At 40.2% G+C, this 277,753-nt stretch overlaps 25 protein-coding genes across 33 annotated transcripts; 19 read left to right on the top strand and 6 right to left on the bottom strand.

The window, feature by feature from the left end:
• Positions 1–1,933: 1,933 nt before the first annotated feature.
• snai1a (snail family zinc finger 1a) lies at positions 1,934–5,310 on the bottom strand. Its single transcript, XM_074673387.1, has 3 exons — positions 5,035–5,310; positions 4,004–4,522; positions 1,934–3,340 (listed from the first exon to the last, which is right to left on the bottom strand). The coding sequence occupies exons 1-3, from the start codon at positions 5,108–5,110 to the stop codon at positions 3,156–3,158; spliced, it is 780 nt and encodes a 259-aa protein (XP_074529488.1). The 5' UTR covers positions 5,111–5,310; the 3' UTR covers positions 1,934–3,155.
• Positions 5,311–15,744: 10,434 nt separating this feature from the next.
• cyld2 (cylindromatosis (turban tumor syndrome) 2) lies at positions 15,745–21,569 on the top strand. The gene is made up of 14 exons (XM_074669326.1): positions 15,745–15,974; positions 16,261–16,759; positions 17,041–17,170; positions 17,801–18,048; positions 18,141–18,309; positions 18,823–18,955; positions 19,144–19,248; positions 19,515–19,594; positions 19,725–19,791; positions 19,875–20,004; positions 20,103–20,211; positions 20,331–20,449; positions 20,539–20,743; positions 20,995–21,569. The coding sequence occupies exons 2-14, from the start codon at positions 16,325–16,327 to the stop codon at positions 21,198–21,200; spliced, it is 2,136 nt and encodes a 711-aa protein (XP_074525427.1). The 5' UTR covers positions 15,745–15,974; positions 16,261–16,324; the 3' UTR covers positions 21,201–21,569.
• A 2,071-nt stretch (positions 21,570–23,640) lies between these two features.
• top1a (DNA topoisomerase Ia) lies at positions 23,641–33,296 on the top strand. Its single transcript, XM_074669314.1, has 21 exons — positions 23,641–23,815; positions 24,260–24,284; positions 26,164–26,260; positions 26,365–26,485; positions 27,033–27,085; positions 27,181–27,273; positions 27,381–27,450; positions 27,643–27,734; positions 27,840–27,955; positions 28,361–28,482; positions 28,574–28,696; positions 28,922–29,109; positions 29,187–29,331; positions 29,624–29,767; positions 29,931–30,116; positions 30,208–30,276; positions 30,354–30,468; positions 30,621–30,748; positions 31,591–31,685; positions 31,778–31,927; positions 32,031–33,296. Exons 1-21 carry the CDS (start codon positions 23,783–23,785, stop codon positions 32,131–32,133), a joined length of 2,268 nt encoding a protein of 755 aa, XP_074525415.1. The 5' UTR covers positions 23,641–23,782; the 3' UTR covers positions 32,134–33,296.
• Positions 33,297–34,620: 1,324 nt separating this feature from the next.
• Positions 34,621–80,752, bottom strand: zhx3a (zinc fingers and homeoboxes 3a). 3 transcript variants are annotated; one of them, XM_074676521.1, is made up of 4 exons: positions 80,650–80,752; positions 79,602–79,699; positions 36,124–39,036; positions 34,621–35,586 (listed from the first exon to the last, which is right to left on the bottom strand). In XM_074676521.1, exons 3-4 carry the CDS (start codon positions 38,838–38,840, stop codon positions 35,553–35,555), a joined length of 2,751 nt encoding a protein of 916 aa, XP_074532622.1. In that variant the 5' UTR covers positions 38,841–39,036; positions 79,602–79,699; positions 80,650–80,752; the 3' UTR covers positions 34,621–35,552. The 3 variants fall into 3 exon arrangements, with proteins under 3 accessions (XP_074532622.1, XP_074532614.1, XP_074532631.1); XM_074676513.1 differs by lacking the exons at positions 79,602–79,699; positions 80,650–80,752 and adding an exon at positions 47,061–47,200; XM_074676530.1 differs by lacking the exons at positions 79,602–79,699; positions 80,650–80,752 and adding an exon at positions 46,035–46,146.
• fam83d (family with sequence similarity 83 member D) lies at positions 47,103–53,760 on the top strand. The gene is made up of 5 exons (XM_074676553.1): positions 47,103–47,228; positions 49,672–50,232; positions 51,691–51,858; positions 52,017–52,141; positions 52,321–53,760. The coding sequence occupies exons 2-5, from the start codon at positions 49,744–49,746 to the stop codon at positions 53,216–53,218; spliced, it is 1,680 nt and encodes a 559-aa protein (XP_074532654.1). The 5' UTR covers positions 47,103–47,228; positions 49,672–49,743; the 3' UTR covers positions 53,219–53,760.
• mafbb (v-maf avian musculoaponeurotic fibrosarcoma oncogene homolog Bb) lies at positions 74,383–75,997 on the bottom strand. Its single transcript, XM_074672954.1, has one exon. It carries the CDS (start codon positions 75,746–75,748, stop codon positions 74,765–74,767), a length of 984 nt encoding a protein of 327 aa, XP_074529055.1. The 5' UTR covers positions 75,749–75,997; the 3' UTR covers positions 74,383–74,764.
• LOC141795621 (DEP domain-containing mTOR-interacting protein) lies at positions 78,070–80,730 on the top strand. The gene is made up of 9 exons (XM_074676587.1): positions 78,070–78,167; positions 78,280–78,458; positions 78,568–78,691; positions 78,885–79,063; positions 79,261–79,473; positions 79,571–79,708; positions 79,837–79,907; positions 80,165–80,269; positions 80,605–80,730. Exons 1-9 carry the CDS (start codon positions 78,085–78,087, stop codon positions 80,728–80,730), a joined length of 1,218 nt encoding a protein of 405 aa, XP_074532688.1. The 5' UTR covers positions 78,070–78,084.
• Positions 80,753–81,082: 330 nt separating the features above from the next.
• adnpa (activity-dependent neuroprotector homeobox a) lies at positions 81,083–86,984 on the top strand. The gene is made up of 4 exons (XM_074676542.1): positions 81,083–81,411; positions 82,157–82,269; positions 84,138–84,230; positions 84,317–86,984. The coding sequence occupies exons 2-4, from the start codon at positions 82,162–82,164 to the stop codon at positions 86,633–86,635; spliced, it is 2,520 nt and encodes an 839-aa protein (XP_074532643.1). The 5' UTR covers positions 81,083–81,411; positions 82,157–82,161; the 3' UTR covers positions 86,636–86,984.
• A 1,016-nt stretch (positions 86,985–88,000) lies between these two features.
• On the top strand, positions 88,001–90,396 carry LOC141795608 (bcl-2-like protein 1). Of its 2 annotated transcripts, none has more exons than XM_074676574.1 (3): positions 88,001–88,121; positions 88,796–89,423; positions 89,819–90,396. In XM_074676574.1, exons 2-3 carry the CDS (start codon positions 88,911–88,913, stop codon positions 89,957–89,959), a joined length of 654 nt encoding a protein of 217 aa, XP_074532675.1. In that variant the 5' UTR covers positions 88,001–88,121; positions 88,796–88,910; the 3' UTR covers positions 89,960–90,396. The 2 variants fall into 2 exon arrangements, with proteins under 2 accessions (XP_074532675.1, XP_074532666.1); XM_074676565.1 differs by having other exon boundaries at positions 88,007–88,142.
• Positions 90,397–96,369: 5,973 nt separating this feature from the next.
• Positions 96,370–101,073, bottom strand: gata1a (GATA binding protein 1a). Of its 2 annotated transcripts, none has more exons than XM_074675125.1 (6): positions 100,962–101,073; positions 99,315–99,526; positions 97,901–98,395; positions 97,252–97,397; positions 97,044–97,169; positions 96,370–96,956 (listed from the first exon to the last, which is right to left on the bottom strand). In XM_074675125.1, exons 2-6 carry the CDS (start codon positions 99,523–99,525, stop codon positions 96,669–96,671), a joined length of 1,266 nt encoding a protein of 421 aa, XP_074531226.1. In that variant the 5' UTR covers position 99,526; positions 100,962–101,073; the 3' UTR covers positions 96,370–96,668. The 2 variants fall into 2 exon arrangements, with proteins under 2 accessions (XP_074531226.1, XP_074531235.1); XM_074675134.1 differs by having other exon boundaries at positions 99,315–99,557; positions 100,962–101,058.
• A 4,822-nt stretch (positions 101,074–105,895) lies between these two features.
• Positions 105,896–107,559, top strand: LOC141784200 (ras-related protein rab7). Its single transcript, XM_074661983.1, has 5 exons — positions 105,896–105,974; positions 106,294–106,420; positions 106,499–106,717; positions 107,233–107,358; positions 107,473–107,559. Exons 1-5 carry the CDS (start codon positions 105,922–105,924, stop codon positions 107,557–107,559), a joined length of 612 nt encoding a protein of 203 aa, XP_074518084.1. The 5' UTR covers positions 105,896–105,921.
• On the bottom strand, positions 107,421–122,504 carry hcfc1a (host cell factor C1a). 2 transcript variants are annotated; one of them, XM_074661782.1, is made up of 28 exons: positions 122,347–122,504; positions 120,996–121,196; positions 120,289–120,437; positions 119,374–119,534; positions 119,064–119,272; positions 118,781–118,865; positions 118,566–118,672; positions 118,125–118,304; positions 117,794–118,036; positions 117,508–117,656; positions 117,225–117,407; positions 116,918–117,139; positions 115,865–115,969; positions 115,536–115,752; positions 115,147–115,280; positions 114,910–115,057; positions 114,589–114,809; positions 112,682–113,507; positions 112,389–112,537; positions 112,063–112,197; positions 111,758–111,965; positions 111,282–111,557; positions 111,088–111,194; positions 110,855–110,989; positions 110,572–110,757; positions 110,138–110,435; positions 109,980–110,043; positions 107,421–109,871 (listed from the first exon to the last, which is right to left on the bottom strand). In XM_074661782.1, exons 2-28 carry the CDS (start codon positions 121,189–121,191, stop codon positions 109,832–109,834), a joined length of 5,133 nt encoding a protein of 1,710 aa, XP_074517883.1. In that variant the 5' UTR covers positions 121,192–121,196; positions 122,347–122,504; the 3' UTR covers positions 107,421–109,831. The 2 variants fall into 2 exon arrangements, with proteins under 2 accessions (XP_074517883.1, XP_074517965.1); XM_074661864.1 differs by lacking the exon at positions 122,347–122,504 and adding an exon at positions 122,126–122,246.
• An 8,082-nt stretch (positions 122,505–130,586) lies between these two features.
• Positions 130,587–132,756, top strand: opn1sw2 (opsin 1 (cone pigments), short-wave-sensitive 2). The gene is made up of 5 exons (XM_074668483.1): positions 130,587–131,043; positions 131,483–131,651; positions 131,800–131,965; positions 132,044–132,283; positions 132,598–132,756. Exons 1-5 carry the CDS (start codon positions 130,665–130,667, stop codon positions 132,697–132,699), a joined length of 1,056 nt encoding a protein of 351 aa, XP_074524584.1. The 5' UTR covers positions 130,587–130,664; the 3' UTR covers positions 132,700–132,756.
• Positions 132,757–142,143: 9,387 nt separating this feature from the next.
• Positions 142,144–145,627, top strand: LOC141793333 (red-sensitive opsin). Its single transcript, XM_074673948.1, has 7 exons — positions 142,144–142,208; positions 143,584–143,800; positions 144,263–144,559; positions 144,671–144,839; positions 144,932–145,097; positions 145,179–145,418; positions 145,529–145,627. The coding sequence occupies exons 2-7, from the start codon at positions 143,698–143,700 to the stop codon at positions 145,625–145,627; spliced, it is 1,074 nt and encodes a 357-aa protein (XP_074530049.1). The 5' UTR covers positions 142,144–142,208; positions 143,584–143,697.
• Positions 145,628–148,527: 2,900 nt separating this feature from the next.
• Positions 148,528–153,405, top strand: gnl3l (G protein nucleolar 3 like). The gene is made up of 15 exons (XM_074672589.1): positions 148,528–148,604; positions 148,701–148,744; positions 149,115–149,213; positions 149,291–149,407; positions 149,498–149,581; positions 150,558–150,693; positions 150,835–150,938; positions 151,041–151,185; positions 151,278–151,365; positions 151,454–151,631; positions 151,718–151,860; positions 151,941–152,077; positions 152,296–152,462; positions 152,599–152,773; positions 153,310–153,405. Exons 1-15 carry the CDS (start codon positions 148,592–148,594, stop codon positions 153,375–153,377), a joined length of 1,698 nt encoding a protein of 565 aa, XP_074528690.1. The 5' UTR covers positions 148,528–148,591; the 3' UTR covers positions 153,378–153,405.
• Positions 153,406–155,004: 1,599 nt separating this feature from the next.
• tfe3b (transcription factor binding to IGHM enhancer 3b) lies at positions 155,005–161,852 on the top strand. Its single transcript, XM_074675284.1, has 9 exons — positions 155,005–155,164; positions 156,356–156,581; positions 156,674–156,898; positions 157,405–157,500; positions 158,112–158,223; positions 158,339–158,395; positions 158,602–158,677; positions 158,823–158,970; positions 159,730–161,852. Exons 2-9 carry the CDS (start codon positions 156,390–156,392, stop codon positions 160,189–160,191), a joined length of 1,368 nt encoding a protein of 455 aa, XP_074531385.1. The 5' UTR covers positions 155,005–155,164; positions 156,356–156,389; the 3' UTR covers positions 160,192–161,852.
• A 2,782-nt stretch (positions 161,853–164,634) lies between these two features.
• Positions 164,635–169,839, top strand: cxxc1b (CXXC finger protein 1b). Its single transcript, XM_074668852.1, has 14 exons — positions 164,635–164,832; positions 165,743–165,858; positions 165,958–166,058; positions 166,173–166,309; positions 166,395–166,550; positions 166,811–166,957; positions 167,112–167,219; positions 167,305–167,483; positions 167,742–167,949; positions 168,668–168,778; positions 168,886–168,935; positions 169,009–169,105; positions 169,229–169,381; positions 169,492–169,839. Exons 1-14 carry the CDS (start codon positions 164,830–164,832, stop codon positions 169,636–169,638), a joined length of 1,713 nt encoding a protein of 570 aa, XP_074524953.1. The 5' UTR covers positions 164,635–164,829; the 3' UTR covers positions 169,639–169,839.
• A 1,082-nt stretch (positions 169,840–170,921) lies between these two features.
• On the top strand, positions 170,922–181,403 carry mbd1b (methyl-CpG binding domain protein 1b). 4 transcript variants are annotated; one of them, XM_074676223.1, is made up of 17 exons: positions 170,922–171,102; positions 171,684–172,176; positions 172,874–173,014; positions 173,395–173,536; positions 173,622–173,911; positions 174,062–174,144; positions 174,298–174,341; positions 175,051–175,191; positions 175,282–175,356; positions 175,700–175,720; positions 175,825–175,917; positions 176,737–176,898; positions 177,000–177,173; positions 177,314–177,400; positions 177,477–177,560; positions 178,932–179,051; positions 179,152–181,403. In XM_074676223.1, exons 2-17 carry the CDS (start codon positions 171,839–171,841, stop codon positions 179,620–179,622), a joined length of 2,466 nt encoding a protein of 821 aa, XP_074532324.1. In that variant the 5' UTR covers positions 170,922–171,102; positions 171,684–171,838; the 3' UTR covers positions 179,623–181,403. The 4 variants fall into 4 exon arrangements, with proteins under 4 accessions (XP_074532324.1, XP_074532333.1, XP_074532316.1 ...); XM_074676232.1 differs by having other exon boundaries at positions 175,282–175,368; positions 177,021–177,173; XM_074676215.1 differs by having other exon boundaries at positions 175,282–175,368; positions 177,480–177,560.
• Positions 181,404–183,233: 1,830 nt separating this feature from the next.
• Positions 183,234–196,658, top strand: ccdc120b (coiled-coil domain containing 120b). Its single transcript, XM_074680878.1, has 11 exons — positions 183,234–183,606; positions 191,036–191,198; positions 191,289–191,388; positions 192,308–192,438; positions 192,904–193,005; positions 193,101–193,221; positions 193,349–193,408; positions 193,695–193,848; positions 193,962–194,063; positions 194,750–195,787; positions 196,414–196,658. Exons 3-11 carry the CDS (start codon positions 191,340–191,342, stop codon positions 196,508–196,510), a joined length of 1,854 nt encoding a protein of 617 aa, XP_074536979.1. The 5' UTR covers positions 183,234–183,606; positions 191,036–191,198; positions 191,289–191,339; the 3' UTR covers positions 196,511–196,658.
• Positions 196,659–199,640: 2,982 nt separating this feature from the next.
• Positions 199,641–207,300, top strand: LOC141797896 (SRSF protein kinase 3-like). Its single transcript, XM_074679591.1, has 15 exons — positions 199,641–199,842; positions 200,743–201,046; positions 201,127–201,235; positions 201,337–201,424; positions 201,783–201,870; positions 202,019–202,125; positions 202,273–202,438; positions 202,574–202,599; positions 202,697–202,753; positions 204,359–204,725; positions 204,822–204,919; positions 206,193–206,300; positions 206,391–206,460; positions 206,546–206,638; positions 206,812–207,300. Exons 2-15 carry the CDS (start codon positions 200,815–200,817, stop codon positions 206,994–206,996), a joined length of 1,794 nt encoding a protein of 597 aa, XP_074535692.1. The 5' UTR covers positions 199,641–199,842; positions 200,743–200,814; the 3' UTR covers positions 206,997–207,300.
• Positions 207,301–208,491: 1,191 nt separating this feature from the next.
• Positions 208,492–214,397, top strand: comtb (catechol-O-methyltransferase b). Its single transcript, XM_074679602.1, has 6 exons — positions 208,492–208,628; positions 209,674–209,851; positions 213,413–213,530; positions 213,642–213,835; positions 213,921–214,052; positions 214,127–214,397. The coding sequence occupies exons 2-6, from the start codon at positions 209,681–209,683 to the stop codon at positions 214,304–214,306; spliced, it is 795 nt and encodes a 264-aa protein (XP_074535703.1). The 5' UTR covers positions 208,492–208,628; positions 209,674–209,680; the 3' UTR covers positions 214,307–214,397.
• Positions 214,398–215,270: 873 nt separating this feature from the next.
• Positions 215,271–234,375, top strand: grm6b (glutamate receptor, metabotropic 6b). Its single transcript, XM_074666168.1, has 11 exons — positions 215,271–215,536; positions 216,763–217,352; positions 221,536–221,752; positions 223,733–223,868; positions 223,987–224,141; positions 224,388–224,528; positions 224,611–224,811; positions 225,581–225,720; positions 227,824–228,447; positions 228,526–228,837; positions 232,167–234,375. Exons 2-11 carry the CDS (start codon positions 216,816–216,818, stop codon positions 232,404–232,406), a joined length of 2,703 nt encoding a protein of 900 aa, XP_074522269.1. The 5' UTR covers positions 215,271–215,536; positions 216,763–216,815; the 3' UTR covers positions 232,407–234,375.
• Positions 234,376–234,768: 393 nt separating this feature from the next.
• On the bottom strand, positions 234,769–240,025 carry traip (TRAF-interacting protein). The gene is made up of 16 exons (XM_074666196.1): positions 239,798–240,025; positions 239,481–239,598; positions 239,338–239,395; positions 239,142–239,225; positions 238,920–238,959; positions 238,711–238,838; positions 238,526–238,620; positions 238,047–238,160; positions 237,876–237,963; positions 237,695–237,784; positions 236,849–236,937; positions 236,574–236,729; positions 236,393–236,438; positions 236,210–236,314; positions 236,063–236,113; positions 234,769–235,003 (listed from the first exon to the last, which is right to left on the bottom strand). Exons 2-16 carry the CDS (start codon positions 239,576–239,578, stop codon positions 234,896–234,898), a joined length of 1,350 nt encoding a protein of 449 aa, XP_074522297.1. The 5' UTR covers positions 239,579–239,598; positions 239,798–240,025; the 3' UTR covers positions 234,769–234,895.
• A 525-nt stretch (positions 240,026–240,550) lies between these two features.
• Positions 240,551–245,828, top strand: mon1a (MON1 secretory trafficking family member A). Its single transcript, XM_074666182.1, has 6 exons — positions 240,551–240,688; positions 241,164–241,315; positions 242,274–242,657; positions 242,758–243,523; positions 243,721–243,868; positions 244,726–245,828. The coding sequence occupies exons 2-6, from the start codon at positions 241,192–241,194 to the stop codon at positions 244,864–244,866; spliced, it is 1,563 nt and encodes a 520-aa protein (XP_074522283.1). The 5' UTR covers positions 240,551–240,688; positions 241,164–241,191; the 3' UTR covers positions 244,867–245,828.
• An 863-nt stretch (positions 245,829–246,691) lies between these two features.
• On the top strand, positions 246,692–271,225 carry mst1rb (macrophage stimulating 1 receptor b). The gene is made up of 21 exons (XM_074673833.1): positions 246,692–246,805; positions 250,193–251,499; positions 255,481–255,657; positions 255,766–255,888; positions 256,671–256,841; positions 256,939–257,099; positions 258,123–258,258; positions 258,374–258,510; positions 258,812–258,991; positions 259,087–259,186; positions 259,337–259,555; positions 259,638–259,784; positions 262,561–262,714; positions 262,900–262,989; positions 263,072–263,287; positions 265,571–265,651; positions 265,896–266,077; positions 266,187–266,296; positions 266,459–266,624; positions 267,837–267,973; positions 270,238–271,225. The coding sequence occupies exons 2-21, from the start codon at positions 250,294–250,296 to the stop codon at positions 270,467–270,469; spliced, it is 4,125 nt and encodes a 1,374-aa protein (XP_074529934.1). The 5' UTR covers positions 246,692–246,805; positions 250,193–250,293; the 3' UTR covers positions 270,470–271,225.
• Positions 271,226–277,753: the final 6,528 nt, after the last annotated feature.

The following is a 277,753-nucleotide window of genomic DNA, read 5'->3' as shown; positions in this document are numbered from 1 at the left end:
GCTCCTGGCCACCCAGCTCCACCCTGAAAGAGTTGCCAAAAGAGCAGCTCTGGGTGGAACAGCTGATAGGGGGATGGGACATGGCGCTGGTAGTGGCAAAGTGAAGCAGGAGGAGCAGCAGCACTGGCAGGAATAGTGCTGGAGCTCTGCAGCACCATGACCCAGGCTACTTTTTTGGGGTAAAGTAGGCCAATGTAAACTCCTACTTCCTGTCGGCCTTGTCTCAGAGGGGGAGAGATGATCCTCCTGTGAAGAGGGAAAGGGCTGCTGCTCTGTGGGGACTGTTTCCACTCACACACTCTCACACACACAAATAGAAATACGTCTAGAGAGGCTAGCAGGAGAGTGAGTGGGAGTGAAGGAGCCAGTGAGAGAGCGAGGAACACACAAACACAGTGGGGTTCAGGAATGTTAAACACATGCTTTATGGCATAAATAGCAGCCACTTTTGGTAAATTACAGTGAGTGCTCTGGCACTGTAAAGCACACAGCAGGAAAACGCTCTCAGATTTCAGATCCAGGCCCTCCGCTCTCCCCCAGGAACATGGAGTGGAGCCTGTTGTGTTTTCTTTTCTCTTCTAAAAGGCAGAGTGAAGTACAGTAACTTGTGATGCAGCACAGACTCAAAATATATGAGTCTTCTGTGGTTGAGGAGGGCTGTGCTGCTGTGGCAATGGTCACCTCAGAAGACATGGAAGACAAAGACAACGTTTTGATCCAGAAGAGCAGCACTTATTAATCAGAAAGAGATGAACCAAGTGATAAAAAAGAAGAAAAAGAACCATCCTCCAAATACGTTCGATTAGCGGATATTTCGATTGTGTCTGCTGACTGAACTGACACCCTCACCTCGGGACATAGCAGCTGACGACATCAAATAGTCCTGAGATAACCTTAAACAGCTGAGAGTTTAATGACCCTCTTATCCAAGAGCATCCTGGGAAAAGGCGCAGGAATATAATGGTCAAAGAAACCACAATCCAGGACTCTCATGTTACTTCCATATTGGAGCTGGTTTGTGTTTGGGCTGAGATGTTTGGGAATCTGGAAAAGCAGTTTGGTTAGAAGAACAGAGTGTGTGTGAGCTGCCTCTGTGTCATGCTGCAGTGGTCATCCTGGCTGGTAGCTGTGAGCACATTTCCCTGACTAAGAAGGAAATATGGAACTGTGCCGTGGAAGAGCTTACCTCACTCCATGCTGGACTGGCTGGGCCTCAGCCCACGCACACCAGCTAACTGGCTGACTGAGTGAGTGAGTGACTAGTGGCCTGACTTACTGACTGTGAGCAGAGAGCCATGGGAACCTACAGCTCCGGTCTGAGCAGACTCTGACTCACTGTCTAGGCGGATGAAGAGGAGAATGTTATACTCTCTTTGGGGAGGAAAAAATATATACGCACAATCACTGCTGTCACACAAAGCTATAGCTTAGGGGAAATTCTTCTGGAGGAGGAAGGACATACAACTTCATGCCAAATCTTAAGGATTAAGTGAAAGGAGGGGTTAACTTTCTCTGAAGTTCTCTGTGAGCTGCATGCAAACACACACACACACACACACACACCCAGCAGTATTTGCACAGCAACAGTGAGAAGTAGACGGCAGGTGGAAACTGGAAGCAGGTGCAATCAGTTGTTCCCTTCCATCACACAATGTGCTCACCTGCACAGCTGCAGCTGAACTTACTACAATGGTCTCTTCACTCCCCACACCTAATGACAAGATCCAACAGAAACCTCCCTGTTAATGATCAAACAGTCCATAAACAACCAATGAGCCCGCTGCACACCCACTACTTGAAAGAAATGCTGCAACCCCACAAGCACAACCAACAAGAGCGAGTGTTAATAAACATAAATTACTTTATTGAATGAAAATGTATCAATGTATACAACATACAAGAAACTGAAAAAGAAGTGAACACACAAGCATGGTACAAAATTGAAATAACACACAATCAGCACATTGCACTATTAAAAAAAACTGCCATAAAATGTTTAGGAAAGTTATAAATTCATCTTTGTACTGTCCATTTACAAGGCTCTGATCACATTTACACAGTCATGTCTCATTAGCGTAAACCTTAAACATTTTTTGGTCCCAGCCATAGTTCATTTCAAACTGTTTGGTGCGATTTGTTTGGATAATACTGCAATCTTAAAGCTTCAAAACTGAGGTAAAAAATGGCACATTTGGTTTCAAAGTCATACAACTACAAGGCACAAATTCATTTAAGTTACAAAATATGGCTTTGGCTGTTATTAACATTAACACTGTGGTAACTTAGAGTGCATGGCTTGCATCGTCATCCACGTTTGAGTGGTCCTGCAAAGTGAAGCGTCTTTGGAAAACAACAGACAGAAGGTCTTTCCTTATCTCTGAAACCATCAGATTAAAGAGAAGGTTTGGATGTAGTCAAAATAGAGGCTTAAAACAATCCCCACTGGTCAAAACGACTGACTGATACCATTCTTTTGTAATGACATGCTTCCTCTTTTTTTCTTAAGCAAACCAAGGGCAGTGGAAGTCACCTGCTATCAACCAGCGAAGGTCATGGCTATAGCACCTGTTAGCACCTCGTCTATCTACACTACAGTACCAGGGACAGCTGTGTGTGCATTTGCTTTGTGTGTGTGTGGGTGTGTGTGTGTGTGTGTGTCTGTGTGTTATGAGGCATGCTGAGAGATTTATTCCACCCACGCACCCCTACCTCTCAGCAGCTGTGTCTGGGCCATGATCCTGAGCTAGCCGGCACCAGGACGGAGACAGGAAAGAACACCTCTTACCCCTATGAGTTCACTACATATTTTTCTTTGGAATGGGCGCGATGGCAACAAAGGGGCTGATATCAAGTGAGTGTTTGCATTGCCCTGTTTAGCTTTGGTCCAGCCTCATGACCTCAATCTAGATTAGAATAAAAATACGCTCCTCAGATGTTGTTTTATAAAGCAGAGAAGCTAAAAGGCTTGTAAAGTCAGATCCAATAATTAGGCTTGATTCCCTCCAGGTCTCTTAAAGCAAGCCGTTTCATGCTCTTTGTGGCCGTTCAGATCACCATCAGGCCAGCTGGGCTTGTGTAGATGCCTTCTCCGGGGCCACGAGACCACCACCGTCCTGAGCTCTTAGTGGAAACCCTTTGTCCGTGTCTGTGGAGTCTCACACTGTGGTAGAGCAGCAGCCTGAGGAGCTGTGCTTCTGAAGCAATGACATGCGGCTAAAGGTGCGTGAGCAGATGCCACACTGATACTTCTTCACCTCTGCATGCGTCTGCAGGTGAGCTCGCAGGTTGGAGCGGTCAGCAAAGGCCCGGTTGCAGTGAGGGCAGGAAAATGGACGTTCACCTAGACAAAAAAAAACAAACCCAAAAAGAAATTAAATGACTGGCACCTCACTTTCATGTGGCAAGAACAGCACTCCTCAACCAGTGACAGTCATGTGTCTGTGAGTTCACAAGAGCCTAACATTAACACCTCAAACACACAAACACACATTTGTAAGATAATAAGGAAGCACATGGTAGGCTAGTAGGGTCAGAGCCTGACTGAATCAGCGTGATTCAATCAGAGCCAAATCAGATTAGCACACTAACAAGTTGCTGCAGGTACTAAGTGCTCAGTGGTTGCAGAAAGCCTTCAGGCATTCTTTTAACCTTTTGTCACTCCTGTATCCCCCAATCTGCTGTCTTCCCCAGCAGCCGTGATAAGATAATTAGCCAACGAGTCATTGTTGCCGAGACATTAAACACAAAGAGTGATCAATGAGAGCAGGGTCTACAGAGGGCCTCCCTATGTGGTAACATCTTCTGGATGAGTGTTAACCTCATCAGACTGATTGTTATGTATATTCTGCTGCCTGACTTCACATCTGAAGTGACGAAGGAGTGACCTGCTGACTCAGTGACAGCAACAGCTACACACATTTATTCACCTATGATTCATGGATAAAGTCTACCTGATCAATGAGGATGTGTAATGTTGGTGAAGAATGTCAGACATGTGTCTTACCTGTGTGTGTGCGGATGTGGCCACGCAATAACCAAGGCCTGGAGAAGGCTTTCCCACAGGTGGTACACACACAGGGCAGGGTGTGTGAGCGGATATGCATCTTCAGGGCCCCGAGGCTGTTGTACTCTTTGGGGCAGTGTTTACAGAGGAAGGCTGGCCTTGCTGCTGTTACCTGCATCTCTCTTTCCTCCTCTTCCTCAGGGGGGCTGATATGAGTCATAGAACCTGTGCATTTCATCCTCTGGCGGGGAGCATACGTGTGTACGGGTTCAGGGCTGGGGGGATCTGATGTGCGTCCTTCATCCTCCTCTCCGCAACTGCTGGCGCTGCTGCTGAGGCTGGATGGGGAGCTGAGGTCCAGAGGGCCTGGGGTGGTAGACGCCTCGGTTTGGGAGGTGGGTAGGTAGAGGGTAGGAAGCACACTCAGGTCCCACACCAGACCTGTTGTGAAGCAGGTGCCAGAGGAAGTGTTGTCCCCTGATGGAAGCTCGGCAAGGGGAAACCTCTCCAATGAAGTGTCTGAGACAGAAAGCAGGGGATGGTGCAAACATGAGTCAGTCTCAGAGCGTACATAAAAACTGGAATGAAATGAAACTCAATCCACAAAACCTTGACAATTTAAAAAGTTTTTTTTTCATGTAACCAGTTGTGTCAGACACTAAAATACTGCCAGTATTCGATTTGCTGATAGAAACTTTGTTTTCCTCTGAATTTAATAAGTGTATGGCTGGAGCCATGAGACGGTTTCATGGGCCGTTTCCTCCCACGTATTCACAAGAGCTTGTAACATGAATGAGGCTCTGTCTAGCTGCAGAAAGGGGGGAAAGTACGTCTAACGGGCCCCGACTTGAACGGGGAGTAGCCGGGTGTGTAGTTGAACTAGTCACAAGCAGAAAAATGACTTTGACCAAAAGTAAGTATATTAGAAAAACATAAGTCACCTCCGAAAACAGGTGGTTTTCCAACAAGTTTGGAACTTAAATGGCTTCAAAACCTGATCCATACAAGAAACAAAAATCCTCTGAACTTACCATTCTGACATTCCAGTTCACTGTAGTTAGGCTTTTGTTTAGCGAAGTACTTTTTGACCAAGAAAGATCGAGGCATTATGTTTGGAGTTTAAAGCAACTGTCCGTTAAAGTATCCTCTTGTCACGACGCACAGTTTCCACGGTTACAAAGAAGTTTTCTTGGTCCAAGGATCCTCAAGAAACAAGAAATGTCCTGGTGTTGTCAAAAAAGTTAGAGCGGACTTGAGAGTGCAGCTTCCATGCACTATGACTAAATGCTGGCCTGTGTTCTGAAATACTCTGACACAGGCGGTAGGGGTGTGCTCGCCCCGAGGGCCCTCCCCACCTCCTCCCCCAGCCCCCTGTATCACCGCACAAGTGCGCAGGATGAAGCCCCCACGCTCACACTTACTGCAACAACAAAAAAAGCGAGCCTTACACCACTAACACATGAAAATGCCAAAGGTGTTGTTCAGCTGGAAACCAAAACAGCTGTATTATCAGTTATCTTTAAAAAAAAAAAAAAAAAAAAAAAGCTTAGCCTGTGTGCCGTGTGATTGTCAAAGACCCCAGAAAGTTTATAAGTGATGGAATTAAGCTAACCAGTTGTATCGCATGTTCGACATTTGAATAGTCACTCTTAAGTATGAATTCCGCCTAGTGGACGGTATATCAGTCTGTCACAGGGCTTACATACAATCACATGCACATTCAAAGCTATTCTAACTCTTGAAAGTTTAGCTGTCTTCATTATGTTCCTGTCACATTTTGAGCACAGGGTACTGACATGCTGACAGTTTTTACTCAGACTAATTGTGGAGTTTAGAACAAAAAAAATAAAAAAGAATGGTCAAAATTTTGCCAAGTTAAATTTCTTTTCAGTAAGACAACAAAACGGCTATTCAATTGGTCTAAGGATTGCTTTCTGACTGTTTGGTGTTGTAAAATTGTAACTGTGTAAAATTGGTGGCGTCACGGTGTCATCAGACCTGCCTCCCTTTAATTTGACTCACACACTACCCATCGTCAGGAGCCACATCAGAAGAAACTTCATGGAGTTTTAGCGCCACCTTCTGGAATAAATGAAGAAACAAAAATACAACATATAGGCCTAGATGGTGGACCCATAATAATCCTAAGCTTTAATTGGTGTTTATCAAAGCATTACAAACATTTATTTGTGGTCAAAATGAGGAGGGATCTAGCGTGGATTTTAGGACAGCAAATGCAGAAGCGTTTTTCTGTGGGCCACCCTGAGCTAATGTGCGTGTTTTTTTTCCAGATGAACAAAATCAATGAAACACCATGTAAGCGAAGCGATACGAGAGAAAACAAATTACAGTTCGTGCAAATAAGTCGTCTGCTGTGTCAGTGTGTGTAAAATGGTCAAACGACCACACGGTGGCAGTGTTGCATCGATTTAAAATTATTTTAAATACTCAGACAAAGAAGGACTGGATGTACTCTGTTACCAGAGTACATCTAAGGTCACGTGACCTTCGATCATAGATTGATTTTAATTTAAACAGCGAAACAAAAAACAAAAGAGAGTCAGTTCTTCTCAGTCTTCTCACATTGAACCTGACTAGTTTCCACTTTTTCCACCAGCATTTGAAAGACAGGCTCAGCCAAATATAGAGTAGAAAAGAATATTTCAGGGAATATTTTAGTGTTACTGCAGCTCATTGTCAAAGTGCAAATGGAATAATAAAAAATAAAACATTAAGAATAATAAATTGGAAGTTTAGAGAAAAATGGAGAAGTAAAAAAAATACCATTTACACAAGAACAAAACAAGTAAAATAAAAACAACAACTCAGAAATGAACAATGAGTACTGAGATGACATGCAAAGGAGCTTGTATTTTTTAATGCTGGATGGCTTAAGAAGTGAGCTCTGGTTTGTAATGATATATTATGAAGTCTTATTGTAGTACAGAGTTGGAATGACCTGTGGTAGTGCTCCGTCTTGCCGGGTGGGAGTCTGAGTCTGCTGCTGAATGAGCTGTTTAAAGCCCTTACAGTCTCACGAAGTGGGTGTGAGGCATTGTCCATAACGGATGCAAGCATCCTCCTCTCACACACTTCCTCGAGGGAGTCTGAGGAGCAGTCTGGGACAGCACTGGCCCTTTTAACAAGTCTGTTTATGTCTGTGCCTCTTTCTGTCACTGTCTCTGTACTCCCTGCTCCCCAGTAGAAAAGTGCAGAAGCCACCACAGAGTCATAGAAAGCCCTGAGCAGAGTCCAAAAGACCTCAGTCTCCTCAGCAGGTGGAGACGTCTTTGGCTCTTTTTGTTCAGGACATCCGTGTTGTATAAATCTATATGAGTTAATTTCAATCAAGTATTTTTCAATTAGTCTTAATTTTACAGCAGATACAGTGAAATACTTAAAAGTTGGTGAAGCTGTTGTAACAATTAAAATTAGGGAATCAGCTGTGGGTTGCATTTTTAACTCACTACTGAAAAGTACTCTGAACAACTATGAGCATTTTTAAAGTTTTAAAATTTGGGTCTTAGCTCTGGGGATATGGTTCAACAAATTAAAATTCTTTGAGTTTAATTTTGAAAAGGCTTTTTGAGACACTAACACAAGGGTCTTCAACCTGCAGCTCTGGAGCCTCATGCGGCTCTTTGACTCCTTTGCAGTGGCTCCTTGTAGCTTTAAAAAAATATGATTGAAATAAAGACCTTTTGTTTTTCTTATGGAAAGTATAATGATTATAGACACTGATACTAAATAGGATCATGCAAGAACATTTTGTTGAACTAAATATGTGTCACCTCTTGCAAAAAAGTTTAGGGATTCTTTTTTTTTTTTTTTTTTTTTTTTTTTTTTTTAGATTTTTGTAAGCATTTTTGAAATTTGTGTAAATTTTAAAACTTTAATTTTTTGACACATTTTCCAATTTAGAACAGAAAACATTTTTTTTTAAACAATTTAAGTGTTTGCAAATTTCAAAATTTTATGGATATTTGCAAATATTTGGCAAATCATATAAATTAAATTATTTGGAAAACAAATTGCATTTTTTTTCACAACTTTTTGAAAATGTATCGAATTTTGGAATTTTTGCAGATATTTGCACATTTTTTATTTTCTTTTAATTTTGAATTCAGCAAATTTTTTGAAATTCTAAGTTTTTTTTAATGGCAACTAAAATTTATGATAGTACATTTCTTAAATGCAAATTTATCAAAATAAAAAAAAACAGACTAAGAAATCACATGTACGGTTTTATAACACAAAACTTCTTGTTCAAATAATAAATCACTAGATTTTATCCATGTTTTGATTTTTATACACTTTTGTGGCTCCTGAATGACTTTAGTCCAGGTGAGCTGTGGCAAAATGGCTCTTATGAAAGTAAAGGTTACAGACCCCTGCACTTACATAATATCATGGCACATCATTCTGTAATGGGTATACTCATAAATGTTTTTTTTTTTTAATTACTTTAAATGGTTCTAAAGTCTTATTCGCTAAGTATGTTCATCTTGAAAAATAAATGGTGGCCAGTTTCCTTTTCCTACTGATCTAAATCAAACTATTTCAATATCTTATGCATCAGGAGCTTATAATTTTGTTTTGGCCTTTTGTCAGTGGTCTGTTTTATGGAATTATTTCCCAAATAATTTATTTTAAGCACGAGACCTTCAGAAAACTTTACAGAGCCGAAAAATTGTGAAGATAAAAAGCAATTAAACACAAAAACGTAACAGAAACACATTTTCAACAAAGACTTTAGAAACAATGAATACTTCAAAGGGGTTTTGTGAGACATTACATTACATCACATCTCGGACAGTACTACGTCCTATCTTGCTCTTTTAAGTGAAGTCAAACGTCCAAAAGTAAAGTGATTTACTGAAAGAAGTAATTGTAATGATGGGTAGAATAGACCTGCGCAGATCCAACGTGTTGAAACCAACTCTCGCGAGAATCAAATCAAACCTGAATCAATGGCCTCTGATTGGCTTTTTCCTCCAGGTGGGCGGGGACACGAGCGTCATCTGCTGTCTGTGGTCGGTTGAAGATTTGAAATACAAAACAACAGCCTTATGTGGATTAAACAGCTGGAGGATTTTTTTAAACAACCCTCTAAAAAATTTTTTTTACCTTTGACATTTGAATTTTACAGCTGCACATTGTTCTGCGTCTGAAACCGAGGAACATTATCACCAGGTAAGGACACTGCAGGGTTACAGCTTATTGAACTAAAATCCACGGACGATTGACATAAACACGCGTCTGTTTTCATAGATGCTGTTATTATCTAGACTGTGATTTGATCATCTGTGTTGACTGCTGTTGTCATTGATTGTCTCAGTGCAGAGGGCTTGTAGCCATTAAAATTTACAGGACTGAGGCTACTGTCACAGTTATTTGTTCGGTATGAGACCCAAATACCATAATCACGCATAGAGGTACGTTATAACCGAGGCAGACCCAATTGATCAAGGATTTGATCTAGGGCTGTGTTATTCTTTTTTCTTCTTTTTTTAATGATGTGTACCTCGATTTTAAAGGTCAAATGGCACATTGTCAATATGAAAACTTAGTTGTTCAAAATGCCTAAAATCAAAGCATAATCTAAACATAATGTCAGCTCAAATTTAGCCAAGCACAGTGTCTTACACAGCTATCTCTGAAAGGTGCTGGGGCGTCTGGGTAAAGAAGCCCCTCCCCCATTTATCAAAAAACAGATGGACCCTAACAATGAAAATCTGAGGGAGTGGGCAACATTATTAAAACCCAGTATGTTTAAGGAACTTTCATTGGACAGACCTAGTCAGCTGACCCAAATACCAGAAATTTGAAAAATAATAATGATGAAGGGTCTCCTTGCATCACCCACTTCCAAACAGTCGTAGAGAGATTAGAGTTATATTTGTTGCTGTTTTATGTTGCTATATAAACATCCATACACCACTGAATGAGAAATTATTTTTCTTGTCTCTAGCTAAAGACTCAACACCGGAGCCTTCTGCTGGACAAAGAAAGGAAAAGAGGAAATCAACAAAAACAAAGAGCTGTAGAAGAGAAAAGGAGAAACAAGTAATGTTCAGAACAATAACTCGTCTGCTCTTTGGTGAAGAGGAGGAAACCCCCCAGGAGGTCAAGTCTGGGGAAGTATTGGAAGAAGAATGGCTTGTGGTCAGCCATCAAGGTCAGTTTGGTTTTGTTATAACTAAAATATTTCATATTAGAATGAAAAAACAAAATAAAGTATGACTGGTTTAAAGAAAGGCTAGTGTTATGAGTCATTTTTTCAAGCCACCTTGGGTAAACAATTAAGATGTATGTATAGAAAATTCTGTTTAACTTATGTGTAATGATGTAGCAGCTTTTTTAAAACCGTTTTTATGTGTTATTTATTTATTTTTTTGTATAATATTGTTTAATTTGTCTCTCTTCACACAGAGGCGGTTTCAGCAGAGAACCAGGGTCCAGAGCAGACTGAAAATGAGCAGACATCGAACTCTTCTCCTCATGGAGACACTGCTGCACACTTGAAAACTGACATCAGGCAAGTAACCAGGAGACATTTTACCTTACAATATTATTAACATTTAAAATCAAAATAAGTATCAGAAACTAAATTATCTTAATTTGCAACATGGTATTAGTAAAATAAAAATAATTTCAGTCTTTTATTCATTATGCAGTAGTTCCAGTTAAAACAATGTTCACCTTTTAGAATGACGTGCTGGACAGAATCCCATCTTTACTCTCATCTCTGGTTATAACAAAGACAGACAGGCAGCAGCTTGTCTTCATGCAAATCTTAATTTATTAAAAACATGTAGTGGTGTCCCAGTCTGATATTGATATCGGATATCGGTCCGATATCAGCATAAGAACAAATATCGGTATCGTATCGGAATGCATCTTAAATCTCCGATATAAGTAGTCCATTCCAGACTCCGCTTCTGCTGTTTTTATTTGATTTATTTAGGTTATTTTCTGGGTATTCTAATTTATTCTTTATTTTATTCAATTACTAGTATATTCTTATGTTTAATATTAAAATTTCTGTTACCCATTGGTTAATAATATATGGGTCAGTTTTTCCTCATATCTACTGTTGCTGACTACTGTTCTTTGTTTGAATAATATCACTTAATCAAGCCTTTTCTTACATGACAGACATACTACAAGTAATAAAAGTATGCATGTTTAAAGCTGATATCGTATCGGATTAATATTGGTATTGGCCAATACTCAATGCTGCAGTATCGGTATTGTATCGGAAGTGAAAATGTAATATCAGGACATCCCTAAAAACATGTCTGCGAAGAAGGATACCAAACAAGTACAAGGAGCTGAGAAGTGAAGAAGAAGAAATTGTCTTATGTACATTCGTGACACCACACTACAGACACACAGGCTGAGTAACAGTCACTCTAAATACACTCACTCTAAGGGCTTACTCATACTTAAGATTACAGCAATGACACCAAAACCACTTATTATTCAACTCTACTTTAGGTTGTGGCCAGCAGCAAACATAGCCAAACATTTATGGCATGGCCTGTTATCCAGATAGTGTTGTTGAAGGCTCTGTCATACTCCAAACACTTTATGTTGACTGACTGTACAGTGTTACTGACTTTTAATCTTACAATGTTTTCTTCAGCTTTCTTTCTTGTCACTTTGCCAAAGCATATATTATACTGAAAATATGTCCTAATGCACAGTCAATCTGAAACCTCTTGTTTTTGCTGGAGAACCAAAATGTATGGTAATGACCATTTTTAGGTATCAGACAAAACCTCAGGTGTTAGAAAAACAGGTTTTTAGCTTCTCAAAAAACCACAAGTTTGATTACGAAGCTTGTGAAAACTTATATAAAATAATCTGTCAAGCTAAAATTTACAGTTATTTCGCATTTTGTTGTAATGATCTCTGAAACGGCAAACAAACTTCTTTCACGTCTTTCTGAAAGCTGTTACATTATCTCACCTGCTTTCATATCTCTCCAGTGTGTTGGACCAAGAGATCACCGTTCAAAGAAGCAATGACAGTAACGCCAGCAGAGCCGTCACAGGCACTGTGTTTCATCCCAAAGCTTTGCTAGAAGTGACGCAGTTGACTTCTATACAGAAGGCCAAAGCCTGGGCAGACCGACACTACATGACTCGTAATGCCATTCAGCGCCAAAACCGTATACGCCAAGGAGTCCACCATCACTCATTCCCACTCCAACAGCCAGGACATCGCCACCTGAGCCACTGAGGCCCTGGTTGGTCAACAGCAAAGATGTTAAGTAGCAAATAGTGTTAAAGAGACAACATAGTTAATAATCATGTTTCCTACATGTATTATTGCCTTGTGCAGATTTCTGTAATCTCGATGTGACCCATTACAACACTTTACAAATGTTACCCAGGTAGTAGGCAGCTATATCTTAACTCGTACTGTATTTAAAATGAAGACGTTAAGCTTGTTATATGAAACAACATGTTTTACTTCTGGAGTGTGTGACTTTATACCTTAGATAAGGAAAAAATCAGCCAATGCTAATGTGCCAATGCTAATTTTAAACATAATGACGTGATCTGTGTATCAACAAGAATGTCCTCTGTGCTCTTGGTTAAAGAACTTTTTTTTCCTTTTTTTTCATGGCAATAAAAAATGAAGGCTGCAGCTTGTGCTTTATTTGCCAAATATGTTGATGCTTTCACACGACACTGGACTTTACAGTTTTAGAGGCACAAATGTGCATTTTGTTTATTGATTTAGGCCAGAATTTAAACACAGTGGAGATGTGTGAAAGTGTTGATTGATAATTTAACCAGCGGATAAAATCTGGCTGCACAAGTTTTACTGGTTTATCCTACTTGACATTATGTATTGTGTGTCATGTGTTGTAACAACATAATTATTTCACAACAGCAGTTTTTTTTCGCACCTATCCACAGAAATATGTAGAAATCCAGACAAATGGTACAACAGTACCATTTCCTTAGGGGACCTTCCCAATGGATTAATAAAGTTCTCATCTATCTATCTATCTATCTATCTATCTATCTATCTATCTATCTATCTATCTATCTATCTATCTATCTATCTATCTATCTATCTATCTATCTATCTATCTATCTATCTAGGCAGCAAATACATTTCACTTTGCTAGGAAGCTAAGAAAGTGAGTAGACACACAAATAAACAGATGGATAAGACAGACAGACGAACAAAAAGACAGATAGGAAATCTAAGAAATAAAACTGATAAACAAACAGACAGACAGAAAAGAAACCAAACAGTTGTACAGAAGGACAGATAAACACACAGATGGACAAACAAATAAAAAGACAAAAAAAAAACAAATACAAAGACAGTGGTTTGATGAAAAAAAGGCAGAAAGAGGGACAGACTGATACTGATAAACAGACAAACACTCAATCAGATGGACAGATAAACAACAGACAAAGAAAAAGACAATCAAACATAATAAAACCGATAATCAAAGAGACAGACTGAAAAAAACAGGCAGATTGACAAGAGATTAAGACAAACAAACAACAGTAGACTGACATCCACACCAGTAAACACACAGACAGTCAAAACAAAGGGACAGACTGACAGACAGACAAACAAAAGGGCGGGTGGGAAGACAAACAAGTCATTGGAGGAAAACATGGATGATCAAACCAACAGAGTCAAACAGCAATGAACTACACAAACTCCTTAACATAACCACAGGGTTATGACATTGTCATTTTAATGGATTTCCAGTTTGTTTTTGCAATAACTACAACTTTCTATGAAACCATTACTCACAAACATATTAGCCACATAATTCCAAATTTGCATCAGCTTCCTGCAGACACAGCTGGTTACAGACTGTAACCATGTGATCATATGACCTGGTGTCCGTTACAAGATGACGCTGCACCTGCAGACAGTCTGACGTAAACACCGGATATGTATGGTATGTGCTGCTGGGTACACTGACATTCTTTCATCTTATCTCTCATCCTATGAAACTGCAGTAAGTCATTTTGAAGCAGAGTCATAACAGAGTCTAGTTTTACTCTTAACATTTCCATTCTTGGTAAATACCATCCAATAGATCAGTTAGTTACTGCAGTCAAGTGTCAGTTAAAGCTCAAACAGAGACAAGTCAGGAAACGGGCTGTCACCACCTCAGACATCCTTAACAGTGGTAATGGCATGGAGTACACGAGTTTAAAAACCCCAACTTGATCATTTCATATTATGAAAGTTTGGTTAATTATTCCATGAAAGATGTTGATTGTTTATTTTTGTGACACAATTTTGTGCACTTAAGGTGCTGAGCAGCACATTCTTGTATAAATAAAAAAAATAACCTCGAACACTTCCTCAGTTTACAAAAAAAATGTTTCTACTGACTGTAAGTATGAGACAACGGTGAGTTATTGATCTTTGGTGTCACGTTAGTAATTATCTATTGTTAGTCATTTCTATCCTTGTACCTTCTTTCTTACTTACAGTATCACCTCCGTGATACTGCTGACCTCACTGCCTTCAAAACAAAACTCAAAACTCACCTGTTTCGCATAGCTTTTAATTTAACAACCCCCGGTAACTGAACTTGCTTTTACTCTACACCTTTGAATTGTTTTTGTCTCGTCTTCTTTTCTATACATGTCTTTCTTTTCTGTTATCTCATTGTTTTTGTATCTGTTTTTAAACTTGTTTTTTTTTTATACTGCTTTTACCTTGTAAAGCGACTTTGAGAACTTGAAAAGCGCTCTATAAATAAAATGTATTATTATTATTATTATTACTTGCTCTGTTTCCAGTATTGAGTGTGCAGTTATTGCAAGAGGGTGGCAATGAAATCTTGAAGAGCAAAGACACTTTGAATAGTCATGATCCCAAGAATCTGGAGAATGAAAGATATCATCTCCGTTAACTCCATTTTCTTGTCTCCCTGAAATCTTTAAAGATACTTTTGTTAATGGTAAATGGCTAAGATGTTGTTGCCCTAATACGCAAGTATGTCGCTGCTGTTTTGAAGCTCTAATGTTATCGTAATGAGCATCAAACAGACAACAGACCTCTGCTACATACTTATGAAAAAGAAAGAAATATGATCTGGGCTTGTCATATGAACTTGTCTCTTCTTACCTGACCTCTGATCTGAAACTGGGTGATGGAATTTTAACAAACCAAATTGTCATGTTGGTTCAGGACACATGCTCATACTGAAGAAAATGAGGGCTGTTACGTAAAACTGATTTGCAGTCAAGATACTGACAGACATTCTTACTGAGATGCATCACAGGGTTGGACATGTCACATGTGTACAGCAGACAAACATGTCACTCAAAACCAGAGACTCTGGGTATTTATGCACCATTTACCTTGGTATGGTTTATTTGCAGATTTTAATGAGTAGTGTTGCATCAATGATAAGTCACTGAAAATACTGAATCTCCTCTTGAATGTCAAAGTGACAATGGAGTCTGAGTGAGAAATTTGGGGCTTATCTTGATGTTGGGTGTATTGACAGTACAGCTTGAATCAGGGACAGTAAAGCTGGAGTCACAGTTCATATGAGAATAGATCAAGATATATTTTTTGGTGTTTATATTTACTAATTGTTTTAAAATATAAAGTCAAGACTTTATGTTGGCACCAAATGACCACCTTTGTTGCACATTTTTCAATGCCTTTAGAAAATTAGATGCCAATTTGGCCCATTTGTTCACTTATTAATCAAGTATATGGCGTTGTTGCTGTAATCTCATCAACAGGGAGTTTGAAGGCGGTGGTTTGTGGAGCACGACATGAGGGCGTTGTCGGTCACATACAGGTCAGTATTTAAGTGTCTGCCGTTCATCCCTCCCACTGAGAACAGAACAAGTGCAGAGAGCAGTCACAGAGGACGTGAACCTGCCTTTCCTTGAGAGGAAATACTTCATTCAGCGGTGGAGGAGTAACATGTCGTGGATGACAAATTAATAAAGTAAGTGTGACATAATTTTAAATGCTACAGCAACTCCTCTGTGACATCTAGGCGAAAACGAGACAGAGTTTCGCAAAATGTTTTAGAAAGAGGATTACTTTAATCAGGAAATTACTATTTCGTTTCATGGTTTCGTAGTAGCAATCCATAAAACACTTTTTACAGTCAAAGATATTTTCTTATTTTAAGTACTTTTGTTGTCTGGTTTCACTAGACTGCAAGTATCATGGAACATGCAATGAACTGGTGTTCACCAAATAATCACGCCTGCTGTTTTCTTACACAGGTAACTCCTTCTACGCTGAACAAAAATTGCTTCGACAGACCATCCTGGAGGAGAAACTGTCCCAATGGAGCCCAAAAGTTTAGTAAAGGAGAAGTTTTTCATTGTGATTCGCGGGAAGTCGAGGAAAGGCTTCTGTCGAGGATGCATCGGCCGCGCTGAGGCAGAGACGCCGCAGGGAGAGCTGGTGGGTCTGCTGTACAGCGGCGGCAGCAGCGCAGGGAGCCCCAAGAGCGGAGGCGTCGTGAGGAGGGAGGACACGTACCCTCTGACCCGCCACCAGGCTCAGCTACTGCTCTTCGTCTCCTCCTCAGCCAAACGCTTGGAACTGCTTTGTAACCCACAGCTTTTCTCAGCTATCTGTGAGCTGTCTCAGGATGACCTGGTGGTGGTGAGGCACAAGAAGGGACACATGCCAGGGCTGGTGAAAAACCTGATGCAAATTGGAAGGAAGGAGGGCAAAGAGGACTTGCACATGCTTGGCTTTGAGGTGGAATTTGTGGTAGGTGATGCTCTTTGGTGTAAACTTAAAAAATGAACAATGTTGTGATGTTGTGTTTCACTGGGTTACTCCCAATCTAGTTAATGCAGACACCAACGCCAAGATAATTGCATGATAAACCTAACACTTTCATTTATTACAGCCTGTCTGTCAACAGACAAACTGATGTCAGAAAGATGTGTGATTCATGGTGTATTTTGTGTACTATGTTTACAGCCACATAGAAAAACTGTGCTGTTGTGTGAGACTAAATGTGATGTGTGTCTCTGCATTTTGTACAGGACAATGGTCACAGTTTGCCAACCAAAAAACCCGCTCCCCTGCCCCTGTTCAGTGCTGCAGATATTGTGCAGGTTGTCCCATCCTACTCTGTTCCTCTTGGGCTGCAATGGAAAGATGGTCAATGTGGAGGTAAGTTAACTGGCTAGATTCAGTGCATAACATTACTGAACACAAATGAAAGCCCCTGGATTTCTAAAGCAGTAAATGCTGCATCTACATGATTTTTTTTCATGCTCGAGGTTCTTTATTCAGTTGATGTTTACCAAGCCTTTAGGAAATTATGTTAAGTATCTTGCTCAAAGTTCCTTCACATGCACACCTGGGAAGTTGGGAACTTAAATTCTGACTTCCCAGTTGGTGGATGATAGGACGGCCTCCCGTGCCAAAGTCATTTAACTTGAATCAGTGATTGAAACAGAGTTCAAAGTCTCTCCCAAAATAACAACTTTCGTCACTCTCTATCATCACTTTCAGTGTTGCCGTACAAAGTTTTAAGAAAAATCCTGTGACTACAGTGAAAATAGTGTCCCAGTACAATAGCTAGAAAAACTGGTCCCGTTACACTGGAATGCAAACGGGTAAATTCTTCAAATGTGCTTGCATTTTGCACATTGTGAACCCTCAGCTGACTACATACCTCATATTTAGACCTTTGCTGTTGCCTGAGGTCAATCTGATGAAGCAGCATGTGATGAGCCAAAAAATGTCATATGACTTACTTAACAACAATCTCTCCACACCCTCTTTTCCTCTGTTTAGGTCTAAACAGAAGAGCAGTGACGCGCATCAACTCCTTGCCGAACATGGGAAAGACGGCAAGACAAGCAAAAGAGAGCCCTATAGAGCGGAGCGTCTTTCAGAGTCAGCATTCAAGCACACCTCCTGTACTTTTGGAGGTTGGCTCCATGGTGGAGGTGGTCTCCAACACGGGGGTCAAAGTGTATGGGGTTGTCCAGTGGTTGGGGGTTCCTGCAGGGAAGCATGTTGAGTGGGCTGGCATTGAATTGGTGGGTATCTATAATGGTCACTGTTAAATTCTTAGTTTTGGTTAAATTTTCAGGCTGCTCATATCTGATCCTCTTCCTTTTTTTTGATCAAGGACTTTGAGGTAAATGGTTGCTCTGATGGGAAGTATGAAAGCCAGAGATACTTCACCTGCAGAGGTAACCGGGCTTTATTCGTTCCCATCACCAAGTGCAGCCCTGACAGCAGGTTTGTCCAGCCCTCTTCAGGAACAGAAACCCCAAAGCCCATCGAAGCACCTCCAGGTGAGACACTTCTGTCTGTGTGGAGCATGCATGCACATGCAGTTCAGTCATACATGTTAAAACGTTGCTGGTACATGACCAAAGTCACATATTACTTAATCAAACAGAATATAAGTTTGGAAATGGTTGACATTATTCAGAAATATCCATCCTAATCTGGTGGCAGAGTACTCTGCACAGAAGCCAGTGTCGATCAGGGTGCCAGTATTGTGTTGTTATATAAGTCACAAAGACTGTTTGGTTCTGACACAACCTCACATAACAAGGGTTGAGGAACTTGGCATTGTCTGAATCATGAGTCTTGTTTAATTAGTTCACCTTGATGCATTATGCCTTCAGCAAGATTTAGTAGAGACAGACATCTGAAATACTTCAGTAATGGCAGCAATGACGCTTTGTAAGGGGTGAAGGAAAGATTCTCAAATCTACTTTTTCCTGAAAAATAAAGTCTGGGCAAAAAAAAAGCTATTTTAAGAAAACATTTGTTTTAACTGGTTTTCATTTTATTTTTAGTTCTTCCTTTTGAGGACTCAGAGGGGGATGCACCACCTATCCCTGAATCTGAAGCTTTGTCTTTGTTGGTGGGAAAAATGAAAGGGATTCAGGGACACATCAACTCCTGTTACCTTGATGCCTCACTCTTCAGGTAAAGCCAGTTTTCCAGCTCCTGGGTATTGTATTCTAAAGTAGTGTCCTGCATCCTCAGCTCAGATTTGTGCAAGCTTTTGTTATCTGAAGTTATTCAATTCAAAGGAGATCATGTACAGCTCACAGAGCATGGTGAACTCCAGTCAGATAAGTGTTCTGTTAAACAATGTGCTTTTCTGTCTCCAGTTTGTTCAGCTCAGCCGTGACCCTGGATAATATCTGCCAGAAACCTGCTGACACAGAGCAGCCCATAACCTGCACTCTGAGGAAGATAGTCAACCGTCTACGCAGGTAAAAACACAGCATTCAAGACGATTTATGTTGTCACATATTCTGCAAAACACCCAGCCATGGCATTTTATGACTTGATGAACAAGTACTGCTTTGCATTTAAATGATACGGGTGCTGTATTTATAACACCCAAAACAAACAAACACTATTTCGTAGTTACATAAGAATTTTCTTTTACTCACTATTGTGAGCAACTATCACTATTGTGTGGTGCCGCTTCAGTCTTTGAGTTTTGGTGTTTTCTCACTAATATCTCAAATCGCAGACAGGGGTTTGTGCCTGCTGAGAGTGTGATGAATTTCCGTACCCAGCTTGGCTGTGACACCTTCCAAACTGATGAAAAAGGTAGATTCTTATTGTTATTCAGTGTAGAAATATTCATGAATAAAAAGTCTGTGACGGTGCACTAAACTTAAGCCAACCACTCCAGTATTAATGCTTTAATCTCCAGTATCTCTGCTTTATTTAACTCTAGATCCAGAGGAGTTTATCACAGTCCTCTTCCAGAAGGTGCTTCACATGGAGCCTCTACTCAAGCTCAGGTAGGTCCCTGAGCCTCTTCGTATCAAATCTTTACTCTTGTTTGGCTGAGCAAAGATAAACCCTGAAATTCATTTTTTTTAAGATCGAGCGAAACATCTCAGGGTGCCTACACATTCCAGATCTTTCTAGAAAAGGAACAGGTGGGACAGCTACCCACTGTTCAACAGCTTCTTGAGGCATCCTGCTTGTCAGGTGACCTCAAGTTTGAGGAGGTGAGTGTTTACGAGCTTAGAGACGAGCTTAGTTGGTTGAATGAGTTTCCTCCGCAGTGTCTTGTAACTAAAACTCTGCCTCTCTAATTGGGCCACAGGTACCGTCCTGTCTAATGGTTCAGATGCCAAGGTTTGGAAACAAGTACAAGATGTTTTCACATATCATCCCAACCACTGAGCTGGACATCACAGATCTTCTCTATAACTGTGAGGAAAAATACTTTATCACCAACAGTTTAGAGCAAATGGATTTTATTAAAAAACCTCTGAAAAGTAGACGGATTAAGTGCTTAAAAATGCTGTTATATTACCTCCTTTTCTGGTAGCGCCAAGGGAATGCTTCATCTGTGGACATTTGGCAGAGTACGAGTGTCTTCAGTGTCTACCAGATCGCAAACTGCAGCCAGGGAGAATCAAACAGTACTGCCCTACCTGCAACACACAGGTAAACCAGATGTTAGTTTTCTGCTTGAGTCTCACATTCAGAAAACTTGTCATCTTTTGTAATCCATCTACTTTATATATTTCTTAAAGGTGCACACCCATCCCTCACGGCAGCTTCACTCCCCTAAAGCCCTGGCAGTGCCAGCAGATGTAGCAGCAGACACGTCTGTGCCCAGACACATGATGCAGCTGTTTGCTGTGCTCTGCATACAAACCAGTCACTATGTGTCCTTTGTCAAATATGGCCCTGATCCTCACTCCTGGCTTTTCTTTGACTGTATGGCAGACAGACGTGGTAAGATTGATTCACCCAGATCTTTCTTTATTCTGCATACTTGGACTTATAGTGTTAATTTGTCTTTACAGTAGCTCAGCTTTAGGCAAACTCAAACTTGTCGTGCTGTTTTAACAAGTTTTCCTCCCTTGACTGACTTCTTTTCTGATAAGGCAGCCTCAACATTAGATAAAGCGACATTGTGACGCTTGTGACTAGTCTTTATCTTTTCTGAAGCTGATGTCTAATCTTGAAGTCATTCTTTCTTTTAGGTGATGATAACCATGGTTACAATATTCCGGAGATCAAGGCGTGTCCGGAGCTGGGTGACTTTCTGTCCCAGCCTGAAGAGGAGCTAGCTCGGGCAAACCCCACACAGGCACCTGAACTAGTGCGTAGACTGCTTTGTGACTCCTACATGTTCCTGTACCAGAATCCAGCCAAGCCACTTTCAAAGTCAAACCACCAGGAGTCTTAGAGAGCACAATGTTCCCATAACAGCGTCAAAACGACCTTGCATCTCTGCTTAATGAGTAACATTTTATGTTGTTTATGGCATCCAAACAGCAGGAACTGATATGGATGCTTTCAACAAAAGAGGGAACAAAATATTGTTGAAGAGCAACAGGCAATCATACTCAAGACATTTGACTTTCACCGAATTAGCCCATAGGTGGGGTCAATGTCAGAAGAGGAACACTGAGAAGTATAATCTATTAAATGTCTTTATGTTACCCTGATTATTTATTCCAAGACTTCTGAAGTAAATTGAAGCATGTTGGTAATTTAATTTGCTTTATTGCTATGTGAGTTTGCTTATGATATGGAAAATTAAACTCTTCTCGAGTACCTGCTGAAATTTGGGAAGTGTTGTGAAATTCTTGGTTGACAAACATGATGAAAACGGTTGATTTTTTAAATTTTTTTTTAACTTTTGAAAATCTTTTGATACACTGTGGAATAACAGGTCCCTGAATGATATTTTGTACTTGAAATATGTGCTCTATTAGCTTAAGAATTGCATTTAAATAGATGTGTTAATTCTTTGTTTTATAAATTTATGTAAGAAAGTGTGAATGGTACTAAAGCTCAGGAAAAAAATTGAAATAATTAAAATTTTGAAAAAGATAAACACAATGAAGCTTATTTGATTGGGTTTTTTAAGAGAAATTTAAGAGAAGATTCATGACCAGCTTTTATCGTGTTTTACACAATCTTGAATGGCGTGGATTGCTTTTGACTAATCAAATTTCACACGTTTTAGAAAAGAAAGAAACAAATTTGAACTAAACTGATGGCCTTTGAGGCTCTGTAATATCAGGTAAAATCTACACTGCCCTCTTGTGGAAAAAAAAGTCTCCCACATTCACTCACGTTTCTGAGTTAATTAGCCTCCAGTGAGATTTCTTGTTAACATCAACAGAAATGTATGCATTACTGCATACAAAGTTTTTTTTTTTTATTCTAACTTAATTGATTACAAAGAATGTATAAAAAACTTGTTGGTGAAATTTATTTTTTAATAAAATAAAATAATACAGTACAACATGTTTGGCTGCATGGTGGAGTTTGCATGTACTCCTAGTGCATGCATAGGTTCTCTCTGGGTGCTCCGGCTTCCTCCCACAGTCCTAATACATGCTCATCAGGTTAATTGGTCACTCTAAATTGTCCATAGGTGTGTGTGTGTGTGAGGTCTTTTGTCTCTACGTGTCAACCCTGTGATTGACTGGCAACTAGTCCAGGGTGTACCCCGCCATATGACAGCTGGGATCAGCTCCAGCCACCCATGACTCTGAACAGGATAAGTGATATGGAAAATGAATGAATGTTTGAAATTCATATTTATTACTCAATTTCAAATTGAACACTACAGTTGGACCCTATCATATACTTTTCACTGTCCTCTAATGCAGGGCTGTGACAGGGCCAAACAGGAGCTGGCTGTGACAGGGTCTGAGGGTCTGCCATTACATACACAGACACACACACCCAAAAAAATTAAAACCCCAGATAGTGAAGGCACAACTCAGCTCTGACCACTCTGATCGGTGTTATTCATATCTTTAAAAAATGTGGTCAGTAAAACCCTAAAGAGGTAATGTATGCAGCACTTTTGTACAACTCTTTTTTTTTCTCTTTATAAAAATGTCAGGAATCATCAAGACAGTTGGTCATCATTTTTTATAATTAAAGTAAAACCTAAGTTCTTGTACAACATATATGAAGGATAAAAACCTAGATTTGATTTAAACTGTGATTTTTTTTTTAACCCACAAATGTAAATTTTATGACAAAACTGCAGTGTGTGCTAAACTCTTGCTGGGCACAGGCCCATTTGACAACACCCAAACTATATAACGGTTTTAACAGACATAAAAAAAAACAGACTAAAAAAAAGCCATCAAGTAAGTTTGTGACATTTTTGGAATAATTAAGTTTTTCCTGATGTTACAACTCCAGGACAAATAAGGAACATTTATGACAGAAATGCCCCAATAGCTATTGTGATTAATGATGTTAAATGGGAGTATTGTTGCTGTGCTGTTACTGACTAGCTTGGTAACAAGATAAAAACGATATACAGTAATTTTGCTCTGAACTATTTTGTTTCTAAATTATTTTACTCACTCAGAACTTCGTGTGGCCTTTTCGGTGTTTAACGTCCATTCTTATTAAAAATGTACAACCTTACCCCATTGTATCTTACTGCACCCTATCATCACTGCTCTGACATCACGAGGGTCACAGTGAAGCGGCCGTTTTGTTGCAGTCCTGAACATAGACATGTTTTCGTATAGGCTGCACGGTCCTGACCCTACACTCCTTGGCTCTGTAGCCACATGTACTATTGGGAAAGTGAGCAACACGTTTTGAAAGGAGGAGGAGCCTCAGGGCCCCTACCATTTAAATTAAAGCGCATGCGCATTTGAGTTGAACTGGGACTTCTTTCTCTTACACAACTGTGTCTTTTCTTCATTCTGCCTGCATCTCTTGGCCGGTGTGTGGTAACCCTTCACGTTGCCTATCTTTGATTTCCGACCAAACAACTCTTTGGAAATGAGTGGGGACCTTTCCCACAGTGAGGACCAGGTAATGCCATTACAGGCGCTTAAAAGACATGAGCCATGGTTTAATTCGCTTGGTTGTGTCAGGGTAACTTGGCTATCTTTGGACAGTACCTGCTAGCGCGCGTTAGCCTACCAACTCATTTTGTTGTTATCAGTGAGTTGACACGTTTAGTCTTGTTCTTATTTGTATTTTATCGAAAAGGTAGGGTATGAGTGACTGTCAGAGTAGCTCGGCGAACCATAGATAGCACAAAAAGCAAGGTAACGCTTCATTTTAGACTGGTGTCAGCTGTAGCTTGAGTTAGCAGAAGCTCTGTCGGCATCAGACACTGAGCTACAGTACAAGCTAGCCTGGTTAGCTGGACAGCTAGCAAACTGTCGCTATACGATTCAGCAAGTTCAAAGTTAGTTAGCCGGCTAATTAGCAACTACGATATTTAACATTGATCTGTGTTTAATTTTTCAGGTTGACTGTGGCTCCCGTTTCAATGGTAAGTTTCGACATTAAGCTCAGATTAAACATGAGAGGTTTGATCAGTTTCTGACAGATAATGATGGCACACATGAAACGTAGCGTTAGTTTCAGTAGAGGACAGAAATGGCGTCCAGAGACTAAGTCCTCTGTCTCACTCACAGGCTCCTATTGTTCAAAAGGCAACCCTTATTAAAGCTTTTCCACACCTTATATTCTCAATCCGAATGATTTCTGATACACACCTTGAGGTGTTTTATCAGTTTATCCCACTGGAAAGTCTTGTTGGGCAGATCTTCATAGCGCATTTCTCTCCTGAAAGTAAGGGTTTGGGGGTTGAGGACTTAGTCTCTGCGCCATTTTCTTTTTCGGTGTAGCGGCCTGACGGCGCTGTGAGCTGAACCCAGACTGTGAACCACACACAGATGGCTGTGAGGAGGAGAAATGCTAAAGCATAGTGCACCGTTCAGATACCATGTGCTGACCACGAAGAGTCTAGCCTTTGATAAGCGGTCTTGAAAACGCCTTTTCACTGCTTATGGTATTTTTGACCGTTCCGAGAAATTGTCTTTACCTATTGCTTGGAGAAAGTGACCCATATTAAGTTATATCCACACTTGAAGACAACACTTAAAGCAATCGCTCAAATTAATAACCGCATTGATAATCAGAGGTCGTAATATGAACGTCTCATTTTATAAAAACATCAAGTTCCCCTTTTAAGCTTTTTTTTCCACATCTTAGTTTCCAACATTCATTTAAGGAGTACAACACAAATCCACTAAAACTTCCCTGCACAGGAGGTTTCTTGTTTCATTATGAATTAAAATACAATTTTTACCTAACCATCCCCATCTTGAATGTTATCTTTTGTTATGTTTGTGCGGATGCTACATATAAAGATAGCCACCATACATGCAGTATTATGACTTTTTTCTCCCTTTTTCCTATGTTAATGATTTTATATTCAGCTTTCTACTAATTCAGAAATCATGTGATGGCACTGGGGAAAAAAAAATAAAAACAGCTGTAGGGCACACAGGCCTTTGACTTTGCCTTAAAGTGTTCAAAGGAAGCAGCAAGTCTGTAAGAGATGCTCTGTAGTTTAGAAACAGTTGAGGGTTACTTTGATGAAATGCAAGATGTTTGACCTTAATTATGGGATAGACTTAATACCTCATTTTTAAAAAATAAAGTATTCAAAATAAGACATGTTTCAAAGTGTTAATCAAAAAAGGAATTGACCTAGCTTGCTCGCGTAACCAAATTTACCCATTGTTCAGTTTCATCCAGCACTGATAAACACATTACTTGTTTGTACATGACTGGCACTAGGGGAGCACAGGTAGTGTGTTGTGGGACCATTCAGTAAACCCTGCAATTGTCGGCTATGTCTGTGTACAGAATTGAGGCATGTCTAGCTCATATTTTTTGTATTTAAATGATTTTTATAGCTTTTTTTTAATTTGAGAAACTGGTTTTTGCAAAGATAATGAAAGTCTACTCTGTTCAGCTGCATGTTGCAACTTGCCTTTCTCAAACAGTGACGTTCATCCAGCAGTAGAAGGTGCTGTGCTACTCTGCAATTAATTTTCAGTCTACACACTTTTATACTCGGTTTCCACTCAAATTCAGACCTTGTGGCTGCAATTTAAGTTGTTTTTTGCTTTTGCTGGTGGCATTCTCAGTTTGATTAGGATTATCTGCTTTTGCTCAAGTCTACATTAACATCCAGTCAAAAGAAACACACTGCACAGAATCACACAGATGACACTTGTGCTAATAAGTAAATGTTGCTGTTAATGTATGTGCACCACAACTGTATCACAGGCGGTTTGTTGTGGGCTTGTTTAAATTGTCATTCCCTGTAGAAATATGTGACGTTGTTTTCTTCTCAGACTCTCACAAGCATAAAGACAAGTACAAAGAGAAGGAGCACAAACATAAGGACCACAAAAAGGATAAGGAACGAGAGAAATCAAAGCATGGCAACAGGTATGATTCTGCAAATGGACTGGCATTCAACTTGATCCCTGTTTAAAAAGTTAATGTTTAGCTCCTCCAGCTAAAAAATATTTTGCATGTTTTTAAAATTCTAGTGATCACAAGGATCCCTCAGACAAAAAACACAGAGACAAAGAGAAGGAAAAGGTGAAGCACAAAGATGGCAGCACAGACAAATACAAGGACAAGCACAAGGAAAAGAGGAAGGAGGAGAAGGTGAATTAAGATGCCTGAAAATCATCGTACATGCATGTGTGGTTCTGATTTCAGTGCCTAGATTATGACTTGTACTGTTGTTTTTCAATTTGAATGTTGATGTTGGTGTTTTTGTCAATCATACCCAGAGCAAAATGAAAATTCCCAGGCGTGTTAAAATTATGACACGTCTCATGTGAAAGTGGATACGAAACATGATTTTAAGAATCATCACATTCAAATCATGCGCTGAGCAGCCATTAAAATTAATTTTGTATAACACAGAGATTAGGATTTGAATTAATGAATATGTTTTGTATTTTAACAGGTCGCTCATATCTTTTAGTGATGTGCATTAATATGATGTGATGGTGTTTAAGATATATAAAAGCAAAGTTTTTCCAGCGCTGACTGTTATGGCTTTTATAGAAACCACAGAATTATGTGAGGCAAAAAAAAGCTTTTAACAGTGAACAAATTTAATATGAATGGCCTGAATTATTGTTTTTTTTCTGGATGAAGCTAAGCTGTTTTTATTTTGTTCTAACAAAGTTTTTGTTTCCCTTAGATGAAGTCCCTTGACGGTAAAGTCAAAAAGGAAAAAGAAAATGGCTTCGCCAGGTACATCAAAGCTCCACATCACCCCCCAGTGCTGAATTATGCTTCCATTAAATGCTTTCTAAATGCAGGCATTTATTTATTGTTATTTTGTGCAGCCCCCTACATGTGAAGTCTGAGCCTGAAGAAGATTTTTACCACTCTCCTAAACTTGAGAAGTCTCTAAAAAGAGAACGGGATGATGATTTTGAGTAAGTGGCCTATAAAGTTTGACTACTTCACCTTTTTTGAATTTACCTGGGCCATAAAACTGTTTACAGAGGAATCTCATTTGACCAAACTATGCTTTTATTTCTAGCTCTGAATTCAAGCCGAAGAAAATCAAGACAGAAAATGACAAGAAGGCAAAGAAAAGAAAACCAGAAGAGGTAAACAGAATTCCTGTTTGTATTGTCAGTTACAAATGGAGAGGTGCCCCTTTCCTCAGTTTACTAGAAAGCACAAATTCAGAAAGCCCCTGGTGCATTTTGTGAACAATAGTTACTGAGCCATTTGTTAACATTTATTGTACTCCACAAATGTGTAAAGAGAAACTTCACTGCTTTTGTTTTTTCATTTAGGACACAAAGTCTAAAAAGTCCAAAAACAAAAAGGGAGAAGTCGCTGATGGGAAAAAGAAAGCAAAGAAAGAGCCAGAAGAGAAGTGGAAGTGGTGAGTTATTAATGTCAGCCATTCTATCACTGTGTATATTTTTTTATTGTTGAGTGGAGTAACAGTTTCTTTGGCATGTAAAACTCTCTCCTCTGTTTGTTCCAGGTGGGAAGAAGAGAGATACACAGATGGCGTCAAATGGAAGTTTCTGGAACACAAAGGGCCAGTGTTTGCGCCACCTTATGAGCCCCTTCCTAGCAATGTCAAGTTTTACTACGATGGTAAGATGGTGCCAGAGTTAACGATGGCTGGTATTCAAATGTCTTTGGCTGCTTTAAGTGCAGTTATCTGGTAGATAAAGATATCTGCAACAAAAATGTCCAGTAGGAGAACTGCTAAATTCAGATAGATTGGTCTGAAATAAGGGTGTTTCTCCTTAGTTAATCGATTGTCCTGTATTCTGTGGCTTTAAAATGCCAACATAAGTTCACAATTTATTAGTAATGAAGTGCAACACATGGCAACAGAATAAAGTGCATCCTGAATACTGTCAGGTTTGATTAACAAAAACTTGTTTGAGTGAAAATGTTAGTGCAGAGTATTTAACAACACAAGTATTTTTGTCTTTAATGGACAAGTTTGAGATGGTATGGATGCAAAATACTAACCTTTTCGCTGTTTTTTAGGTAAGCACATGAAGCTCAGTCCAGAAGCTGAGGAGGTCGCGACATTCTTCGCCAAAATGTTGGACCATGAATATACAACAAAAGACATCTTCCGCAAAAACTTCTTCAAAGATTGGAGAAAGGTAGTAAAAAGAAATGTTTCTCAAGCAGAGATGTCAAACTCTTTGATGCTGTTTGAAGATTTTTGCCAAGTTCTGTGTTTTGCTCTTGCAGGAAATGACATCTGACGAGAAGGCGAAGATTACAGACCTGAAGAAGTGTGACTTCGCAGAGATGAGTGATTACTTCAAAGCCCAATCTGAAGCCAGGAAGGCCATGACAAAGGAGGAGAAACTGGTCAGTGCAAATAAATATATATTAAGCTGCAGTGTTTACTGATACTATGAAGTGAATTATTCGTTATTGTGATAAGTCCATATTGCACAACAGTGAAATACATTTCTGGATGCATGTGTTACTAGAAGTTTTCAGTTGAAAAGATGAAGGATATAATCTGACTGTTGATTTAACCTACAGTTTTGTGGCTGGTGTTGAGACGACTCTTTACTTCACAATTTACAGAAAATAAAGGAGGAGAATGAGCGCCTTCTGCAGGAGTATGGCTTTTGCATCATGGACAACCACAGGGAACGAATTGCAAACTTCCGCATTGAGCCCCCAGGCCTGTTCCGTGGGCGAGGAGATCATCCCAAGATGGGAATGCTTAAACGCCGAATCAGGCCAAAAGACATCATCATCAACTGCAGCAAGTGAGTGACTGACTGCTTCTTTCAAATCTGTACCTGATAGAGAGGAACTGATATACTAAGTGATGTGCTTCTTATAGGGACTCCAAGCACCCTGAGCCTCCTCCAGGTACAAAGTGGAAAGAGGTTCGTCATGACAACAAGGTGACTTGGCTGGTGTCATGGACTGAGAACATTCAAGGCTCCATCAAGTACATCATGCTTAACCCCAGCTCAAGGATTAAGGTAAGCTGATGGGGCAAGAGCTGTACTGCAAGGCCTTGGATATTATTATGGGTCACATATCTCATTTTTTTTTAAGGTATCATGTCAGTCTTATCTTTTAGATTGCACCCTCTGCACATTGTGTGGCCAAGGGCTGCTTTAAACCCACCGGCTTTTGTTTTTAATGTAAAAAAGTGGGTACTTGGCAGAATGCAGGTCAATAAGTCAAACAACGGGTGACCTTTTCTTCAAAAATATGGTTTTGGATAACTTGGTCCAAGCATTAGTATTCACCACTTAATTCTTTCTGTAGGGAGAGAAGGATTGGCAGAAATATGAAATTGCCAGAAGATTGAAGAAATGTGTTGACCGTATCAGAGGCCAGTACCGTGAAGACTGGAAGTCCAAGGAGATGCGGATAAGACAGCGAGCTGTGGCGCTGTACTTCATTGACAAGGTGAGGTGTCTGATGAATATTCACATAGTGTCTATAGCTTGAGGAGTTTAAACCAGTATAATTGGATTTTAGGAATGTTTTCACTGTGAGCTGGTGCTGATAAATAGTTTAGAGTAATGCGTCTGAAAGCCATCTCTAATCCAGCCGTCTTGGTGTGCTCTAGTTGGCTCTGAGAGCAGGTAACGAGAAGGAGGAAGGGGAGACTGCAGACACCGTGGGCTGCTGCTCTCTGAGAGTCGAACACATCAAGCTCTATCCAGAAAACGATGGTCAAGAGTATGTGGTGGAGTTTGACTTCCTGGGTAAAGACTCCATTCGCTACTACAACAAAGTACCTGTGGAGAAAAGGGTAAGGACTAGATTAACTGTGATTTTAATAGTGTAACTTTGTTTAAAATGTGCCAGAACTGCAACTGTAATGTGTGTCCTGTCTATTTTAGGTGTTCAAAAACCTTCAGCTGTTTATGGAGAACAAGGAGCCTGATGACGACCTGTTTGATCGCCTGAATGTAAGTAAAACATTACCTGGAAAAGCAACGAAAATCTTCAGAACTCACTCCTAACACTGACGGTTTCTCTCCTGCAGACTTCTGTCCTGAACAAGCATCTTCAGGAACTGATGGATGGTCTGACAGCCAAAGTTTTCCGTACCTACAATGCCTCAATCACCCTGCAACAGCAGCTGAAGGAGCTCACGAATGGTTTGTGTCTATCTGCAGTCAAAGAGCTACAGTTTAGAAGCATCCAGCAGTGACCCACGTTAGGTTAAATCAAAGAAACAAAGAGCAGATGCTCAGTGAATCATCCTGTTGGGGATCCATACAAAGTAATCACAATTCTCATTTCTCTGTAGCGGATGAGAACATTCCAGCCAAAATCCTGTCCTACAACAGGGCCAACAGAGCTGTGGCCATCCTGTGTAACCATCAGAGGGCTCCACCAAAGACATTTGAGAAGTCCATGCAGAACCTGCAAACAAAGGTAGACATATGTTTTTAAATACTCTACAGAAACTGATCCTTTTCATGTTGGATTATTGACAACACACTTGATATCCACATTAACTGACTTTGCTCAGAGATTTGTTAGCCACTCACCATTAAGTAATTTCCTCCAACAGAGGAAAAACAAAACTAAACTGTCCTCATGCATGAACAGTCATTATGTTCTGACATTTGCATTTTCTTTGCAGATGTCTACCTTTTTCACATACTATGCTTTTACACCCTGTCAGTTACAATAATTGAGCCAACCCACGGTGTAGCGCTGGTGGTTGAAGAGTCTTTTCAATCAAACAAGCACTTCAGGTCTATTTACTTCAGTGAAGCAGTTTGTTTAAATGCCTGGTTAAATCTAAATGCAGAAAAGCATCAAAATACTGTGTGTTGTCAGACTGGTCTTCCTGGAAGTGAATCCAGCATGCTTTGTGCAATGAGGCAGTTGTCTGCCTCTATATACCCCATCTCCTGTGTAAAATATGCTGAAATACAAAACTGGGGTGAAAGAAAAAATGCTACTGCCACTTAGAAAAGCTTAGTGATATTATATGGACTCTGTTTCTGTGATGGTCTTCTGACAGGCATCTATTTTTCTGGTTACCTAGGTGACCAGTCCCATCCTATCTTGTTTAAGATTGTTTTACTGAGCAGAAACATCAGCACCTTGTCCTTAGGCAGAGTGCTTGTGATTGAGTCACTAAAAACACATTTTGCTACCACTTACTGTGAATATGATGCAAAGGGTCTGTGAAAGCTAGACATTTCACCCCAGTATAATGAATACTGTTTATGACTGATTGTTTTGTACAATTTTTTTCTCCCTAGATCGATGCTAAAAGGGACCAGCTCTCTGATGCCAAGAGAGAATTGAAAAGCGCCAAGGCAGATGCAAAAGTACGAAGAGATGAGAAGTCCAAAAAGTAAGTAACTAAACTTTTGCACAAATTCTTGTGTAACCCTGTTCTCAAAATTTTTAACCTCTTGTGCCTGCTCTCTGCTCCCTCCTCTGTAGGGCTGTGGAGACCAAGAAGAAAGCCGTTCAGAGGATAGAGGAGCAGCTCATGAAGCTGGAGGTGCAGGCAACTGATCGTGAGGAGAACAAGCAAATTGCCCTTGGCACTTCCAAGCTGAACTATCTGGACCCTCGCATCTCTGTGGCTTGGTAAGACAATATTCTGAAAAGTTTCAGTCTTAGAAAACGTGCATTTCTCCTGGATCTATTTAAAGCTTTGTTCCAACGATTAATTGCCTTGTCTGTTTTCTAGGTGTAAGAAGTGGGGCATCCCTGTGGAGAAGATCTACAACAAAACACAGCGTGAGAAGTTTGCCTGGGCCATTGATATGGCAGACGAGGACTATGAATTTTAAATCCCAGTTTGTGGTTTTAACTATGATACACCCATTTTTATTGGATACTTGTTTTTTTTAGCTTAAGTCAATTTTACTCGATGGCCAGACCTGCCAGGAATTATCTGACAGTTTGATCAGTGGCGACATGGTAAGATGAATTGAGGCCATGTTGAAGTGGCAGGAGTGGTTGTGGGTAGTCTAAAACATCTGATCTGAGATCAGGAGTCAGGGCCGAACTACACCCACAACTCGGCATCAAAGCAAAGTAATTGGAAGTTATTTTATCTTCGTCTCGCTCCCTCAGGGGCAAATCTGACAATACCTGAACTTTGAACTCTATTGTCCTACAGCTACTGTATTCAAGCAAAAAGACAAAAAATGCTTTTATTGTTTTATTTTTCTTGTTCACTTGCTCTGTATTTTAGCCTCCCATGTATTATTGAATTCTATATTTTGATAGACAAAGTTAAATCAAATGAATCCTTGACTACACCCACAGGCCTTTCAAGGAACATGGAAATGTGAGTTTTAACATTTGAGGGGTTCGTGTGTGTTCGCACGTGCGTGTGTATGTGTGTCTTGGCCTATGAAGCGATCTGTTTGGTTGAATATTTTTAACTGGACAATGTTGAACTGTTTAGCATGAAAGAGGATGTCTGGGCTGGCAAAGGGCAAAAATAATGCAACCATGTCAATATTTACTTAAGCAAGCAGAATGTGAATATCTTGTTTTACAGCCTCCATCAGGGACTTATCTTTTCAGTGTAAATGTGAACCATTCATTTTTATCATTCTAAGCTGCAAGCATCCTCTGAATCTCACTGCGTTGCCATGTCTACATCTGATTTTTAACTTAATTTAACAGTTGCTCCCAGAGAAAAATCCCCCATCTGTTACTTGAAGAAAATGCTATGATAATGTATTTAAAGTCAGTAAATGGAGAGTTTGTCTTTCCAGAATGGTATGTGAGGGATATCCACTTTGCCAAAAATTACCAATCTGTTACAATTTTAGGCATTTTTTTAATTGTGTAAAGAATGAGGTTAAGGAAATGTAACATTTTAATGTGAATCCAGTTCATTTAATTCCACTCTTATGATAGAAACATTGATGTAAGTAGCTGTAAAGTCAACATCCTATTCTTGTTTTACCTTCTGTCATAGCCTTTGATCATGTTTTATTTGAGTTTTATGCTCAGTGTAGGTTGAAAACTGAATAAAATCCTACAATTTAATAAGAAGTGTCTTTTCTTTTTTTCCCCACTTGTCTTAACTGGTTAAACGTTTTCTCAGGTATTTTTTAGGAAGTGTATTCAGGAATCAAGCATTTGCCTTGTTTTTAAAAACAAAGACTGAACCCTGAGCAGAGCACTGAAGTTGCACAGCTGTGTGTTGGTTTTGGACCAGCAACCATGACGGTGGACTTGCCAAACATTTGATCTCTTTTACTTGGAACACAGGCTTGAACTTTATCTGACTTGCATAGAATGTTCCACTTGATGAAGATTTATTTTATTATTGTTATTTTTTTTAAAGACGTTCCAGAAGAAAAAAAAAAATTAAAATCTTGAAGCTGTGAAACTTTAATTTCAGGTCTAAAAAACAGACTACAGATAGAACAGATGTGACTGTCATGTTTCAGCACCAATTTTTAACCAAAACTTTTACCCAAAAATGGAGGAAATTTATTAATAATTTCAAAGATAATTAAAATGTAAAACTTTCATACACTTAAAAAATGACTCACAGCAAAGCCAGCCACGGAATCAGATTAAGACATATCCACAGTACCACACACTCGCTGTAATGGCATGTGTTAACCAGCAGGTGGGGCTGTATACACTTCCTTAGTCCAATTCTGCTGCATGACACTGAAATTCATCACTGCATAAATTAACTAGTATCCATGGTACAGTTTGTATTTAGGTGCTTGGCAAATAATGAGACTTCACTGCTTGGTGTGTATTCAGTTTATTCTGTAAAGGTTCAGAAGTGTAGAAAGGATGATACAACAGTGCTTTATGATCAGACTATTTCATAAAAATTTTTTAAGTGATCATAACACCGTAAGTCCAGATTCCATTTATCGCAAACCAAAATAAATTTGTAACATTCGACACAAGTGCATACACTGCTGGTAGGAGATCAACCTCCAATTTCACTTTGGATGGTATAGCACCGTTCGTAGCTATTAGCAGCTTGACAAAGATGCAGCTTAATAGGATTCATGTAGTGACTGTATGTTTATATAAACACAACAAAATTCAGAGGAGAGCAAAGATCTCCTCATTTGGCTCTCTAGCTAGCACAATATCTCACTCTGTCAGTGTCTAGGGATCAAATTGATAATTTTGCTTTGAACAACATTTTGCCAGTAACAATATTTGATACAATTACAGCTTAAAGTTAAACATCTCCAAGTGTACAGAAAGCAGCACAAGATTTTTCACAGATATTGACAAACAGTGACCATTGATGCACTGGCGTGTTTTTTTGTTTTTTTGTCTTTTGTCTTTTTTTTTCTCAGGACAGCACAGTAGCTGAAAAGCAAGGTGATGGACAGATAGGTCATATAAACACATGGACAGAGCTGAGTAAGGCAACGTTAGCGTGACAGGCTTCTCTCTGTTCAGTTTGCAGGGCAGTGTAGTGTATTGATCTTGACAGAGCTGTCAATACCTTTGCTGTGGGGCAGTGTGGTTTTTAGCATTGCTGTCTTCATTAGTGCATTGTATATAGTCTCTTGCGTGTAGCTGAACTGCAAAGTGATCACCATCATTAATACAGATCTAAATAAACCATGTTTGATTGCGTCTGGACTTACAGTGACTATAGAAGAGTAAATAGAATTGAAAAACCATAAACGGAAAAAGTAAAATTCAAGGCAGTGCTGAAGTACTGGTTGCTAAAAAAGTAAAAAATATCACAAAGCCAACAATAACATTTCCTTGACACATCTTTTGTATGTCCAGTCAGTACAAATCTTCTTTTATAGTGCAGTTTCAATCATATATTTATATTTCTCCATCTGACCCAAAAACAATATCTCTTGGCCCTATCCTATCTCGCTGATTCAAGTCAGTTTTCCAGTCAGTGTGCGTCTTTTTCTCGTTCTTTTCTTTGATCCCTCTTACTGACCTCATTGTGCACCCTCCCCACACAACCACAAAGAAGCATGAAAGGCTTAAACATCACAGGACTCAAAGGTGAGAAGTTCTTTCTTTTGACGATGGCAGGAAGTGATGGCAGATGGAAGAGGAGGAGCGGAGGAGGAGGAGGAGGAGGAGGGGTGGGGGGTATTCACAGTTACAGTCAGAGTCCAACGGTCCAGCTACAATCACATCTGCTGTCATTTTGAACACTCATTTTTGACTATGGCCAGGGGGGTAAACCGGCTTTAAAACATCATGTCCCTCTGGCGAGATCGGGCCTGCTCAGTCACACCTCCAGCAGCTCCATCCTTAAGCCATCCCTATCAGCAAAACACACAGAAACACAACATGCACTCATTATTATCATTGACTTGGTAATATCTGTTAAATTGCTTTGCAGTTTTACAAGTAAGGTGTTTATGTATATTGGGACATTGTGAAAAGAAGCCTGTGTACGCATTAACATGCCTCTTCGAAATCCCTCTCACCAAAAACAATTGTCATGATTTATTCACAGATATTAGCATGCGCTCTAAATCTATAATTCAACGGCACAGACTCTAACATATCTAAAAATAGCTTCTTAAACAGACCTTTGATTGCGTGAATAAGCTACGCAGCATGAGTACCTGTACACACTTTTCCTGTCTCCTTTTTACTGTACATCACAAAGCTACGACAACAAACAACAAGCTGTCAGGCTTTTATCAGTCTGCCTGGCTTACATTTTTTTGTTGTCTTGATTGATAACAAGCCCTAAGACTGAAAAATATCTGGAGGCACTGACAGCAAGGAGCATATTCTACCTCAGGTACTTGTGTTGTACTTTGTGAATTCAAGCACCATGGCTTCAGTACCTTGCCTGATTGGCATCAGCCTGTTGTTCAATGAGTGCCTGACTGCCCACTGGCTGCTGGTGGTCCTCCGCTCTCTCTGACCATAGATCCTGCAGGACCTCTGGCTGGGCTGGCTCCTCAGAATGGCCTTGGTCTCCATTCCCCTCGGGCCCCATCAGACCCATCAGCGGTGAGTATGAATCCTGCCACACAACCCGCTGGCCTGAGTTTAGTCCTGCTTCTCCTTCAAGGTGCCTGTTCATTTCTTTTTCAACCAGTTTCTTTTTTGCAGCTGGAGAATCCTTAGGTGACTCAGCTTCAAGATCCCTATGGCCCCTGGTTTCCTCTGAATCTGTGAGTGGTTGCTGATAGTTCTCCAGCCACTTCAGCTGCCCATTCTTGTGGCTGTACCTGCTGTCGCTGAACCAGCGCACCACTTCTGACTTAGGAAGGCCAGTCTGGACACTCAAGTCCTCGTACTGCTGACTGCTTGGCCAGCGGGTGTTAAAAAAAACTTGTCGAAGGATGTTCAGCTGCTGGGGAGTCTTGCTTCCCCAGGGCGGTGAGAAAGATGGCTGAGACGCAGACGCCTCAGTCATCTCAGTCTTATGTTCTTGATGTACAATCTCAGATGTCTCCTGTTCATTCATCTTCAACCTCTTGAAACTAATCTTGATGGGGTCGATTTTCAGCTCTGGGCCACTTCTGTCCCTTCCTTGCGGGTCCTCCTCCTTGATGAGTTGTTGTAAGATTGACATACCTTTAATGGGAAAGTCCTTGTTGCCTTTACCCTCATCCACACTGGATGAGCTGCTTTTTGTAATGACAGTGGTGCTGGTGCTTTCAGTTGGGGATTTGCTGGCATGGTTCATGTAGGGGACACTGTCATTGCAGGTTGTACTGGGGTACTCATTGCTAATACTGCTGTTGTTGGTCTTGTGTATGTAGTTGTTGTGTTCATCATCACTCTTTGTGGTGAGGGTCTGCGCTTGTGGACTGGTTATGCTGCTATTATGACTGTTGCAGGTGATGAATTTGCTGGTGTTATCAATAATCACTTGACTCTTTGTACTGTTTGAAACTTCCAATCCCATTGATAAACTGTGGCTTTTGACATTTGGTTTCCCATTGGTGTCAGCAACACAGTGCTCATCATTATTGCTAATGTTTGTAGAGCAAGTGACGATGCTGTTGATGCTGTTGATGCTGTTGGTTGGGCTGCTGCTTTGAACTGGTTTCCTGGTGACAGTTTCACCACCATTACTACTGCTGGAATAGCTGCTGATGCTGCTGCTACTACTGCAACTACTGCTGCTACTGCTGCTTCGACTGCTGCTGGTGCTACTGACACAACCGCTGCTTCCAGCCATGTCCAGGCTGAGGCCATTGCTCTTGTCTGGCTCAACAGTGGGTTGAATATTCTTGGTGAGTACCTTTGTTGTTCTGATTGTTGATGGAAACTTTGGGGGGATGACTGGAGTAGAATATGAGACCCTAGTGACATTAGGATTGGTTGACAAGCTCGCCTGGGTGGTTATGACTCCAATGGGCCTGGTTGTTATACTGCTGTAAGGTACTTTGGCCATCTGATAGTTTGGTCCTTTTGCGCCTGGATGGGCAGAGACAGTGTGGTGGGTTATTATATGATTGATGTGCCGTTGTGTAGGAGGCTGCTTTTGCGGTGCTCCACCTTGGAACACAGTGTTAAACATCTTCCTCCTGGCTTCTTCAATCTCTTCAGGAGACCAGCTTATGCCCTGCTTGAGCCTTTGGGCAGTAAACCACAGTTTGATTTGTTCTTCTGGGAACTCTGAGACCACCGTTAGGTAGCAAAGTTCAGCTTTGGTCGGGTAGGGGAACTTGCCAAAGGATGTCTTAAGAAAGCTGCTGGTGTCCATTGCTGCATCGTAGGTAGGGATGCTGCTGAGAGGGATCATAACCTTTGGAAGGTCTTTATTGGAATCAGTGGAGGTGGGAGAATAAAGGGAGGGAGTGTGCTGGTGAAAGACTTGGTTGGACACTGTCGTCTTAATCACATGAGTGACAGTGGTCCTCGGCATAGCTGGGGGACCAGGAACACTGGGAGCCCCGTTTTGGAGTTCAGGCACATTTGTCAGCATGCTGGGGTCTACATCCTTTCCAGTGTCTATCTTTCGTACCTCAACGGTGTGAGAAACCACAATCTTTTTGTGCTCCCCCTTGGCTTTCATCATCTTTGCAATTGGTGTTTTGGTGAGGGAGATCCCAGATTCTCTGTACTCTTCTCCGTTGTCCTTGAAGAGGCTTTGCTCCACAGTTGTTACTCCATCCTTCTGGTTGACAGTGAGGGAGGCAGTGACCAAGCCCTCCATTATCTTAGGGTGGGCATTGGCATTATGCAGAGCCAAAGCCTCGAAGCGAACGACTGACTCCCCACAGTTCAGGCAGTAGAAGGTGGGCTGGGCCCTGAAGTCTAAGTGGTAATTGTGCATGTGATCCAAAAAGTAGTTAAGATCTCTGGACTCAAAACGGCACTTTGGACAGCTGTATGTTCCTCCTTTCTGCATCTCAACGCCACTTTCTGATTTGGAGGAGCTGTGAGAGAAATGGCCAGATTCCTCTCCAGAGATGCTGAGTATGCTATCTTCTGGGATTGTTGGCAGGAGCTCTGGGAGTGATCCCAGTATGATTTCCTCGCGCACATGTTTGGATTTGGATGGTATCATGCAGGGTACAGTGGATTTCCTCTTGCTAGCCATTGTACAGCTTTCTGAAGATGGGAGAGTGAGTGGTTGCTTGTCCGGTATGATGAAAACAGAGGGCAGGTGGAGAGTGGAGAGCGTTGAATGAAGTTTAGTGTCATGGACCAGCCACTATGATATCACAGTGTTGCTTCATGCCCTCTGCAAGTTAAGGATTCCAGTCACATGGACAAGTTTAGCAGCACCAAAGATCCTGTCAGAAAAGAGTAAAAAAAAGAGACATGTGACTCTTACAGTCCATCTTTAATTAAATAACTACCGCAAAGAAGCATGCAGTTCAGCTCCTGCACTTTATCAAAACAACAGATAATAACAGGATGTTTGAATAGTATAATTTAGTCAGCTGTTTGAGAGAAATAAGAAATACATCAGATATTCGATCATGTCATAAAAGTAAGCAGAACTCAGGGAGAGCTAACAGCTTCATGCAAGGTAGTAAGTGTAGGTGGGAAAGCTGTGTTATCAGTGTAGGTGGTTTCATCAGAAATTACAGCACTAATGAAAAAGAGCCTTTAAAATAGCCCTTTCACCATTATTAGAGTCTGTGATGATTATGTTGAATAATTCATTCAATTAATGTACAGGAAAAAAAAGCCAGGAGAGTACTTCAACAAAATTACAGCTTGTGTTTAGAATAACACTTTGGTGATTGCTTGCATGCTGTGAAATACTGTATGGGCATAAAATGTATCCTTACATATATCTAACATTCAACAAAAGCAAATGAGCAAATATTTTCCAACACACACACACACTGGATCACGTAGAGACACACACAGTCCTTCGACAACGCAGCCTGTCAGTGCTGTGATTCTTTACTTAGATTTACAGACTTCTGTCTGGCTGTCACTTATTATGGATCCAGAAAAGAACATTAAATTTGACAGAGCCAGAAATGACAATCTAATCTCAGAGATATTTGTTGTTTTTTCTCCACTGTTGCCATCGCTGTGGTTCTTTTAAGTTTTCATGGCATCTGTCCACATATTTTTTTTCTTTGTTTTGATATTAACATCCGCAGAATTGTAATAAGAGGGTGTCTGGTGCTGGAGCAGTGTTTATGTTGTTGTACTGAAAGTGTGAGAGATGGTATTTTAGAACCAGAGTTTGTGTTGCTAGATACCACCTGCCTCTCCCCTGGAAAGTGTTCGTATCAATAGATAAATATTGTCCGTATGAGTACCTTGGGGATTTTGCATCTATTGAGTGGGTTGCACTTCACTCCAAAATGAGAGTGCTAGATGTGTCTAACCTTAACAGCTGTTTCACATTGTCTGCGCACACATTCATGTAAAAATATGCACACAGGCTTGTGTTTGCCTGAAGGTTGTCTTATACGTACAGACATCATTTGTATAATGTGAATTATAACCAGGGGTAGAGGAAAGTCATGTCTACATGATAAAAATGAAAAACGTGCTCTGGATCTCTTTATCTTTATCTTTTTTGTTTTGATACTAGAGAGCCGACGTGAAGGTTAAACATCTTTGCTGAAAAGAGATTGAGTATTTGAGTGTCACTCCTGGATGTGAGCCATATGTTTTACACTGACTGCCTGATGTACCGTCTTAGCAAAATGTACTGTTGAAAGGGGAAACCAGGTGACCAGTGTATGTGTGTGTATCCCAGCAGTCAGCCAACAATAGCCCTGTTAAGGACCTGAGACATTCTTGCAAGGTCTTTGAAGGTTAGTACAAACGCATTTGAAGGCATTTAGAAGCTTCAGGCCCAAACCGTCCAAATCTACATGTGATCAACAAGCCGCATGGCAGCCCATGCACGCATACAAACACAAAAACAGAGACCGCTGGGTGTATCAAACTATGAGCAAACCATATGAGCAGACTTTCTTTTTCCATAACACTCCCCATAAGGATTGTCTCTGCAGTCTTCAACGTTTCTCCCTGTTCCTCTCTGTATTATGAAATATTCGCTCACAAAGCCACAAATATTTAACAAAGATTTAGGACAAAACAATGGATTCACTGAAGTCAGTGTTTCATTAGCCTAACAGCTGGTTCTTATAGTCCTTCTCATGTTAGAGTATTTCAAATGAGGAAGAAATGACAAGCCTATGCCCTCTGCATGATCTGTGGACACACACACACACACACACACACACACACACACACACACACACACACACACACACACACACACACACACACACACACACACACACACACACACAAAAGATGGAGAAACGATGTGTGATGAGATGTAAAACCTCTCTCATCCATTCAACATATTGCTATATCACAGCCTTTAACGCTTCACTTTCCTCTGCAAGCTGAAAATTCTGAAAAAATGCATCAATTGCACAGATCTTACAATCATACCACTTCAAACCTGGTATCTGTTGAAACACCACATACCTCCATAACTTGTTCTGCATTTGCTGGTTACAAAAGAAACTATTTCACATACTTTCAACACTCTTATTTGTCTATTGCATCTGTACACAGAGAACAGCGCTCCCACAGACTTTTACCACATCCACGTGCATGTTCAACATGGTCGGCTGGATGGTAAATAAAAGATGAACCTGTTCCAGAATTAAAACCCTCAAATGACTGCCCGAAAGTACACAGTGATCCCAGCCAGACTGTGACGTCCTCCATGTGACTATTTCTCTTTTGGTCCAACTGATGTTTTCTGCTTTTGGACAGGAAAAAAGACCTATAACAAAACAAAACAAACAAAAAACAAAATAAGTAGGTCACCAGCATCTTATGCAGTAATCCTGGTTCACTGCATCCAGACGTGGGCATGTGCTGTATGTTTTGCCGCCAGAGAGGTCATGATACCCTCTGACAGCACACTCGATTAACCCCTGGTGAGGACACCAGCTCACTGAGTTTGTTCCACTGAAGAAGGGATTTAGAAGTCAGTTTCACACAACAGAGGAATGCAGTCATGTTCATCTGAAACATCTGTGTCAGAGACCTCACTATGCTATACAGCTTTGGGGAAAATCTGTTGAGTTGTGCTAAAGTGAGTCTTTGTTTGCGCTCTCGACATCACACTGTTCACTAAGATGACTGAAAAAAGGGGATGAAGATGGTAACCTGGTCTCTGAGTCGGGCTGCGACAGAGGAAAGGGGGGTCTGTGATGAGACAGAAGCTGACCTAGTACAGAGGCTCTCCTCCCAGGAAGAACACTCAACTTCCTACATGAGAAAACCCAGGACAAGCCAAAAGTTGGGAAAGGTTACATAAAGATTCAGGTCACCTATCAAAAGAATGAGCTGCTTTATCTAACGAGTGAAACGTGCGATCCGACACAAGACAAGCGCTCCCCGGACAGGGAGCCATTGAATAGTTCTCTGTGAAAAGCCAGGCCTTATATTTCAGCGGTGAGGTAGACAACCCTGAGACGGTCCCTGTCCCCTGTGTGTCGTATGTCCCCACACTGGCACTGGCTCTGTGGAGCGGGGAGAGGAAACTGTTTCCTTCTCTTTTGACCAGGGGGGTGTATCTGGAGTGAGGGGAAAGTGGCAGAGCTCTAAGACGAGCTCTGTGAACACCCACGCTCAGGGCCTTGTTCGCTGAACTAAAACCACATTTGAACCATTCAACTTCCCTAAAACAAGCGTTTCAAAACAAATGGGATTATGTTAGGTTTAAATTCTGATGGGGTTTATACGTTCCGCCTGATTTAATAACAGCTTTAAGATTTACAGGAGGGCTTCCCTTATGTGCTCTTACACTGTGATTTCCATAACAATATAATATTTACATCTCATTAATATTTAATTATACGGCCCATACTTTTGCACAGAAAACCGCTGAGCGTGCTGCTACCATTTCAACAAACCAACATCCAAAGAAAGCAGCATGTATCCTCTTTCATCACCTCATAAACTGCTGCAGTAATTACAATATTACAACACAAAAACACGGCCAATCTACAGCAGGCGGCTACCAGCCGAAAGAGAGGTGAGGCTGCAAAGCGGTTGCTAAACATTAAAATTTAATTCAAAACAGTCCACTGATTCAGACACTCCCAGATTGTTGGGTCACCTACAGTTGACATTAACAAACAGAGATGTGCGTTTTTTCGGAGCTGCCTGTCAGATGAATCAGAATGTGAAGGCTGGAGGAGGAAGAAGGACAAAGGAAGACGAAACTCAGACATTTGGGAGTGAAGTGAGAGGATGACTGATGATGATGACAGGCTCTGCTGTTTCAATATTCCTCCCTGCTGACACCTCGTAGGCACACATCTCCACACACCCTCCAAACACGTGCACACACACACACACACACACACACACACACACACACACACACACACCCTCCCTCCCTTATCTCCCAACATTTAGCACCTGTACTGTTCTGAAAATCTTTCTCTTTGAACAGAGTAACTGGCAAGGAGTCTCTAGATGCGACAGTCGCGGAGGAGCTAAAAAAATTTGCATAAAATTCTCTCTCTTATGACAATATTTGTATTGCGTGTAATTTGCTTTGACAGAGATCCAAAACTGTCTTGGGAGTTTGCTTCATAAATCAGCCAAAAAATGACCTGCTGTCAGCTGGGGTTTGGGGCAGAGTGTGTGTGTGTGTGAGGGGGGGGGGCTCCTGACAGATACATTTTAATGATCAAAAAAATCTGTTTTGCAGGAACATTTTCTGCAAAATGTCCATTAAATAGATTAACGTCATGTGAGTGGATCAGCTGGACACTCAAATATAAGCCAGAGGCCGAGAGCAATTACTGTCTTGCACAGTGGAGAGATTGGGAACAATGGCGCCTCATTTATAGGGGAAACGTGATCCAGTGCTAGGAGCTTTTAGACGGCTGACTGTCAGATTGGGATTGTTCCGTTTCCTGCTTGTCTGGGAGTCTCCACTGTCCATCAGGCTACCAGTGTGAGGCTTTTGTTGACAGTAAGGGTGGACAGGTTTCAGTTTGGGGACATCTTTGTGCATGAAAGGCACTGTACGCCTGCCGGCATGAATAAGTGTTGAGATCCAGCGTTACGTGTACTGAAAAACAATTCAGAGCCATCAGGGTCCTCAGCACACTGCTCATACAACACGAGTCCACGCAGTCCACCACGGCCGGCCAGCTACAGACGTACTTCTTATTCTACATGGGCGCGTTTGAGTGTGTGTTTTACTGTTTGTATGTGTGAGATGCAGGTGTTGTCAGCCATCTCCTCCTTCTCCTCCTTACACACACACACACACACACACTCACATACACACACACAACCACTCCCCCCCTTACCTCCATGACTGCAGCCTCGTCCACTGGGAGACCGGTCGGTGGTGCCACTCATGTGTTAACATTGCCATGGCAACCCCTCTCTTCCCCTTGCCCACCACGCCACACACACCGCAGAGTCACTCACCCACACCCACCAATCTCAAGACACACACACACACACACACACACACACACACACACACACACACACTGAAATCCCCAGATTGCATCCGGAGCTGGACAAACTTAATCCACATGCTCTGCCACCATCTTTGAAAAGTCGATTCATGGTTTAGTCTCTTTTGGACAACTTTGGGTGAGGTCTGCAACAATACATATCCTCTTATTTACCAATCAGGGCGTACCAATTGAAAAACATGCCTGTAAAACTACTCTTATGTGTGTGACAGAGGTCTGTGAATAATAATATCAGAGCTGGATCTACTGTAAATGACCCCGTCAGTGTTATTGTCAGGCTAAATCAGTGAAGAGTCCGGCGGTGGTACACTACATACCTTCTACACTCCGCCTGTCAGAGCATCTTTGTAGCCCAGTTCTGTTTTGTGTTAGTGAGCGCTTGCCACTAAAATCTTACACTGTTCCCCAAAACGTTTGTATCCTTAAACCAGAGGAATGACAGACAAATAAACCATGGTGTGTGGAGAAAAAAAATCTGAGTCATGCCCCTTTTTACATCACTTTTGATGAATAACTTCTTCAGTTCTGTTGCCAAGACTAAAGGCATTCATTTGGCAACTTAAGAAAAAAAAGGAAGAAAGATGGCGGCACACCGCACATTGTACTGTCCATCCCAAAATGGCTGACATCACAGTCTCCTCCAAGTGCCAAAGCCTGGCAAATGCCAGCTCCTGCTGACCAAACCTTTCTTGTATGGGACAGAGAAAGTGGCAGGGGCTCTATCCCCACCAGCCCAGAGGTTTCCCCTCCCACCAATGCGCGGGCACTTCTTTTGGGTGGAACTGTGCAAACATGCTGTTTTAGCGAGGCTTTTTAGCAGCCTGGGCTCAGATGCTGCATTGGTCCACTGACAAAAGCAATACCAAAAAGGATGAAAGAATCAAATAAAAGCAAACCTGTATAGGACACCGCTGTCGGGGAAAAAATAGGACCTTTCCTTGTGGTTTGGAGGATAAAAAAGGTGCCCCGCTCTCACGAAAGCTTATTTGTATAAAAATCGACCAGAAAGTAAGATCTGGTTGGCATTACATAGCTGATTTTCTTCTCTGAACTCAAGGAATGTTATACACTCCATGTTGGCTAAATCTGCAAATCATGACCATATGACCTTCCTCTGTATTCTCTGGCTGAGGATTCGTTTGAGCTGGGGGAGGCACACAAAAACATAACATCGAGTGACTGCTGCTGGCGAACAGAACACTAAATCCTGAAAAGAGCAGTTTTCCAGGTATATAAGGGGTGGCTTGTGCAGAGACGCTTCAGAGGGGAGTGGGCAGCCTTGGCCCACTGCATTGTGTCTGTGTATACAAACACTCCGCTGTGGCCATAACGAAAACTGTGAGCTGTGCCTAATTGCAGGGAGTGAGGGATGAAAGGCAATATGCCTGGCCTCATTAGAGCAGTTCCGAGAAGGGAGATGGAAGACCGTTCCCAGGGATCCACAAAGGGAATTGACATTCCCCAAGTGTAAGCGTATTGCTGGAGTGAAAAACTCCACACACACTGAACTCACCGGGCCAAGCTGAACCCAATCTGCCGGATCCGCACAGCAAGAGCTCATTTACCTTTGTTTAGCCGGTCCACACACATGCAGAAAAATGAACCATTTGAGTGCTGAAACGTCTCCTTTAGACTGCTGAACTGTACTCCACGCTTGGAGACGGTTTCCCTAGCCGAAACACCTACTCGTTGGCTGAAGTGTTGCACAGTCATTTCCATGACCTACATTATATATAACAAGCTTACATGGTTAAATAATTAAAACACGTTCCAAATTTTACCAGTGATTCACGCCTGTCTCGTTGTCTGCTTGAATTAAATGGGGATGTCTCTTGTGTTATGGACCCACACATGATCCACCAGGCAACGTTAGTCAGCACAGAGGTCCCTCCCCTAAAGGCAGTGGGAGACACATGGCATTAAAGCTGGGTCAATATTTATGTAGTTACAGAATGTGACCTTAGGAGAACTCATATTTCTTTTTTTTTTTTTTTTTTTCAAATCCATGCCTGGCTGATAATCCACAGTTTGCAAAATACTGGTTTGCCCCTGAAACGAGCAGCTCTTCCTCTTGTACTGTATATGTTTCAGAGTGAGTGTGCGTGAACGTGTACGTGAGTGTGAGTAGGGCAGCAGCACATGTTGGCAGGAGGAAGAGGAGGAAATGAAAGAAAAAGAGTCCTGTGCATAGACATAGGCCTACCTTTCAGCTCAGGCAGCAGGAAGAAATGTGTAGAGAGTGAGCGATCAATAGATGAAAATTGATACTTGACGTACAGTTTGAACGTCTAAAGACTCGGAGGCGTCTTATGTCAGTCGATAAGGCTGCTATAGCACCGTGTTCAGAAGTCTTTCACAACTAAAAGCACTCACACGCACAGCAGAGTGGGGAAATACAGCGCGTTAGGTAATAAAATAAGCAGATACGCCACATTGTATAGCGCGAGAGGGAGCGCAAATTTAGCCAGACGGGGGATCCGTTGTTGTAACTGTACAAACTGACGAGTTAACCCGTTTCACTCCATTCACAAGGCTGTGAGGCAAAACACTGCCTCGGAGCTTACTTCCCAAAGGCGATCTGGCACTCTATATAACCTTATGAATATTCCCCAAAATCCTCCACCCCCTCCTCCACCTACTGTCGCCATTTTATACATTGGCGACTTCATATAAACTGCCTTGACTACAGCACCAGATGAAAATTCAATATTCAATAGCGAGACATAATTTCAGTAAACAACTTTGGAGATCGCACCTCACCGATATTGCGAGGTATTCGCGTGCTGGAAGAGTAGATGTGTCCTTACCTCAACAGTCGGTGGGAAAAATGGAATCCGACATTAATACATAAATGAAATATTTTGGATTAGCTCCGATCGTTGCGTTTTGAGAAGAAGAGGAGGCGAGCAGGGGGTGGGAGCTCTCCTCAAGTGAACCCGGTGAACTGGCGTGAACCCGTCACTGACCACGGCAAGGTACATTACATTACATTACCTTTCCACCCCTCTGCTACACTGTATGGTGACGGCAAAACAACTATGGTCGGCGGTGCAGGACGAGGCAGCTCCAAAAATTATAGCGAGTGTATTTCCTATGAACACGTGATTCAGAGCGTCATCCAAAATCCAAAAGCCCTTTCATCTAAAATTTTGGAGAGGGGCGGGGATGAGATGTGTGTGTGTGTGTGTGTGTGTGTGTGTGTGTGTGTGTGTGTGTGTGTGTGTGTGTGTGTGTGTGTGTGTGTGTGTGTGTGTGTGTGTGTGTGGTGCACATTTGGGTATGTCGTTATAGGGGTAAGGCAATGCTCTAACAGATTGGGTTATACATAGCTGCAATGGCGCGGAGCACACTGAACAGATGGATTGTATTGTGTAAATTTGGGATTTGACAGGACTTCAGTAATCTGCCGTTTCACAGCGAGCTTCATTGCCCGAAACGTCCTCTTAATTAGGTCACGTTTTTTCAATAGAGTGCTGCCGTCTTTGGAAAAGAAAATAACTCTCTTGATGGGCTACTGTGAATACTATTCGTAGTGGGAATTGTCATTTTAAGCAGGGCCTATTAGCCTGCCGTTTTAAAATAGACTTTTACGCACAGGCATAGCAGTGGTAGACCAATTTACGCAAATGCTCAATAAATGTAGCCCATTTTCATGTCAGGCTTGAAATGTTAACAAATTGAGAAATAATAATGTCATATATTTAATCTCAGATATTGTCAGAAACCTGTTGTGTAGATTAAGGATTATTCCGTCCACCCCAACCAAAAAGTACACTGGCCAGCGGTTAGGGCCCAAATCAAACATGTCCAGACAATGATATGAAATGTATAAAGCAAACGTGATGAAAAATATCTTAATGATTTTACTTTAATTTTCTTAATGAATTAAAGTGCATTCATAAACCACTGATCTAACAGTCGGTTACAGTGGGCCATACATTGATTTTAAAATACATGAGTAAGCCACTTGTATACGTTTGGCCCAGGTTTTACACACGGAGCAAAAATCATCTTCCACAACATCAGTGTTCAAGTGTAAATATACAGGGCAGAGCAACAACAGGCAGGCTCACAGTATTTCGGGGGGAGAGGGATTTACTATTCCCTCCCACTTTGTCCCGAATGGGTTCAAACCTCGCTTGTAGCAGTGGCTGTATACAATCAAGCAACAAAGATTATATACGAGAAAGATGAATCACTCAGTGGCAAAATAAAGTCCAGGCCTATCGTTGCAGTCTGTAGCAGCGCCTGCGAGTCAGAGACGTTTCTCTGAAATTACAGCTCGAGGCACAACAACGTTTCGTGCGGAAGCAGGAGATACCACGATACCAGCACTTCCACGGTTTAATATTTTCTAATGATTTCTTTTTCGTCAAGGTACAATGAAACCAATTGGTGACTATTTTTGGCAATGGAGTGTATCAATCGGGAGCTCCTCCACTGCTGGCCTGTCCATTCACTACACCTACGGACATGACTGAATAGTAACAAACTGTCCAAACATTTTTTTTTACCCTGTAGGATCATGTTCCCGTAGGCAGTTCTGCACATTTTGAAATACTGATGCTTAAGGCGAGTGACAACAGTAAAACATAGAGACTTTAATTACTCCAGTTGGCGCGCAACACCCAAGGACAGGCTAGATGCCGTAGCCATGGTTACGCGGAGTCTTCACAACTGCGCACAGTTTTGAAAGGTGGTCAAACGTTTCCGAACACATATTCTGGCCATTTTAACGCGCTACTTATCTCGAAACACCTTGCCTCATGTTCTTTTGGCAAATACCGATGAGCTCCTGTGAGTCCGTCATATCCTTTCTGGTATTTTCGAGCTTTTTAGAATAAAGTCCTTAGCCACCAGGCCTCTTTTTAATAAACAAACCCACCAGCTTTACACTGTGGGACGAAGACTGAGCTATAGTGAGATGCTTCACACCAACAATGAGCAAGTGCTGCTTCACGTCTGCAAACACCTCCGCAGATTTGAGGAAGTCAAAGTAAATGTGAGGACAGGTGAAATACTTTTGAACAATGTGTTCTTTTTATCCTACTTAAATCATAGATAAGATCTGCTTTCAAACTAAAGGTGTGGGCTTTATATCCATGTGCCATTTTTACAATGTACCAGGGATTCCGGGCATGGGAATTCCCATCGTTGTAGATACCCGGAAAAAGAGTCAGAGTGGGGGCTCTGTGTGTCATGGAGCCTTGTAACCGGATCAGTGCAGAGCAGAGGGACGCACGGGAGGCTTGTTTGCCTCCAAATGAGCCAATAAGGTTGACTTTACATTAGATTGACAGTCTTTCCCAGCGAGTCGGGAGACGACATTCTGGTTTGACAACTTTTCGACAGCCAATGCGGATCCACGAGAGACAGGAACGGAGGGAAAAAACTAAATACGAATTTTTCTTCCTGTAGGTCAAACGTTACCTGCCACCTGCCGTACGGTAGAGTCTCTGAGAGGGGAAGTGGGGAACAACACCTTCCACTATGGCTCTATCGCAACTTATTGAGGACTCACCTCTCAGGTTGGGTCTAAAACCCGCCAGTGGGACCAGTGACCTAACCCTGCAGGAGGTCTACAACGAGAGGCACCGGCTTGCTCTAGAGGAGTTGCTGTCAGGAGGTGTGGACAACTTTCTGGACTTTCTCGGGAAAGAGGGGATCCCAAACTTTTTGTCAGACGAAGAGATCAGGCGGATCAGGAGCACCGCCGTGCCCCCGCGGTGCGTGTCCTTCCACGGGGATGACCACGCTATAGAGCAGTCGCTCAGCAGCTCGGTGGACTGCTCTTCTGTCACATACTTCCCCGAGGTGTCGGACGTGGAGCCGCCGCTGCTGGAGATGGGCTGGCCCGCCTTCACCGCCGGTTCGTACCGGGGCGTTACGCGGGCGGTGGCGCACTTCCAGCCCAGCTACGGGGAGTGCATATACAGCTGCAAGGAGGCTGTGAGGCGTATGATTAAAAGTGCTAGAGAGGTATGCACAAAGACCCTCTAAATAATACAGCTGAATACTTGTTTGAACCACAGAGGACTATTTATAATCTTTGATATTAAAAAAGGAAAACAACAACTCCGTCCCACACACACGGCTGCCATTAAGCGAGATTATTTATTCCTTCAGTCAACCTTGGTTGATTATCAAAATCAAGGCCCATACATCAGTGTCTCTGGGTGTATTTTCTAACCCATTTTTTTTTACATTGCTGAACAGTTGTATGCTCTTGGTATATTTTCCAGGTCTTTGACACCGTAAAAGCATATATATTTTGGCATATTCAACACCTACACCAATTTTTTATACCGGCTATTTATCAAATCAACACACAGGACTGTTAAGGACCTGTGTTTTTGTATAAATATATAAATATCTGATGATGAAAACATTTTGGTCGTAAAATGTTCTTTGTATCGTTCTTAAAATACATGCGAGATTGTCCCCATGGAGTTCTTTTGATCAGTCTGAATATTTGAAGTTCAGGATTTTGAAATCTTGAAGAGAAGGATAAAACGATTAAAAAAATAAGCGTATGAATATTCATGATGGCTGATTGGAGCTGTCAGTTCAGCCAATGGTTTTGAAAAAGGAGACATTGCAGCATGAAGGGAGTGTGTGGCTTCTGCAGCACCTCGGGCCTGTGAAGGGCCTGCATGCCAGATGTGCCTCAGCTTGCTTTTGCTCCCTTCCATGAAACTTTGCCATCTCTCTTTCATTAGGGAGCTTTAAACGCTGGGTATCCTCTCTGGTTTTCAGCTAAAATGTGAGGGTGTGCAAATCTTAGGAGAGTTTTTTTCATTTAACTATATCCATAAGACCACTTTTTCCTTTATAATACATACACAGTCTTTATTGCTCAACTGTGTCACTGGTTGATACAACACGCTGTGCATCCACAGCCTCAATGTCCAGCTCACAGGATCAGTCTCGCCTCATCTTTCTTTGAACTCGACTGAGCACCAACACATAATCATCCAGAGAAGGAGGAGAATTACAGACAAAGCTGCTTGTGGATAACCAGTTTGATGCGATAAATCAGAGATATGTAAACACCTGTGTCTAATCCTCCACACACAATCTTTACCAGAGCATGTGAAATTCCATTCTCCTCTGTGAAAAAGAAGAAACTCAGGGCGAATCCGAGCTTAGGAAAATGGAGGCAAGCCCCGCAGTGCACCTTCTTGTCTCCCGTACAAAAGTAACTTGTTTGCTGACCAAGCGTTACTGCTGATTGCCATGGTAACAGACCACAGTCAATAGAAAGCTCATCAGCACACACATTATTGGGAGTGGGTCTTACAGAGATTCACATCTCTGTTTGAATAAGGCCTTGCATTTGATGATAATAAAAGCACAGTCATGTGCTACATCTGGTAGAGAAGTGCTGCAGTCCTAAAAGGATCTCTGTTATATTTCTACTGTAATTTTCCACTGCAGGTGATTGCCATAGTTACAGACTCCCTGACAGACCTGGATATATTTAAGGATCTTCAGGAGGCATGCTCCAACCGCAAAGTCCCCGTCTACATCCTGCTGGACCAGTCATGTGCTCCTGCTTTCCTTAAGATGTGCAGAAATGTTGGTGTACGCGTGGATGACCTACGGGTATGTGGTTGGTTCAGTACAGCTGGGTGTGGCTCTGTGTGCATAATACCAACACAAGATGGCATCAAATAAAAACACATCCTTTTAAGATCTGGCACAACTGGGCAGGTCTTGATTCATCTTTCACTCCCACGCTTTCTCTGTCTTCGTCCTCACAGCAAATGAGAGTGCGGACCCTAACTGGTACCAATTACTACATGAGATCAGGAGCCAGGATTACTGGGGAGGTCCATGAGAGGTTTATGCTGATTGATGGAAACAGAGTGGCTACAGGTTCCTACAGGTATGTCTGCAAACTGTCTCACTCAGAAACAGATACCTGAGCTGTCAGTTATGAGAGAAAAAAAATGATTTTTCAGACTGCAGGGGAGTCTTTTTACTTTTTTTTGTGCATGCTGTGTGTGGAAATTAGAATCTCTTTACCGAGAGTCATGCTTGTTTTTAAATGTCATTCCTGGGCAGGTTCAATTGGACTGATGGCAAACTAAACAGCAGCAACCTAATTGAGCTTTCTGGACAGATAACGGAGAAATTTGATGAGGAGTTTCGTATTCTCTATGCCCAATCTCTGCCTATAAACACTCGAGGACCAACCAGTGTTAGAAACAGCGGCATATACGAGCATCTCCTCATCAAACCCTCAGTCGTCTCCTCTCCTCGCCTGGCCAGCGGGACGCCAGTGGAGCCATTGTGTTTGACCAGCACTCCCAGCCGCAAGCCCCAAACCATGACCATCCAGCCTCTATGTGAACCCTCTACACTGGATCACTGTGTGACCAGCACAGTGCCTGAAACACCCACCATGGGGGAGGGCTGGGTGGAGCAGCAGCATGCGCAGGAGGAGATCCTGGCTGGTAACACTGCCCTGCACCTTCCTGTTGAAGAGTTAGCCGAGAACGAGCTGGTGACCCCCAACATTATCTCCTGCCATGCCTTCACTCAGACCAGCCCTTCACTGACAGACAGTGACACCCAGATGGACCAGGAGCCCACACATCACCCCAACACTGTCATCACACTGCCAAAGACAGCTCTGAGCCAGGCCATTCCTTCCTCTTTTGAGCCTTCTGGGCGCATCGCTGCCACCAACGGAGCTGCAGATGAAACCCTAAAGGACTGCTTCCGTAAGCTGTCCAAAGAGCGCCAGCACCACTTCTCCACTATCCGCTCCAAGCTGGAGCACATGGTGACCAGCTTGTCTCAGAGAAGAGAACTAGCAGATCTCACCAACATGACTCAGGGGGCTCACGCTCTCAGCAGGCAGAGGGTACACAAAGAGTGTGGGCAGGAACCAAACCCCAGACTGCTTGTTGAAAGTGCTGGCATGGGCACATGGCCAAGAGCCAGATGTGCACACTAGTTTGTCCTCAGGGATTTTGGTGATGGGGGGTAGTGGGGGAAGAGCTATGGCAAGGTTTCGCATGGATCTTCAGTTCCAAATAAGTGGTTTTGGCTTGTGCAGTAGAATTCCTAAATTCCACTATTTGTCTTCTTTTCTGCAGTGCCTTCTTTTGTCCTTTTCACACTGTGTCGTGTCCTTGTCAAAGCATTTTTTTAATGTGGTAAAACAGAATACCTAATGACATTAACATCTCTTGAAATGATTATTTTAACCAAAGATACTGCAATAATAATTGTATGACCTTGTAAGTTCCTGAGTCTGAATCACTGACACGACTGTGGCTGTATAAAATCTGCTGTAGTGCGAGTGAAAATGCACCAAGGTGCTGTTTTTTTCCAAATCACATTTGGCTGCATCACTGCATCTGATCAACATTCCAGAGAGAAGCTGGCTCTCATTGTGCTTTGCTAATAAACAAAGTACTATTTTACTGGATGAGTGTTTTTTTTTACTACTTACTACTTATCCATCCCTTGTGTTCACTTTTCTTTTTGTACTTGAAGTTGCAATCTATTCTTTTGAAGCACGTCTTAAAAAACATTTGTTCAGAAGTTTCAGGAAACATGAGGAAGCACACCAGGCCAAAGTGCCTTAACAAAGAAAATAAGCACCTGCGCCTCGTACACTGCAGTGTCTTCATGCAATTAGTTGAGAGGCAGCATCTGTGATACTGGCACCTCTGCTGATTATGCAGCCAATCACAGTTTGTATCCAGGGAGGATTTGGAAGAGAAGCTCTGTCACAGATTACAAACACAGATTAGGAGTAATGCTAAATGAATGCTTCTTTATATGCACAGATTGGATTTTACAAATGCAAATTCTTTGTTGATGTATTAAGTTTCATATTTGGGTCCCAAATAGAAATTCTAACATTATTTTTGCAAAGAGGGATTTTAGATGACTAATCAGTGGAAATTGCTCATTTTTATGCAGCAGTGAAACAAATGGTTGGCATTTTTGCAAAGCTCCACATCATCAACAATCCACTTAAAGTTATTTTGAGTCGCCACATAAATAAACTCGTGGTTAACCAGGCACTTGGTTCGGCTGAGTCTTTCACAAACAGAGTTTCAGTCGTCGTATCTCACACCTCGGCACAAAGGTCTCACTGTGAATGATCAAAACAGGTTTGTGCCTTGGCTGCGGTGAGAGGTGTGTGCAGATTGCTTTGAGTTATAAATGTATGACTCACTTCCACTTTAATGAGATTAATGTTTAACGATTTTTCAGAGATAAAATGTTACCATCCCGTACAAAGATAATAAAATGCAGCCGATTACAGCAGGTGAATTAAAACAATTGATGGCCAAAGATTTGTGTTGGCAGACGATGGACTTAAACTCCTGTTTCAACATTTAACATGCCCGTGCCGTGTGTTTGTGTGTGTGTGTGTGTGTGTGTGTGTGTGTGTGTGTGTGTGTGTGTGTGTATGTTAATTTTATTTCATTTTCATTTCATCACTTTTTAATTCCAGTATTGCTCTAAAGAGATAAAAACAAAGTGAACTTTCAGTTGTGTCACAATCATATTTTTAACAGCATTTATTTCTGAATTTGTTGACAGTAAGCATAGCTCTCCAAGACAATTTATTTTTAATTGGAAATCTGGAATATTCTATCTTTTATTAATGAAGCAACTTATAAGTACATAATGAAAAGAGTGAAATTGGGTACGATTCTGGTGTATTCAAATTCAGATTGGATTTTGAAGTATCGTACACTTATACTTTATATTTAACAAAAATAATCAGACGGCTATGAATTAAATAGTACTTTTAACATGAGATAAACAGTTTTGTCTCTTTTTTGATACCTCTGAGTCTTTGTCTTTGTTCTTTTTAACTGTTCAGTTTCAAACAAAACAACGAAGAGAAATTCCTCGGAAATAATGAGGATGATCCGACGGCCGACCAGCTGATCATTACCTACATAAATATAATGGTTGTTTCATATAAACCCTCAGAAATTGTCATTCTAATAGAAAATAAAATATAAGAAATGAACTGTCCACCCTCCAAAACTGAAGTAAGAGTTTGCTTTAATAAAAGGAAACATATGTAGAAAAAAAAAGTGCTGGCGATTTATGTTTCGAATATTTTGGTCTTTTCTTTTTTTCTTTTCATAGACACAAAAATAACTCTCCTAATATTGTGTGTGTGTGTGTGTGTGTGTGTGTGTGTGTGTGTGTGTGTGTGTGTGTGTGTGTGTGTGTGTGTGTGTGTGTGTGTGTGTGTGTGTATTAAATGCTTGAAGGGCAAAATGAACCGAGATTACTCCCAAAGCTGAATATTGCGTGAACTGCAGAATGTTGTAGTCATCAGGTGGAGGCAGCAGCTCCATCCACTGGGACTTGGCTTGAGCATCTGGAGGGTCACCAGTTTAAGTACCAGTGTGGACCCAGTTTAGAAACTGGGCTGGATGCCAGAGAGGTGCTTGTACATATTTTCCTGATGCTCTTGAGCAAGGCATCAGATCAACTGCTCAGGAGCACTCTCCAGTGGCAGCTCTTTAACTCTGCAAATACAGTCCTGTTAGTGCATGTGTGTGTGTCTCATGATGTTAAATCCAGAGTTAAAAAGAAAGTAAAAAAGAATTCCCTCCATTAGGATAAATAAAGTACATCTTATCTTAAAGGTAATAAACGTCATTATTTCATTGGTCTCATTATTACCACGGAGACTTATCACACCCTTCAATTACAACTTTCACAGCAATAAGGTCAGAGCAGCAGGCCCTTCAGTGGCACCTCCTGCAGTGTGTGTGTGTGCAGTGTGTGTGTGATCACACATGCAACACATCAAAAGCTTCTGCATTCATTATGTGAAATGGTGCAGCTAAAAGGGAATTGGTCTTAGATTAAATACAATAGCGATGATATGTGAGAAAATGGTATTTGATTTTAATTGGCTTCTGCAAAGCAACCACCAACTGTAATCAAGGAAGCAGTGGGGGATCCACGGCACAACAGCCTGTACCGACTCCACCACGCCTGTTAGAAAACAAAGGAACTCACACTTTACATTTCATTGGCGACAGTTAAAAAAAAAGATACCAATGTTTTATATACATTTTGTTTCTCATCTTGGATTAAAGGGCCATTTTCAGCTTATTTACTTGAATCTCGATGGTGTTGAGCGTCAGATACACTAGCAGCACTCAGCCACCAGAGAGAGCCCTGTCCTCAGCAAAGACTGCTCACTGACTCAACCTCTTCACTCCGTCCTGTGTTTGAACCTCAGCTGTTGAGTGATTTCTCTGAATTAAACACTGTCGTTTCAGTTTTTCCTTAAACACCTCAGCTGAGTTATCTTTATTCACTCTAAATGTTTCAAACATTAGTGGCAGGTTGTCTGACTGGCTGCAAACAATGCATGGATGTATTAGGGAAAGACAGACAGGATCTGATGCTCTTTCAGGTCATTTTTGCTCATTTTTGGAGAATTGTTGTGGTTAAAACCATCCTGCAGAATTATGGGTAAAGGTGTAACAGGATATCCTACCAAATCCTATGATATTATTGATATTATATGTTGTTGAATAACACCCATACAGATACCAACATAACATTTTTATAGTAGATGTGCAGAAAAAGGGGTAAAATGTGTTTTTTTTCCTGCAGGTTAGATGTTAAATGTTTGTGGTGGTTGTGTGTTTTTGTAAAAACTGGGTTGCACTTATTACGTATGAAAGTCTGTACATGTGTCTTATTGTCTAAGAGTAATCCTGGCACTTTTAGCTTTGGACTCACAGAATCAAAAGCCAGGGTGTGTGTAGTATTTAACACCAACAGCGCCTCTGCCCCTCCTCGCGGCCCTTCAGAGTCCCATGGGGAAAGAATAGATCAGGATGATGCAGACAGACAGCTCTCGTCCTGCAATTGATTACTAAATTGACTTCCATCATCATTTATGTTTATGCACACACCCTCTGTGGCTTCATCTGGATGCAAGGACGAGACTTTTAGGAATAACACAGAGGATTGTCATCAGGTGAAAAGTAATTTGAGTAGTGGATTCTGTGACAGCTTGTTATATTTTGGTTCTGCCTCCTGTATGAAGCAAAAATCAAGTTTGGCTTCTGACACAGACTGTCAGAGTCAAACGGCTCTCCTGGTGCTGAACATAAACCTTTTAATTACTGCAAACATGGTTGATGAGTTTGAAGCTTGATTACTTGGCCTTCATTAGTCAGATTGTGAGCTATAGTGACTCCCAGAGGTACAATTTGGCATCTCTAAACACTACCAGCCTCTGTGTTTAGCAATTACATTTACCCTACAGTACACCGAAACAGGTGTGTGCAGCCAAAAGCACACAAACAACTCATGTTTGTGCATTCATACATTTAGATATCAGCTTGAAAACAAACTGGGCTGTAAGTAAGAGTTTCATCCTGTTCTCTAATTCAGAGGAGAAACCTGACTAACAGAAAACACTGATAAAATGTGCTTAGTGTGCTGAGTCCTACTTTGCTTAACTCTGCCTGTCATAATGATTTCATGTTTGCTGTGCCATCTTGGCTTTGTTTTCCATCAGGGCGGCCGGTGGTTGTCACTACAGCGAGGAGGAAGCGTTCTGCCTCAGGCCACAACACACTGATAACGAACGCTCAGCTCAATGGAAAAATAAAGTGTGTCCGAATTATGCTGTGAGGATTTGGCAGTTGTTTGGGCTTGTGAGTCAGATACAGTGACATTAGTGGATGTTTAGTTTGCACAATAGTCACTTCCTGTGCAGCAATGCTGATGCCAGACCCCGTAGGTTGAAACAGGTAGAACTCATTGTTGATAAGCTCTTTGTGCTAAACTGCATGTTGAGCTTAAACATGCTGTCCGGCTGCAGCCTTGACACTATTTTTAGTCGTGTACAGCTGCTCCGTAGCGCCCAGCCATTCACTGGAGATTTATGGCATCAGCCCCTGAGAAACAGCTGTAGTCCTGCAGCCTGGTCGTAAGAAAAGCAAGAGGAGGTTTGTTCAAAGTAGTTTTGTTTGCTTATCCTGTGTTTTTTTGAGAATGAAATGGATTTATCAGTGAGTGGGATGTCTCGTGCTGGAGGATGGTGAAACCACAAGTCTGGAGCGTCCAGTGCTGCAGCAATGAGTCAGACCCTGGTCACAACGCCACCTGGGTCCAACACATGTTCAACACTTGTGGAGAACCTCTCCCCCACAGCACCATGTGTCCTTAGCTCAGCATACTGCTACATCTGAAAAATAACAATAGAGTTTGTTTCTGATGACGGTGACTCTGTGTTTTCTTTCAGCTCCCTGGTGACAGGGGGGGAGAAAAGATTCCTAGGACTTTGTGTTGGGTACAAAAACAAAGATATGTCCTTTTGTCCATTTTCTGCTCTCCTGTTCCTCTTGATACTTTATCTACAGTCCAGTTCACCACAGCCTAAGTCTGAAGAGAACTAACACATGATCACATTCATGTTAAGTGGCAGGCGACTTCTGCAGTGAGCAGAGAAGAGGGCCTGGGGTTAGGAGGAAAGACAGCAACACAGAGAGAGAAAAGAGAGTGTGTGTTTGTGTGTTGGGAGTGGGGACTAAACACACAGCTCCCTCAGGCACACTGTGGTAGCTAAGCTTAAGTTTAGCTTATCACCGTCAGTTTGTTGTCTCCATTATTCAAAGGGACACCTTATCAGCCGGGGCGACTCGTATTAGGTCTCTCCACTGTGGGATCCACACAATGATGTTCTACATTGCCCCCACATTAACTCTGGTGTCTATTTCAGCAGCTCTCTATCCATTTATTGATGCATGTCTCTCATTGATCTCTGCATTGATTTGCCATGCAATCCATTACCCATCTGTCTGTTTCAGCGGGCTTTTAAATGATTCGTCAGATTGAGCTATCAAGGGGAGTAGTGGTGAAGTCCAAAGGTTGGTGATACATCCAAGGAGCAATGAATGCTTTGTGTGTATGTGTGTGTGTGTGTGTGTGTGTGTGTGTGTGTGTGTGTGTGTGTGTGTGTGTGTGTGTGTGTGTGTGTGTGTGTGTGTGTGTGTGTGTGTGTATGAATGTGTGTATGAATGTGTGTATATGTGTGTTGGAGGTTGTGTACAGGTACTGTCAGGCATCCAGGTTAGAACAACAATATGCTGGGCTTTCATAAAGCTAAACTACGGTGGCTGGTAGGTGTCAGCTGAATTGCAAAAGCCACAAAACAACGAAAGTTAAAAAGGCAGTTATCCCAACTGAACAAGAAAAGTTGTGAAAGTAAGTAAATGATTGTTTTTTTCAAAGGGGACATATCATGCTTTTTTCTCCTTTTCACTATACCATACTAGGATGCCTGTAAAGCATTTCTGCCCTCAGTACAAGTCATTTAGTTCCTTCATTGCCCTACAATAGCGTTCTCAATATCCTCATTTTAGGCCATTCTGAAGATCTCGTTGAAACGCTCCGTTTCGAGAATGACCTCCAGTAACCTCGCAACGTCACAGCCCTTTGTGCTCTGATTGGTCGGTTCTATCAGAGGGACGGAGGGGGTAGAGCCAGGGGGCGGTTTTTGCAGCATGGCAGTATTTACAAAATCGTGAATGGAGCAGACCGAGCGAGTTTGCTGCTTGCCAAAACTTCACTGTAAGGCATTGATAGCACTAATAAAATGGCAGAGTGTAGGATACGTCCTTTTATATTGGACCCTGAGTCAGACCCGGACGGTTCTGCAGCTCAGGAGAAAGAAAATCCACCTCGACACAGATCATCTCAGGACGCTTCAGTGTGGTTTATACGTTTATACTCGGCTCTTGGTGGGTGTATCCCTCGGTGGTGGTTGTGTGACTAACTGACTTCACAGAGGAGGAGCTGCTTTATCAGATTACTCCAATAAAAAGAAAGGATCCTTGTGTCGTCACGACGGTCAAAATCTCACGGCCGAATGACAATGACCGATTTTCAGAGGCATCAAATCTCGTTCTAGGATATCAGAAAAAATACAATATCTCAATTTTTGAAAATTCAGGGGGTGTAAGGTCTTGTTTTCAAATTTATCATATTATATGTAAGTATTAAATCAGGGATCAGCATGATATGTCCCCTTTGATAATTTCAGCTATGATAAATAAAGCTCTAATGCCAACGTTATGACATGACCAAGAGGCAACATCCAGTTAGTAAAAATGAAGCCTATTTGGAAGTGCTCAAAGTTGCTCTTCATCATCATCAAGAATCCACTTGAGGCTGGCTGCAGAAAGACCGGAAGTCACGTACACACCCAGCCATAAAACAGACTTTTACGGCATTAAAAAACATATTTACAGCCTGGTTCAAAAAATGGCTTGTGTCTAAAACACTGATTTAACTATCGGCACACACTGTACGGTGAGTGAATTTTTTTCTTACTCTGCAGTTTAGAAGTTATCAGGATGGTTTGATTGTCCAGTCAGAGGTACAGCTCAGGTCACGTGGCTGGCAGGCGTCCAGTAGCTGTTCGAAAGAAAACTTACAGCTGTTTCATAAAGCTAAAAATAAGATAACACGTTACTGGTTGATAAAGAAATGCAAGTACTATGGAGGAGAGGCCCCTACAAAGCTGAAGTTAAAAAAGGAAAACTACTAACTTTCACAAATTTTCTGCGTGTTTACTGGTTTTTGCATTCGTGTTTCTGTTTTTGCTTCCATGTTATTCTATTTGCAAATTGTCTGACACCTACTGGCCACCGTACTTAACGCATTTTGGCACCCATCAAAATACGGTTTTCAACACCTTTTATTAACAGTTAAGTACCAGTTAGTCTGATCTTGATTTAAATGATTTATTTAAGTCAAGTTTATTTTTACTATGCCGTTTTTATTTTAATATCCAGTGCTCATTTAAACAGATTTTTAAAGATCTTGTGAAGTCGATGATCGATGATCAATTATCTAGTCAGAGGTGTGACAGTTTTCTGTTTGAATCTGTCTTTTCTCCCTCAAGTTGCAGTGACCATGTGTAAAACCAATCTTTTTTATTTCCATGCTAAAAATACACAGACATTTTTGAGGCCACATCACTTTCAAGAAAGCTGGTGACTACTTTGTAAAACTGGTTTAGCTCCCCTCGTACATGTTATGTTTCCTGAGGCAGCACACGTTACATTTCAAGTAGTGGCCCATCACTGCATGAAACCCTCCCAGTTTTAACTTATACCACTGTCCTGTCTCTCAGTAAAGATTTAAAAACCCTAAAGTAAACTACTTAAACTTTAAAAATTCTGCTTCCTGTTTTTTTTTTGTTGCAAGGAAGTTGAGATTGAGGAGGTTTTCACCTGACACAGCCATATTCTGAAAGCACACCCTCGACACAGAAGCTCACTCTTAGTTCTATTAATTATTTTCCAAACATGTCTTCTTTTACTCAAAGAAAAAAAAAGTGTCAGGGCTTCATCATTTTGGAATAATGTTCTGAGCTTTCCAGAGAACATCTAAATCTCCTGGTTAAAACACACTTAAAGGAGAACAAAGAAAACGCCAGCAGCCAAACATCGATGAGGAGGACTAAGATGTGGGGGTTTCCAGATTGAGATGCAAGATGGATTCATATATATTCATGAATTCAGTCAGAAAAGTCAAACGGAGGCAGTATGATAATCTTGCAGTAATTGCATTTTTCCCTCCAACTGTTTTTGGCAGAGCTGAGCGCCACATCCCGAGACATGTGGCGGGAAATGTGGTCTCGTGGAGTGTCACGGCGGTGAACAGTGGATACATTTTGACCCTGTACCCAAGGCCGGTTAATTCACAGCGGGGTCAAGTGGTGGTTATGCCAAATCCAGTGGATTCATGGCTAATGGGAGGGCTATCATCAGTCCTTGGATGGTCAATTATATGTTTAATTAAGCAAGACAGACATCAGATAATTGAACTATTGACTGCTCTCTTCCAGTCCCATTTGTCTTCTGGTTGAAGGAGAGCACAGCTGAAGTCATATCAGGTTTGTTTGCGAGGCCGACATCCTGATGAGAGTAGAAACAAAATCCTGTCCTTTTATTTACTCGCCTGCTGTTTTTGATGTCCTGACCTCTGACTGAGGAACTTTTTGGTTACATTTTCTGACGGGGCACTCTCTCTGCTGCCATTATAAGCCCAAAAAAAGGGAAACATCCTAAAGGACCATATTTCAAACCATCAAGCTGTTTTTTTCTCCATACTTGTCAGTCTGCTGGATACATGTCAGCAGCCGTCGGAAAAGTGCTGACATGGCTGCCCTCCTGTCCGGCAGCCCGCTCCCTCTGTGTGAACTTGGATTTAGCTCAAGGGTATAGCCACCCTGCTAATGTGATGTAGCTCCAAGAAGGAAACAAATTGGCCTGACGTCTCATACACTGCCTTGTCTTGATTGTGTGATGGCTTCTACTGCTAATGTGTTACGATGGGTAGACCTGCACGGAGAGGGAGGCGAGTGTGTGTATGTGAGAAAGGGAGGGAAGAGGGAGGATGGGGGAAGGGCCTCAGTCTGCAAGATCAGCACAAGTGGAATTGCATTGATTCAGTTAACTGCAGAGTTGGAGCGTGATGTGGAATTCTGTTTATCAAGGGTGGAGTTTACACGATAGGCTCCATTTTGATCTTATTTTCTACATAGCATTCATAATCAGCTCAGGCTGCCTTATTTCAGCCTCTGGGTACCAGCTCATCTCTCTACATGTAGCCCGGCCTCACCTGGAGTTTCATATGATGGCTAAACGAGCAAATCTGTTCATACTGGTTGAATATTTAAGTAGAAATGGTTACACTGTGTTTTTCTTAACGTCTTTTGTACCAAAAATGTTTCTGGAAATGCTTACACAGCTCAAACTGGCAGTAACACACAGTAAACATCATCACAGTCTGAGTTAATCTGCAAGATGAGATTCAAACACTGATGCCATGTTCTGTAAATCACCAGGAAATGTGCCGCACGTCGTGAGTAAACGCAGTTTTTCAATTATTATTCAAACTGGATCGACCAAGAAGGACATCTGGCAGATCTTAACAAACTGCTTAATAATCTCAAACACTGTATTAATTGCTGGGAGTAAAGCACAGAAATATGTCTCTCTCCAAACAAGGGATTAATTTTACATGCAGCTGCCAGAAAAAAGACACAGTTCTGAGAAACGTCTTAAAGTGAGTGATGAATCTGTTTCAGATCAGTTAAAACAGGATAACAATGTACAGAAAATAACAAAAAGTCTGGTGTTTATTGTATTTACGAGCCTCTATACAGCGCATACACACACCTGAAGTAAGGAGTCTCTTTCTTGAACGTATCCTTAAAATGACCACACTGTAAATCAGTATTTTTTTTGTTTTCTCCCTCTCTCTTCCCTCTCCTTATTTCACTGTCTAGTTGAAGGGAATTTGTCTCTAAGGGTTTATCATGAGTGCTTCATATCCCACCCCCCGTTTGTCATTTTGCTGATCCAGACGCTTTTTTCATATTCCACTATTCTTATCATCCACTGGCAGTAAGATGATCCATTTCACTTATTTCTTAGAAGTGTGGCTGTAGCCCAAGTCAATATCTCCAGGATGAGTCCGGTGGATGGAGGGCTGGCCGAGGCGGGGCAGCTAGTTAACGGCTCTGGTGATGCCGGCACTGGTGGCGCAGGACCTTTTTTTTTATCCGGAGTCAGCAAGGGTAAAATGTCAAGCATTTCTTAGGGAAGCAGCTCCATAGGATTCCATTCGAAGCTTTAATCTTAATTGAGAGCATCGCACATTGATATTCCATAGGCCTCTTTGCCCTTCGCCTCTCAGCTACTTTCATTTAGAGGACAGCCGTACTGCACTAGAGCATGGGGATTGCTTTGTCAGACAGCCAAGAGGCCAAAGGCAAGGTCAACCTCTCTTTGTAACGGTGGCTCACTGTGGAGTGAAGGCATCACCTCTTTGAAGCTGTCATGCTTTTGTCAAACATTTCTGAGTCGTCCTGGAGTGAATCCTAAGGAACTTTATCACCTAATGATTTCAAAGTGGCATGAATGGAGAGCTTATTTTATTGTATTATTATCTCTGCCAAGGAGGTTATGTTTTGGGGGAGTTTGTTTGTTTGTATCTTTGTGAACAACATAAGTCAAAAAGAAACAAAGAGATATTGATGAAATTTTCAGGAAATGTTCGAAATGACATAAGGAAGAAGTGATTAAGTTTTGGAGGTGATACGGATCTCAGCGTCTGGATCCAGGATTTTTTTTAATGATTCTTTATCATTGTGAGATAGGGTTGTTTTTTTCATATGTGTATATAACTCCACAATAAATGGTCAGATTGCTTTGCAAAACAATACAAGACAAGGTCACCATAATTTCTGACAGATGTAAAAGCAAGATCCAGATCCTGGAAATATTCTGGATACTAAGATCCAGAATATGAAATATGTACTGGGTCATCATAATTTTCAACACTGTCAGGTAACAAATTACCGTACAAACCTGCCGCTAACACCAAATTGAAGCTGGCAGTCTGCTGAAAGGGAGTATAACATTAAAGTAAGACTAATGCGTTACGTAACAATCACAATATGCTTGGCGGAGATCTACGCTGTGTGAGTGCTTTTCTAGTTATTATCATGATAGAAAGAAAATATTAAGTGTGTCACAGCTTCCTTGCACGTGAAGCTACCTGCTTAACAAACTTATTAGACCCCTGTCATAAAACAAAACAAAAAAAACCCCCAGCACCTTGGTGTGCTTTCACTCTGACATTTAATGTTTTGCAAAGTTGTCCTTTGCTTCACCGTTTTAAAAAAGGAGTGAGGAGTTTCAAACTGATTTTATGTTTGTATTCCCAAATTTGAGACAGAAAACAGGAATTCCATGAGAAGTCAGAAATTAATCAAAAAGAACATTTCCTATTCAGGAACACAAGGAAATAACTAATTAGTAATGAGACAATCAGGAAATAGCTAATACTCTATACTTTATAGTTACAGCTGAAATTATATTTTACATACACACATATAATTTTGGTTAAAAAGGTTGCACTTCCTGGTTGATTAACCACTACAGGAACACCTGACACTTGGCGTTGGTCTAATAAATTTGTTAAGCACTGTAAGTGAGCCACATTTTCCCCCACAGCAAACAACCCAAAGAGGAAAGATTTAATGCACAGAGATGTTGGCATGAGCATCATTCAGAGTCCATGGCAGCCCCTCATAGTTAGCATCCAATAATGTTTTATGTCAACTGTTTTTAATTATTGGTTAATTATTGACCCTCAATACAGACTCTTCACATGATGTGATCTGTACGTGGTCCATGTCACAGAGCTCCTAGTTTACTGTTGTGTGGCTCACAATGGGTGCAGTAGCATCCTCTAATCCTCAAACAAAGGGGAGGACTAACTGTCCGAGCAGATGCAGTGATAAGGTCGTTGCATCAGGTAAACTGAGAAGAAGGTGTGAGACAGCAACGCTCCCGCCACTCTTATGGGAAGAGTCGTCATGCTACCTTTCCAGAAGTGATGAAAACAGATGGAAATAAACACACACACACACACACACACACACACACACACACACACACACACACACACACACACACACACACACACACACACACACACACACACACACAGAAACCGTTACAGCTGAGTGCACAGCCCCTATCTGTGGGACTGAGGACCAAGCTCGCCTCCATTTCTCATGCTCCGGTCTCAGCCTGCTGCTGACACAGATATACTGTAAAGAGATGGCAGGGCAGATAGGTTTGCGTGTGCATGTCAAAGTAGCCACGGGGGTTAAGCTGCTCTGAAAACACAAAGAGTGAGGGATAACAAATGATTCATCCACCACACTTTTCCCATTAACCTCAAACATTTATGTGACACTTCTACCTGATTTGGGGCACACTGCTTTGAGATAACAAGTCTAAGTCTTTGCAACAAACACAAGTGTTTTTCTATTGATGAAACACTGTATCAGGATTAAAGGATTAGTCCTTCAAGATTTGTTTTGCTAGTACATACTATGAATAACAGGTTCCTATGGAGGGATGGCAGCTCCTGACAGATTTATCAGGTGATCATGATCCTGATAAAGCTTCAGAAAAGCTGCTCCTATTTCAAAGTTTCCTCCTCTGGTTCTGTGGGAAAGCCCAGTGCCCCTGCTTTCCACTGCTTCAACCAATCAACCAACATAACCTTTCCAAACACCTCAGCTGCTCCTGACCAACCAGAGCCAGTCTCCAGATCTATGCAGACAACAAAGCATATCAGCTCCCCAGCAGGATGTTGGGAGAATCTTTAAAGAGAGGGTTCACTTTACCTAAGAGATCAATAAATCTATTCATCCAGCAGTGACACTTTAATCTTTCCTATAAAATGTAGTCGACTTTTTAACTCGGGAGCAATAAGAACACTTTCCTTTCAGAGGTTACTGTTTCACAGTAATTCCTGGTTCATCAGCAGAAGAAACCACCAGTTTCTTCAAATAATCATTTTCTTTAAGTGGTGTAAACTAGTTTTAGTGGAGGCAACTACAGTCGATTAATAAATCTCTTTTCAAACAGTGCCAAATCACACGTTGTTTTCCAAGAACAACAGGTCTAGACCTGCTAATGTTTCATTAATCAAAAGCAGGTTATTTTCTTTTCATGTGGAATAGGATGTATGAGTCCACACATGAGTCAAGGCTGTTTCTCTCCTTGGGGTTTAAATATAGCTACACTCACCATTACTGCTGTCACTCACAGACTTATAGTGACCTTTTGACCCCAGCTGTACTAAGGAGACTCAGAGCTGACATACTCACTCCAAATGTTTTTCAGCAGATCATGCAACCACAGCAGGGACACGTTCAAGTATTTCTTTTTTTTCCAGGGCTTTGATTTTACCGGCATGCTGCTCAGTGGGTGCTGGTCTACATTTGTCTGGTTTTGTCTGAGGTTTCTTCAGGAGGCAGCTCAGACGCACGGGAGGCAGGCGGATGGGGGGTTCCCACAACACTTGGACAGTTGAAAGTTTCTCAGCAACTGACACACAGGCTGAGGTCAGAGTTTGTTAGGTTTCAAATCAGAGGCCACCAACCTGTGTTGTTGTACAGCTGGGACATGTTAGTGCTGCAGGCAACTTCTCAGCCACGTGTGGGCGGTGTGTTCCTTTACACCACTCACTGTCCTCTTTCTGACACTTGACAGCTTCTGAACAAATCCTGCACGGTTGTAAGTTCAAAACTAGACTGTTTTGGTTGCCTTTTGAAAAATTTGTAAGCCTTTTCGGTAATGATAAATTATATCATGACGTAGTGTAACTCTGACCATCATTACCACAAACTATAGACTCAATAATGGCTTCCAGTTGAATGCTCCTGAGACTGCTTCTGTTCAAAACTAATCAGTACTTTAGGTGATAACAAAGACAGTCTGTCCATCCTGACAGTTGTTTTTCAGATCTTTGTTTTCAAGAAGGAATCTGATTGACAGGACCAAAAGAGTGTACAGTCTTCTGTGTTAGAGGAAAAAATCATAGCGTTATATGAGTTATAGTGGACATTTTCCTTTTTATGAGAAGGGAAGAAAAAAAAAAACATATCTAGAAAGAGAGAAAAAAATCATGTTTCCATATGATTTAGTAAGTTCAAAACAAGAATTGAGACTATATATATATATATATATATATATATATATATATATATATATATATATATATATATATATATATATATATATATATATATATATATATATATATATATATATATATGATACTACCTCTACAAGACTAACTTGTATGGTCAGCAGATCCTCTCAGTTTATAAAAGACCCTGTACCTCAACATGACTGAGAACATACAGTGCTAAAAGCTAAAAGAGCAGATAATTCCCTCTGGTGGAGACCAAAAACAGAGCTAAAAAACTAGGATGTCCATGAAGTTCTTTTACAATTTGAAACATATAATACAAAAGCAATTGATGGGATATCTTAATCAGATTTGTTCTTTGTACTCAGTAAACACAAAGTTTTTAATCACACTGCATGTGTGAATTTCAGGTATCCTGTTGAGAAAAGAATAACTGTCAATTAAAACCCTAAAAAAAGGCTACTCCTGAAGAAAAGGCACAATGTGTGTCATGGTTTATTGAAACTAAATTTGATACACAGACTCATCGAAACTATAGAAATATGTATGTAAGAGATCTATCATCACGTCTATCAATTTGGGCATGTCACAAGAAACTTATGGAGACAGGGATTGTGTTGGATTAAGGGAGGAGTGGACCACCATGAAGAACTGAGGAAAATTTTAATTGCATTAGACAAGCCTTTCTCCTATGACTAATGGTGTCCATGTAGAGGTGTATTAAATTAGATAATTAGCTCAATATCTTCTTCACATTTTGCAACAATTTACACATATTTGTTCATTTGTTTTTATTCAAAGATTTCTAAATTGTTAATTAAATTAAATTGTCATTTAATTGACACCCTGTATTTACCCCAACATTAAGCCAAGAGATGTTGCTATGAATGTGCTGGCTTAGTTTTAGGCAACTGCTCTAATGTTTCCCTCAACTCAAACAACAGATTTGAGGAAATGCTTATATAAGAAAAATGACGCATCTGTTTATGTTTTTACACAACTCAATTTCTCTTAGTCTTAAAGTCTTGATGAGATTGCCGAACAACCCCCACCTTCAAAATAGACCCGCACATTTTGCCAAATATATCATAAATCTTTAATTTACTTCTTGTTTTTACTATAAAAAGCCAAGAAGAAGATTGATCTTAGAAGGGAACTTAGGTTCACTGGGAATCCTTATCACACCCAACACAGACTTTAACTCGTAACCTTTCATTATACTTTTTGAGAAGTCAGGGTTGTGTCTTTTTCTTTTCTTTTTTTTTTCCGTTAAATCCCAGAACAAAGTACTTCCTGTATTTTGACCACAAAAAGAAACAACATGTTCATGGGTTTACTGTAGTGTAAAGGTCTTCATCACTTAAAAAAAGCTTCATGCTGTCCAATCACAGACCTCTCCTTCTAACAGTCAAACCACAGCAGAGTGAGCTTCATCTGTTGTTAGCGAAGGCCTAACATCAAGCATGATGACAAAGATGGCCAAAGAAGAAAAGACTGGGTGTGTGAATCCTGCTCTGCCAAGTGCTCCAGCTGCACAGAGGGCAGGGACGGATGCGGCTGCGCTAAAACAGTCTAAAAAGAAATAATATGGCTTTAAGTTGAGCAGCGCACTTCTGGGAAACGTGAAGGAAGAGTTATGACACAAGGGAGATGTTAACATGACACATTAGTGGGAGAGTGACACACCCAATTCCAGGGAGGCCTGTGAGACTGAAGCAAAGCGCATGACACTGTCGCTACATTCTCATGTCAGCAACACCCACAGAAACTTACAAAGAACAGTGTTAAATTGTACATGTGTGGTCACAACTGTAGTTTCAATTTCTTCCTATTATCTGTTTGTAGGCCAATGGGTGAAACCTTCTGTTTTTCAGATTAAAACTGTACCATAAACATTTATTTTCAGAGGTTTCTGCTTGTAAACACAGTTGTTTTTTGGATGCATCATTTGGAATTATTATTTTTTTTTGGGGGGGTGGCAATTAAAATCTATATGAAAGAGCTTTTGTCTACAGCACATCTACACGCTCTCACAATAAGAAAAAAAAAATCACTTTCTGTTCATAGTAAATGAAAAGTGAGTTTTATTTACAGCAGCGCCACCAGAGACACCAGAGACACAGTCCCATAGGGCTGGACCTGCGTCCCACATAGTGTTAAAACTTGCCACGGTGCGTATGCTGGTGTCAGAGCACAATCCGTCCCTAAATCAGCAAAGCTTTGCCTGCAGCGTCTGAGAGCCCCATGCTCTGTTCTATAGGTACGCTGAGTACGGGGGGCCAGGGGCTGGGGACTGGAAAGGGAAGAGGCTGCCACGGGGGAAGAGCCTGAGTTAACCTTTGTAGCTCGTGTTTCTACTGTGCACTAATGGATGCCTGTCATCATTATGGACAGAAACAGGAGGGCGCCTGCCAGCTGCATGACCCCCATAAAACAGAGCAGGAAATCCTAGCAGGGTATGAAAGGGAAAGAGATCTCCTCTCTTCCTTTTTCTACTCTTCTCTTCTCTTTTATGATCTCTCCTCCATTCTTCGCCTTCTTTTTTTTGCTGCAAAACTGCAGTGTCACTCCTAAAACAGGGGGATATGCTGTTTATCCAGCCAAGAAATAGACCTTTTTGTCACCTCTGCTAACCAGCTAATGGTGTTTTTAAAGGTTCTCCTACACAAGGAGGAACCTGTATAATCATTACATACAGTAGTTCACCCTTTACTCTGTAACCAAAGTCCAGAGTGTGTAATGTGACAGGACTTTGTCACACTTCAGTCAGTGGTGTCCACTTAAACGTGACAAGCTCTTTATCAGAGGGCCTTCCTATCAGATCCCAGGAGTTCGTGCATAAACACGCTGAACACAACGTCCCGAGGAAGCCAGATTCCTTATTACAGCTACCAAGATAGCAGGACTTTATTGTGAGCTACACATTAATCCACTCTGTAGGATCCTGCAGAGCCCATCATGTGATAACTTTAGTCATTACCAGTGGTACAATCATAATTACTCTGAGAGCTTTCGAGATGTGGCAGGAGCAGTAAAAATGCTTTCACAGTCCAAGCAAGAGCTCAAGCAACAGAGAAGAGACACACACATTTCTTACTTCACTGAACTGGTCACAGTCACATGATAGAAAAGAAATTATGTGGGGTAAGAAAGTGCTAATGCACATGAACTTCTTTATTTGCATACACATGTCTGCGTGTGTGTCTGTGCACCATGTCCATGGAAAAGTCTGTGTGCGTGTGTGATCGCTGCATGATTCACAATGTCACAACTGCGCACAGCAACGACTGGACATCCTGACCGGAAACCACAGCCGCCGAAGCTGCTTTTTCCTGCGACACACAACCTAACACTCTCACAAAGAGTCACTTGACTTGATCCACATGTAGGAAGTGAAAGAGGAAGCCCCCCATCCATCCTGTCCTCCATCCCAATCTCTGCTCTGTGCTTCACATGAAGACAATCTTATAGACGACTGCCAGTTTGAGCCTCAACTGTTGCAAAACAACTGTGACAGAACTGGCTGAGGCTGGAAACCACTTGTTTTTGGGGGTCAAATGTCTGGTCAGTTGACATTCATCCATACAGGATTACTGATAACTGCTATCATGGATGACAACTTCTCCTGTGTATCAACTGCATTCTTAGGGAGCAAGAAAACAATCATTTTTAAGGCTGACAAACTAAATTTTATTTAACAGACTGTTTTGTATCTAATCTCTGACACTTGCTGTGACAGACAGTCAGTAAAGAGCTCGTGTTTAACAAGATACTCTGTTTAATCACTCAATCTAGACTGATTCAAGACTGTCCAGATAAGAAAGCTTGATATCACCGACAGAGGTGGTGATTAATCTGGGATAGCTGAGCGTTGGCCCCAGCCTCTCCTCATGGCTCGAGGCCTCTGGCTGTGTTCATTGGTGACAGTGAACGCAGCCTGGCAGCCTGCATTCCTCTGCCTCTCCCCACACAATGGTGAGTATCTGCAGCATTCCTGTGTCTGTGTGCTCTGTCTGAGATGCAGCCAGGCCTTGGCAAAGCTCAGAGGTTGGCATCATGTTTAACTGACTCTTACACACAGCTGAGTGTTTTCACAGAGCACATCTTTACTGTTTGGAGGTGTGTAGTGGTTTAATGTAAAGTGGATTTCATACCATACTGTAATAAAAGAGTCATCTTCCGATGAAAATTTGATACTGTTTCAGAGATTTTTATGCTGCTTCATCATCTCAATCGGAATCTTTTTTTTACAGCAATCATTCATTTTCTCCATCTGTTTAAAAAAATGCAAGCATGCCTACTCTGAGCTGTTTTTCACTGCTCTTTATCCTTCTCCAGCTTTTTTGCTCTCCCTCTCTCTTGTTCTGATGCCACAGCCGTGCAGACACCTTTCCCTCCTGCTGACTCAGTAGCCAGCCTCAGGCGCTGTGGGCTGGGGGTGTTGGTGGTGGGGAGGAGGAGGGTGGAAAGGGGGTTGGGGGGGGTGTGTGAGGCTCCCACATCAGCCCCACCAGCCTATCACATGCGAGGGAAAATAGCTGGCTAATCGTTTCTACAATGGCACCCTGCACACTGTCACACAGCACCACAAACCGCTCTCATCGCCAACACTTCTTTTCTGTATTATTATTCTGCTGTTGCTTAGAAATCCACATGTGATGAACGCAAGTATGCGAACATACAACCCCGAACAAAGAAATGCTCTGTTTGAGAAAAACCACACCCACCAAACAAACATGAAGAGTGTGCAACGACAAATTTAAGGAAGTGTGAAGATATTTGATTTTTATCATTATTTCTCACCAAAGAGCAGCTGAACATTCAATAATACATTTAACAAGCATATTTAAGTGTATGTATGTGGTCTTATAAATCTAATTTGAACATAAGCACTCTTTGTGTTTCACCTTTTATTTAATCAATTCTGGAGAAAAAAGATAAAAATGAATATGTCTTAATGTTTTAATCATTAAAAACCTAAAAATAATTTAAAGTGAGTTTCATCTTCTACACAGTAGTTATCTAAGCAGGCTAACTGTATTAATTCTGAGAATTACACTTCTCATTTTATTCAAAATGAAACTGCCAGTTCACCAACTCTCTCAATGATAAGCTCTTCCCAGCTCTAAACACAGCGGACCATTATTCACAGTCACACTTGTACTTTCTGCTGCATCCTTGATGCCCACAAACAATCTCATCTACATCTTGTTCTCCTTGTGCGCCGACTCGACCTTCAGGGACTCCTGTTCTCAGAAGGAAAGTGCTTTTGCACCTGTGGTGTGATTTCAGAGCTGCTCACCCTCAAACAGAGGGCTGAGGTCAAACCTGTCGCCAGGGTCACACATGAGGAGAACCTGGTTTCCAGGCTAAAGAGCGGTGCCATTAACCAGGCCACCTGCCCGACTGAACTCTCACAGGGGAAAAATCAGTGAGAAAGACTGTGCTGGGATTTCAGCATACAGGCCGTCATAGAGGTCATAAACTCAGTGTACGATGTGAACAGTTATCACACTGGCCTTGGAGCTATTACGGCCATCCAAATGTTATTGTCCTGAACTGAGAATGATCTAGGAAATTAGCAAAAAGGTTTCAAATTGTAACTGAGCAGAAAAGACAGACAAAAAACACGTACCGAGGGAAAATTTCCCTCTTGTGCTGGCCAGAGACGCTGAGAGCAGCGGGCTGTGGTTGTTGTTTCTCTCTTCCTCTGTTAACGAACGCAGAGGTGATCTGTTTGTCTGGGGAGGACAGCAGAGGGGAAGCCTGATTTCCACTCCATTTTATCTGTGCCCCACAGCCTCTGCCTGGCAGCTCTCTGTGCTTTCACATGCAGGGGTCCCTCAGGAAGCAGCACTTCATGAAGGGCAAAGGTCAGGGAAGGAGAGAAAGCCACTCGTCCTTTCATTCAACACCCGAGCAACAAATACTCTGCGGCTGTTTCTGCACTCCCCTCTTTGGCTGTCTATCAAAATACACACGACATGATAATCAAGTCACATGACTTTTTAAAATGGACTCTGTGTTTGTGTGAATTTTCCCTTTTTGTTGTGTAACTTAACTTTGACGGTAGATATCTGTAGTGAAGACGATGTTTGAATATGACGCAAATTGGTCTCTTGTGCATTAACAATATAAACCATAAAACTTTGATACAACAAATTTTAATAGTATTCAAATGTGTTTTGTTTTTGTTTTTTCTGTCATAATTGAAGTAATATGAAACCCTTCGTCCTTTTCATAATATGAGTGATGTTTTTCAAATAACAGAGAATCACCTGTAAGTTTATTATATCCCAGCTGACAATCTGACGGTTATGTAATAATGTTTGGGGAATGTTTAACTGTGTTGCCATAAAAAAAATGTTTTATCTGATAGTAATTTTTTAACAGCACATCAGACACCATTTTAAAAAGTCACAATGGATTTTATTGATCCATAATAAATGACAAACATAGTAGAAGAAAAACAATTTGCATATTTATATATTATCTTAATAAGAAAAGCAAATGATGAACACATCTGTCCAGCAGAATCAGCTTCATAAAAAATAATACAAAGGTCATTTTAGCATCATTCGTCTGTGTATTTCAATTTTTAAAAGAAGCATGGAGACAAAATATAATTTGAGATACAAAAACTAAGCAAAGCAAAATCAAGAAAATGAGGATGAGCAGTAACTAATGTAGAAGATTTAAAATTTAATATTAATAAAACGGGAATATTCTCTGATTTCAAGTATCTCCTTACAAACAAAATACAGATATGCCCGTGTACAATAAAAACATCTCATACATGTCCTGCATGCATGCTTTATTGTCATTTCCATACATAACTTGTTGCCTAGTTGCATCTATTACTATTATTTGAGTGAGATCCTTCTGTCCATCAGTTATTACATCTTGCCTCCCACAGTAAAAAGAGCAGTCCAGCAGGAAATCAAGGAACTCACATTAAATACTCAGGAGAGGAAGGATTGTCACTGGTGGACCCAGTTTCGTGGTAGCAGTTTGCACCAGACAGTTTTTCACATTTGAGCTTGTATGCATCTCTCTCCCGGACCAGTCTGTTGAGTTCATGTTTCAGCTGCTCGACCTGTGACGCCAGGTTGGTCTTTTCATGCTCCAGGATGTGTTTCTGCTGCACGCGCTTGTAGCGGCAGGACTGTGCGTAACCCCTGTTTTTCAGGGTCCGGCGCTTCTGCTTCAGACGCATCACCTCGTCCTTGCTGAGGCCTCTGAGAAGCCGGTTGAGCTCCCTGACAGACATCGACACCAGCTGGTCATCTGAGAAGTGGCCTTCGGGGTTGGATCGCCTGTCGTGGCGGCTGTGTTGCTGCTGGAGGTGGTGATGCGTACCGAGGACCTGCTGGGCCTCCGGCGACTGAGGGGACGTGCAACCCAGGTCATCTTTGAGAAAAGGGTCTTGGCAGTGACTGCTAGGGATGCCTTGCATGTCGGGGTGACCCGGGAGTCCTGGGTAGTGCTGAGCGGGGTCACCCAGATGTCCGTACCCGTCATATTCAGCTTGAAAGGCTGGTGGATGGTGACTGTGGGGTGCAGATGGGTGTCCCTGATGCGCCGTGGCTCCGATCAAGGCCTCCATTGCGTCCTCGGGGGTCAGACCAAAAGCTTGGGGGTACATTTGCTGTGGGTACCCCCCGTTGTTTGGTACCCAGAACTGGTCACCCCCAGGGTTGTGTCTTTGCTCGTTTGGATTGAGATTTGGAGATGAGGGTACTGAGTTGCAAGGTGTGCTGGCAGGAGTGGAGGAGACAGAGTCCGGTCTCTGCTGGGTGCACGGCCCGATGAAAGAGCGCTCCATCCCCTGCATCGCCTCTTTCTTCACGCCGAACTTCATCAGGTCAAAGTCGTTCACAAAATCCATGTTGTTTTTCTGCAGTCCTAGATGCGTATGCGCCTCAGTGGTCATTTCAGGTGGCAGCTGCTCTCTTGAGCTTCAAATGCTCCCTTCTAGTTCATGCAGTCAGCGAAAGAGCGCTTACTTTCGAAAAAAAAAAATCCAACTTTGTTGACAGCTCAGGAAAAAAAAAAATCATGCGTAGCGTACGTGAAAGCCTCCCACCTGATCAAACTCTACGCGGGCTAGATTCGACACCGTGCAGCCTGTTTGTCTCCAGCTACCGCACACTGAAAGTCTGGCGAAGCCAAGAGGTCTGGACGCACCTCTCTGACTGTTCTGGAGGAGCGCACTTTCTTCATAAAGCTGCATTGGCATGATGTCACGCCTTCCAGACTACACCTCCACGCTCCTCACCAATGGAAACACGCGGAAACGGAAGATTTGCATAAAATCTGCTGCGAGTGTGTCCTGCTCACGAGCTGTACGTGATGATCATTTGACCAAAACCTATAAAGTGTTCACACCATAAGAGTCCTTTACAACAACATGCTCATGATTGTGAGCATTTGACCCTTATTACCGTTTTTCCAGTTAACGTTCAAAATAACACACGGCTGTTTGAATGTGTAAGAGCGTCATTTAGCTTAACTATAATCACACCTGCTTAGTAGGCATACCTTCATCATAGTTTACAGGAAATCATGTTTTGAATTTGATTTTCCTAAAGTTTGAATTATTGATTGGAGTATTAATTTGATTAAAAGGTCATTATTTTGTCTGATCTGTCTTTTTTTAATATAAAAACATTTGACCTTCACATGGTTCATAAATACCAAATTTAATTTGAACAACAAACAAAAAGGCTGTTAAAAAAAAACAACCCTCACCTGACAACAGTGTGCCTCGGTTTGTGCACAGACACTGACATCTTGTGGACATTTCTCTGCACTTCACTGAAATATTCAAACACTTTTTACAGTCCAAACTGTTACAGTCTTGAGAAAGTGCAGGGCAATGCCTTTTTTTTTTTTTTTTTAGCTGTGTACACTAAGGATCATTTTCTTAATAACAATTTCTAAAATTGCTTGAACCTAAATCTTTTATTATTTTTATTTACTTATTTATTTTTATAATAGGCTTCTCCAACTGACAAAATCTCAGCAGCTTTTCTAACAGAGTGAAAGCTCTTGCATGTTCCTGGATCTCTTGTCAGTTTCAGTGCTGTTGCCCCTCGTGGTGTTCAGAGGTGACACGACTGCACAGGATGTCAGGGGGTTAAGCAATGTTCCTGCCCTGGAGTGACCCTCTCAGGCAGTTCTTACTCCTAAGATAGTGAAAAGCTTTGCTGACAAGATAAAGGACTCCAGCCAAAACCAATACAAAATACTGTTAGAGAACAGCATTGCATTGTTTCAGTCCACTTTAGTTTCTGGGAATAAAGGAAGAGGGGAGACAGTGTGACCGAGATGAGGATGGATCAGGGACACATGTTAGGATTTTGGCCAGTTTAGCAGGGTTACAGTTTGTGGTCAAACTTTTGTAAAAGATCATTCTGACAGCTAAGAGCACATAAGCACACACTGAAAACACAGTCACCAGTCAGGTGACTCATTAATGAGTTATAGCTGTGGCTAAGCATAGTTGGGTGCTTGGTCTGCTAATTCTGTTAAAGCAGGATTAATGCACTGTCTGAGAGGCTAAATGCTTTTACATCATAAAGCTAAAAAAACAGTTTTATTGCCATCAAGACTGAAGCAGAGGGAAGCAACAAAAAAGGTAATGGCAATATATTTCAGGTTTTCTGCTACCTGACATCCCTGTGATGACCTTCAGGAGGCAGTTAAATGTCAAAGGGTTGGCCGGTTGTCACATCCACAGAAAACCACAGTTTTTTTCATTATGTGTGGAGAAATGATGTTTTTAAATTTTTTGCCTCTAAAGTTCAACCTACAAGCAAAGCTCTACACTCAGATAAACACACCCTTTAAAAGTAGCTAAAATCCAACCTTCATTAATGACTTATATGTAGATAGAAAAGAGCCATGATATGGGTATAAACACTTTTTCATTCATTTTTTTAATACTACAAAATGCTGCAACAGAGAAGGGGAAAGATGTGCTGTTTGGCATCAGAACAGTAAACAGGAAAACAGGTGGCAGCTCCAGAACTGAGGATAAGACAAGACAGGGCAGATTAATGTGAATATGCACACTGGATATTTTACCCTTTAATGGATGGCATCTAACAGAAATTTACCACTTCTTTGTCTCTTCTTCTCTTTGTATACACAACATCTTTCCCACATGGCAGTGAGGTTCTGTGCAATTCAAGGGCTATTTTGTCAACACAAAGAGCCATAACTAAAAGTGAGCTTCTGTCTCTATCTAGTTGAAAGATAACAAACATGGAGCGCACAAGTAGTATTAGGAGAAGAGCTATGGCAAGACAACATAAAGCTGAAGTCATGATTGCTGGAGAACAGCTCAGGTATGAAAGGAGACAGAGAGAGAGACTATACACTGATGCTTGGTTTCAAGATTTAAGATCAGATGTGTCGCCTAATTGTGAAGGTTGTGGCTAATTTGAATTTCATTTCAAGGTTGAGGCTCCATGATGGAAAACTGATCAAGGACCGGCGGTACCATCTGCGCACATATCCTAACTGCTTCGTGGCACAGGAACTCATTGATTGGCTGGTGAGCCATAAGGAAGCTCCTGATCGAGGAACTGCTATGTGCCTTATGCAGCACCTCATGGATCATGACATTGTTCACCACGGTGAGAAGAAAGCAATGCTTGGCAGTTAGGAGGGACTGGAGGATCATCATTGAATGTAATTTTACCCTCTGACTTAAAGGTCATTTGAACTGTCTATCGTCTGTTTTAGTATGTGACAAAAGGCCTGTCTTTAAGGATGCCAAACTGCTGTACAGATTTCGTAAGGATGATGGCACTTTTCCGTTCAATACAGAGGTGAAAATCTTCATGCGGGGACAACAGCTCTATGAACAGTAAGAGCTGTTTGTTTTATGGCTTTATTTCTCTTGTTCCTGTAGAAACAACTGACCTTAGAGTGTTTGTCTCTGTCACAACACCCACCACTATGATCAACAGGCTGAAGTGTGGGATGCTGCAATGCTCACTTGAGTTAATCAAATGTAATGAATGTAATAAAGCCTGATTTGTGTTTTATGTATGTTAAAGTCTCATCGGGGACAAGAACTCGGTCCTGCAGTTAAGAGAGGAGCATGGTGTGGCATATCAGCGCTCCTTTCCGGGTTGCCAGTTAATTGACTGGCTCCTTCAGAATGGAGAGGCAGAGAGCCGGCGTAGGGGAATAGAGCTGTGCCGGGCATTGCAGGAGCATGGCATCATTCAGCACGGTGAGGGAAATCCTCAACTGACAATTGATTGATGTATGACACCAGCAGTGAGTTGGCTGTCAGCCTCTGCTGTTTGTGGGTGGCAAGCTGGGACTTTTGCAATCTAAAGCAAATATAGCCAACAACACTTCGTGAAATTCCCCTTAGTCCTGAAACCTGGTTGACTTTTTATTTGTGCTCTTTCTTTCTCCCACTAGTGGCAAAAAAGCATGAATTCTTTGACAGTGGGTTGCTCTATCAGTTCTGCATTAATTTTCGCCGCCGTCGCCGCCTTTCTGAACTGTTAAATGAAAGCAAACAAGACAATGGGGAAGGTGTCGCAGCGTCAACACCAGAGGAAAACCATCCTGATAGTCCATTTATTCTGCGCAAAAGCCAACCTCAGGAGAGCAACAGTGCTTTTCAGTCTGGTAAAACTATAACACTGACTCCTTTTTTGGATTGATGTACTTTGTTGATAGTTGATAATAACAGCAAAAAAACATTTCCCTCACAAATGTATTTCAGTGGGGTCGAGTACAGACATGAAACAGCTTACCCCTGGGCGTCGTGGTAGCTTGAACTCCCTTAAACTGCATGCTGATGGATTCCCATCTCTTGTCCAGCTTTCCTCAACATCAGTGGCAAAATGCAATCCTAAATCAGGCAAGTGTGTAATTAATGTTCATGTACAAATGTGTTAAAAAGATTAATTTAAAAAAATGTTTACTGTCATTCAACTATCCAAAACTGAGATGTGTTAATTGATAAAATCTACATTTTCACTGTCTTAGTAATTGGAAGGATTTTTTCATGTGAAGAGCTACTGGCACCAGGAGCACCCTTCATTAAAAGAGTGTTGACAGTAAGTTGTGAGAGCAACAGTCCTCCAAAGTGGGTAATCTAAGCATTAATGTGTAAATCTAGTATTGGATGAATCTTTTTCTAAATAAAAACATATTCATTATCTGCTACAAATATATAATGTTCTCCTCATAGTTCACTGGGGAAACGTGACAGCACAGTCTCATAAACAGTTTGTTTCTCAACAGATAAATACATTATAGCTTGGCTATAAATTCAGCTGAATTTGATATTTATTTCAGCTTCCTGTCATGACAGGTGATTGGAGATGCCCTTGGTTGGGGCTTTGTTATTAGAGGCATGGCCCCTTGTTATGTGCAGGCAGTGGATCCGGGAAGTCCTGCAGCAGCCGCGGGGGTTAGGGTAAGATAAATGTAATGTCAGCTTTGCTACTCACGGTATGCTCTTTTAACCTATGAGGGTCATTCTACCAGAAACAACATTTTCACAATAAAAATCTTTTAATTTCTTTTTAAATATTTTAAAAATCTGAAAATTAAGGTATGGTTGCGCATTTAAAAGACTTTTCGTAAAAAATTGTTCGCTATTCAGGGTGGAAAAGTCTTCCTGAATGTAAAAAGATAGTGTAATATATCTTTAATTGAGTAATATTTCAGCATGTCATGTTTGAAATGCTTTCTATTTAATAATGAGTGTGAAAAATGAATTCTTATGGATTTGTTTTTCTTTTTCCACAGGTGCGACAGTTTGTGTGCCAGGTGAATGGACAGTGTGTTCTCTACCTTGACTACAAGACAGTCACAAGACTAGTGATGACAGGAAGTCGTACTGTAGTACTGGAGGTGCTGGAACCACTGGAATGAGGACAATTCTCTTCAAGCCCATCTGTGGGTCAAAAAATAAGCAATCATCGTTATTTTATAGAGACTGACTTGTTTTATCATAAACATATTGACAAAAGGATAGTTTGTTGTGTTGGTGGTACATTGCATCTTGATAAAAGCAAGAATAAATACACTGTTTAATAAAGGCTGTATTAATGGAGTTATCACGGGATTAATTTGTTGAGGAACCGCCGTTGGCTCTGGGTATGTGAAAACACATGTAGTTGTGCTAAATAAAAGCATACTAACTTTGGGCCATCCAGCTCATGCACTGCTCCCTGCCGCCACTTCCGTCGTATTGACGTCGCCATTTTGAATCGAGAGTTGGCGTAAGCTAAAGGACTGGCCCGACCGCCGGTGCAAGCACGAGAGGCGCTCTGACGACTCAGGGCGGTCTTTGTTGTTTTTAATCTATGAGTACTGTTTTCTTATTAATTGTGCACCCCAAGCTCTGCAGTTGCTGTCTTTAGTAAGTTTGATGAGGCAGCAAAGCAGATGTGACAGCTAACTAGCTTGGTGAGCTAGCTGTGGAGCAGAGCATCAGCACCGGCTTTGAGGAGACTGAAAACCACCGCGAGTCTTCGCGCCACTTATCTTCCCCGACACGCATTAATGAAGTGAGGCAGCCGGTGTAAAGTCTGTCATCAGACGTCACATCAGGTGAGTAAAACGCGTCAACTGTAATGACAGTATCAATGAAGGACTGTGAAGCGCTAGCCGGCTATATATTGTTAGCTGCAGCTGGGCTAGTTGGCGGGCATCAAAGCTAATGTTGCTAATAAACCAACGCTGGTCTACATTGCTACCACATCAGCTGAAAAACTGTAATTTCCATTGTCCGTGGCCAGAGAGAAAAAGATGTCGCCAACTTGCAATACGATTCATACTTAAGCGTGAAACTAGGACGAAACAGCCAACGAGAGCTTATTGGAGCATGTGCGTTACAGGGCCACCTCAGTGTTGTGAATCCCTGGATGGAAAGGCTATTTGATTAAAGGACTTGCTGTATCTTTATGAATATGCTGTTTCATTTCTCGTGCTCGGCTTAAATAAGCAATGGTAACGGTAAATTAACCAGGACTTAGTTTTTTCTGACCACTCATGGCGCGTTTGCACCGCTGCTGTTTCACCCATCCACACCACAGCCACACACTGATGCCACCATCACAGTCACTACAATCGACACACCGCAGACGAACAGCCGTGGCAAATTGGGAGGTTGTGCCTTGCTCAAGGACACTTCGGCACGTGACTGCAGGAGTTGGGATCGGACCTTCCCATTGGGAGATGAGGACTCTACTGTTGAGCCTGTGCTGCCCTAAATTGTATCAAATGATGCCCATGCAGTGGATTGGCATACTGTTCAGCCAGTCTCAAATTAAACTTTTTTTCTATTGTGTTTTAGGAGAGATGTATCAACTTCCTGTGAATAACCTTCCACGAATCAGAAGAGCAAGGAAGCAAGTGAAAAAAGCACTTGAAGATATTGGACTGGAGTTCTGTAAAGAGGCATCAGAGGTGAGTTTGATGGATGGTAGTGCAGGGCAGTATGATAAAAGATTTACATCAGGGCTTGTTTTAATACTGTGGCGGTGTGTCATGTTATATCACAATATTTTACTTCTGTGGCTGGACTCAGTGTTTTACAGCAGGCCAATGAATGTTATGAACCACTTTGAAAATGCTGCACAGTCCTAATTTTTCAATTATAATCTCGTAGAGCAAAACTAACACCTACTTCACACCAGGGTGATAGCTACAACTGCACACAATGCACATGTAGAAATCTGCTGCCACACTGCTTGTCGTACCTCTGAAGTGTAATGAGGGTTCCCTACTCAAGCACAGCTGCAGTAATTGTTAGGATACAATTCACAAAAAGGAGGTAAGGCGCTGCACAGAATTTGTAAACGAAGTAACAAGAAATTTAAAAAAAAAAAAAAAAAGCTTGACCAGAAGCACATGAGACAAAGGTGTTCCCAGGAGAGGAGCAGGTGTTTTCAGACATAGATGTGAAATGGGGAAGAAAATGTCCGAGAAGGCACTCAATTGCTTTTTTGGCCTGTTTCAGTTGAACTCAAGAAAGATGGCGGTCCTGAATCTGAAAATCAAAATGCCAAACACTCTTCATATTTTACAATAAACTGATTTTGATCAGTGTTGGGGGTTTTAGATCAAATATCTTCCTAACAGAAGCCCCTGCAGGCATCAAAACACTTTTTTTTATCCTCCATCACTTTGTTTTCTAACTCTCAGTGCACCTTCACCCCATCCAGGTGTTTCGCCTGGATGGAGCATATAGCAAGCTGTACTCAGCCTGTAGTGTTTTTAATTGTGGGATGTCAGCTGTGATATATACTGATACTGAGAAAGTATCAATACCCCTGATTCCACGTTTTAAGTATCTATACCCCAAGGCATTTTTTCGTCTGAATCAGAGACATTTTGAGTCAGGCAACTTGTGGGTCTGCAGCCACCGAGCTGGGTCCTCTCTCCTTTCTGAAATGGGCGGGGACTTGTTCTCTTTCTTGTGGCAGCCTTCCCTTCAACCTGCTTATTCTATTCATTTTCTGGTGTTTCAGATTTTTCTATGGTATCAATTAAGCATCAGTATCGAGATATTTTAGACAGGTATCGGATCATAATTTTGGTATTGTGACAACACTAACGCCAGCCACTTATCATATGGTGGTATACATAATTAGAACTGTGCAAATCTTTTGGGACAGTACACCTGTCTACCACAAAGCACTAATATACATGTGTGTGAACTCAAACAACTTAAAAGTTTGCAATTTTTAGTTACGCTTTAAGATTTGCCATTAAAAGCTTAAGAAGTATCTTGTGCTGTATTTATTTGACCAAACTAAAAGTCTTTAGCTGGGGTCACCAACACGCAGCCTGCTATTGACCTGGTCGCCTGCAAGAACTACTTGAGTGCCCGAGAGGCGTGTTCCATAAATAGCACTGTTTCATATCGTCACTGTAGTGTAAATCATCAATAATTGTGGAATAAGTAACATCTACATGTGAGCAGTGTCTTCTCATAGTATGACTTCTACTACCATTATTATTGTTATTAAAAAGTGATCCGTGCACTTTGTTCTGAAAGTTTGTATCAGACAAGTAGCCCTCCATACTTCTTACTTCCCTTGAAGTAGCCCTTGGTCTGAAAAAAACTGGTGACCCCTGGTCTATGGAGTATTACATTATACTAAAGTATAATATTTTGATTCACAAGTGAAAGAAATTGTCACCTCTTCTGTAGCCCTGTGGCTGTTACTCTTTTTTTAACATCAAACATCATTTTACACAAACAGGCTTGTTCACCAAGAGATGTTCCATGTTAAGATTAAAATTCTCCCTCTTTTCTTTTTCTTCTCAAGGAATTCAAGGAGTTTTGCCCAAACGAGCAGTTTGTTAAAAGTAGTCTCTGCCTTGATATCTGTGCTTGGGATCCATCATACTCTAAATCACAGGTAAATCTGGGTCTAATTTTTTTGTAAAATAATATACAAATAAGCACATTCACCTTTATTGAATGCTTTTTTTCTTTGTCTTTCAGGACTATAGATCAAAGCCATTTTGCTGCACAGAGTGCTCATTTTCTTCCAAATACTACTCGGGCTACAAGAATCACTTCCGCAATGTACACAGGACAATCTTTGACACTAAAATCTTGCTCAGTTGTCCGTACTGTGCATTCACTGCACACAAGAGAACTTTGGAGACGCATGTAAAAATATTCCACACACCCAATACAACACGCCAAAACTATGGAACCCTACAGGGAGCTGCTGTGGGAAAGAAAGCCTTTCTTGACAGAGCTAGACAGGGAGATGGCGTGGAGAAACCCATGTACTTTTGCAAAAAGTGCACATTCCGGGACACTCTCTACAATGTTGTGAGAAGGCACATCTACAGGGAACATTTTCAGCATATCGTATCCCCATACCTGGGTATGGTTTCAGAGTCATCTGTCAAAAATGGGGCTAATCCTGTCAATGGCAACAACATCCTTTGTACACGTTGTCAGTTTTCCACCCGCAGCTATGAGGCTTTGGTGCAACATGTGATAGAGTATCATGAACGCATTGGTGCACAGGTGACCTCCATGATTGGACATGCTAATATAGTTGTATCCAACGCTCAGTCCTTTACGGTTACTCCTCTAAAAACCCCTCTAAATGTCGGCAGAGGCATAGTACCACAGGGTCTGGTACCACAACCAGTTATCGGCTATTTAAAACCTGTGGCCCCTGTTGCTAAAAATCCATCTCCCATCACAGCCAATAAAGTCCGTGCCATACGTCCTGGCAACAGCGTTGTGGCTGAAAATAATTCTGCTGGTGTAAACACATCTCAAACACAAAAGTGGAAGATATGTACAGTATGCAATGAGCTTTTTCCTGAGAACCTCTACAGTGCTCATTTTGAGAATGCACACAAGGCAAAGAGAGTTTGGGCACTGGCCAAGTACATCATGAAAATCCACAACTTTACCAGCAAATGTCTTCTCTGCAATCGCTATCTCCCCAGTGATACACTGCTCAACCACATGCTTATCCATGGGCTCACCTGTCCACAATGCCATACAGCTTTCCACAGTGTTGAGGAAATTATGGAGCATGTGGCCCGGACTCATCCCAATGACTTTGTTGGGCCCCCTGGTGCTTCACCTCTGACATTTGACCTCACCATCAAGCAAGACAACTCCAGTAATGTACAGCTTGTTGTTCTCACTTTCAACATGAAAGAATCGGTCAATGGTCAAGGTCAACCTGTTCCTCCTCAGAGCAGCGGTCCACCTCTGGTGAAAGTCAGTGCTCCACAACCATCTCAGAAGAATGAAGCAGTTGGTGCCACAAGTTTCCATTCACTGCCTCACAGAAGTGAGGTTGGGAAAACTTTGTGTCCGCTGTGCTTCACCATCCTCAAAGGTCCCATCTCTGAAGCTTTGGCCATGCATCTGAGGGAGCGACACCAAGTGCTTCAAACAATGCATCCCGTGGAGAAAAAGATGACGTACAAGTGCATTCATTGCCTGGGAGTGTACACCAGTAACATGGTTGCCTCTACAATCACACTGCATCTCGTGCAGTGCAGGGCTGTGGGTAGGAACCAGGCCAACCAAAACTTCAGGTCTACTTTGACTCTGAACTCGTCGGGAGCTGGCTTCATCAAGAGGCAGCCACCAGTGCAGGCTGCGCCCAACCCCAAGCGGTTAAAACTGAGCAAGGAATCAAAGATTTCATCCACAACTGTCGGTGCTGGATCTGTTGGCCTTGCCCTGGATCCTAGGAGCTACGAGCACAAGACCTATGAGGCGAGGAAAAATTTCCTTACAGCCTACTTCAACAGACGACCATACCTTTCAGCTCAGGAAGAAGAGAAACTGTCTGCAAGCCTGTGGCTGTGGAAGTCTGACATTGCTAGTCACTTTGCAAGCAAGCGAAGGATGTGTGAGAGACAATGTCAGAAAAGTAAATTGTCGGTACTCCTAGGCTTTGACATGCATGCTGTCAAGAAAGTAAAGCATGACTTAATCTTTGAGGAGAGCAACCGTGATGCCACACCAGTAGTGACACCTGGAGACAGAAAGTCTGGTATTCCAAACGCAGACCAAAACAAGCGGTCTGACACACTGAACTGTACCTTAAAACTCAGAACATGCACAGAGACCATTTCCATCGATTCTGACAGTGACCCCGAAGATAAACCAGAGAATGACAGTGCTGTTGTCATCCAACATGAGAATATAAAACCCCAGGACCCAGCAAATCTGACAGAGAAGACAGAACCATTGAACAAGGCTGATCTGTCTACAGACATGGAGAGCTCTTTGCAAGATGGGAAATCAAACGCCTGGATGACCTTCTGTTAGTGTCTTTGTATTGCAGTGTGCCTTTGTTCTGAAATAGTTCTGTTTTTTAAGTACTTAAATCCAACTTAAAGAAAACAGGGAAAAAATATGTTATCACCAATATCTATACTAAAGGCATGAGCTACAAAGAGACTTTGGTAAAAACTGTAGGACTTGTATTCAATGTTGGGATGGGAAAAGGAGAAGGTTGCATTTAGTACATGATTATGAGATGTAATTAATATTGTATATATTTTTGCCATTATTCTGTATTTCAGTCAGTCCTATTCACACTCTAACTTCCTTAGTTTCATGTTTTTTCTGAACTGCGAAAAAACTGTAACATTTTATTTCACACTTAGAATGTGTAGGATATGCTTATGTACATGTTTTAATAAAAGTTTGTTAAATAAAAACTATTTGTTTTCCATACTCAAGTCACTAAGTATGAAAAGTTTTGGCCTGTGTAACCTTAACCCTGAAAAAGAAGGTCTCAAAATTTATTACAAATCGTAATAAGGTTGAACATCTTTACAAAGTAGGGTATGTTTTTCTGTTTTGTTTTCTTTTTTTGTTTCCCTTTCTTTCTTTTTGTTTTAACAGCCATGGTCTGTCCTTGACAGGAGACATTTCAATTACAAGACAGATTTGTTTTTACTGTTTTTACAGTTGCAACCAGAATTTTACATAAGCCTTTAGAAAGACAACCTTTTGTTGTCTCACTATCAGACTAAACTTCTGTTGCTGTTGGTCAGTTAGGTTTACTAATATTATTTCTATTTGTCAAGTGCCAGAACAATGAAAGAGAAACTTAATTGGACAATTTCATATCACTTCCTACAAACACAAAACCATTGTGCTTAAGCTCAGATGATTTTGGAAGCTTTTGATAAGTGTACTGACCTCGTTTGAGGTGATTAGATGCATAGTTATGGGTGTATTTAGGCACATCTCAAACACACTGCTTCCTTGACTGATATTGTGGAAAAAATTCAAGATGATTTCAAGAAAAACAAAAGTTTAGCCTGATTCAGTGTCTGGCACTATGAATAAAGGTTGTGTCGTTTTGTACAGCGTATGTATCCTACAGGTTTTAACTGTACACGCACAAAATGGTTAAAAGCAGAATTGAAAAAAAACACGCATTAGCGTCATGCAAGTCAGGGAGGCTTTTCAACTTTAAATGCAAACAGTAGCATTTACTATATTAGTCAGTCAGTCTGAAGAACATATTTTAAACACGTTCAGATTTGGAGTTCACCTCTCATCATCGTTAAAGCTTCTACAGGGAGTTTGTTCCAGGGACCTCTTTATTTCCGGTCTGTCCTGGACGTTGATTGGTGCTGTGGTACTTGGGGCGGGACTTCTGCCTGGTACAGTAGACGAATTGGCCAATGGCCAGCGTGCATCACTGTTGAGGCCTCGGAGTGTATGGTGCAGAAATGTCCATATTGTTGCTGTATTCACAACTACTGTTTTTAGTCATTTCATAGCTGAAGTCCTAAAGGTAAAGAGCCCATAAACAGGTGTAAGTATACTGTCCATAAGAAGTACCCGATAATAACCCGATGGCTGTAGCTTGTAGTTGTAGGACGCGTTTGTTGTGTGCCGTTTATAACAGTTAGTTAGCATAAGAAGCTAAAACTGGTAGTATTTATGTGACGTGTTGCCAGAGCTGACAGTAATGGTAAAGATGTGGCATCTAAAGTCGACAGGTTATAATCGAAACGACCAGTTGTTACATAAATTTAGATGGCGAATGGCTAAGGGTTGATGTTTTCAGCGATTATCATAGCACATGCTTGTTGGTTGTATTCAAATTTAATCTATATTTCATAACATCTCATATTATCCACTTGTTCCCATTCATCTTGTGCGATTCTACTATAATATAAGCAGATTGTTGAAACGTAAACATCTTGTGATGGATAATGAATGTTACTGGTTTGTTGCTTACCTTAGTTTTCCAAGTTATCTGTAATGTAAGCAAGGATGTTTGTGTGCCAATATGAATCCCACAACACTTACAACTGATAGGTCGTTTTAGATTTATTAGAGTTCTTTTTTATATAAAGGTAATAACCCACAGAGAACCATGGATGTGAAAAACCATCAGTTATTTTTTGCAAAATAATTGCCATAAGGAATAAATTGACTTGACTCATCCCTTTTTGTTTTCAGGCAACATAAGGTGAAGAAGCTCTCATGTAGCAGTGGACAGACTGAGGAGCATGGCTGCAGAAACCACAGGGTCTAATTAGGCTGGCTGTATGTTGGAGGTTTGCAGTTTGAAAATATGTCATACAGCAACAGAGAGTTGGTGGAGTTCTTTATAAGCTACAAACTGTCTCAGAGGAACTACCCAACCTCTGTCCTAAGGAGAGAGGATGCAGGTGGGCGGACTGAGGACTCTTCTGACAGTAATGGCGTGCTGGTTGACAGCTGGAATAGGGACAGCCAGTTGGGGTCGTCACTGGTGCTACAAAGTGACATAGAAGCTGTGAAGGCAGCTCTCTTGGACTCTGCAGATGAGTTTGAACTTCTCTATACCCAGGCCTTTAGTGATCTTTCCTCACAGCTCGACGTCACTCCTGACACAGCATACCACAGCTTTAAGAACGTTATGGATGAGCTTTTTAAGGACGGAGTCAACTGGGGGCGGATAGTAGGCCTTTTTGCTTTTGGTGGAGTACTCTGTACGGAATGTTTCCAGAAGGGTATGGGTGAGCTGGTTTCTCGTATTGCAGACTGGATGACCGTTTACTTGGATGAGCACATCAGTCCGTGGATCCAGAGCCAAGGAGGTTGGGTAAGTCTCCAGGGAAAGAACACAACATGGGGTGTTACAACTATGTCAACAAGTGTGTTCTGCACTGCATCACACTTTTAATAGAAGAAGCTTGTCTGAATACCTTTCATTTTGAGTTTCTCTTTATGTGGGTGAAGAGAAAGAGTCTTTGTATCCTGCTCTGAGCACTGGAGATAACTATGCATACAAAAAGAATCATCAGATATATTACATTTTTGTCAGTTCACTGTTATAGAAAATAACAAAAAATGCAAAAAAATACACATTCTTACAAAGTTTTTGCCACAACAGTAGATCTTTAAAGTAATACTACTTAAATGATTGTGGAAACAAACTACAGCCTACTAACACAATTCACTTGACTCTTTCTTTTCTTCTCCAACGAAATCTTCCAGGACTGCTTTGCTGAAATTTTTGGACGTGATGCCGCTGCAGAAGCAAGGAGATCTCGGGAAACTCTCTCTAGATGGCTGCTAGTTGGTATGGCGCTGCTAATGGGGGTAGTGGTGGGTGTTTACATCGCGAAGAAACAGTAAAAGCATTCCTTCTCTTTTACTGCTGCACGGCTTGTGTAATGCTACAGCAACAAAGAGAAAACAAAAAAGATAATGTTTACAAAAATTAACAGTCTTCTTGTGCACTGACATGATGTGGATTGGCTAAAGCAGTTTGTGGGAGTACAATATGTAGCTTGGTGAGCTAATAACTTCCTTGCTTTATCCCATTTCTTTTATATTTTTAACATGTGGCAGAGATTGACACCTATTAAACGGTGACACTCTCTAGACTGGAAGTGCTTTATGTAAACCTGATAAGCTAACTGTCATTGAAACAGAATCTGCTGGGTTGATGAGACAGTTTATTTTTACTTTTCTTATGTTCTTTATCCAAGAACCAGTTTTTACTATTTACAAACATTTTACCAGAACGTAAGTTATATTTTCTTTTCATTGTATAATGCTGTACTGATCTCTTAGGCATGCTTCAGAAAATAAATATATTTATGTTTTTCTTGTGTCTACATTTTTTTCATTGTGTTTGTACACTTAGACACATCCTCTTTGTTCTACTCAGCTTATTCAGTTGGACAAGAATAAGGATCACATGTTAATATGTTAATCATGTGTGCAGGTAAGCTTTACAACTGACTACAGCACTATCCACATATCATTGATCTACAGTGCATAATAATTTTTCAGGCTCTTTTTGATGCTGGCAGTTACGCACCTGTACATTAGTCTTATAGGAAAACAATTGATACTCAGGCCTCATGCGAATGATCTTAATTGTAGTGAAGTTCACTGTATTGAGAGTCAACTTGGTCTTCACAATTGTGAATTGGACAGGATTTCCTGGAGACAGTTACAAAGTTAAAGATTGTGAGTCCAATATATGCTACAAATGTAAAACGTATGATGTGCTGATACTTATGATAATGAATACATCAACTAGTAAAATCCATCTAAGACTAGAAAAACACTCAGAGAGCGCAGACCTCTGCCAAGCATATTGTGATTGTCACGCAACACATTAGTCTTACTTTAATGTTATACTTCCTTTCAGCAGACTGTCTGCTACAATTTGGTGTTGGTGGCAGGTTTGTACCATAATTTGTTACCTGACAGTGTTGAACATTATGATGACCCAGTACGTATTTCATATTCCAGATCTTAGTGTCCAGAATATTGCCAGGATCTGGATCGTACTTTTACATCTGCCAGAAATTCTGGTGACCTTGTCTTGTATTGTTTTGTAAAGCAATCCGACCATTTATTGTGGAGTTATATACACATATGGTGAAAATGGCCCTATCTCACAATGATAAAGAATCCTTAAAAAAAAATACTGGATCCAGACAGTAAGCCATATCACATTGGAAATGTTATCACTTCTTCCTTATCCTATTTTGAACATTTGCTGAAAATTTCATCAAGATCCGTTCATAACTTTTTGAGTTATGTTGTTCACAGACAAACAGACAACCTTTCCCAAAAACATGAACTTCTTGGTGGAAGTAATAATTGTAAACTTCATGACAGAAGGACAGCAGCATACTGTGATCCATCATCAACTTAACCAACATATCTTGTGCCCAAACATGTTACACACCATTATCAAATTTCTTTTGTCATCTAGACCAGTGGTTCTCAAATGGGGGTATATGTACCCCTGGGGGGTACCCCTCTCCAGGGGTTACCCAAGTTTAAAAAAAATACATATTCAAAAAATAGCAACCAAGCTAAATTTCTTTAACACAATTTATTTAGTCAGTGTTTGAATACAATATAAGTTAAAGTTCATAAAGTGAGCACTATATCCAGTAGACCCTAATAGTACAGCGCTGTGTTTTACTTCTGTTTTTCCAACCAAAACTGCTTTGCGCTAATCAGGGGGTACTTGGCAGAAAAAAAAAAAGTATCATAGGGGGTACATTACTGGAAAAAGCTTGAGAACTACTGATCTAGACCACTCAGGGGCCTGATCTGACAATTTTTTCTTAATTTTTGGTCAAATTATCTCGTGTAAAACCTCAAAATTTATGATCAGTGCTAAAACAGTGTAATAAACATAAACAGTGTGAATGGCACTGTCAGCCACACAGAAACAGACACACACACACACACACACACACACACACACACACACACACACACACACACGCACGCACGCACGCACGCACACACACACACACACACACGCACGCACGCACACACACACACACACACACACACACATACGTGTGTGTGTGTGTGTGTGTTATCTCCGAGGAGTGGAGTTCAGAGTTTTACATCCTGTGGCAGTTGGAGGTGGGAAAGAAGTAGCTGCCATGTTGCACCTTCACCTTTGGGTGGTGCTAGTGCACTGCACTTTCCACAAAGTCCAAACCCATAGTGAGATAAAAGCTGAAGTGGTTGCATTAGTCCCAAGCTAACTTCCTTACTGTTTGCTACATGCAAAGAGCCGATTTTGCCATGAAATTAGGAGTAAAAAAATGCTGTTTCCTGTCTCAGTGAGGCTTTTATTTATCTACAATCAAAACACCATTACCCCAAAGACCTCTAAGTCTCCTGACTTACAAAGATGCATCAGATTATGACTTAAATAGCTGCATGTTTATTTTATTAGTTTCAAAAGTTACAGATATTTTTTTCAATACAACTCTCCTGGATAAAAGAGTTTGGATGGGAGAGGAGACACATGCTGAAGGAGCAGGAGAGAAAGGGCCACTAACGGATGGCCCTGTGAGTCAACTTGCCTGTGGTTGCTAATCTTTCACCAGCATTTGTCGCCATTTCCCCAGGGCAGAGCTGGCAGCTGCAGCAGATAAACAGCAGATAGAGACACTTAAGGAAAAGAGTATAAATTATAGATGTGCTTGCATTTATGCCAAATTTGTTTTAACACTCATGTGGTGGATTGACTGACTGTAAAACTTGTTTGAGGAGGAAATGATATGGATTTGAAAGAGATATAGTTTTGATGTAACTTGAGGCTAACTTTAGGTAAACTGAACAGAAAACTCCTCGTCTCATACTGTTTCTTCCAAAGCTGTCAATGTGTAAACCTCTCACAAAAGAGGCCCCCAGGGAATCAGGGGTAGAAAAATTTAGTGCGCATAAATTTTGGCTGCACACTGAAGACTGTATCAGTTGAAATGGTGATTTTTATTTGATAACTTATGCAGAAGAGATACCTGCCTCTGTTTGTGTGTGTGCATGAATGTGCTTGTTTTGCAATGTCATGAGTGGGTGGTGTGTCCAGATGTTCACAGGGTTGATCTTGAAGCTGAAACCAAATGTAAAAATGACTTGTGTCTGTCTCTGACGTCTGCAGTGAAGCGTGTACAAATCTGCAGTGAAGACAGAAAGTGTGTGTGAACATTTATAGATTTGCCGCAAGTGAAGCATTTTTGTTTTTTGTGTGTGCGCGCCCACAGATTATGAAACCTGACTGGATTCATTTGAAACAAACTTGTCATGACACAGTGATTTTGAAACCGTGACTGAACTTTGTTGAGCTCACAAATGTCTCTAACTTCAGAGATATTTGTGTTTGTTTGTCTCAGCTTTGTCTGTCCTCTCTGGCATCTTGTTTTAAGTGTACGCTGTGCCTCTCGCTGACTAACTGACAGGGGGTGTGTGAGTGGCAGTGCCAGCAGCAGGTGGATGGATTACGTCTGGAGCGACGATGATAACCTATCAGTTATCCCCCAGCACTGAGTGAGCAGCCCCAGCCCTGCTGCTCAACGTGAAAAAAGAAACAAAACACTTCACAAAGAGAACACTCGACTTTCTTACATTTCAAGCAAAAGGCAATTACAGTGAAATCATTTTTTTAAATCTGCATTCAAATATTCAGCAGCTCCTTTGAGGCAAAATTCAAAGCCATGACTCTCTAAAGGCCTTTTCCAACCACTTAGTGAGACTTAGAAGTTTATCAATATTGGACAGTTGTCTTTGGTCTGCAGGGTGCGAATAGGATTGAAATTAACACAATCTCAGCAACATATCAGGTTTAAAATCTGCAGGGTTAAGTGAAATAATTGCTAGGATTTGGAAATTCATTTGATAAAAATTGAAGACATCCCGATAAAGCCAACTAGTCATTGAAACAAGTTTGTTTTTAAACAGAGTAAAGGTTTGATGCATTTTGACAGACTAATTTATGCGTTTATTGATTTCTTTCTGAGTTATTGATACAAATTTCCCACCATCAGGCCAAAAAGACTCAATATAAACGGTTACCCCAAATGCTAAAATAGTTCTTGGTTAATGAGAATTGACTTCAGCAGGTTCCAGTTTTGTCACTCTTTAACTTTTCAAGGTAAAATATCTATATTCAAAAAGACAGCATTTCTTTGACTTTTTTTTTTTTTTTTTAAAAAAGGTGTGATAAAGTTTGAGAAACTTCCTTTTGTTTCATGCCTGAGCGCCCCTACAAAAGTCTCTACCCCATTATGCCACCCTGGTCCAATCTGGCCTAACGAGTGATGATGCCCTTATAATACAACATCATAACATCTTGCTTGATGGGTTTGTCACTTTAATGCTCATTACGGGGAATGAGACTGCAGGGCTCCTGTGAACTCACAGGAATCTCTCAGATTTTAGTAAAGTAAAAAAGAAAGGAGGCGATTCTTGTAAGAAATAGCTGGAAGAGCATTTTCCAACTGATTATTCATGTTACCAACCTGTTGCTTATTGAGTGTAAAAAGATTATTTTAGAGAAGTAAAGAAGAAGCATCTGAAACCATTGTCTGTAAATACAGTTCACCATATTTAAGCTTTCGCATGCAAAGAAAAAGCCATTTGTGAACACCTTACAAGAGAAGCGCTGTCTGTCCTCGGTCAAAGCTGATCTAAAATGAACCCGGGCAAAGTAGAAAACTGTTCTCTGATTGGAGAAATCAAAATTTGAAATTATTTTTCTAAATAATGGACAATGTTTCCTCTGGACTACAGAGGGATTGTGTGGCCTGTTACCAGTGCACAGTTCAAAAGCCAGCATCTCTGGTGGTGTGGGGGTGCATTGATGCCTATGGGCAGGTTACGGACCTGGAAAGGCTCCATTAACACTGAAAGGCATACACAAGCACTCTGTGCTCCTCTAAATTTCTCTTCAGGGAAGATCTTCCATGTTCAGCAAGACAATGCAGAACCATGATCTGCACATATTACAACAGCATGGCTCTGTAGTGGCAGGGTCCAGCTGCTGAACTGGTCAGCCTGCTGTCTAGACCTTTGAACGCATGAAAACATTTGGAGGACCATGAAACAAAAAGTCCAGCAAAGAAGACCCCAGACTGTTTGCAGCTAGAGTCTTACATTACTCAGGAATGGGACAACCTTCCCCTCCCAAAACTCCAGAAGCTGGTCTCCTCAGACAGTCACAGACTGTTGTTAACGGAGAGGAGGCTACACAGTGGTAAACACAGCCTTGTCATGACTTCTTTGAGTTTTGTTGCTGCTATCAAATTCAAAATGAACTTAGTCTTTCTCAAAGTGGTGCAGTTTTGTCGTTTCAGAATCTGATGTGTTGCTGATGTCTATTGAGATTAAAATATGAAATTGGTTTATGAGATTTGCAAATCATATTCAGATTTTTGTTTAGCTTTTATTGATGTTTTACACAATGTCCCAACTATTTTTGGAAGTGGGGTTTTCAGTTAAATTATGAAAAGTTTGGTGAATGTCAGAATACTCTAAAACTCTCCTCAAGAGCAGTTGGTGGATGAAGCTTATTTTTACTACTTACACAGTTAAGGTTTATACCCAGTGTTTATATTTATACCACCTGTAACGATGACCTCCATCACCCAAACATATTTTATCACCTGTCATTAGCAAACCTCCTGTGACGTCTGCTTTCTAAGATATGTGTCTTTGGCCTGATCCTTGGGACTGATACTACGTCAACTGTTATGAGCTTATATGTCACGAAACATACCTTTATCATAAATAAGCAAGTTAGATTTACCCCTTGACATTTGACATTCAAGCATGAGAGTGGAAGTTTTAAGCATAGAATATTTTCCCTTTACCATTTAGGAGTCGTAATGAGTAACACAAAAAATGACCCTGTGTGCTTAGATTCAATCTCAAAGCCTGTCCTCTGACAACTGGCAGCACTTGTCTAAATTTAAAACCCAGTCCTGCATTTAAGTTAAGTGTTTGCCTCTTCTGTCGAATGGAGAATTTGCATACATGTACAATTATACTGTCAAAGCAGAGCACTGCCCCTTCAAAGGGACTATTATACCTGCACAGGGGAGGACAATAACTTCACTCAGTTTCACTGTGGTCAGCTGACTCAGCGGAAAAGATAAACCGAGAATTCAAATGACACCACATACTCCAGAAAAATAAAACTCACACTTTTATTTTTATGTTTTTGACAGAGTTTCAACATCTTTGTGTTACTTTTTCCAATAAAAAAGAGACCAGTGTAGCACAAAACCAAGTATTATATTACATAAGGAGTGATAGAGGAAGGTGGAGGTGGAGCTGGGTTTGCATTTTATGTCCACACTTGAGATCTCTCTGACATGAAACAAGCACATGATAAAAAAAAAGTCATCTACAGATTTGATGCTATCCCTTGAATTAAGTGACAATCAGAAGAAAACCTTATTCACATTATTCATTGCAGAAACACGTACGAACAACTTCACACAAATAACTGTCAAGAAAGCAGACGTGCTACTTTCCAAAACACACACTGCTGCTGGGTGCCTGCTTTGTCGTTTCACACCAGAGTGGGAACCATGCCAGTGTTGAGGTGGTGTGTGTAGGGTAAGGAGGCAGAGGAGTGCAGGGGTGAGGCTGCTGGGATGAGGTGAGGTGAGTGGCCATAGGTGAGGAGAGTCCCAGGGCCAAGAGAAAAGGAGCCTCCGCTGCCATCAAAGGACGCCGGCTGAGTCCCGTCAGAATAGGTCTCCAACACTGCTGCCTTCTTACTCTTTTTGTTCTTATTGGACACTTTCCTGTTCCGTGTTTGAATGCCGTCCTTCTTCATGGTGAGAGGCCGGTTCACCTGAGAACAAACAGGTACATGATGGTGAGGGAATATGGGTATAATGTTACCAGAGCAAAGTGAGTTTTAAGCAAAAGGCTGACTCACATTATGCAGTTTAAAGTAGAGTCCACATGCATTACACACTGGTTCTCCGTTGGCATTACGCCTCCACAGCGTTGTTGTGCTTGTGTGACAGTTGGCACAAAGTGTTCCCGCTCGTTTGCTGACAATCTGAATCAAAGACAACAAAGAGTTCAGGTTTTTAAGACTTTGCATTAAACATTTCACAAAATGAGTAAAGTTTGGATCATACCAGTCTTTTCTTGGGTCGGATTAGAGGTCTGTTCTGGCCGTTCATCTTGTGGTACAGTCCACAGGCGTTACACAAGTAGTGGCCTGTACCGTCCCGTCGCCACAGAGGGGTGGCTGTGGCTCCACAGTTGACACACTCTCTGGCCTCTGATAAAATCAAGTGGAAACAATCATTACCATCCACATGGCAGTTTGCTTGGTCTTTGAATGGCTCTACTTGAAAAGAAATAAAAAAGACAGTTTTCAAAAACAGGTCATAATCTTTAATATATTAAACATCAACATGTGTCAAGTTAAAAATAACAAGAAGTTTCAGCTGCCTACATGTGGTTAGCTCATTTGCTTTTCTGTAGCTTTGTCATATGATCTCCCTCAGCATTAATAATGTTCAAATTTCCATTTTTCAAGCCTGACTGAGCACATTTTACACTTTTAATCAAATTACACATACATAAGTTTACCTTTGACATTTAACCTTGAACTTTGACCTCTGGAGAAGCTGGAGTGAGGGCTGACTTTGTACCTATCTGTTCGTCATCTTATGATTAAATTAGATTCAAGAGTCATTTTTTTTATCTTTATTAGTCAGATTACTGACTAATAGACTGACTGATAACTGAGTTAAAGATCTGATGAAATGTAACTCCCACCTGGAGTGGATATCCTCATTTTATTGTGTAGCTTTGGGGAGAATGAAGGGCTGATCCATGCTCCAGGACTGGAGTAGAGAGCAGCAGAGTTGTACTCTTGTGGCCCCGTCACATACGAGCTGTACGGGCTCAGCATGTGTGGGTGGGAGTGGGAGGTGTAAACACTCCCTGCAGCAGGTGTCAGGTTCAGGAAGCTACTGCTGGACCCCCCCAGTGGGCTCAGACGCTCAGCCTTAAGGGCCTCCTGCATCCTGGGACTCTCTCGGCCCTCTCTGCTTGGGGAGGAGTATCCATCTCTGGGGTTGGTGAAGGAGGAGTTGACACCAGGGGTGTAGAGGGAGGTGGGGGTCTGTGAGTGAAGCGTGGTCTTGGTGAGGGGGCTGCTGCTCCAGCTGGAGGAGGAGGCGTTGTAGGGGGAGCTCAGGGAGTGGCTGCCTGATCCGTCCAGCAGCTGGAAGTTACTGAGGAGGCTCGGCGAGGTGAACACCTGACGAACTTTAGGGAAAACAGGAAGGAAGAGGGAAAATGAGATGATTGTAAAGTGGGCTGTAACAGAGTAAATGATGAAAAAGATGGAAATGATGAGGTAACATAACGCCTTGATGTGATTCTGCGAACAGGTTTCAGTCTGACACTGACTCAGAAAGTTAGATGGGTGACAAAGGGCCTATCCACGGCAGATCTACTCAACTCGGCTCTATAGGTCTGTGCATCTTTGCTAAGCAGGGACCAACTTAGAGATTTTTCACTCTTTTTGAAAACAACTCTCACAACTACTTCAGGTTTAAATCCTCCCTTATCCACTTCAGAGGTTTTTAGTTTTGTTGTGATTCCCGATGGCTTTGGAAATTTACTCATCACACATTTACACATTTATCATCCCATTAATTACAAACTATTTCTTACCAGCCTAGAAATACTAAAACATCATTCTCAGTCTCTCCTTCATATTAAAGAAAGAGATTATTAGATAAATGCTGGTGTCTGATCTATATAGGTGGATACCAAAGTTCAGGTATCCGTACTGGTAGTGATGCTTGTAAGTCTGATCAGTGCGTCCCTGGTGACAGTAGATGGGAGCTCTGACTGACTGTTTCTATTTGCACAATCATGTTTCAGTTTTTCTTTTGCAAATTGCACAGTTCTTGACATCCTTTCCAGTGCACTTTTTTAACATTTTGAATTTTTTTATTTTATTTTTAACTTATTTTTATATACTTTTTTGTTCTCTGTACAATGCTCTTTATTATCAATATATCTTTATTTTTTTCTTACTACTTAAGCTCTATTTTTTCTATTTTTGTAATATTTAGTGTGTGTCTATAAAAATTGTACAGAGAGTGTGCGATTAACAGGAGTCAAATTCCTCGTACTCTTGAGATACTTGGTGAATAAAAGTAGTTCTGATTCTGACCTGAGCCGTGTCTGTAAGTGGATGATGCTCGGCTGTGGCTGGAGTTGAAGAAGGAGGGCAGGCTGGTGTAGTCTGTGTCCTGGCTGGAGAAGAAAGCCTCTCCATCCTCCCCTGGAGGCAGCAGGCCGGTCTCAGAGGGAAAACCGGCAAGAGGGTCAGAGCTCAGCAGAGCCGGGGACACCCAGTGGGACTGCTCGGACGAATCCTCCATACTGACAGAACAGACCTCAAGCTTAAGCACATCTGGAACGAGGATGCATTCAATCTACAGCTCTTTTGAGCTAGCATCATATGAAATAACATCTAGTATTTATTCCTTGGCAGGGAGCAAATGTCTCAACCAGCCTGTTTCTGATTTATTGTAACTCAGACTGAATTGGATTCATCAGCACACCCATTACGTCAAAATAACAGCCACTTTGAACTCATAAAGGACATGATCTCTTGTCGGCAGGCTTCTTTAAACTTCCTTTTCTAGGAAAAGGAAGTTTAACAGTGGCTGAAAGTTAAAACTAAAAATAAATGGATCTAAAAGTGTAGTGGTACAGCCAATGACCAAACGGTTGCTCGCTAGCCTTTTCATTGTAGCTGTGCCAGTTAGAGGAATGCACAAGACCTGACCCTGGGGACGCCCTGAGAGGTGCACAGTCAGCACAACACCTCAGCTAATGTCAGAATGATATTGAATAAGGTAAATCTGCTTTTTGTTGAAACCCTGTCGAGAACAGATTTAAATACTTTCACAAAAGTTCTTTTTGTTGTTATTATTATAAATATTATTTAGATTTTTTTTTTATCTAAAAAAAATAATTATAAAAAAAAAACAATAAAAAATGCATTAAGTTCATCAAAAATCTTAAGTCCTTAGGATGAAAAGTCTTCCTGTGGCCTTTTAAAATATCAAAGAAAAAAAACTTAATATGTGGTAGAAACTCATGAAAAGCAGAGAATATCACAGCAATATCATGATGGCTGCAATAACAGGCCACACTCATCCCATATCTCTAGAGGAAAGAAAAGAGGAAAGAGAAGAGGCTGATAGTGTCTGATAAAGTCTGAGAAAATCTGATAGAGGGCATTACTATAAAGCTAAATATATCCAGCTTCACCGATACTACGTGACCCTAATCTCATCAGATTAATAGAAATCTGCCAAACTAGAGGTGTGTAAAAACTAAGAGTGGCAGCATGACCATGAGAGAAACAAGAGGAAACAACAGCAGTAACTACATGTAGGTAGATTTTAACACTTTGAGCTGATTATTAGATACAAGCTTCACTCATGTTGGAGTTGATGGAGCAAGGGTTTGTTTTTTTAATCTGAAAGTTGAATGAGTAACATTATCTATTACTTGATATGAAAGACATGTAAGTTGTGTGATATTGATATGTTAATATATTGCATAATGAACTATGAGCACATTAACAGTTGATTGAATTAATTTCATCTCTAAGTTACATAATCAGAAATTAAGGTCCCAAGTTACAGTACATCGAACAATAAATGCTTTGAAGTGATATTGAAGATTCAGGTAAAAAGATGCATAAAGAAAAAAGATGTCTTATTTTTTGTCAATACTTTGGATCATAAACGGCGTCTGCAGAAGAGTAAGAGCAGCAGGAAAGCAGAGCTGAGGGGTCACCTACCTGTGTGGATGTCACAGATGACAGATGGAATCAAAAGGACTCTGGATTTAACTTATATCATCTAACAGGTGGCGAAGTTCAAGTGGATACCTCAGTATAGGCTGATGGCTACGAGAACTACTTCTCCAACCCCCCTGTGAAGTTTAGGGTTAAGAGACAGTTCGTGGGAGGGGTTGGGGACAACTTTTTTAAAGACACACCTCTTTGGTGCAGAGAGAAAAACAAGTATGTGGGCAGATAATAGTTAACATAATAACTGATCTGAATTTCTAATAAAGTCTGACTGTCATTTATCCAGAGGTGGTGCAGATACTGAGTGTCCTGTCATAGACTGTTTGAATCTAAACTGGGTTGGTCAAGGTGAATGTCAGCCTCAAGTCTTGGTTCCTCTTCTTTTGTGACTGTGTGGGCTATTCATAACATGCTTCAAAATGCAGATTTCAGCACAAAAAGCCCCACGTATCGGCCACAGTACCTGCCATTTCTCAGTATCAAATAAGATATGAGAAAACCCAAGCAGGCTCTGTCACAGAGACTTGCACCGATACCATTTACTATGAAGGACATCATAATGCTGTCCCAGACAGGGGAGAGAGCACGCAGGATGAGTATTTTTGTCTGTTGATAAAATGTGCATATAGCCCCTGATAAGAGTGAGCCTGCATGGAAAAAAGTGGATGGACATTTGAACAAAGCAAATATAAAATGCAAAGACTCAATTTCTTTGTGGTCCAGCAAAGCTTAGAGTGGAAGACAGTAATGCAAATTGGGAAAGGTGCTGCAATCATGGGGGAGAGATATGGTCTGGACACGTCCTGGCCCTGCACAAGTCCGACACTGTACCAGTCATTTGGTAGTCAAAGCAGTTCCCCAACTTTCCTCTCTCTTTGTTCACGTACAGTTTTCAGGTAAATCAGAGGACAAAAACAGTTAGGCCTCCATTTATTCGCAACAATGGGCCTTTTTCTGGCACTTAAAACCTCACAGCGGTTATAATTAAACTGTATTCATGTCAGGGAATAAAGATGCAAATTGATGCTGTGGTCAGAATGACCCTGACAAAACACTTGGACTAAGTCTCCTATTTCCTTAAACTTTTTCCATTGAGGAAACTGACTTTTTTAATCAATATTTGCAACATTTATTATACTAATCAGACTATTAGTCTCATTCAGGATGAGTCAAATCACACATAGATGGACAATCATTCAGAAACAGCTCTCACGTTTTCTCTTGAAAGGTTCCACCAAAGACTGAAGATGACCACTATGTTTTTAAAATCCTGACATTCAACATGAAAAGTTGAATGCTGTGTCATATTTTAGCAAGGTAGCTTTGTGCGTGAATTTTTACCTTCTGTGTCAGACTGTATATGGTTGGCAGAAATTAGCAAACAAATTCATGTGGCCATAGTTATGAGAAGACCAGGGGGGTGCTCATTCATTAAGATATCAAAGAATGTTAAGGCCTTTCTTCGCTTACTTTTAAGGAAAGATTTCATTCTGGGAGATTAATATGAAAATCTAATTGCAGTGTGTGTGTGAATGAAAGTCACATTAGGAGTGAAGGCAGTCTCTGTGGCAATGTGGACAGCTGGGCAGGGATGTGGCTGCTGCCGCTGCGAGAGCGGGCTGCTCTGCTTTGATAAGAAGTTATCAAGATCAGGAGGAGGCCAGGAATTACAGGCCCGCTGCTCGCTGTCACACAGCAGCCGAGGCGTACGCACAGACCTACAGGACATTGCAGCACGCCTGTGGTCATGTGCCCTGGAACTCGTAAACCCCATACACACAGCATGGACAAACACATGCACATGCACACACACACAGATGCACTAAATGTCTCTTCTACTGACAGCGCCTCACCAGAAGCAGTTGGAGCTGTCTCTGGGACGACTTGTTGGACAGTTGGGAGGTGCTGTGACCTCACCGTGGTGCGATGACGGGTGGTGTTGAGTGTCAACAGTGGACTTTGGGTGCAGCTTTTTAATTCCCAAGAAACAGTCTTCTGAGTACATGCTGCTCTTATCTCTGAAGCACAGAGCAGCAACATACCCAGGAGAGCTCTCTCTTACACACACACACACACACACACACACACACACACACACACACACACACACACACACACACACACACACACACACACACACACACACACGCTCATACTCTGTCGATCATCTTCAGAGTTCTTCAGCTTTCTCATGAGTTACTTTCATTTTGAGTCAACAAAGACTTGTGAGTATCCATGTTGCTTTCCTCACACACACCTTTGATCTGCACGTGATGCTGTGTGCATCAGACAGAGAGTCACTCACCCTGTGCATTTAAAAAAAAGTCATGTGAATTGGAAACTAAAGTTCAGTACTACGCTGCTGATCATGATATCATGATATCATTTTTCTTCCTTGCAGATTTTATGTAATCTCAGTTTTTTCGCAGCAGTCTCAAAAGAACATCGCTGCATGAAATACTGGAGGCATAACCTCAGCTCTGAACTGTCTTTGCTTTGACTTCTTTCCTTTTATATGTAGCTCAAATATAAAATCAGATGATTCATCTCAGGGGGGTAATTATCTAAATTAATTTGAATTTGAATAATTCATGTTGCATACTTGCCCAACCATAACACACTGTCATTTTTTATTTTTTACTTACTGTGTAGCTCAAAGGTTGAAAATAAACACTTCTTTATCATATGGCACCTGATTTGAACAGCATAACATAATATTACACGTACTTTCTGTGTTTAACTTTTTTCAGAGTTTTTTTTTTTTTTTTTTAACACTTAACCTTACCTTGTTTTTACAGCTCTGAAACCTTTGAAAAGTTTGAATAAGAAGCACAGTCCTGTGGTTTCTCTGCATGGACACATACTTTATTTCTAATGGCAGGGCGTCTGTGTGGGATCAGTAATGAGGGCAGCAAACGAAACTTCAGATATTCCAAATCTATATATTGTCATGTACAGTGAAACTGTGTGTGTGGTTTCTGTGTAGGTGTTTACAGAAGGCCCTTAAACTTAAACTTCTAATCATGGGAGACTGAAAATTTCACACGTGTGTTGACATCAAAATGAATTTATGTTCTGGATTTCTGTTTCATGTTTCTTCAGTTAGAAAAAGAAATTCAGAGACAAAGTGCATCACTTAAGGTCTAGACACCATCACTGAGGGCCCAACAGAAAGGTTCTTGAAAATAGATGTAACACCTGTGGCCCACTCTGCCCCCTAGTGGTAGATTAAGGACTGCTAAAATATGATATGAAGAAAATTAAACTACATCTACAAGCACATTTCATTGTTTTTATGTTACACAGTGAAGAAAAATCACATTGTTAAACTTCAAAATCAAGTCCAGTTTGAAAAACACATAAAGGATCAAGTTGAGTTTGCAACTGTCAATGTAGAGTGAAACCAGGTATACTGGGATAGTTTTTGTGACTCCAACATGTGATCATATTCTTGGCACAAAATACAAAGCATAAGCCAGAAACATTTTCTGGAATAGTTAAGGGCTCTATTTTTTTCAAACAAAGATTTTAATTATGTTTCAATATTTTTTAAAAAGTGTGGCTTAACTTAGAAAAAATGTATTATTTCGTGTCATGTTTGGTAATTTAGGACAGCAGATATATTGTTAGACAAACTAGGACACGTGCCATCATTGCTGACCTCTGTCTTAAATCCTACATTATCAAAAAAAAAAAAAAAAAAAAAAGGAAAAAAAAGGAAGAAAGAAAGAAAGAAAGAAAGAAAGAAAGAAAGAAAGAAAGAAAGAAAGAAAGAAAAAAAGCGATAAATTGAGTGTTTCTTTTTGTTGTCAGTTTTTTCCCTTCTGATTTTCCACTCTCCTTTGCACCAGAATTAAATCAAGTATGAATAGAGGCTGAACCATGGGTTAGACACAGTGATTGAGAAGCATAAAGAAAAAACATACACTCACTCTCACATTTAGTTTTTTGGCTATCGATACTTTCCCACCACTTGTACACTTAACACAAGAGTCCTGCTATAGATAACCTTTGCTGTTTGCTTCAAAATTGAAGTTTCACCTGCATTTCTATGAACTGGTGCTGAAACTGAAGTTGAGTCACTCCGATGAAAGGCTGTATTCATACATTGGTGTTTAGGTTCATTTAATAAGGATTTAAATAGTATCCCAAATTGCCTGTCACATGTTGAACAACACAAATATTTCTTGTTTACTGTGTTACACTTTATCACAATTCATGTTCTTATATGATTTTATTTACAGTATATCATACATTTAGGATAAATACCCTTATATTAAAATCATGTCAAAGTATATGGCATTTGTCTTATGTTGCTTTTGATTTTACAGTTAAGAACAGGAACACTGGGCTGTTCCCTCAAGCAGTCCCAATTTACCTGAATCACCCAAAGTTTTCATTGACAAAATAAAAAATAAAAATAAAAATAAAAATAATAATAATAATAATAATAATAATAATAATAATAATAATAATAATAATAATAATAATAATAATATTGATAATAATGATAATAATGATGATAATAATAATAATTCATTTTTTTCTTTTGGTTGTGATCTGGTGAAGAAACACCATGAAAAACTGTTAATAAAAACTGGAAACAAAAGAAAACAAAACTTAAAGTTTAAATCAGATTCAGAGACCCAATAACTGTTATTTATGTCATTTAAAAAAGCCTTTGCTAAATTTCTGACTGCCATGTTTATGTAATTGCAAGTTAAGTGGCCTAATATTCACTATTTTTTTATGTTGCTTTTATTAAAAGAAAAGTATGACTTGGTGCCTAAGAATTTTTAACCATGTTCCCAATAAATTAACCATGACTCTGATTGAACAAAAACGTGTTGATTTACTACTGTCTGAGACATCAAATTAACGAAAGTCAAACGTACGAGCAGCACCTGAAGGCAGCATCGGCCGAAGCCTGAGGTGTGAGCAGGTGAACATGATCGGTGGGAAACGACCCGTACTGAAAGTCATCGTCATAGGAGACTCCGGGTAATGTTGAGCAAAATGTTTTTCAGTTCTTATTTCACATTGAGGAAAGCTTTGATTTTGTCTTTGGTAGAAAGCTGTTTCACTTTCATTTAGGCTTTGATTTCCTGTAAATCTGAAGTTTAATCCGGTTTAGAGCTCCTGAAGTGTCTGGACGGTCAAAATGCCTTTATATGAGTAGAGAGGTTAATATTATTTTTTGAAATTTACAACGAGGATCGTGTGTGTGTGTGTGTGTGTGTGTGTGTGTGTGTGTGTGTGTGTGTGTGTGTGTGTGTGTGTGTGTGTGTGTGTGTGTGTGTGTGTGTGTGTGTTTACAAAGGGTGGGAAAATCCTCCTTCATGAACAGGTATGTGAATCACCGCTTCTCCAGTGCGTACCGGGCCACCATAGGCACCGACTTCCTCTCTAAAGAAGTCAACGTAGACGGGAACACAGTCATCCTGCAGGTAGACCAACACCTGCACACCTGTACACCTGTCCAGCTGAAGCGACAAACGCGTTCACATGACGTGTGTCTTCCTCAGATTTGGGACACAGCAGGGACAGAGAGGTTCCAGTCTTTGGGGACCCCTTTGTACAGAGGAGCCCACTGCTGCATGCTGGTCTTTGATGTCACATCCAGAGCCAGTTTCTCTGCACTGGACGGATGGAGGAAAGAGTTTCTGATCCAGGGCGAGCCTCAGGATCCATCTGAATTCCCCTTCATTGTTCTGGGCAACAAGACTGACATGGGCAACAGGGAGGTTAGTGAAAATACTGTGACAAAGTGTTGATGGTCTGTGAAAAAGTGAAGATTTTAGGATTCTGTGCAGTAACTCAGTGAAGACTTTGAGTGAGTGGGATATGTTTGAAGACTTATGCAGGTTATTAGAAGTTTCCAGTTTAAATCATTTCTAGGTAAACTGAGAGACAAAATGATTTTTTCTTTATTTGTTGTGAAGAAAAGATGGCAAAGAAGTGACACAGTAATTTACTAGACACGACATCCAGTTGAACAAAGGAGCACTTCACTGGAAAAAACAGTCATTGGTGATCAGCAGTGACTCTTGTGACTTAGTCTTGAATCCTCACAAGTCATTTAAAATAATACCTGAATCATCCTCCACTCTGTCGTGTCAATATGAGGTTGATGTCTTTGTATTTTTTAGCAACCACATTAACTTTACTACTACTGTTCATGTTCTGCTGCATTGTCAGCAACACTGATATTACAATAAGTATGATTGATTATCACAGCTATGATTGTCCTGCCCTCCAGGTGTCGGGCAAGTTAGCCCAGCAGTGGTGTGAGGAGATAAAAGCCGAATACTTTGAAGGAAGTGCCAAAGAGGATCTAAATGTAGAGAAGCCGTTCCTGAGGGCAGCTCAGAGAGGCTTGCAACAGGTGATTCAGCTGTTTTTTTATTACACACACCATATCAGTGAGAATAAAAGAGACGCAAAGCATATGTTTAACATGTTTATTTTTTGATGATAAAAGATACATTACTCCCTACAGTACAAAAAACACACATTGGAAAATACAGGACATTTCCAGATAACCTGCAAACAGCCGAGAGAAACTCGCAACACCTGTGAGTGCTGAGCAGCACTCGTCCCAGTGTGGGAAGGAAAGTTCAGAGAGACCTCGGCACTGCTGATGATGACCTATCTAACGAGGGTGCAAAAATAGTGACCCAGCAAAGGTACTGTGGAAGGAAAGGACACAATTGTATACCACATGGAGAGAGGAACAAACTTATTAAATGTTTTTTCTTTTTTTGAGAACCTTCAGTTTATGGTCTAACTTAAGGCATCACTACTAAAATACACTGCTTTTGCATGCATGTCTAGTTTTGTTCAACAGACACACTGACACGCACAAAAATTATGAATGCATATGAAGAGAAAGTTCATTTCTAGAAAGGAATCGGGAGAAACCACAAACGAAAACCAAGGTGCAAGCCGGAGAAAAGACGGCGAGCAGAAACCTTGGCTCTGGTCGTCCTGGCTGTTACCATCATAACTGAATCCACCCTTACAAAGTAGATATACACTCATGTCCAGTCAGAAACCTCCCTGTACAAGGTTGTATTGTAATGAACCTAGCAGTGATCCAGACTCTTACAGTGAATCCGCCTGACAGAAGCAAATTAGAACAATCAGGGAGACTATATATATATATTTATATATATGTTTCTTTTATAAGTAAAGACACAAAAGGCAATCGAGAGATGACCAACATGTAAAAACTGTTTGTTACAGGTAATTATATAAAAGGCCAAGATGTTGTTTTTTTTTGTTCATTTTATTCTTGCTCTATGAACGAACTAATTTACAGGTGAGTACACTCCGGCCATGTAAGCTTTCTTCCTAAGACACCCCATTCAAAAACATACGAGCTGACACACCACAGCTAGCTTGCACACTGTCTGTAGTCTAAAATACAGAGCCGTGGAAGGGAACAAATTAAAAATTTATTTCATGGATTCACATACATTAATAGGATAGGGAAAATATGCCTACTTATATAAGTTCCCGTTCTAAAAATAAAGAGGTGTGACCACATTCATGAGCATAAAAAAGTGTAGGACAGCTGATGGGGAAACAGGGGAGGACATGGAACGAACTGATGGTGCTTTTCCTCATACCCTGTGAGATTTTGGGTTTGGCAAACAAAGCAACACAAGCACTGAGTAGTAAACAAAGTAAAACCTCTCCTCTCCCGGGTCCACTTCAAAGTTCCCTTCAGTCCTATAACCTCTGCGGTTCTACTTGGAACGAATACAAAAGTCTTTCTCTCTTTCATTACCATCTGTTAACATCAAGAACATACAACCAACTGAATGAAGATTTTTAAAAATATAGTGGCAACCTCAACACAGCCACCCATCTTCCAACAAACACAAACTATGGGGATGAACAACAGTTAAAAAAATTGATGTTTTTTTAAAAATGCACAACATACACATACACACAGGAGAAAAAAAGCTTAAAAAATACAAAAATAAACTACACAAAAGATCTGCATCATTGCTTGCTAATTTTTTGGGAAGATTTTGCAATTTTTTTGTGTGCTGCAAGTCTCATTCCTAGCATAGTCTGTCATTCTTTCTCTATGAATCTCTTCCTTAGTCTTTCTTTGTTGTCCACCTTGAAGTGTGGGGCACCAGTCCTCATCGTGGGGTAAAAAGCGCACAGTGATGACATTACCAGGAGACTGGAGTCCAGAACAGGTCCAGTACGGTGGCTATAGGTTGTTGATGAAGCAAAATTTGTTTTGAGCAAAAAAAAAAAAAAAAAAGAAAAAAGAAAAAATGATGTCCTCTCGCAGTGAGGACAAGTGCTTTATTCAATTCCATACCAATTTTTTCCTCCCATCTAAACTAATGCCTCCATGGCCTTTTTCAACTCTGTACATCATTTCATGTAGTCTCTCTCTACATTCCCCCAGGATTCACAAAACAAAGGAAAAAAAAACATTGCGCTCAGGCTGGCTCCCAGTTGGTGAAAGATGTAAATGCTTTTCTATACTGCTCAACTACTGAAACAAGCCAAAAGTAGGGGTTAAATGAAGGAGGGGGATGTGACTGAAAAAAGATAATGTGCTTCTAAGTTTGTGTTACTCTAAAAATAGTACGACCAACAGAACAAGGAGGAAGGAGGGTTTTTATCTACAGAAACATCTCTCAGATTGACTTTAATCTCAGCTTCGTTCAGTTGTTCTGCATCCAATGATGTTTTGATCTGAGACTTGAGGGTGGAGTATGAGTTTAAGATGTGGATGAGGAGGTGGAGGAGGGATGAAGGTCAGTCTTCCTGATAAAAGGACAGCAAGTGGAAAAAGGACAAAGACTGGGGGGGATCTCTGGGCAACCTCACTGGTCCGTCCTTGCTTTCTTTGGACCAGTAGCCTTACTGTAAAAGCACACATAAAACCATGATGAGTATTAAATGCTAAATTGGTCAGTGCCATGTTGAAAGCATATCCTGTGTGCATGGTATGAAACAAAACTCTGAACTTACGTATCAGGAGAGGTGCCTGGTCTCTTCGGGGCTGGTTTTGCGGAGGCAGCATCTTTCCCAGATTCTACAAAGCAGCACAGTGGTCAAAATATGTCCCATGATTCAGCAGCTGATTGCTCACACTGTGACACTATTAGTTTGTCGATCTATGCTCTCACCTTGTAACCATCGGACTTGGGTGGCAGGGCCATAACCCTTCTCATTACGGGCGGCGATGCGAAAGATGATGGCAGGCTTGGTGGTGTAGTCAATGTGGGCGTTGGAGAGGCTGGATGACTGCACCAAGCATGAGGGGTTAGGCCCACAGTACACACGCATGAAAGCTAGCTGCGCTGGGGTGGAAGCCTTGGCTTCAGCTGTCTGGCTGCTCTGGATGGCCAAGTATACAGAGTACTCAATGATCTTTCCTGATGTCACCGAAGGTGGTTCCCAGGTCAGGTGGGCACCATCTGGGCTCTGCGAAGGATCAGTGAACAAATACTACTCATCATATGAAAGCATGACTCTGAAAACAGCTAGTCTCATCTAGAAGCTAACAAACCCACGGCTAAATAAGACGTGAATGAGAAGTAAAGCTTTACTGGTGTGTTACCTTGCTGATTTTGATGGCGCAAGGTGCCCCTGGGAAGCCTGGTAGGCATGTCTTGAAAGCAGATATCTCTGAGAAGGATCCACGGCCACAAGCATTAATTCCTGCTACGCGGAACTTGTAAGCAGTTCCAGGCTGCAGCTCCATTTTCTTCATCTGGCTGTAGTCTGGCATAATGCCAGAGTCATCCTACAAAACGAAGAGCAGAAATAACAGGAATGAGAGATGGGCTGACTTCTACATTCATCTTGGTCGTGCAGTAAAAAAAGCACATTGCGACACTTACGTCACCAAGAGAATCATCTGCTGGCACATAAAAGTGGGTGACAACCATGTTGGTCACTTTGACAATTCCAACATCGAACCACTGGTTTTCTTTCTTTACAACAGGCTTCACTGGTGTTGGCTGTGGACCTTGCTTCTGTTAAAAAAAAACATAAGAAAAAAATCATTATTCACCATTCTTCTCCCTTGTCCTGCTCGAGCAAGCAGGATTTCATTGTTACTACAGTAACTCACCTCTCCCTCGATGCCATTGGCAACCTCTGCTAAGGCAGCAGCTGCTTGTAGCTTGGCTGGACTTGCCACTGATACAGAGGGTGCGAATGTGCTTGATGGAGCGAGTGCTGTGGGGACAAAACATCAAGTTCAAAGAGTTCAGTGTACTGTTAAAAATGAGAGGAACAAAAAAAAGCCACAATAAGAGCTCTTACTCTCAGCCGTGGTACGAGGCAGCAGTGATGCCACAGCACTGGTTACTGCAGCTGCCATCTCATTGTGTCCATTGCTTTCGACAGAGGGGTCGTTGAGGCTGTCAGCGGGAGCGAGGCCTTCAGTTGGCAAACTTGTATCTACACTGGCCTGCTGTGCAGCAGCCTGAGCCTCTTGCAGCTGCTGCTGCTGCTGGACCAATGCTGCCAGCTCCTGCTGGGTCAGCATGATGGGGATGCTGGTAGGCTGCTGGCTTTCTCCAGTGGAATCGCCTTCATCTATGAGGAAAAAACAGCCAAGAATTTAATCAAGTAAATAAGAAAAAACACACAAAAACTTACTCAAGGTGCTTGCAGCAGGTAATAAGATCACTTTTGCGTTGACAGTTTTTTCCCCTTTAAAAGACTTTTGATGAAAATAGTGCTCCAAATCAAAGTGAGATCAAGCATCAGACTTTACACACAAAGGATGGACTTACTCATAACAGCCTGCTGGGCTGCCTGGAGGACAGCCTGAATGGCAAGGGCCTGGGCTTCTTCAGTGGCTGCTGCCTGAGCAGCTGCCTCTGCTGCTGCAGTCACAGCCAGCTCCTCATCTGAAAGCCCAGTTACCATCAGAGTGGCTCCCTGACCCTCAGACATCAGCTCTGAGGGCAGATTTAAGGCTGTTCCAGTGGCTGCTTCTCCCTGAGAGGACGTATGAAGAGTCACATTCACAAGGATTATATTTTTCCACTTAAAATGAAAACAGACAAATCAAAATAACATGAAATACTGTATCTACCTCTGCTTGTGTTTCCATTGCTGCAGCTCCCTCCTCTGCAGTTGCAGCTTCTGCTGACGCTGCCTCATCAGTTTGCATGGGTTCCTCTGTGGAGCTGGCAGCAGTGCTCACGCCCTCTGTGATTGATGAGATCGACTAGGAGACAAAAACAGAGTGAGATAAAACTTATCAAAACTGAAACAAAAGCACTAAGGCTCAGATTTGACGAGGAAATGAAATCATGTCTTCCTCTAGTAATACCATGTGATTCCAGCAGGCAGCCAGGAATATATGGTGAAGTTAAATCTATTAAAAAGAGACAGTTCTGTCATTGGATTAGGTCTTACAGGTACAGAGGGTCCAGGTGCTGGTGTGGACTGAGTGACAGTAGTGATGGCTCTGCCTTGGGTGGTGGTAACTAAACCAGTTGTAGTTGTGGTGGAGGTTGCTTCTGCGCTGCTGGTACCTTCTGCTCCCTCTTCTGTCTGCTGACCGGCTAATGCATACAAAGGCAAAAAGTCAGTTTAACCCAACACTTGAAACAAACTTCACTCAGTGGTTGCAGAAAACTAACGTGGAACAACAACAACAAACACATGATTGCACCTTCCAGGCACAGCTTCACTAAGTGTGAGTGTACCTGTGCCTTCGCCTGTCTCCATGCTGCAGGTGGCAGTGGTGGCTGTGTTGGTGGTCCCAGTCTCGTGTGTTTCACAGGGTGGGTTAGAACAAACCCTTTGGGCGACGCCTGAGGATGTGCTGGTCTGTTCACCTCCCATGTTGGAGGTGGCAGTGGATGGCGTGTTGGTGGTCCCAGTCTCGTGTGTTTCACAGGGTGGGTTGGAGCAAACCCTCTGAGCTGTGCCTGTCTGGCCTGCGCTCATGTTTGATGAAGACTGGGTGGCTGTGTTGGTGGTACCCGTCACGTGAGTCTCACAGGGTGGGTTGGAGCACACTTGCTGGACTCCTCCCATGTTAGCTGAAGCTGTTGTAGCTGTGTTAGTTGTCCCAGTTTCATGAGTCTCACAGGGCGGGTTGGAGCACATGCGTGGAGCAGACATGTTCGAAGATGCAGTTGTGGCTGTGTTGGTGGTGCCTGTTTCATGGGTTTCGCATGGCGGGTTTGAGCACACCTGTCCCGCCTTAATTGCTGCAGAGGAGGTTGTGGCTGTGTTGGTGGTTCCAGTCTCATGGGTCTCACAGGGTGGGTTGGAACAGACCTGTCCTGCACCGATGGTTGCCGAGGACGTTGTAGCCGTGTTGGTGGTTCCAGTCTCGTGAGTCTCACAGGGTGGGTTTGAGCAGACCAGGGTGACAGTTCCAGAGCCTTCTCCTGCAGCTCCAGCCTCCGTGGAGCTTGGCTGCTCAGAGGTCGGTGAAGCCAGAATGGACACTGGTAGATCCTGCACTGGTTGAGCTTCTACACCACTGGGAGTTGTGATTAGAGTCACCTGGGTGGGCTGGTTCTGATGGAGAAAATTTAAGGAATTTTTGTTATTTCTGGTCCACAAATTTAGATATTCAGTGTCATTATGCTTACGATTCATGGTAATGTGAAATAATGGTGTCACCTTTAAATGTTTATTTTGCACCTTTCAATGTCCTTTATGCATTAAAAAAACCATGTAAAACTCTAAACAGTTTAATAAGGTAAAATCCTCTGTGTCAGTCATGTTTTTGCAGTGCAGAATTTTTATAGCTTCAGGCTGCACAAGTCACCTTTGTAGTCCTAAATCTGGCTTTATTTCTAGTAGGGATGGGTACCTTTCACACTTGAAACAATACAGCACCAAAGCCAGGTACCTGGCAATCGGTACCGGTACTCAACGGTACCAATTTTCGTACTTTCTTATGTTTAAGTGGTAGAAAATATTAATTTGTTTACTAATGAAATATATATAAAAAATAATTTAACATATTTATTTTTCGATATATAACCTTGCAATGGTGTGTTCATGCCCAGCGTGGAAAATTGCCTACTCTTCTATTCCCTCAGTCACACGGATGTGTTTAGGTACCTGAACATGGTACCTTTTGGTTTTACCTGAGTCAATACTCTGTACTTTTGACAGAATTTGGTCGGTACCTATAAAAGTACCTAATTCGGTACCCATCCCTAATTTATAGGATTGTTTATGCTTCTTGATGTTGATTGAAAGCAGGGTAATGAGAAAATCTCAGTGACAAAGAAGCAATAAAAATAAAACCAAACTTACACAGTCCTGTAAAGTTTGAAAGGCTTCGGCCTGAGTTTAGGTGATGTTCCGACAAAATTGTTGATTCACATTTGTTTGTTTAAGCACGTATGAACGGCAAACTATGAACATTTTATCCAGAGAGTGATACTTCCCTCATCACAAATGTTGATTTTGACTAATAAGAAGAGTTGGTAAAATCATATTGACAGCAACAAGCTGCAAATTCATGTTTAACCTGAGATGCTGTGCTGCAATCAATGTGCTTAAACACAGCTGCAAATATTTTATAAACTTATGAATGAAATACAAAATGCAACCTACTGGACAAATATTCCAAGGGCTGTTTTACCTGAACTGTGATGGTGGAAGAGGGCAGTGTTGTGGCAGAGGTCAGGCTTGTCTGGGCAGCTGACACTGTTATGGCAGATGGGCTGATCACCTGGCTGGACAGGGTAGCAATGGTACCCAGAGTGGTGATAGGGGTCACCAAAGAGGCATTGGAAGTGTCCACTGTGGCCCCTGCCAGGCTAGTAGAGACAGTGCCAGTCACTGTCCCCAGGGTGGTGACTCCTGAAAGGAAAATCAGGAGTGTTAAAAAACAAGAGAACATAAATGTGACCTAAAAATACCCTCTAGAAAAAAAAACACACTCAAAAGCACTTGTTCTTACCAGTAGTCCCCTTGACAACCAGAGTTGTGACAGTTGGCTTTACTGCAGACACGGTCACTGGCGTAACAAGCCGAACACCACCCACTGTGCTCATGGGCACAGTGCGCAAAATAGTCCCAGGTTGCCCAGGCGCGCCCTTCAGAACCACCTAGACACACAATTATTCAGGATAAATGCCCCCAAGTAAAACAAAAGAGCAGCGTGGCTGATATACACGGTGAAGCAGAGTCTGGGTACCTGTGTCAGTCCCTGCTGGCCAGCGGTGGCAAGCTTGGGCACTGCAGTGATGATTTTCCCTGGAGTTCCAGTGGTCATCACCTTTGTGGTCAGGATTGTGATCGGGGTTTTCATGCCAGCACTGCTTGTCACACCTGCAAGACCAAAGCATCTGTGCTCAGAAGAGTTTTCTACAGATGATATAAACTTAATAGACTGCATTTAATCGTAATCATTAAAATATTTGTTGCGTGTTTTTCTGTTTTTCTATTCACACTAGCCAGTTATTTAATTCTGTTTTGATAAACTCTGGATAAAATATGGGCATCATGCAATCTGTAGATCTAATCTCTGCAATAAATAAGCAATGATGAGCAGTTGTGACACTGTAAACTGGAGAGAGCAAAGACCTGTGGCTCCAGGCTGGGTCATGATAGCTGACATAGGGATGGTCTTAATGATGGTGGTGCCCTGCTTTGTGGTGGTGGGAGAGACACCACTGATGTTGAGGATAGTGGGCTTATTTCCTGTCCCTCCTGCCTGGGAAGTTGTAATAATGGTTGTAGGCTTGCCGTCTGCAGAGGTCACCAGCTTCAGTATGGTGCCAGCAGGGAGGGGACCCTTTGTCTGAGGAGAGAGAAACAGATTACTCAGCTATAAGAAGAAAGATATCTGGAGCCTGTTTTAAGGGTTTTAAGCTGCCTCCTATTTTCCCCCTGCTCTCATGCAGATAGCTGACCTGTATGATCTGTGTGAGAGGGTTAGTGGAAGCCTGTCCTGTGACAGCTGATGTCTGCACCGGCTTGGTCTGTACCACAGACATCATTTTGCCAAGGTTGGAGATCTGCCGACAGAAGAGAGAGGCTCAAGTTGAGGAGTCACAAGAAAACATGAGACAGCACAAAGAGTTCATCAGGATGATGACCAAACTGGATAAATCGATCTAACTAATCATTCCAGCCTTAAAAGACTGAAAGTCACATGGATCACTGATATCGTGCTCCCTGTTTTCTTGTTTTCTCTGACAGTCACAATCAGCCAACTTTTAGTCCCTCCCCACCAAGTTCAAGCTCAGTGCATGTGATCATCTTTTGACAAGAACTAAAAAAGCAAACTAAAAACGCACTCAGAGAGCACAACCTCTGCCAAGCATATTGTGGTTGTTGCTTAACACTTTAGTCCTACCTTAATGTTCTACTCCCTTTCAGCAGACTGTCTGCTACAATTTGGTGTTAGTTGCAGGTTTGTACGATAATTTGTTACCTGATAGTGTTGAATATTATGACAATCCAGTATATATTTCGTACTCCAGATCTTAGTATCCGGAATATTGCTAGGATCTGGATCGTCCTTCTACATCAGTCAGAAATGATCATGACCTTGTCTCATATTGTTTTGCAAAGCAATCCGACCATTTATCGTGGCGTTATATACACATATGGTGAAACCAGCCCTATCTCACAATGATACAGAATCCTTTAAAAAAGACTCCTGGATCCAGACGGTGATCCGGGTTACCTCCTAAATTTAATCACTTCTTCCTGATCTCATTTTGAACATTTCCTTAAAATTTCATCAAGATCCATTTGTTACTTTTTGAGTTATGCTGCTCACAGAAAAACAGACAGACAAACTCTCCCCAAAACACAACCTCCCTGGAAGAGGTAATAAGTGCTTAAAATCTTTTTCACAGTACGAGTATGAAACTGAAAGAACCAAAGAGTGCACTCAAAAGGTCAAAAGTTTCAGTGTGGCATCATACTACAGAACGTCAATGGTCTTGTTGTCTTACCAAGGTGCCACTTCCTCCCATGGTGAGGGGGCTCTTAACCAGGGTGATGGTTTTGGTAACTCCGCCCACCACTGTGGTTACCACTTGGGCTTGCTGGGCAACTGTGACAGCACCAGACTTGTGTACAGTGATGATGGGTCTGGTGGTGGTAGGAGAGGATGCAGTTGCTGTGCCCACCTGGGCTGCAGCAGTTTTCAGCATCCGTGTGGCAGGGTTACTGACCTATAAGGACAGCATAACTTTAACAACTGGCCTTAGATAGTATGTAAACAGTCTATGAACTGAACATGCTCAGCGACATCCGTACCATTACTGGAGAAGCTACTTTCACTGTGGTTGTTCCTGGAGTAACAGCCACTGTCTTAAGAATGGTGGCACCTGCAGGAACATTAAGGACGGTGCCTGCAGAGGAGGGTGGTATCTTCTGAGTAGCTGCAGCAGCTGCAGCAAGAGCTGCCATGCCACTCATCTGAGGACTACTGCCAATGGGCTGTAACAGAAAAAGGAAACGCTTGCTGAAATCATTTGCTCATCCAAAATGATACATGTTTAAATAAAAAAAATAGATTTAAGTGAAAAATTGCTCTCACCGATCCTTGTGTGGTCTGGGCAGGCACTACCATTCGTACACCTGGAGGAAGAGACGTCACAGTGACAGGGGATTTCCCAGGCTGGCTGGGGCGAACTGTGACAACAGATGCGCCTGTGGCAGACTGTTGAGCAGCAACCTTCAAAACAGCTGTAAAAATAAATAACCAATGATTAGGTTTTAAAAGCTTTAAATGCATTTTCCCCCCGTGTTACAGCTTCCTTGTGTAACGAAAACAAAAGAATGAGACACTCAGCAAAGAGGAACTGTGGTAACCTTTATAATACCTGTCTGTGGTAGGCTCTGAGCAGATGGTGCTGCTGCGGCTGGTGCAGGGCTCTTAGGAGAGTTCACAGGCTGTGAAGGGGTTGCACTCATAGCTGGGGAAGCTGCAGCTGGGGTTGCAGGGATGTCATATTTCTGTAGCTGCAGTAAGTAGGTGTCTGCAGTTGAGACAGCACCCCAGCTCACCTCCAGGGAGTTGGTGTTGGCACGGACTAACTGCACTCTGGCAGGGGCATGTGGCCGCTCTGGAGAGGTGGAACATGAGAAATGAAATGTAAGCCCATGTCACTGTCACAGTCAGTTGTGAATCCAATCATGGTAATGCATACTTACCAGTTTCAAGGTACCAGAGGTCTTTACAACACACTTGGTTGTTCCATGCTTTACGATATCCATCACGACCACTCCAAACGTAAAGTCTGGAATTTATGGCCACAGCACAGTGGCCTGCACGGGCCCTTGGGATGTTATCTTCAAGAGTATCCATTAACACTGTCTCCCAACACATGGTGTCTACGGAGAAATAAATGGTATGGATGATTACCTACAATGAAGCACTTTAAAGCTGGTTGTGTTTTATTCATATTACACCAGTCTTCATTTGACGTGCTACAAAACATAAGCATATATACATTTGTATTGTTTTGGTGGGATGAATCAGTTTTTGAGACAACAGAGCCGTGAAGTTTTGACAATAAGTTTAAAGAAATGAATCCACGGTATCTGCAAATATTTTAAAACTTAAGGAGAACGGTAAACAAGAGTTAGACAAACCGAGATTTAGGCAGGCAAGTGTGTTTGTGCACTTCCACTCCTTCTCATGTGTTGCCACTTTGACATCATCCATTACCAAAGGAACCCATCCTCCGAAAACATACATCCTGCACATTGACAAAATGAAAAGACAGTGAGAAACTGAACAGGCACAGCCTTTTTAATTTGCATTAAAATATTTAATATTTGTTGACAAGAAACAGCCGTTGTCTCACTTGTTTGTGATGGTGGTGGCAGAGTGAAGACTTCTAGGCAGCGGTGCTGTCCCGTTAACTGATGGTTTGTTCCAAGTCAGGGTATCTGGGAATAATAATAATAAGCAATAAGAGCCACATAGACATATACCACCAGATAAACACAGTGTAAAGTGTAAGACAAATTCTATCACTGAAAGAGAAGTGATGTACAATTGGTCTGACCGACTGACAACAGCAAACTGAGGGGCATTTCATATGTTTATATGCTGTGATTTTTTCACGTGCGCTTTGAGATACCTACCAATATCAAGGGTCCACAGATCTCCAAGACGACAACCGCTCATTCCTCCATAGATTATCAGGCGTGATTTCCTGCTTGTCTTTTCAGTGTATACCACAGCGGTGTGGCTCTCCCGGGGAGGAGGCAGGACTCCATATGTAATCGGAATATCCCATCCGACCACACTAGAACCAGCACGCAGTTCAAGTGTGTAGAGATCATTTAGGTATCTGATGGAGAAGGAAAAGATTTCTCAGGGTTAAGTTATGGATTGGAACCGCATTTGGGATTGAACCACCACTTCCCGAGGTATGCTTGAGAAAATGAGCACCTGGGAATGTTGTTTTTGGGGTCCTCACTGTCATTTGCGAGTCCACCAAACAGGTAGCACTTGTTGCCAACCAGAGAAAAACTGTGGCCGAGTCGAGGGCAAGGAGGGGGGCCATTCTTCGGGTTCTTTGCCTTTAATTTTTTCCATTCCCATCTGCTGGCCTACAACAGAAAAGAGTCAACACAGCATGTAACAGATCATTGGCTAATCTCATTCCAAGTTATAATTTGAAATTTTACAAAACATTTTGTCCATTCACCCTGAATTCCCCCTTGGGAATAAAAAAGGCATTTCTATTCTATTCAATTCTATTTAAATTGACAGATTACTTATAGACTTAAATGCTATTTCTGAATCAAAACACTGTCATGCATCAAGTATTGATATAAGTTGCACTTAGCTGAATGAAACTTTATGATTAAAAGAATATTAGCATGCCTTTGAGATATTACGTTAAGGACAAGATAATATAAGTATTCAATTCCTCACCATGAGGAAAGTCCAACAAATTCTATTTTAGGATTGATAAACATAAGATATAAGTTACAAATGTAAGTACAGTGTGCATTTAACCTATTTTAAAATAAGATCATAACCACAGGATATGGATAAACTGTTCTTGTGATGCAAAGAAACATAAATGAAAAACTACAAATATTGTAAAGTTTTCATTTTTGTCTTTCTTTCCTCAAATTTCATTGAGCAAAAAACACATCAGTACTAACTGAGTAAGCAAGATGGACTATACGCAAATTCTTGGTGTAATTTTGTTCTTAGTGAAATGCCTGTATGCAAAAAAATATACATCAAACAAAACTGTCGTACCAATATTTTGAGAATGCATGTTGCCCATTTATTTCGTTTGATTCTTCTGAGCTAAAATGCACACAGAGTTACGGTCAATAGTTATATTACCTGTAGCTCATAGAGATCATTGCTGTACTTTCCATACTCCACCATTCCACCGAACACCAGCAACCTTGTGCCATCACAGACAAAACCATATGCTGCACAACCAGGAGGGATATCACCACGGACTGCTGGGATGAACCACTGGTTTGTTGCTAGAAAATAACATACCAAAATTACAGCGAGAGACTCAGTTTAAGCTTTACATACCAGGAAATGCTAGATTAATCAAATACACCAATTGCATGGGTATATTGGGCTAAACTTGGCAGCAAACATCTTGATTTGTAGTACATCACCAGGCAAAAAAAAAAGAAGAAAGAGAAAAATGTGGAAGAAGCATGAAATGACTGGGGGAAAAATGCATGTTTTCCAAACTTCCCTTCATAATTGGTAATAATAAAGAAATTGTGACACAAGAGATGCTTAAACCAACCAGCATCATCCATTTTATTTCAGCCCGCCTTTTTTACGTGCGTTAAAACGCTTCCTCCAGCAGAGGGGGACCAAATCATTCACACACGGATCTGCTCGGCCCACCGAGGCCTGTCCTGTACTTGATTTTTCATTTCACGAATCGATATGGAAATACATCACAAAGTATGCAGAGGGAAATAAAACTGGAGCATCTTCCACTTTTTTCAGGAAAATGTGCATTTCGAGACTTGTTGATGCAAAGGATATTCTTAAAGTGAATATGTAGTTAATCTTACCGGTATTGTATACATGTAATTCATCCACAATCCCTTCGTTTCCACCACCGAAGACAACCATAAGCTCCTTTATGGCAACAGCCCTGTGTCCATGTCTGGGCCGGGGAACGGGACCGGACCATCCGAGGACCCGTTTCCACCGCGGCTGCAGAACCGACGCCGTGGTCCCAGTTACCGCGGAGCCAGGGGCAGACATGACTTCTGTCAGAACGAAATAACAGTCTTAATAAATAATGAAAAAATAGTATGTGGGATGATTCTGTAAAAGAGAAGTGTAGCGCAGCATTTGATCCAGTGCTCTACCCAACTTCTCACTTTGTATGATCGTATCAGCTAAAGAGCTCCAGTTAGCCATTAGCTTCGACCGATGAAGGCATTCAAACTAACAGCAAAACCCAAGTATACCAGCTGTCGCTGGTACTAACCATTTTATGGATTTAATTGAATGAGTAGTTGACACTGAATTCATACAGTCTCTCCAACATCTAAGTTGTGTCTCATACAGTTATTTCTAACCATTGAATTCGGTACATGGAAGCAGCCATCTTGCAACCAAACAAACCCCCGCTAACTGCCAGTCTGAAAAATGGCGGAAGCGAATGAAATAGAAAAACACATACCCTAGCAAACTACGCCAGCAAAGACAAAAAGTAAAATTAGAAACAAATTAATTAGACTCATGGAGAAAAAGACTAAGTGCACAAATACAATCAGGCCACACCGGGTTCATCCGCGGTTAAAACCGCTAGCAAGAGTCGACTATTTTCATGCCTCTCTGGGAGTCGCCATATTGTAGCTAACAAACTTAGCATTCTGTGCAGCCACTTCAACGCAGTTAATACCATAAGAAAAATAACGAAGGTCTGCTTTGACAGTTACATCTTTAAAAAACCTAAATGCCCGTAACCACATCGAAAGATCATTTTAAAATTCACAACTGCTGAGATAAAACTGGGGTGTTTGGATGGTTTCTATCGTAAGCAAGACTTCGTTAGCATTAACGGCTGACAGTTCAACCTAATTCGGCCAAGCTAACAGCGCTAGCTGTGGGCTGGCATCTGTCAGAGCGTCTTCAAGTTTTCCAATTAGGTGCACCGAAATAGCGTTTAATTATGCAATGCATATTTTACCTGATATAAATGCAGTTGCGACAACTTTCTTGAAACGCGACCAAACTTAGTTAAACTGCACATATAGAGTGTTATTGTGTTTCATGCCGTCTGTGGAAGCAGCCATTTTTTTCGACGATCGGCCTAGTTCTACAGCTCCCACAAGAAAAATGGCCGGACGGAATGCCACAACAAAACACAACAAACCGCCAAATGCGCAATAATGTCCTACTTTCACTCACCTATTTCGATGCAGTAGTTGCAAAAACACTGGTTTGTGGCCTTATCTTCCGAAAATTATCCAAATTCATTCGATTTGTGAAGAAGTGTTTCCTCTCATGCCTGCCTGGAAGCTGCCATCTTCTTGACAACCAGAGGCGGAGGAAAATGGAAGAGAGTTGGCGTCACCCAAAGTAAACATGGCGCCAAAGACCCGCTCACATACCATACCAGACAGAAACGCATATGCCGGTTTTGTTTTATTTCATCTCGAACAAGCGGTAAGTATCGTCGTTGGTGTAAGTATACAAAGGACACTTGATTTTAGTACAAAATAAATAATTTGTAGGTTTGAGAGCATTAAAACAAGTTGTTTGATTTTTAAGTAGGCTTATTGTCCCATAGTAAAGATGGCGACAGACCTGCCAGAGCCCTATATAAATTATTATATTTAGTGATGGTGCTTTTATTGCCTCCTTAACTGAGCTATATGTGCCTGAACATCCGTGTCAATAGTATATAAGCACGAGTTTACCAATTAAGCGCCTTAATATATTTAAAAGATACCACGCCCACACACACACAGACAGACAGACAGACAGACAGACACACACACACACACACACACACACACACACACACACACACACACACACACACACACACACACACACATATACACAAACACTATAGCGTGCCCTCCGCTGAAACAACAGTTACATTGGGATATGACGGTAGCTACCTTTCCCACCTATAGACCCCCGGCCCTACCTATTTTATTCTTCCAAATTTGTAGAATAAGCCATAGCCTGTACGTAATTTGCTATATAAGCATTGGTTTGGCATGTTGAGAGTTTTTAAGTATTTTTAATTGTGCACATATCAAATTTACCTTGCTGAAAAAAAAGAAAAAACATTTACTTTCTGTATGGGGAGGTATGGATTTATAAATTGAAACTGATTTCTGTAAGACACAATACTTTCAATATTAACAACCTCTTTAACTTTGAAGGATTTCCCAAATAAACAATTCTTGTTGATTGAAATAATAGTGTACATTAAATTAAGACTGCAAAATGGTGATGTAAATTTCTTTAAGACACTTTGCAAAACCTGAACCCTAAATGTAAGCCCAGCTCACATTCACACAATCTCACTGTCATTAGTAGTTGCGGCTCTTTTTTTTCTTTAAAGACAAACAAACAAAGAAAAAACCCTTCTCGAATCGATTAAAAAGTGGTTAAAGAGATTGGGTAGCTGATTTAGGTTTTCAAAAGGGCAAAAGAATAAAACACACACACACACACACACACACACACACACACACACACACACACACACACACACACACACACACACACACACACACACACACAAGCAATTGTTTATAGTTTAAAAAACTAAAGCACAGCTCATCTCATTTAAAAGTTGTCCTCTTTTGTAATACATGATTTGTCCACTAGATGACAGCCTTGTTTTGTTTTCCTTACTTCCACTGTTTGTAGAAAGAAAAGAAGCAGTTATGATGAAGAACAAGAGGAGCAATGTTTCTGCAGGGCTGATGTTAATGAAATCATTGGGTTCCGTAAATGCAGTGTGCACAGGGTTATAACATTTCTGTGCACTGTACATTAATTAGTAAATGAGGCCCAAAGTCTTTTGTATTTGTTTATCTTATTAATTCATTTATTTATTTCTAAAAAGTTAATGAACAACAACACACCACTTACAGAATAGGACCAAACGCTCACTCATATACAATACAATTTAGTATTTACAATATACCAAGTGAAAGTTAGGTTGGGATAAAGGCCTGATGTCATTCTACAAACTAACTAATGTTAATTGAGGGGGGATTATTCTGAAAAACCCAGTAAAGAAATGCGGACAAAAACTTCTACTGTTTTGTGTTTTATTGAAAATTTTTAACCAGTTTGTGAGGCATCAGTTTATCTCTAGCTACAGTGTAATATCCAACACAAAACTACAAATAAAGACAATTCATTATACTGAACATAAAGAACAGTAGATGGACACGTTTATACCTTCGGTCTAAATTCTTACTTATGTTGTACGTCCCTTTTGACAAAAGCGTCTGCTAAATGAAACTGTAGAACTGTTTAAAACTACAACTAACTCCACGATGGAAAAGCATTTCGCCACAGTGGCAAATTATGTAAAGGAAAATATCTTCTCAACATGAAAACTCTGTGAGACAAATAAAATAGGGTCAAAAGGTGAACAGTCACCTGACTCACTGTATTGTCTTACAAAAAGTCAGACCTCAATAATAATCACAACAATGACTATGACACATATACAGTCTAACTGTTGATATGATGGTTTAGTAACAAAAATTTGCACCTTTACTTCTTTCTCCAAACACGTTTAAATATGTCTACCCTTCATGTTGGCCATTTACCTGGAGTCTGGATTAACCTAATTTACTACGTCTTTCCCAGCAGCACCACATTGTAATGGCTCAAATACCCAGGTCTTCTTTCCACAGCCACAGCAAATGAATAAATAAATAGATAAATAAATAAATAAATAAATAAATAAATAAATAAATAAATAAATAAATTAATAAATTAATTAAAAGATTGAATAAAACCTTTCCTTTTGAAAATAAAGTCTGGCTCCTAAAATTCAATTCAGTTTTTTGTATATTTGTAAGACTACAACTGTGTTTGACAAAAGAAACACTATTTCAGAGTGAAATATAAAGCATGTTGAAATGAAAGTAACTCCATACTGAGTAAATGTTCTCTTACCTGGTACCTTTCCACCACAGAACCAACTTGAAGATGACAGATGAATCAAAAAAGTTTTAAAACTTAAAGCATTAGTTCTGTCATGAGCTTTTTTTTCTCTCACAATAACTTTGTTTCAGTAGACATTTACTTCTTTTCATTGCTGAGGTATAAGTTCGCCAAATTAATATTTTGTAATAGATATTTGATTTAAAAATAATTTGGTGAAAGCAAATTGAATGCAAACCATTGGCACCGTTTTCTTCAGACTTGTTGGGCTAATTTTTAAGGATATAAATTTGAAAAGATCAAAGATTGACAAGATCAAACTTTAAGAAACAGCAGAAATATCTTAACTAAGAATAGTGTGGGAAATATCTAGGTAAAGCCTGCGATAATTTAAAGAATTTAAGTGAATATGAAAAAAAAGGTCAGGCTCTCATTTCATCTTTATTTTTATTTATTTATTTTTTTTTAGAATTCTTACTTAATCTTGATTTCAAATCAGTTTTTATTTTAAAGAGCGGCAGCTCACATGTCTTAAATACCACAGAATCACGCATGTGCATGTGAACACTCGCAGTGAGAGATTAACAAAGCGAGAAAACAGATCACTGGAGCTCAGACATCCAGATCATCTCTACTGATCTGAGGAGTTGGTAGTGGTTAATAAACGGTAAGACTCTTAGAAAGCGGCGGAAGAACTGACCTTTAACAACCTTATTATAAAGCCTCACAAGCAACAGGATAAAGGCTTAATAGCAGCAGGAGGTGCAGGTTTTAAAGGAGGCTTGGTCTAATTTCACTCTTTGTTAGGGTTACCGTCGAGCAATGTATCAGATTTTGTTTTGATCCTGAACTGAAATTTTATGAGCATGAATCAGATGTTTGCAGGAATTTATCACATAGTTTTTACATAATCTTAACAGAACTGAACACTACAAAGTCTGATATAACAAAGCCGTCATTCACTACCCAAACCACAAACAACCTTAAAGTTAAAACTCAGCTGTTACAGTTGTTAAACTGACTCTTATGTCCAGCACTTGTTTCAAGACAAACACAACATGTCTTTTTTAAATATCAAATGTGACATTTCCCACAAAACTACACACAGCTTACCTTTTTTCATCCATGTGATATTTTTTGAAAAGCTGCACATTAAGTTTGCATCATTCCTGGAGTTGTAACTGAAGGAAGATTCTCAGAAATGTCTGTGTCATAAAAATAAAAAGAATAAAAATAACAAACTTCCATGCCAGCCCTCCCGTGAACTCTTTCCTGCTTTAGTTTCTTTTCCTAAATCCAAACTGCCTCTGCTCACAAGCTGTTAGAGATGGCGTCATTATGCAAAGCCCAATTAACCTGCTCAAAGATTTAGATGGCATATTTTTTCTTTCTTTCTTTTTTTCATCAGGTACAATCAGTAACATACAGACTCTCTCGGAGTGTAGCTGGAAAAGTTTGCAGACTTTTGTTACAATCAAGTTGATAAGATACTTATCCAATTACATTAAACAACAAACATTCACCAACAAAGAGAATCTGCTGCCTGCTCTGTGATCCATGATCAACCCTGTGTTATCCTTCTTAATCCTGATACGATAAGGTACAAGATCAACTGTCTTAATGCTAAGAGAAAACAGGATACCTTTGTTCCAATTAATTGTGTTAAGAGGTCATAACGATGGGATTAGCTGATTACAAAACAATGACTTCCTTTGGGATTGGATCCAAGTGGACCATCTTGGGCACTGAGACACTAACCTTCTTTTTTATGTTAGCTGTATCAGCACTAATACTGTGTAAATGGTAAATGGTGTCCTTATAGCACTTTACACCATCTGAGCAAAGGCGAAGTGAAAGTGTGACGCCAACCATAAGGAACTTATCCATTCACATATTCACAGTCACAATATGGATATTACACCAATTAGGAGTTCAGGGTTCAGGGTCCTAGCTGAAGGTACGCAAACATCCAAACTGCAGGAGCCGCAAATCAAAGTCCAGATCTACAAATAAAAAAAAAACAGAACAACAATTAGCATAAATTGAGATCCCTGTATTTACTTCTGCTGTGTTTGTGATTTTCTTTTTTTTTTGTGTGTGTGAATGGTTTATTCCTCACTCACAGACATGAATCTAATTGTTCATCATTCAACTGATTGAATTGACGTTCAGGAAGCTCTTCTAGAGTTAGACATCTACATATGCCTGCTAACCAGGACTTTATCCAGTGGCGGCATCAAAGGGGGGCCAGGGGGGGGGGGGCCATAGCTACCCTTAAACATTTGCTGCTGCCCCCCTTCTTGCCAGTTGTGTATGCAAAATAATTATCTAACTGATACTATCTATTTATTGAATGAGACAGCATACCTCAGACAATCTGATTGGTACTTCTAAACTTGAGTAGATGTTGTTTCTTCACACAATTGACAAACTCCTTCAAATTAAAGCTGTAAATTAACTTTAAATTAGCTGTCAATAAACCAGTAGTATTTCATGCACATTAGATAATCAGTAAAATTTCCTGTGAAATAAAAAAAACACAAGTATATCTGCAGGCGAGTTTCATATTCCTGAAGTTTTAGACTAGTCAGTAAATTACAACAGCATAATGGACTTACTGAATTTCAGTTATGGCTTCTGGTTTTTGTGTGCTACCCACATGATTTTCATTGGCTCTGTTTGGTCACCCCTAGGAAAAAACTCTGGAGGTGCAACTGACTTGGTAACTTTCAGAAATTCCCCCCAACAAAATTCAGCTGTAGCAACACAGGTAACCACACATGGCGTCAGATATCACAGCCCAAAAACCTTCTATGTAAATGATATTTAGGATCTTCCACTTATGTGTTGGTTAACATGGAGCTCAGATCTCACAGAAGCTTCACAAATAATTTAGATCTTCATTCACCAAGAAAACCATCCTGTACCTCCACACTCTCCTGATAGCTCATACCATCAAGCTACTGTTGCTTATTTTAATTTACTTACAGTTAAAGCACTGCACAATACAAGAGGCCCACCTGAGCAATATCCTGATAAACTGGTCCTGGTCTTAGTCCTGTCTGGCCTCCTTCGCCTCATCCTTCTCCTCCGGACTGAATCATTTCATCTTCTGACCATGACTGGAGGTCGTAATGCGACGCTTGGTGGAAAGACAGAAGTCCTGTGGTCAAACTACAGCTTTACATGGAGATGATGAATGTACACACACACACACGCACACACACACACACACACACACACACACACACACACACACACACACACACACACACACACACACACACACACACACACACAATCTTTCTCTTTCCCTCTCTACCTCTTCTTCTCTCTCTTACACACACTCACCCCCCCCCCCCCCCCGCCCCCCACCCACACACACACACACATACACACACACATGAATTCTTTAAGTTTTAATCTTCTCATGATGAATTTTGATTTTAATGTCATTATGCAATTAACAAAACTTTCACTTTAACCATTTTTAATTGCTAATATATCTTTAACCTCTGTAAAACGTCTCTGTCTTGATTTTTTATCTTGGGTTAGTGAGAGGACTGTGTTAATACAAGGACTGAGTTATGGTGACAGTTTAGTCCGTCACACTTTTCTTACTGTCGTCTGAATTGCTGAAGCTCAGGAAAAGGGGCAAAGTGCCCAAAAGGTAACTCAAGCCTTGACTTAAACCAGGAAAGTGGATTACAAAGGGCTAAAGCACAGAGATTATCAGATTTAGTGTTATTGGGAGCCAGTTTGGAAGGTAAAGACCTGCTGCTCTTTGAATTAGGAAGTAGGATTAACCTGTTTAACCAGGTTTTGATGTTAAGGGCAGGAGCTGATACTCATCTTAAACAATGTGCACTGCATGCACCTACATACGCAGCCATGGCTGAGACTGTTTGTGTTCCTTAATTTAAATACTTCCTGGAAAGTTTTTACAAAAGGCTGAATCTGAAGTTCCTCTTTTGAGCTGAATACAGTGTGGAGAAGGAAGTGTGTCACCTTTTTTTCTTAAATCAGATCAACCATAAACAATGTTTTAGAAGAGATTAGAGAGTGCACACTGGATTCTCTGACCACAAACCGTGAGTTAGCATCTTCTTTGCACAGAGGTGCTGTTCTCCAAGACAAGAATAAATGGGTCAAGTATTATTTGCAAAGTGTTGTATTTCCCCCAAACCCTGCACTGCTAAACATGGCCTTCTTAAGGTCAGGTATCTCAATCTGAAGTGTGTTAGTTTGACAGATCTGAACTCTAGAAACCTGAGTCAAGTCTCTTTGTGCTCTTTCCTTAAAACAAATAAGCCATTTATTTACTTATATACAGACCAGATGTATATATAGCTCAAATTGATACCGGTGAAAAGATTATCTGATCACAAAACAATGCCCTTATCCCTGGAGTACTCTAATGAACTGACAGAAGAAAAAATCTAATTTATGTAAAAAAAAAAAAAAAAAACCTCATACAGTGTTTTGTCTCCTAGGAGGGCAGTTTACCATGTTTTAACCAGCCAACAGGGCAGTTTAGTGTGTTTTTTTTTTTGCCAACCAGGAGCGACATGCTTTTTGGCACTTAACTGCATGTTTTTTAACAATTAGACCACCACCATGCACACACATATTACAGGACTAAATTAGGTTGACTCATTACTCCTTGTGGCATATCTATGGGACGTTAAGCTAACAGCAAACAAAAGATTTAGCTTACTTTTAGACAAGACATTTTCTACAAACAGTTATTATTCACATGAGTCATCAGTCATTGCAGTAAATTCAGACTCATGGATGTAAGCGCTCTGACCTGGAATCAGGTCAATGTCCCGTCTGACCACTGCCAGGTGAGGCTCGATGAACCAGCGAGGACACAGTGTAAAGGTCCATCTGGCTCAGAGGTCTCTTAAAGTGTTTGGTCACGGCATTCGGTTTCTGTTTTGGCTGTCAACTTAAACTTGAACTTCCTACAACTGTGTCAGGGGGGTTTTGTGTCACATCCACTCGCAAGTTCACCCCCTTTGAAAAACACTGACTGTATTTGGAAATGCCCAAGTGACATGACATAAAGCCTTTGGGGGGGATCACCTGGATTACTGAGGCCCAGATGCATTCAATTGACCTTGTGAACATCGCAGATGATCAGATTACGTAGTCCACATCCCTCTTAGACATTAAGATTTAATGAGCTTTTCCTCACCAGATTGGAGTGACCTATTCGCTACGGGGTGGTGGGTACCTCTGTGGATGTTCATGATGTCCACAGAATAACAAACATGTGTGGGATGTGAGCCAAAGCTTTAAATCCCTTCCTTGTTCCTTAAGCCTTTATGTGTGGGATGTGTGCCAAAACTTCAAATCCTCTCTTCGAGCTAATTAAGTTGAGCCTAAGTGATATTTAAGTTTCCTATAAATGCAGGTGCAACATCCCAGAGGAAAGAGGCTGCCGGTGGACTTTGAGACAACTTCCTCAAACTCATTTCACACTAGATGGACATTGTATTAGGCTACTAAAAATATAATTTTAACTTTTTTTTTGAAGTGCGCTTTAGAGTTATTTGACACTCCAACAAGCAAAGATGAGGGGCCATCGCCAAACGGAGCTCCCAGAAGACTTCTGGATTCCTGTTCCTCTGGACACCAACAATATCACAGCGCTTAGCCCGTTCCTAATTCCCCAGGATCACCTAGGGCACACAGGTGTCTTTTATGCCATGTCAGCTTTTATGTTCGTCCTGTTTGTGAGCGGAACAACCATTAATGTACTCACTATTGCATGTACTGTACAATATAAGAAGCTCCGGTCTCACCTGAACTACATCCTGGTGAACTTGGCCGTGTCAAACCTCATCGTCTCCTCTATTGGGTCGTCAACCTGCTTCTACTGCTTCATGAACAGATACATGGCTGTTGGTCCGCTTGGCTGCAAGATTGAAGGATTTGCAGCTACTCTGGGTGGTGAGGTGCTTTAAAACAATACAATTTAAAAAGATGATATGATGATGAAAGACAGGCTTCCATCCAAAAAAAGGTTTTGTTTATATTGACATAGGATCCGAAAAGGTGCTAGTTTTTGTAAGACTGAAAAGCTTCACAATTTGAGTTAAATTATGAAATGATGGCATGTGTTTCCAGGTAGATAAAGCGTACTGTATTCAGTAGTTTGTTCATTGTTCTTTTGTAAAAGCTGTGGCTTTAGAAGTAGGCATATTAATTGGTGTATCTGACCAGGAACATTATTTAGACACTTGAATCACATCATTAAAACAAGACGTCCTTGTCAAGACTTTAATGAAAGTTACAGTTCAGAGACCCTGAGGTCCAAACAGGAATATTTCACAACAACAGACACTCGATTCTTTCTCCATACCAATGTTTTTTTTCTGTTTTGTTCCAGGTATGGTGAGTCTGTGGTCTCTGGCTGTTGTAGCGTTCGAGAGATGGCTTGTTGTCTGCAAGCCTCTTGGGAACTTTGCTTTCAAGCCTCACCATGCTATAGCTTGCTGCGCAGCCACTTGGGTCTTTGCATTGATTGCTTCACTGCCTCCTCTGTTTGGTTGGAGTAGGTCAGTACATGGAGATAGTATGCAGCAGGTTTTATATGGTGTCTTTAGAACATTAAGCCTGATAAGACATCTTTTTTTTGTGACATAATTCTCCAAAATGGGGAGCAGCCATTATTACCTGAGCCTAACTGAAATGCTGTCTTTGCAGGTATATCCCAGAGGGCATGCAGTGCTCCTGTGGCCCAGACTGGTACACAACCAACAACAAATATAACAATGAAACCTATGTGTATTTCCTGTTTGGGTTCTGCTTTGCTGTTCCCTTCACAACCATCGTTTTCTGCTACTCACAGCTGCTTTTCCTGATGAAATCGGTAGGTGGATCATTTCATTTGAAGGCTTTGTTTAAATGTAAGTGAGTGTGGGCATTTCATGTGACTCTCTATCAACAGGCAGCAAAGGCTCAAGCTGAGTCTGCCTCCACCCAGAAGGCAGAGAAAGAGGTGACAAGGATGGTGATTGTCATGGTGATAGGCTTTCTAGTGTGCTGGGCGCCCTATGCCATATTTGCTCTTTGGGTCGTCAACAACCGAGGGCAGACGTTTGACCTAAGGCTGGCAACCCTTCCTTCCTGTCTGTCTAAAGCCTCCACAGTCTACAACCCAATGATCTACATCCTTCTGAACAAACAGGTAGGTGTTGGTGTGCAGTGTGTGGTGTGAATCAATAAGCTGCAGGTAGAGAAACAAACAACAAATCAACTTTTATTTCAATATGGCTGCTGCTTCTCCTTTAAGATTTTAAAACATGCAAAAAAAGTTACTTCCTGATCCTTCTAGTAAGCAGTCATTGGTTAATGCACTGAAAAATATCTGATTTTTATTTCCTTGTGATTTAGTTTTTATTAATACAGGACGTAACATTTATCCCCAAAGAAATGACTGCAAGTGTCTGCAAAAATGTTAAATTCAACAACAGAAACGTTTCTCTTTGTGTGCTCCATCAGTTCCGCACATGCTTAAAGAAGATGCTGGGGATGAGCGCAGGTGAGGATGAGGAGGGATCAAGTACGTCTGTCACTGAAGTCTCCAAAGTCGGACCTGCTTAGGTGACTCATGCTTCATTTGATGACTTTCACGTTGTTCAAAGGACTGAACTGTTGCATAATGTGACATATGTAATGATGTTATTCTTTCAGATTAAGGGTTAAATGCAAATACAAAATGTAAAAAAAAAATAAATGAATGAATAATCGCAGTGTTTATTTTGTCTTTTACCTTTATAAACACACAGCCCAAAAAGTGATTTTTCTTTATACTTCTATTCCCTCCTTCATCTTGCTTTTTTTCACAAGATGCATAATGAGGTCAGTTCAAACCCATAGTAGTTTTACTGACTTAACAAGAAACTGCTTTGAGAACATAAATATTTTTGTAAACATGTATTAAAAAGCTGCACTAAACTGTAGTTTAGGGTTTTACCTGCATATAGAGAGAATAAAAGGCTTACAACAACTGTACGTCTATGGTATATCTTTACTCTGGAGACAACTTCTAGTAATGAGGTTAAACGCCCATTAAACCCAAAAGGTTGGCTATCAGATAATTAGGTTCATTAGATCAGCTTATGACTTAATTTGAATTGTTAATTAAATTCAAATTAATAACTTTTCATGTAAAAAGAACGCTTACAGTTTGGCAGTTTTTTTTTTTTTTTTGCCATTGATAGACTGATGTAAAAACATTTTCTATACTACAGGAATTAACACGTCAGGTCAAACAGTTCTGCTTCATTATTCCTGCTTTATCAGTTTTCAGAAAATATTTCCTTCAGTCTTTGGGCAGAAAAGATACTTTTTGCTCATTAATTGAATTTTAAATGAAAGTTGAAAAATATTTCTTTCAAAAAAATCAAAAGTTGATAAGAAAATTAATTTGTAGTTTGTCTTTTTTGGCACTCTGAAGAGACACAAAGTAGGATATCAATTTTTTTTAACATTCAATGTACTGACACTGTGGAATCTGTGCACTTTGGAGAAATAAAAAGCTGCATCATCCAGCAGAAATTTATGCAAACCTGCTAGAGCAACTGTACTGGAGTTTTGGACCTCTGTCAGTCTGAAACAGCCAAAACAACAACAACAACAACAACAACAACAACAACAACAACAACAACAACAAAAAATACTTAGGTTAGATTCACATCAAGAACTGGTGCATATATTCTGAGTCTCCATTTGAAAACAATCTGTTCATGTAACAAACTGAAAATGTCGTCAAGTTAGAGCTGGCTCTTCTCCGCTGTTGATGATGAAGACAATTATTTCACAGTAGCCTCATTTACATGGGTAGTTTTCCTCAATCTGATTGAAACTGATCAGATTCAGTTAATCTGATTTGATCTGGATACATGAAGTTCAAGTAAAGAAATTCACGTTCAATCTGCGTATACATGGCCCAGCCCTTGTATCAGTTTTTCTGACCTGCGCATTACATCACTCTGCCACTACCTGTAAGTGTGTAAGAGAAGAAGAGGTGCACTTCCTGCTACCTGTTTACCTTTGGAAAGATGGATCCACGGCGTGGACGCTTATTGTGTCCAGTTTTTCTGTTTGTCATGTTTGTTAAAGTTTGGCCTCGGTTGCTCTGCATACCTCACTTGCGTGCTCACTTACTTCACTAACATGCTTCTTATGTACTAGGGAATGCATGCGCAGACGAACAACCCTCTCTATCAACCCAATCCGCTTCACTCTGTCCTTTACATGGAGCAGATTATCAGTCGACGTGGACTACCTTTTACAATCCGACCTGAAATAAAATCAGATCCGGGTGAATCAGATTGGCTGAGGTGTTTACATGAGATATTTTAAGACTGATTGACCTTTCAATCTGATTGTAAATAGGATTTCTGGACCCATGTAAACGGGGCTACTGAAGCTTATGGATGGCACCATACCTTTAAAAGAAGCTGTAGATGGTAAACCCAGAGTTTCAGAAAACAGATGCACAAATTGTAACTTCTGAGTTGCACTGCTTTTGCTTTTGCAGAGGGTTACTTAGCCACACACAAACAAAAAAGGAGTTAATTCCCAATATTTCCAAATTAAACTAACTGAAATGAGTTGGCACAGAAATTTCTGTATTACTTTATGCTTAAAGTAAGTCAAAATATAAAAACTAACAAATGTCAGCTTAACAAAAATTTCCAATGGGACATTAACTCCGATGTGTCTGCAAAGTATGAGCTGCTGTTATTTAAATCCAAGTGATGTAGTGAACATTACATCTTAAATGTGAAAAATCTACATTTAGTATCTCAAACCAACTAACACAAAAGGCACAGAAAAAAATATCAACTGTAAAAATAAGAATTCAAGTTAAATCAACACTGTGGAGCTGTCAGAGCTGTTATCTGTAGTTTTTTCTCTAGTTTTACAAGTGAAAGAGACGAATAGAAGGGATTACATGTCATCTGCCTCCTCTGGAGCTGCAAGAGATGAAAAGTCAGTACAGTCAGATCAATACATGAAACCCCTACTGACACCATTACCCCTGGAATATAGGCCATCATGGGTTAGCTGTGCTGCAGGGACAGGAAAAAGGAGAGGAAATCATTTAGTTGAAGCTGATATGTCTCAACAATCCAGCTCCAAATCTGAGTGTAAGACTATTACCTGATGTGAAGTGAACAAGAGACCATAAGGCTGGCAGAGGTGCTCTCGGTTCACATCACACCAGTGTAATTATTTACGCTCAGTAATTGTCGCCACACATTCTGACCACCTGCTACTCAAACGGCAAGTGTTTTAACCACTTGTCTCCTGGTGACGGTGGTCATGGAGATCCACGTCGATAGTCGGGAGCAAATCCGAGTTCTGCTAGTAGTGAACTTTTACCAAACATGAATAGTTCAGAACTAGCGGAATTCCAGACCTACCCTCGAAGCATCACAGCGTCACATGGAAAAAAGAGCCAAGAGGGTTAAAAAAAGAAAAGCAAACATAAACTACTGACAAATCCTCTGTGATATGTTGTGAAAAGTTCAATCAAGACTCTTTGAAAGCTCTTTTAGCATTTTTACACAAATATTTAAGCTGCTTGTAGCAACATTATATCAATACTGAAAAAGTCTAAAAAATAGGCAATATACATGTAAAAGCAGCTAAAACATCTGGAAAATTCTACTCATCTTCTCACTAAGAATAACAGAGACATTTTGAAGTAAATGAAAGTGGAAGAGTTTACAGATTTCTCCAGTTTCAGGATCCATCCTCCTCTTGGCGTGCAGTTCCTGTCCCATGTCAAGTTCCCATCCAGTCTGAGAGACAGCTACCTGTGCATGAAGAGGTCTTCACCGGCACACAGAATCAACGGATTAAAATAAAACACGGTTGCGGCTTTTGTTAACCTCTGCTTTCTCCTGAAGTGAACTGTTGTTCCGGAGAGATTAAAGTGTTACGGAGTGAGCATGTCAGAAGTAATTACTCTGTGTTAATCTGTTTTATGGAAGAACCTGAGTTGTCCGTTTAATCTGCTTTGGCCAGCTGAGAATGAGAAATCTTCAACAGCATTTTGCAGGTAGGTGAATACAGTGCAGAACAATATATATATTTTTTAGTAAGCACAAGAAAGCCATCAATCAACTCCATTCTCTTTTTGATGCTGCTGATTTTTCTCTCATTAAATTCTTTTTTTTTTTTTTTTTTAACAGCTCAGACAAAATTAAAGGTGCTACTCTTAAAGGTAGCTCAGGTTCAGTCGTTTTCAAGTGACCCAGTTTAAACACAATAGCGTGGCAGTAAGATGTTATTTTCAAAGACAGTTCAGGTGCTCAGCTTTGTTTCAACATCTTCTTTTACTGATATGATCAGAACATAAATATTTTAGATCATTGTTGCTTAAAAGGCTTTGCCTCTTCCCTAAACCTTGCATGTGCAAATGAATTTAAATACTTTAAAAGCAGTATTTCAAAAGTTTTATGAAAGTGTGTCACTTTACTCTGTGAATGTGAAGGTTTACATCTCTCCGACAGACTGTTTAAGCCTCTTGACCTACATTATTCCTAATGGTCTGGAGGAGGTGATTTTACAAGCTTAAGAAATTAATTTAGATGTAATAAAAGACTTGAGATGATGTTTTTTACATGTCATTTGATATTTGTCCACACAGGTAACATTTTCCTGGGGTTATGGGTTACAAAAAAACACTGAAGACCAATTTAAAAAAGGTGAAGGTGAATAAAAGGAACAGTCAAGAAGAAACGAATACATAAGAGCAAGCGCATTCTGATTAAAGCAGTTTTTGTTATTACTCCATTCAAGCATTCTAATAAAAATCATGGATTAGCCTTTCTACACCAGCTCATTTCTAATATCATTTACGGAGACAAAACAACTTAACCGTGACCGAGAGCTCGAGGACAGTGAGGCTGATCCAGGGCAAACCCGGGCCACCCCTCACCATAAGCTTTCTTAAAAAGGAAAGTCCAAGGTCTTCTCTCAAAGGTAAAGAGTGTGTCCTTCTCTCTGAACCAAAATATAAGATCTTTCAACAGAAAGGGTCTGCTTTGAAGAAACACGCGCATGCATTGAGTATGAGACATGAAAACGTGAACTGTTTGGTCTTTAAAGTATGTCAGTGTCGTGAGATGAAAGGTGAATTCTAATTTACAGTTTACAGTGATCCAGGAAGGAGGGACGTTCAGAAGAAGTGAAATCTCTGCCCGAGAAGTCGTCAGCAATACTGCACGAGCATTTTGGACCAGAGTCACAAGAAAAGATGTGGGTCAGTCTGATGAACAAATGAGTTGATCAAGTGCAAATAAACAACCCAAACTTTGGAAAATTAAAATGTGGAGAGATCTTTCTTCATCTTTTAGAGACAGAGCGTGAATGTTCAACAAGTCAACAGCCCTTGAGGATTGCTTTATATGGTAATTAAAGGACATAACCTCATTACGGACAACCCCAAGTTCTTAACTGTCCGGGTGGCGAGGGTAATGCCATTTAGATACTGATGAGTTGGTCACGAATGTAGCGCCTCCAGAGCCAGCTCTTCAAGGTGTACACTGAGGGCCCAAATACTGTCTGATACACACTTTTTAGCCCCTATTTTATTTTTGCTCTGTAAATTTGGAAGATAAATTTTAATTCTTATGATCCACATACTGAGGGGAGCCACACAATCTTTGCTCAAATCCCTATTTAATATCAACAAATATCAACCTTGCAACACAGAGATTGATGTGCTAGTTTCAGAACAGTGAGAGCTTTTCAGTTACTTTTATTAAATCTGTGTCCCCTTGATAAAAGAAACCTTAGAAAGAAAATTTCCAAGGTTTCTTTTGGTGGGGATTACCCAGACTTTGTCCTGTTTACAGAGCAGAAAATTGCAAGGAATCTTTTACACAACTGTCTACAAGGCATAGCCTCAGATTCAGATGCAGATTAGTCTAATTCTGCTTTCTTCAGCCTTAAAATGAACATTTATTTCATGCTTACTTGAAATATTACAGGTTAGGCTTAGATACGCTGAAAAGAATGAGCACATTAATGTGTGTGGATTTAAGATTAACATTTTGCATCAAAGAACCAAATAAATAGTATTTGAACCAGTTGAATGCTTTCTAAAGCAATGGTCTCTCTAATAGGATGTAGAAGTAAACGGTGTATGAGACTAAAATCTCTAAAAGGACTTAGTGAAGATGTTTATTTCTCAGAGGGCCCCTTGTGATAAAGTTTTGGCCTTTGTAGTTTGATCTCTATCATTTCAGCGATCAATAAGGGAGTGGGTTGCTCCAGCTACAGTCAAGACCTATAACCTCAGCTGACTTTGTCAGGATGAACGCCACCTCTTTAATACATACCAGAAGAGATTGGGAAGATGAATATTGTAAATGAATGTTTTCATTTAAATATCAACACATGTCCTCTTGACATTGAGAAATCTTTTAACAGCGCACCAAGTCACAGTGACCCATTTGGCAGAGCACCAGTTGGGCTACTCACCCTATTGGATTTAGATCAAATCCTTTTTCCTGAATGTCAAAGTGTTCTCTACATGTAAACATCACCAATGGATGGGTATAAACTAGTGAAGGGAAGATTAACAGAATTCTATCCATATACAGACTTGCAGGCACGACACACAGGGCAGCTTTGCATAGATTAGGGTGACAATATTCAGTTTTCTCTTAGAGATACTGCAAAAATACACAGAGATACTTACAGACGACAGAGTAAACCCTTCATTTATTTAAATCATTCCTTTTCTGTCAGGGGAAAATTTTCTATAACCTAAACATAAATAATAAAGGCTGTGGGTCGTCTTTAAGTGATCTTAAAAAAGGCTCCTTGTAAGATACAATATATGCCTGATAGTAATCCACACTTTAAAATGAGATTATCAGCACTAATATAGGTTATTCCTAAATGCTACTTCTTAGCTTCTTGATCAGGCCGAGCAGGACCGGGTTGATTTACAGCACGTCTAAGTCTCTATATAAGAACACCACGCCAACTGACAAAGTTTAGAAGTGAGAAGATAGATCTGTGTTTTTTCTCTGCTGAAAACTTTTTCTGTGATTAATTTTGTAGTTATGGTGGAAAAAAAGGAGATTTACTGTCAAACAGAAAAAGGACGGGAGAGCAGAAGAAAGTTGAACAGGAAAGTCATACAGCGCAAGCTAAAGGCTAAAACGTGGATTAAGCTGTTTGTGATAATGTCGATTCCAACCCGCTGCAGTGGTCTGTTCAAACTTGAGAGTCTATAAATAAAATGAAGAGTGAGGTTACGTTAGCTCTGACTGGTAGATAACTAGCAGGACATAGCTAACGATTTACTAACGTTACACATTCCAGACATGTCTTAGAGATGCTACATAGCATTAGCGCTAAATATAGGCGGCTACTAAACTACTGTATGAACTGAAAGTTTGCGTGTTGTCGCGTTTCAAACTGTAGGGTTACATAACTGTACTGATAGATACCTTACCTGGTTGCGTTTTATACAATAAAGTAATCTTGAACAAAGAAAAGTTGCCTTTATAAGAAGATCTGATCTCCAGTGTCATATGTGACAGTGGGGAGCGAAGCCTTTATCAGCTAGCTTTATCTATTAAAAACACTACCTTTTTCAGAAAGTTCTCACAGTCATTTCTCCCAGTCAGCAGGCGTGCCACAACATCCTTAACCACCTGTAAGTTCCTGACTGAGTGAATGCCACTTCAAGATCATCACACATCTCCCTCCCAAAAAGTCAACACATAACATTAAAAATACTGAAATAAACATGTTATAGTTATTGTAAGCCTGTAGTAAAACTACCAATGATTACACACACATCAAATGCTCGATGGCTCCTACTCTCCTGAGGATATGTTTTTCTTTAGCAGCACCAGAACCACTCCCAAAAAGTGAAACCAAAACAGCCTCCCCTAGTGATGGGGTGCAGCACAGGTCAGAAAACCTCCCCGTCGATGTAGCATGAGATATGTATCAATATATCATTTGTTCATTCCATATCTGTTTTAGAACCTGAAATCAGAAAACGGATAACGGTCTATTTTTCACTGTTTTGATTTTATTTTGAAATTAAAAATAGAGTATGAGAGAATGGAATTATCATGGGATTTTTGTTCTATTTGTTTTTGGTTTTTATCATTTTTGATGTGTTGTGACCCGGGAGTTGTTGACTTTGTTTTTTCCTCAGGAAGGTCAGTCAGTCTCTACTGGGTGATACCATTGATGGGTGAATCGAGCAGCACGATAGCTAACGTTTTACAGCTATTATTAGTTACAGTTTTTGTCAGGGATGGTGAACATGTACGTGCTTTTTAAAGAGGGGAAGCGTGTCACACTTTGGAGGCATCAGTAACATGACGTTTCCGCCTGAGGTTGTGTTGGATGTAGAAACGTCTGACACTCTTTGCAGAGCATCTCCGGACATCCATGTCCTGCAACATCTCCGAAATGTCTGTGTGGGTCTTACCAGCTTCGAACAGCTGCTTAATAACACCGGTTATTAGTGTGGCCATAGTCTATTTATTTGTCACTCACTGTAGATCACCTTCTCTATCTCTGTAAACAGGTTTCAAGATCCGCATGGTTAGAGACTGGCCTCCCTGAGAAAAAGGTCAACAACTCCCAGGTCACAACACATCAAAAATGATACAAACCAAAAACGAATAGAACAAAAATCCCATGATAACTTCATTCTCTCAAACTCTATTTTTAATTTCAAAACAAAATCAAAACAGTGAAAAATATGTAATCCGTTTTCCGATTTTGAATTCTAAAACGGATATGGAATGAACGAATGATACACTGATAAGTATGGGTCATCTGATGTCAAAAAGTGTGGGTATGACGACATCACTGAAAGCTCTGTCGAACAAATGTGGCCCCTGCAGCAAAGAAACATTAACACCAACACAAGAAACACTGAACTTTCTGTGACCAAGAGTGTCTGCTGCAGATCTACACATGAATCTGTTTAGTTTTCTGTACTGATCTGAGGGATTATTGAAGTGTTAGCAGTTAGTAGCTTCTGTGCATAAATTACCCCCAAAATACATCACCAGTAAAATATGTCAGCATTCATGATGATTATGTGTTGTCCAGTCCTTACTCTCTGTCTTGAAGAAAAGCAAAACACGTCACAAACAAAAGCCTGAAGCCTGAAGAGTCAGTATTTAAGTTCAGATTCTGTTAGTATGGAAGGATCTTAGTCCAACAGTTTGATATATGAAATGTGTCTTTGTTAAAAATAGATGGTCTGACTGTTTTGAGAGAACTTGTACTAAAGAACTGATTGATGTGAAAGTCTCTAAAAATATTTTGAATATCAAAATCTGACAATGCTGTTCATTCGTACCTGTCACCTGTTGTGTATGTCAGGACATGATTCTCAGTCTGGAATCAGACAATTGTTGTCTCTACTGTGATTCACAGGTTGCACTAAGCCTTGCGTCTATCAAGTAAAACAGTGCAGATTTCATTAACTTGTGTCTTCTACCTTTTTTTCTTTTACCTTGACAAAAATCACTTCTAGTTAGTTTGATATTAATTTGTTCGTTTGTACATTTAAAAAACATGAAATCATGTTCTGTGATTTATTATTATACAGATTTTAATGAATTTGTGTCAGGGTGAAGCCATCGAGAATGACCTCGGTCAGGTCATCCTTGCTGTTTGTTTTTCAAGTGTCCTTATAAGTCCCCTTGATGAACCCTCTCACTTCTCCCACCCATGCTCTCCAATCCTGCTCGTCTCCACCTGTCCACCAGCCTCCATCAGCCTGTCCTGCTGATCCTGGTCACCTGAGGTCCACATTCATCAGCTCACACTCGCAAATCAACTCCACCTGCTATCGCACCTGCATCTCGTTTTGTTATTTGTCTGATATGTAAATAAGAGACTCACCTTTCTCTTGACCAGGTTGTCACTTTCCTTCTGTTGCATTAATACTTTGAAACACAGGGTTTCTGGTCCCCCAGGATCTGGCTCTCTTTTCCGGTTAAACATTAAATATAAAAATAAAAGTTGTCTTTTGCAGAACTTAAAAATATGGGCTTGCAGCAAGGAAATAATTGTAATCGTTCCCACAGAAGTCCCAGGTACAGTCCCAACCCTCAGCCCTTTGTGCATGTCAACTCTCGCTTCCCTTCATTTTCACTCAGAACTGAATTGGTATCATATCTAAAGTGCATTTTAAACTAAGTGGGAATCATGTTGTGTGATATAGATGTGCAATCTTCTCAGGTCCTGGCTGTCCTTGTCATCTCAAGACATATTCGTCTGAGGCATAAAAATCAGTTTAGGGGAAATGAAGTGTTCACCTTAACATAAAAGGTCAAACACTGGGAACAAATCCCTGCTGAGCCCTCCCATACACCTTACACAGCTTCCAACACTGTATGAAAACCAAGTTAGCTTTTGATAAAGTATTTCACACTTCAGTAAATAACTGACAGAAACTAGTAAACAGCACTGGGATCCTGCAGGACTGTTAGTTTTCTCTGTGGCTTCTTGCATAGTGATCATCCACTGACTTGCAAGCTTTCAAGTTTCCTTAATGTCTGTTTTTTGCAAGTTGTTTTGTGAGTAAATTAACAAATCCTGAATTTTTTCCGTGCTGCATTTTGATGCCTCAAAATGTAGTTTACTCTCTACATTGTCACCGACACACAGCAGTGACAAAAAAACCTTGCACGCTGATTGCACCGTTTAATTGATCCATCCACCTATTTTCCTCGGATTGGTCCTCATGACATAGGGTTGACTGACTTCTTTACCCTTGCCATAAGGTCTATGACGTGAGTATAGGATCAAAGGAGTGTTGAAAAATCCTTTGTTCTGAGGTGAACTCTCTTTCCGGAGGGATTAAAGTTGCCTCACTTCCCTCACATGTCAACAAGTGCAACTGTTGCCATTAAAGTTCCGTTTGTCACCATTTGTCCGGTTAAGCTGCTTTAAGGTTTGGCTGTCCTTTCATGCCCACCAGGGTCCAAAAAGTAGCCTTTTTAAAAAGACACCGACATTACACACACCTCAGCAATATCTTCCACAGCCCTACAAAATTAAATAAAGAAAAGTTATGAGTTTCTTTGAATAACATGTAACAGACACTTGGCCATTTATACAAGAAACACATATTTAGAGTCCCTATTTCTTATATTAATTTTTTCTTGCTCTACTTGAAAGAGCAACAATACTGAGCATTAGTTGAGACAGGAAAATTTGATGTAGGCCAGTGTTAGTCAAAAATTTAATTGTACACATTAATGAAAGGTCTCACACCTAATCTCTGTTTTAATGGAGCGGACAGATATCCGCTTTAAAACAAGATTAGTCTTGCAAATTGTGTAACCCAATGAGCTCTTAGATTTAATTACAGTTCAAAATAAGGTTCCTTATTCCCGATCTGGTGATGAGCATCACTGCCAACCAGCACACCACAGAATTAATGTGATTTTGACCTAATCCCATCAGAAGTCTCTGAAGCATGGGTATAAAAGCTAAAGTCAGGGTTGAAGCAGCAGTCACCCAAGGAGGTTGTAAGTGACGAGAAAGGCCAACTGCTGGGGACCTCCTTCCAAACACAGCATGGCAGAGGAGTGGGGAAAACAGTCTTTTGCTGCCAGGAGGCACTATGAAGACGCAACACAGGGAAGTGCTTTCGTTTACACAAACAGCAATAACACCAGAGGTACAGTATAACCATTTTGTTTTCCGCTGACTGAATGGATGTGCCAATTATAGTGACAGAAAAAGAAAATATGAAGTTAATCAAGTTTATAAAGGCAATCAATTATCCACATTAAGACACATTGTTGGAGTAACATCATGGATGTTTAAAGAATGAAATGCTGAACGCAGTAATTTTGTGTTTTAATGTTTGTTTTGTAAAATATCTAAAGAAGTCCGTCCTTCTCTGTAGCCTGTTTATAGTAATGTTTTTATTTATTGTTTATCCCATTTCTTTTGTTTGGAAGCAGTGAATAATGAATAAACAAATGCCATATTGTGCCTTTGAGAACATTTCATCGATCCTTTGTGTTAATTGGCCTGAAGCACATCCAGTGTTGTTGATTCTTCATCTTCTTCTTACACTTGATGAAAGGTCAAACCAGCTGTCTGAATATGAATGTGTGTGTCTTCTTTCCCCCAGATCCCTTTGAGGGTCCCAATTACCACATTGCTCCACGATGGGTTTACAACGTTGCAACATTTTGGATGCTTGTTGTGGTCGTTCTTTCAGTTTTCACCAATGGTCTTGTCTTGGTGGCTACAGCAAAGTTCAAGAAACTGCGCCACCCTCTGAACTGGATCTTGGTCAACCTTGCTATTGCAGATCTTGGAGAGACAGTTTTTGCCAGTACCATCAGTGTATGCAACCAGATTTTTGGTTACTTCATTCTTGGACATCCAATGTGCAAGTTTGAGGGCTTTGTTGTCTCAACTTGTGGTAAGTGTGAGCAGTCAATCTCTTTGATACAAAAGGTTAAAGTGTGAATTTCTTGAGACAAACTGTTTTAGACCACAAGTTTAACACTGAGTATTGTGCTTTCTTGGACAGGTATTACAGCTCTCTGGTCCCTGACTATTATCTCCTGGGAAAGATGGATTGTTGTGTGCAAACCCTTTGGAAATGTAAAGTTTGATGCCAAATGGGCCACAGGTGGGATAGTGTTTTCCTGGGTCTGGTCAGCAGCATGGTGTGCTTGTCCCCTATTTGGGTGGAGCAGGTAGCCTGCCGTTTGTTTTCCCACTTTGGAAATAAAAGTTCAGAAATGATTTATTTATTACAAACAGGTAAATTTATAACTTCTTGCATCAGGTTCTGGCCTCATGGATTGAAGACTTCCTGTGGACCTGATGTATTTAGCGGGAGTGATGACCCTGGAGTACAGTCCTATATGATTGCTCTCATGATTACATGTTGTTTCATCCCCCTGGGAATCATCATCCTGTGCTACCTTGCTGTCTGGATGGCCATCCGTGCTGTAAGTGATCTCGGCCGTAGTTTTTCCTCAAACCAGACATGAGCCTAGCAGAGTCTAACACGTTTGATTTGTCCATCACAGGTCGCCATGCAGCAGAAAGAATCAGAATCAACACAGAAAGCTGAGAGAGAAGTCTCCAGGATGGTCGTTGTAATGATCTTTGCATACTGTTTCTGCTGGGGACCTTACACCTTCTTTGCCTGCTACGCTGCAGCTAACCCTGGGTATGCTTTCCATCCTCTTGCTGCATCCATGCCTGCATATTTTGCCAAGAGCGCCACCATCTACAACCCAGTTATCTATGTCTTCATGAACCGACAGGTGGGTAGAAAAAAACATGAAATTGCTGTGACAAACAACTTTCAATGTCTTACTCGGCCGCTTTATTCTGTAAACTTCTGACAAGCTTCATTTTTCTGTTTCTTTCACAGTTCCGCGAATGCATCATGAAGCTTTTTGGCAAAGAAGTGGATGAAGGCTCTGAAGTATCCACGTCAAAGACAGAGGTCTCCTCTGTGGCCCCTGCATAAACCTCCACGTTTTCCCTTTTGGAAAAAAATTGAGAACCATTGTAATTTGTACAGTAAATATTTATTGTGTTTATTTTCTTTATATTCATTTTTTTTAGCAGAATGGTAGATATCTTGCAAATACAAAACCTGAAAAAAAAATATCAAAGCAAATAAATGCAAAGTATAATGACTAAGGTTTCCTTTTCACAGTTCTTGTGTCATTAAGAAATAACATAAAAATGATAAAAATGGACAAAGATTTGACTCACAGAGGCAGGTTGTTAGTCTGTTGATACCCCATGATAACCTTAAAAATCAATATTTTTTCAAATACAGTTGGTTGGATTGTTTCATCATCTTGGTTTATTGAAAGTTCATCAGCTGAAATAGTTTGCAAATTTTAAGAATTCTTAAAATGTCATCACTGGTCCCCATTTAACAAATGACATAGTGCATGCTTATTCGTTTTGAAATAGTGGTCTTAACATTTTTTAAAGGGTTCACTTGCTTTTACAGTCCCATTAATCATTTTCACATTGTTCCCCTTCCTGTTCTTTTGCCATCTTAAGCCTTAACAAGCATTAACTCTATAGCAAAACTCAAACACTTGCAAGTTTTACTAGCACCTCGGCCGTTTTCATTTATCTTGCAAACTACTTTACTTAGAATAATTCTAAAATTTCAAATTATAGGCATCTAAAAACTAAAATTCTTTCCGTCCAAAAGATGCCAAACTTGACCTTCATATATTTTATTAAAGTTATAGATTTTTTTCCTATTTTGGGAGAGAAAAAAATGTCAGATACCTTCAAATTTCTCCACTGAGTCACCTACAGACAAGTCGTATCACCAGGAATGAGATAAGACCTTTCATTTCTGTTCGTAAATACATCAAAGATGCAATAATAATAATCCATTTTAATGGATGAAGCCTTGGCCTGGATGAGAGGTCGTCAGGTGGTGCCCAACCTTCTTTGAGTGTTTCGACCCTTAACCACAACGCTCTCCAGTTGGCGGGTCAGCAGTGATTGGCCAAATCACTGTCCCTCTCATCCAGGCTTCCAGCTATTGTCCTCTCTTTTATGCCAGAGCCAACAGGAGGCTCTCTCTGCCACTTCTCCCAGCCTACGAACTGCTTTTTTCCTCAAGGGGCCTCTCAATCCGACCTTCAACAACAGATTCCACACGGACTGGGCTGGGAATCCTCCACGCCCCACTTCCACTGTCATCAGCCATACTGTCCACCCTTTGTCCCGGCAATCCTGGACAAGTTGTTGGTACTTGGTCTTCTTTCTCTCTGCCGCTTCCTTGCAGCCCTCCTCCCACGGGACCGTTGGTTCCACCAGGATGATTTTCTTTCCCTCTGGAGATCACATAATTATGTCAGGTCTCAGAGTGGTGGTCAGTACCACCTCTGGGAAGTATAGCTTCCTCCCCAGGTCGACCTCCTTCTCCCATCCCTTGGCCGACTGCAGGAGGTTTTGCTTGGCTTGGCCTTGGACGACTGGTCTATGTCCTTCCTTTATGAAGGCAATGGTGCTCAGCGGTGGTCTTGTCTTGGCTGGCTGCTTCTTTCTCCGCTCTTGCTCCAGGATGTCTGCGAGCAGTGCCAACACCTTGTCATGGCGCCACCTATATCTCCCCTGGGCTAATGCTACCTTGCACCCGGAACAATGACATGGATTAAAAAATAGTTTAGTTTCACTTACTTAAAATGAGCTTCTCCTGTGGAGGATGCTGTTACACAGGCTGTTGCACATTTTATTTCTATACACTATCGAATACAGCTTTGAAGCAGGTGCAACAAATAAATCAATACACTATTATGCATTGATTTGTTTGAGTTCAATTAAAAAAGTGAAACTCACATGTTTTATAGATTACCTGTAGTAATATTTCAAACATTTACATTCTAGCTGTAATGGTTATGGTTTATGGTTAATGAAAAACAGAAATCCAGCATCTTAGCATCTTAAAAGTGTCAATATTTTGTGGGACCAATAAAAAGTTTTTGTTTCTTAAAAAAAAAAAAAATCAGAAAAGTAGGACTTCTGAAAAGTATGTTGAATTATTTGCACTCAATTCAGTGTGTGTGTGTGGGTGTGTGTGTGTGTCTAGTGGAGGTAATCAGACCTACTCTGATGAGGTGTTATGGAAGCCCAGTTAGCTGTAATAGAGGCCGTCAGCTCATTTGCAATCTCTCACTCTCTTATATTTCCTCGTTTACATATCCTATATTGTGTCTATGGAGTTCAGGTGAGATAAGTTTTCTGGCTGATTAAGTGCCACATCCTGCTGGATAACAAAATCAGTGTCTCCATTAAGATTTATGCACAACATGACACCCCAAACCATCACTGACTATGGAAACTTAACTCTTCGACTTTTATGTCATTGTCTCTGGTTCAGGGTTGTGTTGATATTGCAGAATGAAATGAAAGTTCTTAATGTTTCTCTGTGTGGTGGCTCTTGATGCAGAAACTCCAGCCTCAGTCCACTTGTTGTGAAGTTTCCCCAGGTACTTGAACAGGTTTAGCTTGACAATCCTCTCAAGTCTTAAGTTTTCACTGTGGCTTGTGCATCTTTTCCTGCCACACTTCTTTTTTATGCTCAACTTTCACTCCAAGTTCAAGTTGAAGTTCAACTTTATTGTCCCCCTTAGGGAAATTTGCTGTGCATGCAGGTGAAAAGAACATCAACATACAGACACAACAATTCATTCATCCATTCTATTGTATTACACGATCTATAATTGGGCTTGTGAGTCTCTTCAGTTTTTTCTTCTATCCACCGCAGAGCTTTGGCTTTAGTTTTCAGATTCCTGCAAGTGCTGCGTCTTTACTCTTAAAAATAAGTAATACCCTCAATCAAATCAGACTTTTATTTTGAAACTGACCGGACACCCCATGTGACGTCAGAGTATGCGCATGTAGCCTTGTACTGCTCGCACGTGAAGCCAGTGGATCTCAGCTCAGTGGCCAAATGTCTAAAGCTAGTAAGTATTTCAACGATATGTACACAGTGTGCTCACCCTATCAGTCACGTAAATAAAATTTACTGTATTGTCTGTGTTTTATTTTTTGTGTCGCAGAACAAAAACGAGCCAAACGGCTCGGCTTCCTCGCGAAATTCAAGGTACGTGTTGACTAATCAACATTTCAGTTGGCTTTTAACATCACCTAGGTCGAAAAATGGTTGATGGTATTAGACGTATTGTGCTACTTTTTCAAAATTTAGGATCTTTTAGAAGCTCGTCTTTTTTCCTTTACTCAAACATACGTTTAATTGCTTTAGTGTAACAGCCTACGTATAAACAAAGAGTTTTAATAGTGTTTATAGATCCGACTACTCTTGACAACTTCTTGCAGAACTAAGACACTTTTTCTTTCACATACTACATCGGCAGGCTAAAGAGTAAATCTGGTATAGATCTATAAGAAAGAATGACTGTCTCATATTATTTTCTCCGAGATCAATTTACCATATAGGCTATTCTTTTCTACAGAACACAGACGGACGAAAAGGAGATGCTTCAGGTCGCACTAAGAATTCAGAGCAGCATGTCAAAGACCACAGAAAACCAGAGGAAATCCGAGCCCAAAGGGTAAACACTTGGAAGTTTTACATAAACTCACTTCTGACATTGCATTGCATAAATGATCCAATTTCTTTCCTATGAAGCTCCAAGACCTCCAGGAAAAGCAGAAAAGGTCCAGAGAGCAAGAGCTGATGAAGAGGAGAAATTTACAAAGCTTCCAAAATGACATCCTACGACGTCAGCAGCAGTTTGAGCAGAGGGTAACTGTCCCTTTAATTTAACGGAAATGTATTCAGATCCAAATTTCACCTCAAAATTTTGTTGTCACTCCTGTTTCTGATTTTTCACAGGAGAAAGAGATGCAGAGTTTGGAGAAGCATGTTAATTTTGAAAATGAAAATTCAAGAAAAGCATATTACCGAGAGTTCAAGAAGGTATGTACATCTGAATATGTTCAACAAACTAGTCCACATGTGGTATAAATATTACAGCTGGAGAGACTCTGACACACAATTCGAGTGACTTGTCTTCAGTTAGAGGGCCACTGGAGTGCTGTTTGATTAAACATATCTGTGTTATAAAAATGTAACACTGAGTACTGTGTGCATACAGTTTGCAAATGTAATCATGATGGAGTTAGTCACTTCTAGTTCTGTGTGATTTTAGTCTGTTGATTGAAGTCATTTGGAAGTAGCCATGTTTTTGTATGTATTTGTTAAAGAAACCCTACCTGTACACCAAAGAAAATGAGAAGGGTACAAGCGACTGTGTTTATGACTCTGTTGTTATGTATAGAACCTGACATATCTACACCGCCACAGAATTTTGTGTCTCGAAATTGAAAGTCCTCAGAGGACTAAGAGAAGCACACAAGACTGCTTTGTATAAGGTCTGGGTCATAAACAAGCTGGACAACTGTCTGAGCAGGAAATGCACATGCAAGGCCAGGAAAATGCAATGTGTTGCTTTGCTAGCTTGCATAGTTATTTGTTTGATGATCTAGTCACTTTATGAAAATAAATTCTGCTCCTACTTTCAATTGTCAACTAACTTCTGGCTCCTTCAAACTTGAATTAGACATTATGGGATCTTGAGAGTTAACTCTGTCCCAAACTGCACACAGTTACAAACAGGTTTTGAATTATGTTATTTACATGTAGTTGTAACCTTGTTGAGCTGAGGTTGATACATAAGAAACAAAATACAAACTTGTGGCCTCAGCTGCCAGTTTCTCTCATGTTGGAGTAGTATTGAACTTGAGTCCGTCATTCAAACACTGATTTTGAAACCAAACATGCAAAAACCACACATATCTCATCATTGAATGCTTTATAATTCATCATGATGAATGGAGCAAGCTCTATTAGCCAGACTGAAAACGATAACACTGCTTTCAAAATGTTTTCAAAGGTGGTGGAGGCCTCGGATGTGATTTTGGAGGTTTTGGATGCTCGTGACCCTCTTGGCTGTAGATGTCCACAGGTGGAGCAGGCAGTCATTCAAAGTGGAACCAACAAGAAGATAGTTTTAGTGCTTAACAAAATTGGTAAGTTACTTCAAAACATTAAGGAAGCATGTCTTGGAAACACAGGTTTACCTGTCATATGTGGTTGGGTAACTAAATAATTGCACTTGAGTGTTTTTACAGTGTGGGTTATGTGGAGCCTTGTTTTTACTCTCATTGTAGATTTGGTGTCAAAAGAAATCGTGGAGAAATGGATTAGATATCTTCGAAATGAGTTTCCTACTGTCGCCTTCAAAGCATCCACGCAGCAGCAGTCAAAGAACCTGGTATGCTGTGTAATTCTTTATCATGTCTTCTGTGTTTTAAACATTAAAGTTATTGATAGTATAATTGTACATTCATACTTTCTGTCTCTGATTTCACAACAGAAACGTAGTAACGTACCAGTTACACAAGCAACCGCTGAACTCCTCACTACCAGTGCTTGCATTGGTGCAGACTGCTTGATGAAGGTACTTGGCAACTACTGTCGAAATCTGGATCTAAAGACAGCCATCACTGTAGGCGTAGTAGGTAAGCGCCAGATCCAGCAACACATCAACTTTTTCTGTTTGTGGAACAAGAGGTTCAGAGTTAAAATGATTTTTCCCTCTTCTGTTCTGTAGGATTTCCTAATGTGGGAAAGAGTAGCTTGATCAACAGTCTAAAGCGAGCACGTGCCTGTAATGTTGGAGCCACTCCTGGTGTCACTAAGTAAGGATTCAATAAGTGCTTAACTCTATAGCCTTGTAAAATCTTGCAGATATTCTAATAATCTTGCCTGTCTGTTGTTGAATGTCAGGTGCCTTCAAGAAGTGCATTTGGACAAACACATTAAGCTCCTAGATTGCCCTGGTATAGTCATGGCAACTTCGACCACTGACGCAGCCATGATTTTGCGAAACTGTGTGAAAATCGAGCAGCTGGTAGATCCCCTTCCACCTGTAGAAGCCATTCTGCGGCGCTGCAACAAGGCACAGGTATTTCTTGTGATTGTTAAAAGATTTTAAAAGCTTACTTGACACATCATACTGCTTTTAAACACAGAACATTGTTCAACCTGCAGATCATGGAGCACTACGGAGTCTCAGACTTTCACACAGCTCTGGAGTTCCTTGCAATGCTTGCCCGACGTCAAGGCAAACTAAGGAAAGGGGGACTGCCTGACACCGACAAAGCAGCTAAGAGCGTGCTGCTGGATTGGACAGGGTGGGTTAATCAAAGATTTTGATGTATTGACTACAATCAATCAATTAGTGTTTTCAGCATTAACCTTTGTTGTTATCTAGGGGAAGGATCAGCTACTTCACACATCCCCCAGAGACACACACTCTTCCCACACACGTCAGTGCTGAGATCGTTACAGAGATGGGTAAAGCGTTTGACTGGAATGAGCTGGAAAAGGGAAATCAGGAAGTTCTTGCAGGTAAAAATTAATATTTGTTAATAATTTTTAAAATCTGTTTTTTTCCCTCAGGTTTTACTTTAATATTTTCTATGAGAAATGGAGTACCTCGGGCTGGTATTAAAAACCTAATAACATTAATATGGAGCTCAGTGTTTCTGGGCATGAGTAGATTTAACAGAGAAACAATTGTAGAGTAACAATGTTGTCTGAAAAGTTTTCTTCTTACCGTGCTGCAGAGTCATCTTGTCCTGATGTCCAAATGGGATTCTGCATGGAAACCACTGGAATGACACAAGGTGGTCAAGATGACCCATCTGCTCACCTGGAAATGGACGGGACCGCTGATGAAGAGCCAGGGTTTAAAGATGAAAGTGAACGTATGGATGATGATCAAGACCCAGAGGTTTGAAAGAGTCGCTCCTCATAACTTACAAAACTTATTATTTGAAGATTTCATTTAATCAAGGTTTAACTGGTTTTGTTGTTTATACGTGTTATCACAGCTGATTTTACTCTACTTTCTGTGCTGCTTTGAATAGTTTGGGCCAATGACAGTGGAAATAAAATCTCAGAAGGCAAAGACGGACTCTGCAGGGAACAGTGCTGCATCCAGGGCTCCAGGTTTGGCGGATATATTAAATGTTGATCCTCTGCAGCAGGGCCATGCACTCCTGGCTGCCAGTAAGAAAAGGAAAAAGCAACAGAAAAGAGCAGGTTAGTATACTGGTCTCCATAATTCATATTGTATGTTTTGTTACAATTTGAGTCATGAAAAACACCTAAAAATCCTCATACTTGCATTTTATGTGAAGGAAGCTACACGTTTACTGAACTCACATATATCATCATTGGGGTTATTGAACTACAGATTTTCCTCAAGGGGCCTTAGACTCAGTTAGCTGGTGAAAATCTAGAACAACTTTTAATTTTTCCCACACACATAGGCTTCTTTCTATTCTTTATAATAATAACTTTATTAGTATATCATTTTCTGTACATGTAACAAAGTGCTTCACATGATAATAAAAACAGATGACAAATGTTGAAGAGCAATAAAAGCATAATGGAAAAATATGTAAAGGTAGAATAAAAATGATAAGATAAAAGCTTTAGTAAAAAGGTGTGTCATGAGTTGAGAAAATAAAAGGAGGTCCTGGCTTTAAAAGTCTATTTTTCCTAATTTATAGCTGTTACTGTTCCTTTAATCTTGCAAATATTATTTTAAATTTGTCCTTTTTTTCTCTCTGCAGACAAAATTGCCACCAAACTTTCTGACACTTTGACGTCTGCAATGGATTTTTCTTTTGCTGATGATTAAAATAAAATATTTAAAAAAGCAACTGTAATTGTCTTTTGTTACAGCTTTAGTATTTGGCCCTTTAGACTTCAGTATTGTGTTAAATGGAAAAGTGGATAATTTTATGGGTCTTTGTCAACAGATCCAGGTCTTTATGAATGTGTTGGTTTTACTTTATTGAAAGTGATTTGTCTGTGGCTCAAAGTCAGACCTCCTGATTGGTAAATGGACCAATTCTTGTATTGCATTTTTCTAGTCTGTCGGACCACTCAAAATGCTTTTCACCCATCCTCACACTGATGTCCGAGGTATTTTTCTATTACAGGAACCATCAGCTTATATGACACATTCATACCCATTCACACACTATTGACCAACAGCTGAAATCAAACCCTCAATCTTTTAAGTGAGAGGCGACGACTTTTCCACTGAACCACTTGTTGCAGAAGAATTTATTAGAGCATCAGTAATCTTTAAAAAGCGTGTTAATATGATGAAACGAGCTATACTCTTGCACTTTTAAAAAGTATTCATCCTTGTGGTTCAGTCCTGTTCTCCTTGTAAAAAAAATCTGACAAACCTAAGCATCCTCTGTAATGTTTATAAAGAGAGTTTAGAGCAGCATGAATGTTAAAAATAAGGAGGCTGACTTACTTTCACTAAATCACAGGTAAAAGTTACTAAGATTATAAATTCTACCTGATAATTTAAAGTAGAGATGCACAGGAAAATATCTTCCTTAACTTTAAATGAAGGGCAAAAAAAAAAAAAAACCCACCAGGTAGATAATATAAGAGAGCAATTTCTAGTGATATATTTACCGGTGGGAAATAAATGTGATGTAAGTGATGGGGGAGGGTACCAGATAAATTACATCAAAAAAGTAAAAGCTCATAGAAAATAAATAAAGCTTAATGGTTTAAATATGTCTAGCATTCAAAACTTAAGTGAATGAAGAACTGTAATGGTTTTAACATTGAAATATAGTTTAACATCTTCCTGTTAAAACCCATGTGGAAAAGCAGAGGTATATGACAAATTCAAAAATGAAGTAACATTTTTGAAGGCTGTACCTAATGCTATTTAAAATTACAATGTATAACTTTTTTTTCAGTTACAAGGGGGGTAATGATGGTAATCAGACAGGTGCTGAGGAAGCAGCTCAACATGAAAAGCCTGATGGTAATTTTCATGATGTGGTTAATAAGAGTGGTAATTTTAATTACAATTATAAGATTTGAGTTAGATATTTAATATGCCTTGTTTGTAGTTATGAAATATCACAAATTGATGTGTTATAGGAAATTATTTATTTCTTTAATGAATTCGCAGTTTACAGTCACACTTTCCCAGGTAAAGGCTTATTTTTGATACCTCACAAAACTTTGCTGAAAGTGCTGGTCTTATTTATTCATTTATTTATTTAAATTAATTAATTAATTTATTTATTATCGCTTTAATCTCCAACTTCCTGGTATATTCTAAAGACCTATTTGAAGTTAGCTAAGCTTACAACAGGGGTTTCGTTAAACATTAATATTATATTTCATATCTAAATGCTGTTATCTAAAGTGTTTGTAGCCCAGTCAAATGTCCATTTTGCTCGCCGTTTTGAAACTCTGCGCCTCGGCTGTTGACAGGTTCCGGGTAACGCGGAGGATGACCTCAGCCCGTCGGCCCAAGATAAACAACACTGGTCCTGTGGCTAAGTTAGCAACTGTCGAGGAGCTTCAACTCAAAAATGGGCATGAAAACGGAGGACTTCAGGGGTGTATGGCTTTGAATACATAAACAAGGCTTCTGTCACAGTACGTTCTGATCTTGTTATGAAATTACTCACCAGTCTTATCGTAGTGTTAGTGATTGGACGAGGAGTGAAGGGTGTTCGCACTACCTCGCTAACTAGCTTACTTCAACTTCCTATTTTTACTTTCTCATGATCATTATCTTTACTGCTGAAACATTGCTGCTTATAGTGAACATAGCCAATGTCTCATAATTGAACGACCTTTATGTAGCTGAAACCGCTTTTAACGTACATGTAAACACTATAGCTGTAGGTGTAATTATCCACATTGAGCTCGGCGTTGATGAGGGCCCGTTAGCAGCGCTGAGCTGTCAGGACGGTGGACTACCCAGGGCTAAAAATAGAGATTACGAAAACAGCTACAAGTAAGCCAGCTAAACAGTTGATAAAGCGTTAAGTGGCTCATATAACCTCCTCTCATGCAGCCTTTCTGCTGTATGTAGCTCATGCTATCCCGAGGAAACATTACCCAGAAGCATTGGCACTGTCCGCTTAAAATTACCCCTACATCTGATGAGGGCAAAGGTGACAGCCAGCCTCACCTTTGACGACACGGTGAGAGTTTGTGAAATTGTGAGGCTTTGGCGTGTGGACGTATCGTCAGAATCAGTACACGTTGCAATGCTTTGGAAGTTACGGGTTTTGGAAACAGAAACTAATATTTGCATGACTGAGAAAGAACTCTGACAACTACTACCACGGTGGATAGTGTGCCTGGGTAATTACCTAATAAGAGTGGATGGAGAGTAATGGGCACAGGTCTCTTGTACTGGGTGGCAGTACAATTCAGTAAAATTAGACTGTAGACTCTTAAGTTAATGACATGGACTACCTTGTACAGAGAGAATAACTTGTAAACCATAAAAGAAAAACGATCATTCATCCTCATTTGATTGAGATGAATGACACCCACACAGATAGACACTCTCTGAAAGCTCAGATACACACAATCTGATGGGAAAAATATATTTCTTTAGCTTACTTTTGATTTGTTAGATGTTAGATAGATAAAGTATATATTTGTAGATCAGTTTTTGAGTCCAATGGCTCTGATTGTAAAGAATGTAAAGTCTCCAAAATCTAACTATTTTGCTAGTAATGATAATGATGAGTCATGAGTTGTGTATGACACTCTGATCTCTTGGTACTGCCTTTTCAAAGAGCTCCTCTGATCTATGATTTCATTTTCTAGCTCCATTTCTAGATCTTGATACATCTCTTCAGCCATGTCGTCGCGCGTGTTACTGCGTCAGCAGCTGATGCGAGAGCAGGCCCAGGAGCAGGAGAGACGTGAGGCCCAGCAGCAGGCCTCTGCCTCTCAGCTCAGGGCCTCTGATTCCACTCCAGCCATCTCCGTCACACTGCCCCCAAACGCTGCCCGCCCCCCTCCAGCACAGGTGCCTGTGGAGGTGCTGAAGGTAAGAGCATCATGTTTGCTTTGTTTGGGGGGTAACTTATTTTTAAGGAATGAGGTTTAAATGTTGCCCTCAACAACTCCTGTGCTGATCAGGTGCAGACCCACTTGGAAAACCCCACCAAGTACCACATTCAACAAGCACAGAGGCAACAGGTGAAGCAGTACCTCTCAACCACACTGGGCAACATGGCAGTTACACAAACCATGGGTGCGTCCCCTGTGCCACAGTCCAGTTCTGCCCCAGAAGTTGCTCCAACCGCCAGCAGTGCCCCGAACAGTCCCATGGCTCTTCTTAACATCGGATCCAACAAGGAGGAAGTATGACGCATTTTTGCTTTGAAATGACTGCTCTAGCTTCTTGTGTGTGGTTTTGATTTGCTGGTACAGCAGGTTACACAACCCTGCGAACAGTCACTCTTCCACAAACTTCCACTACTTTTGGAGAAGTTAAATGTCTAACCTCCTGCTCACTTCTGGTGTAATTACTTTTTGTTTGCTAAGCAATGATGTACCCAGGGAGCCCACTGTGATGATGCATGCTTTTGTTATCATACCCTTGTCGGCCTGTTGTCACAATAAGATGCTAAATACTGCACCCCCAGTTCAACCATACCAGCACTTCTCCTGCACACTTCTTTCTCTCTTTGAAATCAAATCTCTGTTGGACTCTTAGTGGGGGTTTTGTGTTGACATTTAGTCTTGGAGTGGGTGAACTTAACAGATTTTTTTGATAGAAAACATTTCATACACGCTTATTACTTTAAAATGCTTAACCCCAATTTTTTAACAAACCGAGTAACTCTGGTGTTCTCTGTTTTATCCAGATCGATGATGTGATTGATGACATCATAAGTCTTGAATCCAGTTTTAATGATGACATCATTACCTTGATTGACTCAGGTCTTCAGTTGCCTAGCACGGTATGAAAATCAACTTTTAACCATGTGTGCTTGATTTTAAGTATTTCTTTCCTCTGTAGACAGTCAGGATTGAAAAATTGATTTCAGAAAGCTCTTACCCAAAATATTTTTAGCCTTTTTTATGTGAATGGACGGTCTCCTACATGTGAGGAATTCTGAAGACATAGTGGTAAATTGACAGTTTTGGCACTTGGTTACTATTTGTCACAAAAGTGCTGCCAGGGCGGGGCAAAACTGTCTGAAGATACAAGACCGGGAGAAGCGAAACAAAGCAGAAAGCACTCATATAAAAGCATATTATCGCTGCTGGTGAACAAAGTATCCGTCAGCTTGAGAGAGAGCAAGCCACAAATTTGCTGGGTATCAAAAAATGAGGATTATGGTGATGCTGTTGGAGGAAAAGAAAAAAAAGTACTGCGAGGTAAATGCTGTATTTTGAGCTTTGGAATCATATGATATGTACTTAGAAGAATTTATGGCAGAATTTTGACAGGGTCACAAATTTCAGCTTTGACTAAGCTTAAAGAAGTGTTTGTTTTTTACTGTAAAGGAGGGGAAAGACTTTAATGTTTTCATATAATGGATTTGCTTTGTTTGTACTTTCTCTGTAGCTCCCAGGAAATTTATTGGATGTATACCACAGCCCTGGAATGGCAGCACCTACCCTCACTGTCAGCAACTCCTGCCCTGCTGATCTCCCCAAAATTAAAAGGGAAATTACTGGTTAGTTAAATTATTCTAACTTCTTCTTCAAATGCTTTGCATCTTTTCCAACAAGAGCTGTTTTTCAACGTTTGATATGTTTTAAAGTATGAAACTCTTTGAATCTCTCTTCCAGATGCAGATGCCAAAGCAATTATGAAAGAAAGGCAGAAGAAAGACAACCACAATCTCAGTAAGCTACGCTGCCATTTAAGCTGCATTTAATTATTTATATTTTCTCATCTGCTTGAGTGTCAGTTTTTTTTGAATAACCTGATTGTGATAAAAACCTTTTGGTCTTCACATCCATTCTATGTAATTACTCACAGTGATTGCTGACTTTACAAAATACTTTAGAGCGTTTGCTTCGTCTCACATTTGGTTTATGCTTGTCCACAGTCGAGAGGAGGCGAAGATTCAACATTAACGACCGAATAAAGGAGCTCGGTACTCTGATACCCAAATCAAGTGACCCGTAAGTGCATTGCAATTTTTCAGAGTGCTTACTGTGCCATTGCTCAGTACTGGATGTATTAGAAAATGTTCTACAGATTTTTTTTTGTCTCCTTGTCCCTCTTCTTTCCGCCTCTACAAAATCACTTGTTGCATAATGATGACAGTGAGATGCGCTGGAATAAAGGCACCATTTTAAAAGCTTCCGTGGATTATATCAGGAAGCTACAGAAAGAGCAGCAGAGAGCCAAAGACGTCGAGATGCGGCAGAAAAAGCTGGAGCAGGCGAACCACGGTCTCCTGTTACGCATCCAGGTTAGTGTGTGTCTGTAATCTAAGAGGCTGGCAAATACACAACTTTAAGTAGGAAGAGTATTGAAGTGAGCAGGTTTTTTAATCTGAGCAGTTCTAACCAATGGCAGAAAGCATACACTTACTGTCAGAATTTGTTATTTTTTTGGTGTTTATACCCTAAATGAGCATGCAAAAAACCTGTCTGTGTGTATACTGACATGTTTTGAAGCTAATAATAAATCTTTATTGCAGACACAGGTCCATATATAAAAAAACAAACAAACAAACAAACAAAACAGACATAAAAGTAGGCAGTCACATATAAAAAGATGCAGAGATACATAAGGTATCTAGCTAGCTAATGTATCTAGCTTTTAATGATATTACGTAACTAACTCTGGAACATGGCATTTAGTGAAACACCATGTGATTCTGAATTGATATCTGTTGTGTGTGAATGTTTTTTTTATGTGTGTTTTAATTTGTACTTTGAGCCGTGTCAAAGGCAAATTTCTGATTTTTACTGTAGAACAGACAGTTACCCGTATATCTGTCTGTCTATCTGGTAATGAACCTCAAGAAATAAATGTGCCTAAAATAGAAGCAAACAGAAATGCATGATTTTTTTTTTAAGAAAAAAAATTCTTTTGCATCTTTAACTCTTTTCATGTGGTTGATAATTCAAACAGAGGCTTAGTTTAATGATATTACACATCTGCTTGTTGTAGTGTAATGATAACTCTTCCTCATCTAACTTTAACTGTACTGCTCTGCGTGTAGGAGCTGGAAATGCAGGCACGACTCCATGGCCTCTCCATGCCCAACAGTGTCTCCTCCGGTCTGAGCTCCGATCCCCCCCTGCTCCATCAGCAGGTTCAGCAAAGCAGCCAGTCTCTGCCTCCAAGCTCAGGAGGAGCCTCCTCCCAGAGCTTCCTTGGTATCAGAACGGCAGCCATTGGACAACCTCTACCAGCCTCCTTCTTGTCCCCGCCCTCTTCGGACTCTCCTGCAGGAGTCACCATCAGCAGCCCACTGGACCTGGGCAGCCTAAGCTTTGCTGAGCTTGACGACACCTCCGCTTCAGCCCTTTACCCTGACGTGGGCTTGGGAGACATTCTTATGGACGACGGGTGCACCCTGTCTCCTGAGAGGGTGGCTGATCCACTGTTTTCTCCTTTGTCACCAGGTGCCTCTAAAACTAGCAGTCGCAGGAGCAGCCTTGAAATGGACGAGGACTTGTGATAAGCCATGTGTGGCTGTGAGAGACTTTCTATAGGGATGAGAATGTGGATTATGAGGTCGGTCTGTAGAATTATACTTAGAAAAACAAACATAGTTCATAAGATCATAACTAACAATTGTTTTGCCATATAGACCTAATCATAGTAGTCCCTGTGTGGAGAAGATCCAGTGATTATATATGGTTAAGAAATGCAATCTTGTTAAATGGAATATTGTAAAATAGGGGCATGGCATTAAGAAATGCATTCATACATAGATTTTAAGATTTATTTCAGAGATCTAAGAGGGATATAAAGCTTGCTTGAAGTTATTATGCATTTATTGGTCGAAAAAGGAAGCTGCAAAGGTTTAACTCACAGTAGAAGCATACATAGGCATAAAATAAACAAATGATCAAGAGATGCCAATACACATTATATATATATAAATATTTTTTATTTCTTTTTTTTTTTTAACTGACTGGAATCAGGGTTTATTAGCAGCGTCCACATGCTTATCCATGTTGGGTTGTTCACCAGCAGCGACAGAAGGGATCTTTGTACAGTGAATCGGCACATTGTGAAATATTTTCTGCATATTGTATATAAGAATGTTTTATTTTGAGCAATTTTATTGCACCTTATTTTATGGCAGTCTATGCATTTTATGAGAGCTTTTTGTCTGTTTGTATTACTATTTCACACAGTGGATGCCCAGGTTGCATGTATTTGTAATAATAACCTTTAAAAGCAGCGGGAAATCACTTGCTGCTGCAGCTAGTTAGCCAAAGCAGGTCTTCTTCCAGAGTAGCTACAATTTACAAATCAGCATATACTTTTTTAATATATACACTCGTATGATGAAAGTGCAGGACTGTTTGAGAGATGCAGAACAATTTTTTTCATTAGTACTGTAGTTCATGACATTTTTTTTACATTTACAAAATAGTGAAGTAGTTTTCGAGACTAAAATCTGTGTTGTCAAAATATGTTTGTCTCTGTTATTCTTGGTGATCACAGAGTAATGTTGCGGTTGGCATGTTCTACCAAGAAGATTACTTCTTTTTGTTGAAAGTAATCTATTAACCATCATTGCTCAATTTATGATTCATAGAGCTTTAGCCTTTTTTCAACCAACCACTAGCCTCACCTCTGTTGTGATAAGGTATAACTTTTGTGTGTTAAACCTCCAATGCTTTTTATTGGCCACCAGTTTTAGAATGGCATTAAGTTGATCAAATGTTACATCCAACATTATGTACAGTAAATGAATGTGTTGTTTTTAATCTCACACTGACGCACTGTTTTTTTTCTTCTTTAAGACCTCAGAGTAATTAAACTTTGAACTATTCTTTAAGCTGTGACAAACCTCAAAATTAGTTGAGGCAGCCAGAACCGTGTTTTTCTATAGATAAAGAGAGGATCTACAGGTGTTCCCATCTCTTAACTCGAAACTCCCCTACATTATCAAAATTAAGAGCAGTTTTACTCTATTTACTTTACAGCAAAGAGCTGCCAATTACACTGCTCCCTTGTTGATGTTTTCCCTTGTAAAACACAATATTAAAAATGTCTTATCCTGTCATAGGTTTTGAGTGCTAGCTTTGACTGTTAACCATAAACAGGTAGCATTTATGTCTTGTCCCTCCAAGTTGGCTTTTGGACAATTTTAACAAATAAATGATTTCCAATGATTCTTTTGTGTGAATGTGCTTGTTTGTTGGCAGCCTGCATCAGTGGTATAGCATCTGAGAGATTTCCATAGCGAGGTCCAGGCACTCTGTAGCCTGAAGGCAGATATCACAGATTTGACATTCAGGCTTGCAAATGCCCAGGCATCCACAGAGGTCACAGTGCTGAGTGACATCCAGGAGAGGCTGCAAGGTGGAGGGCTCGCAGTTGCACAGGGATGAGCACAACGACCAAAAACACTCATTACACCCTCTCAATGTGGCCAGTAAACAGTCCAGAGGGTGACCGAAGAGGCAGGCCAGAAGGATGGCAGCACAAATATCTCAGGAAAGGCAAGAAAATGAGAAAGACAAAAATTTAGGGCACAGAATAAAGTTTAAAGTTGAGAAAACCAGCACAATAAAGAAATAGGATTTCAAAAAGAACATACAATAGTTATTTGTCCTTACCCTCACCGCCTGGCTCTGTGTGGAGGGTTATAGTTTTACTGCTTTCCTGACTTTTGTCAACTGTCCCGACCTCCACAGAGGGTGGCAGCACATATTCAAGAGGATTTGGTGGATCCTTCTCCACAGAGTGTCTGATGGATATTGCTCCAGTCACTCCACTAGTTTCAGCAAAAACTTCTGTACCTGAAATTTAAAAGCAACAAACAGAAATCTATTTTTTTCAAAAACTGTTTTTAAGAGTGAACAATTATCAAAAGAAAACTTTTCAAAGTTACCTGTTGCTCTATTTGGGGTTGAATCCTCCAAGTTAGTTGAGGTTACACAAGTGTCCTCAGTGGGAGTCTGCTCTGATAAACTAGTGACCTGAGTCAACAATTCTGTAAAACAATAGCAGAAGCAGGTCCAGAATTTCTAAACTATTATTTCTCACCATAAACCTTATTTTCTGTAACCGTACCTGTGGGAACTGTGATGGAGTCTTCAGATGAAACAAGTGAATCTTGGATGTTTGGTTTGTCATCAACTCTATCCATTTTCTTTTTCTTTGTTTCTTGTGACGTGACATCAATTGTCACATCCACTTTTAGGTATTACTTGAAGTAATCTCTTAAAAAGAGTCAGAAAAGACTATCAGGTGAGGTAAAACAGGGGAAAACTAAAAGAAATGTTTTACTTTGCATCATAAAGTTAGATATCCCTCACTGAAACACTGTAACTTTTATTCGCTATAAGGTCATTGCATGTAAATTCTTTTTACTCCTTCTCAACTGAGATTATCTAGTAATGGAAATATTTCATCTCTGTTGATACCGCAAGCCTAAACACAAGTCTGAGGCTAAGGTTTTGTGGCTGATGAGTAGACAGTTTGGAAATGGCAAAGAGCTTAATCTATTATTAATCACTACTTGAGAAACATTCACATTATAGATGAAAGGTGCAACATAGATATCCTGACAGCTATAAAAATACAAGGCGTTAATTTGCTTTTCATGGAAATTTTAAGTCCTCATCTAACAAACTTTTCTGTATCATAAAGGTACATTTAGAGCTACTGATCCAATTACAAATGTACTGTTTTAAGATATGTAAATAAATATTTGATTAGTCTAAAGAAAATCACAAAACCTAAAATTATAACCACCTCTTAATTTGTTTCACTCTGTATTAAATGAGTTTTCCTAGAGAAAAGATTTTACTTACTTTTCATGTAAATTTTTGTTATAGATGGACCAGATCCCATTAACGGCAAGAGATGCATCCATCACTGACAGTCAGCAGTTAGCACTGGAGGAGTGAAGTTAGACTAAAGAGGCTCTTTGGCAGCGCCCTCTCCTATGTGTGGAGGTGTGTATATGTGTGTGTGTGTGTATGTAGATGTAACACTAAATTCACAGTGGTTTCATGATAAAGGCAAAGCTTTCCCTTCAAAAATAAATAAATAAATCAGATCTTTAAAAAGCAAACAGTAGCTTATTGTTGGCAATAAACTTATATGATTGATTTATCTCTTAGTAAGATTATTATGTAATCATCATTACTACTATATTACTATTTTGTAACTGTTATGACTAAATTAGCCCTGGGATTAATAAAATACTTCTGATTGTGATAATAATTCTAAAAACAGCATGTTCCATCTTTCAAATTTCAAATGGTGTAAAACAACAACAAAAATTATGCAATATTGTTGTTTTCAGAAGTGTAAAGGACTTTCTAATTCACTCTTTTGTGCTAAAAAAAAGCCCTCACAGGTACCCTCACCCCCTTATAATAATAATAATAATAACAACAACAACAATAATAATAATAATAATAATAATAATAATAATAATAATAATAATAATAATAATAATAATAATAATAATAATAATAATAATTATTATTATTTTTATTATTATTATTATTATTAAAGTTGTTGTTGTTGTTTCCCACGATCATAGTGTACTATATGTTGTTAGTTTTTGTGAGTCAATGGTTTTAAGCGTAACTTAAAAAAAAACCCAATACTTTATCTGCGTCCGTATTAGGGCTGGCATCAATAGATTTTATAAATAGCCCCTTTTAGGATTCAAGAATGACAGTACATAATTTTTGGCTTATCAGCAACACGTTAACATGAGTATCAGGACTCTCATAAGACTGCAAAAAATGCGAATTGCAGTATCTCTATTCTTCATAATGTTTTATTTCCGTAACATTAGGAATTTATTGCCGTATATCCGCTTCAGAAGAGTCACTATTCGAAAACGGTTTGTATCACTTCCAGCAGGTGGTTACATTAAATCTGAGATATTCATGTCAAACCAGAGAAGAAGAACGTCGTCCAATCACCGATGATATTCTAACCGAGTGGTAACGAGTACACACGAAAATTGCCGAAGTTCGCCCGTGTTCCGCTCGCTTCATCTACACATCAAACTAGCGTCACAAAAAGCGGGGTTAGCTCAGCGTGTTTCGTTGTTATTCTGTGTCTTTACTGTTTATTTTTTAAGAAATTGAAAACATTACCGGTCCCCAAAATGGTGAGTATTCGAAAAGATAATCCTCTCTATAAGAATAAAAAACAAAGACCGTGAATTCAGTTTGGACAGCTTCACAAGCTGTCGAACGTTAACTTTACACTCGAGAATGTCGCAGCTTTCCGAGCTAATGTCGTTAAAATCAAACTCGCACAGCAACTGTTGTGGGAGATTTATCTGTTTTTGGGACTTTCTTTTAATTTGGCATAGCTAGGTTGTCTTACTCTTGAGATCCAAGACAAGTGATAGTTTAGCTGAGGCTAAAGCAAAGTGAGCTAAGTACTCGCTAACTGAACCTCACAACAACACGGGAAGTAGGTTAGTGTGAACGTTAGGCAGAGTTTCTACGCAGGGTTTGTTTTGTCTAGGAAAAAAGCGGATCAGCTACTTTCATTTGCGAGATTAGGTATCTTTATAACATCAGAATGTGCTTCTAGAAGAATCCAAAACGAGCCATCATTGATCTTTAATTGGAAGCTGCGCTTTAAAAGAATCGGTCAATTATAATAATAAAAATCACAATAATGTCTTTATTATATTGCGCCGTTAACACAACTGTCCATTCAGTGCTTGACAGATAAAAAGCCTGTCAGGTAATCAGAGGGACGACAGGGTAAACATTGAGCAGAAATAGAAACGCAGTCGTGGTGTGAATGGGAGAAGGCACAACGAGAAAACCATAAAGGGGTAAAAAAAAAAAAAAAAAAAGAAAGAAAAGAAAAGAAATAGGGACTGTGTTTGGATGAAGACGAAAGGGACAACATCATATTAGCAAAACATTTGAAGGTTCCACATTGATTAAAGAAACAAAAAACATAAATAGATTGTGCAAATCACTAAGAAAGGGGTAATATTTCATAAAAACATTGTACTGTGGTATTAACTTGTGGTGGATGTTGTACCTTTTTTTCAGGACAGTGAAATGTCAGATATTGACCATGTGCCAGGGCCAGAGACTAGTAGTATGGAGGGAGAGAATGCACCACTTTACTGTATCTGCCGGAAACCTGACATCAACTGCTTCATGATGTAAGTGCTTTACAGAAAAGAAGCCATTAGATTTACTCTTTCAATGCAAATTCACTTTAAACTAATCATATAATTATCACATGCTTCTTTCGATGACAGTGGCTGCGATAACTGTAATGAGTGGTTCCATGGCCACTGCATCAACATCACAGAGAAGTCTGCAAAGGCAATCCGAGAATGGTACTGCATGAACTGCAGAGGTGATGAAATATGCTTTCTAAAAACCACAGAGCCTAAGAATGTCATGCTTCATCCAGAATGTATTATGTCTTATTTAAAAAACTGTGTTTTTGTATTTTCCGAACTGTCACCAGATGAGAACTCCTCACTGGAAATACGGTATCGATCCAAGAAAAGCAAAGAGAAAGACACTGAGCCTGACAGAACCGAAAAATCCTACAGCACTCCAAGTACTCCAGACTACAAGAGTGAAAGGCGGCGTGGATCGAAAGTAAGCTGGAGTGATCAAAGTTACCATGAGTACACATGATTAATAGCATTGTAAATACTGGACTAACTGTTTTTCATTTTCTAAGGTGAAGCGTTCAGTCCGTATGTGTGGAGAGTGTGAGCCCTGCAGAAGGACCGAGGACTGTGCTCAGTGTGACTTCTGCAAGGACATGAAGAAGTTTGGAGGCCCAAACAAAATCAGACAGAAGTGCAGGTTTAGACAATGCGAGGTTCGAGCCAGGGTAAGTTAGTTCTTTTTTTTTAGAGACTACTGGACATTTTATCAAATGAGACTGTTCTTTGTAAAAGGGGTGTTGTTAATTAAGAAGTTTGCAAGGTATCAGCTCTGTAACATAAACTGTAAAAAAAAAAGGAACCTAAATGTTAAATGTTTTTTTTTTATTCTGCAAAGCATTTAGCTCTCACTTACCTCTGACATATTTTTGCACACCTTTTTGGCTACTTTGACAATGTGCAATGTGCTGTTTGTTGTGTTGCACAGAAAATGCTACGTGTGAAGGATGAGGAACTCTCTTTGCAAGAAAGGAGAGACAATTCCTACCACAGGAGGAGACGGTACTCTGAGGACTATGACAGCGAAGCAGAACTCTACCAGCAGTACAAGGCAGCAGGACTCTCGAATGACATGGTAGTAAACATATGATGGCATACTGCTGTTGCAACATCATCCATATAGAGCAGAACACTGTTTTGGGTGCAGAGTAATCGTTAGAATTAGTAGTTTGGTGGCCTGTCATAAAACGATTGTTCATCTTGTTTTTCTTTTTTTGGCCCTCATCCAGACATGGGGTAGCGATGATGATGATGAGCCCCCTTTCAGTCCTGTCATGCGCAAAAAAGCTGTGAAGGTGAAGCACGTCAAAAGACGAGAAAAGAAGTTTGACAAAAAAGTAGGTACTGCCGGTATAAACATTGTGCATATTAGTGAAACACTATGAGATCCTGTCTACTAAACCCTGTTTCTGGACTTCATAGAAAGAAGCACGACGTCACAAACAGAAGCAGAAACACAAAGACAGAACCAGATACAGTGAGAAGGGAGATCTTCGGGATAGCACAGGTCAGCGTCAGTGTCTGGGGCCAAACTGTGTGGAGGCAGCAAGACCCAACTCCAAATACTGCTCTGAGGATTGTGGCATGAAGTTAGCAGCCAAGTAAGAGCCCTTACCCTTACATGCACGTTTTTGTGTGTTTCTGTCAGAGCAGATACTTTATTCAGGACAAGCTTTGAATATAAAATCAAAATCTTGAGTGGTTCCTGTTTTAGATCACAGGATGTTACTACTGCCCCACCTAGTGCTCAGAGAAGTAAATGCAGTTACAAAGGAGCTTTTTATTACTCATGTGGGTGTATTTATTTGGACAACACTGGATTCAAACTCAGAAATGAAAATTTGTGTTTTGACGCACAGCCGGATCTATGAGATACTCCCTCAACGTATCCAGCAGTGGCAGCAGAGTCCTTGCATCGCTGAGGAGCATGGTAAGAAGCAACTTGAGCGCATCCGTAAGGACCAGCAAAACGCTCGGATGCGTCTCACAGACATGGAGCGGCGCTTTCATGAACTTGAAGGCATCATTGCCAAAGCCAAGCAGCAGGCGGTTCAGCAGGATGAGGAGGTGAGTGTTTTTCTTCACGTTAGTCTGTGTCCCTGTGTCTTATGAAAGGTGGAGTCTGCAGGAATAGTCCTAATCAATTGTCTCCTATGGGCCTGTATACATGTGTCAGTGTCTGTATCTGCCTAGAACCCTCCCCCAGACTGTATGTTGATGTTTTGGTTGTATCGGAAAGTAGGCATGGTTACATTAGCCAATCACAGCGCGCCCAAGTGACTTTGCACATTGATTAGCAAGTGGAAAAAAGCTTCCCCAAGTGGCTATGATAGTGGATGTAGCACTTAGTAAGAAAAAACAACCAAAGTGAAACAAAACACAAAACAGACACAGCTTTTTCCTAAATGAGGGTGAAGCTTGGCCCGGACACTTGGAGAGCAACACAGGACAAAGAACGACGTGAGTTGGCTTTCTCCCACCCATGTATATTTCAAGTACCCTAAGTCAGTAAGTGCACGGGCCTGACTCTCAAGTCTCTCCCATGAAGGAACGCGATGCTGCCTGTGGTTGCTAGGCTAGTGAATGTGTTCACATTGTTGCGGTCAGAGGCAAGCAGTGGGTGTGCGCTGCCGTTGCTGCTAACAAGTAAAATTCCTGCAGACCCTATCTTTAAGGCAGTGCCAGGTCTTAGTTGTGAGACAATTTCTTTACAGTTGCTTCTAAACCAGAACACATGACCTTTTAATAACTAATAAACTCCCAAACCCATTATTTGTGTTTACAGGTGAATGAAGGTGATAGTGAGGACACAGACCTGCAGATCTTTTGTGTGTCTTGTAGCCACCCAGTCAATCCAAAAGTGGCACTGAGGCATATGGAGAGATGTTATGCAAAGGTAAGTATTTTTTAAAATTGGTTTCTGTGTCAAATAACGGATGAAAGCATTCACAAATAAAGACCAGACAGCACATAGTTTTTCTTTTCCTTATCATTCCCTTCCAGTATGAGAGTCAGACGTCATTTGGTTCAATGTACCCTACGAGAATAGAAGGGTAAGAAAAACAAATTCTTTCAGATTAAAACATCATCACTCGTCCTACTGCTTTACTATCTCTTTTTCTACAGAGCGACCAGACTCTTCTGTGACGTGTACAATCCCCAAAGCAAAACATATTGTAAGAGGCTTCAGGTTTTGTGTCCAGAGCATTCCAGAGATCCTAAGGTCAGTGTGATGTTCTCTGTTGTTTTAAGGAACTTGCTCATATATACTGAGAAAGTGAACCTACAACACTTGAAGCAGTATTTGTGGAGAGGATTTTAAAATATTCCTTTGGTTGGTCCCTAGATCCCAGTGGATGAGGTGTGTGGATGCCCTCTAGTGAAGAATGTGTTTGAGTTGACTGGAGATTACTGCAGGGTCTCCAAAAGGAAATGCAACAAACATTACAACTGGGAAAAGTTGAGGAGAGCAGAGGTTGACCTGGAAAGGGTCAGAGTGGTGAGTCACACTTGATGTCTGTTGCGTAGGTTAAGGATAAATCTTTGTCATAGTTTCTGATGTTGAACATGCTTTCTTTTAACGATATTCCTTTAAATCTTTTCCCACAGTGGTACAAGTTGGACGAGCTCTTTGAACAGGAGCGCAATGTCAGGACTGCGATGACAAACAGAGCTGGTCTGCTCGCTCTTATGCTGCATCAAACTATTCAGCACGATCCCCTGACGACTGATCTAAGGTGCAACAAAGATAGGTAGTGGACCTTGTCTGCATCTAAAAATCTTTGTATATAACAAAGCTTTGGACATGTACGACAATAAAACCTGTTGAAATAAAAATGGAATTTATACCTACATAATTATTTTAAAACCTTTTTATGCATATTAACTTTAAGATGGTAATGGATTGAGATATATATTTTTCTGATTGGTAGATAACAGCTGTTTTGAAACTGGTGTTTTTGGTATGATTGAGCTGAATAAACATCTTAAATGTTCCAAGATGTGTGTGTTCATGACCTCAACATTTTCTGAAGGTTTGTCAAATAGGACAAAAACATTAGCTCCTGAAGTATCATGTAGTGCAACATCTAGGCAGATTTTTTATATTTGGGCTCATTCAGGGATTACATTGGCTACATATCTAATAAATATTTTTTTCTGTTTTCAAATCTTTAAATCTTTATTATTTTTTTTTCAAAGACTGAATTTTTTTTCTTTGGTTTTCAAGTTTTCAAATTTAAGAATAACAGACATGTAATCTCACATTTTGAATGAAAAGGAGCAGAAAGAAGACTGATCTTGTGATTTCTGACCCTCATTCACAAATAATTAATCAAACCAAAACATAAACCACTTACTTCCAAAACAATAAAAATGAATAAATAATTCAGCTGCAGGCAAACATCGGCCACCTGCTGCTCCCTCATAGATCCTTCTTAATTCCTTGTTCATCATACAAAGCACATCACAATTAAAAAAAAGATATTTTCTCACAGCACTACGGAAGACTTCAATACATCCCATTGACAATCGATTCCTTAACTAAATAAAAAATGAGTCTGATGGGTCTCTATACTGGTAAGTCTTGTTATTTAATAACAATGAGGCTCCAATTCACACGCTCTCCAAAACTGTTTGATTTAATAGACAGTCTCGCATGGTCTAACTAAACTCCATTTATGCTGTCACCTTAGCTGCATGGAAGTAGGAATTTCTTATAAAGGAAAACTTTTACATGATTGGTAGTTGAGCAAAATGTACTACTAGTAACAAACAACTATTGATTTTAAACATAATGCATTTTAAAGTACACTTAAAGAAAGCTTATAGAGAAGTATTTTTGGTGCACTGTAGCACTGTCAAGTCAAATTTTAGTCATTAATGTTTTTGAATGCTTCATCTAATCGTTATAGTTATATTTTCAATTTTGGTTTTTTATCTTTATAAAGTTAAGCCTGTGAATCCTGAATTTATCTGTAAGGTCTGTATTGTTTGGCTGTACATAATGTGTTTAGAGCTCCCTCTGCAGGCGGGACCAGAGTCCGCACCCGTGTTCCAGACGGATTTGCATCTTTGGTGACAAGCCGCCCCAGTCCAACTACCGTTTCCGTCAATGCTAGCTAAATGCAAGCTAGCTACGCACGTAGACTGCTCCATGTGAAGGGGAGTTGATCCCATTGTGACGAGAGAACAAGCCATCTAAAGAACATTAACTTTAAGGTGTGTGTACTGTTTCGTCCAATCTTAACGCTAACATGTGTTGACTGATTGCGATACACTGCCCTCAAGTTGGAGGAGGGACGCAGCAGCTAAACGTGGCTAACACTCACATTACTGTGGCTAATGGCGGCTACCTGTTTTTAGTTGGTCACTTAACCTTTTACTATGTCACCACACTTACAATGCAACGCATGTTAGCTAGGCCTTGCTGGTTAATCACCAACATAGCGTATGAAAGAATATTGGCAGCACAAGGGAGCCAACACTCCAAGAAGCCCCGGTTAGCTCGTGTTGCTAACGCTGTGTCTGGCTAGCATTTGTTATGCACTATTTCTTGCCAATTGAGCCTTGACATGCTGCAGCTTCGTTAGCATTGAATCACCAAGAAATGCCAAACCGTGTGTACGTTATGCTGTGTTTAATCTTAATTATTATTAGTTTTTTCATTGCGGTCACGTTATCGTAGAATAAATTTCTTTATAACCGGCTGTCCAAGGCCAGCAGACCTACACATAAGCACAAGCCTCAGGCTGCAATTGGACACACAATTCTCTAACTGAACAGCATTCTGTTTTCCCCAGGTACTGACAGGAAAAATGGAAACCTTCCAGGCCAAGGTCACATGGTTAAACCAACAGGCAATGTGGCACTAAATAAATCTAACGAAATGCTGGATGAATTGTAGGGGGTACTTAATTTGTCTCCAGAAAAGAAATCAGAACCCAAGCGTGCACCAATGGATAAAGAAACACCAGAGAACCCTGTCCCTGACAGAGAGCATGTGAAAGAAGGTGCAGGACAAAGTCAAGACAAGAAGAGTGATGCAGAAGATACCTCTGTGGCCAAGGCTCCTCCAGGAGTTTCAGATCTTAAGGAAAAGTCCACCTCAGGAACACAGGAGGAGATCTCAGGGGAGACCTTAACGGCTGCTGTTGAGCCTCCTGCTGACTGGTTCGAACCACTTGAGGATGACGATGAGGCCAATAGTGATAGAAATGATCCAGAGGAAGAAAGCCTGGCCGGAGAAAGTGAAAGAAGCGAGGGTGGTGAGAAGGCCCTTAAAAGAATTAATAGGTAGGTTGAATGACTTTGCTTTACTCTGGACTTTGATCGAATGTTCGTAAGATGATACGACGTCCAGTAAGATTTATTTCTAATGTTGGTTTCATAGTGTCACAAACTCTGAAATCAAGGCATTGTTTTTAGAATAAATCCATTTTGTCATGTGTATCATTATCTTCATGTCAAGGTTCTGGAAGTGGGATGGTAGATGTGCCAAGACTTTGGACTCATTTTCTTTCTTTTTTTTTTCAAAGTTATTTTTTCAAGCTTTTATGCCTTTAATTGGAGAAAACAGTGGATCCAGTAGGAAACAGGTTGAGTGTGAGAAATGATATGTAGAAAACAGACCACAGGTTGGATCCGAACCTGGGCACCCACTCGAGGACGAACCTCATGAGTTGTTACCTAAACCACGAGGCCATCTGCGCACCTTGGGACCAGTTTTTTTATTAAATATGCCAAGATGACTTTTGAGTAAATGGAGAGGGTTGGTTGATGGGTAAAAGCAGTTTGATGCTAATAAATCTGTCTTATAGATCCCATTTTAATGCTGAAAAGCATTTTATGTTAAATCCAAGGTCTTTTGAATGGTATAAACTTGTTCATAATACTGTTGAAAAAATAAGTGTATGCAGCTTTGCCTCAATCAAAAATTCCAAATGGATTTACTCTTTTGATTCATTTTTTTATAATTTATTTTTGCATTTAGACAACATGCTCCCCGTCGGAAAAGAACTCATCCTGATGAAGGGTGGCTCGAATGGCCAGAACTTGGAGAAGGCTGGAAACGCAAAGAAGTTGTTCGGCGCTCTGGCAGTAGCATTGGACAGAAAGATGTATACTATGTCAGGTGAGTAAAGTCTGTTGAAATAAAGTATATTAAAAAAACTACATTATAATTGCTGAAATTGGTAATGACTTTTTGTGGTATGAGAATAGCTTTGTCTTATGAATCTGAAGTTCTGTGTATCGGTACATAAAAGGCTCTGAAAAAGTAAGCTAGTTGGACGACTGAGTTTTCTTTGCTGTTTCTGTTCTGGTGTGACATTTCATGGAGTTCTGTTTGCTGTGCTTTGTTTGCTAATAAATGAGCTGGACAAGTACTTATAAGTTATAGTCTGTATCTATTACAAATGGTCTGACAAATGCTGTTCTAATAACTGTCATCAGGACCCATGTTACTTGAAGAATGGGATGTTGTACGTATTTAATTTATTTCGACCTTTACAGTCCAAAAGGGGAACGAGTGAGGAGCAGAGTAGAACTGGTTTCAGTGGTTCAGGGTCAGCTTGATCTGTCTACCTTTGAATACAAGACTGGAAAGTTCCTTAAGGGTGAAGCACAACCCATACGAGTTCGACATAGAGTAAAGGTAGGTACCTCTTTCTCACTTCAAACAGAGAACAGGATCATGTGTATGGTGGAAGATTGATTTTTCTCACCTTCTCACCCATCAGAAAAAGGTCCGGGAGCGTTCTTCTTCTGAGTCAAGTTGGATGGACAGAGGGGAGGGGGCTGACACCCCAGACTCCCATCATAGACTTACCCCCAATCTGGGGCCCAAACATACCTACTCAACACACAACCAGACAAATGTTTCATCACAGAGTATGACAGCAATGCCGTACATGGCACCTAAAGTAGAGCATTCACCACCTGAGGAAAAAATCCGACTCCCTCCCCCTTCATCCAAACCAACCTTGGTCCCATCTGTGAATGGAAAACTTGGGATAGAAGACAGCATACTGTGAGTTCATACTCCAATCAAGTACTCATAACAAATCTGCAGATGTAATTCATCAGGCTGTTGAGTGTTCCACTTTTTATCAGAAGATTTTCTTTTTGGTCATATGTTGCTGAATGCAGATGAAGTGAATGCTGTCATCCTTCCCTGCAGGGTCTGTTCCAGATGTGGTATTTCCTTCACAGGCACATGGTACGACAAACAAAGGAAGAGGCCCTGCTGTCCCTCTTGTTGGGGTACGACATTTTTTGAGTATTTTGAGTCATTCTGAGGCAGAAATTGAGCGAAAGACACAGAAAAAGGGATCATGTTAAAAGTTCTGGTGAGATAAAATTTCTGAAATGATTATTGCTTTACTCATCCCACAATGTCTGTCTTTCAAATTTCAGCCTCATCAAAGACAAAAGAGCATCCACTGATTCGCTTTAGAAAGGTAAAGGAGTGTCTGATAATCTGTGAAAATGGACAATCACATCTTAGCAACTTTAAATATCTGATCATGAGTGTTTTCATTGAAAGCTTTACATCAAAAAGTATTTAAAACAGGGATTAGTAATATAACCACGTGAATAGTCATAATATGAAATAGTCTATTTTTTTCTTTTCAGTAAGAAGTTTGCATTATTACTTTTTTATTATTATTTTTAATACTTTTAATCGTAGGATAGGATCGTGGATAGGGCAGGAAACAGGGTGAGAGTGGGTAGTGATGTGTAGGAGAGAAGTCGCAGGCTGGAATTGAGCCTAGGCCACTGGCTCAAGGACTAACCTCACAGGGAATGACCCAAACCACTAGGCCATGGTATCTCTTTTAACATCTTTTTCATGCGTGAGGTACCAAAGGAGTTAAAAATCTGTATTCTGAGTTAAAGAACTTGAAAGGACATGTAGTGTGCTGACTTTTCTACCTACTTGTCTCTTTGTCCACCTCCGTGGACATTATTGTTTGAGCGGGCTCCTTTTTTTATGCCTTTGTAAGATTTTTTTATTTAGCATTGAGAAAAGGTAGTTCGTATTTTTAACAAATGCGTGTGAATGTGGGAGTGAGTGTGTATTTTTTTCCATGACTTTGCAAAGATCTGTTGCAAAAGAGAGATATACCAGTGAACACCTGCTGTACTCTGTCATTCTGTCACCTGTAGTGGATTCCTTGTGGACAGTGTGTTGGATGCCGCAACACGATCAATTGTGGGCAGTGTGCCAACTGCAAGCATGGAATGCAGAGTCCAGAGTCCCGGAAACGCTTATGCCGGAAACGCAAATGTATATGCCCTATTCGCAAGGTAAGCTGTCAGGTACTCAGCAGTTTTCCTCATGTTGGTGTTTTAATGTCTCTTTACATTCACACCCTTATTCTCTGTCTGTTCTGTTAGAGTCCTGGAAGTGTAGGAGGGACCTTCCTGTCACAGAGTTTCTTCACTGAACTTCCTGAGACATATGATGACAACGTAAGTTTGCAGGTAATGTTTAGTTTTTTGGGGTTTGCAGGTTAAAGATCTTCATAATCTCTTGTTAAGACAAGCTGCCTGCTGACTTGTAACGCATGATACATAAAACTCAGTGTCAAAAATGTTCACGATAGTATATTGAATAAGAACTGTTTTCCACTGATAGAATATAAGCAGGAATTTTACTGCTTGGTTTACAAGTTAATAGAAACCAAAACTATAACTTCACATTTGACTCCCTCAGTGTGAAATAGGCTCATGGGTTACATATAGACAGTATCATAATAACTTCTTAACTCACTGAAAGGTTGTCGGTTTTAACAACAAACATTTTCTTTTACAGAGTGAAAGTACGGACTCACAGGTAACTCTTTTCATCATAAAACCAAGTAATACATATATAGGAAATACTCAATATTGTTTCCTTTACATTTTCCAAGACTCATTCATAATGTTTTCTCCACATAGAACTTAGGTCTCAAAAACAGCGACACAGAGAACTTCTCCGTCAACGTGGACGTTGATGATGAAGATGACATGTCAACTGATGATGATGATGATGTGAGTTTGTTTTTTTGTTTTTTTCTTTTACTCTCAACCTGCAGACAGGGAGACGCTTTTCCCTTATGTGAGACAGATTTTACTAAATGTGAATGTGATGTTGCCTAATTATTCAGTTCAGGGTTGTTCACTAAGGGAATAAATGGAAGATAAAATCTGGTCATTAAAAGATTCATAATGAGTTTTTTGAGGGGGTTTCTCAATAATCCATGTTTAATTTGAATTTACCTAACAATGTAATAATCTCTAACAAAATATGGCCCAGAAATGGCTTGGCTGTAACATAGGTTAAAAAACGATATTTGTGTTTCAAATTTCTCCATAGTTTGTAGTGGTTAGATTTTCATCAATGCATATTCAGGATTGCAACTTCCTCTATTTGACCCACAAAAGCAACCTAAATCACAAGTTAATAATTTTCGATTCAATGCTTGTTAACTGACTGTGATCTACAGCATGTAGAGAAAAATGTATCATTGCAAAGTTTCTGGTGGCAGCATGTTTAATCGTCAATAGAAGCTGGTGGAGATGTCCTTTTAAAGAGTACTACTCACAAATGCACAGGATAAGTTTTAACAGAGGGAGGAAGTTTAGCACGTCCATAGAAGCTGCCAGAGCAACTGTAAATTAAACACCTCAGATTATCTTAAAAAAAAATGGTTTGGTTCTTCACACCTTTTTTTGGTCTTACTTTGCACACGTCAGGATAAAATGACTTTTGATCAAGGCTTCCTTTAAGGTCAACACTTTAAATTGTAACTCCTTTACCTTCAAAATTAACAAACTCTGTTGTTAAGTTTTCACTTCTCTTGTTTTCAGTGGCATAAGAAGCGTAAGCGGCGATCCTGCGGAGAATGTAAAGCCTGTCTCCACAGGAAAGACTGCGGCACATGTGATTTTTGCATAGACAAACCCAAGTTTGGAGGTAGCAACAAGAAGAGGCAGAAATGTCGACTGCGCCAGTGTCAGAGGCAGGCAATGGTAAGCTGCAACATCAGTTTTTCACTAAGTTAGTTTAACTTGTCCTGAAAGTAGGACTAAAGTTAGAGTAATATTTACTTTCTTCTGATACCTTTGTGCAGAGACACTTGTTGCCTTTCCAGATGGGGCAGGCCGAGTTTGCAGCTGAGGGCACAGTGTTGCCAGGCAGGCCCAGACCTCACTACACATACAGCAGAAAGCCAGGGGTGAAGAAAACCAAAGGACCACAGGGCTACGACCTTTCTGATGACGATGATGACAGTAACCACCCACCAGTGAGTTCCCAGTGCCAGTGATGGCTAAATCATTCTGCTTGGAGCTGTTCTCAATACATTTACATAGTCTCTGCACATCAAACCTCAGCTCTTTCATTTGTATTTAGCCCTTCCTACTTTGGTTTGCTTCTCTTTTGTAGATGAGTTGGAGCTCTGAGCCTGCAGGTGGGAGCAAAAATCCCTATGAACTGAATGTGAACATGAGGAACAACCATTCAACTTTACAGGTTTGAAAATATAGTCATCAATGGGTTTTTGCTTTTATTGAATTGGGCTTCATGTCAACTTATTTCTTTTCGTTAGCAGGCAAGCTATGCTGATACAAGGCAGCGAAATGGATTAACTGACAGAGTTCCTAACTTCAGCAACCACAACAACTCTGAAGCTGTAAGCCACTTATTCCTCTTTTTGTCTAAGTGCTACTTACTCCACATATTTCTATGTGGTCTTCTCTCAAGTGGGCTTCTTTTTTCAGTCTTTGGTTGAGCAACCAGGACCTCAAAGTGTTTTCATTTGGAAAAAAATGTGGAGTATTTCAGTACAGTTTGACTGTAAACAAGAGAGCAACAGAGACAGTAAGGAAGAAGCATGCAGCAAAGGCAGATTTAGTTTTTCAGTAATATGGTTTTGCGCCTTAACTGCTCGGCACCAGTCCATACCTAAAAGTTAATTAGATCTTATAGAGGATGTATAGCACTGCCAAGCTGTTTGCACTCTCTCCTTTTCCTCCTCTCTTCTCTTGGCTGCCCTTCAGTTTGTTCATGTGATCACTTGTTTGTGACCACTTGATCAAATGGAATTATGTGAACCTCTGTTTAGTCATTAAAATTTGGCTTTGAATCTTTCTTTTTTAGGCATCATCCATGTAAACCAGAAGTAAAATATCCTTATTCGTCCCATTGAGAAAGAAGATTTGGTAGAAAAAAAAATCTGAGATTTAAATCTTGTATATAGAGGGTAGAGCGTATGCGTTAACGTCACTTCCCCTCTGGGACATGCCCACTTCAGTCGGACTGAGTGGCAAAACAAACCCCACTTAGCATTGCAGAGAGCAGGAGTTAATACGGCGAGACATGGAAAAATGTGGAATATGACATGAAATTAAGGACAGTTGGACTCAATATTTATTAGTTAAAGCTACAAAGAACCAGGGGTCCATGAACACACTTTATAAAACACACCTACAGCTGCTTGCTGGAGTCCCCCCTTATTTGGAAAACTGTGTTAGCCTCAGTTTATGTTAGTTAATAAATCATGCCAAGCACAAGGTTCATTATCACACAAAGACAAAAACACATAGCTGAATGAAAAATGGTAACATTTAGAAATATTGTAATTTAAGATATGATTTAACTCAAAGATACAGCAAAAATTAACATTAACTGACAAAAAATGGGAACTGCACAGCTAGCTTTCGTTGTCTGGATTGTTTCTTTAAATTGCAGCGATCTATCAGTTTTTCTCCTTGTCTTTCAGTTGTCTTTCAAAAAATAGCTCTGATTGCTTTTCAAATATGTTTGTTCAAGCAATCGCGCAACAGCTCTTCCCCATTTTTTGATTTTGTTTTAGAGTTTAGATGGTATTTAGAGCAGCGCTGCCACTCATCTCCCTCTTTCTGCCACTCAGTGGGCGCAACCACAGTGACTTCTGCTCGCTGTGACATCACATGCATACCCTCTGTTGATATTTGAGATCTAAAATGTGTCATGTTGATCAGTCAGCTGTTCTTGCATAAACTTCTCTACCCATCAAATTTAGGCCCCCCAAGGCAGATGGAATACAGAGGAACCTCTAGCAGGCAGACATGGTTCAAGACAAGTTGAAGAAGATGATTATGATGAAGATGATGAGGATGATGATGAAGAGGAGTTCCCCATGGTGAGTGCCACATTAAGAATTTTCATTTAAGCGTCTTATGGCCACAGACAATGCTGACCCTTTGAGTACTGAAGTACCTGTGTTCTCTCACTTTTTGCAGATTACTCAGATCTTTAGTTTGGCAGACAACCCAGCGAGGAGTGGTGTGGACAGTGAGAGCCGGCTCATGAAACTGTTATACTCTTTGCGCACCTCTGCGCTGCCCATCCTTTGGTATGCTATAATGGTGGAGGGCCCACAGATTCAGCTCATTCAGTGCTCCAAACAGTCCATCATGGCCGACACCGTTGTGCTAATAGACCCAGACTTCTGCTTCCAAGTGACAGTTCAGAGGCAGCCGCTGCTCCCCACCCACTCGCTCTACGACACCTACCCAGGACGATTAACTTCTGTGACTGAAGTGGTCAATCTGCTTTTGGGGCTGGATCAGTATGCTGTGTGCCACGGACTGCCCCCCAAAGAGCCCATACACAAGGACATAATCATCCTGGAGCGGGCGTCAACATGCGACTTCTTAGTGAGAAAGAATGTGAGAATATGCGATAGCTGCAGAGCCCTCCGAGGACTTTAACGTCAACAGAGACCGAGGAAGTCCCTGACCGCAGTGTAGACCACGGGCGCAGCTTTGTGCCATTTTTTTTGTTTTGGTGTAATACATGAATTTTTACAGATTTACCTCTGGACTGTAATAATATGATTTAATATCTGAAGACTCACCAAAGGCATTCCAGGTGCTGTGACATTATATTTCTTTCTAACGTACTGTTGTTGGTTTTGGGCTATTCTTGATGACTGTTGAGTCAGATTATGAGCTATGACCCATCGGCCCACTGTGTGCTGATTGTGTTCTTGGGTTTTTCTCACTTTTACTTGAGGCATCTGTAACCCTCACCCTCAGGGTTAAACACTTTTAAGTGGTCAATGAAAGGCAGATTTTTTTGTCTCTGCTCAAAGTTTAGTTGACTAGAGAAAGTATGTTAATATCTTTTCAGCGGTGATGTTTTACACCATGCCCACACTGTTACCATGCAAGTATGAATTGCATTAAATGTAACTTGTCAACCTAATTTTTGGAAAAGAAAAAAAATGTTTTTGCCTTTTTTGACCTGTATCATTTGAAAGTAAATCATAGATCCAGACTAGAAAGTTAAGAAGCAGTTGCTTTACTGTTGACCTCACTGTGTTAGTTAATCTTGCCTCTATGTCATCAGTGAGAGACAGATACTTTTCTTGGGAGCACCGGTACAAATTTCAATTTAAATCCTTCAAATAATGTGTATACCAGAATGTGAAGCAAAGGAGATTAATGCTTTCTGAAAGATTTAATATACAATAACAACAATTTAATGAGAGAACAATGGGTTAAAAAGCAAAGACCAATGTGTACACTCAGCAGCACCAGCTGAAGACAACAGAGAGCTCAATATCCTGGAGACTAAAGGTCAGTAATGATAGCAAACATGGTTCCCAGACTGCATCTGACCACCACAGACAGCCACTAATGCCTAAAAACATAAAGCTCTGAGTTAGGATGGAAAAGAGTAAGATTCTCTGAAATGACCCCAAGATGTTGGACATAGTGACTGCTGGGTACACTGACAAGTTCAATGGTTGTGTGGTCTTAAACTGCAACTGTACTGTCCTGTGTGTCAGTGAACAGTTCTCTCTGGCCTTTTACTGCCACCATAACATGGTGTCATTTAGACTGGGAGTTTAGATCATGTCAGTCTGAAAGATTTCCTCACAGTGGTCTTTGAAAGTTTTACTTGATCTATGTTAATTGGTCATTTCAAAAGGACATAGCTCACAATCCATTTTTGCAGCTGCAAACTTAGTTGAGCAAAGAAATGTTGGATTTAAACCAGATATATGATGACATTTAAAAGTATGGGGTCACTGTGTTGATGGTTTCTTTAGTTCATGTTGATATGGAGTACTCTTTGAAACCGTATTCTGAAATGAAACTTTCTGTTGCCCAAATTGATCAAAAAATGATGACTTGTTAGTTATCGTACTATAACATGACTTGTGTCAGAATACACACCCAACTCTTTCTATTTCTGTTCCCCGATGATACGATCTCTATTCATGTATTTTTTCATATTTATTTTTTCTTTTTTTTTTAAATGCACAGTAACTAATTTTTCCCCTGAACCTATCTCCATTAGTATGACTCTAGAGTAACATGATGTCTCTGACAGTGTAAGATTATGCACCCAACAAACAGTTTATCAGGTTTAGTTGTCTGAATTTCCTCATGTAATTGTGCTGAGAAATGTTTGGAATCAGCTTATAAGTTTTAATATTAGTTATTAAGACTTTGAATAAAAAATATTTAAATCTGTTGAAAAACATTTTTCCCATCTCTTGTTTGCCTTCTTGAACAAAGAGCCCAATGATGAAGCCCATTGTTAAACACTCATCTATAGGTCTACATAACTCCATCACTCCTGCTCCATACTCCTGTCTTCATACTCTCACTATTTCTGTCTCATGTTTGGCTCTGAATGGATGGATGGATCACAGCTCAAAGTCCATTTTCTGTCCTCAATAACGCCTTTGTATGAAGACAAGTTGACAAATGTTTCTTAAGGAGCTTTAATCTGTGATCCAAGAGGTCTGAATGTCACCCAGAAAAATAGTATAGCTGGTAAACAATAGATTGATACAAAGGTTTACAAATTTATTGCATTGGTGTCAACAAGCAAATGCAATGTTTAGAGCTGAGTCTCCATGTGGAAAAATCAAAAACTTGTGTAAAGTCAAAATTTAAAGACAACTATCTGGATTTTTGAGTTTTGAAGCCAACTAAAAATCTTGTGGTTGAACCAGCCAGGAGCAGATCAATGTCGAAGTAACACATCTCAGTAAGAAACACTTTTTGACAACACCCTGGTGTGAACTTAAAAGAGCTACATGCAATGTGTTAAAAATAACAACCTCTTGTGCTCTCATTTCTTTTCACTTTAATTGTTGATGCTGTTATTACATGTAGCCCTCAGTTGTGCTTACAAGTTTACATACAATGGCAGGGGTTGAAAAATACATCTTTAGAAAATATGACACCACAAAATATGATCATACATAAAACTTAAATTTTATTAAGAGATATTGGTCAGGTGAAAAAAAGTAATCATAATTTAATCATATATGCCCTTTTACAACTTTTATAACACTTTTGGTAACTAAAATCACCCATACGGGCCTTATCAACAGTTTACATACTCTTAAATATTTGGCTGGTTAATAATCACACAGGTTCAAATGGCTATTAAGGTTAATTGTCCACACCTGTGGCTAGTTTGATTATAATTAGTGTCTGTGAATAAATAGTGAGTTTTTTTTAAGTTCTGCATATTTTTTCTAGAGCTGTGCAGATTTTGTGGATACTAACCATGGGGAAAGAAAAAAAAAACAGTGCAAGGACCTGGGAGAAAAGGTAATTCATCTTTATCAATCAAGAAGTATTTTAAAAGATATCCGAATATTTGAAAATGTCAATCAATGGTGTTAAAACTGTGTTTCAAATAGTCTAGGCATTAGCAGGTAACTACCTAAGCCACTTGGAATAACATTTTTTTTTATTTGGTGCTATATAAATATTTATTTATCTATTTATTTATTGGTTAGTTGATTTATCGATGACATTCATATCAAGTAGCCTAAGTTTGGTTGGAGCTCCTAAATTTTTTCTGGAACATTTCTGATACTGTAAATCTTAAAAGCTCATATTAAAACGTTATACTCCTCCAGAAAACTTTATTTTTTATTTTTTTGTAAGTAATCTTTTTTTTTTTTTTTACTGTATGTGATTTTTTTTTGACATTTTCTTTACTTATTCATCTATTTACTTGTTCAGGGTTTAATTTACTTACTTAAATACATACTTTGATGGCCTGCTTATTTGTTTATGATGAAAACACTCTTTCACATCCAGCTGTTAACCTACTCACAGCCTATTTATCACAACCTGGTAACATTGACACTTTTAATGTCAGGATTAAGACTTTTTTTTAATAAGAAGGTACAGCACCCACCCGTTGAATGAAATTGTTGTGGAAATTGCGTAGACAGAAATATATTGTATTTTTTGTGGAATAACGTCGGGTCTTTTTTTCGACCAATCAGCGTTACTGTGAGCGTGGACAACAATATTCGTATCACGGGGATTATCTGGCGCACATTGAAGACATGCTACGTCTGGGAGGGGCGTCATAGCTGTGACGGTGTGGAGTCAGTTGGCTGTGTGAAATACAGGGTTTTCATCCGGTGCTAAAGGGAAAGCTTTCTCCTCTCTGAAAGCAGGTCTGCTGAGATGCGCAGGGCTCCGACGTAGCGGAGGTCGAGAGGCTGCTGCTGAATAACAATTGGGATGCGTAGCCACCATGACCGAGGCGCTTTTTTGTGTTTGTCGAATTACCACACGTTCAATTAAGTGAACCTTTTCCTGGGGAGGCTTGTTTTTCCCGTGGTCCCACACAGGAATGTTTTTTCTCGGCTTGGTTTTGCTTCAGGGGACTACGGAGACCTCCGAAGGCATCGGCCATGCACCGTGGTAAGAGGGGGTTCTGCTGTAAGATGTCCTTCTCATCCTCATTTAAATGAACAGCCGACAACCTGAATTCTGATATTATTATCTGCTCGGCCTGCAGACGACACCACGACACGTTATATGCTTTCCACTGAATCATTTAGGCACGCTGCAGCCTTACCTTAACGGTTTGCCATCGTGTGACACACCTGCTTCATGATGTTGCTTTTATTAATTAGTCCAGTGTGTTTCATTAGGAGCCGGGCTGCCGTCTATGCAGCTGCAGGATGGCTGCTGTGGCAGGCTCAGTGTCCGGGCTTCATGTGGAAACACATGTTTTATGTTCTGCACGCTGAACAGGATAACACGAATGTAAATACGAAAGACCTGTGTGACATGAAATCCAATATGTCTCTGTCTCTTTCATCTATGCCTGTGTGGCAGCCCTCCCCATTGGCTGATGGGATACACATTTAGTTGTATGACAAGGATTGAGGCAGTGCGTGCAGTCAAAGGGGCAGTCTGTAATGACTAGAAAATGTGTCATGCTTCTTGGGAATACACAACTTCCCCTCTAATACTGCATTGTTATGGAGCGACATTGTCAAAAAGCACAGTGCTTCTGCTATGTGTTGGGCTGTATCGATCTCACTGCTCTCATACATAAATACTGCCTGTTCTCCTGCAGTAGTTAAGCCCTATTATTAACAGATTCCTGAGCGAGGATGGCTGTCTGGATCTGACAAAACTCAGACAAATCGTGTTGCATGGGTCAGTCAGTGCCTTCAGGGGGATTCACTACTAGTCCTCCCTTTGGTCTGCCTGGGAAACACCTCTGTTTTCAGAAGGATTTTCCACTTTGCTGTTATGCATTTTTTGAAAGTGCTCATTGTTCCAGTTTTAGGGTTATTACGTGTGGAGAGTCTTTGTATTCTTGGAAACTGTCAAGAGGTTGATCAAGGTGTTTTATTGCAGGCCATTCTGGAGGGGTTGTGGTTGTTTTCTTTCCTCTAAATTGGCTTTTAACTTCAAATCTGCTGCACGTCACTTGTCCTTCTTTGAAGGGTTTTCATTTTGGATCGTGTCCTAGATTGAGAAACACACTGTAAAATTCTTGCCCTTTTTTCCCACAAAGGTGACACTGCCCCTTTGATGCCCCAAAGACTGAGAATTTCACATTTCAGCAGCTGCATTAGTAGGAGTTCACAGGTTATGAAGCAGGTTGGGTGTATGAGCAGTCATTCACACCCCCATCTGTCAGGATTCTGGACCTCCCAGAAAACCTCTTCATCCATACATCTGGATGAGTTTTAAAAAGTACAAAAAAGAGAAGAAACCAGGCTGTGTCCAAAGTCAGTGTCTGGATTCTGATATTTGCTCTGGGACTCTAATCCCAAACCTTATCAATTGTTAGAAAACAGGCTTGAGCATTAGTGCCACACACTCACCTACATTTCTACAGTCAGATAGCACCAAGCTTTTAGATCAGGTCGCTGTGAATGTTCAGTCATATAGTCATGTGTTGCGATGACTGCACATCTTATACAGCTCAGAACTCCTTCCAAATCCAAACAAGGTGGACTACAACAACAACACTAAAACATCAAAAGAGTTTTGATTTCATACAGTACAGAATTCCCTCCAGGTGTTACAGAGCAAAGGGGAAATGTATAGGAATAATCCCCTCAGACGCTGCAGCCACATTCCTTTCTTTATTACTCCCCCCACCTCAGCTTAGCTGAATCCAGGTGGATAGCAATCACCAAGATGGCTTTGTTTCACCCTGTGGTAGTCATGTCAAATGTGCAAAGGTGAGCATCAAGGCCTGGGAGGAGAAATGTCGAGGCATGGGATTGGTCAGTCAGAGCTTAGCTGCCGTGCTGTGTGCCGATAAGCTTGTTATAAATCAGTAATTCATGGATGCAGAGGGCACAAGAAGATCATATTAATACAGGAGGGAGGGGGAAGGGTCAGTTGACCTTCGATAAGTCTTTTGCAGGTCTGTGGTTGGGGACGGTCAGGTGTATACGTCTGGTAAATCTCCAACCTTGACTCAGTATTTCTGACGATGCTGAAACCTGAATAGCATCTCCTGTTTTTTTTTTGCTTTCAGTTCAACATACATCTCTTCTGTCTGTTCTTTACCAGTACCTAGAAATATGGTGACTATATCCTGAGTGTAATGCAGGACAGCTGCTAAAGGGTGCAGTTAAAAGCCCTGTTGCGCGATTAGAAAGACACAAATCGAGGTTCAGAATAGGGATGCCCCGATCTAACTTTTCTGGTTCCGATACTGGTACTGATACTGATACCTGTGCTTTAGGAATTAACCAATATCGATCCGATACCTGTGTTAAATAATAATCCGCATGCCCTACTGTGGGATAGGACTGGTAATGTTTTGTGTGAAAGGCAAAAGATGAATAGATAAAATTACCAAAGTCAATATTTATCTGAACTATAAAATATTTAAAAAGTTTGCCAGCAAAACAAAGCTTTTTTTAAATAAACTCTTATACCCTGCAGACTGGTAATGCACCAAAAAAAAACAAAACAAAGGAAGTGCATGAGAAGAAACATTTCAAATCAAGTAGCCAAGAGCGCTGGTAAAAAAAAAAAAAAAAGAGCTGGTTGCCTGGATCGGCACCATGGATCGTCCCTTTCCAGCTTTGAGGGACACCGATGCATACCCGATACCTGGATCAGTATCGGTGCATCCTTAGTCCAGAAGTTGGATGTTTGAAGAGAACACTGTGGCATGCTATTTTGTGTTAGCTGTATGTGAAATCATTATTCCAAATGTAGTCCTGTCAAGTTTTGACTCCAGACTTTTACACAACTCTGGCAGGAGCTGTAATGTTGTAACCCTGCTGTGTTCACCATGTGTATGCTCACAACAGCAGCAGCTGTGTCAACACCAACAGTCAACATGAGGGCTGCTGGCCTCACCTGTCTGTAGAAAGTGGGAGGTGAAACTTCAGCTGCTCTTTAACGTCTCAGCTGTTGCCTCTTGCGTGTCGAAAGAAATGGACACATGTCTTGCATTCGTTACCATATGCAACAGATTTGAGGTTGTTGTTGTATAATGCAACAGAATCGTCTGTTCCACATTAGGCCATGATGCACTGTAGGCCATGAATATATCTGTTAGATAAATACTGTTGACAGCAGAGGGGGAATCATGGGACTCTACGGTCTGATAAAAGCTGACAGTGGAGAGAGCAAATCTCCTTAAGAGCCACGAGGCAACATGTTTATCCAAGGATGAGGCTGTTGCATTTTAAACTGTTGCCTGTAGTAATTTAGCTTTGCTGTAAATGTTCGACTCCTTAGCTGAAGAAAGAGCATCTGCGTCCCTCGTGTGTTGACGTGGTAGGATTGGTCCTACCTTGCCGGCTTCAGCGTTAAGCCTGTCAGACTTGAATACTAAACTCCTCTCTGATTTGCATTTGAGCGCTGCACGCGGCACAGGGGCAACCCACTACCATCACACAGCTCATGTTTTAAACAACATGGCTCCCTCAGTGCTATCTATACCCCGAGCCTGAGATCCCTCATCCCCCATACGCGCATGCTAAGTCAACATGTGTTTGATGCTGTAGTTGCAATCATATCTTTTGTAGTCGTTCTCTTTTGATCCCTCCTTTGATGCAGCGCTCTGTGACTCTGCTTATCTGATTCTTCATTGTGCCCCTTCTCTCCTGCAGGCTTCTTTCTGAAATGTGATGCCATCTTGGGTTTCTTTACCTGTACACATCTGTATGCCAGATGTTTAAGCGAGCATAACTTCAACTCGTACATCTAGCATCTGAAGTGTGTCATTTGTTACCCCGAGGAGCAGTCAAATGGCAACCTGTTGCTGTTAAGGACTTACTCTCATCTATTGATGTTTTTTTCTGCCATGTCAAATGAATAGTAAAAGCTGTTGCTGCAAAATCCATTGAAAGACCTGCCAGTGCTAAGAGCTGCACACATAGAATCTGTCATAAAGTGAGTAACACTGGAGTGTAACCTGCTACACATCCTTTGCTAAACAACATGCAATTATGTGATAATGGTTAATGGTAGAGTGTAATACACATGAGGGGTTTTGTGGAGCAGTTTGTTATCACCTCCGCAAAGGAGGTTGTGTTTCTGGGAGAGTTTGTTTGTTTGCCTGTGAACAACATAACTCAAAAAGTAACAAACAGATCTTGATGAAATTTTCAGGAAATTCTCAGAATGGGATAAGGAAGAAGTGATTACATTTTGGAGGTGATCCAGATCACCGTCTGGATCCAGGATTTTTTAGAGGATTCTTTATCATTGTGAGATAGGGCTGTTTTCATCATATGTGTATATAACTCCATAATAGATGGTCAGATTGCTTTGCAAAACAATACAAGACAAGGTCACCATCATTTCTGACAGATGTAAAAGTAGGATTCAGATCCTGGCAATATTCTAGATCAGGCATGGGGAAACTACGGCCTGGGGGCCACATGTGGCCCATTAAACGTTTTCATCCGGCCTGCCGAACTTGAAAAAATTAAATGTATAAACCTTGTTAATGTTTTATTTTCCCTGCAGTTCCGATGTTTTCTATATAGAGAGTTCACATTTAATATCAAAATATCACACAAACAATTTTGACACAATCTTTTATTGTTTTTTGTTTTTTCATTTTTAAAACCAGGACAGAAAAAACGTGTTTTTCTGTTTTTCTGTAATTCTGTTTTTTTCCGTTTTGGTTTTAAAACAGAAAAACAAAAAGGCAAGTCAGTTTTTTCGTTTTCTTTTTAGATTTTGTTTTGAAACAGAATAACGAAAGAACGAACCATGCATGGATTAAAAATCCCATTATAATTCCATTCTCTCATATTCTTATTTAATTTCAAAACAAAATCAAAACAGCAAAAAATAGACCGTTACGTGTTCTCTGATTTTTGATTTGAAAACGAAAAATTGAATAACAAGTCGTTATCCGTTTTCCAATTTTGGATTCTAAAACGGATATGGAATGAACGAATGATACCCTGATAGTTCCCAAAGCACTCCATCCATCTGCTCCTGGTTCGACCCCTTTGTCAAATGTTAGAACCCTTTGTGGCCCACGAATCAAAAAGTTTGCCCACCCCTGATCTAGATACTAAGAACTGGTATATGAAATATGTTTTGAGTCATCATAATTTTCAACACTGTCAGGTAACAAATTATCATACAAACCTGCAACTAACAGCAAATTGTAGCAGACAGTCTGCTGAAAGGGAGTATAACATAAAAGTAGGACTTAATATGCTTGGCAGAGGTCTGCGCTCTCTGAGTGCTTTTCTAGTTTTACAGAAGTCACGACAGGAGCTCACTGGATGCAGACAGTGAGATTCAACTGCTGTTTTTGTGGGCACTTAATCTCTGTAGACAGTGGCCATACAGAAAGCAGCCTATCTGCACACCCTTAATGTGTATAATCCACAGGTGTGTGCTGTTCTCAAGTGAAGTATGTACACAAGAGTCCTTAAGTTGACACATGGACTTAGAAATGTCAGGTAAACAGCAGTAATGCTAACATTAGCCAGCAGTAGGTCTTTTTAACTAAGGCCTGAGAGTCAAAGAAGACGTCAGCCTGTGCCATTGTTAACAAAGATGACTCTAGATTAGTGGGAGAGGTGCAGTAATACTCGATCTTTGTCTCTACATTGGTAATGGCTGTCTTAATGAAGAGCACGGGAACTAAAGTTGGTTTGATCTCAGAGACAAAAGGCACATTTTGGTGGGTGAAAGGAACAACACTCTGTTTCTAAGCACTTGTTGTGGTTACAGGAAAAAGCCACTCTTACGGGGAAAGCCAGCCTTTTGGCTCCATTATTCAGCTGCCCAGTCACCATCCACATAAAAACCAGAACTCTCTTTTGTCGCTCTTCTACTCCTCTCTTTGAGTTTTGCTGTTCAGCCCAACTGAAGCCACACATTCCCATCCCCAGGTGAAACTTATTCTTAGTACATTAGATCAACTTAAAATCTAATTATCAAAGCCCTTTTTTTTATACAGCAGGGATCATGTGATGAGCTTTTGTGTGAGCAGCAGTCGTATAACTCTGCTGCTTGTTTGTGTGAAAGGCTCCTACTAGTCTGTCAGTGGGAGGTCAAGCATGCTGTGGATTTTCACACGAGCAGGAGCAAACAGCAGTGACTGGTTCAGTTCCAAGACAGGAGCAAACTTGGAACAAGTATTTCAAGTATGTCTTTATAAGAAATAAGACTCTTTCTTTCTTTCTTTCTTTCTTTCTTTTGTTTGAGAGAGGAAAACAGAACACTCCGTCTTACTGACCCAAGCCGTACATCTTAGTACAGAGCTTTGAGACAGCGACTCTGAGTTACTGATAGATAAATGTTTCCTTTTGAAAGATGTGATGCTGGCAGATGAAGTCTTTGGAAGGGTAATTTTGATGCAGCCCTCGAGGGCTTCCATCTAGATTTGTGGGTTGAATGGAGTCGATTTATGATCTACTCGACTGGCAGGATCCTTGTTTATGGCAGCGATTTGTGTGCGACGTTGAGTGAGAGGGTTTTGGCAGAAAAAGAGATTTCTATTTTTGGATGTCAAGTCTCTATTGGGTATTAGGGAAGAGGCTTTGTTAATAATGAACCTTCATTGTACAGGGAGAAGTGCACATGAAACACTTCTCATTGGTGTCAGCTCAGTAACAGTTCTTGTCTTCTCTATCTTTTTCAACGAGGTCGTGTTCATTTTAAAGACTCACATGGTGTTTTCTTTCCAAATACAACTACCTCAGATAATGGGATGTAAAGAAGCTATCAACTACAAAACAAGTTATTTAGTGCAAAAGTGTGATGCATGTAAAATGCAATATTTATGACTGCAGCAAAGCGACAACTTCACTGAACATTGTTTTTTTCATTCCTCCTTATTTATTCCATCACTTTGCTCCTGGCGCTCTTCCTCTGGCCCCCTTTCGTTTGTAGCTGTTGCTATTGAGCTACTGAGAGAGAAAACACACAGGGATTAAGTTTCTTCCCTCCATTTCTGTCCATACATTATTAATGTGACTTTCCTGTCTTCTTTTTTTTCTTCTCCTTTCAAATTAATTGGTTGCTAATTGAATCTCAGAGCTAATTTTAGAGCGGTGCTCATATCCAGAATGCCTGAGGCTTTAAGTTATAATCATACTGTTTTAGAACTTGTGACATTTTCTAAATATTCCACCAAACTGGTTCAATAATTTCTTTACATGGTTTTACATTTTTCAAATGGTTTTTCAAGTAGTTTTTTTTAATTCAAGCTGTTTTCTTCCTGGTTATAGATTAATTTTCCTGTATTAAATATGACAAGCTGACTTTCACTTTCCTGATACTGATGCTTTCATATGAAGTGGTCATACTTATTTTACTTTTCTATAGGCTCATAATAAGACTGTATAGACTCATAATAGACCATATTTTTATTCCTATTAAGGATTCAGCTTTAGACACCTGGACAGAGGTGCTGTGGCTCCCCCTGATGGTACCTGGAGTAATCTGATCTAGCAGACGTCCATGCTTCTCTTCTGCTGATTTGCATGAAATGCAACCACCATTGGATCTACAGGTCAAGAAAAACAGATGGCTGATAATGCAAGGTGAGAGAAAAGCAAACCAGCTGAGACTGTGTAGACCAGCCTCAGCATAAATTTTATATTACATAATAGTATAATTTACCTTTTCCTCAGGTTAGGCCGCAGCTGGACGTGTGAGTTGTAAAGTTCCCACATTGACATCACATGGAGGTCAAAGGTCATCTGATCACATCCATGGGTCTGGGAGCTCCAGGTGAGTAATAACGGTGTAATGACTCATGTTGTGAAGATGGGCACTCTCATGTCTGAACAAGCCCGTAACGACCTGTTAAATCTGTCAGCTAGTTTTTTCTCCCCTCACAGTTAACAGAAGGAAAACAAAAGTGTTTTCATGGGAACAGCCAGCTGAAAAAGCAGCTGCATGTGTGAAGGCCTTTTGTTCATGTGCTGTCACCACAGCTGTCAGATTATCTTATCAGAGCCCCGAGACACTGATACCAGACAGCATACCACCTGAAACAGACACAACCATCAGGGAATATGCTGAAACACTGAGGAAAGTAATTAAAATAGTAACACTTCTTTATTTTAACTTTTCACACAATAATTTTAGTGATTCAAGCACTGATCCGTCTCCTTTTGCAACAGAGTTTTAGCCCACAATCCAAGTGGCTACAGATGTACATTTTATTTAAAACAATGTTCAGTTTGTCCCTGAAACGACAGAGCATTGTGTGACCCCTGTCCAATAACACAGGATGGTATGTTAATGTTGTTAAAAACAGAACTTGATGATTAGCAAATCACTCAATCCTCTATCTAATAGAAAATGAATGCAGAGACAATACATCAAGACTAGAAGAATATTTTCATTTTGCTCTCACCAATAACATTTTTCAGATGGGGTTCTATATATTTTTATATTTTTTTTTACCAAAAAGTTTTAGTAGTCTTAAGTGGCCATTTGCTATATAACTGAGTTTTCTGGGCAGACTCAAGATAAACAACAATACTACAGTACTACGGTAACAAAAGACTATAAACCTTTGCCGCTTCTCTGAAGAGTTTCATTGCACAAAACTATGATGTGATAGAAATAAAAAAACGCAGAATATTGTAAGCCTTTTGATTTTGTATTAGTCTGTTTGAGAAACATGTGCTTTGTCATTTAGATATTCAAGGCTGCCAGGACAGCAAGCTGCAGGCTGAGAGGATTGCAGCTCTCCAAGAGAGGAAGCAGGCCCTAGAGGCTCTCCTCAAATCCAGAGTGGGAGAGCTCAAACAAGTCTGTCTGCAGGAAGCGGTGAGTAGCCCCTGCTGCACCATTAAGACATCCTGAACATTGATACTATGGGTTTTAATGAAGCTGCAGTTTGTTCGTTGGTTGAGGTTTTTCTGCAGAGCCTGTAACGTCTTAGCAACGTTTTATTTAACATTCTTCAGAATAGAATTATGAGCTGAAGATGAGGTGCAACAAAGGATATTTGTTGGGAATCAAATGATCACACCAGAGAATATGTCGCAGCTGCCTCAGCTGCCCATTACCCTGGGTATACCCTGTTTACTTTTGGAGGTGAACTATGGTACCAAATGAAATGATTTCTGGTCTGTCTGTTTAAACATGGCCAAGTTCCCTAAGGGTGTTTTTATTGAGGCTTAGAGTAATCTGTTAAATAGTGTGACCTTCCATAAAACACAGGAATCTTAGGAGAGTGTAGAAAAGAAAAGAAAAATGTAGTTTGTGAAAGCTAATAAATGTCCCCTGCAGGAGCTGACTGGTAAGTTGCCACATTCTTTCCCCCTGGAGATGGGAGAGAAACCCCCACTGGTGCAGCGCAGAGCTGGCCTGGCGCCCAACACCAAGGCAGAGGTAAGTCAACACCTTGAATATCAATTGTGTTTACGCAGCAGCTGTAGCTCTTTGTGTACTCGTGGTCTAACGTGTCTGTCTGTCCCTGGCTGCAGGATGAGGCTGCCCAAAAGAAACAGATGAAAGCCATTTTCACAGGTGCTCTGTACAGACACTCAGAGTCAGACAGAAATGTACCAAATAGCAAAAGGACAGTCCATCGGGGTTGTCACACAGGTATCACAACAAATCACCTAAACATATCCACTAAAAAAACAAAAACAAATTAAATAAGTACTTCAAAGCAAAGATATCACTATCTATTCTGGTTTGTGTGCCTCCTGAATGTCTTGTTTTCTTTCAGAAGATACTGTCATGTCAGAGAGTACTAGCTCCATGTCAGATTCCACGTCCCACGACAATGGTGAGTCGGCAGAAAACAACCTGTGTTTAAATTACTCTCTTGTGTCTGGTGAATACCCTATGTACATATCAGAAATGAGATTTGCTGATGCTAGTATTTGGCACAAAGCCAACACATAGAGCGTCGTGTTAGTATTTTGTCATCAATCACAAAAATAAGAATCTGCTCCTTATTTTAGCTGTAAACCCAACAAAGTAAACCTGACTTGTTTGCTTTTAATGAAGGGGGTCATCATCTTTGGTTGGTTTCATTAAAATATAACTGCTGTGTCTCCTTCTCCCAACAGAGTCGTCTCCTAGTGTGGCTGCTGACCAGCGCTCTCTGTCTCAGCCTCGGCTCACTGTAGGCAGCCCTGACCACAGGATCAGCAGGAAGCTGTCTCCTGTGGAGATTTACTACGAGATGAGGACTCGCCGTAACTCTGTCACAAGCTCTGTCAGGTACTTCACTCAAATTTGCTCCATACACAGACATGTACTGTCAGAACACACACATACTGTGAAATCAGTATATTTTAAATGGACCAGCATCCTCTTGTGTGACTTTCTTACAGCCCGACTCACTCTTTGCCCAGAAGCGCTTCTAACGTTGAAGGTAGAAGTGTCCCAGCTACTCCGCTTTTGGCCCGAACTGCTCCGATCAGTGTTCATGTCAGGTAATCTGTGAAACAGTGCTGTCTTTGTCTGTTGCAGCACAGCTACTACCCAACTACCAAATATGATAACTGTGCCCTTAAATGGCTTGATGACGAAGCTAAGTGCAGACATCGAGTCAGAGTTGTAAAAATTAGTGTCATATTTAGGGATGGTTACCGAATCAAGTACTTTTATAGGTACTGACCGAATTCTGTCAAAAGTACCGGGTACCGATTCACATAAAATCAAAAGGTACCATGTTGAGGTTCCTGATGTATCCTTGTGACTGTGAGGGAGTGGGAGAGTAGGCAATTTTCCATGCTGGACTTGAACACAGCATTGCAAGGTTATATATTGAAGAATATGTTAAATTGAAAAAAATATATATTTTATTATTGAACAAATTGATATTTTTTTTTTTACCACATAAACACAAAAAAGTTCAGAAAATTGGTACCGTTGAATATCGGTACAATTTGCCAGGTACAGGTAGCTTATCGTTTCAAATGTGAAAGGTACCCATCCCTAGTCATATTTGGTTTCTGCAGACTTAAGCTAATAATTTGGTGTTAAAATATATAAATCGTTTTCATTAAGTGATTTTTAAAATTTAGTTACGTTTTATCAAAAAACATTTTCCCTTTTTTTCCCCGTGGTGCTTGGACTCCTCCACTGATGTAGCCTGTTGTACTTCTCTCTGCCACAGGTCGGATGCAGCAGGTGGGAATGGGTTAAAGCAGTGGTCTGGAAGCCTTGATGTGCCCTATATGATCCCACTGGCCCAGGAAAGTTCTTCTTCTGACCGCCGAAGTTGCCCATACAGCTCCCGTGCCAGGCGCAGTAACAGCTCTGAAGCCCTCCTGGACAGATCGAGCCTCCCTGATGATCCAGCTCCCAGAAACGGCATGCCCCCTAAAGGAGGGCCCTACAAGAGTTCAGAGACACTGACTGATGGGAAACTGAGACAGATCCACTTGGGCAGCCCTGAAAGACATGTTGGCGGCTCGGTGGAACAGGCCAAAATGCGCCTATCCATGGGTGGCAGAGGAGCTGGGGGAGGCTACAGTGAGATTCTGATGGACTACATGTGGGGGAAACAGCAGAGGATGCAAGTGCAGCACCACCTTTATCAGTCCACAGGCAGGATCTGGCAGGACGTGCCATCTCCTCGCTCCTCCACTGCAGCTGTGCCTCCCCATGCCAACGGCTTTTCTCATTCCCAGGTGCATCTCCCCAGCGCTGCGACCCCCTACAGCCCCATGGTCCTCAGAGGATCTGAAGCAGAGCTACGCAGGGTCAAAGTTACCAGGACCAAATCTTGTGGACCCTTTATTCCTCTGCAGCAACACACCCAGGATGCCATTCTGCTGTCCGCCTACGAGTCTCCTCTTCCTGCCTCTGGCACCACTACATCCTCCATCCCTAACCTCCATCCCTATCAGACTGAGCTGTCTGGCCCCTCATTCAGCCGCAGACCCCCACAGTTCTCCATTCCCACCCCAGAAGACTCAACAAGGAGCTTGCATAAAGCGCTGGCTCTCGAGGGTCTGAGGGACTGGTACCTGAGGAACGCCCTCGGATACCCACCTGCAGCCGCTAAGGGTCACGAGGCAGGAATATCTCGCCTCTCACACCCCCACCCTCTGGTGCATCAGGCTCAGTCAGTCCAAGGGGAAGCTAACAACCTCCACAGATCTCAGATACCCCAGTCAGCGAGCTTCCATGGTCACCCACTACATGGAAGGTGAGTTTTTTTTCTTGCTATTATTGCCAGGACTGATCCTGAGTCTCAAACCTGACAAGATATTCATACATTAGAGTCGGTATAAAGCATTTGCTCTCATTAAAACAGAAGAAAGACTGTGCTCTCCCTGGTTCTTGAACTATATATATACCATTAACCATTTCCCGCTGAGATTTGCATTGTTATCTTCATCAATGGAAGCTGGCATCTACACAGTACTTTACTCTTACTCTATCCCTAACAGATCAGCCGTCCTCCTGTGGTTTGTAAATCCTGGTTATGTGGTGTTCTTGTATTTTTCATAGTCAGCATTTGTAGTCTGTATAATGCCAGCCCAGCATCCATGATGTTGGATGCTCTCCTATTATAAACATTCATGGGCTTCATGGGGTATCTTGAATTTAGGTTTATGAAACTTTTAAGTACGTTAACCGACACAGTTTTGGGAATTTTCCCTCTGTCTTTATGTTGAGCAGGAGTGAAACATGCTTTCCAGTCTGCTCTGTTATGTACTGATGATTCAGACCTATCTCATGAAGATAAAGTACTCTCACTGGGCTTTTCTCTCTCATTTATTGCATCGTGTTTGTGCAGCGCTGTATTGATTCATCTCATCTTCTCAACAGGTCGATGGAGTTCTCACTCTATCAGGAGACTCCTCATCCACAGATGCAAGACGCGACCCCAAAGGAACCCAGTGCAGACCCAGGCACCCTTGTTTGATGCAGCAGAAAACATAAATGCACACACACACACACACGCACACACACACACACACACACACACACACACACACACACACACACACACACACACACACACACACACACACACACACACACACACACACACACACACAAACAAACACACATCATGAGTGAAAACACTGTAGCTAGTAAGACACATGTACACAGACAAGCTGATACAATGTGACCTCAACAGCAAAGCGAAACATGGCAACCTCAGCAGAAAGAGACTGGAATAAAAGACAAACTGTAGCTGCACAGAGTGAAAAAGCCTTGGCGAGTTTCCTGTGTTACAACAGATCCTACCAGTCTGTGAACCTCTAACCTAGTGTTCTCATGGATGTGCACTGGAGCTGCCTCATCCAGCAGCAGTACGGTCATACTGTATATGGTTCAACATGAGCAGTAAACCCCTGAGGAGTCTACCAAGATATACTTTTTTACAGAATATATACAACTCCAAATCACTATTTTGTATCTTATGAGATATAAAGAACAGATATATTCAAGAGGTAATTTATTGCTCATTATTCGTGACAAACACAGATGTTATATGAGCTAACATCATTTTAACAGTGTTACTACATGCCGTTGAATGTTTGTTCGTAAACTATATAAACCACAAACATGCTTCAGACTTCATCTGACGTTAATTTCAAAGCCATTTGTATTTCTCATGATCGATAAAGAAATGGGGGCCATGAACCGTAGCATGCTGAAGTAGCAGACAGGAGTGCCTGAAATCTGTGAATATCGAAACTCAACCTTGGTTGGAAAACTTGAAAGTGCTTTCTAGTGATCTGAAACATGAGCATTAAGCCTATGAGAGCTTAGTCTAATCAAAAACTGAAAGCAGGTCACGATGTCACCAAATTAGGGTATTTCGCATGATGTCAAAAAAAAAATACAGTGACTTTTCAGTTTGTTTTCTAGTTGCAGCTGGTGCTAGCAAATAAATGTAGCTTTGTCTGAGCTGACCTTGACCGAAACTTTAGACCAGTTTTAGGAAAAACCCGAGGGCTATCTGGAGACCTACTGTATGGCAGTAGCACGACCGTATGACAGTAATCTAATAATGTCAAATCTGATTTTTTTCTGCATTGAGTTGTAGAGGATTTGAGAGTCATATGGAGCACTTTATGAACATCTTAAGCCTTAAATCCCCATGAAATTGTCACCAAGAGAGATGACAGAAATGAGGACGGTTTTGACAGGGTTTGTAATCTGGAAATGTTTAGAATATGGGTTTTGTTGACATCTGCTGAAGGTCTACCTGAGTGTGAGTCTGTATATAGCGTGGGTTGTACTGATGAGTTTCTAGATGATATTTTATTCCCGTACTACTAACAGTATGATTTTGAACTAACCACACAATATGTAATCAGAATAACCTCCCCCTGTTCACCCCACCCCTAAAGGAGCACTATGTGATTGGTTGATTAATGTGAGGCTGGTGGTTTAAACGGACTAGGGCTGCTGCAGTTTTGAATGATGGTGTGAGCAGGTCTCGTACCAGAAAATTTGTTAATAAGATTTCCTGCTTTCTGACTTTTGTATGTGTAATGATTTTAACTCATTTTTTCTTGGTTTTGTGACCTTTGAAAAAAAAAAAAAACCTTTTGAACTCCAGGGTAGTTATGTCATAATGTTTCCCTTAGTTCGTTTGAGATGTATTAGAATATTCTGATATCAACTTCATAGACTTTAGAATAATGATCTGGAAATCGTCAAAACAAATTAAATCATGTGTCTTCATGTACACAAAGGCAAAGCGTTTTTTAATTTTTTTTAATTTTGTTTTTTAATACTGGATCTTTGGCCATCATGAGACTCATTTGAATGTAATTCTTTGCTTTTCTCAGACGTGATGTTTCATTTCTCTTCTGTTAAAGTACCAAACTGTGGAATGTTCACGTTTCTTTCCGCTGTCTGATTTGTTCACATCCTCTCTGTATCCTGCTCCATGCAGCCTCTTCCAGCTGGTTAATTCCTGAAATCTAAGACCATGTGATGACCAAACTGCTGTGCACTGGGGGTCATAAATGTATTTTTCATATAATGTACTCTGTGATGAACTCTCAGTTGAAAATAAATGATATAAATTTAGCTCTGAAGCAAATTTATTCAAACAATATTATATTTATGAACATATAACCTTTTGTAGCTATCCAGTGTAGCACTCATCAGTGTGGGAAATTGTGTGTTTAAAACATTTCAGCAGTGTGATGTGCTAATATTTGATTCTTTTCCATTGGATATTTAAGTGCAGCTGTTTTCTCTTTTCTTCCTCTCTTTATAACAAGGCCGATGAGATAAGACTAACTGTGGCCTGCTCTATACTGTATGTATGAGACTGTGCATTCATTCTGCTCAATAAAGTGTCATGTTGAGATCAATGCAGAACGGCTACATTTTCAGTTTCCTCTTTTGTTTTTGTGTTTTCCCTGTATGTCTCTATTTTCTCTTGTGTTTGAATTCATTTTTTGTTCCTTTTTTTGATTTTTCTTTTTTGTGTTTTGCGTTTCCTATCACGTTTGATTTTTCTGCTTTTGTTTGCTTTTCCTATTTTGTGTTTCCTTTTTCCTTTTTTGGGTTTATGTTTTCCTTTTTGTGTTTGCTTTCTCTTTTCATTTTCTCTCGTGTTTGTGTTTTCTTTTTTGTGTTAGGGTTTTCTTGTGTTTTTTTTTTGTCTACGTTGTCCTTTTCATGTTGGTGTTTTCTTTTTTGTTTGTGTATTTTTTGTTTCTGTTTTGTATTCGTGATTTTTTCTTTGTTTTTCCATTTTTTTTCGTTTGTGTTTGCATTTGTATTGTCCTTTTTGCTTTTTCTTTATGCATTTCCCTTTGTTGTGTTTGTGTTTTCTTGTTTGGATTTATTTACTTTCTTTCTTTTTTTATTGTTTCACACTTCAGGGCCACCGTAGCTACAGCTTTAACGCAGGTTTTAAAATTTGATGTAGTGGGGATTCTTAAAACTGTCACCTGCTAACAGCCAAGGGTAGTTTATTACAAGCCTTCTGTTCGGTTCAATATAAATTTCCTATAATTAACCATCATCGGGTAATGTGACAGTCATGGAAAAATATTGCTAAGCAGATAACACACTGACATCTCTGTCACCCCTAGAAATAGAGGTGGTAGCCACATAGTGATAAATGCCAGAACAGCAGAAGCAGCAACAGCTTGCTATTCTTGGACCTGAGTGTTTTTCAGCCGCACAGGTCAGAGTGAGGAGGAGCAAGGCGCATGGGCTGACGGGCTTTTATTTCCTACGTCAAAAGTATTAAAACTGGACAAAACACACACCAGGGTGAGTAAGCCTCTCTGTAACTGCTGGTTTGAGTGTTATAAGAGAAAGAGCTAACCGAGGATACACACCGTTTCTTGTCGTGAAAGTCGGACACATGGGACCGACAGCACACACCAAGTCAAGCGCCTGACAGACCATCACGTCCTGCTAAACCTTCAGAATAAAACTGTTTACTGTCACTGGCTGCTGCACACAAAGTCAGCTGTGGGTCGAAAAAAAAGATTTTTTTGCCTAACATTTTAAGACTTAACCATTTAGCAGAGCAGAGGAAAGCAGGTGGAGATAAATTATCATGACTTAAAGGACAAGCTTTTACTGTGTTGGTGACTGTAATGACAAACACTGATCACCATTCAGGGTTAAAGCAACATACACTGTGGTGGTTTTGATAAAAACATAAAAAAGCAATGCAGATTTAATTTGTTTGTTCTTTCCCTACTTTTTTTATTTGCCTTTTAGGGTGTACCTTTTTAACCCATGTAATTTTTAAAAAGCAACAGTATGAGACAATGTTTAGATGCTTAACCAGAGCTTGTCATTTGCAGCCCCATAACTGTTGCGCTTCGGCCTGCCCACCCCTGAAAGAACATGACTTATTGGAATTGTCAGCCTTTCATGTTTACATCTGTGCCAGCGCTCATGCTGTGGTGGTCCATGCAAAATCAGAGAGAGTTCAGCTGCAGCTGGGCTAGTGTCAGGAGCTATTTACGTTGACATGCCATTCATCTGGCTAAAAATAAACCTACACATTCACTGGCTCTTTTGAAATGTCATCTCAAACAGCCTCCTGCAAACAGTGTCTGTAAGCACAACCTTGCTAAAGACAAAGGTGGTGACATTTCTTTGAGAGATGTTCTTACTGGAGATCTCCATTGTTGAAATGAAACCTTTTTGTTGTAGCCTTCTCTCCTGAGTGATGCTGTGAGCTGAGCCTATCCCCAGCCTTTGAATCTCTCCAGGCACCGGTAAAACATGTCATCGTCATATGCTGCTGCCATAACAGCCCTTCTTTCAGCCAGCTCTTCAATTACACCTCCCCAACCCAGCCCTTATCAGTCCCCCAACTCAGAGGGGAGTCCCGAAGCGCCCCCCCAGCCTAGTAAACCTGCCCTCTGCCCCACGTCTGCAAAGACACTACCTCAGTCACCTGAGCCTGTCGGATCGTATGATGAGCAACAGGAGAGCCCTGCAGACTATGGCATAGGTATTTGGCACCTTACTGCCACACTCCACACACACACATCAGGATCTTTTCTCTGAACCAGGCTGTGTTTTATCTCACAGGTGGTTACTACCATGTTGAGATAGGGGAGATTTTTGTTGACCGTTACCAAGTGGTTAAAAAGTTGGGATGGGGTCACTTCTCTACTGTATGGCTCTGCTGGGATATGGTGTAAGTAAAGCTTTTACTTAATGATGTAACTTATAACATAGTGACATAATATAGTAATCATGTGATAAACATAGCTAACTAACATAATTGTTTGCATGCAGGGAGAGGCGGTTTGTGGCTCTGAAGGTGGTGAAGAGTGCTCAAACATTCACAGAGACGGCATTGGATGAGATCAAACTTCTAAAATGTGTCAGTGTGACCATAATGTTTTTATTTGGTGTCTACTCAGCACTATGTGGATATTTCCTTTAGTATATCTTTGATACACTGATAGTGTTACTGACTGGAGTGGTATTGATGCTTGTGACCCTTGACTCAGAGAAATCACTGTTTACTCTGTGTTTGTTGAGTAATATGTTCATAATAATGGCAAAAGATGCTTTCTCTGACCATTAGTTGAGCATCTTTTGGAGGAAAGTGTGTCATTTGGTAAAAAAAAAACAAAAAACACTAAAGTAACAGTTTTATAAAAGATGATGCACAATGAAGTCAATTCATTTAGTTGCCATTTTTTTAGACTCTTATATTTCCTCTTTATGTCCCACAGGTAAGGGACAGTGACCCCAAAGACCCAAAGCGTGAGAGAGTCGTGCACCTCATCGATGACTTCAGGATCTCAGGAGCAAACGGGGAGCGTATCCTTGACTGTGAAATGCTCGTTCCAATACTTGTGTCGATACATTTTGAATTTTTTATGATCAAAAAACATCTTTCTTGTGCTCTTGAACTGGCATCACTGTTTAGCATTCACGCTGTAAAACCAGATCCTTAATGGCTCACTAGACGTCTGCATGGTATTAGAGGTGTTGGGCCACCAGCTGCTGAGGTGGATTGTTAAATCAAACTACACAGGCCTCCCCCTGCCCTGTGTGAAGAGCATCCTCAGACAGGTGCTGCGCAGACCCTCACTCCATCTTAAACTATCCTGCTCATCTCTCACCACTCACTGTGCCTTTCTTTTAAACTAATAATATATTTTTGCCCCTCAGTGACTTGAAGTGCACTGCAGTTGACTGTATTTACGTTTCACATCACAGGTTCTGCAGGGTTTAGATTACTTGCATTCTAAATGCAAGATTATCCACGCAGACATCAAGCCAGAAAACATCCTCCTGAGGGTGGAAGAGGCTTACATTCAGAAACTGGCAGCTAACACCAAGCTGTGGCAGCTGCCAGCATCCTCTGCCTTCACTAGCTCCTCAGGTTAGTGATGCTGCTGCAGCAATTGGTGCACCAGATAAAATGAAATCTAAATCTTAATATACTGCATTTTCTTTTTTAAAACACTTTTTTTTTATTTAAAAATCTTTCCCTCACAATGTTTCCATTTCCTGTCAGTGAACGGAAGCTCCAGAGAAAAACAGGTACATGAAAACCACATCTATTCTGTAACATTTCAATCATTTCATTGTGTTGACTATTGTTAAGATTTTAACATTTGCATTTTTATGGCTTCTTCAGAGTTTGTCCAACTTGTTGGGGAAGTTAACTGGAGTTTTCCACAGTCTCGGTGAATGGGTAAGACGTTTCTTTTCTTTTAAGTACTTTATCTTTTGAAAACAATCTTGACAACACCTGCAGCCAAATAAGGATACCACACAAAACCTTGTCAAGGCAGAGTTTCAGGCATGTAATAAATGATCTGTCTATGTACTGTCCTGCAAAAAGAGCAAAAAGAGATCTGTTCACTGTGTTTGATGAAATCATTGGTGATGCTCACAAAGGATGACACAGGAGATGTATTTAATCCTTTACATTACACTGATTTTGTGAAGTTTTAACATCACGTGAAAAACAAAAAATGGTGTATTTAAAAAACAACAACAACAACAACAACAACAAAAACAAACAAACAAAACAAAACAAAACTCAAAATATTTGTTTGTGTCTTGTTATAAAAGCTTTGGGAACATGCTATGTATTCAAAAACATATATTTACTCATTTACCGAACATGCTAAACACTTTAGCCTTGGTTAAACACATGCTTGAACACCCACAAATATAGGGGCAGCCAAAGAGCAAAATCCACTTAGGAAAAAAATGAAGCCAAGCCTAAGTGATAAATATTGCTGTTCATTGAGAATCTACATGAGGCTGGCTGCAGAAAGACCAGAAACCACAAACACACTAAACCAGAATGATGGACTTTTACAGCATTAAAAAACCTATTTAGGGCCTGGTTAAAAACACAGCTTGGGTCTGAAACGCTGTACAGTGGCTCACTTCAAGGTTTAGAAGTTATTAGGATTGTATGATTGTCCAATCAGAGACACAGCTCAGCTAACGTGACCAACAGGCGCCCTATAGCTGTTAGAAAAGAAGCTCAAGGCCTGTGTCATATCCAACATGGCTGCGTCCATGGATTTGCTTCATTTCACTGTATCAGGAGCAGACAGGTGATGTTGTGGAGACTACGTCCATGTTTTGTATAGTCTGTGGGGATAGCATACAAACAAGCACATTTAGTAGTTGGAGGTCTCTATAGAGCATGTCCACAGTCCACAGAGAGTACTGCATTGTCTGCATTTAAATTGAATCATGTGAAGAGGAGATCAACAGAAGTGAAAAAAAAAAAAATCCAAAACTGTGCTGAGCAGCCTGTGTTTCACATGATTACCTAGACTCTTTTACTGGCAGAGGCTATAGAAATACTTGTAATTACAATCAAAATGTGACGTGTTCAGTTGTTAAAACCCAGTCATGTTTCCGCTGCTACAAACAAGCTTCTGTAACTCAGGAGGATGTGGAAAGTGTGCGTTTTCCTTGTGTTAAGCCTCTGTAAGAAGCCACGTCTAAAAATTTTATGTCCTTAAGCATACTTTTTGGCATCATGTTTTATTTTCTCTTTGAGAATTTGACATGGGTAACACCCTTTTTTGTTTTTAATTTTTTTTTTTTGCCAGCAATTACAAATGTGATCTAAGATTTGAGTGTAGAGAGTGTAACACTGAAATTCAACAACAAAGTTTAAGGTCGGAAAGTAGGATCATACTTATATAATGTACCAGCATGAGTTTGAAGCAGCCAAAGTTTGAGTGATTTGTTTAAAAAGTAAATATTCATATGAAGATGTTTTCTTTCCACTAACATCTCATTGTTTCCCATGACTGAATTTCTGCAGTCCAGTAAAATGTCTAGCAGCCCAATAAAGCGTCTAACGAGGAGAGAGAAGAGTCGGCGTGGGCAGAAGAGTGTTTCTGAGGACCATCAAAAAGACAAACTACTCGCATCATTCTCTGGAGAAGCTGATCCCTCCAGCGCCCAAAGCTCCAAGCGTCACTCAAAGCTCACAGGCCTCACCAACTTCATGTTGAGAAGGCACAGTCTGCTCTTTGAAGACGGACAAGACCAAGCTCCAAAAAACTACAGAGCTTCCATGTGCTCGTGGCCAGACCTCAGCATGGACGCTCCAGTCACTGCATCTCGATCTGTGTTCCTACATCAAACTGAGAAGAAGCTGTCACCATCTTCACCCTCCTCTCCCCGTGGTCAGTCTCAGGACACATGTGACTACAGCCTTTAAATAATCTGCATGAACAAATGTCTTCAGTATTATTTCTCAGAGCTCGCTTCCTTTCTTTTAGGGATCAAGGACTCAGATGTTCTCTTGGACTTGCTGAAGCCTCAAAACGCTGATCAAATTCACATCAAGATTGCTGACCTGGGAAACGCCTGCTGGGTGGTGAGTGTTTGTTTAAAAGAGATCAATTTATTATTATTATTATTATTATTATTATTATTATTATTATTATTATTATTATTATTATTATTATTATTATTATCATCTATGGAAATTAATTAAATGTTTTTATTTCCTAAGTGCTTTACTCTGCTTGATCATGAAAAAAGCTTCCAGTGAATGATCAGACTGATTTGCACACATCACTGCTACCCAGTGGTGGCACTTGTGCTTTGCACATTAAAAACTTATTATTTTTGAAGACTGTGAAGATGATTTCCTCTCCACTGTTCATTGCCAGTCTCTAAGAAATGTCTCCGAAAAGCTTGCAGTATTGCTCAGGGGTTATAAAGTCTGTCCCTACAGTTGAAACAGAAATCAATCAGCTTATGGTTGAACTGCCATACATTAGTTTTTGCAACATACATGGGCTCCTAAGGGTTGATATGAACCAAATTTATAACAGTTTTGCATTTTGCTTTAGCTTTTTCTTTTTATTCAGCTTTTTCATTTCTTTTTTTTTTCAATTTTCAATTTCAGTTTAGTTTTATTTTTTTTTATTTTGGGATTTCTAGTTTAATTTCTAGTTGTTGTTGTTTTTTTTGTAAATGTTTAGTTTTTTTTTTTTTTTTTTTTTTTTTTTTTATTAGTTTTAGTCTTTTTTTTTGTAATATTGGGTAGTTTTCAGGGGCCAGATTCCAAACTGTCTGAAAATAAAAGCTCAAAACATCATGTAATAATTTTCAATTTTTTTTTGAAAAATTTCAAAAAAGGATTCACCAAGGACAGATGAACAATGATAAAATGTGTCAATCTGTGTTATTTTGTCTAGAATTAGCATTTTTGCATTGAAAGAATGTTTTTTTTTTTTACTGAACACTTAACTAAAACGTTTTATCAAAAAGCCTAACTGATGTGATAATATAATAAAAAGATTATCTCATAAGCAAGATAATTAAGCATATTGTACGTGGGTTTCTTTAAAGGGTTAATAACAATATAATCCCCCCCATAAAACCAGAAAAAAAAACAGAATTTTTCTGTCTATTTTTGATAGGTCAGACTTTACAGGGTTAAAATAATAATAGATGTAACACAACCCTGAATCAATGAACTGCAGCACTTTGCCACAGTGACAATAATAACTCATATAACTCATAAATGTTTCAGTACTGTTTATTTGTGTACTTTCAGTCAAGTATTTTTTTGGACTAAAATATTAAAACAAGGTCTATCAGTCAGTAATAACAGAGTCTCCCTTCTCTGTGGCATCCAGCACAAACACTTCACTGAGGACATCCAGACGTGTCAGTATCGCTCTGTGGAGGTTCTGATTGGCGCTGATTACAGCACGCCAGCTGACATCTGGAGCACTGCGTGTATGGTGAGCAGGGCTGCGTAGGAAACTCTTCTAGTCTCTTTCTCAACATTTCTTTTAAACTCCTTATTGTTTTGTTTTGTCTTTTTACTGTAGGCCTTTGAGCTTGCCACAGGGGACTATCTGTTTGACCCTGAGTCAGGAGCAACATTCACCCGTGAAGAAGGTTTGTGTTGACTACTACATCCTGTTTCGTCCCTCCCTGAGCTTAATCTGCCTGCAAAATAATCACTGATCTCCTCTTCTCTCAGATCACATCGCTCACATCATCGAGCTGCTGGGAGCCATCCCATCCCACTTTGCCCTCTCAGGGAGAAACTCAAAAAAATATTTCAACCGTAAAGGTAAAGTTTGTTTCTGACAAACATAGTTGTGAGATACTAAGTACGACAGAAACTGAACACTTGCAAACAATAACCTGCACCTGATATCTTTTTTGGATGAGAGAAGTTTGTTTCATTTGCTCTCAGAAGTTTGAGCTGTATGAGTGAATCAGTGCACTTCTCGTTCTGCTCAGGACAACTGCGACACATTTCAAAGCTGAAGCCGTGGAGCTTGTTTGAGATTCTGCTGGATAAGTATGAGTGGCCGCGTGAGGAAGCACTTCAGTTCAGCTCGTTCCTCCTGACCATGCTGGAGCTGCTGCCGGAGCAGAGAGCCACTGCTGCCCAGTGTCTCAAACACCCCTGGCTCAGCTCCTAACAGGATGGTTCTGTCTCGCTCAGAGCCCAGTGGACTAGCTCGGTTTCCTGGAGCAAGCTCAGACACATTGAAAGCGACGTGGGACTCAGACAGCTCTGGGACATGTGGAAATAGTCTGATACCGGCATTATGAGAGCCTTGTAAGATGGTACTTGTCTTTTTTAGTATTTTAATAGCTGTCACTTTTAATTCAGAGATGTCAGAAAATTATGGAAAAATATGAAAAATGTGACATGATCACAAAGTTCCTGAATTTCAATAAATGTGAAAAAAAGCTTAATGGTAATTTTTGTGATGTGGGGGCCTGGAGGGACTGGGAACAGTGGAAGCACTCAAATTTTGATGGTTAGCCATGGGGAGCTACTGGATGGGTTTATATGCACATTACTCAGTCTTTGAATGTTCAAGTCAAAGAATTATAAAAACAAAACAAATGACAATCATTGGTGGAAATCTTATCTTTAGAGCTTTGGGTGAAAAGTTTCAAAAACTGAAAGGAAATAAAAGTAACCCATAAAGAATAAACAGTGCTACACTTTTTTTATTTTTAGTGTTTGCAAATTTATTAAAAATAAAAAACGAAGTCATCACATGCACATAAGTATTCACAGCCTTTGATCTGTATTTTCTTGATACACCTTTAGCAGCCTTTACAGTCTTTTTGAATATGATGCCACAAACTTGGCACACCCATCTTTGAGCAGTGAGCAGCCCAAGTCTAGGCTCTGGCTGGGCCACTCAAGGACATTCACAGAGTTGTCCTGGAGCCACTCCTTTGGTATCTTGTCTGTGTGCTTTGGTTCATTGTCCTGCTGAAAGATGAGCCGTCGCCCCGGTCTTAGGTCCAAAGCGCTCTGGATCAGGTTTTCATCCAGGATGTCACTGTACATTGCTGGATTCATCTTTACCTCAATTCTGACTGGTCTCCCAGTTCCTGCTGCTGAAAAACATCCCCACAGCATGATGCTGCCACCACCATGCTTCACTTTTGGGATATTATTGGCCAGGTGAAAGGCAACGTTTGGCATTCATGCCAAAGAGTTCAATCTTTGTCTCATCAGAGGAGAGAGTTTTGTTTCTCCTAGATCTCCTAGACCCTATGTAAACAGGAGTGTGCCTGAGCTCAGTTTTGAACTGAGCTTAGACAGCTTTAGCTGTGAATACTTATGGTTTCTTCTTTTTTAATTTCTAATAAATTTGCAAAAATTTCATTTTTTTTAATGGTGTCAATATGAGGGGTTGTGTGCAGTTTTGAGGAAAAAAAATGTGGAGAAAGTGAAGCACAGAGAATACTTTCTGGATGAATTGAAATACTTAAAACAGGTTGCAACACCACTCACAGTTTAAGGAGACACTATTAAATTCTTTTAACACTGGTTAGAGATTTTTTGGTCTAATACTTCAGGGTCTACATGTTTGCATACATTGTGCTGGCTGTAAAGACTGGGTACGTTGTGCATTCCTGACATGCTCAGATTCAGCAGAGCTCCGAGGGGGGATGGAAGGAAAAGGAGGGAGGAGTTAGTCTTCTATAAATGCAGGCATATGTCCGGCTGTGGGAGAACTCTCAGATTTTCCTCTGGGAGCGGGAAGAGGTGGTAAGTGGACGGGGAGCACAGTCTGCCTGAGCATGTAAGTCTTTTTTTTTTCCTAAAGGTTTTAATGAGAAATCTTTGCGTGGGGTGTTTTTTTCTTAGCTTAACAAGTGTTTGTTCTTGTGTTGCTCGAGGGGGATCATGGATTAGTCCAGTTTTAATTTCAGTACAGTACAGCATGTGCAGTTGTGGAATTATAACACAGGAGAAGTCAGAACAGTAAATTTATCAACATTTACCGACTTGTTCTTCCTTATCTACCTTTGCTTTAAAACTTTCTGTGATTTGCACATGAATGGAGTTCTCTGTGAAATATGCACAGCATGTTTTGACTTGACTCATTTCACCATAATATAAACTGTTTGTGTGCGTTGATCAAGTCTTAAACCAGCTATTCTGCATTTCTGAATCCCTCAGCTGCGAGAATGTTAGGATGAAACCAGAGTGAAGGTTTAAGTCCCTGGCTCTGCCTTTTGTGACACAGCTCTTAACCCCCAGCCAGTTGCCATGCAACTCAAACTCCTGATCAAAAGGAATTACCTCAACCACCACTGGTCTTTCACAGTTGCATTATTAGTGCAAGGTAATGCCGTTTCCAGCCACAGTCCCTGGTTTTTCCCTGCAGAAAGGGCTCTTGTTTAGAATTCAGGTTGTGTTTCTTTTCTCCTTTCTGCGGTTTTCTTCCTTACCCATCTCTGCTGGACACGACTAAATAAACTAACTGTTCCTGAGAGCAGAACGCCTGCACAAATAGCACTGGTTTGTATGCCAGTGCTATTTGTGCATTTGAAATGAAATAATATCCAACAGAGATAGGATCACTTAGAGGTGTGTGGGTGTGCAGATTGGACCTGTCAGATGCAGCTGATTGAGGACAGGAGCAGAGACAGGACTGTACTCAGCATAGTAAACACCCATATCATTAGCCTCAGACAAAGGACACCTCTCTGTTCACATGAAAGAGGATATGAAGGCTTTCATTTATCAGATAAAGACAGATGTGTTGTTATTGCACTGTGTCTGCAGTTTATTCACCACAGCACTATCTCACCACGCTGATGGATGTTTGCTCTCTGCCTCAGCTGCAGGATGTGGCTGACTCTTCTTTACAGTTGTACTGGTGGAGCAGCTCTTCTGTATGCTCTGTACAGATGGCTGATCCCTGCTGCTGTGCAGTATCATGGAGGGCTTGCACTCATATGGCATGATGTCATTGTGGAGCGGTTGCTGGACACCCTAACCCAATCTACACGTCCTCAGGTTTGCATTTTACGTTGAATATTCACCTCTTCCTGGAGCAGCCTTTTCAAATTCAGCACTACAACTGAGTCCAAGTAATGATAATGAAAAACATGGTGGCATATCACACACTCCAGGTTTCACCGGCATGGACTGCACATTCAACAGGTTGCAATCTGACAATGATTTATTGATTAGTTGGTGTAGGATGGGTGTTGGGGTGGGGCATATTGTACTGGAAGCTTCTCCATCAAAGCTTTGCCATTTTGCAATCATTATGAATTCAGAGGACTAAATACTAAATGTATGTTTCAGAAATCACAGCATGTGGTAGTGCAATTTTCATGGCACAGTTCCCAAGCTGTGGTCTCACAAAGCTGGCGTTTGGTAAGACCTTCCCTCCAACAAAGCATGTCTGCTTTCCTGAAGCACATGCAAATATTATAAATAAGGGTCAGACATACATTTTACCTCGGAGCAACATTTTATTACAGAGCCAGAACGACAGTGATTTTGCATTCATGAGACCAAGAACTAAAGCCACTCCATCAAGTAACATAACAAAACCATAAAAGAGACAAAACACAACTGTACTTAAAAAATAGAAAAATCACTCAGAGAGGACAGACCTCCACCAAATATATTGTTATTGTCACGCAACACTTTGGTCCTACTTTAATGTTATACCTCCTTTCAGCAGACTGTCTGCTACAGTTTGGTGTTAGTTGCAGGTTTGTACATTAATGTGTTACCTGACAGTGTTGAAAATTTTGATGACCCAGTACATATTTCATATTCCAGATCTTAGTATCCAGAATATTGCCAGGATCTGGATTTTACTTTAACATCTGTCAGAAATGATGGTGACCTTGTCTTGTATTGTTTTGCAAAGCAATCCAACCATTTATCGTGGAGTTTTAAACACATATGGTGAAACCGGCCCTATCTCACAATGATAAAGAATCCTTTGAAAAAATCCTGGATCCAGATGATGATCCAGATCACCTCCAAAATTTGATCAGTTTTCCTTATCCCATTTTGAACATTTCCTGAAAATTTCATGCAGATCTATTTGTTACTTTTTGAGTTATGATGTTCACAGACAAAAAAAAAACAACTAACGGACAAACAGACAAACTCTCCCAAAAACATGACTTCCTCGGCGGAGGTAAAAAGTGATTTTGGCCCACTTACCTGGTGGTGGACATCTGTAAACTGTGAGTCAAAGCCCACACACAAAAAGAGACACTGCCAGCATTAGTGGAGCTCGGTGACACAACAATACCCTGAGAGTTAAGAAACAAAACATAAACATAAACAAAACAAAAACAAAAACAAAAACAAACAAACAAACAAACAAACAAACAAAAAACCCAAAACAAAACAGAAAAACCAAATAGAAATTATTCTTGTAAGTATGTTTTTAAAGCACTACTCTTTCATGACTTACCCAATCTGCACCATGTTTACCTTATTGAAATACACTATTAGCTGTTGAAATGGAAGGCTGAGTTGATATTACCTCTACAGCCATTAAAATGACTGCTGAATAATTTCAGGTATTCTGTGTTAAAATGAGTTAAATTAGGTGGTGAAGTTGTTCATGTCTTTAGCACTTCATAGCCATAGCTGCTTATAACAAAATGGCAGATGTGAGCAGCATCTCCTGCAGGTAATACAATAACAGTCAACATGTACCCGCTTAAGAAAGACAGAGCAAGCCTGTCAGAGAGCAACCCTGTGGAGTAAAGTTCACACGTGCATGCTGTGAGGTTACACAGCTACTCATGTTAAGAGAGACTATGTAAACCATTCTCATATTTTACACATGCATGCAAAGTAACATTACTGGATGTTTTTACTAAATGTGTGTGGATTTTCAAACCACAACATATTAACATGTTGTCAAAATGATGAAATCTGTCAGTAAACTGCTCAAAACACTCCATTCTATCACAAAAGCATGACATCATTACAAGATCTTTATTAGACTTTCTTAAATGATGAGGTAATTATCTAAACATCTCCTAACTGGTTTATGACATGCTGACGGGGTGGGCTTCAAACAGAGTGTTATCTTAGCTCCACCCCTGACAGGCCTCCACACGGCTGACCAATCAGAGGGAAGAAGCTGGGAGCTAAAGAGACTGCTGCTTTAACAAAGTGTTTGCTGAATTAAGAGAGTTTTGGAAACAACACTGTCAAAATACAGAGATGTTTTTCAGCAATAAATCATGTGAAGCTACTACCAGAGGGAAAATTTAGATCCTGACAAAAAGCACCTTAGTCTCTCTGGAGCCGGATCTCTCTAATCCATCTAAAGGCTGTGTTAAGGTTAGATAGGATGTTACACAAAACTCAGAAACGTCTTAATGTAGACAGGCTACAAAGCTTTTATCTTAGAGAAAATGCAACAGATACAGATAATTTCTTTAATTATAAGATGTGACTTATTGTCAATGATATTAACATAGCTTTTATCACAGAAATTTTCTGATATGTAATCCAAAAGAAAAAACAAAACAGAACTTAAACCTGCCATCAGTTTATGAGAAGGAGTGGAAACACCATTTATAAAAGAGTTAAAGGGAGCTTTTGTTTATTGCAACAACAAACACTATTTAAGCGCTATTTAAAAATAAACTACATATGCATGTATTAGTGTAATGCTTTTGTAAACCAACTGTATATGTTCACATTTTTGCAGAACAGGTGAGTTTCATGTGAGGTCACTTTTATTAACCGCTAATGACTAAATAGAGAAGGTTTTTTTTTTTCTGGTCTTGTTAGTTTATATTAATATCAGCGCAGTTATTAAGGAGTAAGGAGTTTATATATATATATATATATAGATATAGATATAGATATAGATATAGATAATCTGATCTATAGATAATCTGGTGGGTGAAATTATTAATATGAAATTACTACTTTGCTCATTAAAGGTATACTTTTCAATCCTTTGATTTACTCAAATTTGCATTTTTTGTTTAATTACTGTTAAGTTCTACAAGTAATTTGCTTAATTTTAACTGAACAAATTGTTTCAGAAATAAAGACATTTAGGATTACATGTATGAATGTATGAATTACACTTTAAGATCACATCTGTTAGGCAAACAAACATTCTTCAGTGAGATTTATTAACAAAGAGCATTTTTATTGAAAACTATATCTAGAAAATTCAATCTGGTCTTCCTCATACGAAACTGCTACTGACAGTAAACTTCTTTAAGGTTGTTATTTTAAGTTATTTTATAGTTTAAATTGGCTTCTGAGATAAAGGGGTTTAATTTTGATAAATCCTACACTAAGTTTTAGATTGGTTTTTTTTATTTTTTTTAACAGGCTTCTCTAATACAGTTTTGAGTGCGATCAGGTCCAATCATTTCACTACGAGGCAGTGTAAAATCATGTAAAAGAACACGAACAAATCAAATCCACACACTGAAAAAAATTACAACTTGTTTTTTTTTTTTTTAATGAGTTCTGCTGATAAATTAAAAGGGAAGTGGATTAACTGATAAATCATCAGTGTTTGGTTACATGACAGTGAAGTGGTGTTAATTTTGTTCTCCTCAGAGGCTCCTGAATGCAGTAAAAAAGAACGCCACTAGAGGGGACCCTCGCAGCGTGGTCCAGGCCATCGATCAGTTCTGCAGACAGAAGGAGTGGGCCATGAACGTGGGAGATGAGAAAGGTTTTGATTTGCTTTAAAGTGACAACCACCTTTAATCTATAAAGCCATTTCCTTTCTTGAACCATGTACTTCACAATATTCTTTTACATTTATTTATTTATTTCACCACAGGCTGCATTCTTGACTCAGTGGTGTCAGAGGTAAACCCAGGCACTGTGCTGGAGCTGGGAACCTACTGTGGATACTCCACGGTGCGGATTGCAAGCCTGCTTCCCCCTCACGCCAAACTCATCACCCTTGAATTTAACCCAGACTTTGCTGCAGTTGCTCGTCAAGTCATTGCTTGGGCAGGATTAGAGGAAAAAGTGAGGTCGGATGCCTTCACACAGAATGAAGAACATGATTAACATAAAGTTCAAAGGTCAGACTCAACTGTTTTCTTCTATCTAGGTCCAGTTAGTCGTGGGAGCATCTGGAGACTGGATCCCAAAAATGAAGGAGCATTTCGGATTGGACACAATTGATTTAGTTTTCCTGGATCACTGGAAGGATCGCTACCTTCCTGATACGAAGCTGATTGAGGCAAGTTCATTAAGCTTTTTGTCTTTTCATCAACAACTTTGAAGTCTGTCACTGACACCTCCTTTTCTCTTCAGGAGTGTGGCCTCCTCCGAAAAGGAAGCATCCTATTGGCTGACAATGTCATATGCCCTGGAGCTCCTGATTACCTGGAACATGTCCGCAGCAGCTCACAGTATGAAAGCCAGTACTTTAAGTCTCACCTGGAGTACACCAAAGTGGAGGATGGCTTGGAGAAGTCTGTCTTCTTAGGATAGAGTCTCATGTTTTACACAGAAACCAAATTAGACTTTGCCAAACCTGTTTTTCTAAAAAAAGTGTCCGTTAACTTGAAATTAAAGTGTCATGTTGGGGTAAAAATGCACTGAGTTGTAAACTTTTTTTCTTCACCAATCACACGCTGGGCATTAAACGAGCAACAAGATGTCTACAGTGTTTCTAGGTTTGCACATCTAATGGACAAATGTTGACCTGCAAACTGATCTGGGGCCTGCTTTCCCCAGTGCATTGACCAGAATCAATAATAAATATAATCCAGCTGCATCCTGTGCACGCACGCACCCACACACACAAACACAAAAACACGCACTCACGCACACACATGTACAGACACGAACAACAACAAAAAAATGTGGTCCTCAAACATCCTCTACCATTGAGCCAATGTTGACAGGTGTGTGTGTGTGTGTGTGTGTGTGTGTGTGTGTGTGTGAGTGTGTGTGTGTTTTAGAGAGAGAAAGATAGAGAGAGCATGAATCAAATGGCTGCTCATCTAATCTCTGGAAGTGACAGAGGTCCATCAGACTGTTGTTGGGGCGGTGGGGGTGGGGGATGTTTGGTTGAGCCGTATAAAAAAAAAAAAAAAAAAAAGAAATGGGCTGGTCCACCTCGTGCTTTCTTCACAGACGCCTGTATGATAATCCCAATCTGTGGCCATTAGTGGGCTGAGAGAACGAGCAAGAAGAGGGTTCAACAGAGAGTGAGTGAGCCAGAGAGAGAAAGGCAGAGAGGAACAGAGAGTGACACAGAGAGTGAGCGGACTGAGGGGGGTGTTGGGTGTTGGTGGGGGGAGTGCCTGGACAGAGACGCACGCAGAGCCAAAGAACGACACAGAGAGAGGCAGAGCTTTTAAGGGATTTGGCAGTGATTTGTAGAATCTCACTGCTGTTATACTGCGTTTTTTTTTCACCACGTTTCCTTGACTTTACCATGATACTAAAGCCTGAGGCATTTAGAGTCAGTCTTGTCATTTTTTCTTCATTCATTTGTTCAGAACTTTTTCTTTTTTAGTGCATTGTGCTCAGAGTGTTCTGGTTATTTTAGAGAGTGCACAGCGGCTGTCTGAGATGACAGAGGATTTACTTCTGGTGAGGAGCGGAGAGCCTGGCCCCTAAATATATAGTCACGTTTCACACCATGGACATAGGCCTGTTTGGAAGAGTTCATGTGATGGATAAAATGAAGAGTGGTCAATGAAGGATGGACAGGTAAGGAGAGGAAATTCCTTTACTTTGAAGTTTTCAGTTAAAAAAAAAAAAAAAGAAAATTTAAGGGTAAATTTTCCACAGTAAATTAATAGTTTTCAATTCTTAGATTTATCCAAATTTGCATTTTTTTTTGGTTTAATTGATTCAGATAAGTTCTACAAGTATTTTGATTAATTCTAACTTAACAAATTATTTCAGAAATAAAGAGATTTAACATCACATGTATGGGTTGCACTTTAAAAGCACATCTGTAGGAAGACAAACATTTTTCAGTGGGATTAATTTAAAAAAAAGCATTTTTATTGAAAAAATTAACCTGATACATTTTTTCCTTTTTCAAATTGATAATATAATAGCTGTAATCTGTGGTATCTCTTTTGAAAAGTCCTCATGAGATAAAATTAACCTGCTCCAACTTTTGGAGCATGAAATGCGGTAAAGCTTTGGTAGATGTTTTCTGTTTTGCAAAATTTATAGTGTTTTCCATCACGGACTCTCAGCTCTCCTTGATAAAAGCTTCCAATTTTCACTCTTCTGCACACTCATCGAGCATGCAGGCTAAAGTCTTCTCTTCAACAAGAGCTTCCTGCGATGTTTGCATTTAGAGCTTTTATATAAAGTCTTCTTATGAGTTTGTTTCAGGTTTTGTTGATCAAAACATTTTACATTTTGAACCAAAAGATTTGCAAAAAATCAAGATATTAAATATATTATTGATCTTGTGAAGGATTTACAATTACAGTGTTATTGTGCACACATGCAATGTGACAGAAATGTAGAGCCGGAAAGTGTTCATATTTTTCTCCTTTTGCTTTTACACCAGTATCAGGGACTCATTTGTTGTATTTTTGGCAAACAAGCTTTTTATTTATTTATTTATTTTTGGTAAACAGGATTCAAAGTATGGCATAGAAATGTGTGAATTTAAGGCATCAAACATTTCATTTTTCATCTAATTTCAAAAATGTCTTTGAGTCTGGAATACTGAATGCTATGTTTAGTATTATCATTATTGCTTCATAGAAATCAAACAAAAAATTTAAATTATACATTTTCAACAAACTGATGTAAACACTATGGACAAAATGCAACTTTGTAACTTAATGAAAAGAAAAAAAAAACATTAAATGATCAAATAAGTTTTAAATGTCATCATTAAATTATGTTTACTAAAATTGTGATGAATTGGTGACCAAACCTTGACGCCCCTTTCTGACTGCCCCCAGGTGTCAAAGGTAGAGGGAGTGGCCTGGTGCTATCTGTACCTCTGCTGGTCATCATGACATCAGAGGCTTACTCATCCCATCAGTGCTGCTGGCTCAGTTCACCTTTGGGACACCAAACATGGCTCCAGCTGATGTGGGTGCTGCTGGTGGGTGTTTGCTCGAGCTCATCTGGCCAGCAGGGAACCCAGCCCCAGTCCATCAAAATCGAGGGCGACATCACCTTGGGTGGGCTGTTCCCTGTGCACTCCAGGGGGCCTGCAGGAGTTCCCTGTGGGGAGGTCAAAAAGGAAAAGGGGATCCATCGACTGGAGGCCATGCTGTATGCTTTGGACCAGATTAACAGTGACCCTGACCTGCTGCCCAACATCACTCTGGGAGCCCGGATTCTGGACACCTGCTCCAGAGACACCTATGCTTTGGAGCAGTCGCTCACCTTCGTGCAGGCCCTCATCCAGAAGGACACATCAGATGTGCGCTGCTCCAATGGAGAGCCTCCCATCATCCCCAAACCGGAGAGGGTGGTCGGAGTCATTGGTGCTTCTGGAAGCTCGGTGTCTATCATGGTGGCCAATGTGCTCAGACTGTTTGCAGTGAGTTTCCTTTCCCTTCCTGTTTTCACCGACCAAAAATAGGAACAATTTCTCAGTAATTCCTCTGTGTGGTAGTAAGCTGGTACAGTGTAGCCGAGGGAAAGCCGCTACTCATGATTTTCTCTTATCATCAATCCCAAAAGAGGACATGAGGACACATGTTAAAGGGTGGGTTTAAAGTTGAGGGTTGGAATTTCCATATTAGCGCAAGATGAAGTTAATGGGGCCTAAAATAATGAAAAGGAAAGAAAACTGTTTAATCAGTAATATTTGAAAAATATTCTCTCCTCTCTTTAGAAATCAGCCAAGGTGTCCTGCTTGATTATCTGCTAAAAAACTATGGTAGATGTGTGCATACTGTATAACTTATTGCAGTGGCCTTCGACATTGTTCAGACCAAAGGCCCCCTTTATGATGGAGAGATGGAGTGGGGACCCTCTTTGATATATACTTAGTTATGTTTTATGTTAAAATGGGCCTAGTATTATGTATAAATGTACCTTGTTGTTGGACATACAACACTCAACTATCCAGATAATATACAGGTTAATATATCTGTACCTCCATTTCAAATATTTGTGAGATACGGTGGCCAAGCCACTGTCATTTACTAACATACTTTGTCATCTGATACCAATACTAGTGTCAACACTGATGTCAATTGCATGACAATCAAGTGTACAGGCTATTCAAATGAACATTTTTATTTCAAACACAGGCCTTTTTTTACAGAATGATAACACACAAAGTAGACATGCACCAATCGATCGGTTGGCTGATTGGTCGGTGCCAATTTCCTTAATTTTGGGGATCAGTGATCGGCCCATCCTTACATATGAAACTGATCTTATATACCTCCAGGAAGGTCTGACTGCCAGCCATTGTTGCTTTTTGCTCTGAGATCTAAAACTCAGGACACTTTATTGGTTGTTTGAGTTAAAACATAAAGATTTTATTGTTTCACAGGTATTGTTTGATGATTTTCAATAAAATTTTGAAAAATTTTCAAAAAGATTTGAACATTGAAGGCATATGCTGTCAGTTATATATAAAAAAAAAGAAAAAATTGGTTGGCAGGTCAGGCTTTTTAAAGATCAGTGATCAGTGATCGGTGCCCCCCTAGTTCAAAGACATTGACATGGATACAAATTGAATATCTGGGAACAAATATTTGAAAAAACGAAAATTTGCCTGATTAACCATGTCATGGACCCTGCAGTATCTCTATGGACCCCCTATGGGCCATGGACCCTCTGTTGTAAACCTCTGTCTCAAAGTGATGGTATAGAGGCAATTTCATATATCACTCATCCAGAAATCTGTCTAATTAGATAAGTACTCAGGGGCTTCAGGTAACTTTTGCTTCACAAAAGAGATGAAAAAGCTGTTTGATGAGTGTCCAGAGCTGACAGCTTTCAGGATAACTTCTGTCATACTACATGTTCGGTCATCGATGACTTCCTTTATTACCAGCTCTGCTGAGGTACTCATGCTGCTGACCACACACCAACACTAGTAGTCTTTATGCTTAAACTAGCTAAACTTCATCCCCTTCTCCCAAACTTAACTGGCAAACTGAGTCACAGGTAATATGCAGTTTTTGTTAACACAGAGCTGTCCTTTATTTTCAGTCCGCTAGTAGATTATGAATGAGCCTTTGGTGTCTGTGTTTAGACATGGCCACAGTAGAGTTAAGTTGTGGTTCTGTAAGGGGTTTTAGTGTCTTGTACTTTATCAAAATAACATCCTTTCATTGGCATATCACATCTAGCACATTTCAATTATTTCAAAACATACTTGAAACAATTAATTAAAGCTTCTGAGTTGATAGTTGGTTCATATCCATGGAGTCAAAGTCTGTTGTTAGGGTTAGCCCCTGCATGTTAATCCCCTTGACGTGTTCAGTGTACAGGGTTTTTTTTTTTTTTGACAGACGATTGACCTTTGATAATTGATTACACTGCTTATAGTGATAAAGGGACACTGAGTCTGTGTAAATCCCACATTATGTCGTGTTCTCATCCACTTGCTGACACAGTCTGTCAGAAATCTAGTCACAAAGTGTTTCTGTTGGTTTTAATTGGCTAAATGAATTTCCTCACATAAAATAAACGTTGCTTGCCCGTGTGCTCCTGCTGGGAGCTCTCTCTTCATAGTGATGATGTTAAGTTAAGAGCTAAGGAAGGCAGCTCTCACACAGGCAGATGTTAACTACAGAATTATAGATCCCAACCTCCACTAAGCCCCTCTCAGCAGCTCAGGACCCTGGGCTGAAAATAGAGCATCAGGGCATCAGGATGACATTGGTTCTGGGATAACAGCAACTTGTGGCGTGGACGACGTGGAGTAGATTTAACTAAATGGTACGTTTCCTCCTGCTGTCCATATGTGCAGCTCTCCGGACTGTGGATGCTTCTAGACTCATGTCAACTTTACATTGAACATCTGCTCAGAGCCAGAGCTGGAGGTGCTTCAGCATCCTCCTTACATATTCTCATTATGATGGCTGTGCTTTGCAATGGAAGGGAACTTAATCTGTGGGTCATTTTATATCATGGTGACACTTTTTGAATGAATAACTTTAATCTACACTCAGTGCGCTGAACAGAAAGCCAGCTTGAGCAATACAGTTACACACAAAGTTCATCTTAATAGAGGTGGCCTAGTAGTTAGGTGGTGCGCCATTACGAGTCCTCAAGCAGTCTGTTGGGTTTGGAGTCAACCTGTAGCCCCTTTGCCCTGCATCACTCCCCACTCTCACACTAATTCACTCCCTTTTAACATCCCTGTAAATTAAATATCTTCAGATTTTTTACAACTCCTCAGACAAAATGAGCAACTTTAAGGTATCCCTGTGCAGATTCTAATCTGTTTTGACATTTTATGAATTCAACCAATCAAAATGAATCTGTAAATTAACATTTTAGATAATGTTAGAGGATTCATTATGATAAACTCTGAATATTTAATGGTCATTAGGCCATTAGGTCAGGGCTAAACCACTATCATGTTTCCTTGGCCTGTATCCCAGAATATCCACTATCTGTCTATGTACTGACAGTAAGAGGAGTTCAGCAGTGCTGGATCGTAAGTGGATACTTGTTACCAATACGGCTCATTGATTGTACACAGTCAATTGGTGCAGATGCTTCAACGGGATTAATTTGGAGAGGATTATGTGCTGCCTCATTACAAATTTGTATCCAAACATCTGTATCACCTTGTTGTCATTAACACAAACTCTTCTGGACACATTGTCTTATGTTTGTCAGCAGATCAGTCAAACAGTGATGGAAGGAAATCATTATATATATATATACATATTCTTAAAATTTACATGTGTGTGGGTGAAACCAACACCTCTGGAAGCAGATGAAGCATGTATCACCAAGGCTAGGATAAGTACACTCAACTTTGATGGGGGTGACAAACAGGAGTAAATTGAAGCTTCACGTGGCCATTGGAATTAAATATATTGTATGGCTTACAGCTGAGAAATGCTAGCCTTTTTCCAGTCTCTTGATCTCTGTCTCTCCCTCTGTGCTTAACGTAATTTGACTAAAACCCCTATAATCCTTCCAGATAATCTGTGAAATGGTTCTCTCGTTCCTCTCTCCTTCTCCCGTCACTACCCCTTGTGTCTACCTTTTTCCCCTAGTCCCCTTCAGAAGGCCGAGCGTTAAGCCACGCTGGGGGCCTGGCATTAGCAGGGTCAGGGTCGAGACTATCGAAATAAACTGTGTCATTAAAGAACCAGCACACCAGTAAATTAATCTTCTCATCCATTTTTCCCTACAAACAAATGCTCTTACAGCTGTGGTTTCTACCATCTGTATTTCACCGTCATGTCAAATCCTCGGTACGGACCGGCTTACAGCATTGAGAAAGTTGCCTCATTTCTTTGAAATGATGGATTCCTCCAAATGGTGATGTGTATATCTATCAACCCCCCACGTTAGGACCTTCAGTGCTCTATGACTTGTTAACATTCATGTGAAAGTCCTCCATTTGACACTGTTAAGGTTTTGTGAGTGAGTAAGTGGTGAATCATCCTCTGACATGGGTCACTGCCGCTTCTAGCCAGTCTTTTACCTTTTGTATCTAATGTTAGTCTAATAGTCAGAGACACTGAGTTTTTCCACTTGGCTGGACCCATCACTACTCACCCATCCATGTGTCTCAGATCCCTCAGATCAGCTACGCCTCCACTGCCCCAGAGCTGAGTGACAACAGCCGCTACGAGTTCTTCTCTCGTGTGGTGCCTCCTGACTCCTACCAGGCTCAAGCCATGGTGGACATCGTCAAAGCCATGGGCTGGAACTACGTCTCGACCCTGGCCTCTGAGGGCAACTATGGAGAGAGTGGTGTGGACGCTTTCCTCCAGATATCCAGAGAAGCAGGTTGTGTTTCTGTCCTGTCATGTAATGTGGATCACATATTTATCCAGCCATGTTTTTTTTTACTTATTTGAAGTCTGTTAAAGGGGGAAAAAATCCTTCAATGTACGTGGGTTAGCAGGGCAAACAGAAGTCACCACCTGATGTGGTTTTAAAATCTGAAATATGGCAAGAGCTCAGATTTTATTAACATACATCCATAATCATCATCATTTTTTGTCACTCCAGCAACACAGTTGGTGCATTTCTTTTAGTCTGGACTAAAAACTTTTTACCAATGGATAGGTGAAATAACCTCTTATTCTATACAGACATACTGTGTTGGCTGAGATTATTAGAACACCTGGCATATTGAGGAAGTTTCAGTTGTTTGTTGAATTAACTGTTTAAATTCTCCCCAAAACAAATGATATATCTAGAGTAGTCACTATGTCACTGTGCTATAGATACAGTCAAATAGATCTAATGTACATTCAAAGGGAAGCCTTTGGCTTGAGTTGTAGAAGGCATGGGTTTTATTTCTTATTTTTACTTTGATTTAATCTGTATTTAACCAGGTTGGTCCCTTTGAGATAAAAAACAAACAAATTTTTCTGGGGAGACTTGGCCAAGACAGGCAGCAGCAAAAACACAAAGTTACAGACAGATATACAAAGAGAGACAATGTACAATTTACAAAACACAATGCATCTTTTAGTCATATCTTGGGATTTATCATTCAAACAGCCAATCTAAACCATTGATATCCTATACAATCTGCTTCCATGCCAAATCTAATTATAATTTAAAAACATTTAAGGACACCAGCTCACTGAGCTGTAAGTCATTCTGTAACAGGCTCCAGGCTGAGGGCAAAAATCTCTTTTCCCAATTAACGTCAAGGATACATGGTAGGCAGCCTGTGCAGAGGCGCGCATGTCCAAAAGATCACCATTTTTTAAAACAGATAAAGAAGCCGCTTTTCTACATTAAAAGAAAAACACAACTTGTATCTAAAATAAAATCCCAGTTTCAGCCTCAGCTTTTTCATAACACAGTACATGTGATTAAAATGTAAAAAGTCATCAATCAATATACCCGGGTATTTGCTTTCCATCAATCAGGAACAATTTGTGATCTGGTCTTTGATCTGGTTAAAATCATAAGCTTCGTCTCATCTGAATTTAAAACAAGTTTCAGTTTATGCAATGTATTTTGAAGGATCACAAAGGCTCAAGGGGTAACATCAGTGTTGAAGTTCTCAGGAAATATACTGACACTATAGAGACTTCCTGTTGTAATTGTATTGTAAATGGCATGTAACTGAGCACAGAAAACTAATTTTATGGTCTTTTGACTTTTCCTCAAACAAAGACATTCAAATTTCATTTTTTTGTTATGTTTTGGCGCTATACAAATAAAGACTGATTGATTGATTTTGACCGATATACGGGTTATATTACAATCAGAGTTTAGCACTATTTATCAGCCACATGGAATTAATTAATAAACAATACAAAAACTCTTTGGCTGTACATTATAAGTTGTTTATATTTCTCAAAGAAATTATATTATTCTTACCGGCCCCTTAGTTTCAGACTGTCTGTGCTCTTTGTGTGTAAAATAGGACTTAGAACAGCTTACAGACTGTTAACATACTTGGAGTTACATGACTCTGTACTCTCAGTGGTGTGACCTAACATTAAACATAACTGACAAGCTCACTACCGTGTGCTAAGCAACTTTTACTCATCTCATGGTAATCACCATGGAGGGTATTTTTATTCATTTATTTTTTTTAATATTACAATTACTGATAAAGCTGATGCTAATTGTCATGTGAGGCTTGAAGAGTGACATGCTAATTAGGTAACTTAAAGCGTATTTATTCGCTTTTAGATATAAAATTAAATCTATATTTGTGATTATATGTCTGTGCTATTTGAGGAGGAAATGGAGCGTACACTTGTACGGCAGAAAACATTTCTTGTGTCTTTAATACAGGGGGTCTGTGTATTGCACAGTCCATAAAGATTCCCCGAGAGCCCAGACCAGGAGAATTTGACAAGATCATCAAGAGACTGATGGAGACCTCCAACGCTCGTGGGGTCATCATCTTCGCCAACGAGGATGACATCAAGTAAGTCAAACCAGCTGGGTGTCAAAATGAGCACTGTAACACTTTTACATGAAGTTATTAAGTTCCTTCTTTAATAACTCTCTAAGTGTATAATGAAACACAATCTGTCCTTCCTCAGACGGGTGTTAGGGGCTGCCAAAAAGGCCAATCTGACAGGCCACTTCCTGTTTGTTGGCTCAGATAGCTGGGGGGCTAAGAGCTCCCCCATTCAAGACCAGGAAGAGGTGGCTGAAGGGGCTGTGACCATCCTGCCCAAAAGAGCCTCAATTGATGGTAGGGTGAATTTATCCACTCAAATATTACATCCAACTCTAATCAATAAGGATTAATTATGATGACCTGAACACATTGATGGATGAATCGATGATTAATACAACAAAATGAGCAGAATAATTAGGACGACAGATGCTAACTTTGTCTTCCAAGTCACTGTAAATGAGGAGTTGTTACCATATTTATTTGTAAGAAAAATGTAATTTTCCAGTTTCACTAACTGATAAAGTTTGTTAAACTGTTTAGGGTTCGACCAGTACTTCACTTCAAGATCCTTAGAGAACAACAGGAGGAACATGTGGTTTGCAGAATTCTGGGAGGATGACTTCAAGTGCAAATTAACTCGCCCTGGTATCAAGTATGACCTTGGCAAAAGAAAATGTACAGGTGAGCACGCTGAAGACGACTTTTACACGCTACCTCTCTTCTTTTTCTTTCTTCATGCTGAATTTGACATGTCATTCTACAGGGGAGGAAAGAATCAGTCGAGACTCTCAGTATGAGCAGGAGGGCAAGGTGCAGTTTGTCATAGATGCTGTGTACGCCATGGCGCACGCCTTACACAGCATGCACCTGGACTTATGTCCTGGATCCATGGGAGTCTGTGAGAAGATGGACCCTGTGGAGGGAAGGATGCTCCTTCAGTACATTCGTTCTGTCAACTTTAACGGTGAGCTTTTAATGTCGCATCATTCATTGTTTTTCATCTGTAAAGGGAAGTTTTCAAATTCAAATCCCACACTTTAATTAATTCTGATTTCATCAAATTTTATTTCCGCTCAATAATTAAAATAAATGCCATTTGAAGATGTGAGCTTATGAAACTGTTCTTGCCAAGGAAGGTTTAAAAAGAAGAAAGTTATTGACTGTCAACAGTAGCTAGGAAGGTCAAGCTTAAATCCAAGGCCTTGAAATGTCTTTGCTAATGTACCTAGTAACAGAAGACAGCATCTCTCTTCAAGGCCACGTCCTTTCCCCAGGGCTGCCTTCTTGCTCTTTCCTATTCACAATGCTGCCTCCTGCCTTTCATCCTCGTCTTTCATAAAAAAGTCAAGGTTTAGAAATAGGAAAAAAAAGTTCTATGAAAGCATCCTATTTACTGCTCTCTGCTTGCTGGGTGACCTTGGCTTGTGTGGAAGATTTTCTGTCTTAGCGCCTGCAGGGACCTGAGACCAACTCACAATCATGTTAGGGCAACAGAGCAGAGTGCACTGGAAGACTGTATGCATGGAGAAGAGCCTTCACTAAAAAGCATCCTGCACTCAGCTTTCACATGATTGCACAAGACTGAAGATAAGCAAACACAAGCTGTATTCAACCGTGTGTGGGTGTTTTCTCTGCCACCAAGGATAGGGATGCATGTTTGAATTCCTTACATCTTCTGACTCGATACTTATGGGCAGTACCTGGTTTGTGAAATCTGTGTCTCTGTCAAACAGGCAGCGCAGGAACTGGAGTGATGTTCAATGAAAATGGCGATGCTCCTGGACGATACGACATCTTCCAGTATCAAATGTCCAACGTCAGCAACCCTGGTTATAAGGAAATCGGCCAGTGGACAAACCACCTCCGACTCAATGTAAATATTCTTTTTTTGGTGCATTTCAGGTACAACTTCTACAAATCTTTTGACATTTCAAGAAGATACAAAAAAACATGGATAGCTTTGCTGAGTCAATGAATAAATAAAGATTTTTAAGTTTATAAACAGATTCAAATGGATAGTACATATCAAGCCACTCTGACTTGTGGTTGGCTCCAGTTAAATGGTAAAAAAAAGGATATTAATCTCAGCTAATACAAAGCATCAAAGTCAGTGAGTTAGAGAAATGTTTGAATAGCCCTAATAAATTCTTTAATGAGTTATTCTCAAGGGCAGGAATTTAAATGTTTTGACAACTTTTGAGAATATTCAATACGAAGCAGATTTTGCTGCAAAACCTAAAATCTAAGCAAGTGTTTGACATTTTTTAGTAAAAAAAAAGTCTTCATATGAAACACAACCAACTGACAAGTCCAGAAAATGTCTCATTCAAGATACTAAAAAAATAAAAATAAATGACACCTTTATTGCTTATAAAAATGTAAATAAAAATCTGCTTGTTAAGTTTCTTGGATCAAGTCATTTTCCAAGGAGTCTAATTTTTTACCCCATTTTTTCCCAAGCAATTCAGGCCTCAGTTCTGTCCTTCAGTATCTTCAAATAAGACATTTTTCTGGACTCATCAGTTGAACAAGGCTCATATTAAAGGTCCCATATTATGCTCCTTTTCTGCAGTTTAATATGGATCATTGATGTCTTCATGAAATGGTAGTAACATGTTTTGGTCCAAAAAGCCAAAAAATCAAGCACAGCAGCATTGTTTCCAGGCTCTCATAGCCCCTCTGTTCAGAACGCTCTGATTTAGTGGGCGCGACCTTCATATGTAAATGAGCCACTGCTGATACCGCCCCGCTCTTCAGCGTCACTGAGAGCGGTGCCACAAGCTCCAAGTGCACAGTGTTTAGAAAACAGCAAAGCTCGTTTACCGTAACATTACAGGCTAAAACAACAGGCTAACTGCAGCTAAAGTTAGCATCCTGAGGCCAACACAGAGTCAAGGGGGACACTGAGGAAAAGCTCTTACATCTGCTCCACAGCACAGCATTTAAAATACTCACATTTCCAGGGTCCAAGGTTTGTTGGTGGATCGTTGGTGATGCGCCTGGATTCAGGACCAGTCTATTCACTAGCCCTCTGTTGTACTGTCCAAAGTTGGAAAAGCAGTCAGCTGTGAAGTGACTAGCACAGTTTTACCGAGTGTAGCTGGTACATTTCCTTGATAAATGAACTCTAACCACTTAGTCTTGTCTTCTTCAGAGATGCTAAGCTTCTGCATGGAACTATGTGGCTGTTTACAGCCAAAAATAGAGCAGTGATGGCTCTTCAACTTTGGCATTCTACTCCCTGCTGTTAGAAAGATTTCTCTCCAGCAGCAGGGGGGGTATCTGCTCCGGTGGACCAATCAGGTCAGACTTGCTCCTGATTGGTCAAAAAAAAGGGAATCGCTGACGTTGGCAAATCCTCCAAATCCAAACAGCTCGTTTTAGGTCAGGATTTTACATTCACAAGCACGACTAAGTACAGAGTTTGTCATTAAATATCACATTTTGTGGGCTGGGAGGAAAGCCAAAGACCCACAAATTTAACTAAAAGACTTACTAAAGTGATTTTTGCATAAAATGGGACCTTTAAGTCCAATTAGACAATTGTTTACCTAAGCTAAGACATGAACACTTGCTTACATTTGAGTTTTGACTGTTTGTCATGCTGAAAGGGTCCATTGGCTTGCAAAAGTGATTATAAATTCTCTTCTGGATTCTGGATTACATTTTCATGCCTGTTGTTGAAAAAGAAGCAGGAAAGAGATGTGCTTATACTAGCTAACCAAAGTACCACACATCAATTCTGTAGTTTGAGACTAGTTAGCTAAATCTTCAGCTGGTTAATTAGGCCTTTTGATTCTGATGGCTGGCACGGTCGATTATAAAGATGCACACAATTAGAGACTAATTAGTGGTTAAAAAACAGGCTTAATTTAATAGGTGTCTGCCTGAATTAAGGCCAGCAGTGTCAGTCTTACAACGTACAACAGTCTTATCCTTCTGGTGCAATTAGACGATGTTCTGTTTTTACCTGTAGCCTGAGGACATGCAGTGGTCAGGTGGTGACCGTAAGATCCCAGAGTCAGTCTGCAGTTTCCCCTGTGAGCCTGGAGAGAGGAAGAAGATGGTCAAAGGTGTTCCTTGCTGCTGGCACTGTGAACTCTGCGATGGCTACCAGTACCTCCTGGATGAGTTCTCCTGTGACATGTGCCCCTTTGACATGAGGCCCCTGAAGAACCGCACAGGCTGCCGGCCCACGCCCATCATTAAGCTGGAGTGGAGCTCTCCCTGGGCCATCATCCCTGTCTTTCTGGCAATCCTGGGCATTCTGGCCACCACTGGAGTCATTGTCACCTTCATCCGCTTTAACGACACGCCAATCGTTCGAGCATCTGGCAGAGAGCTGAGCTATGTGCTGCTGACCGGCATCTTCCTCATCTACCTCATTACCTTTCTCATGATAGCCGAGCCCAGTACAGCAGTGTGTGCCTTCAGGAGGCTGCTGCTGGGCCTCGGCATGTGCATCAGCTACTCTGCCATGCTTACCAAGACCAACCGCATCTACCGCATCTTTGAGCAGGGCAAGAAGTCGGTCACACCTCCCAAATTCATCAGCCCAACCTCTCAGCTGATTATCACCTTTATACTCATCTCAGTGCAGGTATGAACGCTCACAGATACCACTTTCACACACATCATCCCAAATCCTTTGAAGCACTGACCCTTGTTGTCTCTGCAGGTACTTGCTGTTTTCATCTGGTTTGGCGTTGTGCCACCTCACACCATCATTGACTACGAGGAGCAGAAGCCCCCAAACCCAGAGTTTGCCCGTGGGGTCCTTAAGTGTGATATGTCTGATCTGTCCCTCATCCTGTGTCTGAGCTACAGTATTGTCCTGATGATCACTTGCACTGTGTACGCCATCAAGAGCAGAGGAGTTCCTGAAACCTTCAATGAGGCCAAACCCATAGGCTTCACCATGTACACCACCTGCATCATCTGGCTGGCTTTCGTACCAATCTTCTTCGGCACAGCACAGTCGACTGAGAAGGTGGAGAATTTTACAGTTTATGATCCTTCAAGCCACATCTGGGATTATTTGTACATCTACATTTCTTTAATAGTCTAACTCTGAGCTATTCAATTATTTTTACTCCACTTTTTTTCTGGGGTGGATACAGTTGTTACCTAGAACACCAAAAATAAACAAAGACACAAAAAAAACAAAAACAAAAACAAAACAACACAAAAAACTCACATTAGGAATTAAACCCCTACTGTCTGAATTAATTCGCAATCAAATAAAAAAAGTTTTGTGTGATTTTGCATTTTCACAGGTGCTAAATTGAGTGCTGACTGTAAAGTTTTTTAAACTTTGACCTATTAGCCACATTTAGGGACACTACCCACATCATCTTTTGGTGAAATCACAACATTACACCCTTTTTAGTGAAATAAAAAACATGTTTAAGTTCAATAACACTAATAACAAACAACTAATAGGGAACTCATAACACAAATAATCAAACTTTCTGTACAAAGACCAAGTTTAGTTCTTAGACTTATTGGGTCTTACTTATTCCAAATAGCAAGGTGAATTAAAAATCGCACACCAGACAAATAAAAAAAACTCTCTATAATATAAAAAACTATATATATATAAAAAAAACTGTATATATATATATATATATATATATATATATATATATATATATATATATATATATATATATATATATATATATATATATATGATGTGAAAACTGCCATCAAGGGGTTAAATTCATATACTTGAAAGTACTGCAAGCTTGCTATTAAAACCCTCCCTCTTATTAATGGCATCAGTTTTATTACTTTTCTGAGGCTGCTTTCTGCTCTGTGGAGGCTTAATCATTCATGATTTTTTTTAATTGAAATTTGCAGAAAACACATTTAAGGAAGAACACTCATATGGTACGGATGCAGGGATATGAACCACGATAATAATAAAAGATTGGAAAAAGAAAAAAGCGGTAATAGTGAGAAAAAAAAAACAGGTAAAACATGCAATTCAAAAATTATGTGGAAAAACACTGGGGGTACTTTAAGTATTTAGCAAAATCAGTTGAAATCAAAAAGATTTTAAAAGAAAACCCATAACTGTCTGAATGATAAAAGTTTGGTCAGCTTATAGTTAACTTAAAGCAGATCTTCAAAACTCTGTGTGAGTTATGAGAAGCAGCGAGTTTATTCATAACTTGGCAGGGTGCAGCAGCGACTCGTGTTATCATCATAAGCATTGCAGTTACTTTACACGTCTGTTGGAACTGCCTGTTCATGTTTTATAGTATGAATACAGAAATCAGACAAGATTGTGGTGCTGGCAGATTAACCCCTTGATGCCTGTTGTCACAAATTTGTGACATACCCTGTCAGGTCTTGATGCAGCTGAATGACTTTTGTATCTCATTACTATCTATTGATTCATATTCTACACATACCAAGGATCGTATCAGGTCCACTATACTATCTATATATGTAATATAACTTAGTTATAATTATTGTGTGTACAAGACTCAAATTTACAATCCCTACTCAATTTAGCATCTGTAAGAATGCAAAAACACATGAAAACAATCTATTTTTATAATTGATTAATTCAGGCAGTAAAGGGTTAACAGATATTTCAGAAGTGTACTCTACCGCTTTAAACCTAAACATCTAAATAACAAAACAGATTAAAATAATCTATTCACTATCAGACAGTCTTGAACAAAAACCAAGGCTTTTGCAGACAGGAGGTATTACCCAAACACAATTTTCTATTTATCCTTGATGTCTGTGATGTTTTCAAAGTCGTTTTATCAGATCAGTGACTCATAGTTTGAATTAGACGTTCACCCAAGAAAAAGCAGAGGAATAAATATTTACTTTTGTTGGGATCCTCTTATTTATTTGACAACAAACAAACAAACAAAGGGAAGGCAGGGTTTATTCTCAGGCTTATTCATCCAGCCCTTGTAATTTCATCAGTGGAGTCTTTTGCTAAATTTGCTTTTGTAACAAATTCAATTCAACCTAAGAGGATCAAGTGTCGTGGTTTATACAGCTCCTTGATGTAGATCATTTATATTAAAGGGAGGGTTTTCCACATCTCTTGAACAAGAATTATGCAATACACAATAACATACAGTAACTGTAAGAGAGTAAATGAATCCCTCAGATGTTCTGAGGGAAACCCGAGTTTGTTGCCTGTCACATTGCATTTGCCTCCTTCTGTACTCACAGGACATCCTGCCTCCACTGTACTGACTACAGGGTTTAATTTGGCTTGTGGGCTATTTCTGCTGTCACTAAGTCAGCGACTGTTTAGAAAAAGAAAGGAAAAAAAAGGATATGCCTCAACTAATGGAAAGCTGTTTTATGAGTCAGTCAGGCTGAAACAATTAAAGCCTGAGGTGCTCTCAAAGTCTTTTCACCTCCCCCGAATAGAAATGAAATGAATTAAGAACAGGAGGGGGAGAAAGGAGGTCAGATGAGCTGAGAGATAGTAGGAACCCCTCGTAGACCAATTCAGCCGTCCCATTCAATTAATCATCACTTAGAAAAGAGCTAAATATAGACACAAACTTTGGCACAGCTGATGGGCTGTTTCCCCTCCATCATGTGTCAGAGCACAGAAATGATTTACCTGCTTAAAGTCTGTTTTCACATATGGAGAAACCATTCACTGTTAGTGAATCAGAGTCCCTGCTCGCCTTGGGCCAGATGCATGAATACAATCCACTCTGTGCACATAAATCATCGCAGCTCCTTTATGAAATTGAGAGGTCATTAAGGAGGACAGGATGAAAAGCATGGGACTATATAGGCATCAGCATGTGAGATACCAGGATGTGCGAATGCTGTGAGGGATAGTGTACAATCTATGACTTATTTATGGCACAAATATATCTTATTTATGGCACATATGGCTTGGTTTATTTATGACCTGTACCGTTTGCTGGAATAATGAGTTCATAATTTATTGGAGGCAGATCTCAGGAGCAGTCACTTCTCATTATTACTGTTGGATTTGCAATATGAGGAAGAACAGTAAGGGGTATACATGGTCAAAGCCCATAAATAGAGCCTCTTTTCCTGACTACATTTACTGGGTCATAAATCATTCAGCAGGGTAAAACACTGCCTCCCGTGCTTGGAGATGAAAGTTGTAAAGGCTTCATTTTGACATCCTTGGATAACGTATGGTATATCATCCTGACGTATCATTTTACCATTGATTAACTGCATACTCGTAGGAATTCAAAGAATTATGCCATAATCAAACTATAATTGACCCAATAATGTGTGGATAAGTGTACACAGGGACCTCTCTGACCTAATGTTTCTCTGTTACAGATGTTCATTCAGACCACCACCCTGACAGTGTCCATGAGCCTGAGTGCCACGGTGTCTCTGGGCATGCTCTATATCCCCAAAGTCTACGTCATCATCTTCCATCCTGAGCAGAACGTCCAGAAGAGAAAGCGCAGTTTCAAAGCGGTGGTCCAAGCGGCCACTGTGTCCACTCATCTGTCTCAGAAGTCCAACGACAAACAAAATGGAGAGTCCAAGATTGAACCGGACAGATCGCAGTGAAACTAACTGAGCCAAGTCCATGGTTTATCACTCCACACTCATCTGACACTGAGATGATTGGTGATCAGTGAAAAAGAAAACGCTCTTAACCTTAGTTTTGACTGTTCTTCTGACGGTTTGCAACAATCACTTGAAACACCAATGATGGGTTTTTGGATTTTTTTTTATCATTCTTACAAAGGTCACTGAAATCCACTGAACCTCTGAGGATTAACAAATGAAAACAAAAACTTTGGGTGCACTTGAACAGGAACTAGAAAGACGTACGACCATCCTGAATGGACAGCAACATGTTTTGTGTAACATCCATGTATACACAATGATGTGACAATAGGGTATGGTCTGTTTTTACTTCCTCTGGAAAATCACAGGACATAAAGCTAGACTGCACGACAGCCCTCCAAGAGTGAAGCCAAAATATTTAAAGCTTCCACGGCAGCTGGCTCGAGACCGTCCTTTATAACAGATGGGCTAAACCAGCACATCAAAATACACATTAGTTGTTTTTTTCTTACAAGTGCGCTCTCTTGTTATGCTTGTTCATGTGCAAGTGATCATTTTTGTAAAGTTTAAGTTATTTGACAAGAAAGTGACATCCCATTTGACAGTTCTGCTGAAACATGTGGCGCCTGGAACATTCCCTATCGAAATAGCAGAGAAGAAGACGAGAGTGACAGAAAATGTTGAGAAAAATTGAGTGTTGGCTTCAAACCAGCAAACATGAATCTGCTCTGCTTTGAACTATATTGATCCAAGGGTCAGTTCAACACAGAACAGCTGTATTACCCTCTGTCGCAGGTTAAATGAGTGCTTTGGTTGGCAAAAGAATGAAGACATCACTTCCATGAATCCACCAGCCAGATTGCTCCTGTGCATGCTTTGGCTACAAGATATGTATCACATTACAGCCAGATATTTTGGCTTCATCTTTTTACAATCAGCGAGACAGATGGAGGCACATTGTCCATATTTATATACCATTAATGTGAGAAAGGCTGTTTAGTAAAAGAAAACAAACTATATATATATATATAGGATGACCTTTGCCCTACAGGAAGGTGTGTGTGTGTGCGTGTGTGTGCGTGTGGAACCCCAAGGGGCCTGAGGAGCTCTTTGTTTACCGACTCCAGTTGCACTGCATGGATTGTGATTAATGTGCATATGAATGTTCTGATATATTGTTTTTTATGGGATGTCGTGACTTTTCTTCTAACTGCACTGAAACTAGGTTATAAATGCACCAACACCTCCTGTTACTATTTATTACGAAAACCACCAGGAGACTTGAATTAAATCAGCGTACATGAAGCACTCAGATTGAAATCTTTTAGATCCTAATCATGAAGGCAACAAAGCATTTCATTGAAATTATCGTTGTGTACAGTTGTGATTATACCAGCTGGATTTCATTGTGGAAACTGTAAATTTATGGGTGCAGACAGGAAACAAGTGATTGTGAACAGGATACATATGTTAAGCTTGGTACTTTTACTTCTCCATCAGTGAAAACAATGTTTGGAATTTCCTTATATTGTTTCCTTTTTAATTACAACGATATCTTCTCAAAGGTCAGCCTTTAAAACAACATGCTAAATCACAGACACGTTACAGTATGCCACTAAGATTAGTGCTGTTGTTTGTATTTAATTCAGTTCTACAGCTATTAGATAACCTCTAAAGTGAATTATTTCTACAACGGTGTTTTCAGTGTTCTTTTTTTACTTGATCACATTGTACAACTCAGGTTTTATAGAAGATGTCTCAGATGACACTTTCATTGATTTCATTCTGTGCTGGCACTTTGAGTACATTTGGATCTACAACATGCAGTGCATTTATCCTTGCAGTAAAGCTCCACTGTTTCACATACGCCTGTGTAAGAGAAAACTTTGTTTGTACTGCCCCCTGCAGGCTGGCACACCTCAGTGGTTGTGAACAAAAGCACAGGCAGGAGGAATTTTCTTGTCAACTCCACACAAACCTTAATTTAAAAAGTTCTTGTTTATTTGTGTTGATTTACATCTGACAGGGTCATTCAAGCTTAAACCCCTACAGGTGAAACTTCACCTGTAGGGGTTTGAGGAGATGGTTTATAAATAAATATGAAAAATAAATGGTTGTTTTTCAGAGAATGATTATAGAAGATGACCACATTCAAAGGCTCCTCAAATCAGTCAGCTTTGTCCCTCACATACAGTGACACTCACAAAAGAACAACAAAAAAAATAAGCTAATCAAGATTTACACAAACACGTTCGTTAGTCCAAGTCGACATGAAAAAATACACACAGCAAGAATGTTGATGTTGCCAAAAAGCTCAGCCTGTTTTGGCAGGCTTATGGTCCGTTACTGCTTTTCAAAAAAAAGCTGAAATGTGGGATCCTCCTTACAACCAAGTAGCAGAACTGCTGCCAGGCTGGTTATTAGTCCCACACAAGCACAGACGTGCCACCCCACACGCACGGGTATCTGACCTTTGAGGTCAGCACTCACTCAAGGAAGCTGTCCAGAGTCAGGCAAGTTGCAACTTTTGGTGGTGGTCTGGACACTTTTTTCCTTTTCGCTTTCATGAGTGGACGAATCTCTGATAAAGGCGACTGCAGAGAAAAAGACAGTTAAGGAATGTAGACGGTCACATGAGTCACAGTTAGGATAAACACTCAATCAAGACTTTTAAACTTGAGTGAAAAACTCCTGAATAAATATTTTTATTTTGGGTTTTCTAGCTGGGACTGAAGGAACCAGGTAACAAGGAACAGGTCAAAAAGTTTTAAAGAGGTGTTTAGTGAACTTGTAATGCAGTATTTCAGGGGTGGCCAACCAGTCAGCGACCAAGAGCCACAAAAATTACTGTGGTACTACAAAGAGCCACGTCACACATGGGTCTTACAAACACACTTCCTCTCACACATAAACGAAATGTCATAAAATGAAAATCAATACATTTCCAATTTTCAAAGCAGGATTTATTGTGTTTGTGTGTTTAAATTCGTACTAGAGAAGAGAAACTGAAACTTAAGTATCAATGTGTACACCCATATATTGATAAACACTGATCCCAACGTTGGCATCAGTATGTCAATATTTTAGATTGATCAGCACACCACTACTCATAACTATATATGTATTTTTATGAATGGATTGAAGAGCTGCACACTGAAAGGCAAAGAGCCACATGCTGCTTGCAAGCTGCAGGTTGGCCACCCCTGCAGTATTTGCACATGTTGCTGAGAGCTATTAGCATGAACACTGATCATTTTCGAGCCAGCTGACACGTGTGCTTTCAGTTTGATATCTGAACTCTGATTGAAAATATCTGTCACTTTACTGCCTCTATTCTCCTCTTTTAAGATAACTGAATCACAGCCTCTCCCATCACCAAATGGGAGACAGTCTAGAGCGTTGTTCAAAGATGATATAAATAATCTACTAAAAATATAAATAACAGAATTTCTTGATCAAACACATGAACAGATGGGCAAATAATTTCAGCTTACAAATTGTATATGTAAAGTATAGACTGTACATTCATGTTGACAGCCAAGAGGAAAAGTCACCACCACCATATTAAGAGTTTTACCACTAAAAAATGATGGTTTAGTAATGTAAATCCTTAAAAGTTTGTTATTATGTTCTCAGTTACAGAAAAAGGATACAGGTTGGATGAATTTTGTGCGTCCTCCCAAACCATCATAACCAGTTTTTACCTGAAACAGGAAAAAAAAAAGAAAAAGAAGTTATCAAACCTTTAGAATAAGCAAATTGAATCTTTAAAACATTTAAGCACAAGCTGGGGTACATACGGTCCCGAACTTCCTCTGTGGATCCAACATGCTACCAAAGGTCTTCTTTCTGAAGAGGAGGGAGTTCTTCATAAAAGGATCCATGAATCCTTCTTCGTCTTGAGCCTGATGGAGGATACATTTTAATGGGCATGCAATCCAGGTATGGACATGGACCTGGTTGAGGGACATTTATAGACCTACCTTGCTATGAGCTGAACTTCTTTCAACATGTTTTAGAGCTGAAGATCTAAACGGAGGAAAAAAACGCCATGTTACATAATGTCCAGTATAAAAGGCCTTTTGATTTTTCTATTAGAAGAAAAAGATGAACAGGGCTAAGACCAAAACACTTCTTCCCACGCTCAGCTGTCGTTTTACTTACACTGATGGGTTGAGACGCATCTTCTTTGATGGTACCTGTGTCGGCCTCTTGGCCACATCATCCGGTGTTGTGACTTCATAAGTCATGTTGAGGTCAATATCCTCATCACCTGAAGGCTGGTGGAGATGAGGGTGCTTCAGCTCCATTGGGGCTGGGCTGAAACACAAGAAAAGAAACTCTTCAGTAAATCCCACACAGGTGTGTGTGGGATGTGTTTTATGAAAGACAAGTCAAAGCATGAAGATTTTTCTCCACTGGCTGGGAGTGAGACGCACCTTTCAAAAACAAGTCGACTCAAGGCTTCGTTTGTCCGTGTGGGGGTGCTAAGAGTCTTTTGAAGAAACTCCACTTTCTTCTTCAAACTCTGTGGATGCACAAACATGCAAGATTATTATCATACTAGATTATAAATAATTTCCCAGTATCGAAAGATCAACCTCAATCCAATTCAAAATGTAAGGCTGTTTAAAATATGGATAAAAAAAACAACATAATTTTGAGCCTTTTTTAATTCAATTGAAAATGGTGCAAAGTCAGCATATCAAATGTTTAAGATGTTCAAACTGAAAAACATTCATTCTAAACTTAAAGCCATCAACACCCATCAAAACAGATAGGAGAGGGACAATAAAATACTTAAAGGTGTGAAACGCCCCACCAGAAAGCCGAGGCTGCATGAATTAAGATTTCAACAACTTTTATAATAATGTTCCTCATCATAAAACAGAACAGAATTTAGGTTTATCATTGATAGTCCCTTCCAAAAACTTGTGAAATCAGCAAAATTTGTGAAATCAGTTTGATGCTGCATCCACAAATGCTGTGGAATTAAAACTGTGAGATGTAAAGAGACAACTGTAAATAAACTTGATCCAGAATCACAGACTTCTCTGGACCTGAGCTCAAAATTTGGCATTTGTATGAAAGCAATGAACACCACATCCTCTGCTTTAAGATGATGTGTGATCACATGGCTTATAATCAGCACACAAATCAAAAGCCAGCATCCATGGTGGGACACACAATGACCACATTTCATGTTAACCAACACATTACACAGCACCCCATTTCTTATGACACTGAGGCTGTGAAGTTATATTTAGAAGAAAAATTTTCCTCACAGAGATCTCTTTGTCAGCGTCGGCCAGATCGCTCTGCAAAGACTTCATATCCTCTTTGGTTTGATTCACCTCCAGTGAAGCCTTGTGTAACTGAAACAACAAAAACAAAGACTTGATTTCAGATTTTTCAATTTCAATGATAGATTTTTCTGGGTAAGGCCAATTACTGACAGATAGTTACCTTGTTGTTTGAGGAGAGCACTTCTCTCTTCAGCTTCTCACTCATGTCATTTGATAATTTTAGGCTTCCTTTAAGATTATCATACTCTCTGGAAAAGGAAGAGAAGAATTTTTACAGTAAATAATATATAGAAATGACTTAAAAAAAAAACAGCACCAGTGGCCTCCTTACTTTTTGAGTGAGATGCAGTAGATGGCAAGCTGCTCCACCGCTGCCTGACCAATGCCCATATCTGTGATCATGGATTCCACCTCAGCTCTCTGGCCCTGCAGCAGCACCTCCAAGCTGAAGCAAAAGATGTACTATTAGAGCACAGCCCCAGCACATCCATCTGTTTCAATGAAGAAACTTTACCACACAGAGCTTCCAGATATTTTAAAGAAAAGATAATTTCTGTTAGAAAAAATCTCTGGGTGCTGGTTTCACCCAGTGTTTAAAGTGCATGCCCCACTTAAAGAGTCCTTACTGCAGCTCCCCAGCCACAGCTCTGTGCTAAATGATTTTCCTCACTCTCTTACCCTCATATTTTTCTTTTTTTATTATTATTATTTTTCAATTGCAATACTTGCTAGTTAATAAAAAAAAACCAGATTATTTATTCATGCAGTGACTGACTTTAAATATGCCTGCACTTCAATAAGCACAGATACCTTTCAAAGGTTTTCATTTTGGTCCTGAGCCGTCTGGCTTCCTCTTTCGCAGCCTGAGCATCATTGTGTTGAGTCTCTAGGTATGTCATCTGTTTCTGTGAGGAAAAATAACAGTACTGTCTGTCAGAGTCCATTATGGGCCAACATGGAATGTGATTTCAACCAAAATTTATCAGTTGACTTACTCTGAGAGCAGAACAGAGCATGTCTTTCTCCGTTATCTCTTTCCGTACACTGTCCAGGTCTCTCTTCTGCTTATCCACAGTGTCCTTCAAACCATCAACCACCTTCTGCTTTTCCCGAAAGTCTCGCTCTGCAAATTGATCGGAGAGGTGAAAAGGGGCACCAGTTGTTTTTAAGCAAATGTGCATAAAAACTTTAATACACTTTTTACCTTTAGTGCTTAAAAGGGCCCTTATCCTACCAAGCTCGTTCTGTAAGAGGATAAAACACAAATTGTGAAAAAATACACTTCATATACAGTTGAATCAATGTGATGTAAAGACAACAGACTATTTTATAGCATATACTGGACTCTAAACATCACAAATGTAAACATTTGATCATGCGTTAACATACAGACTCTTATGGTGTCATGTGGCTTGAATTGAAGTACCTGCAGGCTTTCTGGGTCCACTGTGTCCTCCTCCTCTCCACCAATGTCAAAGAACAGCTTACTGATAATATGTCTTGTACTGACCTGTACACAAAGGACAGTAGTATCCAAGTTATTTTTAATGGACTGATTCATTTCCACCTGTGGTAAATGAAAGCAGACAGGTGTCTGGATATATAAGTCACTGCAACATTACCTGTTTTCTGCATTGTGGACAAGTTTTAGTGGGGGCCTTCTGAAACCACAAGAGCAGGCTAAAAAGACAAATATGAAAACATAATTTAAAGCAAATGGAGATACATTACATTAGTTGGTGTTTTAATTGAGTCATCAAATTACCATTCATAATGAAAGGTGTGCCCGCAGTGGATTGCAGCAACATCCTTGGAGTGATCGAAAAAATCCGAGCAAATTGTGCAATAAGCTCGGATAGGCATTTTACTCAACGAGTGTCAATCTGTTATAAAGAAGATGAAAAACCACGTTACTCGACGTAAAACTGTATACATAAAAACATTATATATTTAACACCGTTAAAATGTGATTGCAACGTAAAAATGGTGTAACCAAACACGTTAGTGGCCCTGTGGCCCTAATAAACGTAACCTCTTAGCAATGCTAACACAGCTTAGCTTAATGGACGTTGCTATACTTACAAAACAAAGATAGAAGTTAGTTACAGAGCCATCCTGAGCTGAAGTCGATGATCCACATTTCATTGAGGATTTCACTTAAATTGGTAGACGAAGTTCCAATAGATGGGCTTAATGCTAAACATAAACAAATTGAAACCTCTACGCTGCTGCTGCTGTGCTTCTACTTCCCGCTGTACGTTCAAACGTAACCCCGCCCCCAAACTGTGCGTTCAGGTGCTGCTCGTAAACGTTGGTACAATAGTCCAATAAATATCCAATTAGCTATAATATATATATTCTCTGCTGAGAGAAACTACTTGAAGTATTGTTACACGAATTTTACATGAAACCTATCACACTTTTCTCAGAGATTCATCACTGAATCTGTGGGCTCTGTTCTCCTTAAACCTCAACGGTTTGAACAGAATAATGAGGGTTACACATTAGCACATTGTGGAATATTTATATTATGCAGGCTTTGATTTATACCCCCCAAATCCCTGGAAGTTTTCAATTTTTAATATTATTCTGAGCACTAGCCGGCTTCGTTGTCTCATTTCTTCTGTCCCTGAACGCACCATCAAGTAAAAATGATAAAATATATATATATTAAAAAAACCCGTCTAGTTGCGGTATTATCTATTAATTTCCTGGAACATTTTGAAACTTTTTCATTGTTTATGTTAATTTTTTTTTAAATTTATAGATAATTTTCAGTTTTTCAGAAAACTGTTAATCATTGTACTACATATCCCACAATTCTTTCTTCCGCAATCGAGCAGGGCATGTCGACTAGCAAAGAAAAAAGTACTCTTGCACTGTCTCGTCCTTGCTTGTTAGCAAGTAGCTGTGTATTTGACAAGCGAGTTGTGGATTAATACAAACATGTGTAGACGGCTCCGGAAATGAAAGGTAATACTTTAGGAGTTTATTGAACTGTCACACTCGCTCTTTGTAAGAGTTAAGGCGATAGACCGCACTCAGCTAACTGTTAGCTTCAGATGCTGTTGATGATCTGCTAAAGTTAGCGATCAGAGTAGCCTTTAAAGTCAACCATCATCATGCCTGGGATGGATGGGTCTCATTCAACAAATATGTTTCATAAAAGTTTGGTGTTAACACGCAGTTGGTGTTATACCGCATCAAAAGTCACTAAATTATTCCTCCAGTTGAATAACACTCTGTAGCACTGAGGTCGATAGGCGTTTTAAAAGTGTCATACAGCATTAAAAGGGTTAAAGCCAAGTAGTAAAACTTAATGACTTGGAGTCATGCTATTATAAAAATGACCTATAAGCACTGTCTGATCTTTGGTCTGTCTCAGTCACTTCGAGTTGAATTGCAGACCCATAACAATGTAAAAGTTTCTGTTGGACTTCGCTGGTAGGTGTGCGTCTCTTCCGTAAGTAGCCGCGATGGATGGAGAACCCCGAAGGTCGGCTGTGTCGTGGGAGAATGGTACTCTGTCTCCTGGGGACCACCTCCGCTCCGATAGGGCGGATAGCCCAACGCCAGGTCTGGTTGAGGGAACTGAACCAGGTAAGTCGCATATCTTCAGGACTTCTTGCTTCTTGTAAACTGACTGATCCTGGGAAAGCAGTGCAACTCTGATGGCAAGTCATGATCACCCAGGATTGAAAAACTGTAGAAAAGTGATATTTTTAGCAGTGAATGACTGGTTTAGTTTTTCTACTTCTGAGTCCTTACTTTGCACTCAGAAATTTTAAAAAGGAAAGTGCTAAGCTCTCCATTTTCTCAAGATTTTTACCGTCATGCTTATTTTCTGTGAAAATTACTGAACATCCCATATGTGTACAGTACACAAGTATAGGGTTTACTGTAAACCCACGTCCCTAATACTAAGACACAGCTTCTAGCTGGGTTGATCATTCGGATGCGAGGTATTCATAGTTATGTCTCTCCTTTAAAAATTTCAGTGTGGCATAAATTACCTTTTTGAATTTTTAAATTGTATTAATCTTACTGAATTCAACCAAACAGCTGATTTTCTGAGTATGTCAGAGAATAAAAGGGTAAAAACGGGACCCTTGTTAAGAGATTGTAAAAACTTAACACATTGCTGCTGTTAAAAAAAAGATCTTTTTGTTGTTTTTGTTGGCCCTCCTTTGAGTGTTATGTCCTCTGCCGATCAGTCTGTCTTTGTGTTGAATATTTTTAATGATGCTTAAAAGATGAAAAATAAAGTGATGTGGAAATCATCACAAAAGGAAGATTTATGCCTTTGTGGTTTTTAACCAGAAAAAAAAACAAACACTTGAAAGATGAAAACTTAATAGATTGTTTGGAAAATATGTACATCTGGTTTGCTGCATCATGGGAGAAACTTAAACTTGATCTTTCTGTGGTGTGAACAGGTGAATGCTGTATTAAAACATCCTGGCCAAGCCAAGTGAAAACACAGCTTAGTTTTTTTTTAACAGTTTCCTATTTGTCACTTTCACTTCCATGCATTATAAATATCCCTGTATGATTGTAGGTGCTGGTCAGAAGAGTGCTATGTTTGTCCGTGCACAGTCTTTTGAAGATCTGACTGCTGAGACAGAGGAGTTAATTCAGAGGGAGGCTCAGCTGGAAAAACCCATAGAGTCTGCTGAGGAGCTCGAGGTGATGGTGGGAGAGAAAAGCATAGAGGATCAGCACAACAACGAAGCTGCCTCTGAGAGCAGGACTAAGGAAGAAGATGTTTCAAGTGAGGCGTGGAGAAGCCACAGAAAACATGTGTTTGTGCTTAGCGAGGCAGGAAAGCCAATCTACTCCCGCTACGGCACAGAAGAAGCTCTGTCCAGCACTATGGGGGTGATGATGGCCCTCGTGTCGTTTGTTGAAGCAGAGAAGAACATCATTCGCTCCATCCATGCAGGTCAGTATACACTTCATGAATTAAAAATAAAAGAGGTAAAAATGGATTTCATAAAAATTAATTGATTCATGTGAACGCTGTAAACATTTTTATGTGACAGATGGCTGCAAAGTGGTATTTCTTGCCAAGAGTCCTCTGGTCCTAGTGGGTGTGTCCCGAACCTGCCAATCAGATAAGGAGCTTCTGCGAGAGTTACAGTACATCTACTATCAGATCGTCAGCCTCCTCACCCTCACTCAGCTCAACCACATCTTCCAGCACAAGCAAAACTACGACCTGCGCCGCCTACTGGCCGGCTCAGAGTATCTCACTGACAACCTGCTGCACCGGCTAGACCGAGATCCTGGTCTGCTGCTGAGCGCCGTCACCTGCCTGCCTCTGCCCAGCTCCACCAGGGATGTGGTGTCATCAAGCCTACAAGCGGCTAAAGCCAAAAACCTGGTGTTCTCCATCCTGCTGGCGGGGGATCGCCTTGTCACCCTGGTGAGGAAAAAGGATCAGTTCCTGCACCACATAGACTTGAACCTGGTCTTCAACCTTGTAGGTTCCTCATCGTCCTTCCGGGAAGGTGAAGGCTGGACGCCAATCTGTCTGCCAAAGTTCAACACTGCAGGATTTTTCCACGCTCACATTTCCTACCTGGAGCCAGCCTCTGATCTTTGCCTCATACTGGTATCAACTGACAGGGAGGACTTTTTTAACATGTCCGACTGCAAGCAGCGATTTCTTGAGAGGTTAAACAAGCGCAGCGCCTACCAGGCCCTGAAAGAGGCACTCAAATGTCCAAGCTACTGTGTGGAGCAGGTCGGCATCCCAGAGCTGAGGCACTTTCTGTACAAATCAAAGAGCTCGGGGCTGTACACCAGGTGGGTAAGATGTCCACTGGAACATGTTTTGAGTTACCCTTGCATGGAGTCTTGTGTGTTATTTTTAATACAGAGGCATGCTGTAAGTGTTGAACGTCATTTACTCTTGTTCTTTATTTACTTACCAGAGTCTGTCTTAGATGTGAGGAATCAAAACCCTCCTTTTTTTAATTATAAACTCTTTATATACTCTACAGCCCAGCATTTCCCGTAATTTACCAGACTGATGAGGAGCAGGAAAGGCTGATGGGATTGTACCAGGACCTTCACAGCCGCTTGCATCATCCAACCAGACCTCTACGCTCCTTGTATCGCTGTACTGAAAGTGAAAACCTGAATGCATGGGTAAGCCTGGCTCTGTGAAGTAAATTTAATTGTCACCCTTTTTGATCAGTTGACTAAATTACTGAAAACAACTTGGAGACATCAAATATTATGTAAATGATTCCACTATATGTCTGATAACCTGAAATGTGAGTAAGCACAGGTATTTAAGAGCATATGGCACTAAATCATCTCAAGTGTAGAAGAACGTGTTACATGCGCTCACCGCGTTTTTTCTCTACTATGATCTGCATAGAGCAAGTGCATGCTTGTTCATAAAAGATAAAAAAAAAATCTTGTTTTAATACGAGGTATTAGTGTTAAGAGAAGGTAGTGCCGGATTTGGAGTTCTACACATTTAATACAAACAGAGCACAGTTGTATTTGATTTTTTTTTTTTAACCAGGATCAATTCAGTTTTATATCTTTTTGTACTTAGCCTGTTCAATCCCAAAATTTCCCCTGCAAAATAAATGCATGCATTTAATTTCATAGACCTCTCCCAGAACACAACAAATGTTTTTTTTTCATATATTGTTATTATTACAATTCTTAATTGTATTATTTTTATTATTATTATTATTATTATTATTATTATTATTATTATTATTATTATTATTATTATTATTATATTTCTTTTTTTAGAAATAAATTTAGTTTATTATCATTATTGTATTATTATTATTATTATCATCAATTTTTTTTATATTCTTTCATTTTAAGACATTCCAGAATTTTTTTAAAAAAAGTGTGGCATTTATTGTGGCCAGTGGGATTTAATGGAGTAACTGGCATTTGGAGTCTGAGAAAAGTCTCTTAGATATTTAAAACAACACTCCCCTCTAACAAATGTCATTTTCTCTATCTTGTTTTTGCAGGTTACAAGTGGCTTCGAGCTCTACCTCTGCTTTAGTCCTCTGGGGACCAAAGCCCTGGCCGTCTCTGCTGTCACCAAGTTGCTGAAGTGGATCAGGAAAGAGGAGGATCGCCTCTTCATCCTAAGCCCTCTCACTTACTGAGTCTTGGCTCATGGAGCCTGCGTTAACAACATCGCTGAATGATGCACCGTTCAGTTCTGTGTTGAGAAAGGCTGTGGGGGCTAAGCTTTATTGTTGCCTTTAGGTTTGTATCTAACTTAAAGATTTATGACCAGGTGGATGGTGGTGCATTCTGGGTGTATTAAAGCTGTACTTTAGCTGGCTAGCTTTTACAACTTGAAACTCATGAGAACAACAAATGGGAGAAGCTTGATCTGCATGGACAACAGAACAAAAAACAGGTGTTTGTATGCTTTTAACGGTGTGATAAGTACATCATTATTTTACTGAAACGGACCTATTGAGCCTCTCAGAATAAGATAAATGCTGCCTTTGTTTTCAAATGCTATGCTTGATTTTTACAAAAATCAAGAATACATTTTAAAAAATTAGAGGACTGGAACAAATTAAGGACCAGCAGAAGAATGACTTCTCCTGTTGTAAGACATTCTGTTAAAATATGACTGCAGCACATTCCTGCATTCTCTTTACTTAAAGACCAATTACTGTATGAAACATCATGCACTTTTTATGCAAAAGGCACTCCATGAGCAGTGTGTTTATACATCTGTAACCTGTTTACTGCTGTTATTTTATTTGTAAGATGTGATATTAATGTGACTACATTATGTTCAGTAGTCTTAATGTGTCCATTAGAAGTTTTCTTATTAACACATAACAGTCACTATGACTAGAATCCGATGGAGAAAAATGCTGTGTAATATTTTATTACTTTTTTCTAATCAAAGTTTGCTGCTTTCTTTGGCTCTTGCATTGCTAAGGTAGTCTAATGTTGCAACATCTGCCTCCACTAATCATGCCTTAAACTCATGCCTTAAATTAAGTTTTTTTTTCCCAAAGCCAATAAAAAATTATGATATTGTAGTTGCAGGTTTATGGCTGCTTTGCAATTGAACAATTATCAAGTATGAATAAATAAACAAACACTGTGTAATGTTCTGTGTTTGGGTTTACTCTAGCATTGCTGTCAGGTTTATGGCAAAATGACCATTTTGGTGCCTTTGTGGTATCAGTGTTAGAAAACACTCATTTGTTTACTTAGTGTCTCGTATCTATCTGCCAAATTTATTACAGGATGCGTGTTTATGGTGTACTGTCATTCAGGCCATAAATGTACAGTAGGCCATCATAGGACCATTCAGTAGGCATGCCGGTCTGTTGCCAAAACAATAAGGAAGCACTTGAAGCACAATAAAAGCAGTCAAATACAGCACAGTGGAAAAGAGAGGAAATATTCAGCAGATAACCTTGAATTGATTGCCAAAGAGGGCACGTCTCAGTTTAGCTACGTTTAATTTGAGTAGAAAATTCTTAAGAAACCAAAAACACTTCAAAGAGACCTATTTTTGAGTGAATGGTCTGGAAACGGGTAGAACATCCAGCAGAGCCAATCTGACAGGTTATCAGCCAGCTGCCTCGACTGAATGGATGGAAGAGTAGAAAAAGAGATGGATAATGATAAAAAAAAAAAAATGGTCACAAAGAGAGTAGCCTGCTTTCTCACACATCTACAGCTACTACGTGTTTGTTGCTACAATGCAGATTAAAAGTCGTAAAATGTGCGTAGTAGCACAGTCAACATGACTGGTCCCTGTTCAGTCTCTGGGGTCGTGTTTAGCGCTGCTGTCTGTCTGCTGAGAGAGGGAGGAGCGAGCTGAAGCCATCACTCACACTCATACTGAAAGTTCAATCCGAAACCAACACTGTTTTATCTTCTCGGTGTGTGAAAAGACGAGCGGACTGTCTACCCCTTTAAAAAACCTTGTATCCATATTTGTATCGGGCGAATCGAGCTCTCAAAGGAAAGAGCAGTCGCAGTCTTCCCTCCTTCAAGTTTCTGACGAGCACCGAAGCTGTCAGTGGTTGTTTCCCTGAAGAGGACTTTCTCTAACCTGAACAGGTAAGCTTTCTTTCACACTCACACCTTCATGTTCTGAACAGGAACAAAATAAATTGTGGATAAATTGAATTAGCCAGCCAGCGCTTAGATACCCACCTGTCTTCTCTCGATCGACTTAATTCCATACAACCTCAAATTGTACATACATCATAGCCTGTTACATCAAAAATTACACCAACAAGAGATTGAAATTTTATTATATTAGGCTATTTGTTAACATTCATATGAGTCAGTTAAATTGCATTTCTCCTTCTCTTTCTCTTCTTCATAGGTTTGTGTTATTATGATAAAGCTTTGGTGTTGAAACTAATTTTTTAAAGGCATATTTTGTATCAGATAATTTATGAGGGGGTTGTCAGTTGCATTAACTGTTCTAATTATAATGTGAGTTTAATTTTATGAAACGTTTTGTTCATTAAAGTGAAATATGTGTTTCTTCTCAGCAGACTAATAGACTACCATGCCTAAAAATGCTACAACCATTTGTAATTCTCATAGAGCTGTGTGCCACTTCTTGTTGTTTCCAACTTATGGAATAAAATACATTTCTACATGTAGGTTCAAGATTCCACCAATAAACAAACAAAGAAACACACAAACAAAAAGACAACTTAAAAAATAAATAAATAAAAGGAAAACAGACACGATCACAATCACAGTGTTCTTCCAATTATGCATGATTTGGCCAACTTCATGTGATTTAACTTTGGAATAATTATTTGTCAAATAAACAAATAAAGATCCATATGTATCAATGAATAGATATTTTAAAATAAAGTAAACAGATAGCTGATCTGTCCCTTTCCTATTTGGTTCCAGCAGTAGTCTAGGGCTTGTGAAAGATTTTCCAACATTCAATCGATACATGAATCCTCGGGGTACCATTCTCTTGGCTATTGATTGTGCTGGAGATTGCCTCTTCATATCCCTGCGGATGTCTTTACCATGATGAATGAAAAAGCGCTCTCCCTTACTCTAATTAACAGCCAACAAAGTGCCTGTGTCTAAACCACTGATTTAGAAAAGCTTTCTCCATCCTCCTCACTGTAGAACCACAGGGATGTTGATAATATACACAACGGGAAAAAAAACAAGTGAGTTGCACATTTGGAAAAGCAAATTAGTGCTCTATTATTTGTGAAAGAATGAGGATGCAAACCCAGGAATTTGATTGAAGATAGTTTAGAATCCCCCAAACACTGAATCCTCTTTTATGTCGTCCTTAGACTGTGAGAGATATAGCGCTCACAACGGTATTACACCTTTCATTCACGAAAACGTTACCTGCATGCTGACCAGCCTCTAAATAGCACTGTGCACCATGACTGGAAAGTCAACTTCAACCATTTGCTTTATTAACCATGAACATGAAAGTGTCAATCAGTGCCATTACTATGTATACTCATGTCCTCCAACCGTAACCTCAGTTTTACATGGAGCTGCGAATGTTAAAATGTAACACTACATGAGTGGTACTCTGTGAATAATTGATGTTCAGTCATAAGTCGTCAGACTCTTAAACTTTAACGTTTCCTCAAGAACTCTAACAGTAAGATCTGTTTTTCTCCTCAGATTAAAAAAAAAATGTCTGCTGCTACTTTAGGAAAACTAAGTTGATGAGATTCTCCCACACGAGCAAAGGAGTTGTTTCTTCTTCTGCTGGGACTTCTTAAGGCACATGGAACCTTATGACCATCAGTCCGTGCACATCCTTTCCCCTGAAAAGCACGTAGTGGTTGTGACAGGAATGCAAAGTAGAGAGGCCGGGGCTCTTGAACACAGCCTTACCGTGATGTTTGTGGTTAATGATCCACCAAACAGCTTCTGTTGAGGATGGAGAAAAGGCTCTGGGTTTGAAACATGGTTCCATATGGTTGGCTGTTGTATCAGGACTGTGGAGGATGACTCACGAGCAATGCCAAGTTTCTGTTGATAGGATGGTGCAATAAAGCCTCGTCATTTTCTCAGAGAAATACATGGGGTACTGGGTCAACCAGAGTAAACATGGGCTGGCAGATGTGACTGATGCAGAAAATCACACAAAACTTGGTTTAGCTGGAAACCATGCTAACCTTCACAGAAATAGCCTTCTTTTGATCATGCAAACATTTCCTTTGATTGTTTGTGTAGAGTCAGAGGAAGCTTTAGACTTTACGACCACATGTGCTTTTATCATTATTTGGTTCATGCAGCTGAAATGTTATTTTTCACATCAGATCATTCGACCACAACAAAGAAGAGTGAAGCTGAGTGACTAAAGAAGCACTATTTACATGAAAAGACCCTTAATGTGTGTTGAGAAACTGTGTAGTAGTAAGGAAATGAGTGATTCAGTTTTATATGCACAGGTGTCAGTAATAAAAAAAATCAGGCCCAAAGATTAAGAGATCAAGAAGAAGCAAGGGTAGTCTAAAATTTAAAGAGCAGTTCAGAAATAAAGGAAGCATTTGTATCTTCTTTGATAACAAGTAGAGCTGAAACAATTCCTTGAATGATTCGAGGTACTCAATTACAAGAAATACTCGAGTAATTTTCTCTGCCTCGAGGAATCGTTTAATTTTAAAAAAGATCAAAGAGAGGTATTTCAAATAGAGCTGAGGCCATATTAAGAGAGTTTTCAGACCCCTCAAGCTACCTCTTATACAAAATAGCAACTAGCAACAAATCTAGCTTCTTTTCTGGAGTTTGGAGACTAATGGGTCATTCTACGAAACAGGTGCCATTTGGGTCCGCAACGTTTGATGAGATGTACGAGGCACAAAAAATGTGTCAAAGTGTGTTTACAAATTTTTGGAGCTACCAAAGCGAGTGCTCTTATTGACATGCTGTATCAGAAAATTCTATTTCTTAAAGAGAAAAATTTTCATTTAAAAAATAACTGCTCTTTAACTAAACCAAACTGTATTTTATCCGATTACTCGATTAATCGATGGGATTTTCAGTAGAATACTCGAATACTAAAATATTCGATAGCTGCAGCCCCAATGACAAGAGTTGAATAGAAAGACAAACGCCTTACTTTAGGATTATTATGATTCTAGGGCCATGAGATTTAAAACTTGGTGTACTAAGACAACCTAAAACCAGGAAAAACTGTCAAAAATTACGGATCTGAATCACTAATTAATTAATGGATGAAGGTTACGGCTAGATTTAGGGTGAGGGTTGGGTAAGGGTTAGGTTTGGGTCTAGGGTTAGGGTTAGTTGGGGTTAGACTTAGGGTTAGGGTCAATGCTAGGGCTACTTCCATGTTTTAATGAATGTCAAATATGCTAAAAGGAAGCCTTATTTGATTCATACTCATTGAAAATGACGTTGTGCATACTTCTGCAGTTTTGTAAGTGATATACTTTTAAAGAGACCCTCCTGTCTCTTTTGTCTTCACAGGTATTGGCAGCAGGTGTCAGGATGCTTTTGTCTGCAGAACAGACCTGGAGGTAACCCCACATCCACAGTGCTGTTGCCCACCCTTGCATCCAGGAGTGGAGATGGTCCACTGGATCACACAATGGGGGACTTATGCCTGGCTCCAGACTCTTCTGGCCTTTGCCCTGGCCAACTGTTCCTCACTTGCGCCCAGCCCTGTCAATTACTCTGTCGTTTACACCATGCCTTTTTTCCAGGCCAAAGGCCCCATCCAGAACATAGTCAACAACTCGTATTACCAGGAGGTGTATGTTGCCTCTCAGAATGTAATTGAAGCTGTCAACCGAAGTTTGGAGAAAGCCTGGGAGCTCCGCACAGGGCCAGTGGGAAGCCCAGAGTGTCAAATATGCAATTTGTGTGAGGTTGACAAAGATCCCAACTTTCTGGAGGACACAAACAATCAGGTCTTACTGTTGGACACTCTCTTCATGTATTTATACTCTTGTGGAAGTTCTCAATATGGTGTATGCTATTTCCACCAACTTACCTCAAATGGAGAGTCCCCTTCTCTTTCTAAGTGTTTGTACAGAAAGGATTCAAACTCTGCTGCCTACTGTCCTGACTGTTTGGCGAGCCCTCTGGGTACCAAAGTGACAATGGTTGAAGAAGGTCAGACGGTTTACTTCTTCGTTGCTACAACTGTCAACGACAGCGTGACCCAGCGTTATGGAAGGAAGTCTCTATCAGTGCGTCGACCCCTTGCGACAGAGGATGGTTTCTACAGAGATGTGCGTGGCCTGACGGTCCTCCCTGGCCTGCGAAGGAGTTACCATATCGAATATGTCTACAGCTTCTTCACTCAGGAGTTTGTCTACTTCCTCTCAGTGCAGAGAGAGAGCCCTGATCAGGGCTCCTCGCCATTTCAGACCCGTCTCGGCCGCCTTCCAAGAAACGAGTGGGAGATGAAAAGGTATCGTGAGGTGATCCTAGAGTGTCGCTTTGAACCGAAACGCCGCAGAAGGAATGTGGCCAGTGAGCCCTACAAGGATGTGGTGTACAATGTGGTTCAAGCAGCCCATTTTGGCAAGGCTGGCAGGGAGCTGGCAGACGAGCTGGGGGCAGAGGAGGAAGATGACATCCTCTATGGGGTTTTTGCTGTTACTGATGACGACGGAGTTACTGAACGTGACTCGGCTCTGTGTGCCTTCCCCATGGACAACGTGAACAAAGCAATCGCAGATGGAGTGGATGACTGCTGTGAGTCTGGACCAGAGCAGCTCTCCAGAGGGCTCTGCCATTTCCAGCCCTGTGAGAGCTGTCCACATGAGGTAAGCCAGTCCAGGTGGTTAAATCAAAGGCATCTCAGGTCTGTGTGAGATGAGACCATAAATGAGTCTCAGTAAATTAGAAAATCATTGAAAAGTTTATTTCAGTCATTTAATTCAAAAAGTTAAACATGTACACCCCACATTTAATATCTCATAAAATAAGAATATTATATTTAAACCACAAATAAAATTGTTTAGTAATGTATAAAAAGTTCTATCTGAAAAGTATGTTTTTGAATGCACTCATTCCTTGGTTGTGGCTCTTTTTGCATGAATTAGTGTGGCATGGAGGTGATAAGTCTGTAGCGCTGCTGAGGTTTAATGGAAGTCCAGGTTGCTTTGATAGGATGGGGTTAAGTGTCTCCTATCTTCCTCTAGACCGGGGATCTAAAACCCGTGCCATGGAGGGCCAAGAGACTGCAATTTTTCTTTCCAACAAAAACTCTAGCTGATTTCATTGATTACCCCACCTTCACCAGAGAGCAGGGACCAATCAGTGAAATCAGCTGGTGGAGTTTTTAGTTGGAAAGAAAACCTGCAGCCTTTTGGCCCTCCATGGTGCGAGTTTGATATCCCTGCTTTAGAAATTACCTCATAGAGTCAGGACTTTAGGGATTTGCTGGCAGATCAAGCACAGTAGTATCATGGTCTTTGAACCTGCCATGTCCTGCTGAAATCAGCAGGACCATGAAATCAGCATCTTAAAGTTTGTCAGCAGAAGGAAGTATGAAGTGCTCCAAAATGTCCTGGTAAATGGGTCTGCCGACTGTGGACTTCAGGAGACACAGTGGACCAACAGCAGCAGATGGCATGAAACCCCAAACCCTCACTGACTGTAGAAACTTTACACTGTACTTTCTTTTTGGATTCTGAGCCTCTCCACTCTTACTCCAGACTCTGGGTCCTTAATTCACAAATGTAATGAAAGATGACTTTCATCTGTAAGGGAGGACTTTGGATCACTGACTCACAGCAGGAATGTAGCAGTTGTGCTGTGTCTGTTTGTGGTGACTCCAGCCCCAGCCCATTACTTGAGAAGTTCCCTCAAATTCTTGGATGGTTTAGCTTGATAATCCTTTCTACCACTCTTCTCCTCTCCACTCAGCTTTCTAGTACTTTGCTTAGTTACAGCACTCTGTGGACAGTTTTTTGTGTCTTGCCTCCTTGCAGGAGGGTATCAGTGACTGTCCTCTGGACAGCAGTCAGCAGTCTTTCCTGTGATTGTGTAGCCTGCTGTTTAAACTAAGAGATCATTTAAGGGCTCAGGAAACCTTTGGAGGCGTTTCCAATTAAACAGCTGAATAGAGCGTCACACCATTAGTGTAAAATATTACACTTTTTCTTGATGTTCTAATTTTACAACATACTGAATTTTGTGTTTTAATAACTTATAGTTATAATTACCCCATTTAAAAGAAGTAAATGATTGAAATATGTCACCCTTCCCTGAACCATTGAAATCAACCTCTCAAGGATGTTCAAATTTTCTTGAGCTGCACCATGTGATTGTATCCAAACAGACATGTTTATCTCATAGGGAATGGTAAATGTTAATTATACTGTATAATGTGGTACATGTGTCACATCAACACAGTTATTGCCTTTAAATTGACTTTATGGAAGTCTACATACAGTTGCAGCTCTGTCAGTGGAGACCAGCAAGAGAAAAAGAGAATCAATAATCATAAACAAAAACAAAATGTCTGAAGCAGTAGTTACACATAAGATGCCATATCTCAAACATAGCACCAGACAGCATATCGCAGAGTGCTAATGTCATTGAAAACACCAGTGAATGCAGTAGCTATGTTTGTTTGTGTTCAGAATCCACAAATGTAATTTTGTGCCCATGGGCACTTTGATGTCAGAGTTGTGGTTTGGCAACATGTTGCTTCAGGGAGCAGCAAAAGTGTGAAATTGATCCAAAAAATGAAATTCAGCTTTGCTAATTTAACATGCATAACCACGCGTGCTTCAATAAAACATGAGTGCATTTTTGAAAATGAAAATGTCTGTAAGGCGCTCACCTGCAGCTGCTCCCGGTTTTCAAAAGAATAGAGGATGATCATTTGATGGGTGTGATTTATGTCACACCCAGTACGCAATCAAAACACTTTATACTATTGCAGAGGAATGCAACACTTTGTAAGAGGATTAAAATAAAAGTTGCCTTGTTGTGTTTCAGTACTCGGGACTGGAAATAAATTTTTATGGACATCTGTGATGATGACGACTGTTATCAGAAATGTGAAATCAGTTTGACCCTTTGAGCTCATTCATCACTTGATGTGCATGGAAACAAAAGAAAAAGTTATTGAACAGTAAGATCAAACCTCTTGCTCATTCAAACATGCTGTGTCTTGTCAGATTAAAACATGGCTTGGAGCAATCATTTTCTGGAAACTCGACGTCACTCTGAGGATTTCTTGCAACATGTTGAAATTGATTAATTATAGAAGCTTTGATACGTGATTGTCAGATTTACTTGTGGGTGTAACTTTTCATTGCAAGCTGCTGCCAGGTTCGCTGTTTTCCTCCCACCTCCGGCTTAATGCTAAGATAAGCTAGGTTAACCTCATGTTGCTCCGGCACTATGTTTTGCATCGCTGTCTCCAGAGTGTTATCAGTATTTTCATCTACCTCAGCTAAAAAGAAAAAAAGATGAAAGGAATATATTTTAAAGAGGCCCTTCTGAATTTTTCACTATGTTCACTAACACCAACAGTTTATAAGGAGGATACTTTAATATGATGACAAGAGCTGGTAGACTAAAATTTACTCTTGGGGTGTGAATGATTTTTATTTTTATAAATATTTTTTTTAATGTGTCAGATCTTGTTTTTATGCCTATGCACAGGACCTCAGTTACAATATTTGCACAGGAACTGGAACTGCAACCACTCTGTTGTCATTATCTGTTGGTTAACTCTGTTTTGTACGTAAGTAGTCAATCACTTGTCAAATGCTAAATATCTTGAAGGTGCCACGATTTAAACTACAAAACTGATTTGTACATTTTTTTTTATGAGATCATTTTTTTCCCAGTTTGACTTGAAGGATTTGGGAAATGTACATAAATCATAAAGAAAACTGCTGTTATTTTTTTTTAAGCCTTTAAGCTTGTCCATCAATAAGAAAAGCTGGATGAACCCTTATAGAAATTTTAATGCTGGAGTAACTTGGAGCAGAAAAAAAATCATTGAATACTTGGGACACAAAATCATCATTTTTTTTTTGGAATAAAAGAAAACTTGATCTTTAATGAAAAACCCCACATCTTTACAAATGGATGTATTACTTTTTCTTTTTTTTTTTTTTTACTTCAATGAGGTTAGTCTTTATAGGTGACTGGGATTTTTTGAGAAAATATTCTGTGTGTAATTTCATGCTGTTTTATTGTATTTGAATGGGTATTACCAGTCAGTGTTAATCTGAAGACTGCTCCTCCAAACACGGTTTCACTCTGCTCACTCTGGGAATCATCCTGTCACTAAAGAAGCACAAATCATTCGTCATAGTCTGAATCAGATCAGAGTGGTTAGTCACATTAAAGCAAACTGGGTTTATTGTCACTCCTTCCCAAAACTCTCACTGAGAAAGCATTGTTGTCTTAGAATCTGGGGTTTATCACAGCTCAGTAACATCAACTCTAAGCCGTCCAGCTAGTTTAAAGGATTTTATTGAGTCAACCAAGATGCTGAAACATTGTGTGAGTGGCACAGTTGAAGCTCCTTTTTTTGGTTTTAAAGCAGCAAAAATGGAAAGTTTATGTCTACACTAACATCTCTAAGTTTTGGATTATTCTGTCATCTACCTTGAATATGCAAAATCTGCTGTGCCTTAAGGGAAAACATGTCACTTCTCTGTCCCTGTATTTGAAGGCACTGTTACCTGATGTGGATCCTTTCGTTAATTCAGAAGTCTCATGTTATTATTTTTCCATCGTTTGTCTTATTTTGATTCTTCTGGGTTTGCCCCCAGAGCATGGAGAACAACGCCACATGCAGAGACCATCCTACCATGGTTTCAAAGCCCTACTACAGAGTGGACCTCTTCAACAGGCAGATGACGGACGTCCTCCTCACGTCTCTGCTGGTCACAACCATCGAGAACAAGACCGTGGCTCATATCGGCACTTCAACTGGACGTCTGCTGCAGGTATTTGGCATTATTTATAAAATGTTTTCCCCATTTGTATGCTTGGCTTCACATGACAAACACATATCATGTGCTAATTATAAGACTTTGTTGTGTTTGTGTTGGCAGCTTGTATTGACAAGATCCAGCCCAATAATATTTGCTAACTACTCTCTGGTTGAGAACAAGAGAGTCTCTTCTATCGCTGCTGTCTACTCATCAGAGTATCTTCTCTTTGTGGTTGGAGATAAGGTAAACAACCCATCCCATAATGACGTAATATAGAAGATTACTTTTTAGAATAGTTTATGAACATTGATATTTTCTTGGTGGATATAATTCCATATGAAAGAAAAACTCTTTGGGACCATTTTTCACACACGGTCTTAAGACGTAAAAGTTTAATTACATTATAATTGCAAATGAGTTGGGAGTTTGACTGATAATCAATCACTGAGTCCTCCAATCCTCTTGAGACCTGTGCAGGTAATTTCTCCTGCCCTCTACCCAGACTACGCCAGGATATGCTTGGTCTTCTGTGACCCAGATAATGAATAAGTAACGAAACAAAATCAATGCAAGAAATGATATAGCTCTGCAGTTTGGGGCAGGGTGTGTGTGAGAGCCTGACATTGCATCAGTTATCACAGGAGAATACTGTGCTAAATTAAAATTTGACACAAAAGCAAGATGAGGTTTTGAGGTTTAGGACCATGCTGTAGCTTTTGAATTTAAAAGATGACATTTTTAAATAGAGTCTTTAGTCATATAAATATGCAGTGTTATTCTGATACAGTGTGTTTAAGACCTGGAAAGGCCAATGTGCAGTCCTCTGCTGAATAAAGCCTTGTATAAACTTACATTTTCTCTTGTACTGGGAGGCATAAATTATGAAGGGGTAATCTGAGGTCACATCTTTCCATGGATTATTTAAAGACCACATTAATAATGAAATAGCGCAGTGTATCCCTCCCCAATTATTGGTTTTGTGTCCATGAATTTTCAATAATAATCCAATAATCTCTCCCTCTCAGATGTTCCAGGTGCCTCAGAGAGGGCCGGGCTGTCAACACTTCCTCACTTGCGCGATGTGTCTGACAGCCCCCAAGTTTATGGGCTGTGGGTGGTGCTCTGGAGTGTGCTCCTGGAGGAGTGAGTGTCACAGTCGCTGGAGGAATGAGTCCTGCCCACCAGGAATCACAGGGGTGAGATTTGTTCTGTAAGGCTGTGCACAAACATGTCTCTGTGCCACTAAGTATTTCATTTCAAGGTGGCACCGTATATTCTGTTTTATTGACGCAGTTCTTTCCACGGACTGCTCCCCCTGATGGTCAAACAGAGCTGATGGTGTGTGGATTTGAGTTCCAGTCTCCTCTGAGACCTGCCATTACCTCCAGAACCCACCTGGTCAGACTGGGTCAGACAGCCTGCGCTGTGCTTCCAGTCAAAAGTAACATCACACAGTGAGTGTTTATGAAGAGTTTCAAGTGCAGTCTCTTTTATAGTTGTCATGTTTGGACTCGGTTTTCTAAAAACGATGTATTTGCATGCTTGTGATAAAGTTAAGCAGTTCATTGTTAAAACTTAAATGTAGCAGTTGCCTTCGTTATTTATTTATTTATTGTTATGATTAGTGTGATAATAATAATAATAATAATAATAATAATAATAATTATTATTATTATTATTATTATTATTATTATTGTTGTTGTTGTTAAAGTAAAACCGCCTTTATTCTCTGGTTAAAAATCCTCCTTCTTTGTAACAAAACCCCCCCCCCAAAAAAACAAAAAAAAACAAACAAAAAAAAAATGTACCCCTCATTAGGGATCATTTCTTAGGTTTTGTCTCTTCTGCATTTAATCAGATCTAATTTGATTCTAGTTGATACAAACCACATTATGATTCCAGTAAAACTTTGTATTTCAAGGTATTAAAAGACAAATATGACACCAAAACTTCTTGTAAGGAGCTACAATATCTGCACAAAAGAGATACCCAAACTTGCTTGTCAAGCTACTTGAAATGGGAATAATAAGTATTTTTTTCTAATTCCTTTAGCATTTTTTTCAACTTTTTTTTGGGTAATTACCTTGAAACATGACAGTTCTCTGGACTTGTTTGGGGAGTGTGGCTTATATTGAGTCTAATAAAAATAAAATGTTCCAAAATGAAACGCTTATCTTTTTTGTTTTCCCAGTGATTTGGGTGAGCATGCAAACATTTGTTTGCAAGCACTTTAAAAAGATGCAAATACTAATGAAAATGAGTGAAAGCTGTTTGTGTGAACCTAACATACACTTATTTATCTTAATCCTTGAAAGAACAAACAAACAAAAACCCCAGCAAAATAACTCAATGAAAACAGTCTGGGACTGTTACCTCTATCTAAAAACTTTAATTCTTTGAAGTAAATTATTCCTTGATGTTGTTTTGAGTTTGACTTTTGTATTGGACCCAAAATGTAATTACCTGCTTCTCTCCAGCCTGGTGTGTAAGATCCTCTCTGGGGCCACTGAGCTGTCAAAACCAGTCAATATTACTGTGGAGGTTCACGAGGGCAAGGTGGACGGTCGTTACTCTATTGATGGGAAGGCAGAACTGCCAGGTTTCACATTTGTGGTAATCTTTAATTTCTTTTTCTTATACTGATATATTCTTTTTTTGACAACGAAAAAGCTTGAAGTATGCGAATCAGGCCTGTAATACTCCAAAACACTTAAAACTGTGCCATCAGATTCCCAACATCACAGAAATCCAGCCCAACTATGGACCTCGTGTTGGGGGAACTCTCATCACAGTGACTGGGCCTCACCTGGACGCTGGGAGGACCAGAAAAGTCACTCTCAATGACGTGCCCTGTCCCATAAAAAGGTGTGGAGCTACATCTGTTTCCATGCACTTAGGTCACATTTTTAGGTTGTTTTTGACTAACAGCATTTTTTAGATACTCTGCTTTCTGTGAGTTAAAGATGACAAGCTGCTACGCAAAACATATTCATTCCTATGATTAAACAAACATGTTTCAACTCGTAAGTAAAAAACGGTTTGTGAGGCCTTGGCATCCACAGGCTGACTCAGAGTGCTGCTATTTTCTACTGTTACTGAGCCCAGAAACCTATTTCAAAGCTTTTTGATCTTCAACAGTTGTTCACTTACTTCTGTTTCATCACAGAGTCACGAAGCCTAAAGGCGACGTGTCCTCCATCATCTGTCTGTCCCAGCAAATCTCAGAGGTGAGGGACGTTCCCCTGAGTGTTTTCATCGACAAGTCGCCTGTTCTCACTACAAAGGTGTTTTACTACAGAGAAAACCCAAAGATTACTGCTGTCCTGCCCAGCTGTAGCTTTGACAGGTAGGTCACTGAGGACGGAAGTGAAGAAAAGACTGATGTATTGAACCATCAGGGGACATGATATCAACTTACACTAGCATCTCTCTGTGTTGAAGGGGGTCCAAGATCGTGATTGAGGGGGAGAACCTGGATTCTGTGTACCGCACCTTTATTCGCTTCAAACCCAATGAGAGTCACTTAAAACCTGTGACAAGGGTAAAGTATTCATCTTGATGCTGAAAAGTTTAAACTTTTTGTTCTCTGTAATTCACCCAAAGTTTTCAACACATTGACGTTCTCCACTCACATATACCTAAACTGTTCTGCTCTGAGTCAGCTTTTAAGCATGATCACATTGTTTTTCAGGAGTGCATCGGGAAGTCCCTGTCGACAAGGATGGAGTGTCTCTCTCCTGTCTTCCACAGAGACGAAACAGAAGAAGGAGAGCTTTCCTTTGACATGGACGGAGCTTTGGGGCTCTGGAAAAAAGAGTTCTCGTACCACCCCTACGGCGAGCCCATACCTTTTGAGACCGAGGGCCACGTGCTGAGTTTGTACCCTGGGTTTGATGAAGTGTCATTACATGTAAGAGAGAGTTTAGAGGATATTTCTCATTGAATATAAATGATTAAATATCAACATAATGTGTTTTTGTCTTTGCTCACAGCATCAAAAGCTGAATCTGGTGAGCTCCTGTATGACCATCATTATGACGGTTGCAGGGGTTAACTGTGACGCTAAAGTCCTGGATAATGAAATCACCTGCAGGATACCCAAAAATATGACCATTCCCAGTGAGGGCCTACCAGTGAAGGTAAAGATGTTTGGCTGATGAACCAGCATGTAACAGAAGATCAATCAGATCTGTGAATTTTATTAGATACACTGAAGCAGCAGCTTGAGAGGACAGACAGAAAACAGATACATTGCAATAATGAAACCAATATCTGTCAGGGTGGAGGTGCAGGAAAATTTGCGAAATAAATGACATGAATTCCCATCACAAACAATCCGTTTGCCTTCATGTCTACAGAGGCTACATGGTTTTTGCATCAGAGAATCTAGAAATATTATTTTTTTAGGAATACTGAAATCAATCTCACGTTAGATTGATGGTGACTTATAGTCTGCTGCCAGGAAGTAGTTCATTTAGGTAACACAAGGCAGGAAGAGCCTAGCTTAGTCTAAATATCAAATTTTAAACTAGAGGAAGAGTTTTTTCATCCATCACTGGATCTAGTTATTCACTTTTTTTCAGTCCAGATGGTTGAGACTAGGGCTGGGTAATTACGGAAAAAAAATCAAAATCACTATTAATCGAACCTTCCACCCTAATTTTAGTTAATGCACTATCATCCCACTCTCAACTCAGTTTATTCTGTAAATATTTGTGTAGTTTTGAAAAAGTAACCAAAGTGAACATGCACAGGTGACGAACTAAGGTTTATTTATTGAAACAATGTAATTGAAAATACACATCAGCTAGACCAAAAATGCTTCGGAAAAAAAATCTTTGAAAGAAAAAGTGTTCATTTTGCAAGCAACATAAATAATTTCAGTATTGTGGTGTTAATGTAGAAAATAACTTTCTTCTGCTGGTTTTCTGGCAGCCTTCACGCTTTGGGACACCTGGCTGCCTGTTGTGTAACTACACAACCAGTAGTCTATTTGAAGGGGGGAGTGTATTAGCAGAGAGCGGATTACAAGGGGGGGGGGGGGGGGGGGGGGGGGGGGATTCATTACAGTTGACCAGGTAATTTTACATCATTTAGAAAATCTAAACGTCTTGATTATTTTTCGATTAATCCCTAGTACAGGGGTGCCCAAATTCTTTTCAGTGAAGGGCCAAAAACGAACCAAGGTTGAATGTTGCAGTGCATGATATTAAATGTGCCTATTGCAAAACTATGCGAAATAAATACACAAACAAGTAATTTTGCAAAAGAAAATACTTTTAGTTACTTTATTTCACAGCATGAAATGACTGAATAGCTATATGGCACAAAAACTAGGCCAATGTCTCCAAAGACCTTTAGTGCAATGTAACCTGAACAAGATGGGACACAACCATAGACTGTATATAGAGTGGACAGCGTGGCTCCGCCATTTACCATTGTACCATTGCAGTGGAGACTGTGAGGGATTCTGGGAGACTCTGAGTGGATCCGAGTGACAAAAATAATAATTTTTCTTTTCTTTTGAAGTCTAATCACTTCTTGACTCTACCTCCCGACATATTTTACAATCCCCGGAAAAGATAAACGAGAATAGCAGCTGTCAGTCATCATTAAACGTGACGTAAAGCCTCATTTTAACCTCTTTTAACTAATGAAAACGAAAATTTTCAGAAAAAAAAGGACTTGAATACAAGGCAGCCAAATGATATCTTAAAATCACTACAACAATCGGACGTGAGAAATATTTTTACAAGGTGTATTAATTTTTTCAAGTTTGACCACAGCCCATCTGGAATGGCTGGAAAGCCTGATTTTTTTAACCTATACTGCAGCCAGCCACCAGGAGGAGCAGTTTTTGTGGCAACCTCACTTTGAGTCGAGCAAACGGACGTCCATTTTTTTTTATTATCTATGGACACAACATGCTCCTATGACACCAAAACAGAGCATTTTCCATTCTTTTAAAATGAGGAATAGTATTAAAACTGTAAACCTGCTTTAGATTTTCCCCTATAAATTACACTGTATTATCATTAATTTATGAAGATTATACTCTTTAAAAACAGCAACTTTCTGCCTACACATTAGGCATAATGCTGTGGAATCCATTTCTGGAAAAAAGTACTCATGTTTCCAACTATTCATAAACTTTCTCTTGTCAGAGTGGCACTGTCGCATACACTCCATCCCAGCCATGACCCTGTATCCTTTCACTCTCTGGTCATAGGCTCACAGATTTGAGCTGACAGGACCAGCGCCACCCTACTCCAAATGTAACACAGTGTTAATTTGTGGTTAGGATAGGAAGTGCAACAAATGGGAGACAAGGGCTGCTGGCAGTGGGAAAATAATAATGATAATTAAAAATATATATATAAATCAAATCAAAATTGAAACAGCGGGCAGAAAAAAGTCCCTGGTGGGCCAACTTTGGCCCGTGGGCTCCCCTACCTTAGTAGCCCTAGTTGAGACATCTCACTTTCCAACTTAATTCAGCTTCTGGTGTCACAAATTTTACCAGTCTGCTCTGACTCAAAGCATCCAACAAACAGTCCATCCTGGCCAGATGTGCAAACACAAGTTTATTTCTTACACTAAGAACCAAGAAGGCCAACAGAAGAGTTTCATTTAAAGGAATCAGAAAAAATAATTTACTTTTAACTCTCGTCTGCATTTAAACACCAACTGCACCACATTAAGAAGAGCAGTCACATCCAAAAAGTAATTCTCAGCCGAAACAAATTTCTCACACATTGAGCTATTAAGTATGTGTTCTGTCTGAAATGAGTTTTCTTTGACAAAATAATATTTTAATCTTTTCATTTGATTTAAAAAGTGCACACACACAAAGAAAAGAGTGGTGTTACTGTGACATTAGTAATTTTCAGTGACTCTGATGGCCTTTTTCTTTAGATCTCCATCAACGGACAGGTCCACAATGTTGGCATGGTGGTGAGGGTCAGCAACCACTACATGGTGGGCATCGTTCTGGGGATCCTGGCAGCCCTTGTGGCTGGAGCAGTGCTGGCCTTTGTCGTCATGAAACACTTGAGGAAGAAGAAGAAAGGTGGGCTCCTCTCTGCTCTGTGGACCTTGGTCACTCTTGTTTTTGTAACAGTGAGCAGCAGTGGGTGGGATTCTCGGGCTGAATCACTCGAGTCTTTCAACCAGAACATCCCTGGTGTAGCATGAGATGTACGCTGGTCCTGCTTCTGGGTTGATGATTAAAAAGAATTGTGAAATGTTTTTCAGCCTCCATGGTAGAGAGCCGTTTGTCTCACAGTGTGAACCGCTCTGTCACTAACAACGTGGAGCTATCGCCCGTTGGGGACTACAGGAGAGGTGATTGTCCAAGCACTCAGGCCTACAGCTCATTTCTTGTCTGAACTGTCATTAAAAAGCTCCTCTCTCTGTCTTGTGCCAGTAGTAGCCTTGAATCCACCGACCCCACTGGTGGGCCCTGTGGTGTTCCCCAGCCTGGCTTATGCTGCAGGCAGCATTGATCCTACACTCACCCCCCTCATGCCTCCAGATAAGATCTCCATCTCCAGTTTCAGACCTGAGCTGCTGGAGGAGGTGAAGGATGTTCTTATTCCTGCTGAGATGCTGCTGGTGCAACATCACCGCATCATAGGGAAGGGTAAGAAACCCAGTGGGCCTCATTCACAAACAGTGAATTCGCACAAATTTTGGCCTAAATTGTGCGTACCAACGTTTGATGCACAAATTTATGATTCATTAATATTTACTTACTTGAATTTGTTCTGACTCTGTGATCAAATTCATAACCTGCTCAGACCATGTGTACGCACAAATGATGACGACCAGCTCTCACAGAAAATGTAAAGACATACACTTTTAACTAAATGCATGACACATTTATACTACTGTCAGTAAAAGGAAAAAGTCTTTAATAGAGTGAAAAAATAAACTGTGAATTGACTAAATGTATTAAGTAACCATGAAATTGACACATATCTACCCACATCAAAGGGGAGACTGAGTATGGTTGTACCACTTTTTGCTTCAGCACCTGCAACTCACTGAGTATTTGAGTCAGAGTTCTCAAACTTTAATGCAAAGTACCCACATTTGTTTGCTACAAATGGCACTAATTCAGACCTCTGCAAGAATAAATATCACAGACCTCACCAGGTGATGTCAAATACATGGCGCTCCTTTGTAACAACCATCCCCACTACTGGGGAAGGTTGTAACACATGCTGGGGTAAGTTGTAACAGTTAGACAAAAAAAGAAAAAAAACAGAGGTCATGCCCCGCAAAAAGAGGTTTACTCACTAAGAAGAATCCAGAACAATGTCTGTCTCTGTGACTGACAATAACTCACTCCCTGTTTGTATGTATTGCTGTGTTCCATTTGAACTCAGAACTGGGAGGTCGGTAGTGGGGGTGATGTCATCTCCGAGTTAAGCATCCCAGTTGCCAAGTCAGAAAAACTTGCCGTACCAGCAATATTTCTGCGTATAAACATTGAATAATAATACGTGTACATCTGATTTATTGTGGCAAACACTATTCAGAAACTCTAAAATAAAAAGAATCTAACAAGAGCTTAATTACTATTTACCCCTGAACTCAGAATTTCCTTTTGGGAACTTGGGGGTGGTGTGGGTGCTTCGACTTCCAAGTTAGAAATTCCGACCTCGGGGGGTGTTCCCACTCAGAACTCAGAAATTCCTACGTCTGAGTACAAATGAAACGCATTGTGCTCAAGTACACTACAAACACTACAGTGTAGCTGTGTAAAGAACACATAGGTCTAACAAAAGCAGTGTGTGTATGTGTGTATTTTTAATCAAAGTCACAAATGGTTGTGTGGATTGGACCCTCAGCTTCTGCAGTGATTTGTAGTAACATGACAGATCCCTTGTGCCTTCGTGACTGATCTGACTGACTTGCCATTCTTTCTGACTTCAGATGCTTTTTTTGAAAACATCTGCAGGCACATCTCTGTCAGTCTTTCTATTCCATTGCCCAGGCCTAATGTAACACTATGAAAATCAAGAAAATGTTCTTAGTTGTACATAAGAGGATGGTTGTAACACTTTTTAAAGATGTGTTACAACCACTCCCACCCCTGTCAGCCAGTGTTTAGCCAGCTGTGTTAGCATAGTGAATTGAAATTAGCATTGGACAAATGCACCACATTTAGCCTGAGAAACTACAATTTATTCTGATACAGGTCAAATGTTTTATCTGAAATAGTAAAAGTACTAAACAATATATAGTCTTAGTCAAAAAAATTACTTTCTTAGCTCAAAATTAGTTTTTTTTTCTTGATAGAATCTGCATGCAGCTGTTTCTAGCCCTGACAATCACCATGTGTGATCAGGGTGGAAGTGGGTATATTTTGAAATGACCATATGACCCCTATCTTATTATTAAAATATCTCAATGTTCATTTTAAATGTCACAGTGTGATGTTGACTAAATGGTTGGGTATGGTAAATGCAGTGTCTCTAATGGGGGTCAGTCATAAAGCACGTTTCAGAATGCAAACTGAATGAAGACATGAAATAAATGCTTCTCCTCATGACTTTATACAAAGACGTGCACACAGCTTCACTGTGGCGCCCCCTCCTGAAGCACTGAACAGATGTCCACACAGGGATGAACAGGGGTGTGGTAATATGCCGACTGCAGGTTGGGGGCATGTGCCTGTCAATTTAGAATGATTCTGGTTCACTAAAGTACGCACAGTGGTGAGAAGAAAATAGGCTGGTGCACACATGTCATAAATCTGACGGTGATTTTGTGTAAACACTGAACTTGTGGGCAGAGTAAGAAAATTTCTATGCAATTTTTAGTGAATGAGGCCCTGTATTCTCTACCTGCCATGGAAAGATTCATATACATAACTTCATGTATATATCCATGCATCATTGTCTCTTTTTACCTGCAGGTCATTTTGGGACTGTCTATCACGGCTATTTTACAGACCACAACAACAGAGAAATTCACTGCGCTGTCAAGTCTTTGAACAGTGAGTAGTATCTACTGTACACATAGACACACAAGTGCACAGAGAGTCCCTTTGGTGCAAATAAGCACAATTCTTTAAATGGTGTTTTCAGTATCCTCTCTTCATAATGTTTATACATTTATGTGTGTGTGTTTGTGTATGTGTGTGTGTGTGTGTGTGTGTGTGTGTGTGTGTGTGTGTGTGTGTGTGTGTGTGTGTGTGTGTGTGTGTGTGTATGTGTGTGTGTGTGTGTGTGTCTTATCAGGAATAACAGATGTTGAGGAGGTGGAGCAGTTTTTGAAGGAAGGCATCATAATGAAGGGTTTTCACCACAGCAATGTGCTCTCTCTGCTGGGCATACTCCTGCCACAAGAAGGGCTCCCTCTAGTGGTGTTGCCGTACATGAAGCACGGAGACCTGCGGCACTTTATACGCTGCGAGAAGAGGGTGTGACTCATTTAGCTGTTTACCCTCAGTTAATTTTTTTCACAGAATATGTCACATTTCAGACTAATCTAAGTCTGTGTTTTTGTCACGTTATGGGGGGTGTTTGTAGAACCCGACTGTGAAAGATCTGATTGGGTTCGGGCTGCAGGTTGCCAAGGGGATGGAGTATTTGGCCCAGAAGAAGTTTGTGCACAGAGACCTCGCTGCACGTAACTGCATGTAAGTGACGGAGGTTTGCAGATGAAATAATTTATCATCTAAATGAGGCCTGAATTGCTTTCTGATGATACATGATGCATGTTTGTCAAAGACTGTACCATCAGAGTGCTCAGGTATTATATTTTATAACACTCATGTCCTCTTCATTTCTCTTTGTCGTAGGCTGGATGAGTCATACACAGTCAAAGTGGCAGACTTTGGCATGGCCAGAGATGTTTTTGATAAGGAGTATTACAGTGTTCAGGATCACAGGAAAGCCAAGCTGCCTGTCAAGTGGATGGCGATTGAAAGTCTGAAGACACAGAAATTTACCTCCAAGTCTGATGTGGTGAGCTCATGGATATCCAGTAATATAGTTATTTGAGATGAAATTCAACATATTCTGCCTGCTTTCAATTTTTAATCACCCATTAAATGTAAAAAAAAAAAAAAAAATCAAAATGTTTCTTTCAAGGCTTAGCTGGATAGAGAAGCGAAATATAACATCTAACATTCAAAGCTGTCACTGCTTGTACCAGAATTGTTGAATTAGGCCCAGATTGCAAGACTGCACAACAGGCAGAGATAGAGAAAAAAAGAGAATTTATTTTTAACAGCCTGATGAATGGAGTTGACCAAAGCAGGGTTGTTGTGAGATTTCTATTGCTGGCTGAACAGGATGATGAGAGGCAGTGAACAGGCTACAACCCAGGAGATCAGAGGCTGGGCAAGAGTGGTGAGGAGCTGGGGCTTGTTGGAAGCAGGCACTGGATGAAAACAGAGACACATTTAAATACTCGGAGAGAACAGGTCAAAGCACACAAAAGAGTCACTTACAAAGAGCCAACAGCTCCACTTAGAGAGCAGAACAGTCTGGTAGCAAGTGAGGTGAAGACTAGAGCTTCAGTGAAGCAGGTGTAACCAGGAGCAGATATGTGTGAACAGGTGAGTGAATGGAGGGCCCAGGGCACCACGCCCAGCCTCAGAGCAGGAAAAAACATACATTAAGAAACAAACTTATCAAACATAAATCCAGATCAGGACAGAAACATTGTATTCTATCATTTTCTGTTAACTTCTTTGACGTTGTGGTCATCACAGGTAAATCACAGGTCAGGTAAATCGTTGAACCATTATTTTTATACAACACATTTTCTTTTCTTCTGACCACTCAATGTGCTTTTACATTACATGCCAAATTCACTCTACATTCATACACTGATGGCAGAGGCTGCTATGCAAAATACCTATCAGTAATCACACACTACTGGCACAGCCACCAGCTCCCTGGTTTAAGCGCCTTGCCTGAGGACACTTTCGCATGTGGTCAGTAGGACCTGGGATCGAATCCTGGACCATTCTTCTAAGAGACCACCAACTATAGCACATTTTTAGCTGAAATTCAAGTGATCTCTAGAAGACAAGGAGAGACTGAAGTCCTTTTTATTTATTTGTTTTAAGGAATTTCTTTTCTTGTGCTTCTAAATGTGTGACAGAATACTGATTGTCATTCCCTCACTGAACCAGTGAAAATGTACTTTCTGTCCTTCTCCTGATGCAGTGGTCTTTTGGTGTGCTGATGTGGGAAATGCTGACCAGAGGAGCAAGCCCCTACCCAGAGGTGGATCCTTATGATATAACACATTACCTACTGAAAGGCAGGAGGCTACCCCAGCCTCAGTACTGCCCCGACCCTCTGTGAGTACTTTGAATATTTAATTGTTTCTATTCCTTTGGTAAATAAAGGAAATGGCATACATTCCTGTTAAAACTCCAAATAATTTAGGTATTTTTTATTTATTTATTTATTTATTATTATTATTTTTTTTACACTTATGCTGTTATAATGTTAACGCAGACTCTCACCAAATGCTAGTGGAGGGAAAGGTTCAAAGTTTAAAAGTGTAAAAGTAAGATGTTCCTGTGATCACTCAGTAGTGTGGAACTTGTGAAGTGTCCACTACTTGGTATTCTAATATAGTTAGGCAATACAGTTTGGGAGTTAATGTGTATTTTAACAAGACACCTCAAAGAAAACTACCTCACTACCTCCCTTACACACACACACACACACACACACACACACACACACACACACACACACACACACACACACACACACACACACACACACACACACACACACACACACACACACACACACACACACACACACACTGAACACTCACTTGCGTGCCTAAAAAAACCTCCTACACCACTGTTTTTGCATTTGTAATGATAAACCTCACAGTCCGGAAGCTTTTTGCAACAGCTCACAGATTTATAGAGGATGAATCATCCGTTTATTTCCCCTGTTCACTCTGGACTTGTCACACTGAGTTTTTGTGAAGAATGTTGAGTGAGATCATTAACTTTATTGAAACTCTTATGTATTTTCTTTTGAATGAAACAGGAACAAAGCTCAGTGATTTGCTTCAACACGGCATTAAAAAATAACCTTAAGGAAGCAGGGACCTCCAGCTTCCTGCTGGCACCCCACACCCTGTGACGTGGGAATAAAACAAGAAGTTTTACTTCTTTAAAAACAGGCTTCATAGTTTCTTAGTATAGAATGAGCTAAGATTCATCAGACTTTAAATATAGATTAAGCAAAGTTTTATCCCATTGTGGTTACACTCTATGATAGCTTTCATCTATAGAGGGTAAATAGATTTAATCAGGTTATTTATTTAACCATTGGTTTATGTGCGGTGCAATGCTTCTTGTCAACATTAACTTAGAGGTTTGTAAAATATATCAATTTTGTGTTTTCAGTATTGTTACTGATAAGCATTAAAAAGAGTATCTTCTGTTGGTCATTGATGAAACTCTTAATGGAGTGCACAAAAAAGCGTATGTTGCCTTTAAAAAGTAGCTTTTATGGACACTAACTGCAATTTTACAGTCACTCAAATATTTGTTTGAGAAAGCAATTATCTATTTACAAAGTAATAACACCAGTCGTAACCTAAGTCATTCACATAATGTTGATATATAGTTCATAAACCATGTACAAAAACAGTTGTTAAAGCTTTATAAACATTCATTCCAACTTAATAATAACCATCCAAGAAACATTGATAGACCCTTTATTGAATATTTACAAACAATGAACAAACATCTGGTCCATGTGTCTCAGTGATGTTTCATAAACCATCACAAAGGTTTAAAAATATTTGGCCATCATAAAAAAAGCCCTCCATAAAGTGAGTGAAATGTTTCAATGTGTGCATTAATTAACTGTTACCTCAACATCACACACAGCATCACAAATCATTAGCAAACATTATTTAATATAATTTCATTGTTTTTTAACAGTAAATAACTATTGATAAATGGTTAATTTAATATTTAGCCCTGTTTAACCATATGGATGATGGTTATTCTTAAGTGCTACATAAAAGGTTTATTCACAGCTTAAAAAAAAAGAAAAAAGAAAAACAAACAAGTTAATTTATTTTCCCAAATACTAATGTCCCCTTCTATCTGGGTGAAGTTTAGAAATAACTCTTCTTTTTTAATAACATTATCTAAATATTAAAACAGCATCAGTATATCGGTTATGTTTTAGACTGTGATCACAGCAGTACAAAAACTCCAACACCAGGTATTTATCACTAACTCTCTTGCAGCAAAATTAACTGTTTGGTCAAAGAAGTGTCACTCACTGTTTGCACATTTTAGAAACAGAGGAGGTCTGTACTGAGAAAAACAGTCATACAGGTGGACTTAACATGTGGATTTTGTCTTATAAGAAATTGTTTTTAGACAGCTTAGAAACATGATGCTTTGTGAGTTCTGTTGGTGAGTATAATAGTATAACAGTGAAGTAAAGTAAAACACTGAATCCAGTTTTTTTTAAAAAGTGTAACTTAGTTAATTATTTTTACTCTAATAGATAATATCGAGGGATGAATCTGCATTTCAGTGCTTCTTTTGACACAGACTGTGTTTTATTCCAGGTACAGTGTGATGCTTCAGTGCTGGGACCCTGATCCTGAACTGCGGCCCAGCTTTGCCACATTGGTGTTAACAGTCTCTACAATTCTGTCCGGCCTGGAGGGAGAACACTACATCAGTCTGAACATCACCTACGTAAACCTGGACCAACCCCGGCCTTACCCCGCCCTCACTGAGTCTGCTGACGAGTATGACTCCACCGATGTTGAAGACTCAGGCTCAGTCTCCTCCTGAGCTGCTCTTCTCAGACTTCATACTGATATCACTGATCGCAACAAGAGCACCAAAGAAAAAGCCTCACAACAGATTTTATTGCAGAAACAATGAAAGGTTTTGTTTCCAGTGTCTGAGAAATGCCTCCAGCTGACTAAGGTGATCCTCAGGAAACCATGAAAGTGTGTTCTTTTCCTTAAAACATTTTTCAGTAATCATTTTTTGTTGTTGTTGAAGTTCATAAACTAGAGCAACAGTCACATCTCTTTGACACTTGTTACAGCTTCTATGAGAAGCTGGCTGTTTCAGCGTGCAGGTTCACTAAGTGGCTCATAAAAGATAAACAAAAAGCTGTTCCTGAATATTTTGATTTACATGTCTGTCTCACACACAATTTATTCCTGCCCAGCTCGATTATTGGCACGAATGTTTAAAAGTCAGTTTTTCACTGTGTTTCTGACAGTATCAAGGAAAGAATAACTGCAATGCCAAGTGAAGTTTGTAACACTCCAAGTGTGCGTGCATTAATCGACTACTTTTGCCCAGATTTTTAATTTAACAGTGCAAAGAATCTGACTTCATGAGTCATTTTATTTCATGTTTAACTATAAATGGGGATCCAGCTGAGTGATTCACCACAATCCCCCCCAGATTATTTATTTTTCTACCTAAAACATAGATTAGACTCACCAAGACCACGTGTTAATATGATTTGGCATTAAATCCACTTTTGCTTTCATTTTTTTTAGCTGTGTACTAAGAGCTCTCAGTGTTCAGCAACCAGCCACTCCTTTACTTGTATTTCTGACACATTGTTAGCGTAATAAAATAAGTATTTATTTGTTTATAGATCTGTTCTCATGCTGTGGACCTAAAGTAAATGTCTGATCAACAACTCAACCTTTTGTAGTCCATCTTAACTCATTGTGCTTTGCTGCAGTTTTCCTCTAGGGGGCAGTGTTCTGTCAGAAATTAGACCCCCGAAAGTGTTGCCAGCAACAGGGATGCAGTCTTCCTTTGATGCATTCACCATCATTGTAACATGAATCGCAGGTCTCTGCCTTGGCTCTAAAATCAGCTCAATAAGTACTCCAAAGTTAGAATTTCATGTTAAAAGCACAGAGAGCAAGCATCCATCATTCATTTCTGTCTCTTTCAAATGTTCTGGCATCAGATTTGTGGCAGGAGCAAAAACAATGAATTTTCAATTGAATGAGCTAAAGTGACAGCCAGCATGGACAAACAATCTGCCAATCTTACAAACAAGCCAAACAAATGTTTTACCAGCATACAGCAGCAACTCTCTGTGCTGTAAACAAACAGAAACACAGCGAACACTCTTCACCCACAACAAAACTGGAGTTAAATCAAACCGGGGAAATGAAAGTCATAAAAATTTCTCTTTTGTTGTACTGCCAAGAACAAAAGTCAATCCCCCCGTGGTGAGGCCTTTGATATAAGTGAGGAAAGTGAGCCCAGCTTATGTCCTCAAAATTTCTGTGTTCGAGTGTGTGTGTGTGTGTGTGTGTGTGTGTGTGTGTGTGTGTGTGTGTGTGAGTGTGCGTGTGTGTGTGAGTGTGTGCATGTGTGTGTGAGGCCACAGCGTGCAGAGCAGTGCCCACAGGATCCACATTAGAGGAGATCATCCTCCCTTTCTATCCTTCCCTTTCTCTCTGGTCCCTGCTGTATTATGTGGGCTTTAACTGTGGGACCTGAGGAGAGTGCTGCTGTCAGCTGTGTGACCACCTCAAGCTTTGTGGCTTCTCTCCTGAGCTGGGTCCACACTAAATGCCCTTTGTATGGGTCTCTAAATGTATACCTCATGCAACTTTGATATTTTTCCTAATATCTCATTTCCTGTTGTGTCTCTTTGTGTTCACTCTTAATATTAGGAAAATACAATGGGACTTAGTGCAGGGAGTATGTGCAGTGTATGTCTGTATACTGTGTATGTTCATAACAACACTGTCAAAGGGAGCATGAAGAAACGATGCTGAAGTGCTGTGTCAAGTTTGCAGGAAGGGAAAGCAATCTGTGAGACTGGCCATCTGAGACTTTCTGAAAGCAGTGGGCTAATTATTTCCGTTGCTATGTGATGATGGCAGGCCCTCACAAATAATTGCTGGAGCCGAAAACTCAAGCTCTTGGATTTTGTTCCAGTGGGATATGTTATAAAAGAAGTCCTGTGTGTGAAACCCTATAGAACTGGTGAAAAAAAACTCTCCTGACTTGGTACAATGTGCAGCAGGAAGCAGCTAAGTGAGACAAACCAGAGAGGTCTTAAAGACACACTCAGTCATACCCTTTTTTCACGCGCAGTATTAACCCTGTGAACTTTAAACTTTCACCCTGGATACTGCCAAGTCGATTCTTTTACAATCCATCTTGAATCCAGCCATCCACTGCAGAACAGTGTCAGTGTGTCATTCACGTTAAGCTGGTGGCATCTCGCTATTTTAGGACACTGAAATAAGGTTTAAGATAAGTACTTCTTTTTCTCACAATGTCAAAGACATCCTTAAAAGTTAAACTATTCATTTCATATCTCTGAATTTTGAAACTTGCACTTTCAGCCCCAAAGCAGCTGACAGATAACTGGATTTAGGATACCAGAACAGAGAGCCTTACCTCACTGCAGTATTGGGTTTTCAGGTCTTTGTTGTGGCTATTAAAAGCAGACATGTAGAGAAACACGTTTCAGAAACACGTTAAACCATAACTAGTTTATTCAACCCTCCACAGTCAGAGCACATTTTGCGCTCTATTTGCCACCCTGAAGGCTGAGAAGCAATCCTCTGATCACAAAGATGGCAGTAAAGTGAGAGTTTGTCTCACTTGGTTGACTTATCTGTCCCTTGAAAGCTCATCAAATTTCATCATGTGCTTTTTCCAAAACTGAATGCTCCCACTGCCTCTTTGTGTTACAATGATCATCATAAACTTGATTCAGGCTGCTCATTTCATTCATCAAATCCAGCTCAAGTCTTCAAGAGGTTATATCACTGTTAGAGTTTTATGAATTCTTGGTAATACCCCTATTATATAATCAGCACCACCAACAAAGTTAAATTTGTGACTTTTTTGAATATCCACTCTGTTTTCAGAAATGAGTTTATTTCCCCATCTTTCTGACAATCTTGATAACAGATGATCACAGCGTGTATCTGTTGAGTTGTGAAAGCACAAACAGTAACAGGCTTCACTTATCTGATCAGAGTTATCAATGGCAGCTTGGTATGCCACCGTCTGACCTATCACAGGGTCCAGCCAGACTGTGATGTATGTGATGCATTGCCATGTATCAGACAGGATATGATTGTAAAAATGTGCAGAAAAAAAACCCAGACACAAATTGAAAAGACAGTCACTACACTGCTTGTGATCAATGAGGAATCAGCCCATTGCTCCATCTTTCAGGCTGTACTGTGAGATGCCTGACACTCAACAGCAACAAGTTTTTTTTTTGTCAACTTAACCAACGTGCTCCTAGCATCCTACTTTTTTAAGGACTTTAAAGAACTCTTTTATTCCTCTCTCTAGGGAAAACCAGAGTTGTTACTCTGAGCTAACGAGATAAATAAATCAATATCTTGAGGAAACAACAAGAACCTGGTGCTTCATCAGTGTATGATGAACCCGCCAATATGATTAAATGAAAGAAAGGAAAGATTCAAGAGTATGACTCTGAGGACATGTGTGAGAAATGATCAGCCTTTAAAATATTCTTTAGAGTTTAAAAGGATAAAGTCTTATTAATTACAAAGGTATAACCTTTAGACTAACATGATGCCTGCTTTAATGATGAGTCATACACGATATGGTGAACTGTGCTGCTTTTTTATTTAATTTAAATCATCACATTAGTAAAGACAGGTGTCCTTTCAGGGAGTGTTGACTTTCTGGGTGTCAAAAAATAAGCTTTTCCCTCTTGTTTTTACACTTTCAGCCATTTAAAACCCCATTTAATCCTCAGTGTTGACTTGTTTGTCACAATTTTATAATAATCACTAGAAAAGCACTCAGAGAGCGCAGACCTCCACCAAGCATAACGTGATTTTCACGCAACACTTTAGTCCTACTTTAATGTTATACTCCTTTTCAGCAGACTGTCTGCTACAATTTGGTGTTAGCTGCAGGTTTGTGCAATAATTTGTTACCTGACAGTGTTGAAAATTATGATGACCCAGTACATATTTCATATTCCAGATCTTAGTATCCAGAATATTGGCAGGATCTGAATCGTACTTTTACATCTGTCAGAAATTATGGTGACCTTGTCTTGTATTGTTTTGCAAAGCAATGCGACCATTTATCGTGAGTTATATACACATATGGTGAAAACAGCCCTATCTCACAATGATAAAGAATCCTTAAAAAAAGTCCTGGATCCAGATGGTGATCTGGATCACCTCCAAAATTTAATCACTTCTTACTTATCCCATTTTGAACGACTCCTGAAAATTTCATCAAGATCCCTTTGTTACTTTCTGAGTTATTAGAAACTCAGTTGCTACTACTACTACTAATAATAATTATAATAAAAAAAATAATAAAAATAATAATTACAAAAAAACAGAAGAACAACAAAACACTGTGTTAGCAACCTGCAGAAGTTGTTTTGTTTATAACCAGGCAGTGATTGCAATAGCTGTCCATCAACAGCAGTGGCCTCTGAGCAGTCATGCCCGGCTCTGCTGAGCTGAGCCCTGCAAGCTGCAGCGAGATGAGAGGAATGCAAACTGTTGTTACGCTGATGTCAGTTTTCTACAGGGGGAAAAACTTTTCTCCTTTGAGATTTCACTCCTGCATCTGTAATATATGCCATAAATAATTAACAAAATCTTTTTTTTCTGAATAGTTAAAATCCAACTTTTTCACCATGCTTATAGAGAAGCTGCACTTTGTCAGACTGATACTGGTAGCTTGACCTGAACCAGTGTTAAAAGCTATTGATTTTGCTGCATCATGCCTGAATTATTCTACTCAAAAGGGAGAGCTGGAGGTCAATACATTTTGCTGACGTCTACAGAGTGGACTTTGAATAGACTTGAAGAAGGTGAGGGGAGAAACTATGAGGGAAAGTGCAAAAGGGCTGCCTATTTTGAAATATTTTAATACAAACTTTGTTCACCTCAACTGAAAGTGGAACATGAAGAGCAAATCCAGCTAGCTTGAAATCTCAAAATAATCCATCCCCTTCACTGTCATCTTTTTATGGCCTGTAAGTGCATCTTATCTGGACAACTGCGCCAAGTCCCCTCTGCTGTTTTCAATAAAGGCTTTCCTTTTTTTTTTCTTTTACAACAAATCACAATAATTAAAAATAAAATGAGATCAGCTCAACTTCTCACTACTTTGGCACTTGTGGACATATTGCTATGTCCTGATCGAAGACGGAGCGGGGAATTAATGATTTCCTGCCCCTATTAATCTTTATCAAGCTGTGGCAGGCTTCTCAGCTGTCCTTACACAGCAGTAAGTTGTAAAGAGGAGAGCAAAAAGCAGAGTTGTTCAAGTCCATTCACACCTCTATGCTTGAGTGCAGAGGGTGTTAAATCACTGGAGTGGGAATTGTGCGTTTAAGTGGCTAGAGCACCTCCCAGAATACAGAAATGATGAAACTATTTCATCAGAGTGGATGGTATGTCAACATTCATGGTTCCCAAGTGTTATACTAATGAATTTTTGGATCTTCTTTCTTACCTTCATCACAAAGTTTACATGCTGCTAAAGTAAATGTCACAACAACAGCAATGAAATTTGGTACAGCTGTCCATGGTTCCCTCACAGTAAAAAGGACAAAACATAAATATGCTCCCCTTTTTTCTGCCTGAAATAATGGCAGCACCATTTGTTTTGTTTTTTTAAACAGCAAAAATTCACAGCCCTAAACCCCCAATTATTCATCTAACTCTCACATATAAAATGACATTTTCCAACAAAAAAAAGAATACATCAGACTTTTTGAAAAAGGACAGATTAATAAACAAAATGCAAAGTTTCTCTATGCCATGTGGACACTGACTCATAATTTGACGTGAAGTGTGACATACTTTCCTGAGCAGAGCAGCTCACGCCACTAATGGTTTCGGGGGATTTTTATGAGTCAGGCTGATTTCCGTGCTCTTAAGATGGTATTAAAGTGCTGAAAAAACCTGCGTCACCAACCTGCAGAGCTATCCGCTCCTCAGTTTGTATCTTGGATCTTTGCTTCATAGACTTCAGTTCCAAACCAAGTGAAACAATAATAAATGATATGAATAAAAAATGAATGGCATGAAATCTTGTGTGTACACATTAACACAAAATCTTTGGCTACAAAAAGAAAACAATACAAAAAAAATTTTAAAAAAAAAAGTGCAAAGGACAAAGCAATCCTGGAAAAATCAGGGCGACTGCACTTCCTGACTTATTCAGAGCCCAGAGCAAAACCTTTATTGAATGTGTTCTTGATGAGTCTCCTCCTTTCCATTAGTGGTCTCATTAAATAATAGAAAAGGCATTACGGCTGTCCTTCAAAGAAGAGCTTACCTTGAGGAATATCGAACAGAGAGGGGTTGTGATTTGTGCACCGATGAAAAGAAACAGACACAGAACTTCCCGGATCTGGACCCTGTATGGTTCACTCTGGAGGTGCAGAGATCATCCTGTTTGAACAGTGTGAAAATCAAATTCCCGAGGTGGGCCTCTTGCACCTCCTTGGATCTGGGTTTTAAATAATTCAGGCTTTTCTGAAGGCTAAAGCAGCTTCTACATGACCATGATTGACCCAACAGTTTGTCAAAGTGGGTTCAAAAACATTTTTCCTGTCTTGAAAATATTTGAGAATCATTATCTCATTATCTCGGATTGCAAATAATCTTTGAGATGGTTATCAGCTCAGGTGCTCAGTGGTCCCTGGCGTCCTTGATCCGAAGCTGAACTGAGCCGTGGTCGTGTTTATCTGAACGCTGGAGGATAGCAACATGAGGGAATGCTGAGGGAAAAAAAAAACATTAACATTAATCTTCCCTGGGCAAATATAGATACACCGAGGAAGGTTTTCACTTGAAACATCACAGCCTTGGAAACATATTGAATTAATGATACCTTGCCCGAAGCCGAGGATGTTCAGAGAGTTCTGTTATCAACAATATTGGAGCACCTTGATTTGGTTTAGGGCACACTCATCTTTTCATCATGCTTTGTTGTCTTCTCCTTAAAAGTACTAAAAAAAGAGACTACTCCTGCCTGTTACAGGGAAATTTATTTTCACACTTACAAGCAGGGTGTACATGTTTTTGATTTTGATGATTTATTTTATTT

The sequence above is a fragment of the Halichoeres trimaculatus genome, unplaced genomic scaffold (genome assembly GCF_033239565.1).
Source record: "Halichoeres trimaculatus isolate MK-OKI-2021-1 unplaced genomic scaffold, fHalTri1.1 fHalTri1_scaffold_1, whole genome shotgun sequence".
In the NCBI taxonomy this organism is placed as follows: Eukaryota; Metazoa; Chordata; class Actinopteri; order Labriformes; family Labridae; genus Halichoeres; species Halichoeres trimaculatus.
Note: the sequence above shows the minus strand (reverse complement) of the source record. Positions and strands in the feature narration are given on the sequence as shown.

Coding starts and splice junctions, on each gene's coding strand:
- mon1a (XM_074666182.1), top strand. CDS start 241,192: ATGGATGGAGAACCCCGAAGGTCGGCTGTGTCGTGGGAGAATGGTACT. Junction 242,658..242,757: donor CATTCGCTCCATCCATGCAG/GTCAGTATACAC, acceptor TTTATGTGACAG/ATGGCTGCAAAGTGGTATTT. Junction 243,869..244,725: donor GTGAAAACCTGAATGCATGG/GTAAGCCTGGCT, acceptor TTGTTTTTGCAG/GTTACAAGTGGCTTCGAGCT.
- snai1a (XM_074673387.1), bottom strand. CDS start 5,110: ATGCCTCGATCTTTCTTGGTCAAAAAGTACTTCGCTAAACAAAAGCCT. Junction 4,523..5,034: donor TGAACTGGAATGTCAGAATG/GTAAGTTCAGAG, acceptor TTTCTGTCTCAG/ACACTTCATTGGAGAGGTTT. Junction 3,341..4,003: donor CCACATCCGCACACACACAG/GTAAGACACATG, acceptor TTTTTTGTCTAG/GTGAACGTCCATTTTCCTGC.
- cxxc1b (XM_074668852.1), top strand. Junction 166,310..166,394: donor AAAGGCGGCGTGGATCGAAA/GTAAGCTGGAGT, acceptor TCATTTTCTAAG/GTGAAGCGTTCAGTCCGTAT. Junction 167,950..168,667: donor CGGTTCAGCAGGATGAGGAG/GTGAGTGTTTTT, acceptor TTGTGTTTACAG/GTGAATGAAGGTGATAGTGA.
- LOC141784200 (XM_074661983.1), top strand. CDS start 105,922: ATGATCGGTGGGAAACGACCCGTACTGAAAGTCATCGTCATAGGAGAC. Junction 105,975..106,293: donor ATCGTCATAGGAGACTCCGG/GTAATGTTGAGC, acceptor GTGTTTACAAAG/GGTGGGAAAATCCTCCTTCA. Junction 107,359..107,472: donor CTCAGAGAGGCTTGCAACAG/GTGATTCAGCTG, acceptor TACTCCCTACAG/TACAAAAAACACACATTGGA.
- LOC141795608 (XM_074676574.1), top strand. CDS start 88,911: ATGTCATACAGCAACAGAGAGTTGGTGGAGTTCTTTATAAGCTACAAA. Junction 89,424..89,818: donor TCCAGAGCCAAGGAGGTTGG/GTAAGTCTCCAG, acceptor GAAATCTTCCAG/GACTGCTTTGCTGAAATTTT.
- ccdc120b (XM_074680878.1), top strand. CDS start 191,340: ATGGAGGTCAAAGGTCATCTGATCACATCCATGGGTCTGGGAGCTCCA. Junction 192,439..192,903: donor AAGTCTGTCTGCAGGAAGCG/GTGAGTAGCCCC, acceptor TGTCCCCTGCAG/GAGCTGACTGGTAAGTTGCC. Junction 195,788..196,413: donor GGTCACCCACTACATGGAAG/GTGAGTTTTTTT, acceptor TCTTCTCAACAG/GTCGATGGAGTTCTCACTCT.
- opn1sw2 (XM_074668483.1), top strand. CDS start 130,665: ATGAGGGGCCATCGCCAAACGGAGCTCCCAGAAGACTTCTGGATTCCT. Junction 131,652..131,799: donor CCTCTGTTTGGTTGGAGTAG/GTCAGTACATGG, acceptor CTGTCTTTGCAG/GTATATCCCAGAGGGCATGC. Junction 131,966..132,043: donor TGCTTTTCCTGATGAAATCG/GTAGGTGGATCA, acceptor CTCTATCAACAG/GCAGCAAAGGCTCAAGCTGA.
- LOC141797896 (XM_074679591.1), top strand. CDS start 200,815: ATGTCATCGTCATATGCTGCTGCCATAACAGCCCTTCTTTCAGCCAGC. Junction 202,126..202,272: donor TGAAGAGCATCCTCAGACAG/GTGCTGCGCAGA, acceptor TTCACATCACAG/GTTCTGCAGGGTTTAGATTA. Junction 204,920..206,192: donor TGGGAAACGCCTGCTGGGTG/GTGAGTGTTTGT, acceptor TGTGGCATCCAG/CACAAACACTTCACTGAGGA.
- gata1a (XM_074675125.1), bottom strand. CDS start 99,525: ATGGAGGATTCGTCCGAGCAGTCCCACTGGGTGTCCCCGGCTCTGCTG. Junction 97,170..97,251: donor TCCGACCCAAGAAAAGACTG/GTATGATCCAAA, acceptor TCTTTGATTCAG/ATTGTCAGCAAACGAGCGGG. Junction 96,957..97,043: donor TCTACTTTAAACTGCATAAT/GTGAGTCAGCCT, acceptor GTTTGTTCTCAG/GTGAACCGGCCTCTCACCAT.
- mbd1b (XM_074676207.1), top strand. CDS start 171,839: ATGGATAAAGAAACACCAGAGAACCCTGTCCCTGACAGAGAGCATGTG. Junction 173,912..174,061: donor GGGATAGAAGACAGCATACT/GTGAGTTCATAC, acceptor CCTTCCCTGCAG/GGTCTGTTCCAGATGTGGTA. Junction 175,369..175,699: donor ATGACAACGTAAGTTTGCAG/GTAATGTTTAGT, acceptor TTTCTTTTACAG/AGTGAAAGTACGGACTCACA.
- grm6b (XM_074666168.1), top strand. CDS start 216,816: ATGACATCAGAGGCTTACTCATCCCATCAGTGCTGCTGGCTCAGTTCA. Junction 223,869..223,986: donor GCCAACGAGGATGACATCAA/GTAAGTCAAACC, acceptor GTCCTTCCTCAG/ACGGGTGTTAGGGGCTGCCA. Junction 225,721..227,823: donor CAAACCACCTCCGACTCAAT/GTAAATATTCTT, acceptor TTTTACCTGTAG/CCTGAGGACATGCAGTGGTC.
- traip (XM_074666196.1), bottom strand. CDS start 239,578: ATGCCTATCCGAGCTTATTGCACAATTTGCTCGGATTTTTTCGATCAC. Junction 237,964..238,046: donor TACTGCATCTCACTCAAAAA/GTAAGGAGGCCA, acceptor TTCCTTTTCCAG/AGAGTATGATAATCTTAAAG. Junction 237,785..237,875: donor TGCTCTCCTCAAACAACAAG/GTAACTATCTGT, acceptor TTGTTGTTTCAG/TTACACAAGGCTTCACTGGA.
- cyld2 (XM_074669326.1), top strand. CDS start 16,325: ATGGAGCCCAAAAGTTTAGTAAAGGAGAAGTTTTTCATTGTGATTCGC. Junction 18,049..18,140: donor AGTGGGCTGGCATTGAATTG/GTGGGTATCTAT, acceptor TTTTTGATCAAG/GACTTTGAGGTAAATGGTTG. Junction 18,956..19,143: donor CTTGATGCCTCACTCTTCAG/GTAAAGCCAGTT, acceptor TTCTGTCTCCAG/TTTGTTCAGCTCAGCCGTGA.
- mst1rb (XM_074673833.1), top strand. CDS start 250,294: ATGGTCCACTGGATCACACAATGGGGGACTTATGCCTGGCTCCAGACT. Junction 255,889..256,670: donor TCTTTGTGGTTGGAGATAAG/GTAAACAACCCA, acceptor TCTCCCTCTCAG/ATGTTCCAGGTGCCTCAGAG. Junction 266,078..266,186: donor TTATACGCTGCGAGAAGAGG/GTGTGACTCATT, acceptor GGGTGTTTGTAG/AACCCGACTGTGAAAGATCT.
- LOC141793333 (XM_074673948.1), top strand. CDS start 143,698: ATGGCAGAGGAGTGGGGAAAACAGTCTTTTGCTGCCAGGAGGCACTAT. Junction 143,801..144,262: donor AAACAGCAATAACACCAGAG/GTACAGTATAAC, acceptor TCTTTCCCCCAG/ATCCCTTTGAGGGTCCCAAT. Junction 144,560..144,670: donor CTTTGTTGTCTCAACTTGTG/GTAAGTGTGAGC, acceptor TTTCTTGGACAG/GTATTACAGCTCTCTGGTCC.
- mafbb (XM_074672954.1), bottom strand. CDS start 75,748: ATGACCACTGAGGCGCATACGCATCTAGGACTGCAGAAAAACAACATG.
- gnl3l (XM_074672589.1), top strand. Junction 149,582..150,557: donor ATTACCGAGAGTTCAAGAAG/GTATGTACATCT, acceptor ATGTTTTCAAAG/GTGGTGGAGGCCTCGGATGT. Junction 150,939..151,040: donor AGCAGCAGTCAAAGAACCTG/GTATGCTGTGTA, acceptor ATTTCACAACAG/AAACGTAGTAACGTACCAGT.
- zhx3a (XM_074676521.1), bottom strand. CDS start 38,840: ATGGCTAGCAAGAGGAAATCCACTGTACCCTGCATGATACCATCCAAA. Junction 35,587..36,123: donor GCTGATGCCAATCAGGCAAG/GTACTGAAGCCA, acceptor TTTTGCTGATAG/GGATGGCTTAAGGATGGAGC.
- adnpa (XM_074676542.1), top strand. CDS start 82,162: ATGTATCAACTTCCTGTGAATAACCTTCCACGAATCAGAAGAGCAAGG. Junction 82,270..84,137: donor TCTGTAAAGAGGCATCAGAG/GTGAGTTTGATG, acceptor TTTCTTCTCAAG/GAATTCAAGGAGTTTTGCCC. Junction 84,231..84,316: donor CATCATACTCTAAATCACAG/GTAAATCTGGGT, acceptor TTTGTCTTTCAG/GACTATAGATCAAAGCCATT.
- top1a (XM_074669314.1), top strand. CDS start 23,783: ATGAGTGGGGACCTTTCCCACAGTGAGGACCAG. Junction 24,285..26,163: donor CTGTGGCTCCCGTTTCAATG/GTAAGTTTCGAC, acceptor TTTTCTTCTCAG/ACTCTCACAAGCATAAAGAC. Junction 31,928..32,030: donor CCTCGCATCTCTGTGGCTTG/GTAAGACAATAT, acceptor TCTGTTTTCTAG/GTGTAAGAAGTGGGGCATCC.
- tfe3b (XM_074675284.1), top strand. CDS start 156,390: ATGTCGTCGCGCGTGTTACTGCGTCAGCAGCTGATGCGAGAGCAGGCC. Junction 158,224..158,338: donor AATTAAAAGGGAAATTACTG/GTTAGTTAAATT, acceptor TCTCTCTTCCAG/ATGCAGATGCCAAAGCAATT. Junction 158,396..158,601: donor GAAAGACAACCACAATCTCA/GTAAGCTACGCT, acceptor GCTTGTCCACAG/TCGAGAGGAGGCGAAGATTC.
- comtb (XM_074679602.1), top strand. CDS start 209,681: ATGTGGCTGACTCTTCTTTACAGTTGTACTGGTGGAGCAGCTCTTCTG. Junction 209,852..213,412: donor CCCAATCTACACGTCCTCAG/GTTTGCATTTTA, acceptor TGTTCTCCTCAG/AGGCTCCTGAATGCAGTAAA. Junction 213,531..213,641: donor GAACGTGGGAGATGAGAAAG/GTTTTGATTTGC, acceptor ATTTCACCACAG/GCTGCATTCTTGACTCAGTG.
- hcfc1a (XM_074661782.1), bottom strand. CDS start 121,191: ATGTCTGCCCCTGGCTCCGCGGTAACTGGGACCACGGCGTCGGTTCTG. Junction 117,657..117,793: donor TCAGAGCCTACCACAGACAG/GTATTATAAAGG, acceptor TTATTTTTACAG/CTGTTTTGAAGGTTGCTGCT. Junction 113,508..114,588: donor CTTCCACCATCACAGTTCAG/GTAAAACAGCCC, acceptor TTTCTCCATCAG/AACCAGCCCACCCAGGTGAC.
- fam83d (XM_074676553.1), top strand. CDS start 49,744: ATGGCTCTATCGCAACTTATTGAGGACTCACCTCTCAGGTTGGGTCTA. Junction 50,233..51,690: donor TGATTAAAAGTGCTAGAGAG/GTATGCACAAAG, acceptor TTTCCACTGCAG/GTGATTGCCATAGTTACAGA. Junction 51,859..52,016: donor TACGCGTGGATGACCTACGG/GTATGTGGTTGG, acceptor TCGTCCTCACAG/CAAATGAGAGTGCGGACCCT.
- LOC141795621 (XM_074676587.1), top strand. CDS start 78,085: ATGGAGCGCACAAGTAGTATTAGGAGAAGAGCTATGGCAAGACAACAT. Junction 78,692..78,884: donor GGACAACAGCTCTATGAACA/GTAAGAGCTGTT, acceptor TGTATGTTAAAG/TCTCATCGGGGACAAGAACT. Junction 79,908..80,164: donor TCATTAAAAGAGTGTTGACA/GTAAGTTGTGAG, acceptor CTGTCATGACAG/GTGATTGGAGATGCCCTTGG.